At 42.2% G+C, this 265,406-nt stretch overlaps 10 protein-coding genes and 3 long non-coding RNA genes across 26 annotated transcripts; 7 read left to right on the top strand and 6 right to left on the bottom strand.

Moving 5' to 3' along the window:
• Nucleotides 1–1,903: 1,903 nt before the first annotated feature.
• LOC113992693 (tapasin-like) lies at nucleotides 1,904–4,434 on the bottom strand. Its single transcript, XM_039388891.1, is given in 6 exon segments — nucleotides 1,904–1,990; nucleotides 2,736–3,011; nucleotides 3,146–3,234; nucleotides 3,237–3,497; nucleotides 3,500–3,581; nucleotides 4,426–4,434. Coding segments are annotated over 6 exon segments (804 nt in total).
• A 6,044-nt stretch (nucleotides 4,435–10,478) lies between these two features.
• FBXO40 (F-box protein 40) lies at nucleotides 10,479–26,496 on the bottom strand. Of its 2 annotated transcripts, XM_039388906.1 has the most exons (4): nucleotides 25,300–26,496; nucleotides 22,423–24,571; nucleotides 12,895–14,793; nucleotides 10,479–10,747 (listed from the first exon to the last, which is right to left on the bottom strand). In XM_039388906.1, the coding sequence occupies exons 2-4, from the start codon at nucleotides 22,612–22,614 to the stop codon at nucleotides 10,550–10,552; spliced, it is 2,289 nt and encodes a 762-aa protein (XP_039244840.1). In that variant the 5' UTR covers nucleotides 22,615–24,571; nucleotides 25,300–26,496; the 3' UTR covers nucleotides 10,479–10,549. The 2 variants fall into 2 exon arrangements, with proteins under 2 accessions (XP_039244840.1, XP_027586190.1); XM_027730389.2 differs by having other exon boundaries at nucleotides 22,423–26,496.
• Nucleotides 26,497–26,639: 143 nt separating this feature from the next.
• Nucleotides 26,640–81,910, top strand: KPNA1 (karyopherin subunit alpha 1). 6 transcript variants are annotated; one of them, XM_027730277.2, is made up of 15 exons: nucleotides 34,397–34,454; nucleotides 38,340–38,501; nucleotides 38,879–39,012; nucleotides 40,485–40,592; nucleotides 42,315–42,414; nucleotides 42,930–43,024; nucleotides 46,323–46,454; nucleotides 54,408–54,496; nucleotides 55,769–55,868; nucleotides 56,429–56,592; nucleotides 57,753–57,831; nucleotides 60,035–60,160; nucleotides 71,751–71,878; nucleotides 72,584–72,762; nucleotides 74,180–81,910. In XM_027730277.2, exons 3-15 carry the CDS (start codon nucleotides 38,884–38,886, stop codon nucleotides 74,365–74,367), a joined length of 1,617 nt encoding a protein of 538 aa, XP_027586078.1. In that variant the 5' UTR covers nucleotides 34,397–34,454; nucleotides 38,340–38,501; nucleotides 38,879–38,883; the 3' UTR covers nucleotides 74,368–81,910. The 6 variants fall into 6 exon arrangements, with proteins under 6 accessions (XP_027586076.1, XP_039244831.1, XP_027586079.1 ...); XM_039388896.1 differs by having other exon boundaries at nucleotides 38,340–38,505; XM_027730275.2 differs by lacking the exons at nucleotides 34,397–34,454; nucleotides 38,340–38,501 and adding an exon at nucleotides 26,640–26,740.
• Nucleotides 80,180–89,774, bottom strand: FAM162A (family with sequence similarity 162 member A). Its single transcript, XM_027730282.2, has 5 exons — nucleotides 89,574–89,774; nucleotides 88,419–88,544; nucleotides 86,035–86,143; nucleotides 82,834–82,942; nucleotides 80,180–81,751 (listed from the first exon to the last, which is right to left on the bottom strand). The coding sequence occupies exons 1-5, from the start codon at nucleotides 89,587–89,589 to the stop codon at nucleotides 81,662–81,664; spliced, it is 450 nt and encodes a 149-aa protein (XP_027586083.1). The 5' UTR covers nucleotides 89,590–89,774; the 3' UTR covers nucleotides 80,180–81,661.
• On the top strand, nucleotides 89,517–108,975 carry MIX23 (mitochondrial matrix import factor 23). Of its 8 annotated transcripts, none has more exons than XM_027730281.2 (9): nucleotides 89,517–89,946; nucleotides 90,987–91,112; nucleotides 91,614–91,760; nucleotides 94,060–94,119; nucleotides 97,632–98,051; nucleotides 99,059–104,016; nucleotides 104,480–104,562; nucleotides 107,275–107,376; nucleotides 108,753–108,975. In XM_027730281.2, exons 1-5 carry the CDS (start codon nucleotides 89,773–89,775, stop codon nucleotides 97,680–97,682), a joined length of 558 nt encoding a protein of 185 aa, XP_027586082.1. In that variant the 5' UTR covers nucleotides 89,517–89,772; the 3' UTR covers nucleotides 97,683–98,051; nucleotides 99,059–104,016; nucleotides 104,480–104,562; nucleotides 107,275–107,376; nucleotides 108,753–108,975. The 8 variants fall into 8 exon arrangements, with proteins under 8 accessions (XP_027586082.1, XP_039244834.1, XP_039244837.1 ...); XM_039388900.1 differs by having other exon boundaries at nucleotides 97,632–98,060; XM_039388903.1 differs by having other exon boundaries at nucleotides 97,632–99,958; nucleotides 101,097–104,016.
• A 4,475-nt stretch (nucleotides 108,976–113,450) lies between these two features.
• Nucleotides 113,451–115,297, top strand: LOC113992708. Its single transcript, XR_005566334.1, has 3 exons — nucleotides 113,451–113,943; nucleotides 114,390–114,741; nucleotides 115,208–115,297. It is a non-coding gene; the product is annotated as an uncharacterized LOC113992708 (long non-coding RNA).
• A 1,697-nt stretch (nucleotides 115,298–116,994) lies between these two features.
• On the top strand, nucleotides 116,995–119,014 carry LOC120324778. The gene is made up of 2 exons (XR_005566333.1): nucleotides 116,995–117,414; nucleotides 118,792–119,014. It is a non-coding gene; the product is annotated as an uncharacterized LOC120324778 (long non-coding RNA).
• A 5,653-nt stretch (nucleotides 119,015–124,667) lies between these two features.
• On the top strand, nucleotides 124,668–129,700 carry LOC113992706 (cystatin-A-like). Its single transcript, XM_039388911.1, has 4 exons — nucleotides 124,668–124,794; nucleotides 125,261–125,352; nucleotides 127,995–128,096; nucleotides 129,476–129,700. Exons 2-4 carry the CDS (start codon nucleotides 125,272–125,274, stop codon nucleotides 129,602–129,604), a joined length of 312 nt encoding a protein of 103 aa, XP_039244845.1. The 5' UTR covers nucleotides 124,668–124,794; nucleotides 125,261–125,271; the 3' UTR covers nucleotides 129,605–129,700.
• A 13,245-nt stretch (nucleotides 129,701–142,945) lies between these two features.
• On the top strand, nucleotides 142,946–147,306 carry LOC113992710 (cystatin-A-like). The gene is given in 4 exon segments (XM_027730291.2): nucleotides 142,946–142,990; nucleotides 142,993–143,127; nucleotides 144,781–144,882; nucleotides 147,155–147,306. Coding segments are annotated over 4 exon segments (411 nt in total). The 3' UTR covers nucleotides 147,284–147,306.
• A 281-nt stretch (nucleotides 147,307–147,587) lies between these two features.
• Nucleotides 147,588–153,111, bottom strand: LOC113992709 (cystatin-B-like). The gene is made up of 3 exons (XM_027730290.2): nucleotides 152,704–153,111; nucleotides 148,780–148,881; nucleotides 147,588–148,379 (listed from the first exon to the last, which is right to left on the bottom strand). The coding sequence occupies exons 1-3, from the start codon at nucleotides 152,767–152,769 to the stop codon at nucleotides 148,251–148,253; spliced, it is 297 nt and encodes a 98-aa protein (XP_027586091.1). The 5' UTR covers nucleotides 152,770–153,111; the 3' UTR covers nucleotides 147,588–148,250.
• A 2,060-nt stretch (nucleotides 153,112–155,171) lies between these two features.
• Nucleotides 155,172–230,189, bottom strand: CASR (calcium sensing receptor). The gene is made up of 7 exons (XM_039388919.1): nucleotides 230,140–230,189; nucleotides 196,686–197,131; nucleotides 188,129–188,435; nucleotides 184,356–185,237; nucleotides 164,771–165,001; nucleotides 161,100–161,223; nucleotides 155,172–158,347 (listed from the first exon to the last, which is right to left on the bottom strand). The coding sequence occupies exons 2-7, from the start codon at nucleotides 196,868–196,870 to the stop codon at nucleotides 156,897–156,899; spliced, it is 3,180 nt and encodes a 1,059-aa protein (XP_039244853.1). The 5' UTR covers nucleotides 196,871–197,131; nucleotides 230,140–230,189; the 3' UTR covers nucleotides 155,172–156,896.
• A 17,129-nt stretch (nucleotides 230,190–247,318) lies between these two features.
• LOC120324775 lies at nucleotides 247,319–248,249 on the top strand. The gene is made up of 2 exons (XR_005566328.1): nucleotides 247,319–247,399; nucleotides 247,942–248,249. It is a non-coding gene; the product is annotated as an uncharacterized LOC120324775 (long non-coding RNA).
• Nucleotides 248,250–255,360: 7,111 nt separating this feature from the next.
• On the bottom strand, nucleotides 255,361–264,881 carry CD86 (CD86 molecule). Its single transcript, XM_027730448.2, has 6 exons — nucleotides 264,823–264,881; nucleotides 264,658–264,707; nucleotides 263,023–263,364; nucleotides 258,367–258,678; nucleotides 256,211–256,345; nucleotides 255,361–255,403 (listed from the first exon to the last, which is right to left on the bottom strand). The coding sequence occupies exons 1-6, from the start codon at nucleotides 264,879–264,881 to the stop codon at nucleotides 255,384–255,386; spliced, it is 918 nt and encodes a 305-aa protein (XP_027586249.2). The 3' UTR covers nucleotides 255,361–255,383.
• Nucleotides 264,882–265,406: the final 525 nt, after the last annotated feature.

The following is a 265,406-nucleotide window of genomic DNA, read 5'->3' as shown; positions in this document are numbered from 1 at the left end:
CTAGCAATTAATCCATATAACGCAAATTACGGTCTATTCATACACTATTCACTTCTTCCTTAGAATTTACAAATTTCTTCATTTGTTTAATCTGCACCAGTGCTTTCATCAACTAAATGTATTATTTTGTCAAAGAATGAAGTCAGGTTTGTTTCCCACAATGCTTTCTTTTCTTTTTTTGAATACTAAGTTGTTCATATTATTTTAATTGTTTAAACATCTGTTAGCTGACTTGTAATAACTTCATGCTCTCTTACCTATGATTGTTACTACAGAACCATCTAACAGTCAGGTGTCATATCACTTTCTCTCTCTGAGCAGTGGCACCACATACTCTTCCAAGATTGGGAACTTCTCTAGTATGGGAGAAGCTGGGAATCTTGGGATTTCTCCAGTATGCCAGGATTTTTAAATACCTAAATCCATTGAACCAAGTGCCTCCTCAGCCAGATTTTCTATGATTCTGAGATGCAAATTTTCCTGGCTCCTGATCTGAAAATACTTATGCTTAATAGATGCTGTTAAAACTTTCCTTAGTTTGCAAACAGATGAGGAAGTTGTTTACTATCCTTATGTAGTAGAAATACACAAATCCTGTTCTTTCTGTATACAAACAACTACTTTCTCTGCATCAAAAAGCCTCCACCAAAAATCTTCATTATCAACAGTTTACCCATATCCGCCCAGTAAGAGCCTAGGCTGTTACTAGTATTTTTAGTTTTCAAAGTGTTTGAAAAAAACTGCTTCCAAGTGCCGTTAGGACTTGCAGCAATCCAGTTTTTCCAGGTTATTTTGAACACTCCTTATCACCTTGTATGCTTCATAAATTCTCACTTTTATTGTGTGCCATATACCTCCTTTCCATCCACCCCTCTCTTCTGCTTTTTTTCCCCCCTGTTGATTTTATACAGGGAATTTTGAAGTGTTAACCTTCAAATTCCCTGTTAGGCAGGAAAGGTACATTTAATCATGTCTGTCTTTTTCACAACTACAGAACCACAGATCTTCTCCATTTTGTAAACTTCTAGCAGTGAAATATCTATTAAAATTTTTATTGTAGCTTTCTCCTGGACAGTCATATTTCTCTGATTGCTTGATTTGCCCATAACTTCCCCTACCTGAGGATTTTCCATTTTGAAATACCAATTTTGCCTACTTATATGCCCAACTTCACACATAAAATGCTTATACACATAAATATATTACTTAAACACCTGCCTTGTAGGTATTAACCAAATGTACTTATATATAGCTACAGATACGCACCCACATACATGTTGTATATCTACTTCCAACATGTACACATACATACATGTACCAGTATACACACATGCATATATGCAGTCATACAAACACTCACCTATATACAATTTAATTTTCTCTGAAACCAGAGAAGAGGCATTTCTAAAAATGTCAGAGCTGAGGCTGTTCATGTTGCCCTCCCTGGATGAAGTTGTGTTTCCCTGTGAGTCCACCCCGAATGGTCACTCAGAATCGTCCACCAGGGGCAGCTCTACCCCTCCCATACCAACCAAGGGCTCAATTAATATTTGGACAGGGCTGGCTTTCCTGAGAAGGATGTGTCGAGGGACAGGAGACAAAGGACTGCAGGTGAGTGACACAAAGGTTTCCTTTGTTTTGAAGCCCTTAGAATTTGCTAAGATTTTGGTTTAGCTGAAAAGGAGAAAGAAAAAAAAACAACAAAGTAAGATGCAGGAAGACCAAAACAATGCAAAACATCACCTTGTGTTGCCTATCACCAGAAATGAGTCTCCAGCTCATACACTCCCTCCCTCTCCCTGCAGGATCCTAGGATATCCTGCCCTCCATCTCTCCTAAGTGGAGGTGCAGAGGAGAGGAAGATGCTCCTTTCTGCATCTCATCCACGAGGGATGTGGCTCACTCAGCGTTTTAAACTTTCACCTGTTCTTTTCCTGAGCACACTGAAGAGGACAATGATGAAGGTGATGGTAGCAATTAACCCCCCCACCTATACTTGCAATCTCCTTTGCTCTGCAGAGGAAGAGGAGGTCCAGTGATGTTGGGTTGGCTGGAGCAGCTGAACAAACAGCGACTTGTCACAGTTAAACATCCCTAACAACTGCGTGCATGCTCTTGTCAGGTACACAGATGTGACGTGACACAAGTGAGCCAAAGCCACACAGACCCAGGGCCAGTTATACTGGCTGGACTGATGTGTCATAACTTGTTAAACTGCAAGTATGGCTTGCTTTTCCCTGCTGTGTCAGGAGGAGGCACAGGAGCAACCTCCCATCAGCAAGGAGAGTGAGAACCCCAACAGCTCCAATGGGGGAAGCATTTTCGGCTATAGTTCTCTGGTAGCATCAGGCCTGAACTGAATATTGAGTCCAGCTGAGTGCCTAACTCCTTGGGCATGGCTGTTTTCTTGTGCCTCTCCAGTGGGGTCCAGCCCATTTGCTATAGACTTCTGTTACTCCACTTTCAGTCATAAAATCTCTTTTCCCCTGAAGGAAATGAGATATTTGCTCCCTCAAAACTTCAGGGAGTGAAATAAAAGCTGAAGAGGTGAAAGGGAAAGGGGAAGAGGAGGACAGAGAGAATGGGTATGAGAGGACACCGGAAAGAAAGCGTGGGGAACCAGGGAGATGTGGTGTGATTCAGAGGTTTTGATCCCTGTGGTGTGTAGATGAGATGTGAAGAGGTCTAGGCAGGATGAAGAACTTGCCCCTTTTCCCCTGACACCTACCTGGTGCCTTAAGATGAGCACTCACAGAGATGGGCTCTGCCAGGGCCAAGTGTGAAACAAGGCAGCTGTAGGTGGCTGGTGTCTGTACTGGGGCTGAGCTGATGCTAAGGTAGGAGGTGACGCCGTAGGTGCCATCTCAGCTTTGCCAGTGGCTGGCGAAACATGCATTTGAGAGAGGAATTTTTGCATTGTTGCAGGTCAGAATAGTCATTACATATCTCTCAAATGACAGCACTGCTGGAATGACATGAACGCTTGGAGGCTCTGGAGGAGATAAGCAGATCTATTGATAGCCGAATACAAAAGTCTGTCCACAAGGAAAAGAAGGTGAGCTGCCTCTGACAGTTGAACGTTGGGAGCGATGGGATAGGGTGCAGGGCAAAATTTCAGTGCCTGGGGACATGGGACTCCTGTTGCCCCCAGGCACTTCCATTCCTCCCTGGCCATATGCAGCTGGATGATGTGCTGGGCCTGGTGCAGCAGGGTGGACACCAAACTGCTGTACATCCCTCATCTCCCATGCTCACTTCTTGTAGTCTAAGTGATACCCCAACCACATGGATTTTTGGCCACCTGATAGCCAGCAATGTTCCCTCCTTACTCATAGGAATGCTCTTCTTGTCCCAACTGCCACAGTGGGGTCCTCTAAGCAGCAGGGTGATGCTGATCCCACTGGAGAGCCACAGAGTGTCCGTGAACCAGGAGGTACAGCAGGGTGCCTCACTAGCTCGCTGGAAGCCGAGTGTGGGGATCTCAGAGTTCACCTCCCCCCATCACAGTCCACGTGCATCAGGGACTCTGTATGTGGGGTGGATACTGGCAATGGATCCTCCTCACCCCGCACTACTCTCCTCTGGAAGCAACATTCACCTTTGGGAAGGGGTTGTGGGTGCAGGAGAAGCCCTGGCCTGGCTGGCGGGGCTGGCAGCAGTTTCACTTTCACTCTGGCAAAGCTGAAGGGAAAAAAAACCCCAACACTTAAACCTGTTCACTCTTTCTGTACCAAGCAGGGGATCCTGGAGGCATAAGGGAAGTGGGGCACAACCAGCTGGGGTCGAGGAGTGCCCCTCCCCAACCTGTGACTGGGAAGTTTTTGCTGGGTTCTTCTTTAAGTCAATATTTTATCAGCCTTTCCCATCACACTTCTGCATGTGAGGTCATCTCCTCTGGCCCCACTGAGCAGCCTCTGGAATCAGTCACCTTTCTGCCTACTTGCTTTTTAGAATACTTTGTGAAAGACTTGGAAGTTGAAGCTGGTTTCTTTCTTTCCCCCCACAGCTCCCCCACCCCCAAAAACCTTCTTCAGCTGGAAAGAACTCTGCAGTGGAATGAGCCAGCTCCCCTTCAGCTCAGCAGGTGTGTAGTGCTGCCACCAGTTGCCAATTCAGCCCCGGCTTTGCAGGAAAAAACATCATGGGGAAAAAGCCTAGCTGCAAGAAAGGGAATGGATGAGCTCTGATGGTATTTTAGCTACTGCCTTTTCCCTGTCTTTCAAACACATGGAGAGAAGATGGCTGCTTCTCTGCTGATCTGTTTCCTCTCCTCACAGTAACACAACTCACCCTTGCTGTGGCTAGCTAAAATTGTGCATACACACCCGCAGGAAACCACGATAACGCCCAGCCACAGCTCTCCCAGTACAACCTCCTGACATCCAGCTTGTGCTGGCCAGACATGGGTTTTTGATACAGACTTACCCTTTGCATCCCAGTCCTATTCTCACCACGTCAGTCCTTCTTGGAAAAGCCTCACAAGGAATATTAATTCTTCCTGCAGAAGTTATGCTCAGGAGTCCTGAGCTGTCAGATGTGGCCAGCTGCTCTGACTAGCTCTCCGGCTGCCACTCCAGGGTAAGATCACACACCTAAGAGCACACCCTGTGAGCCCTTGCCTTCCCCTTCAGTCTGAGTCTGATGATCTCTGTTCCCCTGGACCTTCATGTGGCATTATCCATGCTCTCAGAAGGTACCCACATACTCAACTCAGCCAATGAAGCAGAGCTCAAGCATCTGTGCAACTCCTTCACCCCAGGCAAATGCATCAGCTGTGCCTGCAACGGGAAGGCTCCTTTCTCTCATTTGTTTATCTACCTGCTCCAGTAGAGCCCAAACTGCATTTCAGCAGCAGGTTTGCCCATTAGCTGTGTGTGCTGAGGGCTGGGGCAGGTCTGCAGCCCGTGCTGCAGCTGTGAAACGAGTTGTGGTTTGCTGCCTGCAGAGAGGCTCTGACACAGCAGTTGTGATGGACTTTGTTTTGCAGGGCTGTAAGCCACTCTTGGCAGTTCTCTGTAATCAAATCCCGCCACATGCCTACTAAAGCTGGGACTCTCTTGCAGTCTCCAGAGCTGCAATCCATTGTATGCTGGGTCAGTCTGGCTATAAGGAACAGCTCTGGTGAAAAGTTGTGCAGCTTACCAAGCTAGCTAGTAACTATAGCTTTACCATATAGGTGTCATGTTCAAGAGAGCCATTCAATGGTGCTATAGCTGCTGGGAGAGGGCTGTGCATCTGTTTTCCTACTCAGGGAGATGAAAACCAGTTAAATGACTATGTGATGACAGATAAGGAGGCATCAATGAGCAGAGGCCTAGACAACAAGGGGAAAGAATATACTCATTGTGATGAGAAAAGCAGCAGCAGCCAATACTGGCAGCCAAAGGACAATCTAGTTCAGCAGGTGAGGCCAGAGTGGCAGATGCCTGTATACTACAGGGAATCTCAGGTGATGCTGTGGAATCAGAGAAGTGATGGTGGGAGCAGGCCTCCAGAGATCTCTGATTCAGCCTCTGGCTCAATCAGGTCACCATGATTTTGTCCAACCAAGTCTGGAAACCCTCCAAGGGTGGAGATATTACCACCTTTCTGAGGACCTGTTCCAGTGCTGCTTTTCTACTCTTCTGGTAAAAAAGTAATTCCTAAAGTTCAACCTGAACCTACCAGACCTTAACTTGTCGCCATTGCCCCTTGTTATATCACCTACTACTACTGACAAAACTTTGGCTCCATTGTCTTTGTAACTACCTTCCAGATACTAGTAGGAAATAATATGCAGCGTAAATTAGCTATCATGCAAGTACAAGGAATATGGTGAATAACAGTCATCACTGGTATTAAAAATTCTGCTGTTCTGGAGTGGTAGAAAGGAAAACAAAAATAGTGCATTAGTCTCACATGAATGATATTACAGCTTGCCTAGATAAAACTCAGAAAGTTAAAAGAGCTTTTCTCTGGTGCAGCTCAGTGTCAGCCATGAACTGCTCAAGTTCATACCTGGATATGTACGGAGAGAGCTAATATTAAAGGAGATAAACCCCAGTAAGAACTGTGCTGCCATGGAGAAACTAACTTCAGAGTTATGAACATTATGATAATCTCTCATGATCATAATGGGCCTCAGGCCTATGATTCTGAACATGACATGACAAATTCCTTCACAAAAGCATCACTGAACCTACAAAAGATTTGTTAGTTGTAAATAGCAATTAAGTCATAGAGCAGGTGGTCATCAAAAATAAATTTGGAGTGTGTGATCATAATTTCCTTACGTATAAATTCAGTGGGAAGCTAAATAAGAATAGGCCTGCACTGCATATGCATGTTTTGTTTCAAAAGAAATTAAACCCCAAGGAATTAAGACTCTATAGCATGGACTGCAGCAGTAAGGAAACTGTATGTGAAAGATGCCCAGAATTTTTGAGAGGAATGCACAATGTTTCTGGAATGTGCACCCTAAGTAAAGAAGCAAAAAACCCTCTGTAGCTACGTTGATGAACAGCCACAAAAGTGAAGGGAAAGGAGAAAACTTTTCTTCAAATGTTTGTAGATATAATGTAACATCAATCTGGAATATGGATTTTTAAAAGAAAAGAAAGTTTTTCATCTAAGTAACTATACCAGGAAGGAGAAAGTGACTGCAAAGAAGATGGGGTCAAAACTAAATAATTATTTTGTCAAAATTAAATAAATATAGTCTTCAACCAGGAAAATGATAGCAAAGAGTGGATCAGAGGAAAGGACAGTAATGAATATGAGGGTACAGGAACTACCATATATGATTTAAAGGCAAAGCATACATTAATGTGATGAAACTAAGAAAACAAGCTAAGACTTGAATTTTAATGGATTTTTTTTTAAACCATAATAAATTTATTCTTAAGAAAGCAACAAGGAGTTACAGAGTTTTGCAAAATAATAGGCACTGCTTAAACTTCGCCTCATCTGTGCTCAGTTTTGGGTGTTGGAAGCCTGGTAAAAAAATTCTTCCTTCAAACCAGACTTAGGATGCATGTCAGTAGGTGACCTGCCCTTTCACCCCTTAAAAATTATCATCTGCCCCATGTTACTGTATAGCACTGACTGGGAATTTCCAGACCTTTTCTCAAGGAGAAGTGCTTATCCAGGAAATCTCTTGTTTTGGCAGCATACAGCAATATCAGCACTGATAACTCTGTGATTTTAGTGAGGCCTCTCAGCTCATGTTTCAGTGATCTGCTGGCTGAATACTCTAACCTAGAACAGAGGCTGTGCCACAGAGTGAGGTCCACTGTATAAATTACAATTCAAAACACAATCTGCATTTCACTGAGTTCACGAGGCTCATCCAAATATCTTGTCAGTAGAAACCAAACAAAATAAAATAAAATATAAAATCTCCATTCCCCTTATGTCTCTGCTCTCCTAAACATCACTCTTATCCTCCGAGTGTGTGTTGAATTGCACTGTTTCCTCCTAAATCATTTGCAGCTCCATCACCTCTTCCATATCCCACTTCCCTTCATTCCTGTGCCCTTTTACCTGTCTCTGCTTGCCTCTTCTCATAACACCTACAATCAGGCAGGTCTCCTCTATCCAAACCCATTACCTTTTCTGTTTCCTGTCTTCTGTTGTCATGACTGGTTTTGCTCTACTCTGACATTTCTGATTTCCATGGCACCATAATTTCACTTCCCATTTTTCCAGTGAGAGAAAATGCTGCAAAACATGTCAGCCTGGAGTGTGTAGAGTATTGCTCTTGCCCTTCACAAGACTTGTGAGCAGCACAAGCAAGATCAAAGTCATGAAGATCCAGAATGTGGGGTCTGGACCAAAAGCAGCTTATATGCTTTGCTGGACTTGGATCCCGTTTTCCAGTTCAGATCCCTCCACAGCAATAGACCTATTTCGAAAAACACTAAATGCTCTGTTTCTCTTAATCAAATTCCTCAAGCTGAAATTCAGGAAGAGTTTTATCAGCCAAATTACAAACTTAAAATAGGAGCTAAGGACTTGCTGAACCCAAAATGAAGCATCTTACCTTTTAAATAAGCCAGCATTGTTCTTACCAAGGTAAACAGGACAGGCAAATTAATTTCCTTGCAGCTCCTAAAGCTTCTGCTGACTCTGCCAATGGATAGGACCATCAACACTGATCTAGCTTTGCATGCACCCTCAGATTAATAAAACTGCATCCAACACCAGCCCACAGCTCTCTGCTAGTGGTAAATGCGAGATGAAGTGAGAAGCTGACATTGGCCAGGTGGGTACACAGCAGTATAAGGGTGATCTCCACTTCTTTGTACAGCTTTGCCTATTCCAGGGTCAGGTTAACCAGAATAACCTGAAGATGATTGTGGATTTTCAGCTTTCACTTGATGTGCTAAAGGTTAGTTAGCCAAATTTATAGTTTACAGAAGTATACCTATATATTCACAGGGAAAAACGTGTTTCTTTCTGTGTGAATTAACATCCTCTGTCACTCCAGTGTATCCTATAGCAGTACCAGAAGGAAAATGATCCAGTCTCCTAGATGTTCCATGTACACCCTGGCTGACCCCAAGAGACAGAGGTTGTGACATTCCTATCTCTGAACTCCTCCCTGAACCATCATATTTGCAAAGGTTGTGCCCTCCTTGTAGTCTGACTTGGGCACCTCCTGCATAGGGAAGAAGCAGAATCAGTGGCAATAAAGTTGGAACTGAAGTCATGCCATCTCCAGGAGCAGGGAGGTACAAGAACAAAACCCTCTGGAATTGACAGAAGAAGGTCAGGAGTGGAATAGAAGCGGTGCTTATGACACTGACAGTAAAGGTAAAAAGAGCCCAATTCATACCTAACATAAACCACAATATCAGGGCAGCCAGGGGCAGCCACACCAGTTCACAGCATCCAAGTGGCTGATCATGTGAAAGATTGCTCATAGACTGAAATTTTTCATGGTCTCTTGTACAACCTCGAACACTGACTTACTCTGAGATCCTATTATTTTTTCTTCTTCTTCCCAAATTATCCATAATCTTAATCTTGACTTCATTTTCAAGTACGTGGCACAAATACTGACACTCATGTGTAAAGCTTTATGAGACTTTCCAGAAGGGATCTCAAGGGACAGAAAACAGGGTAACATTAAAAAAAAAAAAAGGAACTGCTGCTACTTCTGCTCCTGAGACCAATCCACTGTCCCCACAACTCAGACAATATGCCCCTGAGTGCGTGTGTCTGGAGAAGAAAAACATCCTCGAATGGTTAAAAATCTCACAGGGACCACTTAAGCTGTAAGTGTATACAAGGACTAGCTGCACTCAGCATGGTTTCAGTCACCACGCAATTCGTGCCTTTGATTACCAAGCACTCAGCTCAGGTTCATCAGCAACCTCTGTGGGTAAGAGAGGGCTCCTTCTTGCATAGCCGACTCATCCCAGATGCACCAAGACCAGGGATGGCAAGCGTGGCGTGTGCCCATCCACCTGAGCCAGTTTTCACTTGGCCAGCCCAGGTGAGGAGAGCAGTGGTCCAAGCCAGCAGATATCCCAGCTCCCAGCGAGGTTCTTCTGCCTGAGACAGTAAGATGAAAGTCAGATCTCATGTCCTGAACTTGCACTTCTGGCTACAAACCAGAAGAAAGGGGTGTGAGTCAGCGCCGCTGTGGCTGTGCAGCTGTTGTTAAGCTGTTGAAAAAGTTCATGGCCATTTCAGAGGAATCCCACCTACCACCACACCTATGGCATTTCTCTCTAGTGCCACTGAAATCAGTTTAAATAGTGTAATGAGACAGACACTGCTGGTAACATGCCTGCTTTCTCTCATCTGTTGCCTCAACAAACCCATTCTGTTTTTAAGTTAGTGTATTTATTAAAAAATAAACCAAATCTTAACCACTCTTCTGCTCTGTAAAGCAAGCATTATCTGTACTGTTACTGAATGGGTTGCTGAATGTCTCTTCTTTTACGGAAAAGAATAGTATTTCTTTGACATATGGTTTACAATTGCTTACAATTGGAATTTGCAACTTACAACTGCAAAATAGCAAATTCCTCAGTTCTCACTGGAGTTCTAAAAAATTCCCTTAATTTTGGCGTGTCCTTTTCTTTTGCCCATGCCTCAGAACAGGTTACAAGTCCCTAGGTCTGGCAGGCAGAAGGGCATCTATCTGTGCTCCTAGAGCACGGCTTTACAGATGGAAACAAGGTGTTCCAGACCTAGTCAAGCCAAGTACATTAACCGCTCTTGCTTCTCTCAGGCACATGGTACAAGAGCAGCAGCCTACCTTCGAGGTTACAAAGATGCTGTTTTCAAACAAGATCCCTATTGCTTTCTTCAAGATGCTGTATTAAGCAAGGAACAGAAACATAAACAGAAAGCATGTGATGTTAGTGAGCAGTGGATGACATTTCAACAATTAAATTAACGCAGGAAAAAAAAAAGCAGGATATTTCAAACACAGCTAGGGAGACGAAAAGTTTTGTACATCCAAAGGAAAGTTGGAAGCAACAGTCTTTACACTTGAATTCCCAAATCTTTATCTGAAGATGCCTGAAGGGAGCATGGCAGAGGGCAAGCAGGTTGTTCAGACTCTGTGCTTGAAAGTAGAAACCAAAGTCTTTCGAGTCTGTTCTCGAGATTCAGACATGCCCGTCAGCAGCACGGGGTCCGTCCTGTGCTCCACTTGGTAGAAGGGACAATTCTTCAAGTGTTCTGACATGCACATGACATCACTGCGCTGCCATTTGTGAACTCTGGAGAAGAGGCTGCTGAACTGCCAGATCTAATATGGGAAAGGGAAAGAAATTGGGGAGAGAAAATGGGGATGGTGGTAAAAACAGAAGCAGATTTTAATTATCTATACATGCTCACAGTGGGTGTGCATTACTCATACTGGACAGGCTAGTGAACATCTGATTGTGCAGGCCTGGCATAAACAAACATGGGGTCTGTATTGTTATGTACCTCATAGTTGCTGGTTTTTTCTGCTTTAGTCATCACCTGCCATTTTTAATGGGGAAGTCACTGACATCATGATTTTCATGGTGTCAATCCAGTGCAGAGCAGGAGGAAATCGAGGACACCTGACCACTGCACCTCTACAGAAAACTCCATCACATGTGTGGTGTGATCCAAGATGTTTATAAAGCAAAGTGACCGCAGCATGCTTATGTGATATGTGTCTCAAAGAAACCTGACAATATAAAGACCTTCCAAAGCACCTATTGGCAACTACAAAGCAATTACCATTACAACACTGTTATTATTCACCCCACTCCAGAAAACTCTGGGAAATATAAGGTTAAAGTTATTACTAGAGGACATACAAACTTGTAGAAAATAGAAATGTGCAGTTCAACTTGTTTGAACTTGTTTGCAGTGATACCATGCACCACTTAGTGATATACTAGCATGTAGTGATACGACCATGATTAAGCGACTTTAATATTTGCTGTATACCATTAAATCAAATTAATTTTTAAAGATTTCTTCTCCATAAAAATGTTTCTTCCTCAGGAAGAAGGATAATATGTGGACGTGCCATGCTGAAGATTGCCTGACCCTGCCCTAGTTCTAAGTAATAATAGCTATGATACACAGTAGTCAAGAAATTTGGAATTACAAACAATGTTTTTAAGCAGAGTCTGTGCATTGGAAACAAGATTACTGTGTGGTCAGTACAGACAGCTAACATGAAAAGGGTTAGAGAGTCCTTAAATTCAATGCTGCTGGTTTGAAATTGTACTACAATAACTGAAGTTACTTGCTCTATGATTGGGTGGCTAGAATGTCTTCCTTTTACTGAAGGAAGCCACATCCTCCAGTAAATTATTTCAGTGGCTAATTCCTGGTTTGGATTGGGCTAATTCAACTTGCAGCCACCAACACTTCGTTACACAGATTTTTGAACTCACCATGCTTCATGTTTTCTCTTAAAAGAGAGTACTTTATCTTAATAAGAAGTCATGAACTGCTACGCTTCCATTTGATAAGAATCAAGAATTAGAGATCTACAGGGCTCTGCTTGAAAGCCAGGTCCTTAGATAATTTCTGGGAGTCTCTCCGGGATCTCTAAATTCTTATTCCTAGATCTCTGTCTTGTCTGCTTGGTCAGGCTGAAGTGCGTCATGCTACTCTTTCAGTTTTATGTGATGGTGGACTTGGCAGTGTTAGGTTAATGGCTGGACTCAATGATCTCAGAGGTCTTTTCCAACTTAAATGTTCCTATCACTATACGATTTGATGTTAGAACAGCCGCAAGGCTATCAGCTAGAAAAAAACCCCTGTAATAACTAATGTTCAACTAGGACTTAGACTGAGTTGTGTTTATGAATTTCTTCCTAAACAACCTAAACAGCCAATAAGGGTAGCAATTTTCCACTACAAACAGTGGGAGACCAGCTTTGCAGAAGGTGGTTTCCTACACCTATGCTCCTCCCTCACTCATGGTAATCTATAAACAACTAACCAAACCTTGGGGCTTGATGTGAATGCCTGAGCCCCTTTCTCAGCCATCTCTCCTTGTTCTTTACCTTTTTGGCATTCTAAAGCATTTTGACATACCTAGATTGACTTGTAAAGAATAAAAAAAGTATGAACATGAAGTTCTTCCAAAATCCATGGGTAATGCTTAAATATCAGGAATTCTTAGTTCCCAGTGCCTAAAAATGGTGCACATGCAAATGGGTTACTCAAGACAAGCTTGGGTGGGGACTTTCTGCCAGTCAGAAGATGTCTAGTTACACCTTCCTGCCTTTGCTAGATGTGCTGCACTTTCCAGCCCTGACCCCTGACAACAAACCCTTGTGCAAATTCACAACCTCATGAACCTTCCCCACATCTGCATGCTTATCTGCAGCTTTTCTCGCTATTCTTATGTTTATCTGATGAGAACTCTCGTCTTTTTTTCCCAGTGTCACAGTCACTTGCCTTTTTGCGAGCTCTCCACGAAGTACCACCATGGGAATATCTTTTTTTCTCCCAGACCAGCAGGACCATTCCCCTCTCTTGAAGAAGAGTGGCACAGATGTCCCTCATGAGCACTGACACTTGTGATAGTTGAGATAAACTGAAGCTGTCCAGAAATCCCGCAATGTACTTGAGCACTTCCACTGGGAGGCTGCTCAGCAAGTCCTTACTTCTTCCTCGACGATCCACTGTGAAATTGCACTTTCCTGGTTCAGCAAGAAGGGTGTCCACCTCTGGCTTAATAGCAAATGTCTTGAGAGGCTTGCTGTATATAACCTTGGCCTTAAGTCCATCAGGGCGGAAGTGATTTTGAACAAAAGGACATCCCAGGTAGGCCAGTGGGCAGCGATGCTGGAACCATCCATCCAGACATGACTGGATATCCGCGTGCACATTCTTGAAGTGGGATGGGAACTCATCTCTCCTGAAGAAATGACTGCAAGTGAACGTGAAAGCCGAACTGCTTTTGTTGTGTCTTCTGGTTACGCAATCAGTGTAGAGCTCCATGTGGAGTTCTTGTGGGCTTTTTTCATCCAGAACATCTGCTAGAACAGCATTGGAGGAGAAGGGCTCCAAAGAAAAGCTGTATGTCTGTGTTGCAAAATCCACAAAGAGTCCATCGATACCCCTTGCTTCAGAGATCTCATGGCCTTTCAGCTCTTTTTCCAGAGCACACAGCAGTGTGGCTTCAACTATATTTGTCTTAGGTAGTTCTTCTATGTTTATTCCCAGTTCCGAGGTATCCACTGACTTGTCTGAAGTTGGCATCTTGTGGCCCAGTGCATCTCCTAGTCGTGCTCTTTTGCCACAGTAACTAACTGGCACTTTGAAGGTGTAGACAGTCTTCACCTCCTGGGCTTCCAAGTTCCCATAGACAAAGTCTTTTTCTTTGGGAGTGCAAGCAGCCATCTGGCCAAAGCGGATGAGCATTCCACCATGATGTACCAAATACATGTTGTAATCACCTACACCAACTTCCTTCTTCAGCCTCTCCAGGACCCCGTCTTGCCAGGGAGCCATTCCTTTCAGTTCTCTACCCGGTGTTACTTGTTCAGGCTTTCGGTCCTTTGCCTCCTCTGCATCATCAGGTCCTTCCTTTGCCTTCTCTGTGGAGCTGGCAGCATGAGAGGCTGGTGCTGTCTTCTTGGAAGCCTCCTCTGTCTTTTGTCCTGTGCTGGCTGCTGAGCCCGCAACCTGGCAAGCCAGGAGATCTTTGCTGAAAATGTTCTCCCAGGTTTTGTAACTTCCCAGGTCCATTCCCTCTTTGTCCTTTACCAGATCTTCACGCTCACGTTGGCTGAGCTCCGGCAACTGGTCTTTGCCCTCTTGGGAACCACAGGCGACTCCCCCCACAGCACCTGCTTCACCACCCGTGGCTTCATCCAAAAGCTCTTCCACTTCATCCTTTTTCCTCCACTCTGGAAACAATTCGGCTATTTTCAAAGTCCTGAAAAGTACCTTCTGGTCTCTGAGTGCCAAGGCTGTGTCCAGACACTCTTCATTTAAGGTCTCCTTCATAATATTCTTGTGGAGGGTGGTGTCTGAATCCACGTTTGGCCAGCGATTCCACTCCATCGAGCAGCAGACAACACTGGCTGGACAGACCTGGAGGTGCTTCCCCAGCTTAAAGCGGGCCATGGAAAAAGGGCAGCCATAAGCTGAGTTGAGGCAGGAGACCTGCTCTAAGGGACAGAGCAACTGGTGCTCCTCCTCCTTGCACATGTGGAAGGTGGCCCCGCAGTGAAGGCGGCAGCTGATCACCACGCAGGAGACGGAGATCTCAACTGGTGCGCGGCAGTGCCGGCTGAAACATCTCTCACAGTGTCTGTGCTGCCCAGGGGGAGCTTTCTGGGCCCGGTGCTGTGTGTAGCAAAGACAAGACAAGAGTTATTACCTGAAGGAGCAAAGATGGCCACAGACCCTCCGTGCTCGTCCTTAGTTCCTACACATTAGGTGCTCACATGCACTCCTAGCAGGAATAAGGTTGTGGGCAAATGACTGCCAGCTCTGTACAGTCACATATCAGCTCTGATCCCCACAGTACCGTGTGGCCTGGTAGCAGCACAGATATAGATAAGGTCCTTACTTGTTAGCCCAAGCAGCCAGGGTTTGGGAGCGAGTGGTTTTCTATCCCAGTATTTACACTGGGTCTTTCTAAACCAAGCTGCTGAAATCAAGATTGCCAGAGGCACAGTGAAGGAGCGTTCCACTTCCTCAACATTGAGTAGGAAAAATTACATTCCTTTTTCCTCTCTCCCACAAAAACATGAATGTTGCACAAATGAACCTCCCTTTGCTCTACACCAGCAAGGTTGAAAGTGAGAATTATCTTCAGGATACCAGTTCCCAGTGCGGAAAACAGCCTGGGTAAACGCTAATTTGCCTAGGCTTATTCACTCTGCTTTCCTGGTTTACCTTCATGCCCCTTGATGATGCCTGCATGTTGTGGAACAGAGACTTCAGGGAACTTTCCTTCAAGCACGTTATTTGCTACTTCTACTTTATTCAAAACCTGGAATAAAGTGATGCCTTGGTGTGAGTTCTGGAGTGAAGCTCCAGAGTGTAATGGAGGCTTGTTGCAAGGTTATACTCACTCCAATAAATCCATTTTCTTTTTTTTTTTTTTACAAACTGTCTTTCACCTTTCTTCCCTTTGCTGCCACCAGTGAATGCTGATAGGAGGAAGGAGAAGATGGCAGGTATGGTTTATTCCATGCTCCTCTCCATACCACCCTGTGCAGATAGGGCAAATGGGGAGCGACAAAGGTCTAATCTTGACAGGGCTTTTCCCTTCATATGACGGTGCAGGGGAGGCCAGCCTGCTCATGTCTTTCACATGGTGTCTCTTTGAGAAAGAATCCATTTTTCTCCCTTCGGGATTTGTTTTAGATCATGATCATATAAAAACTGGTCACCACTGCTCTGCTTTCTCTAGTTCACCTTATGTACTTCTGACAAGTCAGTGTCAAACACTGCCTGGTACTTAATAGGTGACCCTAAGCTGATCACATTTTAGATCCATTTTATGAGGGTGTTAGTGACACCACAAGGGCCAGAAAACAGAAAAAGAGGTCCCAGGCAACAAGAATAAATAATACTAGTCTCTGTTTCATAAATTCAGCTGCCACCAGGCAGCTCCATGAATTTAAAATTTGCAACCAACAGACTGGATTAAAAGAACAAGTTGATGTGCCAAACCAAATGTTTCAGAAATTTAAACGAGTTTATTATATAATTAATATATGTTATATATATTATTTACATGTATTAATTAAATGTTGTCTTAAGGAAGACTGAATTTCTGTTCTCACACTTCCATAATAATGTGGCTTCAAGTATAATTTTTTTCTCTCCTCCCCTTAAAAACCTTTTCCTGATGTCCAACAGCAAAAAGCAGAAGTAAAAGAACATGATAAAAGGTTATCACTACCAGATTACTATGTTTGTGTCACAATGAACCACTGGCTTCAGTTTAATTATTGCATTTCTCATTCTTCCCCAGTCAATTAAATCAGTTTAATGTAAAAATAATGCACTTACAAGACCTCCTTCAAAAAGATCTCAGTTCCCCTTGCTCATAATATATCTACTCTTGCAATAATTCCAGATAATAGCTGTTAATCCTTCCTACAAATGGAAGAACAGTCCAACAGTCCAGCACAGTCCAACAGTAAGTGAATGGAGATGGTGGTTATCATGAGGCATGCCTCCTGATGTACAAAATTCAAGAAGATATGAAATGAAAATCTGGGTCAAACCAGAGGTCCATCCAGCCCTGAAGTTTTCTTCAACAATGTCTGTAAGAGATGTTGTTTAGGGGGTCCTTTCCCCTCACACACAGTTGTTGGATTATAGAACTAGAGGCTGCTCAGTCACTGCTTAGAGTACTTCCCTGGATATCTTCAACAGGGTATTAGTAACTTGGCCCAAAGAAGAGCAGCTGCAAGCAGCAAACTCCCGACTTCTAACCTCCTGCTCCTTGCTGTAAGGGCTGCATTCCAGCTTGATTCAGCCCCCCGTGAGTCTTTGTGGAAGCAGAAAAGCTAATTATAAGGAGGAACTGGAGTTCTGTTTTCAAATAGGACAGAGGGTGCTGTTCTTTCTTTGTGAAAATGGGAAAAAGATTTTTGACAAGTCTTCCCACCACATCTTCTATGCAGTAGGAACTACTATAGGCCCAATAGACTCTTGTTTGGCTCTGAGAAAAAACAGATATTTGTAGCAAAATAATTAAGACTTTGGGTTCTTTTCAGCTAAGATTAAAGAGAACACAGTAGTGTTTACCTAGGTGTGAGTGCTTTTGCAACCCCAGGCTTAAGTGACCTAGCCCTTAGGAGAGCTGTGCTGCAGAGGAGATGGGCTCAGGCTCAAGGAGAAGAGATGCTATGTGAAGCTGCTCCTCCTCTTTCATGAAAGTACTGTCTTAACTTGCTGTCTTTCACACTTTCACACCCTGGCAATGGAAGTCACAAAAACACTGGAGAAGGACAGATGTCTGGTAAAGGCAATGCTCCTGGGATCCTGCACTAAAGACCACACACTCGTGTTTGAATTTGACTTGTATTAATTGCTCAACACAACTTTGTTCCATCTTTTGCAATTTCCAGTGCTGATCAATGTCTGCTTACAGCTCCTAGTGAATCAACCCTATTCCCTCTTGGCCCTGCAGGATAAAGGAACACACCCTTGGTGGTCCCTTTACTCAGAGACTTACACTCTGAAGTATAAGGCTCAGGTACCTTCACCTTTGCATGGAAAGAGCTCCAGACAGTGATGCAGAAAACAGTATTTTGTAACTGCCCATTATAACATCCCTGCCCTGTCTTGGGAAGCACTGGCTTCTGCACAGGGGTGACACCAGAGTGTAGGCCAGGGTGGCCTCAGCCACATCCAACCCTTAAATACACGTGGTTCAGGGTGGCATCTGTCCTGATTTAGGCTGTTTGTTACACCTACATTTATGTGGCTCAGAGAAGCAGGAGACACAGATAGATTTATTTCATATTGGCAGCATCCTTGCTGCTCTCATTCTTGTAGCATTTTGCTGCAAATATAATCTCTAAAAATAGTCCCAGTCATGACTTGCATAAGGTCAGAGGAAGGCTGGCTACATTACACCGCAATAAAAACACGAATGTATTGTGTGAACAATACTTTCCACTGCAAAAGTAACTCTTGGGGAGAAATAACTGATAAATAAAACTACATCAAAGGTACAGGCCTTATTGTTCTCCAAAACACAGAAAGGACTGATTGCAAAGTTTCTGGAGAGGAGCCTGCTTTCACATTGCTGTATGCTGAAAGAAACCCCTTCTGAATCACATGTAGAGAAAGAAAATACATGCTTTGTTTATGAAAAGTGACTATATCAGAGCATTCAGATGCAGAGTCAGTCTTCGTCATTATTCAGGTATTTTTTTAACTGAGTTTACCTCATCTCTAACTTGCATATGCTGTTCTTTTCAGACAAAATATGTCTATGTCTCTCTTCTCATAGTTAAATCTGTGAAGCTAGAGGACAGGAGGAAGGGACAGAGAATTTTTTCCTGATATTTATCAGGGTTTGAATGCTGCTTCTATTCTGACATGCCGATAATCAGGAGCTTTGTATTTTAATTGATGATCTAGTTAGCTCTGTGATTTAGTTGATGGTATTAGTGTCAGCACACAAACTACAACTTTCAGAACCCTCATCAGAAAGTTTACAAATTTTTTCCTCAGTAAGTTTGATACATAACATCCAGAGGCAGGTGACACACAGATATGTAAGGTGATGAAACGTTTCTCTAAAGATGTACACTTCTTGTTTCCCTGCAACTTGCAAAATCTTTTAAGATCTGGGTTAGAAAAAATATAGCAAACCAGAAATGCTAGCTTCAATCATGTTCAAGCTACTGTGCAAGAAAGGATGCAAATTACAGTCCACAGTCTGTCCACTTTGGTAAATCTTTATTTTTAGACTGTCAAGACAGCAAATCAAGTAAGGCTTAAAAATATACAGCTGCTATTTTAACTGCAGCTATGTTTGTGTCTGGAGCAGATCTGTTCAGTGACAATAACTTAGTTTATAAACCAATTACGATTTGTTTTCAGGAAATAAACATTTAATTCAGTTGCAGTCAATTAGCCAAAATAATACAAGTGTTTTATTATTTGGTATGTGCTATATGTGACTGATCATTTGACATACTAAGGTCATACATCTTACCTGAGCTTTTTGCACAGAATCAAGGGATACCTCCCATTTTGAAGAAACATGAAAAAGGGCCACTCAGAAACCCCAGATAATGACCCTAATGAGTGCCTCTGAGATGAGATTGTGAACAAACTTAAAACAATCTTGTTAAATTTTACAACAGGATAATGAGCTCTTAAAAAATCTCAGGAAAATTTGCATCCAAATGCTGGAGCCAAGAATGATAAAGTTACATATAATGTTACAACAGAAGGAATGTGAATGCTTTTGTTGAATGTATAGGCAGATAGGTGATGTTCTCTATTTCTTTTAATCCTTGTTACCGAGTATATCATGTTTATCTCATTTTTATCATATTGAAATCTCGAGGTAAATAATTAATTAATAACAGAGTTATTCATTTTCTTACAGGGTTTTTCAGTATATTTAATATCTTAGATCTGAGTGGGTTCACAATCAATAAAGAATTTATCTTTGTAGTACTAGAGGTGCCCTTAAGGTTGAAAGATACTGTTGCTTCTATTTGGCAAATATACAAATAAACAATAGAAATATGAAAATAACTAATATTTTATATAAATTTATATAATATTATATATATATATATATAAAATATTTTATATAAATAACTATACATGCCAATCATGGAGATGTTCAGGTTCTGATGTTTCACTTGCAGCTGATGCATACTGCACAAAAACCCTGGCAGAGCCTGCTGCAGAATTACATTTTCTAGGACACCATCTAGGACACCATCTAGTTTAGGACACCTTAAACTAGACATTTTCCTTTTGTGCACCATTCTTCCTCAGTCACTACTTCTTAACAACCTGGGCAAGAAATCAGACTTGGGTCTCCTTTGCTAAACAGATACTTTTATTTTTTAGAGGATGAAAACACTATGATTTCACAGAATATTCTGAGTTGGAAGGGACTCACAAGGATCATTGAGTCCAACTCTTAAGTCATGGCCTATATGGGGATCAAACCCACAACCTTGGTGTTATCAGCACTATGCTCTAACCAACTGCACTGCCCATTGGAAACCATACTGTACTGCATTTGTACAGGAGCCTAAGTCCTCTTAAGTCCTGTTCTTTGATACAAAATAAAAAGCAAATCCAAGCATGCCACCACCTGGAATCGCAGTGACCTCTAAGTAAGTCAAACCCCACCCCTCAACACCGACAGCAGGGACAGCCTGGGTGACCGCCTTGGCATTAGGCACAGCAGGTCACTGTCCTTCTGGCACACCTGCTCTGCAGTTGCCATTTGGACTGATCTTGCACATACATGTTGCCAGCCAAGATTTAAATGAGTCAGGCAGAGAATATGGTACAGCTCAGGGTAGGTGGAAAGAGAGAATAAAAGGTATAGATGAAATTGTGATCAACAGTGTTAATAACCCTCTAGTGAGCATGAGCAAACCCTAGTTTTGAGGTGACCTTGAAAAAGTTCACATGGATTTTACAGAGGCATTTTGATTCCAGGGCAATCCTGGTGAACCTCAAATCCTCAGTATAAGACGTGAGGAGGGAAAAGGTTTTCCAGGAGACAACTGACCTGTTAGATAAACCCAAAGGTGGAAGAATGAAGCTGTGACAATTATGGAGATACTCCCTCTATTTTTTAGCTGGGGATCATCTGGCTGAGGCTGTGGTGTTTCATGACAATAGCCATTAGTTCAGACTTACTGAACAGGTTGGAATTACTTTTTACTGAAAAAAACACTTTAAAATTTCAAGGATGGAGTAAGTCCACAGTATAGTCCATCAGTTGGGCAAAGTCTTCAACCTATGTTCCTTGCTTTTCTTCCAGAGCACACCCGCTACTCAGGTTCTCACATCAACACATCACCTTCTCTTCAGCTCCCTAAACCTGACATGCAGGACCATGGAGCTCAAGAGAAGCTGTTACACCATCAGGCCTCCTCCCCACCTGGAAAATCTGTGCTGCACACAGGCACCAAAACTTGCTCGTGCAATTTCTGTTTGGTGAAATGCACCAGTGCTGGTACAGGAAAAACAGGGGAGAGTTTGGAGTAGTGAGGCACAGATAACACAGGGCACTGCTGGTGGAAACCTCACCCTGCACTCCCCACTGTGAGACCCGGATCAGCAATATTTCGTGCTCCTCCCTACTTGGTGCAATGTAGCCATAGCTCAGCTAAGACAAACCCACTCAAAAATTTCAGGTGCTGAAGTGGTCCCCTGAGCTGGTGGCATGGTGCAGGGTAGCCCAGAATCAGCATCTTGTGCTGGGCATGTTGGGGAGTCATGTGGGAGACAGACAGGACAGGAGGCTGTGACATGGAGCTGCTCTGCTGCTCCTTGGGCATGGGAGGGGGCCCTGTGCTGTCCTTGGTAGACACATGAGTCAGGCAAACTCTTACTTTGCATCAGTAAATGGGAAGTCAGTTTGGTCTTGGTTTGAGTTCAGCAAGTGCTTTAAAACAGTAAGTTCCAGTCTAGTTGCAGTTTGAGGGAAAAAAAGGAATGGTCCAAACCATGGGTTTTTCTCCTTTGGCTCAGGTTCTATTTTACACTCCAGTAACAATCTCATTAACATACTTTTCTGAAAACTTACTGAGACAATCTAGTGAATGGCTTTAAGCAAAACATAAGGCAGCCCAAGGCAGGTGCTCAGTTTAGAGAATTTCAGAGCTATTGGTTAAGGTCTAAGTCATAAAAAAAACATAAAAGAGATTCATGAATAAAAATTGTTAAGCAGCCACAAGACTAAATGGTACAGTAGTACCTGTAACCCCTGTAATTCTTACTTCACCATTCATTCAGTCTGGATTGCCAACATAAAGTTTGCAGTCTGAGTCTACAAAACTCATTAGATTTTAAGTCTGAGCATTTTTGCCACAAGATTGCTCTTGCGTTTCCCCTGACCCTTACTGTATCTCCCTGTCTTACTTCTCTTCAGAGTTTCCTGAAAATTACAGAGACTGAATTTTTGATTTATCATCTGACCCGCTGCTGAAGCTCCCATGTTACAATCAGCATCTTAGTTTTTAAAACCCTGGATACAGTACTGCAAACTACAGCTAATTCACTGAATATATTATGGAGGGTTTTTTTTTTAGAGTAGTATGTCACAAAAGTGCTCACAGTTACCAGCTGCCTCTGTTTTAGGGTGTCATTTAAGACATCTCATGGTTATTTTACTTCATCTGAATTACTAAGGCTGTTTTGAAAATGTCTTGATTTTCACAGCTCAATAGAGTAACCATTACACTGCATAAGGTCTGTCCAGTAAAAACTCCAACTCTATTTAAAAAACCTTACCTTGATCATAGAGCCCCTGTGTGTGTACCAAACACTTGCTCTCCTGGTTGTGCTCAGCTGGGCTGAAGTGAGGTGGGTGAGGGAGAACTGCAAGCAAAGAAAGAGAAGAGAACAGAAGGACACGGAGCAAGCCCAGGCAGAAACATCAAGTAGTTTTGGGATGTTAAAAATAAAACCTGTGCATGTGACCATGTAGCTCAGCTTACAGAGCAGTCTCTTTCACTGTATTTGTTAACACTGTCAGTTCTGGAGTGGTATTTCACAGACAAGATGAGAGGCAGAAGCAATAATACTCTGTGCCCCCTGTATGAGAGGAGATCAAAACCCTTCCCAGAGCCGTGTATCAGCTCCTTGCTGCTCTCTGATGGTGGTTTTCCCTTCACAACTTAATTCCCCTTGGTGCTCACACCAGTTTGTGGTTTCTGCTGTTGGAATCGTCACCCCAGCTCCCATTTTCACCAGATTCAGCAGGTGGTGCAAACAGCAATGGTGGGTTTCCAATCTGTCCACCAAACAGGGTGGACAGAAAAGAGAGCAGGAACGTCCCAGAGCTGAGCAGTCAGGCAGATCTGCTTGCCCACCTCCTGGGGACCCCCAGGAGACTCCCCAGCTCATCCCTCCACTGCACAGGGAAAAGGTTCCACCAGCCACCAAGGGCAAGCCTCAGGGAACAGCTCCCAGTGTCACCCTTCTTCAGCCAAAGCTGGGGAAGCGAAGGAGCAAAGGAAAGCAGTCGTGTTTTACTGCCAGCATGGACCCACAAAAGCATTTCGTGGTGAGTTTTATGGTGAGCATTTCATACTGATAGTGAGTACAAACAGCTACTGCGTGTCAGTGAGGTTCAGGGGTGCAGATGGGGCAGGCACTGCTTCTCCCTGGTGGGTGCTCACCTCATCTGGCTGCAGACACCTCTTGTGACCCTGCTGCCATACGTGGCCACCTTTCATCACCTCAGAAACACAGAACCACCCCTTTTGGCTGTGGCGGCTCTGAGATCCTAAGTCCTGATGAACTTGTTACTTTGCCTTATCTTTCTCTTTCCCTATCTGTGATTCCCCAGTGACTCTCATAGTTTGAAACAGTCCAGGCAACTGTTTTCATTTTTAGGGCTGAACAAAATGTCAGTGGGTGACAACCAAGGCTTGCTGGTGCCAATCGCAATTTAGTAGTGCTAAATATGGTTAGCAGTCTGGCTCCGTGGCCTTTTTTAGAAAGGGCTGTATTATCGTGATACCATTTTCTGGCATCCCACTGCACTGTGGAAAATGAGAGCCTGTAGTAGTATGCCTAAACCCAAATTTCACCCAATCACAATGTGATTGCTGATCTGTTTCCCCTGTCCACTCCCACCCTCATCCCCCCAGTTCAGGGTCACTCATTAGCCTTCAATGTTGTTGTCATCTTTAGAGGCTGTGTTTAAAAACATGCTGGGGGTATGACTAGCTTTTGTGTGAAGTAAAATTCTTCTCAAAGTTCTGTATTACTGGTTTAGGAGTAAACGCCCTCCATTTGAATTAACCCAGATTACTAAAATACTCAGGACTTCAGAAGTTGTTGTCAGAAATGAAGCTACCTTCTGTCTTAATTTTACCAGCACCTGATGTCAGCCTGGTTTTAGATCTCTGTGTTTTCAGACAGTCTGAACTGGTGCTTTTTGCTCTTCCATGCATTGCTCAGTGATCACACAGACCCAGACAGTCTGGACCTGTCTCACTCTGCTTGGTACGCTGCCTCACAGCCACGTGCTAACACAAGCCCACAAGTTTTGCAAATCCTTCCCTGCAGGTGATGACTTTAATCAAAAAGGCACCATGTGTGGTGGTCTTTTAGGGCAGGGTATCACAAGACACGCAGAATGAACATAGTTCTCTGTGCCTGAAAATGTGTCCTTGGTAGAGAGAAGGGAGCAGAAGAGCAGAGAGACAGGAAACAGGAATTCATCCTTGTACCTGCAGCACACCATTGCATTAGCTTAGCTACACCTGAAAGCAGACTTTTATCAAAACAAGGAGACTTTGAAGATCTCTGCTGCCACCCTTACCTGTGCTAATTTGATTCAAGGTATCTCAGGAATGCCAACCAATACTGTAACCAGACCTCCTGCTGCAGTACAGATATGCTTAGGTAGGATGCAAGAAACATGAAATCTCTGAAAGAAAAGTGTAACTGTTATTTATTTTTTTGTGCAAATGTTTTGGGAGAAAACTGTTGCCTGTCTGCTTTAATCTATTTTATCTCAATTCTATGTGTAGAAATGCCATTCTTCTATGTGAAGCCCTATGAAATATACCTATGTACATGATATGGATATGTATGATATATACAAATATACACATCTACTGATATAGGAAAATTGGGTGATATCTGGTAGCCTGAGAGAGGTGAGGCCTCTGCAGCTCCATGCCCCCATGCAATAGCCTGGTTGAGCTTGTATTTCCCAGTAGGCACATGCACAAATCCACATATACACCTCTCAAACATGGACACAGATTACACATCGAGCCACACAGAGCACTCACACACAGTGCCAGCGGCCTCATCCCCCCTCCCCCCAGTTTGGCTGAGCAGGATGGAGGTGTGCTAGTGAGCACCCATGTTTATTTATATATGTATACACACGCACATGGGCGGAGTCTCTCCCTCCAGCAGCTTGGCTCAGGTTATCTGCCCAGTAGTTGCCCCTTGATCCCTGGTACCCTTGGTCTCCCAGTAGTAAACTCCCTGTGGTGGTTTTGCCCCCAGGGATCCCCAGGCCTCTCAGTCTTTTTGGCAGCTGGATGGGCCTTCTCTGGTCGCTCTGGGAGCTGTCTCCTCCTTCACAGCCTTTTCCTGGCTCCCAGGCCCCCTTGCTGGATAGTTGTGGCTGTTCACACTCACCTGCATGCCCATGCCCAGTGCTGCTCCGGGGGCACAAGTCCAAGCTGCTGGCACCTGGATCCCTCCACACCATTACCATGTGGTAATGAAAGGCCCTCACCCAGGGCAAATTGTGAAAGAAGTTTAGTGAGAAGATGGGACAGGCTGCACTGATAAGGTGCAGGGCGTGGCCAAACCATCACAAACCATTTACACACTATTGGTCCTTTTTATTCCCATGTCCCATGCTTGTTTCTCCACAAGTCACCTAAATCCCTTCTGTTTCTGCCCTGAATACCCCTTAATGCATCCCGTGCAATGCCAAAATGCTCTTCCCCTGTATCCCATTGTATGCCCCACACCCCTGAAGACAGTGACACCCCCAGTCCTAAAGGTGCTCTGGGTTTGAGGCTCCCCTGGCAGGGGGCTGGACAAGGTGTCCCTTCTTCTGAGTCCTTAACTGGGGTTTCCAGCTGCCCACCCTCGAGATGGGCCTTTGGTGGGCTGATGGCTCCTGGGATGGGCCCGGCAGGGCGCTTCTTGGGCTCCTCCTCCTGCCATCCTGTCCTCCTCTGTGGGTGTGCGGGCCGGCTTGTGCCACACAATCCAATGTATGCGGCTATCGCATCGTACTCCGTGGCTGACTGGCAACTTATCATGGCTTTCCGTGCCGTCTCTGCGGTCAGCGACGGCCGCTGTGTCTGTCCCTGTCACTGCCCCCGTGCCTGTCGCTGCCGCGGGACCGCCCGTGGCACCGCGAAATGGCTCCGCTGTTCGCCGCACCCGCAGTGACGCGCTCTGCGGTGACCCCGAGGCCACGGCTATGGAACCTGCATTAACTACGGCGGAAATATCAGCCCGCTGCGTTATCCCGAGCTGTAACAGCCCCCGGGGCATCCCTGTCACTTTCACTTCCTCCCGGTCCGAAGCTCCCTGCCGGCGGCGCTGGCGGGCGGCGGGTTACGGCCTAACACTTCCCTGCCTTTAGCGGCTGCTGCACCACTGCGGCCACCGCCATCCCCTTCGTGCTCGGACTCGCGACCCGCCCTCCCGTCGGCCGCCACCGCCGCCCCTCAGGCGTGGAGGGAGGGAGGCGGCTTCTCCTCCCCGTCCCCAGACCCTCCCGGGCGCGGCGCCGTCGCCCGCTGAACTACAACCCCCAGCATGGCCCACGGAGGGACCGGTACCCCTGGCCAGCGCGGGGGGCGCGCGCTGCATGCCGGGAATCGTAGTCTTCCCCCGGGGACCGCACCGCCCCTCATGAGGGCGCCGCCGGTCGGCCGGTCTCGCCGGAAGGGCTCCCTCTCCCAGAGGGCGCCGCGGCGCCCCGCGCGCGTGCGCAGTGCGGCGGCCAGCCAGCGCCGGGCAGGCAGGGAGGGAAGGAGGGTGGCGGGGAGGGAGCGGCGCTCGCGCGCCTCGGGCCCGAGAGGAGACAGCGCGGGGCCGGCGGGGCCGGCGGCAGGTATGGGGGGCGGTGGGGGCCCGTCACCGCGGGGTCGGCGGGGCGGGAGTGGCGGCGGCCGGGCGGCGCGCGGGGCCGGGTCCGCGGGGAGGAGGGAGCGGGTGTGGATGGGCTGAGGGGCGGCCCGGGCCGTGGCGGGGCGGGGGTGGGGGAGAGGCCCGTACCGGGGGTGCCGCGCGCCGCGGGAGCCCCCCCCCGCCCCCGGCACGCGCGCGCGCAACAGGCGCGCGGGGGCCGCGCGCGGGGCGGGGCCGCCGCCGGCGCGGCGGGAACGGCGCGCGCGTGGGCCGGGATCGGGATCGGGACCAGGACTGCGCGGGGGGTGCGGGGAGAGACGGGACCCTCCTGCCCAGGGAGAACCCCCGCGCGGCCGGACGGGCTCCCTGGGCTTCTACTGGTGGCGTGGCCGCGCGCCGGCTTTGGAAGTCTCCGGGATTGGCTGCGGGACTCGGACTGCTGCGGGACGGGGTGTGAGGAGAGGCAGAGCCTCAGCTGGACGAGAGGACATAGCCTTAAGCTGCGCCAGGGGATGTTCGGGTGGGACATTTGGGGGAATTTCTTCACTGGAAGGGTGGTTAAGCATTGGAATGGACTGCCCAGGAAGGTGGTGGAGTCGAGGTGTTTAAGGAAAGACTGCAAGTGCTACTCAGTGTCGTGGTCTAGTTGACAGGGTGGTGTTCGGTCATAGGTTGGACTCGGTGATCTGAGAGGTCTTTTCCAACCTGGTTGATTTTGTGGTTCTGTGGAAGGGAAGGGAAACTTTCTCCTGGATCTTCCAAGCTTTCCCTTCCCCCCTCCCCCCGCCAGTGATGTTAGGTGATCTTACTAAAGCTCTGCCTTCTCCCTGCAAACATCACTTCGTATCCTCACATTATCCCACCCACAGCGTTATCTCTTTGACTCTCTGCATACGACGAAGGGTTTGCGCTCGGTGGCCGTTTCCAGTTGTCCTATTCTCGAGACTGTATCCGGCAGAAACTCGTCCCATTCATAGTCCCCAAGTCTGTGTTGCCCGTACCGCGGCACATGGAACGATGATTTTAAGCTTTGCCTCTTGAGGGCGTTTCATGAAAACTGAAACTCCGAGCTGAAAAGATACGTCATGAGCTGTGAAAATACTGGGCTGCTGTTTCTGCAGAATTCCCAAATGGTGCTGAATGGTTGTGTTTAATGGTCCCTTTATCCTTTATTCAAGCTGCTGTTCTTCTGGATTTTTTTGTTTGCTGGCATATTTTCTGCTTTGACTGCTTGATGTTAATGAAAGACTCAATAAAGTTGGGATATGTCTATGAGCTCTCAGGAAATGGGATTTTAACTTTATCCCTAGAAACTAGTTATTTTAAAGCTACTTTGTATATACCTCTAACAATTAGTAGCTAGAATAGAGTAGTTAATTAGTAGATTGTAAATAGAGTGTAAATTAATATATTGAGTCAAGCTAATCTTTGAATTTGTCCTTGTTTTTTGTTGTAACTCCACTGTTCTCCCTTCAGCATTACCACCTGCACTGACATGTGAACTGGCTCGTTCAAAACAGCGTTTAAAATTTCTGCTTGAGCTGTAGTTGCACCTTTTAGTTACCCTTTAGAAATACCCTTAGGCACAGGGGAAATGAGTCGTAGCTCAAGGCCTGATAACTTGAGATGACATGCGAGGTAGAGGTTCTTCTCAAAGGTAGAGGTTTTTCTCAGCGTGGGTTCCCTTGTCACAGTCTTTTAAACATATGCAATGATGCCTCGCTCCTGAGAAGTGCTTCCCTTTCTGAGAAATGTGACTGTTTTGTGGGCTTGGCTCCCTCATTGGCCCCCAACTTCTAAACAGAGTCTTGGTTACATTGCATCTCTCATTCTAACACTGCACCAGGATGTTTGACTTTTGCTGTCAGAGTGCCATACGTTGATTTTTTCCAATGTTATCTCTATGTTGATGACTTCAGAGCTGGCTTGCTGGCGTTTTATTTCAACTTCAGTGTTTCAATACGGTGATCTTTTCTTTCTTTTTTTATTTCTTTCCCTTCTGTGTGAATAAGCTAAAGTGAATAGAATGGTACTTTTTTTTTTTACTGTCCTGTATCTGACAGGCTTGCTTTGATAACTTTCTGTTTGTCCCTCCATAAGGTTGGGGAATTATTCTTCTAAAGTGTTTACGAGGGGACGAATGGGGGACTTCACTTTGCTTTTGTGTTCTTAACGATAAAAGTTTACTTGTTAGGGCAACAGTAAACAACTTGCTAGGTTGGAAAATTTAACTTAGTGGCAAGAGGTGTAAAACAGTGCCCTCCTGAAAAACTGAAATCAAGTTTATGCAAAAAAGCATATGGCAGATTAAAAAAATGGTGATGTGATTTAGGGTTAGGGATTTTAATGTAGATTTGAAACATAAGAGATATAGAAGAACAGCAGCAAATAGCTAATTTATTGTATTTGCTTAAATGCTTCTGAAGGCCAGAGGGAATAGTGAGTGAGCCTAGTAGGCCATGAGCAAGTCAAGAAAAATAAAAGCTATTAAAGGAATTACTCACTTGATGAAATACTCTGAGTGGCTGAAATATCTGAACAGGAGGTTCTGGAATGATGTAATGCACAAACAAGTTAGAAAGACCAGGCCACTTCTGTTTCAGAGAAAATGAGTGGAAGCTGAACTGATAAGAAAATTATTCAGCTTCACACTGAGGGACTAAAGCATAATGAAAGTACTTGTTTAAATAATATAATAATAGTGATGAGAAAAATGCTGATGTAAATTGCAGAGCAAAGGGGCAGCATTATGGTAGCAAGTCAACTTTTTTCTACTCGGAAGAAAAAAAAAATCTAGTCTGTTACAATTTTTGAAGTCTGTCAAGCAAGTAAGTGGATTAAACTGCCCGATGTTATTTCCAAGAATGAACATGGAGTTTTCAAGATACAAAATGCCAGCAATAGAATGCAAAGCCTGTAGAAATATCTCTACCTTGGAGAAGGTAGAGTGATTCTGGAAAAACAGCAAAGGTAAGTTTAAACTAAAAACTCAGTGGAAATCTCTGCTAAATATAAAATCTGTGGAACGGTAGGACTGGAAATTATATTATGCCACCTCATGAATATCTTGAACTGCATTAAACATCATACAGACTTAATAATTCATTTTGAGGATAAAAAATAGAGGCAGTCTAAGACAGGTGACATTAAATTTCCTTTCCCCAGAATTGGTTTATAAAGGATGGTGGTAGTAGGAGGGTACGAAAGAGTGTTAGAAAGTGATGGTACACTGGACATCATGGGGTCACTTCTGTTGGTCCATTCATGTAAGACAGGAGTAAATGGAGTTCAGTGACATAGAAGAAATTTTGAATTGGGATAATGTGAATACTTTCTTGAAACATAATTAATGCTTAGGGTCATGAGGAGGCAGAAGCTAAAAGCATTGGAACTGAAAAAAATACAACTATTCCTGGATTTGTATGGAGAGTGATAGACTCTGAATTTGCAGAGTGTGACATGAGGCTTAAGATTTAGCTAGTCACCAGCTGCTGACAGCTTTCCTTATGATCCAGAGTAATTATTTTATCTTTTTCCATTTTTATTTGGTAGTTCAGACTGCTTGTCAGGCTCAGCAGGAGGATTCATATGTTCTGCGAGAAGCTAACTGGTTTGATGCTTTATTTTAACTAAAGTTGAGATTAAATGTAAGTGATATGTCAGTTCTAGAACCTTAAAAGAAATAATCTGTGACTAAACGTCCTGAATGTATTTATCTCCAAAGAACGCATTGCACGACTACCAAATTTAGTGCTATGGTTATACTTGAAAGCAAATTCACCAGTTGAATTATGAAAATGTCATTTTGGCAAACAAGCCTGCTACTGGTGACACACAAACTGCAATGTACCTATAAGTAAAGTCAGGTAATAATGTTGTGATTATTAGATTGTTGTGGGTTTTGTCTGAAGTAGGGTGAGATTGCCTCTTAAAAGATACAAGGATTCCTTGTAGAGCTTCTACATGATCCCTTCTTCAACTGGCCTGTGTGTTCCTGTTCTACCTTTTTTTTTTTTTTTTTTAATTGAGAAGTGAGCAGAAAGGAGAAAGATGTGTCTCTCTGTGCTGCGTCTTGGATTCAAGAGCTTTTGGTAGGAGGGGTACTAGGGAGGAAAAATGAGCATAACCAAGCTTTAAGGTGCCTATGGGTTTTTTCTTGATGTGGCTGATACATCATCGTTACATGACTCTCTTGGTTGCTGATGTCCAAAGTTAGTATGAAGGCAGTAGAATTTTGACTTACCGTTATTCTGTGGGTTTGCACACGCCTTGCATAGTGCTGAGTCACAGCAAATAATACAATTGTTGCAGGCAAATTTGTCATCACGGGAAGGATAAGGTAGCTTTGGTTTCTGTACCTTCTGATATTCCCAACTCCACAAAAAAGTTGCTTGAAACTACAAAGTCAACTTAATTAATAATTTAGTTTATTTTTAACCCAATTTGTTTTAAAGTGTTAGGGATTTCTTTTTTTCATGATGTGAAATGCCGAAAGGTGCACTCTTGTTCTCTCGTAAAGAATGTTCAGGGTGTTAGCAATTTTAGGGTGATCTTTTTTCTGACAGATGATGACTGTCAAATGTTGTTTTTAAAACAGTCTCTTTTTCAGATATGACCTTACAGAAAATACATTGTTGGCCAGCTCATTCTGTAAGTGCAGGGAGGATAAGCTGTAATCTTAATCAAAATACAAATGTATCTCTGCTTTAAAAGAAAAACAGATTACATTACACAGGAATAATCACTTCTGTTGTTTCATGTAGATGGGCACATTAACGTGAGGTTATTTTTTTAATGTTAGTATAAGCCTGTGCGGCTGAAAAGTTTAATTCCCCATCACTAGCTGCTTTGTTTTATGACTTGTGGGAACTTTTTGGTTGCAGGTTGATTGTGGACTGTAGAAAATAGAAACCTCATAGAAATGAGTTTTTTTTATTTAAACAGATTTATTGTGCTGCAACGTCTTTGAATACAGTAAAGGAGTTTTGCATTTTCAACTCAAATCAGAAAGTCTCAGGTAGCAAATTTGAAGAAGTTTTCATTTTAACTTGACCTGGCTTTGACAGTCAGGTTTTTTTGCCCTCTTGCTCAAGTTAAAAGCTTTCTGGAACTTGGAAAGCTGTATCTGCTGCCTTGTTAAGTCAAAGTGGACCTTTAAAAAATGGGACTCAAAACATGTTGGAAATGTCTTTGTGATAGAAAATGTATAGTGAAGTGCTGGATATACTGTGTGTAATCTTTTATTGGGGGGGTGTCCTCTCCTTCCACCAAATATTGTAAATGTTTTACTGCTTAATGTCGTCATCAGTGTTTCTTTAAAAAAGTAAGAAAAAGTGCATAATCCTCAAGCTTTTAAAAATTAAGTGTCTGTTTATGTGGCTGTCACTGTGCTTAGGTAGTAGTACAGGCTGATGTGTCACATCAGTTTCTGAGACAGCACCAAGCGTCAAGTAATTCTATTTCTGTTAGTGGTTGTTTTTTGCTGCAACCAGAAATATGCTTCCTTGTTTTTTTTTTTTGACTGAGGTTTTTTTTTTAGTGTAAAGAAGATCAGGGACCTGGCAAACTGATATTGACCTGATTTTAAGCACGTCTTAATAAATAACTATTTTTGTAAGCACAGAAAATTTTTCTGAATGTTACCTGGGAATATAATTGTTTTACCCTTCAAGATTAGTAATTCTGCAGAAATACCTTTGATATGGTATCTTATTTTAACCATGTTTTCATCTTGTCAAGATGAGATGTCAAAATGGGACATCCCTGCAGACTTGACATCAGGTGGCCTTGATGTTGTTCAGGCAACACAGTCTATTTTTTCTCCATTTTTTTTTGTTTGCTTTTGAGCAACAGTCAATGTTGAGGTTTGTAATTGGTCTGTAGTATCACATTCCATATTGTGCAGTGTTGTTTCTTTTCAGGCCTTGTATGAATTGTTTTGAGATTATTCTCATTATTAAGCAGGTACCAGTCCAACTTGCCAAGTGACCTAAAGCTAAATTAGCTGTAGATTAGGTGGGTTAATACTTGTTTGCTCTTTGACAAGTTTATAAAAGTGCTAGAACAGAAGCAGTTGTGAATTAAGGCCTACTATTGGGCAGGGAAAAATGCTAGGAGGACTAGGAAGCCTGCATTTGACAAATATGGAGATGGGCAGCAGTTCCATGAAGAAGTCCCCTTCTTGTTTCCAGTTTTTGACAGAAAGTCCCTTCAAGTCTAAACCCTGTTTCAAGGCTATATGTTTTATCCATGTTTTGCTGCAACTCTTGGGTTAAAGGAGTTGAAGCTCTTTTAATCCTCTGGCCTTTTGCATAGCAGAAGGTGGTGGTTTCATTTCTTCTCCATCATTCTCCTGTGATGGTTGCCCTAGGAGTGTGGGTCCCTGCTGTTCTGCTGCTGCAGCTTCCATAAACCACAGAAAATGAAATTCACACAATTTTGTTTCCTTCTAAGTGCCAGGATTTGATATATCATCAGCAAAACCTACTTTGCAAGTCTTTACAAATACTGTAACTGTTAATTTTATGGTGCCTGTAAGACATGTTTCCCCATCCCATTTTACAGCTAGAGAAGGTTAAGCATAGGTTTGAGAAATGGCTGTGCTTGAACAACAGCTTTTTGTAGATGAGATGATCAAATATCCTTCCCTCTAGATGTCCTGAGCTTTACAGGAGTCTGAAGCCATTTGAAATTAGAAAGTAATACCTGTCCCTCGGGACATGTGGGTGTTTCTACTGATGGACATTCCAATAGACCCCTCTAATCCAGTATGTTTTGGTCAAATAATTTTGGAAAAGAAGCAGATACATCCTCACCAAAATGTTAATCTAGCCGAGATGGTTTTTCAAACAACAGGAGGTGACAGTGAAGAGTGAAGTCAGTCTGCTGCTTTTCTTTTATTTTTTTTTTTTCCCTCAGATAGCACTGTCAACAGTATGGAGACTTGGTGGATGTGTACATAGGATTTTGCTCTGGAAGTTTTTCCTGGGAAATAGCATGAATCCCAGATGATATTTTTTATCATTCTGTGCCCTGTATTATTCATGGTTCTATTATGAAGACCTTTCATTGTCTGTCACCTCCAAGAAATCTAACTGTTTACTTCCACATGATTTAAGTAGTTCTGTTAGCATTCTGATCTGTTACCTTTGAATTGCTAAAAAGCAAATTAGAAGGACTTTCTAAAATCTATGCTTCATGGGAAAAAAAACCAAACACATTTGTGGCCAAAATGTTGAATTTGTAGAGAGTGTGTTGATGAGAGCAAAGAATGATCAAGTGCTACTTTCAAGTTAGTTTCTTTAAATTGGATAGGTTTTCTAGTCTCACACTAAAGTGTGTCAGAGGGTGATGCATCCTGTAATCACACCTCAGCGAATTGCTCAAACATCTGTCCAGGCTGTGCTGTAGGTATTTGGCATTATGTCAAGAAGCATGATTGTGATGTAACTTCTCTAGGAAGTGTAGAGTCCCATGGCAGAGCCAATACACAAGCTAAAATCTCCTTGGAAGTAAAGGTGTTTGTACATTGATTACCTTGAGTGATTCCAGCTTCTCTCACTGCTTAGAGTTCTGTCCTGACAGTGCCATTTCCAGCATGGCTTGTCCTTTCAGGGTTGTTTCCCTCTCTCTTTGGCAGGAATCAAAAGGAGAGACAGCAGTTTGACAGCACACCAGAGCTCATAAGTCTGCCTCCAGTGAGTCCTTTCCTTTTGTCAACTGCTCTGTTAGTTAGGAAATGTGCACTGATATTATAGAAGATCATGGATGTTTAGATACTTTTTTTTCCACACTGTTTCTCTTCAACCTCCTCTGCCTAAAGTTTCAAGTCTTCTGCTTCCGTTATACTCCTATTAGAAGGTAGAATGTCTTATATAGGTTTGCTATTCCCACTCCTACTTCCAAAGAAGGAAAGTTTGTCTCCAGCAGTCTTTAATATCAGCAGTGTATTTCATAATCTTGGTTTCAGCTCTATGTACATGGTGTATATGTTACTCTTACATATAAAAAATGTATGTGGTTATATATACTATTACGCAGGTCTTGATTTGTAAGGGCTTTATTTTTACATCTTGGTACCTCTGACGTGTGGAATATCCAAGAGTATTAGTCACATGGCATTCCTTCTGGCAAAGCTCTTAAGTCTAGTGACAGTGATATCTGATTTAAGAAGGCAGGGAGTTCATTTTTGTTCCTATATAGATGATTGCTTGGGACAAGGTAGGTCATGGCAGTAAGTGACTCTGTATTTCCCGGTGCTTCTGAATTCCTTTTACTTGATGAGCAAGGAGAAATGCAGTACTTCTTATTTCCCCTAGAAGTGTGTGCTTGGAACACATTGACATTTGGTAGGGTTCTTGTCTTAATCAGCAAAAAAATTTGGATCATATTTTCCTCAGAGAAATGCAAACATTCAGGAATAGACAGAGTTTAATTTTACTAAATTTTTTTTTTAATGGTAGCCAAACTGAGGAGGAGAAAGTGTCATATGGAGTTTGAGTGGTATTGCACAAAAGCCTGAAAATACACCATGAAAGTTCCTTACCAGGTCTCCAGAGGTTTTTATCTGTAGCCAGGAGTATAAAAAATGTGGACAATACTGTGCTATCTTTAGGAAAGAAAAGATGTGTAGAACATTTCCATGACAACCACCACAGATTTTCACCAGAAGTAGCATTAATTTTGACAATGCAGAGAAAATCTAGGGTTTGCTATTTGCTGCATGGGTGAACTTAGTGACCACTGAAAGATTTTCAACTAAGTCACAACAAAGCTGCTGAAGGCCAATTTGAAGTTGGTTTGCTTCTGTTGCTTAGTGTGGGGGAAAGGCTGCATCCTGAAAAATAGAGGAGGAGATTTATAGCAAACAATCCTTGGATGACTGTAACAACTAACATAGAATTGTTGTATTTTCAGTCCTGAAAAGCCATTGTGTGCTCACACACTTGAGTAGGTCTGAAGATGTTAGCAGCTTGTGTGGGCTAGATGGAATCCCTGATGGGGTCATTGAATTTTTCATCAGTAGTCAGGAAACCAGTAAAAGAATGGTGAAGAAATAATTGATTTTAAGATTTATTCAGGACATAAAAGCTACTTTTAGAAAATAACTATGGATTTAATAGTTATACAGGTTAGATTGGCAGGTATGTAAAATGGATTTGTGGCTATGTGCTGGGATTTTGCTTATTTACTACCAGTGAGGGCCTGCTATAAAATAAATTATTGAACTAATTGCTAGTTGAATCGGTAACTTCTCAGTGGTGGAGGGAGTTTAATTTTTTCACCTTTAATAAAAGAAACTCTTCCCAGTCATTTGGTGGTAGGCATTTGTACCCCCAGGTAAAACCCAATATACTATTTTGAAAGGATTTTAAGTGTACAGTTTACTCAGAAGATAGAGGAAGGGGTCAGTCAGCAAAATGAGCTGTCTTGAAAGTCAGAAATGAGCATAGCCAAAAGTTGTGGCTAAAGCTTGTAAAGGGTGTAAGAAGTAGAAGATAATTCTTGTGAAACTGTTGGGTAGAGGGGTTGAGGTAAAATCAGAGAGAGAATTCAAGTAAATCCTGTGTCTGTGTTTTCAATAAATGAAACAATGACATAAGGTACAGGAGGAGTGAGCTAATAGAACTCTGAAAGGAAAATGGAAATTATTACCTTAAAGTCAGAAGCAAAATTAATCAAAAGAAAATTAATATGCAAGTTGGGAGATGAGGGGAAACTAGTTAAAAAAATACAGTAAGGAAGAATACACTAAAGAAACATTTATGATGAAGTTGGTACTGTCATTGAAATTTTGAAACAGTAGAACATTATATGGAGAGGCTGCATAATGGAAATAAGATGAATTTCAGTATTAAGGGATGAAGATGTTCCCTGTCAAGGATTTATTGAGATTAAGAACTTGTAGGGTTTGAAAGTGAAGGTGTGAAAGGACCACAGGAATTTATCAAAGTCCTGAAATCCCAAAGAAAGGCAAATACAATCTTGTGAGTTTGGGAAGACAGGTTTCAGGCAAAAGTGGAGAATTATTAATAACATTATGGAGGGCCCGAGATCTTGTTTGGAATGTGGCACGTGCCCGTGTTTGTTCATGTTCAGGGGCAGAATGACTGGAGTGTCTGCAAAGCCGTTTTTCTGTTTGGCATGTCCTTTTAGCTCATGGTTGTCCATCTGGTGTTTCAGTTCATCTTGCTAATTCTAAAATACACCAAATGTTTTATTCAAAATATTTTAGGAACAAAAGAAATTCTGAGTACTTGTTAGCCTGAACTTCTTTTTACAGTTAAAATTCAGGGCTTCTTCAGATAGTATGTAAGTTTAATATACAGGTAGTAGTCACTTGAACTAAAAATGGGAAGAAAATGTAGTTGCCAAGCATACTGTAAGAAACACAAACACTTAAAGCACAAACATGTAAACACAGGAAGAAGGGAGTCTCAAAGATATTAAGAATGATGTAGGGAACTTCTGTCATTCTGAGATTTATCTTTTTGTAGTACCTTTATTAAAAAAAAAAAGTAATTTCCAGAACAGCCTTTTCAGCAAAATTAGACTGCTGAATTACCTACCTGTATGCTCAGGTTTTTATGTTGCATTTGGTGCAAATTGTGACTGACTGATAATCAATATAGTAGTTTGTGTTCCCGAACAGTTTTTTAAATTTCAGTTGTCAGAATACAATAACTTTTGAAGTGATGCCCAAAATGTTTTCTGTTAAAGTAAGTTCTGATCGTCAGAATTCTTCAAATTGATTGTCAGATAGCAACAACTTAAAAAGAGGCTCTAACAAGAAGCACATTTGAGTATCCTCTTTATTTTTTATTCTCTTAAAATTCTTTGTGCTAACTGAAAGAAGAGGAGGTTAGAGCAGACTTGATTTGATGTATTTTTAATAGGAAACCTTAGCTGTTGAGAGTCTGTATACATGCTCCATTTTAAAGTAAAAAGTGCACAGGAGATCATTTATCATCTGGTGATGCTGGGCTTATGGAATTTGAGATATTGTATTTTATACAATGCTTTAGGGAATTTGAAAGAGAGCTTTAAAGCCTTGTAGAGTAACTTTATGTATAGTGTAGCTCCCTAAATTTTGTGTTACAGATAGTTACAATGTATTGAAGAGCGTGCATCTCTATGAAGATGCATGGAAATCCCGACATGTTGAGAATTTGATTCCCAACCCCTTTTGTATTTAAGGGGGTGATGTAAGGAGAGAAGTAGCAGGAGAATGGAGCACTAAGAGTAAAGACTTGATCCACAGCCCATTGATTTCGGGGGGATGTGTTCCTTCCACACAGTATTATACTTACTGTTTTACGCTAAGTAACTCCAAAGTGTGGTGGTGTACATGTGAAAATTTTCATGGGTAGTTAAAAATGCTGATCCACTGAGTTACGTAAGACAGATGGTACTTGGAAAGCACGGACTGAAAAAAGGCCCCTCTACATAAACAGTGACAGGATTAGAGACTGGGGGTGGGGAGGAGGGGAACAATAGCACTGCTTTCTTTGCAGAACAGAGCATTTTCAATGGTTAAACCATCCTCATCTAAAATTTTTCTTTTCGTTTCCATTTCCTTGTAGGCCTTGTCTGGATAGAAAGAACACAGGGTTTCTTCAACAGGGTTTTGTTAAATTTACTTAAAGTGTGTATTTGAAGTTCAAAAAAAAGCCCCTCTACTGACTCGCAAAGTAAATCAAGCTAAAAAGCACCTAAGACACCTTTACTTCTGAGTGAAGACAGGGGTATGTAAGTAGTTTGGCTAATTCTCTGTGTGGAGAAATGCTAAAAATCAGTCGTGCAGTTTTCTTTTTAGCCCAGGCTATACACTTTGCCTTATAGACCTCAATTCTTTCTTAATAAAATATTTCACTTACTCGCTGCAGCCTCAGAGAATAAAATATAAGTTTGTTCGACTGATGTGAAGAACTGGCACACCAAAGTGACAATTCTGTGAAATTTTGCTTTACACCTTCTAAACTGTTGGAAGTTAGGTGATGGGATATAGGGAGGCAGTGGCTGGAAATTCATGGCTACAGATTTTAAGGAGTGGAGACAGAATATGAAATGATGTGTTGAAGAGTAATTTTTTCTGTCTTCTCTTTTTATTTGTATTGTGAAGGAATCATGACGACCTCAGGAAAAGAGAATTTCCGACTGAAGAGCTACAAGAACAAATCTCTGAACCCTGATGAGATGCGTCGCAGGCGGGAGGAAGAGGGTCTTCAGCTGCGGAAGCAAAAGAGAGAAGAGCAGGTAATGCACGGCAGTTGTGGTAACTGGGACCAGTCCTGAAACAGTCTTGTCTTGCATTGTCTTTGGCTTTTGCTTCTCCCAAGCCCTTTCTTAGTTGTTCCTGCCCTCTAAGTTCATAGGTAGTCAGTCTGAAATCAGAATCGCCTGCAGACTTTACTGCCTCTTCTGCAGACCCTACGAGACTCAGAGTGACTGCTCCTCATTCACTCAAGTGCATCGTTGGCCAGAGCAGCCTAAAGATTTCACAGAACTGACTGACCTTGCACTGAAGGTGATTGAGGAACTCCTATTTTGTTCTTTGTTTGTTTATTTATTTTCCTCTGAGTTGTGGTGGCTCTAATCTGTTCAAAGAGTGGTAAGCTGAGGTGAGATGGAACAAAACATTACAGCTAGAATAGAAGGATGAAAAGATACGACCAAGTCCTTAGAAGCTGCAGTAATGGTTTTCTTGAGGGAAGAAATAATTTGTTGACCTGGTTCTTCTCAGGTTGTTGTCTTGAAGTTTCAATTAATTTTTTTGTTTGGTGGGGTTTCTTGGTTTTTTTGTGTTTTTTTTAGCTGAACAACATCACAAAAACAACCTCAGGCCTCTGAATTTTCTTAGAACTTGACAATGTATAAATTTTGGTTTAAGATTATATTTTTGGACATTTGTTGAGCTTAAGTGGGCACATCATACAGTAGTTTAGTAGGAAAAGCATTCCATAGGAATGCTTATCACTGACCTGGAGTTGTTGTACACTTAGCAGTTTTGCATACAGTGTCCTCCCTGTCTTCTATGGAGAAAAGACTAGCGGTAGGTCTGTGTTAGGGCTCTGCTTTGCCTGTCTGCAGTGGTGCAAATCTGACATGGCTTAATGCTGGAGTCCTCCCTCCTGTGCTCAACAGCACCCTCAAAGCCATCTTCTTACTGCTAATGTTCCTTCCAATGAGACAACTGGATTAAGGAGAGAAGCAGTAGCCTCTCTAGCTCTCCTCATGACATCTCTTAACTGGGTACCTTCTCTAAGTCATAGCAACCAAATTCTGCTCATCCCAGTGTAATATCAATGCTATGTATGATCATCCTCCAGAGCCTTCTCTTTGCTGCTGTATCTCTTTTATCAGAACCTCTGCAGGTGTTCTATGAAGATCTGTAATACAGAGCAATTTATCAGGTCTTTGAGCCCCAGAACTTCTACAAGAAAGCAATTGTCTGGAAGCTGGAGATGCTTGTAGGTAGAGGTGGATGGTGAAGAAGAGAAGGGAACATCAGTGAAAGTTTTTCAGAAATATTAGGAACCAATCTTTTAGCATTGTTTTTTTCATTTACTCCACTGCTAAACTTTCTCCATGTACTGTCAGGTGAAGTCCTGTAGCCAGCATATAAACTTCTTTCAGGTAATAGCATGTGTAATTTTTATTGCAGCCTAACGTGACGTGCTGTGTATGTATTGGCTGTATAATATGTATGAAACACTTTTTCTCTTTAGTTGTTTAAACGCCGAAATGTTGCAACGGCTGAGGAAGAAGCGGAGGAGGAAGTAATGTCAGATGGTGGCTTCCATGAGGCTCAGATGAACAACATGGAGATGACTTCTGTAAGTGACGAGAAAGGAATACAGTTGTTTTTTGTTGAAACTGGGCAGGTCTGCTGTGCAGTGACTTGAGGGGAATGGAATTCCAGAAGAATGTGAAAAATGCATTCAAAGAGCTTATGGACAGCTCTGAAACATCTGTCTCAGTGAACTACCCTGAAACAGATTACATGAGAGAAAAATGTTATGGATAGGGTGAGTGGTTGTTCAGAGGATGCGTGCTCAAGAAAATTAAATAAAACATCATTGTCCTGGCAGGCTGATTACTGCCTGGTTCTGATGTTCACCATTATGGGTGATTTTATCAACTGTTGCCCAAAGTTCTTGGTTTCTTTTTAATCTGAAATTTATAATACTTGAAACATGAACATGCAAATCAGGCAGTGTGTTATTGCAGTTTACAAAGTTTAAAACGGGATCAATGGAAATCTTTCTTAACAGACATTCAAGTGGCACCGCTTTTAGCCAGGGTATTGGAAATACAGCTAGATATAGCTTATCTGTCTGCACAAGGCCGTAAACTCCTTTACAAGCTAGAAAAAAAAGCTCTCTCCTCGTTTCTTTACCACTGTTCTCTTCCTGAAAAGACAAATGGTAAGGTTTTCTGGCTATAACAGAGAGGTTTGAGGAAAGTACAGTCCTCACTTAAAAGGTTGACCACTGATCTTCACACTGTCTATACTGGGACTACACAAGTGGTATTTTCATAGAAATCAGGCTGAGGTTTGTATTCTGTTGGTGGTTATATGGGCCTTGAAAATTACCGAGAAACAGAGAAGTGCTTATAAACAATGTGGAAGTTCATTAATAGAATATATAGTTTTACTCTTCAAGAGTTTATCTTAAAATATCAGACAAATCCTAAATACCATTAATTGTTTGTGTGGAAGCTTATACAGAGAGTTAGGAAAGGATTCTGCTTAACTGAGATATTGCCATTATACAGTTTGCAGTGTTAAATATCATTAGTGTCAGGCCATTAATAGTTGGAGCAGTTAGCTGTTACAGACAAAGCTTAAGTATTTTCAGCACTGTCATCTATCTCCCTGTCTAAAGGTTGGGATCCGATTTAGATTAGAAGTGGAAGAAAAAAATCTAACTTTTCTTATGCTTCTTTAAATACACATGTGGTAAACAGAATGTCAGATCTTACCTTGCATAAGAAAGGTTGCTGATTTAATTAGCCATATTACTGGAAACCATTAGTATTATGGAAAATTTAATACTCTTACTTGATGATGATGACAAGCATTAGGTTTGGCACCTCTTCTGGAAATGACAGGTCCTGTACATTTTGGCATAACGGAATAAGTCAAAATTTACATGTTAGAAAAATCTAAACAATAACACAGTCAAAGTGGTGTTCTTGCAAAAGAGTAATTCCAATTCCAGTTTAAACTACCTTCTGTTGAACCTGACAATTTTACATTTATTTTCAAGGAGGGGAGAGAATACCAGTAAATGATTCTGGAGAGTAATGTTTTTACCATATCTTGAGTAAAATTTGAATTTTGGCTTCCAGTAAAAAATGTTGCTCTTGAAATTATGCTGCTTACGTAGATGTACCTTCCTTGTCTATAATGGTCTTACCTAGGTTTTTACCCAATAAGAGATTAACTTGATACTGGTTTAACATATGTAATAACCTGTTTACCACTAATCCCAGATTTTTTTCCCCCCTTTTGCTCTCTTATCACTGTCATTGTTTCTGCATGTGAACCCTAGAGTGCAGTCATCACCTCTGATATGATTGAGATGATTTTCTCCAATAGTCCAGAACAGCAGCTTTCAGCCACCCAGAAGTTCCGAAAGCTCCTTTCTAAAGGTAAGGAAATTACGTGGAGAAAAATGTAGAAGCCTCCCTGGTACGTTTTTACTTTGACAGCAATAAGGATTGAATTTCACACTGAAATTTCTGGGTCAAGGTCTGCTTTACAAACTGTCAGCTAGATATAGTCACTTGTCTTGAAATCTGTTTTAAGTGTTGCAGATGTGATATCTCCTCTTGAATGCAAGTTTGAATGTCGTAGGCAGTGTCTCTGTGGCTCAAATACGCTGATATACTGAGGTTTCTCTGCACACAAACTGCTGCTGTGAAGTTGATCTGCCTAAATTACTGAGTGCATTAGTGTTTTGAATCATGTTACCTCATTACCTTAAAATTCAGACTGAAGTTTTCTTATGTTGACAGATAGGAATCTGATGCCTTTTAGTAAAGTATTGTAGAAAAAGAACACACTCTCAAAAAAGAGCAGTCAGTATTTAGTGGATATTATTATGATGCAGTAATTTGAGAACTTCCCTACAAAGAAATCTAACTTTACTTTTTATTTTAAACAGAACCAAATCCCCCAATAGATGAAGTCATAAGCACACAAGGAGTGGTGGCCAGGTTTGTGGAGTTCCTCAAACGAAAAGAAAACTGTACATTACAGGTATATAAATATACTTGTCTTCCTAGATTAGGAAGGCATTTGGTGATGCAAATTAGAAAAAAAAATCAGTGATTTGTTTAGCTGTACTACCCTTCTTTCTTCACTATATTAAAAATGCTGTTTTATCTTCGGAGTTTCTGGCAAGACCTCTGGGGACAGGATGGGAGAGAGAGGTCTGAGATGCATTGTGTGATGGATAGGATGGGATCTGCGCACTTCAACAAAAACAGAGCTTGAAATTTGGAACTCAACAGTTAAAAAGCTTTGGGGCTTTTAATGTTTGTCTTTTTTTTTTTTTTTACTAATTGAAGACAGTTTTAAATCTTTAGAATTATGACTTAAATTTTTGATTAATTTAAAAAACAGTTTAGAATTAGAATTACAATCTGTAATTATAAACATGGAAACTTTGAAACTTACTATGGTTTGAAAAACTGAATTGCATCTGCTACAATGGTGGTTAATTTTTCTTGGACCTTTGTCTCATTTTCAGCTGTCCTTTTTCCTGGCCAGAGTTGTTCTGGGCTAGTAGAAAGTGAAGAAGCACAAATCATCTAGTAAAACATGTTAATTTAACATGTAACCATTAAATACAACATATATGCTAGAATCAATGTTGTTTCAAAATCCATAGGGCAACAGGTTTGTTAATGCCACGCAAAATCCAAATTTTGCAGATGGAGATATACAGAAAATCGATAGTTTTCTTACACATTAGAGAAATTGTTTATAGGTATTACTTTTCAGATTGATATCCACAGAATTCCAGAGGTCTGTTAGCTACCTTTGAGGAGTTTGTGGACAGTAACTAAGAGTATGTGTCAGATTTAAACTGGTTAGTTTGCAATTCAGTGGAGAATTTGTAAGCCGTCTGATGTAAAAAAAATGGAATTATTTTTATCAGTTATAGGGGTTTAGCATAGAACCTAAGACAGGCAAATTAATGGAAGCAATTCTTGTAGCCTTATTTGTGTAACCTGTATTGATTTTTACATGGAAATAGGAAAAATCAGTCAGTGGAAACTTGCAAGTTTGTCCTTTGAAGAATTTTTAAGAAAGTAGCGAAAATATAAGTGAATTTGTTGCTCTCGATATTTCATTCAACCTGGGTAATTTTTCTTCATCTTGCCAAATCTCTCTACCTGCTTGGCAATTCAGGGTCTGTATGTGGAGTTTTTACTGTGATCAGTTAGGAAGTTCCTCTTGTCTTCACTTTTTATTGTTTGTCTTGTTTCCAGAAGTATTCCTTTGACCTTGGTATTCTAGGCATTCCTGACTGTAGCCTAGCTGTAGAAGGAAAGGACTTTCAACTCATTCTGAAATAGTGAAGTAGGAAGTATAGCTACTTGTATAGTGGATTGAATATGGAAACTTCTGTGTTAATGAACTTGAATGTTTATGGGATTTTATGCTCCATTTTCTTTGCTGTTGTCAATGGAATATCCTGTAAAAACTAGGCTTCTGATATCAGTGGTAGGAAGGCCTAATTTATTAGGAATTCCTCTGTCCTGTTTTTACTCAAGGTGAATTCAAGGCTTAAAAGAGCTCCCCTCTTCTCTATGGTCACTTACACAATACATGAACAAATACATTTGTTTCATGTGGAAAATATTGTTGTGATGAGGGGGAGAAATCTTAAAAAAGAACAATACTACACAGATACCTTTGCCATTTGCATGTGACTCTTCCTTGGTTTCCACATCCTGGAGAGTCAGGTGTCCACAGAGAGGGAGGACCTGTCAGTCACCTTTCCATGACTTACACTGGAGACAGTGTGAGTCTCCAAGCTGTGCGTAGTTCAAACTGGTGGCTTCCATTAGGAAGCCTAAGGGCAAGTTCTAAAATATGAGTAAGAAACCTCTGTGGTTGAAAGATGACTAATAGTTGTGTTACACTCTATCTCAATACACTGGATACGCACTTCAGGGAAAGTAAAATTACAGGAAAACAAGTACATTTTATGCTGGACTTAAACTCTGGTCTGAGTGTTTTGCTTCTAGTTCATTGACAATGGACCTTGCTGTTTTGACATTGTGTTTCAGCTTTATTTTGCAGACCATTCTCTTTGTGTATCACAGTGATGTATTTTGGAATTGTTTATTCTGATCACATCTTACTAGAAGATAATTTCTCCTGTAGCTGATCAGGAGGACATGATTAATTGTATTTTCAAAACTAAAGTCTTTAATAACACTTAAAAATGAAAAACCTTACAAGTCTAGACTTAATTCTTGAGTTATTATTCAGGCCTATTTCTGAATTTGGGGCATCTCCTTAGCAGGAGTTGTTTTTATGATTAAACCCTAAATATAAGTCCTTGCTGCTCTTCAGAGATAGGTAGTTTTGGAAGATACAACGGGATTTTTAGTGGAATCCTTCCGGATCAGTATCAGTTAGTAATATCAAAATTGGTCATTTATAGCTTACAGCTTTCCATTTCTATTGTTTCTTGATGTTTGCCTTTTCATTCAGCTTTTCATAACCTTTTCATTCTATAGATTCTGAATGTATCTGATAAGATTTAAATTTGCTGCTGTAATGTACTGATTTTTGAACCAAAAGGATACAGAAATCTACCAAAGTCTGGATTTCTAGAATCTGTGTTTTCTTGGGCCTGTGTCAGGTAGTATTAAAATTTGCATTTCATCTTAAAAAGTTAATGCTTTTGCAGGTTGAGATTAAAATAAAAATAAATTACAAAACCAATTAAAATATGCTAAGTGTTAATTCAGGATCTCAATTTTGCTTCAAGTCTTGAAAAAAGCCATCGTACACTTAATAACGCTTGGCAGTGATACTGATCACCAGAGTTGGAGACAAGCACTTTGAATTTTTTTAGAAATCTCCTTTTTTTTTTTTAATCTCCTTTGAGTCTTTTGTTTGCTTCATATCAGTCAAGCTTTTTCAAACAATGTCTTTTCATGCATCTTCAGGAATTTCATTGGTGATTCAATGAATGCAGGTGTCATGCCACATGGGAGGGCACATTTTTTTGTGTACAGGCTCTTAGGCAGTAAGGAAAGGCAAAGGTAACATAAATGCATAGCAAAAAAAATATTTGAAAAGCCACAGCAAACCTGATGTTCTTGTAAGGAACTTCTGCAGTTTTTATTTCAAGTGATAGCGATAACTCTTAATACTGTGATTCTGAATCTTACTTTGCAAATTGTCTGTTAATCAATAATATCTCACATTTTTCCGAAGCCAATTCTTTCTGTTTTTAAAAGACATTTAGTCTTCATGTTTGGTGTAGCATAGAAAGTTCCTTGTAAACTGTCTTTTGTATTTTGTTTTCCAGTTTGAAGCTGCATGGGTGCTGACAAATATTGCCTCGGGAAATTCCCTTCAGACTCGAATAGTGATCCAGGCAGGAGCTGTCCCCATCTTCATAGAGCTGCTTAGTTCAGAGTTTGAAGATGTACAGGAACAGGTAAAGATTGAAAACAGTTTTGAATTTTGTGTGTATATGTCTTGGTTTGTGGAGTTGGGGGATTTTTTGTTTGATTTTGTTTTGTTTGTTTGAGTGTTAGTTTAGTTTTTTTTTTGTTTTTGTTTTTTTTTTTTTTTTTTTTTGTGGTTTTGTTTGTTTGTTTGTTTTCCTTCCCCAGAAAGGAACAAGGCTATCCTGTAAGAAGGCCTTTAGAGAAAATGTAGTATTTGGCAGTTTTGCACAACAGTTCCTTTCTGCTTAGTGTGTGTTAAGATATCTAAGCTAAGCAAGTATTGTATTTTCCTCTTTCTAGAAGTGATATATTTAACCACAGCTGATGGGCTAATGGGTTAGTATTCTAATCTCTAATGGGTTAGTATTTTTCTGTGTATTGAGGAATTCAGGGAGCCTTGTTTGAATAATTGCTTTAGAGATGGAAAGTTCACGCCTGTTTCTCCTGAAAATAAAGCATGAGTGGAAATTATAGTTTGTTCTCTAAGAAGAAAATCATAGTTTGTTCTCTAAGTTCGTTACAGCATAGATGGATATTCTTTAAGGCCCACAGGGATCAGTGCAAAGCACAGACCAAACATTTGATTCAGTAGTTTCCACATTAGGTCCATAACTTGTGTTTGAACAGGGGTGTATTTCAGACATACAGTCTTGCTTTGAAGACTTAGGGTGATGAAACGTTAATGGTGTTAACAGATTTAGTTTCAGCCAATCTTAATCCCAAATTGAAAATAAGTACCTTTACTGTACAAATTTGGGTCCAGGTATTTGGTTTTTTTTTCGTTGTCTGCTCAGTTAGTTCTGTGTTTTTTCTTATAGCTTCTTGCAGGCCATAGCGTAAGCTTTACTTGAGCAAATGAATTTAAGTGCTGAATTCTCATATGAGAGTATTTCTGTGGTGTTTGGTTTGTTTTTTGGTGACCCTTTTCTGAATGTTCCTTTATTTCAATATCTTTTTGTGGTGGTGAAATTACAAGCACTGGATATTTCAGTAGCACTCTTTCAGCAATGCTGTTTGCAGGAATAGTACCTCGTTTTCATTTCTACTTGATACTTTGGTGTGTAAATATCCAAGGTGTCTTTGCGGACTCTTTGCCACAGAAGCTGGCTGCGAGCTCAGGTTAAGCTGATTATCCCATATGATCCGTTGTTCTTTTCAGAGTCACTGACTTCCAGGGTTCAGTTCTCCATCCTGTAAGTGCGACCTCTATTCTCTGTTCCTGGATGTCTGACCTTGCATTTGGCTGTATTGAGATGCATGACTGGAGGAGTCCCGACTCATAAACATTGGATTGCTTTGTGTAACTTGCCTTTCTTTCTTATAGCTGGCTCAGAATGTACCACCTGTACTTCAGGTTCCCTAACTTTTTCCAAAAGACAGATTTTTTTTTTTTCCTCAGTTGCTTATAGCTTTCAAGTTCTTCCACTTTGCAACTTTCCATTGTCAGTGTTCTGTCTCAGGCTAAATTATTTTTGAAAAGGCTTTTTTAGGAGAAATTGAATTCAGTTGTTTGAGAAAATGTTAAAGAAAATAAGGGGTATTTTTGTGTCCATTTTTTTAGCTTTGAGTAAATGAATCTGCTGCTGTTGTAGAAATTAGAAATGTGATAGGGAGCTTGCTGAAATGGCACATAAATGCTGTGTTCTGCCTGTGTGAAAATCCATCCATACTTAGCTATATGATGCCTTTTAGAGTTTGTTTTTTGAACTTGGTGGCATTACTTTCCAAATTGTATGGTAAGGGCTACTCTTATTTTTTATTTTTCCTAGTGGTCAGTCTTCTGTGCAAGACCTGACTTGCTTTTTTATTAGGTTGTTGCTGATGTTCAGAGAGCAGGTGGGAAGAGCGAACCTGGTTACATTAAGTTGTGCAGCCTTCAGTCTTAAGATGGGTGAATTAACAGAAGAGCTTAGGGGCCACAGTTAAGTAGTTTATCTGTCTCCTTCCCCCTTTGCCTCCTAATAAACTGCTAACATGTTAAAGTTCAGATTGCTGGCAGGCAGAGTGGGTTGGTTGTAATTACCAAAAAATATTCTTCTGTGCAGTTCAAGTGCTGCTAAATCCATGATCTCTCTATTGCCGATAATCTCTAAATACCAGTTAAAAATTGCTCTGTAGTAAGCTGTGCTAAAGAAGGAAAGTGTACCCTGCAGAGTATTACCTACACCTTTTCATAGTGGGCTTCTGTGCTGCAGCTCTAGAGATTGCAGCCCTGCTCACACCTGACTTTAATACAGGCCAACATAAAAGAAATTCTCTTTTTTTTCCCAACAGCTTTAAAAAAACCCAAGCACTTCACCACAATATCATCCAAGACAAAAATTAAAAGCATTAAGCACTGAAAAGTTAGCTCTTGTACTTCTATATTACAGGATAACATTAGTACACAATTGCATAGTATTTTTCCAGACGACTCTTGTCTCATGCAGTATATGCACAGCTTGTTGCCCTGGTAACAGATGAATGGGTAGTAAAGGAGGCTTTTATTTGTCACACTGTGACCCTGTTTGTTAAAGTTGGAACACATTATAGTGTGTGGAGGAGAATAGGAAAGAAGTTCTTACAATTAAGGAGACTGTAGGTTTGTGAGAAAAATGTTTCTATTGCTTAATGTCTGATGCTGGGTGATTTGCTTCTATCAGTGTTCAGTAAGTGGATACTAGTTCTGTGGCTTTTATATGCTCAATGTGAAATATTTCCATTTTGTTTAGTAGTTGAGGACAACTCAACAGCGGTTTTTTTAGGGTTAGGCCTGTGTTTTGAGCAGATCTGGTCCTGGGCTTCTCAAGCTGTATTTTTGAAACCGGAAGATATTTGGTCATAATTTTCTCTCCTGTAAAACGATCATCCTGATCATGTCTCACAGTGGAAGATTATTATTTGCGAGCAACTCCTGCTACATTTGCAACAAATTACAAAAATTGCAGGAAAATACAAAAAAAATAACTACATGTCCGGGGCAGATGGGCCAGAAGCTAACCCTACAATCATATAGCAAAAGATGAAGAGAAACAGAAATATTGAAGGCTGTGTTTAGTAAGCCTTTCTTTGTTCTAAATGGGATAACAATTCTGTAGAAGGAAATGTTAGTGGTAATATGATTTTCAATATGTAATATAGCATAAACAAAAATATTTTTAATATTTTTATTTTACTTACTGGCTAGTTATCCACTGTGTTTGCCTTCTAGTAAGTCAGTCTCAAAGATTTACTGTTGTTTTTGTCTTCTATTTGAAACTTCCCTTAGCAGTGGCTCAGGAACAGAATCCAGTTTACCTTATCTTCTGATAATGATTTTCCCACATGTATTTTCATATTTATAAGCCAGTTTTAAACTAATGTGTGGCACATTTTCCTTTGTGTGTGCTAGTTACAGTCCAGTGAAGACTATAAATCAGCAGTTTTATAGTAGTCTGTGAGGGAATCTCTGTAACTGTGTTTAATTAATAAGATATGTGTTGAAATTATTTATCTTACAAGATCTGTTTCCCACTGAACTGACATTTAATTACCCTCTCATCCTTAAACTCTTTCATTGCTTGCATTGTATATCAGTCTTTCTCAGATTATATGTCAGTCTTTCTCTTTGAGCAGTGGTCAAACCATTTGGCATCCATTTTACCTGTCAGTGAAATCGAATTTATCACAGAATCTACATTATTTATGAAAAACACTTTGGCTCCGTCTCCTCACCTCTCCCCGTTTCTGTGTACTGATTTTTAGATTTAGTCAGTGACATATGTCCTAGCCTTCTTCCACTTATCACAATTGTTTGCTTCCAGAAGACATCTAGAAATGTTGATATGCTTGCCTGAAATTATTTATATTGAAGAACTCCATCAAAGCCTTTAGACATGCTTAAGGCTGATCTGGCTTCAGCAGTGTTTTAACTGCAGTTCTTTCCTAACTGTCTGTGCTGCAGTATTTAAAACCCAGATGTCAACTTGTGATGAACATGGAATTTTCTTCAAAAACCATGCAAGGCATTGTGCTCCCTGTCGATGATGACTGAGATTGTCTCACAGTGACAGATCTGTGTCATCATGCTCTGCTGGATGGCCGATGGCACGAGCATCCCCAGCTGTCCTGTTCTGCTTTGGAGAAGTTGCATTTTCAGCTGAAGTAACCTATGTGTTTTTCCCTCGGTATTTTTCCATTTCTAGTTGTATTGCTATTCCTTTTGGGAACCATTGTTTGCTTGCCAGAGGTGACCTGTAAGTCTGGTGTCCAAGTGCTGTTTGGCTTTTAACCCAGCAGTCCTACTAGCTGGGTCTTAGTAATCAAAATAAGGAAAAACAGCCAAGGTGTGAGTACGAGCTACTTTCTCTGTTTGGTGAATGAGAGAAATAAGGAACTATGATCACCCAACCACTGAAAGAAAGGTGTTTTCTCTGTTAGGACATAGTAGGAGTCATCTCCTAGGAATAGGGCCTTCTGGTATCCTTCTTTGTGATCACCAAATCGCACCTGTGTGCAAGTCAGTCTTCACCATCGTCATCCCAGCATTAGATCCATTTCCCATGTCAACAGCCAAATGTAGAGAAAGTGTTGATTCTTACTTCATAATAGTTCTTCACCACTGAGAGGCACAGACTCTATGCACTGTTGGTTGGTTTAGCACTTGGTTTAAATATCCAAAGGAATAATGAAATAATGGCTGAAAGTCTTCGTCATCCAGGAGAAAGTGGAGGGTTGTCAAAAAACACATGGATTACTCACAGAAGGCACCATATGGTTTAACAGTACCCTACAGAATTTCCACTTTACTGTTACTGACTACTGAAGTCATTCAGCACTACAGGAAAAAACACTGTAGTTCAACGATGAGTAAAATGAACAGGAGACCTGCGACAATCCCTACTCTATTATTAGCAATAGATGGAAATTTATACAGGTGTATAAAAATAGGTGCCGTCAATTAACAAGGCAGCATTTGCATGTTCAGTTTACACACAACTTTCTATCTAAGATGCGAGTTAAAAAGTCAGGCTACAAATTTTAAAATTACAGGTTCTTGCCATCTTCAGGTCTGGATGTAGATATTAGAAAGTACTGAAATGGAATTTGTTTTTAGAGTCAAATTTTTTTTATTTAATAAGCTCTGAAATTTAATGGAATTAGATATCCCTGCAACTATCCAGGAAAGAAGATAAAAACATAGTGGATGTGTAGCACAAAGCCAAAATGTTATGGCAAGCATTTGGATATTGAGGAGTGCACAAAAGAAGAAATGAAAATCACTGAACATTATTCAAATAAACAAACCCTGAAGAAACTTCCATTGTTTGTGTGTTGTCTGTGGGAACCGTGACAGAGCTTTGTATTTATGGTAATGTCTGTTGAGGAGAGTTTAAATTATTTACGTTCATCACTTATCTGAAGAGCTAAAGTAATTCCTTAAGGAAAGATGTTTTCTTGCTGAAGGAAACCTTGCATATTTTTCTTAAGACATTTCAATTTCAATTATTTGTGTCTTGCTGTCCTGTCAGTCATTATCATTACAAGAATTTCTTTCAATAATCCTCTCTTACTGTGATATCAGACTACTTGGCCAAGTCTTATTGCCATAAAAAAAATCAAGAGGGGTAAAGCAGTAGAGATGCTATTTGACTTCTCTGGTCAGACCTTTTGATGTGAGACTTGCTGTTGCAAAGCTAGTCTGTCATTCGGGATCAGAATGGATTCTTGGATTAAGTGATTATCACTGTTGTCAACCCTAAAAATAGATACTGCTCTAATGGCGAAACAAAGACCACAGACAAGTAAAATGCGGCTTCCTTGTTTTGGTATGTGTAAGGGTGTCCAGACAAGGAGGCTGTATCTTCACACAGTCAGTCACTGTTCAATGAAGGGAAATTATTGCAGATTCTAACGTTCTTCACCCCTAAATGTTTTTAGAAGATCCACAAGTTTTTTTAGAACCTGTCTGAAATCTTAGGCTTCTCATTGCTGCAGAAATTGCGGTGAGCAACAGGTGTGGTTCCTTGCAGTTCTAACACAAGTGATGTTTTCCAGGATGTCTCTTAAGCTAAATTTTTCTGGTGGCTGTCTTCTGCATCTTGAGTCCATGAAGCTGCCAGACCCAAGGTTATACTTTTCAGATAACCTGTCGTCACAACGGTTTGAAAGAGTAAGAATTGGAATGAAAAATAAGTTTTCATGACAAGGATCAGTTTTGGGGAAATGTTGCATAGTAATAATGCTGTGCTGTTTTACAGCAAAGGTCAGTATAGTCTCGTGCCCTGCCTCTGGCTGTGGCTGACAGCAGAAGCCTGGAAAACAGTAGGAAACAAAACAAACTAATCCTTCCCCAGAACAGTCTCCTGGTCTCTTCACAACTTGCAGTTTAATGACCTCCGATCCTATGGTATTGTTAGTAGTACTGGTACAGAGGAGTCCTCTTTTTATTTTGTATCTAGCAAGCTGACATCTGTATATACATCTGGTTTTAGCTGTATTAGTTTTGCAGGGTTTGCTAGTGGATTTGGACCTCCAGAGTGGTTGAAGTCTGTTTTTCAAAGTAGCATCTCTTTGCCACTGTTTACAAACACATTACAGCAGAAATCTAATGCAGTAAATCAATTGACATCACGTTGAAAGTGAATAAATAAGTTTATTTTGGATTGTCCAAGAATTACCTCTAGGTAACAAATTTGGCTTATTCTGTCAGTTTTTTTAGAGGAGCAGTTTATTTCCAATAGTTATAGGGGAAAACATGTTTATTTTGTTTGAGGAACTTGCCTGTGTTCAACTGGAGAAAGTTCTGCACTGTAACACATTTTACTACAGCTAAATACATAACCTTTAACTGAAGAGAAATTTGAGGAGGACATTCAGCTGCTATCCATGATAAGTAAGATTGCTTTTGTCCTCTATGCAGAATTGGAAGTATTTCCAGTGGTTGTATAGATACATGTATCTATGAAGCCAAATGCCAAATAAGCCAACCAAATAAGCATATACATGTATCTATTTGATGTGACTTAGCCTTCTGCTAACTTGAAATAAATAGCAAATGTGAATTTTGTATGCTTTCTTGTGTGACGAAATATTGTCTGCCATTTGCATGGAATTCATAAAATCGCTTTTATATTTCACATAGAATGCTAGTAATTTTTTTAGTTATAGCTCTTATACTAGTGGACAGTGATATCAAAAATACCACTTGGCCCAAATGTATAAATCAAAAACAATGGAATATTTTATTCTCATCATATTACAGAGGATGAATTTCATGCATCTTTAATTCTGATATTTTTGATCTTCTCAAAATGAGGTGTTATGGTAGTACTGACGCCCAAGGGAGAAAGTATCTGTCCTTGCAATTTGCCATGCATATGGCTTAATCAGCAACAGTGGTTGTCTTGTATAGTTTTATCTTAAAGAATATATGTCAATGCTCATCTAAACTCTTTGATTCTGAATATTGGTTTATCTTGCATACAGATTCTCATCTTTATCTTAGTTGTTGTCATCATCCTTATCTGACTGTGTAAATAATGCATGCTTTTATGGCTTTTAGGAAATACTAACATGGGCTGTTCCACACCAACATTTTTGGGTAGATACAGACTTGCTTGACCTGTGGTATGAACATCTGGATTTAAATTAGCTCTGAACAAGGAGGAGTGTAGAACAGAATGTTACTAAGCCTGGGGAGACGAGCTTATCTCTTATATTGCGGACAGAGCAAGGCTATGTCTGCCTACAGAGTCTTTGGAGATATACGTGTTGGCTGTTATGGTATTCCTCTTAGATCTGTATAAATATTCCTCAATCGTATAATGAGCTTGACTGTAATACTCAACCAGAATACATTGCCCTTCTTATGTTGTCCAGGATCTAACAGTTAGAACAGAGTATCTCCCAACTCTAATACATATGTTAAACTGGTGGAATTTTGAGAACAAAAGCAATTACTATTCTGTTTTTCTTTACAGGCAGTGTGGGCTCTTGGCAACATTGCTGGAGACAGCACTATGTGCAGAGATTATGTTTTGGACTGTAATATCCTGCCTCCTTTATTGCAGTAAGTCTGTTATAATATGTTTTCCAGAATTTTGCTTGAGTGTCTGATAAGACTGAAATTTCGTTTTTTTGCCTTGAAGAATAATAATATTTTTTTTTTTAATTGTGGACTGATCAGACTTTTTAGTGGGGAGTCCTGAACTACTTTACTAGAGAACCTAAAATGGGAACATGTTTTAGAAGCAGCTAAGCTGGAACTATTTTATACTACAGTGTGGGTGGATGCCTGGGCTTATTTTAGAGTCACAGAATAATTTAAATTAAAAGACACCTCTGAAGGTCATCTACTCAAAACCTTTCTTCATAGCAGGTGGGATCAGATTAGGTTGCTCAACTACTTAACCAGTCAAATTTGGAACATCAGAAGTAGATTCCGTAACCACCTGTGGCAACCTGTTGCAGTATTTGACTGTGGCATGGTGAAACGTGGTGTTCTGATACCTAATCAGAATTTTCTGTTTTGCCTTGTGATGGTTGCCTCTTGGTCCTGTCACTATGCAACTGTGAGAAGGATCTGGCTTCCTGTTTTCTCTATCCACCTGTTTAACTGTTGCCAGCGGCAGTTATATCTCCCCTTACACAATCTCTTTCTAAGGCTGAACAAATCCCATTGCATGCCATTTCTCTAGTCTGCTAATTATCTTGATGGTTCTCTGCCTAAGGACCATATTATTGCTGAAACAGTGACACCATCTTGTGTTGTCATGTCCAAATTACGATTACTCAGTCTCTCTCCTTTGCAGATTCTGTTTGCAGCAGGAGAATTCTCCAGTGCTCTCATAAAAACACTGTGGGATAACTATGGGAAAAAGAAACTGTCCTGTGGGAAAACTAGGTCTTGCCTTTCTGCATTTTCCTATGCCGAAGTGGGGCTCATAGTCTGAGGCTGACATAGAAATTCAGTTTGGCTAAGAGAGAACTCTCCAAAACTACCTGCATGTCCTCCTTTGAGTAATTTTGTCACAATTCTTGCACTTTTTGACTGTTAGTCTGCCGCATCAGTATCTAAGCAATTAAGTAAACACGCTTTCAGTGTAATGGTTATTTTACTTATTGGGATACTAGATTCCTATATCTAGCATATGTGTTAGTATCCAGCTATCAAGGATGATTTTCCTCAGAATGTAATTTTGTAGAAAAAAATCTTACTGTATTTTGCCCTGGTGTATGTTAAAATGAGTTTGTTTTAATGATTCACTTAGTTGACCCTACAGGGTTACCTGGCTTTGATTTTTAAAAGGCAAGGGTTGGAATTTTTTGTTGTTTGTTTTAGATTACTTTCAAAACAGAACCGTCTCACTATGACTCGAAATGCTGTATGGGCTCTATCCAACCTCTGCAGAGGGAAAAATCCTCCTCCCGATTTTGCCAAGGTAAGAGGTGTTTGAAAGGAAATGTGTTGTGAAGTGGTGCTAGCCAAATAATCAGTGAGGGTGGTGAAAGGTAAACAAAATGGAAAGAATGGGTCAGAGAAATTCTGAAATGTATCATGGGCTTCTTACAGATGAAATTTTTTGGGCAGACATTCGCAACCACTGTTTTCATATGGCTGCCTCCTAACTTTGTTACTGTTCCTGTACTGGAGATGACCATCCCTTAGCAGAACACCACTGTACATCTTGGCTGCTGTAGAGCAATGTGTGGCACATCTTAGCAGACAAGTATGAGTTTAAGTTGCCGTAGACAACTTAAGACTTTGTACTGCAGAGGCTGAAGAATTCTCATAGTGCTTTTCTGCAGACGTGCTCTTCTGTGCTTGTGTAGCTACAGCCCTGCACAGAAGTGCTACCTAGGTCTGAAATTTTCTAAGTATTGAACCTTAATATGCCAGTGCCTAGCCTATAATGACACATACAAAATTAGCTGACATAATAATAGATCTATTGGCCCTTCTAATTGTATGGTTTATGTCTCTCCTCTTAATATTTTACAGGTTTCACCTTGTCTTAGTGTGCTTTCCTGGCTGCTCTTTGTCAATGATACGGATGTATTAGCTGATGCCTGCTGGGCTTTGTCCTATTTGTCTGATGGCCCAAATGATAAAATCCAGGCTGTGATTGATGCAGGAGTCTGCAGAAGACTTGTGGAACTGCTAATGTAAGAAACTTGTTATAAGCAAGCTTACTGTCTACTCTTTTCCCTAAAATCAAGGTTGTAACAATAGGAAGTTCAATTAAATATGTCTTGAAATGTCATAATTTTCCAAAGAGCAAGATGCGAGCTTTAATTTTACCTGTCTGTTCAATGTTCTCTATTTGTCATGAGTAACAGAAACAATGGAACTTTTCTTTTACTAGTTTTGCTATTTCTTAAGAGATTTTTTCCCCTGCATCTAACAGCTACACTTTTGTAAAATCCATAATACATACTGGAATTTCCCCTGTGCTATTGAAGACCTTTTTATATTTACCTAAAAGGAAATTGCAAAAGGATAACAAAGATAGAAATGTAAGAAATAGTTAAATTTACTAGAATTGACAGTACCAGGAACTTGAAATATAAATAATTTCCTAAACGCTTACTGTAGAAGAGAATATGCACGCTTTGGTCAGTAAGGTGTAGCTGTGAGAGTTGGGGTCACAGAGACTGGCCTTGTTCAAAGCCATTTCTTCAGGCCTAAGGTCAGGACGTGGAACATTCAGTTGCCTAAGAAAAAGGAATAATGGTTTTCACTGATGTGAATAAAAAGACTGTTAAGGTTTTTAAGATTAAAGCGAATGTGATACTGGATTAATGAATAGAACATAGTGCCTGTAAGTAGCTTTTTATAAACAAGTGTTTTCATTTGAGAAAAAAATTCCTTTCTTCACCCTTCCTATTCTAAACCTGATTTAACAATGATGATGGAGGGATGCATATGATGACAGAAGGTGGTCAAACAGCTGTATGAGTTAAACACACAAGTTCTATCTTAATTTTTCTGTCTCATTCTCTGCCTTTGTGTGTGCTACATTAAGTATATTTTATAGTTAAAGCTGATTATTTTTCCCTTCCAAGGATGCTTAAACTTTGAAGTACTTGTATTCTTCTAATATTTTATTTTTATGCTGCTGAATGATGTCTGAAGGCCTAAATATTTAGAAAACCTAGAAAGGCTTACCTTGGTTTAAAATCAGAATGTTTTGATTCAGGTAATGAGAGTTAAGTCAGACTTATCAGGGAAGTTTCCCCTGGCTGATGGATGTTCCTTCCTTGAGAATGTAAAGATGGAGATGCCTCAGGATGGTTAATACTTTAATTTTTCTTGTCAATTCTAGGCACAATGACTACAAAGTTGTATCTCCTGCCTTACGAGCTGTTGGCAACATTGTCACAGGAGATGATATCCAGACCCAGGTATGGATTCACTTTCTCTTGTGTTGTACTGCAGTTCATCTTTCTATCAGTTGTGGTAACCTGTTCACAAGCATCTCCTCTTGTTCCCTTTGAAGTTTAAAAGTGAGGATTGATGACACTAATTGCTTCAAAACATGTGGTGGTTTTCAGTTTTTCTGTTCAGTCCTGAACTGCTGGTGATTCCTAGGTAGCTATGTTTGGGACTTACATACAACTGTGCAATACCCCTCAAGGGTGGGGTGGTTTTTCTTTGTTTGTTTAAAGCAGGTCTGCCTCTTAGGCTGAATTTTATGCTGAGTGATGTGCCGTGGTAGGGCCATCTGAGGCCTGTCCCATTGAATGCTGTTGTTAGGAATCTCGGATGAGTATACCAAAAACAAGTGTCTGGTCAGATTTTGGATGGTATGTAGCTGTGTCTGAGCACGTGTTTGGAGAAGCATCAGTAGGAAGCAGTGACTCCCACCACTTCATTGGAATTAAATTGGGAGCCAGGAAACCTGATGCTTCTCAGAAGCACTAGGTTGTCACTGGGATGCTTCTGTAGTTCTGTAACAGTGAGGTTTGAGTTAAAGATGAGTTAGCAGCACCAGGGCACTGTTTGAATATCTTATCACTAGGAGGAAGATAAGATGATTTTTTGATTGTTACGATGTATTTTGTGTAGCTGAATTGCATAGGCATTCTTGTATTTTTTTCAGTGGCATTTGTTTCACAGATCAGTCATAAAGAATGATTAAGGTGTGTTTTGTGATTTCATAATTTCTTTGAAGATAAAACCACAAGGGATCACTAATTAAAATGTAACGCGGGTTATTAAATACTGCACAGATCTTAGATTTTAGCTAAAAAAAATCTGTAAGCTTTTTTGTTGTGCATGATTTTTTCAGAGGAGCATACCATAAGCTTTCCTAAAATTCTAGAGAACTGTTTAAGTAGGATAATTTGATGGTCCTGCCCGAAGGTTGTGCTGTATGCTAAAAAATGATACAGGATGCATATAAAAATCATTAGTCAGAAGGAAGAGCCCAACTTTGAGAGCCGATACATTTCTGAATATGAATGCAGCATACAAGCCAGTTGCCTGAGAACTTCTCTGTACAATCTTAGAGCACAAATCTACTTTCTCTTTTCTCTCATTTCCAACTGTTAACAATTGCCACTGCTTGGAGATAGCTAAAACCATAGATAATGGGCATGAAGAAATAAGTATATTTGTCCCAGCAGACACCTGATACAATCCTGAACCATAACCTTTGTTTTTTTAATCTTAGTCAAAAAATTTGAAGAGTATGGGCCCAGGGACATAAGAACAAGTGAATTCAGTCCACAGATTCCATGATCAGAAATCTTGATTATGATTCAGCTCAACTGGAGTATTTCTTATAAAATTCTCTACCACACTGTTCTTTCTAAGCTGTCTGCTTTTGCTACACAAGGCAGAACTGCTGTGCTTCTTGGTAGACTTTCCCAATTTTTAGCTTAATTGTAACAAGTTGGAATTTAATTAAAAAAAAAAAGTTCATTTTTCAGTCTTTGAACCTTGTTGTGGCCTTTTAGAATGTCAAAAAGCCCTTCACTATCACACATGACATAATCAAATAATCTGTCTTGTAACATCCGAGTTCTGAGGCATTTTCTGTTGTACTTTCAGCACTTAAAATTTTGATTTTTGGAAATAGAAATTTTCTTGCAATTTTTCTGCTCTGTAAAATTGTGGGTTTTTTACAATTTTTTTGGTAATTTTTCATATAAGAATTGCCATTCATAATGTCACTGGACACAACACTGGCAACAGCTACTCCACAGTGCCAGCTGATGTGGAAAACAGAAGTAGTTGGAGCTTACAAGTATACAAAAATACAGGAAAATACCATCATCTTATTTTTGTTTGGTCATAATGGGCTTGTTATCTTGTGTTCAGGTCACACTGAAATCATTATAAAGGCGTGATCTTCTACCTGAATGACTGAGTTGTTTTGCTTATTAGCTTTCCTGCTAAGATCTATTTCTTAGTTCTTGCTATTTTTTTGTTTTGTTCATGTTTGGTGGTTTGGGGTTTTTATTAAAACTTTTTGGGATCATCTGATGGGGTATGCCTTTTAGATTTTCAAGACATTGTATTCTTGTTCCTGTGATTCTTTATCCTAAATTTCTTCTAAGGTGTGGTTTGTTTGTTTTGTTTTGTTTTTCCTTTTGTATTCAGGTAATTCTGAATTGTTCAGCCCTGCAGAGTTTACTGCACTTGCTAAGCAGCCCGAAAGAATCTATCAAAAAGGAAGCATGCTGGACAATATCTAATATAACAGCTGGAAACAGAGCACAGATCCAGGTAACCTTTTCAGCTATGGTCAGTAATCTTTGTCTTGCAGGCTAGAAGAAACACACATCAGGTGGTACACTTTTTTGTGTATAAAGGGCATATTTGTGTGTATGTACAGTCACGGGTATAAGGGGGGAAGATGGTCATGTTAGGGAAAGACAAAATGGAGCTAAAATTTTGTCTTAAATAATTTGCTTTGTGCTTTTAACAATTGCTGAGATACAGAAATTCTCAAGTAATGAAAAGAATGAGCTACAACCTTTGAGAATCAAATAACTTTACAGACAACCCTACATTGTAAAATACTTCATTCCTGTTTATATTTTCTTATAATTTCTGATAGAGGGAGGCATGCTTAGCCGAATCTAAAATTGCTGTTTATTAAACTGAACAATAATGGAGGCTATCTAACATGTTGCACTGGGATTTGTCCTTTCTGATTATACCAAATTTTGTAATCCTTTCTTGTTAAGTGATAGCACACAGAAGCAAATGTCTCACTCCCTTATGTCAGTCTGTAAAAGGCCTCCAAAAGATCAGATCTTTGTTCTGAGTCTGGACTGAGTATCAGCCATCAGTAAGAATTCTCAGGACTTGCCTCTAGCTGGAATAAATGAGAGATGGAACATCTTTTCCCCAGGGAAAATTTTTTCTTTGGCTAGATGAAGAAGAAACAGCTCAATACATTTTGTTTTCCCTGAATGTGGACTTCTGTTCAAGAACAGCTGTCATAGGGGAATTTTTTGCTTGGCTTTCAAGGATATTGGTTTGGCTTGGCTGGGTGTCAGGTATCCTCCAAAGCTGCTCTATCACTCCCCTTCTCAGCTGGAGAGGGGAGATAAAATACAAGGAAAGTTTCATGAGTTGAAAGAAGGACAAGGAGAGATCACTCACTGGTTACTGTCAGAGGCAAAACCAGACTCAACTTGGGAAATTAATAGGATTTATTACCAATCAAAATCAGAGTAGGATAATGAGAAGTAAAACAAATCTTAAAAACACCTTCCCCCCACCCCTCACTCCTTCCTGGACTTAACTTTATTACTGATTCTCTATCTCCTCCCCTGTGGAGTGCAGGTCAGTTCATCACAGGTTGTTTCTGCCACTGCTTCCTCCTCAGGGAGAGGAGTCCTTCACCTGCTCTAGCATCGTGTCCCTCTCATGGGAGACAGGCCTCCACAAACTTCTCCAATGTGAGTCCATCCCACAGGCTGCAGTTCTTCATGAAATGCTTCAGTGTGGGTCCCTTTCCACAGGAGGCAGTCTTTCAGGAACTGGCTGCTCCAGCACGGGTGCCCCGTAGGGTCACAAGCCTCACCAGCAAACCTCCTCCAATGGGGGCTCCTCGTTCCACGGGTCCCCAGGTCCGGCCAGGAACCTGCTCCAGTGTGGGCTTACCATGGGGTCACAGCCTTCTTCAGGCATCCACCTGCTCGGGTGTGGAGTTCTCCATGGGCTACAGAGGAACAGTCTACCTCATCATGATCTTCGTCATGGACTGCAGGGGAACTTCAGCTCCAGTGCCTGGAGCACCTCCTCCCCCACCTTCCTCCCTGACCTTGGTGCCTGCATAGTTGTTTCTCTCACGTGTTCTCACTTTTCTCTGGCTGCAATTACTTCGGCCCAATAATTTTTTTCCCCTTCTTAAATATGTTACCACAGAGGTGTTACTAACCATTGGTGATGACTTTGGCCTTGGCCAGTTCCAGGCCCATTTTGGAGCCAGCTGGCTTTGGCTCTATCAGACATAGGAGAAGTTTCTGGCAGCTACTCAAAGAAGCTACCTCCGTAGTACTGCCCCCGCCCCAAACCTTGCCACCCAAACCCAATGCAAAAAACATTGCCTCGTTCCCTTTCTCTTTCAGAAGTGTTAAAAAAACAGATTGTAGTGAATCACAGAATCATGAAGGCTTGGGTTGGAAGGGACCTCAGAGATCATCTGGTTCCAACCCCCCTGCCATGGCTGAGGATGCCACTCACTAGATCAGATTGCCCAGGGCCCCATCCGCCCTGGCCTTGAAAACAGGCTTTATCTGATAAATACAAGTGTTTCCATCAAAGGCAGTTCAATAACAGTCTCACATAAATAAAATTGAATTCTTCTGAAGTCAGGTTTTTCAATTCTCTTCTCACTCACTGGATACAAAGTATTTTTAGAGATTGCAGAGGATGCATGAAAGTCCAGCTGAAGACATCTATTCCTTGAGGAATAGAAATAAATGGCAGAAATATTAGATACAAGAAATATTTGTCTCACTCATTAGTAACCAGGCAGGAACAATGCATGTTTACACAGAAAGTGAACCAAGCCCCACAATGGATTGGCAAAAGTGGCCAAGGAGTGCCTGTTTCCCCTCTATCCTTTTCCTTGGAAGGCAGTTTGATGCTTGCTGGTCTTAAAACTGGTGACTGGGTTATTCATTCTGTATGTCAGAATTAGCATGAAGTGGTTGACCCTCTTCACCCAAGAGGTGGAATTATTTCTCTTTCTGCAGAAAACTTGCACAAGATTATGAAAAGGTTGCATTATTTTTCCTAAGGAATAAGTGTATTACACCCTTTGCAGCTGACACTTGGAATCTTTTGGTTTTATGTTCTCCTTTACAAAAAGCATTCAGCTGCTGAAGGGACAGCCTAAAAGCCTTAATACCTTGAACGAGTTCTTCATCTCAGAAAGCATTGGAAATAAAGTTAATACTTTTGTGGAAGATAACTCAGTCTCTGCTAAACTTCTGGAAATGCCTGGAAATAAAAGCAAGTCCTCATCTAACTTCAGTGATGCTTATCTTAGGAAATGAGTAGGCAAAATGCAAAAACTTTTGGAGGTAGAAAGCTCTGTAGGTCCTTCTTGTCTGTGTAAGGATGTGACTAAGATGGAAGTGGAACTGTGAGGAAGGAAACTTCCTACAGTGGTATTTGCTCTGGCTTCCTCTGACAGGATTTTGATTTTACCACCAAAGTTCATGGTTTTTGTCAGATGTAGAGAATGATATGGTCACTTAATCTAACCTTGGTAGAGCTCCAAGAATTTTGATTCTGCCTTTATTGTGGTTTGTGCATTAATCCATGGATTAGCTGAATTTCTAACAAAAAGTGCTTTGTAAAATCAGCAACTGTACCACTGTTTTTTCCCTCATCAGCAATTGTAATTGCTGTGTAAGTAGCAGTACAGAGAAGGTAGTTACTACTGCTTGTACTAAGGTAAAAATGTTTTTGCCTTTTCATTTCTTCCAGCGAAGAATATTTGGGCTGCTTTATCCCTGCTATTACCACTTTAGAAACAGTATTTTCTCTCTGGAGGGCCATTTCTGCTTTTTCTGGAAAGTCTAAGAGTATTTGCCTAACCTACCTGAACAAAATTGTTAGTCTATACATGTGTGTGTTTAGTAGTGTTTAAATGTTTTGGTGTGTCTTGTGACAGATCATCTGCCTTCCTACTGAGAGCACGTTAGAATTCCATTGTGGGTTGAAAAGGTGAAGTGGGAAGTAGGGAGAGGGAAATTCATGCCATGAGCCATTAATATTGCACCTTCATTTCTAGCAGTGACTCTTTAGAAGTACAAAAAAAGCCCCTTAACTCTGCATAGAAGAATGATTTTGATTATGTGGATAGAAGCTTTCATTCTCAGGATTCTTGCATCAGGAAGAAACCAGTGTCAAATTACTAGAATACATGCAGATTTAAAAGAATCCAGCTTAAAAGCATCTGCCTTAGGACATGTCACAGCCAAGGTTGGAAGCATGTTGATTCATTATGCAAGTCCAGGGAAAAAAATAAAAGCAGCATCTTCTGAAAACTGAAATCTGTGTTTCATTTAAAAGTCCCTCAGGCCCCATTCAGAGTAACTGAGCTGCCTTCGAACTGCAAGCACACACATGCTTTGTAGTGAAACACTGACTTCCTTAGGTGCATACCCAATTTAATCTATACTGACAGTTAAAAAAATGAGATTAAAAAAATAGTGTTTCCGATTCTGAGTGGGAGATGACTATCCTGGTAATGATGACATATTTCAAATCATGTCCATCACGAGGCTTAGATTTTTTGGAACTGCAGAAGGAGGAAAATTGTGAAGTAAAGGACAGTAGAAAATACTTACAACACGCTTGATCTCAAAGCCAATATTTCTTGGAAGTAAAATTGGCAATTGCAGGTGTAATTGAACCAATTATCTTGTGTTTAAAGGCAAATCTCATTGCACATGTGTAATAAGTTCCAGAAAGGGTCTCGATTCTTTAGTTTCTTGTCTCGACCTAGAGAATGTTGTGCGAGATACAAAGTGTGATGAAACCTCCTTTGAACTCCAGAGCTGACAGGTCTGCATTTGTCAAAAAACTCCTCTGAGGTATTATTTCAGGCAACTCCTACTTAATGTCAAAATCATTGTAAACGTTTGAGCTGAAAAACACTGTAAAAAAGTAATTTCTGAAGTTGGAAAATGCTGTTTGGTAAAGTGTTTCTTGAAAACGGTCATATACTATATGGAGAATAAAGGCATAGTCTGTTTTTAATAGCTGTGAGGATAAAGGATAATTCCCATCTGGGGACCATATCTGACTTAACTAAGTTCATGGGTGAACCTGTTTCGTCTGTGAGTTGGTAGTTTTTTTTTTCTTTCTCTAAGTTAATTTCACATTGTGATGAATTAAAACATTCTTCTTGAGAATTGGTCTTCCTTACGTAAGAAATTCTAAAATACTAGATGCAGCTCTAATGTAAATAATTTATTTTCCTTTCTCTCCAGTCCCTCCAAATTGCTCAACAGTTCCTACTGGAGGTCGTTGACTGGAGCCAGACCTATTCCAGTCTCTGTGATACAGATTGGATCTTGAACATGCACAGTCTTTAGCCAGAAATCAGACAAGAACAATTTGAGCACATGATAGTTTTTTTTCATGTCTGCCTGGCATAGTAAACCACATTATTGCAAGTTACCAGCTGATCTGACTAGTGGGTTGTTGCTCCAGATCAGTCGAGATGTTAGAATACTATGGAATCTTTGGGTAGTGCTCAAGCCATAATCTAGCAATCCCTTCTTCACACAAAGAGAGAATAAAATATTTGGTAAATCTAATAGGTATTTTACCTAATCAGTATTAACAGACAGAGCTATATTTAGTGTTGTTTAAGATTGCATTGGGTTACATTCCCTCCATCCACCCACTGTAAAGTATAGAAATATAAAGTTAGAGGGAAGGACTTCTATATTCATCTCCACTTCCATACTGCCTACAATGCTGTTTGGTAGCACACTCCAAAGGCTTTCACTGCCATTCCTGAAAGATAAGGCAGCAGCCTTCACTGTTAGATTTGCACTCCAACACAATCAAGTAAACTCTTTATAGCATTAAGGCAATGTAAACTAACATGCATGAGATGTGTTAATGTGTGTGCTGAACTTTTTTTGGTAGCTCTTACTAAAGCACAGAAGGTTTGGGTTTATTTCCCCACCAAAGGTGGATGTGAAAGCCTTTCAGAGTGTGTTATCAACAGTACCTAGGCAACTGAAAAGCGTGGTGGAATACAGCAGTCTTTCCCCTCTTTATTTCTGTGCTTTTAAGTTTGGGGTGGATGTGTATGTCCTGATGCAGTCATGATTGTCACTAAGTATAGTTTTTGTTTGTTAATTTCCTAGTTTGTATACAGCTTTGCTGTACTTCAGTGGATAGCTTCCCCAGTCAGGGAGAAGGGGAACTACATCTTCCCGGGAGTCAGAAGGAGAACTGCACAACTGAAGCTTAATCCTGACTGTGGACCCTTCTGAAGGGTATGAAAGGCTATCACATACCTCAGAAAATGATCTGTCTTAACTTCGCAACCCGTTGAAAAGCTATGAAAGGCAGTACATCAGACACAATCTTCCATGTCTGACAGTGAAGACATCATAGGAGTTCTCTTCTCTTGACAGGTTAAGAAACTTATCACTTGTTTTCTAATATACCTTAAATTTTCACAAGAACATCTGGAAGTGGGAGTATGGAGTATGGCTCATCATGGTAGCAACAGGATCTGTGCCGTATTTTTCCTCTTTTAGGGTTTCCTATCCTTGCTGAAGAGTGACTTGGGCAAATGTAGCAAATGATACATTGCCTGGTCAGTTTTAAAAACACTGGAATGAAACACATTTTTACAAAATGTGATAAAGGTGGAAGCTCAGAATTGTCAGAGGCTCTTCTTCAAAAGGAATGACACGATTCACACAGAGTTGTGGTTTACACAGGCATCCAATTCCCTTAAATATGAAGTGTGTTTGGTTTATCATAGTTTGCATAGGTGATCTAAAAATCTTCACATGCTGTTTGTGGTAGTAGGACTTCAAAAGTATCTTAATTAAGAGCAAAATATGGCATTACTGACAAGGTCATATTAGTTTGTGGACTAGTGAAAGTCAAAGATTAATCTCTTTCAGGTTTAACTTTGTGTTTAAGTACAAAATCTGTTTTCAGACTTCTGCATGTGGTGAATTCCATACCTCACACCACACTGAGGGCAGCAGAGCTAGAATACCTTTAATTCCTTTATTCTACCTGAAAACCATAAGTCAGTGGTGCATATTACCTTTGGGAGTTTGGGTGGTTGGTTTGTTTTGGGTTGTTTATTTGTTTTGGTTTTGCTTGGTTTTGTTTTTTTTTAGGACTGACCCTAAAAGCAGGAGACAGCTCAACAAGGTGCTGTTCATTATAGTGCAGGTTCTTCCTGACAGCAGTAGCAGCCTTGTGTAAACTGTCTAGAAGCTTGCTTTATACACAGTTTGGAGTATACAGGCTTAGGTGTCTGTGTCAACAACATAAAAGTTCATTAGAACTGAGATCTGAAGGGCTTCCTTTCTGGCTCTCGGGTGCCAGTTGGTTTTGTACTCATGCCACCATGTTATGTAGTTTTGGCTTACAAATATTTGCTATGTTATTTATAAAGCAGTTGTAAATTGAATCAATAATCAAGGTAACTCGAATAGAAGTAACTGAACAGCCTCTATGAACTATAATTTCCAGCCAGGAGGAGCAGTAGGGCTGTATTTGCAGCTGCCAGCTGTCTGGTGACTGTAATCTTGATTTGTTAAAGGTAATGAGAGAGCTTGCAGGAGCAGGGAAGCGGTCATGGTAAAAAACTTGTTTGCCTTCACATTTATGTGATGAATCATATGTAGACATGGTGTCCACATGTGCACACTAGATGTGTATGTGTGTTTTTGCATATCTTAAGTGATTTAGTTGTGGGAACCCAAAGAGGGAGAAGCAAATTCACATGGTACTACCAGCTCAAAATACTAATTTAATATACTGCTGCGGAAGACATTCCTAACAGTGATTACAATATATTTAGATTAAACATCCATGCAGGTGTAATAAAACTCTGAAAATGCATTTTTTATCTAGCTTCACTCTTTAAAAATCAAATACTGTAAAGTGAAGAAGCTTGATTAAAATAAGATGGATAGAATGTTTCCAAAAGACAGGCAACTGCTTGGAGGACTGCAGCACAGGGATACCAACTATTAAAAAAACCCCAAAACGACAAACCCACACCCCAAATAAACATAAAGAAGTTGACACTTTGAAAGTGAGGACAGATTTCCTGAAGGACTGAGCATTACAAATCAGTTCAAATTAAATTTGAAAATTCATGTTTCAATTAAAATTGAATTTTAGTTTTCCAAAAGACTTACAGTTACAACTCCAGATAGGGTTCTGTTCCGTTCCAGCAAATACCATTGGATGCAGCTGGGCAAAAACTTCAATGTTAGTTTAATGTATCAGAGGATGGGCGTTGGATTACCTGTTGTGCAGAAAAGAGATTTTTGTTGTATTTTGTAAATACCACCTCTGTGCCTAGTGGTAGCAGCCTAAAACCTTTTTATTTCCTTTCAGTTTTTAAACTTCTTATTGAACTGAAATCCTGGAATTGTGTTCGTTTTGTTTAAAAGCTATGCTTATCTTGAGCACTTTGTATGCACTGCATTACTTTAGTCTTCAGCATACTTCCACATGTCAGGCACATGCAGTATAGGAATGGTAAAAAAGTGAAGTAATTTGAATTAAGCCATTCTAAATCCTCAGAAGTTTTAACTACTTCATCCTGTCACAGTCTTCTAGAGTTTTGCTCTGCCTGAGGTTTGCTTTTCTTCAAGAAAAAAAGAAAGAAAAAGCAAACCCAAATTCTGTTTCAGCATTTACTATTTTATCACTTAAAAGAAATTTAACTGAAAGGGAAACATGACCTGTTTCCGCAGTAACTGTTGTTCCCACATAAAATATCATAGAGATAGGAATCCTTAGGCATTCTAATATGCTTTCCAGAGTAACTGCTGTGGGCAGGGCTGCAGGACATAGGGTGTAAGTCATAGATGCTGCTAGCACTTTCTCTGTATTAATGTGTTATTGTTACCACCCTTGCTGAGCTTAACTGACTTCTGAAATCTAGTAAAGATATTAAGGTTAAAGCAAACCATTTTCAGACCTATTTAATTTTTTTTCCTTAAAGTTGAACTCTGAAAGTTTCAACTGTTGAGAGACTGCTAGTTGAAAAGCTTTGCTGTATTACAGAGGGACAGTTAAATACCTTTAACTGAGACTCATGCTAGGGTGAGGTGGTGACAACACTTACAATGCATGTCAAGCAGTAGGAAACATAAAAATATAGTGCCTGATAATCTGCTTCTCTCTTGAGCCACTCTCTTTCACTTATGAAAGGCTGTGACTCATCGTCGTACTTTAACCTGTTCTGCTTGGGTAAAGATAGCTGACATCATTGTTGAGCAGAAAGTAAACAGGGTGCCCGTAGCCTTTTATACAATAGAGTAAGAAATAGAAATAAATGGAAATAAGAGCACTCACCCAAGAGATGCGAGATCTGGATTCAGTTCTTTCTGAAAACATTCAAGTGCACATTTCTCCGCTCTTAAGAAGAGTGATTTTACTGACTGAAGCACTGAAACAGAGTTTAAAATTGATTGAACCAGAAGAAAAACAATAAGAACCTTTTCCGTTTCTCCTACTTAACTGTCCTCCTGTTGCTAGTTCCCTTTATTCTGAATTTCTCGTAGTATTTTACCAGTTTAAGTTGAAACATTTCAAGGTAACTTTTTTTTTGGCAGTAAGAAGGTTCAAAGCATGTTACTGCCTGTCAGATAAGATGTGCTGATTTAGTTCCATGCTATCATGTAACAAAGTCTGGTTTTAGTAGTTACTAAAGAAGTTGATTTTAAGAAGACACTTTCTTAAGAAATAAATTTCCTATGAAAGTTTTGTTTTGGGGAGAGGATTTAAGAAGCGCTAATGGGATGTTTTTTACTTATTCTTTGCCACAATAGTAAAAACTAATGCCCTCAAGTATCCTATCCTAGATCTATATCAAGATCTTTCAGTAGAGAATATTTGATGTCCCTTAACGCATTGTTCTTTTAAGAGCTTCTTAACAACACCGTTGTGTAGCGCTCTCTGGACTCACATAAAACGAAATGTAGACTGACAAGTCCTCTTTTTCCTGTCTGTCTGATGAGGACTGAAGTTCACTAGTGAAAAAACACACTCTAGATCCACAAGCACACACACACAGTCACAGATCTCTTGACGGTCATTGTGGGCTCTCTGCTCAGCTGCTGTCCATGGCTGGATCGTGAGCTGTCTTCACTCACTGTGCTTGGGTTCTACTCACTGGCTTGTTCAGCTTGATTCTCACTAGCAAACAGATGCACATGCTTGCAGACCCCTGTCCATGCCTGAGATCCTGGGCCTCCCACTTGCTCTGCCTAGTCAGTTTGCCAGCAAATTAAACTGTGATCCTCCACACCCACCACCCTGTTTTGGGATTATGTAAATTCCCTCATCACACAGAGCTGGTGCCCAAGCCCATGGGTCCTGTGACCTGCAGTCCCATTCCAGCTGAGGTGCTGAGATCTTCACTTAACTTCAGTCCCCCAGTCGCTGGCATCCAGGCACAAGGGGCCCTATGGACTATGATCCTGCCCCAGTGGCTGATGCTGGGGCCCTCACCTGCTCCAGTTTTAGGGGCCCCTTCATCCAACGTTTGACACCAGTTGCTGGCCCCGAATTCATGTTTCTAGGACCTTGGTTCTTGGCCCCTCCAGCTACTGATGCTGAAATGCCCACCCACTCCAGTTGCTGGCCCCACAGACACAGGTTTCTCCTGTGATCTCATCTAGTTCCTGGCCCAAATTCAGTCATGCCAATATCATTTGTGAGCACCTAATCCTTACAGTGTTCAATGGGCTAGAGAGGGGGGTTACATGGTAAAACAATCACAAAAAGATTCCTTACTGAGTTTTGCAGTTTCACCTGTCCCTGTCATCAGTTATAAAGTCCGGGCTGGCTCTCTGCCTATGGGTTCTTAATGACCCATTAATTAGTGACTGGAGCCTTTCCTTCTTTGTGATTGTTTCTCTTAACCCTCTTCTATCACGTGTGTATCACTGTGTGTTTTATTTATTACTTTCTTGTTACTTGTATCTCCCTTTGATAAGGCTCTTGATCTGATTAACCTTAATGAAGCAGGTGCTCTTGTGTTCAAGTACCCTTACAGTGTGTTGCTTTGGTATCTTTTTAAAAATTAAGTGGGTTCTTTTGCAGTAAAATATGTCAGGGGACAAAAAGCATTTTTAAAGATACTTTCTTTTATGTTTTTAGGTTGTGTTTTGTTTTGTTTTAAAATAGCCGACTCCTGTTTGTGACCTAGCACTTCGAGCATTCGTGTTCTAAAATTTCAGTTAAGGACACTTTTTCAAATATTCTCAGCAGTGTACAAGTGTAATACAACGTGGCATGATGGAAGTATAAGTGGTTTTCCTTGGGGACCCTAGGATTTCTGTATGAGAAGTGTGGATTTTTTGGCAAAGGAGACTATTCATGGCACTGTTGATAGAACTATAGGCACTGTGGATTTGCAAAGCAGATTCAGTATGGATGTCCAAACAAACGGCAAGGATAAAAGAAATATCAAACAATTGTTTTATTTTCACCAGGTAGCTTTTCACACTGTGAATTGACTACAGCTTTTTGCTATGTGTAATCTGTTAGTTTTCTTCCACAGAGCTCTGTGAAAAGGATCTTTTTGGCTTTCTTTGAATCTTCCTTTATCAGTTCTGTGATGAGTTACAAATGTAAAGTGGTAGTTTAAAAATGTAATCCTAACCTCCCCTATTGCTGAACCATCTGCTGCTTTGTGTTCTCTTTGCTTCGTTGTCTTGCCCAGTGGAAATGTAGTATGGCACACAGGAATATGAAGTTTAGGGGATCTTAATGCCTTAATGGTTTACTGACTTAATAGCTGAGTGGTTCACTACCTGGAAATATAAGGGAAGTACGGCATTGTTTTGCTGTCAGGGTATGATTAAGTAACTCCTTAGATATGCCAGTCAGTTCAGTCTGAATGTGTTTTGAATTCTTTTGGGATGAGCACAAACCATGGCAATAACTAGGATTTTGAATGTAAAGCTGAAAACTGATTTATCGGTTTTGCCCCTTGATAAAGTGACATTTCATTGTTTAGTGTGTTGTGCTGAGCATAGACATGAACTAGCTCAGGACAAGAAAGTTATTTCTAATTTTTATTATAACCCTGACGTGTCATTTGTTTTTGCAGACAGTCATAGATGCCCATATCTTCCCAGCTCTTATAAATATTTTGCAAACGGCTGAGTTTCGGACAAGGAAAGAAGCTGCTTGGGCAATCACAAATGCAACATCTGGAGGCTCTGCTGAACAGATCAAGTAAGAAATTGTTAAAATGTTGCAATGCAACATGTGAATTGATGTTTGTGCAAGAAAAGAAACTATCAACCTAGAAACTGGAAAACCTTTCTGTATGCTTTCAGTGTTGTATCCAGAGAGACCATGTCCTTGTTGTGAATGAGCCTTTCATTCCTTTAGGGAGAAATCACAAAAGTATTTTAGTTGTAATGTTTATTTAAATAATTGAACCATTTCTCTTACATGAAAAAACTAAATGCAACTTTTAAACTAACTTCTAAGTGGTTGTAGAGTGTAACAAAGTGCATTAGCAGTCTGGAGAGGAATAGTTTGGCACCTCAGACAATGGCATCACATGTATTGCTTTTCCTGTTTAACTTAAACTGGTACATTATGCTTATATGCAATTTTGTATAAAATAAAATAACTTTTTAAACATATTAACTTTTAACATAGTTGCTGTTTATATAAATTTATGGTACAAAAAATAAGTAATTATTTCATAGCTATATAAATGAGGGTTCAGAGAAGGTATTTTAAAGTTATTTTGTTTGTTTCAGCAGAATTGACTAGACACAACTAGATGTCTGTAATTTTGGTTTCTCCAGTCAAGTTGATATTTTATCTGATTGCTCTGGTTCTTAGACCTTCATGCTAAGTGCTTAAATGGCTACACCAATTACAATTTTGCAGACAATTAACTGGGTTCCATACGGTGTTTTTCAGGTATTTAGTAGAACTGGGATGCATCAGACCACTCTGCGACCTCCTTACAGTAATGGACTCAAAGATTGTGCAAGTAGCACTGAACGGGCTGGAGAATATCCTGAGGCTTGGAGAGCAGGAATCCAAACGCAGCGGCACTGGCATTAATCCTTACTGCGCTCTTATTGAAGAAGCGTATGGTATGAGCAAAACACCTAAGCAAGTCAGGCCATAAAGCCAAGATCATGATCCCATTAGAGTTTCAGTAGATCCAATTCTATTAATTACCTTCTCACTGTTATCTGAAAATAACCTGTTCTTTGATAAGTCTTCAGTGTACTCCGTTTTTTTACATGTGTGTAGACTGAAAACAGTGTGTGCAGATTTTCTTTTATTGATTTCATTTGTCCCTGAGAAAGCCTTCTGGGAGTCATTCAGTCATTTCAGATAAAAGCTCAGGTGCAGTGCTCTGTTGCTCAGGTTTCAAACCTTTCCCCCATCCCTTTCTGCTGCCCTGCAGAATTATGGCAGCAGCTGCAAATTCCTTGTTTGCCTCTGCTATGCTAAGGTTCTGGCATGTACCACTGTGATTTCATCTCAGTTCTGAGCTACTGCTGCTCTTAAGTTCTTATTAAGAAAAATAAAAATGGGTATCAAGAGCAGTATAGAAGAAGATAGCATCATTGAACATGGTTTCTTGAACCTTGGTTCCCTTCATGGTTACCTCGACTTCCTGGGAACAGTTATATCAGAATAGGATTTTTTCTTGCCTGCTTCTAGGTTTCAACTGATATGAAAACTTCCCTTTTCATATGTGTATGTATATGTATATACACATTCAGGAATGTGTATATAGTATCACAGAATTGTGTACTCTAGTCTTCATACATAGTAAAAGGAGTAGACAAGAAAGCTAGTACAGTTCCCAATATTAGAGATTTACTGAAATGGCTTGGATTTTGTTATAGCATCATTCCTTGCTGTATTATTTTCCTTTGTATCTGACTACAAGGCCTGAATTTGCCCATTTGCTTAATGCCTGCCCAAAAACTGGTTGCTTGAGTTTAACTGCATTGTATATATATGGGATACAGATTAGATAATGGAGTCTCCATCCTTGGAAGTTTTGAATACCCATCTAGACACAGCAGACCTAATCTGGTGTTGGTTAGTACTCCTGGGCTGGGTTGCAGGTTGGACTGGATGATTATCAGAAGTCTCTTTCAACTTGCTTGAGTGATTCTGTAGTCATGGTCCTTGTAAGGAAAGCACTGGGAACACACTTACAGGAAATTTGGTCCTAAAAGTCTTTTCAGAAGAAGTCTTTGAGTTTGAGGCCTTGTTCGTCTTTACCCATTCAAGCCTGTGGATTTAATTTTTGGGTGAAAGGGTAGAGGCAGACAGAGAGTACGAAACACATAACACAGTTACAGGGAACTCTGTAGTTCAACCTGTTTTTCCTTGGTTGTGGAGAGTACAAGTTGAGTAAAGGGGCCTGTTCTTTCCAAAGGTTGGAGACAGTTGTTATCAAATGTAAATGTTCACAGCAGACTGAAAACTGTCATGGTCATATGCTTTCACTGAGCTATAACTTTTATGTACTTCTTTTCTTTGCAGGCCTGGACAAGATTGAATTTTTGCAGAGCCATGAGAATCAAGAGATTTATCAGAAGGCCTTTGATCTGATTGAGCACTACTTTGGAACAGAGGACGAAGACAGCAGCATTGCCCCACAAGTGGACATCAACCAGCAACAGTACATCTTCCAGCAGTGTGAGGCTCCCATGGAAGGCTTCCAGCTTTGAGGTGCCCTTGTGCTGTGTGCTCCTCTACCTAGCCAATCCTGTTGTCGAGCCACAAGCCACCCGTGGAGTGATTCTCTCAATGTTTTCCATAACCCTGTTTGCGCTCATTCGCTTGCCTCGTGCACATGCTCTTACATACATCTGGAAAACTTTTGGCTCTCCATGGCAGGATGCCCCCTCCTTGGCAAGGGGTCACCAGAATCACCCTTCTCCTCTAGATTCTGAATCTCTCCACTGTCATCTTCGTGGAGTTGAGGCACCTTTCTATACTTTGAGATATTCCCTGTTCCTGTTACGGGAAAATAGTCCCTCATCCACTAGCCCCCACGCTCCTGGCATCCAAGAGAAGGCTGTCTGCTTTTCTCTTTTATTTGCTGCAGTATGTGCCTGCAGTCCAGGGAGATGTTCAGCCTTTCTGAGAACGTAGCTGAATTCATCCCCCATGTTCTACCCTGGATGCCTCTTTGGATAGCGGCGAGAGATGAATTAAACCTTCACATGCAGCGTATCTACTTTGCTGTATGTGCCAGCTGGGGTTATTGGCATGAGGAACATGTTACAAATAATGGAGTAAGTTCTCTATCCCGTGCAACAACAGGCTGCAATGGACATGTTTTGTGGTTCTTGAGAATATTGAACACATCTGGCCCCATCCCGTCTCAACACTGAGCTCCCAAGTTGGATTGCAGACCACTGTGGAGATTTGTATACCTTCCCAGTTTTTCCTCTCCATCCACAAAAAAAGAACCTGTGAATAGGTCACTCTTATCACCTCCCCAGAAACGAGTTTCCAAAACAGCTTCTAGAATGGAGAAACTGCCCTCACTTCTGCTTGCCAGCACAGTATGATCCAGCTGGGCCTTCCTTAAAAATCAAGTCCTTTCTGACTTCATCCTCCAGAGTCTGGTCCTTGTTATTATAGTTATGGCTGAAAAACTCCTGTCTGCCTCTTCACATTTTTACACAGCGTGACTTGAACAGATTTGTCTTCTGAAAAATTACCTTCCGAACACAGAAATCTTAATTTGTAAAACTTAGCACAAGGAGCATTAGATCGCCTTTTCATTTTCACAAGACAAGAGCTTCCTCTCCAACTCACCTGATGGAATAGAGTCCTCCTGGTCAAGCCCCTTATTTAACAACTAAAGTGACACTACATTCAAAGGATAGTACTATTACACCTGGGTCCACCTGGCCCTCTCATTTCATTTTTCCCTTTTGCTGTTTATGAGACTTCAGGTGAATTAGCATGGAACGCATGGTTCCTACAGGTGACATCTGTAAGGCATCGCTGACTGCATGACAGCTGCCACTTGCAGCTGTGGACTGCCCTTCTGCTAGCAGCATGTTCTTGGCTCCGCAACCTGCTTGGATCACAGACCTCTGATGCAAAGGCCAGCCACTCCTCACTTGAGTTCAGCTGACACTGACACCAAACTCTTCACACAACTGGGGAGATGCCACGTGATTGAAAGTGGCAGTTCCATTTTGAAAAATGCAATGGATTCCCTAGGCCGTCCGCTCCCCCCTGCATCAGGCTATGTTCTTTCAAGCCATTTTGGATGCTTGGAACACACATTTGTCCAATGTAAACATTTCAAAATCGCCACTGCCAACTGCAGCGTCGTGGACCTGTGGTACATGTTAGTGGCAGAACTGTCTGCAAGATCCTCATGACTCCTCTCAGTGATAAGCCACTGCAAAAGCAAAACCAGCCCATTGGATACAGTTATAAAAATACATAAATCACTTGTCATACTGCTGAAAGAAGCTAGGCAAAGGCCTGAACATCAGCTCTGTGTGACCATTATTTAAATAAAGTCTTCAGTTCTGTCTCTGCTTCAGGATGGAGACTCTGACCTGTGTGGCCACTGCAGAAGCCACCTGCTGCCTCCCTAGCTAAGCCAGTTGGCCTCCACTTTCCCTCTCCCAGTTATTTTCTCTAGTGCTGCTTTGTGCTGAAGGAACATTTAGTTTACTGCACTTGATCTGTAAATGGACTTCAATTCTTTGTAATTTTAGGGGGTTAAATTTGGTGGTTAATTTAAAAAAGCAAAAAAACCCCTCAATGTTGCCTTTACATCACATATAAATAACTGTGTTTCTCTTTTCTTGAAGGGTGATAGAAGCACTGATTAGTAGCAAAATCTTGTTTTAGCTTTTGGATTTTTTTGTGCTGGATTTTTTTACGTGTAAATTTCCAATAACATGTCATTTCTATAAGATTTGTTTAAAACCATGTACCTCTTATTGGATGGTATAAAAATGCTACATATTTTGTAAACAAATCTGAGCAAAGTGTGTGTGCATATATTCTGTATATTCATATATGTATATTCTGTGTATATATACACTAGCGTGTATATATACATATATACACACACACACATATATATATATATACATGCATAAAGTGTGTGTATATATATATACATACCTATATATCTATATATATATAAGTGTTTTCTCTTCCAGGCTAGTGAAAACAATGTGGTGCATTGGCGTTTCCCTCCCCTGCCCCCCAAGAACGTAATGACAATTGCCTCTAAATGAGTGAATTAAAAAAGAGTCCATTTAAGCTGAATGGTGTGCCTTCCTCTGTAAGGAGCCTGGCCATTATTTGTTACTTTTGCTGTGGATATGTGAATTCAGAGCAGATAAGTATAAATCTTTAAACTTGGTATGTTTGTTTGAAGTGACAGGCCTGGTTGACACAGGTAATATTGTTGTCATAAATACTTGGACTGTGTAAGGCATTTGACTGGTACTGCATAATATTTTGACTGAAAACCACAACAATACAAAAATCAACACGGCACACATTAAATGGATTAAAATGTGGCTAACTCATAGGTCTCAATGTAATTTTAAATGGTGCTTAATTGAGTGTATTTCCATCAGGATCTTCCAGCAACCAGTCTTGGGGTTGCTTTACTTAGCCTTTTTAATAGATTGAAAAGAAACAAAATCTACTTCTAACAAAGGCTGCAAATTAAATGGGTACGGAAGGGAGATCAGACTTGTGCATTATGAAAGAAATGATACAGACTGATCAGAATTACTTGGCAAGCCAAGGGCAAGTAAACTATTTGCATTTTAGCAGACCCAAATATGTGGCATAACGTTACCCTTCTAATAAATAACATTCAGGCCACAGGTGAGGACTCTCTTTTGGAGGAAAAGTGCTGCTGAAAAGATGAGGATCATTATATGTTACTGCTTGGACACTACTTCCTAACACAATTCTGTGTAGCTATGTCCCTGCTAGAAAAACTGAAACCAGTATTCTTTGCTCTCCTGAAGGATGTGCTCAGACAGGGACCATCTCGGAGAACGGCTCTAGCTGCCACTTTTGTGATGGTCACACTGTGTTTTGCATGATCTGTTGTTGTTTTGTATCTACATAGGAGGCAGCTGCTCTTGTGTAGAGGATAGGTGAGGGAACTGTTGGGAGTTCTTGGGTTCTTCTCTTAGCTCTGCCAAGCAGCCTGTGGTGCCAGAAAAGTGATCTCGTGTTTTCTTCCAAATTGCAATGTATGCATTTGTTTCTGTCTACTCGTGGAGATCCAATCTAAGCACCTTCCAAAAGCCCCGCAGGCTGCTAAGGTGAAAAGGTTCATGAAAATTTCTCCAGTTCTTTCTGCAACATCAGTAATGAGGTGGAAACACTGCACTCAGGTTTTAACAATGTCTATTTTAAACTGGCTGTTAGAGAAAGGAAGATGCAAGACTGCCTGGAATTGCTGTCTTGCAGTTCTGACCACAGATCAGTAATGCCATTTAAGTTGTGTATTTGTTGGGCCAGCAAACAGGAGCTGTTATTTTTTTGTTGGTAAATTCCCCAGTAGAACACGGCAGGGTCACTCTCTTGGATTCAGGAGGATACAAGAGATGATGGGGCAGGTTATTGAAAGCTCAATAACTAAGCCAGGACCAGTGCCTGGGGCTCATGGGAAGACACCACATAATTATTTGAGGCAACTGCTGCCTACAGACTTCAACCTGTTCTTAAATTCCTGTGTTGGTTCCTTGCTGCAAACCAAATACTGGTGGTTCAAGTCCCTTCCTCTAACATTAAGAGAATGGAGGAAGACAATGACCCCCAAAGACCTGTGTGTTCTTGAAACTGCATTTTTTTTCTGTTAGCACCAAGAGTGTTGAAGAACTAGATGGTCCTACATGGTACAGTGCTCTTGCTATTACACCTCTGTTCTTCTCTGAGGATTTCCAGAACAGCTATCTTATCTCTCTGCCAGCTTAAAGTAATTCTCCACATTTTTCAGTATGATTTGTCTCTGGAAATTGGCACAACATACCATTGGTACTCTCCAATGCCAATTTTAGACATGAAGGTCTTTCTTCAGTTGCCTGAGTTGTAGCAGAAAATAAACAGGACCTGTTTGTGTACTGCTGTGGCCATGTCCATAAGGCTCTTGCATGCTCTTCTGAGGCAGTGCTGAAGTTGTCAGATTGATCGTTGCATTTGGAAGTTTCAGTTGCCTTTGGAAGAGGTACAGCAATATGGCATATGGTATCGAATTGATAAATTTGACTGTTTTGAATAAATGTGAATGGTGTTACAGACCAAGCCAAAGGAAAGAAAATTAAATACTGTTTAAGGGCTTAGTATGTTCCTCTCCATCACGCACTGTTAAAAGGCTGCAGGCTAAAGCTATGAGCTGTCAGGTGATCCGAGGTGTATTCAGTTCTCCAGTCAGCTGGACAGGCTGCTTCAGCTAGAAACACACGGGTTTTGTCACCATTGTCTGTGTTTAGAAGTGCTTTCTTGGAAGCCATCACACTAGGAAAGAGGTGGTTTCTTTCACTGCCTAAGAAAGATTTACATTGTTTTTCTAGTACCCAGCTACTTGCAAAGAAAATACTGCAATGCTTGGGAGTGAGCTGGAGATAGCACAAAGCTCCTTGTCTTGGGGTTTTGTTTGAGACTCTGGAGCCTATGTGGAAGTTGAAAGAAAACACAAAGGTGGGCAGTGACAGATACTGAAATGGTGGAGATACTAGAGTGACAGAAAGATACATGGAGCTTTTGTCAAACCACTGGACCAGACTTCAATATTTGAGTACATGGTAAAAATTTATAGAAATTTAAGTAAAATGGAAAATGATTACCATTGCTGCTCTGAGGTGTTGCTTTCTAAGGGGTATTTTGCAAATTTTAATTTGAAGTACTTTACCAGCTGGATGAGTCCAAATAGTTTTACTGTTCCAAAACTAAAGGAGGTACCTTTCAGTTCTGTTCAAAAGAGCACTCAGGTGCATATTGAAAGGGTAATATTTTTGGAACGCACAGTTTTAAGCTCTGCCATCACCAAGCATAAATCACAAGTTTTTCTTCAAGGAAACTTGGAATACCATCTGAAATGCATGTTCTGTTTCTTTGGTCTTATTTAATACATACATGATCACATGTAATCTGGCATGTAATCTGGCAAGATTTATTTTGGTTCTCACCTGTGTGCCTGCTGTGTGGCAAAGAACTAGAACTGTCATGGAAAATCTGTTCACGTACCTGCAGTGGAATTAAATGTGACTTGCATTCAGTGCTCATTAAGTGGACAAAGCTGTGGAAGCCTGCTCTGCTTGACTGACAGCTTACTTGTGATAATTTCCATTCAGAGAATCTGATGGCAGGTCATGGTATCACCTGAAGGTTGTAGCTTCTGTGGTGGAATTGACTTCACAGCTTGTCTGACTGGTTACATCTCATTGTGATATCCAGAATTGCAATTCATAGAAAGATGGCCTACAGCAACGATTTTCTAGCTCTGAAGTAAAGGACAAAGCTACTAGAAAGGACTGCAGTAGAGATTTTACTGCTTCTCTTTTCCAGGTATAAAGAGAAGATTTCCCATGCATTTTTGTAGAGCTTTTGATTCACTCAGCAATAGTGCTAATTTTTAGTAGTATAACAAAACTAATCTGGAAAAAGTTTCAAAAAAAATAATTTCCCTCCTGCTATGAGCAAGTTCACAAGCTAAATCTGTCAAACTGATATATATGTCTCTTCTCTTTTTGGAGTCCTCAGGACCAGTGAGCAGGCAGTGCTGGGAAGTAACAGGTTTTGAGCAGTCCTGACATTTCCAATCTGCATTTCCTTCCAAATGAACTGTAAGGAGAAGGAAAAATACTATCTCTGGCTGCTGCAAACTGTTCAGCGTGAATAGTGTGTGACTCTTTGGGCTCAATGCCAGAATTAGAACTGTTGGGAGTTGCTCTTTGCAGGTATTACTGGGACTGCCACTTCTAAAACATAAGGCAGGTGATCTCTAGGTGGGCTAGTAAAATGAAAGTACAGATGACGACTTAAAGGGGGAAAATACAAATAAATGAGATTTGAAAAAAAAGAGCTTAGTAGCAGAGAGCAGGAATGCCTGATGGACTTTCTCATACTCATGTGCCTCAAAATACTAAATCTGACAGTACACGTTGAAGCTGTTGCTCAATATTCCTCAAAATTGTCATCTCTGTTCCAGCTCTGGTGTAACAACCATTAGGTTGTCAGCTGCAACACAGTGGTTCTCTGGAACGCTGTTTCACTATCCATCTCCCTCCTTGTTTTACTGAAGGCAGGCAGTTCTTCACAGAAAGCAATCCCTCACTTAAATGCAGCCAGAATAATTGCACCTAGAGCGGGTAAGCAGGCTAAGTTATGATCATTTTGATGATGTTAATGCAGGTCAGACAATTACTCCTGACTCGAGGGCTCCCTTAATAATTTTTCTGTCTTGCACAAAGGGAAACATACAGAATAAGTATAGCCCCATTCTTCCATATAGCCCCCTTCTTCCTGAGGGGACCTTGAAAGGACCTGAAAGAGCTGCTGATAGTGGATGACTGCCCAGTGAAGGTATTTTGTTTGTACAAGTGGAAACTAAATGGACTGTCCTTTTGTCGAAGTCACCTTCTTGTAAGTGGTAAGTAAGACCTTTCATAAAGGGGATTGGTACCAAGAATGCAAGTACAGCTTCTGCAGTATTTTAAAAGATGCTTAGTCTAGTGCATAGCATATATGGGAATCAATTACTTTGTCTCTCCAGTTTGCTCATGTGTCCTGTCCCACTAACCACGAAGAAAAGAGTTTGAAAGAAAGGGGCAGTTATTAGCAAAAGAAAATAGGTATTTCCAGGTTTAGTTATTAATGGATAATGTATTCATTCTTTCTTGAAAATGAGTGCACAGAACTAACATACAGGAAAAATGTGACTATATCCTCCTTTCAGTGCTGAAAAGGACTTCGCTTTTCTTCCCCAGTTCTTGCTCTTCATTTCCTCTTTTAAGGTTTAGCAGATGCAGTACTTTCCTCTCTCCACTGGGCTTTCTTCTCCAAGTTTATGTTTGTAAGAGTTTCATGTCTTTTTACAGCCTACAATGTAATAAGATCATCAGTTATCACCTGAAGGACCACAGAATTGAAACTTGAATTGATAGCTTACAAAATATTTGGCCTATCCTTACCGAGGCACAGTTCTGTCAGCAGTAATGCCAGGAAGCAAGAAGGGTAAAATAAAATATCCAGAAACTATTTTGGCTGAAAGTAATTACTTCTCTGGGAATAAATTAAAGCCTTTTGTTAAGGCACTAGAAGATACATTCTGTGCTTCTGGTCAGTATTTAATACTAATCTCCGATCTTCACAAGTCAGAGGTACTAGAAACAAAAGTTAAACAGAATCACAGAATCTTCTGAAATGGAAGGGATCCCCAGGGACCATCGAGTCCAACTCTTTAGTGAATGGCTGGCCCATGCAGGGATCGAACCTGTGACCTTGGCGTTATTTGCACCATGCTCTAACCAACTGAGCTCATCTCAGGAAACATAAATAGTTTCAGCGTCTTTGAAAACAAGGTTTCCAAAGTAGCTGTCCTCACTTCCTGGTGTTTGAATTCATATTACGCCAGTACAGAGGAAAATGTTCTGGGAATTGTCAGTGTTTGATCTCTTCTGCTAAAGCCAGGGAAAAATCTTTGCCCTGTTTAATTTAGAGTGCTGCATCCTTTTAATTTTCATAGACAACTGCAGACAGAAATGTCATTTGACATTCAGCAATTCACAGTACTGAGATTGAGACTGTCATAGTTTTAAAGTTTCTTTAGAACACTTAGCAGTCCATAGAAACAAGATCTGAACACTGTCATCAGAAGAACTGCTTCAGAGAAAGGCAGCATACAAGGAAGGTTCTTCTGTGCATGCAGATGGTTTAAGCTCAGAGGTTTTTTTTCTTTTAAAGGAAGCACATGCAATCTTAACAGTGACATCACCCTTTTCCAATGGGAATTAGTCAATGAGGGTCACTTCTGGGGAACTAGGAGGACTTAAAATTTTTGTTCAGTGATAAAATGAAAAAACAAAAAAACAAAGCCCCAAAGCAAGACAGTACTAAAAATCCAGAGGAACCGAGAAGTTTATGTGAAGATTTGCACTCATCAACCAAAAATCTGTGCTTACCTGCTTCCCTCTAATCACCATGATGATGCATCCCACTATTGTCAAGGCAATCATTACATAGCTGAACTTCACACGCAGTGTGGTCTTTGCTGCTCTGACTGTTTCAATCCTCAAGAAATAAGAATAAAATAACAGACTCATTATCAGAGACCCAAGTAAATCACTTGACTAATTGTTTAATTTTTCCTAGCATGCTAATGCTAATAGTACTTGGCTCTTTTCACAAAAAAAGTTTTACAAGATGGGAAACACTGATCCCAGCTACCCTGGGACATACTTGGTCCCAAAGACATTCCTCTCAAAGCTGGAAACAAACCCAGCTTTTTTATCTTTGGTTACTTCACTGTTAAGAGACATTAATGCCTTTGCAGACCACTTGACTGCAATGCAAATGAGGAAGGCTGCAGCATTTAAGTATGTATGTTCATCATGGAAAGAACAGGAAAAAGAGAGGGTTTAGTAATGCAATGTTTTTCTTACTGTGAACTCCTTCTGTGCTCACTACCATCTTCCAATATCTGCAAATCCAGGGAAAACTCCATACTATAACTGTGATGTATTTAGCATTGTAAAATGTGCGTTTTTCTCTCAATAACAGAAGTACGGTAAAAACCATTTGTGAGCAAGAATAACATACAGTGTTTAACAGCTGGGATTTTCTTGGGCTGAGGGAAGCCATTTCTACTGCCTGAACTTCAGAATAGTTTCGTTTATGATACAGTCTATTTTCCAGCAAGGCATCTTCCTCTACTACAGGATTTGAGAGATGATACACTGGCTGCTGAGTACGGTGCTCAGAAATTCTGAATAGGACTTGGTAAAAGACCAGTGGTTAGCACTTCCCTCCCGGTAAATAGTCTTCAAGTAATCTGTTTTCCTAAGAAACTAAGGAGGTGTGGAGGAACATAAGCTTTCCACCATCAGCTCTGGACAGAGGAACCCTTTAAATCTTTTTTTCTTTTTTCCTCCATAATTTCAGGGGGCTTACCTAGCCACACCAGTAGCTATACTACTCCTTTGGGAAACCTGTTACCTAGTTTGCTGTTATCTTTAAAAACCAGAAGTCTTCCACAAGAAGAGTAGCGGTTATTAACACCTTCCAGCTGTACATGTGAAGAGTTAAAAGAAAAGACCATTTATTTTAAGTTGGGTTAAACTCTGAAGATCATTCTACCCAAATGACATATTGGTTACAACAAATTTTAAGTTTGTGTTAGAGCAAAGTGAGAAGGGCCAAGGAAGTGTTAATGCTTTTTGGATGCGCTTCCCACAATAACCAAAGACCTACAGCCTATATATTTAATTCTCCTTGCAGAATTTAGAGCAGGTGACTCCCTTCTCAAGGAAGTCTCATATTCTCACTGATCAAATTTGGCACATTATAAAGTTCCAGAAGACCTGAAAAGGATCAACAGTGCATGGTGAGAAGAATAAATACATCACACTAGGTAATTATACCCCAAAACTAACACGGGGAATGGATTTAATGGAACTGGGAAATTACTACTGTACACAAACATGAGTGAATATGGAATCTTTTACTACATTTTGACCCTTATACTTGGAAGAAAAAAAAGATACTTAAGGATCCACAATAGTTCAAAGTGGTAAATCACATAGGACCTGAGAGCTGAAAAGAGTTTTGCTCTTGTTTTTGTCAGAGTATTGATCTGATTGCAAGATTTCTGATCATAGGGAACAAACACATCCATCTACAATGAAACTAATAAGTTAATTTTAGCATCCAGGTTATTTGTTTCTGCTAACAATCTGCAATGAATGCCTTGAGTGCAAGCTGCAATTAAGCTGAAATGCACAGAAGTAGGATTAAAAAAAAAACTTTGCTAATTAATTTTGGAAGTACCTTAGATGCGTTAAGACTATATGAGAGCAAAAGGTAGGTATCTGAACACAATTTGCATTTTAAATCAAGTCGGTGGCTAAGATTAATATTTGTTTAATAAATGAGTTACTTCTGATCACCACATTTTGCAAGATTACTGAGTTATATCACAAGCCCTTACAACCCACAATTTATCTCAGAACAGGAAAACAAGTTTTTCTGCTTTTATAGTTCTCAACTGTCTTCTCACATTTGGCTGAATTATTTGTCTAAATAAAAAGAATTCCCTATGCATTTGCACAAATGGTCAGCTTTTATCAGAATTTGGTTTGTCCTTTCAATAAACTACTGAAATCAATCACTGTTAACTTTGTTTTCTTAAAAACCCTCAAATATATGAAGTGATAATAAGTTTTAATAATTTACACCTGTATGTATTTCAAATGTAAATTTAAGAAAAACAATTCAATACAAAATTGAAGAATTCCATTTTAACAAAATTTATTCACTGTGATACATTGAGATACATGGGTGGATTTCCAATTCCCATGCAGTGCATCCAAAAAACCAGAAAATATTTAGAGGGCAGCTACATTGTTTTCTTACTCAAGTAGTGCAAGATTTACTGTATCTTTTTAATTTAAATAAATACTTATATTTAAAAGCATTATGAGCATGTTTTAAAGGATAACTATACTACTACTAGGAGTGCTTTTTAAACTGATAGTTGCTGGTTGTTGATAAGTTTGATCTTCATTTTAGATATGCAAACCAGAACATCCAGTTTTATTTTCTACTTTTCACACAGGACAAAGTTTTGACATTTGGACTCCACCAGCAACAGGGGAAATTTTGACTATATATATTTTGTTAGGGAGCCCTTCCCTCCACTGTTCCTTAGTTTAAATTCCAAGACTAAAGAAAGTAGGCCCATGCCCTCTAGATATTCATTAATAAATATTTTATATAAGATTCAATTATTTTATAGTATATCATGAAAGTTTTCCACAAGGGGAGGCTGACATATAAAGAAAAAAGCTCAAGCTAATGTTTGAAAAAAGCATTTTAATTGTAAGACAAGAGTGAAAAATTGACTGATCTGTGATGTTTTTCTAATGAAACAATTGATAAATGCTGGTCATCCCTTTGCAAAACAAATCAAGAGGGATATATTATCTCAGCAGAACAGAATTGCTTAGGTCATCTCATCTACAAGATGTTACACCAGACACAGCAGTGTAAGATTCTTCAGCTGTGCAAACCCATTCCATTTAAGAAGAGTTATTCTGGAGTTGCATTCAAGTAACTTATTCCAGCACAGACAAAGTCTCTTTTACAGCTTCAAAACTGACACTTACGAGACAGTCTCTGGTATGTCCTCTGGTTTCTTGAAATGGCCTGCCCACAACAAAAATCTTTTCTCCCAGTCTGTAGGCTTGTATCCAGGCACCCTCAAAGGAGATCGACCTAAAAAAACCCCAACAAAATGCACAAACAAAACAAAACAAAAAAATACCACCAAAAACAATGGTCAGGGAAGCTGGCTTGCCAGAGCTGTAACAAAACCAATTAGGGTGAGCAATGCAGAATTTTAAATATGATTGCTAGAGTTGGTTAGAGAACAAGAATTGTATCACAGATTAACAAATGTGGAAATATGCATTAAACTGAGGCCATGTAAAGAAAGCTAAATCTATCCCAAGACTTCTGTATTAGCATGTCTAAATTTGCAGAAGCTGCTCCAGCATCTAAACTTCCTGAAGTGCTGTGATATTACAGTTTTTCTATTACATTTAAATTAGTTTAAAAAAAAAAAAGAAAATTAAGTGGAACAGCTACAGAAAAGCCATTGTGCTGCACTGTCTGATCACAGAATGTTAACCTTTTCAGGCAGTGAAAGATTTTAACTTATTGAAGGTACAAATAACAGATAACCATAGGACAAGATCAGACCCTTAATTTTCAGCTCAGTCTTTCAAACACCATATATAAAGTATTCATAATGCAATAGAAGAAAGCTTTCATACATAAAATACCATTAAAATCTAGCAAAGGGCAAAGATAGACAGCTTTTTCCCTTTTTTTTTTTCCTTTTAAACAATGGGAGGTATCCTGTGTGGATCTGTGCTCCCTCATGGATTCATGAATTATCTAGGTAGTGGGGTGGACACACAGTTTGCCAACAATGCCAGGTTATTAAAAAACATGAGGGCTGACCCCAAAGAGCCACAGGGCTTCAGAACCCTGAGTCAATGAGACGGCCCGTGAGTGAAAGCCCTTGTATATTAACAGGAAGCAATTCCAGTTCACATACAAATGACAGACTCTAACCTAACTGTTATTAATTATTACCTGAGCCTGAGGAGTAAGTCCTTGGGGTTTCATAGTGGTTTTGGCAAGATGTTCAGTAATAGAAAGGAAAACAGCATAACTAGCAATGATTAAGAACACAGACAAACACAACAGCATTACTGTGCCATTGTATAAAACTGCAACTCCAGCGTTTTGGAAAGCATGTGAAATACTGATCCCTCATCTCAGAGGGAGCTGAAATAGAACAGGCACAGGGAAAACTGGTAAGGACAACCACAGGTATGGAATGGCCACCATGTAAGAAACAGTGTCACAGACTGAGACCCTTTGGCCTAGAAAACCAGTAATTGAAGCTCTCCTCAGAACAAAAGAGCATTGTAAATGACATTGGGAGTGTGGGCTACAATGAACAGGCCCTGTTTTGGAAGGGGTACTGAATAAAGGAAAATCAGATTATAAAAAAGTACACATTGGGTTAAAAAAGGAATACAAGACAGTACTTGTTTTTCTCACAGCATGGTTAAGCTGAGGAATTCCTTCTTGGAGAATGTGGATGCTAAAAATACATCCAGCTTCAAGAAACGGGGCAAGTTTATGAAGAAAAAAAAATCCAGTGAGGACCATTAAACACAAAGATGCCACCTCTGGGACAGTATAGAGGAGGAACACTATGTTTGCTGTAGGTCGCATTCCCATTAGTCTTCACAAAAACGTAAGGGATCTCCTTTACCAGGCACTAGTGGAAACATCACACTTTAAAGGAGACCTCTTGTCTTACCCAGTACAGCTGTGTTATGTTTTTAAAACAGAAGCATGCCAAATGCTTCACATCTGTGTGCTCCTTTTATCCTGCATCAGTGGGCCATAAGGGAACCTGTTATACAGGAAGTCTGGTTAGAGCACGGTATCTGTCCCATATATAGTGAAAAAATGTTTCTGAGCTTTCCCTGACCAGCTCCACCCTTAAACATGAATCAAGGCAACGATTCAGACTCTCTTCTGCAGGGCATGTTCAATTTTGGGAACAGCTGTAGCTGGTTGCACTCTGAAAAACTGCAAAAGTATTTTAGCTCATACAATGTTCCTAAACATTAATAGTTTACACTGAGGCTGAACAGCCATTTCCAGAGCACAGCCAAAGAGCCTCAGTGTAGGAGTGCACACCAGATAAGACACGAGTGACCTTGCTACAAAGTGAAAGCTGTGTTATCGTCACAAGCAGAAATATTGACCCCTGGCTTTGTTAGAAAACAGGACTTTATTGCTAAATTTAATGCTCAATTTTCCTGTCTGCAGATCAAAACTCACTCTCACAAAATCAGGGACATCAGCATCCATGTCAGCCAAATTCCTGTTCAGATGACTGCAGCATGGATATCTGAGTATTCAGTGGCATAAAACACAGCAAAATCTTATCAAAAACTCTTACTCTTTGACTGAAGTTGACTTTCTTCCTGGGGTTTAATGCAAAGCCTTCTGCTTATCTTCAGATCCACTCCTTCAGTCATCCTTAGAATTGAAGGAATATTTCTTCCCAGCAGTTTAACAGCCCTATCTGGAAGAGAAAACAGAGGAAGCAAAGAGGTCGAATTTAACTCAGAGCTAGTAGAATACTAGCTTTTCAATGGAAATGTTTGGGGTTTTTTTAAAACACAAGAGAAAAAAGAAAGAAAAACAATAAGGACAAATGTAATACAAGCCAAGAAGTACCAGATTTAGTTGTAATACTCTATGAAATTAAAACTTGTCTATAAGCTATACCTTAAGCTTGTCCATTAACTTTGATTAGAAAAATGAGAATGCAATTAACATAATTTAAAAAAAAAAAGGAATACAAGATTACAGCCTACAAGCAATTTCTAAAACACAATGCATATCACAATTTCCAGAAACTCATCTATTCATATGCTTCAGGTACACTTTGGATGTTGCTATTTCTGGGACTGCACACCAGCATTCTACCAATCCTGTCATATGCCAAAAGCAATGCCAGAGTCAAGGAAAAAGACAAAAAAGCAGAATCTTGCTGTACAGAGAGATTAACTACTTTCTAATACAGTAGAAGACGTCAGGGCACCTCTTATACAAGAACAGACTTTCTCAAGGGAGCTTCTAATTCATCAATATAATTTAAAAAATCTGGGAAAAAAACCCAAACCAACACTGAAAGGCAAAAAGGGCACTTTTAAAAAAATAAAATGAGGGGTTTTTTTTCCTCCTTTATGCTGTCTGAAGGTATCTCTTCCAAGAGAAACCGCTTTGGAGGCATAATGCGTTCCCGCTCTGAAAAAATAAATCATTTACATTTACAGGCGACCGCCCCTAACGGAACCAGACCCTTTTCAAGGTCTGCAGAGAAGGAAAATAAGAGGCACAACTCCATTCCTGACACTGTATTTAACGCCACCCATCAGACGAGGCCGCTCACGCCTCGTTTCGCCGCCGCAGCGCCCGCCCCGCTCCGCGCTCCCGCCGCGCCGGGCCCGGCTCCGGCTCCGCGGGGTCCCGGGGCAGGGGGCGAGCCGGCGGCAGGCAGCCCCCGCCCGGCAGCTGGTGCTCGGCCCCGGGGCAGTCCCTCACTCACCGGCGCGGCCCCACATGGCGCTGCCTCGGCCCTGCTCGGCTCCCCTCAATGTCACCGCCGGGCCCCGCCCCGGACCCGCGATTGGAGGCGAACGCGCCGCGGAGCGCTCGGGGCCGCCGGCACCGCCTCTGGTGGGGCGGCCGGAGCTGTGCCCGCAGCTGCGAGCGGAGAAGGGGTCGCGGGGCCACCGCCGGTGGAGATGCCCGGCCGGGGGGCCGCTGCGCCAGGGGCCGCGCTCCGGCGAGTCCCGCCCCGCTCCGCCCCACGCGTCATCCCGGCTCCCCGCCGGATTGGGCGCCGCCGCGCCCTCGGCCGATCCAGGATGGCGGCGCCCAGCGGAGCCGCGGGCTGCGAGGACTTCGCCGAGTTCCAGGTAACCCGGGCCGGGACGGAGCGGGCGCTCCCGCCGCCCCCGCCGCCCCCTCCCCGCGCCGCCGCCCCGCGCGCTCCCGCCGCCCCCCGCCGCCGGCCCCGGGGCAGCGCGCGCCCCGTGCGCGGGGCGGCGAGGTCACCCCATCCCCGCGGCCGCCGGGATGCGGGGCAGGGTCCGGCCTTCCCTCAGCCCGCTGCCCTCACCCCTCCGGCAGGGAGCGGGGCGGGGGATGCCCCCCGCGCTGGGCCCCTTCCCGGGACGGAGCGCTCGCGGCTCGGGAGCCTCCGCGGGCGGCGGGAACTGCGGGGGCGCCTTCGCGTCGTTTAAGTGAGCGTGAAGTACCACGCGTGTCTTCAGCGGTGCGAGCATGGCCCGGGGCGGTGGGGACCGGTCTGTTTCTAGAGCACAGAATCACGGAATATGCCGAGTTGGAAGGGACCCATCAGGATCATCGAGTCCAACTCCTGGCCCTGCACACAGGACACCCCAAGAGTCACACCACGTGCCTGAGAGCATTGTCCAAACACTTCTTGAACTCTGTCAGACTTGGTGCTGTGACGACTTCCTGGGGAGCCTGTTCCAGTGCCTGACCACCCTCTGGGTGAAGAACCTTTTCCTGATATCCAGCCTAAACTTCTCCCGACTCAGCTTCATGCCCCCCGAAATAGTGGGAGTTTTTATTTGAAGTTTGCAGTTTCAGTTGAGGTTGTGCCCAGATTCCTGCCTAGAAGTGGAGATGGGGACTTGGGCTTGGGCTTGGGCTCTGCTCTCCAGCCTGTCCATACTGCTGGCAGGGCCGGGGGGCTTTAAGGGGCATCAGTTACTCACCCCATCTCTGGCCTTTGCTGCCAAGGAAGCTCAGTGGTTTACAGCACATACTCCTGCATGTGGGAATTGTTCCTTCGGTGCTTTTTTAACTCTCTATAATCAATCCTACTTAGTTTTCTATTAAAAACCTTAATTATGTAATTTTTTTTTGTAGTAAGCTTTTCTCAGAGATAGAACCAAGTATCAAGCTATATATTTTTTTTTTAATACAGGAGCTGCTCAGGGTGATGAGGACGATCGATGATAGAATTGTCCACGAATTAAACACTACGATTCCAACAGCTTCCTTTGTGGGGAAAGTTGATCCTAGCCAGACGTGTAAAGAGCTGTATGAGTCTGTGAGTGAGCACACCTTTGACTTTCAGGTCACTTCCTTGCTGTTTTGTCATGTTCAGGGCCCAGTGTCTAAGGAAAACACTGCCTTGATATATCGTGCTTTGTGTATTCATAACTGGCCCCTCAGCTTCTCTGCACATCTAAACCACATGCATGTAACAGCTGCTTCAGTTTAAAACCACGCTTTGTTCTGCAAAGCTGATCTTTCGGGGAGCACTTCGGGCTTCAGCAGATGGCATTAGCCCAGTCCATCTTTTCTTTTAAAAAGGATGCTAGCACGTTTTTCCTGCTGTTCTGCAAGACTCCTTATGTATACCTTTGACTTTTGATCAAGTTGGTAGCTGCTGCTCAAAGCAGTGTTGCTTCCAACATGTGAATTGTGGAGTCAAAGGGATTTCTGTAGGTACAACAATACTGACTTCAGAAAGTTTCGCTTTTAACTTGTACCTCAGAGTTTTTTGTTCTTTTTGAGTTGTTGTGACCTTCTTTCTCTCCCCACTTAGTTGATGAACGCTCACACCAATAGAGAAAGAATCATCAAAAACTGCATCGCTCAGACTTCCAGTGTAGTGAAAACTCTCAGAGAAGAGAGGGAAAAGGCCCAGGATGATGTAGCATTATTAAAGCAACTCAGGAAAGAGCAGACAAAGGTGAGTGGTGGAGCTTTTTAGAGATCTCTTATAGAGGAAGAAGAGGGTATCTTTCCCAAGTGGAAAGAGAGAAAGAAGTAATGGAGAGAACCTGAAGTGGATCCTGACTCAGGCAGTCTTTTCTGGGATTCTTGTTGACTGGATTTGTGAGAACCATTTTCCTTATCTATCAAGACAGAGCTTCTTTTATCCTGCAAGTGAAGCTTTTTCTGAGGTTATGTTACACAAATGCCATAGAAAAACACTTGCACTTCCCCATGGTGGACTCTAACCTTCACTGACTGACTCCACTTACTTTTCCTGTCCTCTACAAGGAGCTACCAGGCAACCTTGAATTCCACTTAACCATCTTTTTTTTCTATTTAATATTTTTTGGACTAATATTTTGAGTACCTCGTGGTGGTGCGAGAAAGACCTCTGGGTTTGCATAAGAAATTCTGATGAGCAAATGCCCCCTCAGCCTTCTGGCCTCTGAGTGGAAAGTGTACTTCACCAGAGGTGAACAGAGGTGATTGAGAGGGAGTATCAGTAGTGAAGAAAGGAGCCCTGCTGAAGTTCTTGGCCCCATTCCAGGGCCCCTTTGGTAAGGGAAAGGATACAGAAAGAACTGTGTGGCAGGCGAGTGGTTTTATTCTTAAAGCCTCACTTAAACTTCTAACAAGCATCCATATTAGTTTGGGTAAAACCAGAATGGTAGCTTAGTATTTTCTACAGATTTTGTTTGCAGAGCCAATTCTTTAAATTGTTTAGTTACTGAGCCCAGAACTTCTCACTGAAAACACTAGGAGGATCATAGTGATAATGTTTAATGATTAGAGGTGATTTTAAATGTTAAAAGCAGTCCGTGATTTGGAAACCTCTCAGAAATTTTTTGACAAGATGACCTCAAATTTGCACTTGGACTTTATGAGGTGTAATCCCCCTGCTTTGTTTGTTTTTTTTGTTTTCCGTAAGAGTTGTGGTTTTTTCTACAGCTCAAAAAAGCTGTCTGAATGCATCCTGGTTTTAAGGTTATGCATTTCAAATGTATATTCACTTGATTGCAATACAGATCTCTTTTCTCTCTTTATAAGTGTTTCTGTCATCCTGCTAGTGGTACAAATTAGTGGACTTTATCCAAAATTATTACTTCTGGGTCATTGAAGAAGACTGGAGTAGAAAACTTGGAGTAGTAGTTTCTCTGAACTGCAGAAGATACTCTGAGTGTTTATTTTATGGAATTATTGTGGTCATCTAGTCACTGTGGATGCTGGATTGGTATTTCAAACAGTTTGAAGTCTCGTTGAGTAGGTGAAAGTCCACCCAACAACTCTAGTTGCTCTGTGTGCCTGAACATCTTACTTGGAAGGTTTTTGATGGGACTTCTGTCTTGGCTTGCACCTATTCAACAAGACTCTGGTTGGAACTGTATATTGAAAATGGATCAACTCTGATCTTCAGTCTGTTGTGTTAAAGACTCCCAAAAAAAATATATCCTAGATGTGGGCAAAAATGGCAGATGGTTCTTATATCTCCTGCTGTCACTTCAGGACCAAATTACTGCAGATCACCTGAACACAATAGATCCGATAGATGCGAGACCCCAAAGAGATTCTTATGTTTCTCGTGGGTTGAGTGAGTGCTCACGAACTGTGTATTGTGGTAGTTCTTGCTGGAGCTTTTGTATCTGTGCACACCTGATTTGTCCTGCTGTGATGATATAAAATAAAAATTGGTTCAGATCACACAAACATATGTGATCAGACTGCAAACCATTTTTGGTCAGCGCACAGAATAGATGGCAAAGGAAGTAGAGAGGGTCTCTTTATGATCTTAATTTTGAATCCAGAATCTGAGGTCTGTGTTCAATCCTAGCTTTGCTGCCAGCTCCCTATATGACTCTAATAGTACAAGAATGACAACTCAAGACTGCAGAGCTAACCCCAGCCCTGGCATTCGCTGTGCTGAATGCTTGAATTAGGTGCAGTTATCTATGTCTGAGAAGCCATTAATGTTAATCAGTTAACTGCTAGCAAATCTTGACAGGCAGTTTTTAAGACTAGAGCATTAGTAATCAGGAGCTGCTTCTGCTAGGTTTGCATTTTGAGTCTGCCTTCACCATGCCCTTGCAGACTTCCCTCTGCCCTGAGCATTGTCTGAATGGAAGGGCCAGGCTCTCAAGATGATTACACCTTCTGGGGGACGGGGAATGCGCACCTGGTGCTGGGGTTGTGAGCTAGAAAGTTGCAATGGTAGTAAATACTGAAGGCTGCAGGGAGGCCCATTTGACAATAATCTCTTTTTCGGTTACTTTTTACAGTTGAAATTGATGCAGTCGGAGCTCAATGTTGAAGAAGTGGTAAACGACAGAAGCTGGAAGGTACTCAGTCACTTAATCGTGATGATTTTCTGTCCCAACAGACAGTCCTGCGCTGGAAATGTGGTATTGGTACCTTATGAAGCAAGTTAATTAGAAATATATGAGGGTAAATGTTTCAAGTCAGTCATTTCCCCAGTTCCTCAGTTCTCAGAGACCTAAACTTTAAAGTTGCACTACAAGGAAAAGTGTTTGATTTAGTGGGGAGAAGAGGACTGTGAATTATTCCCTGTGTCTCTTTCTCCACCTTGCCCAGTGGCCAAGGACTTTGCAGACTTTTCTGTGGTGGCCTATCTGAAAAACTTTCCAAGGCCTCTAACAGTGCCAGAGAAATGGGTCTTTCAAATTTGCCTGTCTGGTGCTGACCCAGGGGAGGGTGTGGCTGTGGAATTTGAACCTTTTTGTGGTCGAATTTCTTCAGGCCTGAACTGACAGTCCATGGTGCAAAGGGCAGCCTTGCCGTTGCTCTCCCGTGTCAGTAGAGGGAGATCAAACCCTCTGGTTTGATGGCCCTAAAATCTGTCTCGTTATAGAGTGATCTTAACACTTAAGCTTAAATTCTGAGGTGGCTGTATTGTGTCACTGCAGCGTTTCACATCTAGCATTCTTCTTTGGTTTGTTGTAGCTTTTCCGAGCTTTCAGTACTGCAGAGAGAACTTTTTTCCCTCTCTAAATGCAAAAAGGATTTTTGCAAATAGCTAGTACTAGCTGCACCTCCATTTTCAATCTCTACTTCATGATTTTAGTTCCCTAGATTGCATAGTTGTAAAAGTGATACAGCTTTGTCTTGTGTGTTCTTCAGTAATTGTGGGCTGATGAGATGAGCATTTACACAGTTTCCATGTATGCTTTGCTATCAGTACTACCTCTGTACTGTCCCAAAAAGCTAAGCATGCCCTTAAGTTTAATTAATTTTAAGCCAGCTCAGATCTGACTAAGCAATGGCAGAGCCTTAACAACACACTGCAGGTCCCCAGTGGCAAATATTTTATGGCAACTCTGCTATAGAGTAACAGCCCCTGCCCTCATCTTCATTCTGAAGCACTGAGTTGATACCAAATTTAATACTGGTCCCAGTGTTTTCTTGTAGCTGCCCTAAGTTTTTTCTAGTGACAGAACTGTCTAATTTTTCCAGAAGATGGAGACTTTATAAGTAGTAAGGTATGAATGGTGCAGGGGTATTTTAGCTTGCTAGCGTATTCCTCAACAAGTGTTAAAGAGTGGGGCTTGAGGAGATAACTATTTCTAGATTTTATCTTCAGCTCTGCTATCATGCTCTGAATATACACTTAATTGTCTTATTAAGCTGCCTGTGAAAATAGGTCACTGAAGGAATTAGAACCAGTCACAGTTGTGGGCAAAATGCAGTTTGTTACGTGGAAGTGGTTATTGGTTTGCAGGCTGGTGTTTTGCTGTTGCAGACTTCTAGCTGGGAAATACACTCACTTATTTCCCTTAACCCTAACCAACTGTAAACTGATTGGAAAAACCTGATTAGGAAACAGTTAATTTCAAACACTCTGGCTAGCTGTACCAGTAGTGGCATACAGAAAGATGCTGCTTTATAGAAATGCATGCAGTGGAATTTGGATGATGCCAGACAAGGAATTGACTTTCAAAACAAACCACTTGCATCAGTCTCTGTACAGCACCTTGACACTGGAGTTTATCGTTGGAGTATTTTATACTAATATGTAAAAGCCACCAAAATCAAACTTCTGCATAGCAACATTAATGTTAAGGTTTCTCAGGCACTGTTTTTCCTGTCTGAAAAATGAGAATAGCACTTCACAGGTAGACCAATGGAGTTAAAGGGACCCGAATAACACACTTGAGTCAATGATCCTGAAAGTAAGAGGCAGTGTTAGTAAGAGTATAGTATTGATCTTCCTTCTATGGGTTGTGGAGTTAACTGGTAAAGATGCTTTAAAAAGTTTATATGATAGCAAGCAAGCTAGTGTGGGTTTTGATGCAAGAGACCCTTGCAGTGTTTTTGAGCGTATTTCCAGTATCCTTTTAGACTTATATGCCATTTAAATGTCTTTAATAGACAATGGACAAAAGTGGTGCAATTTGTTTAATATTAAAATGCTTCTGAATTGAAACCCTCTGTTACTCTTAATTTCTACAGTTTCCTCCTATCCCTGATCTGATCTCAAACATTTACATAATCTTAACTCTGCCAGAGGTGTCCATTGCATGTGGTAACATAATGATAACATAACTTGCATATGAAAGTGAAAGTGAGTGAAAGAAACTATATCACAACTTCTGTTTTCTACAATATGAAGCAGTTTCTAATACAAGTCTGTTTTATAAAATACATGTGAAAGTAAGTTGAAAATTACTCAAAAATTGTTGAGAATCAATGCTGTAACTAATGTGTGCTCCAAACTTTTGCTCAAGATGGGTTTTGAACTCTGAATAAGGAGATCAGCTATAGAAGTAGAAGATTCTAGGAAGAAACAGCTTGAAATAACATATTTATATAAAGTGATGCATAACTTCCCCAAAATTACAAGATCACTCACTTTGTAAAGCCAATGGGACAGTTCACCAAACTTGATATCCTGATGATCGTGGGCATTTGGGTCTGCCAAGTCCCTGCACAGCTTGGCTAAATGCACTCTTGTGGGAGTGCTGGTGGGGCACCCAACAGCTGCCAGTGCCTCGACTTGGTGCTGGGTGGTGCTTGTATCACTTTTGAGGCATGTGCAGGACCAAGTTTGGAGGCCAGTCACTACATAACTGACTGGCTTGTGAGAGCCCCTGGCGACTTTGGTGGGAGCCTGCATGTTTTGCTTTTGATTCAGACTGCCTTCCTTTAAATAGTCCTGTTTATTGGCCTTCCTTAGGGCAGGCAGTCTGCTTGACAAGGCCTGCAGCAGGTCAAGCTAAATATACAGGATCATCAGGATCCGGTTCTGTGTGCTAAATTTTACCCAGAGAAGGTGCCAGAGGTGAGTGAGGCAAGAGCGCTGTGCCCTTTGCATGGGAGTGCTGGCAGCACCGGCACCTGCTGGCAGATAACTGAGTGTCACTGTGGCTTCCAGGAGCCCTGGCCCCTCTTCTTAGCTGTCATGACAATGTAAAATATGTTTGCTCAGGAAAGAGAGGAAAACAGCATCCACGTTTGAATGTCAGAGTGAACGTAATGGAACACAACCATTCAGGAGCCTTCCAGTGATTCTATTGCTCCCTTTTAAAAACAAAAAGTCATCAGCATCTTGGATGGTAACAGACTACCAGGATTAAGAGTCTGCCTTGTCTGAGGGTGAGCACTTAGTGCTGTGCAGTTCCCCAGCATCAGGCTACAAACTTTGCGTTCACTAAAGCCAGGAGAGAAGGTGAATGGAGACAGATGCCTTGGTAAGTGCCATTTATTGGTACATGAGTACTGGGCAGCCTGAGATGTGTGCTATGTGAAGAGGTCATTGCCTGAACTAGCTGTGTAGTTTTATTAATCTCCTGGATGAGGGCTGACTTGCTTTTGCTCTTCTGTTTTGGTGTCTCAGGTATTTAATGAGCGGTGCCGAATTCACTACAAGCCTCCAAAGAGTCAATGATGTGGAATATTTTCCATCAAGGTGGTCCATAACTGTGAGAGCCAAACTGGAAAGAGACCTTGGGTGAGCTGTATTGGGACCCTCCAGAACCAGTAGAACCCAGTCTTGTTTTGTTTTGGACCTACTTAGCTGACATCTCAAGGCTGAAGTGATTCTCCTGTAATTGAGAGAAAACAATTCATCTTTTGTACCAAATATGTGAACAAATGAGTTTTATAGTATTAAAATAATTTTCAAATGGAATGCAAAACTGGCATCTTTCTTGAACTTCTACAGCTTCAGCAGTCCCAGAGGGGAAGAAACAGTAAAAGGCCTCTCTGAGCAGGGAAGACAAGGCTCTCCCTGACCTGGTGCCTGCTAAACTATCAAGTGAGCGTGGTATGTTTGTGCAACAAATCTGCTAAAGACTGCAAGGAAATAAAAATTGCAGAATAATCAGCATGTGTAGTAGGTTCAGCATCCCTGAAAGTAAGAAACTGTCAGCATTGTTCCAAACTGCTTAACAGGAACAGCATTGGCTCAGAGCTGTGTGTGGATACAGGTTTACCATTGCTCCTACAATGCTGACAGGCAGCATCTGTTGCATACTGTCCTTTAGTATGTGTTACCAAGTTCTGAATTTTTCCTTTGTGTAGGGAATGAGGTGTTGATTAAAACCACTTTGAGTTGGAGATGAAGCTATGACTCCTTTGGGAATGAGACAGTTAACAGTCCAGTGATTATTTTTTGTCCCACCTTCTGAACCTTTAAAATTAATTCTACAAGTGCATTGCTTTTGAGCTGAGAAAAGACCCGTGCATAGCTGACCTTGTTGATTCTGGCCATAGTGTTGTGTTAGGAAGCTTTAATGCAATACCCCTGCAGTAATAGACAGTTAAGTATGAGGAAGACTGAATTAATAATAATTATACCTTTATTTTTTACTAACTCAAGCTGTCAGTCAAATTACAAGGTCTGCATGGTTGCCAGCTAGTTTTATTTCTCAGTCATATATCTTTAATATATCTTTAATAACCACTGGATTTGAACAGAGCATTAAAAATACAGGCTCCATCTTGCAAAGACTTTGGAATTCAGCAAGAGGAATGAAATTACTGCATACTCTCAAGATACCTAAAAGCTGTGCATATATGGGGGGTGGCAAGTACGTGCAGGACCTTTGACACTGAAAGCTGGCAAAGATCTGTGCAGTATCATCTGTTTTATAGTTGTTTGTCCAATAGAGACTGCAGCTACTTGGTGACCTTTTATTTTTAGGCAGCAAGGTCATTTAGTCTCACTTTTTTTTTCTGAGAATGAGGCAGAAATATATTTTAAATCTTTGAGGATGTAAATCCTAATGTTCAAACTTCATTTTTTTTCCTTTTTTTCTCAAGGTACTGCAACTGTTCTATGCAGAACTTTATTCGAGTTGGAGCACTCATCTCATTCTTGAAGATTTCTCATTGTTTTTCTGCAACTCTGAAAGCAGAAAACGTGTTTGTTCATCAACCGTTAAATTCTTATAATTGTTTTTCATCAAAACGGAAATCAAATACTGCTCAGAACTATGGGCTGAATTAGCAGTAACCTAAATTCATGACATGATCAATTAATGAGATGTTGAGACCAGTCAGCTTTTATTTCCAAGTCGGTACTTTAATAGTGACCTCTTCTGTAGGTGTCTAAAATACTTGTTCTCTCCGTGGCTTGGGTCAAGGACAAATTCTCCTTTTAAGCTAGTTGTATGATAGAGTCTTCTGCTAGCGTAAAGAGTTGGCATCAATACTCTTGAAATTTAATCTTGTGTTTCTGTAGAAACTAGAGACTGTAATGAGAATTAATCATTGTCCTCCTTTATCCATCCAGATGTTTGCTCAGCTGTTGTGGGAAAACTTATTCGCTTTAGCAGATGCTGTGAAAAATGACCTGTGAAATGGATGTGATACATACACAGATTTTTTTTTTGTAATTTGTTATGAGAAAACTGTGTAAAACTAAAACACCAAAAAGCCAATCCAACGTAACATTATTTTCATTTTGAATGTAAGGGCAAAGAAGTAGCCCTCTACAAAGCTGTCTCTGAAATACTTCAGACACCATAAGAAGACTCCTAAGTCCCAAACATCCCTTCTTTGGGTGTCTGCAGCTTGTATGCAGAGGGTTGAACTAAGAAGTTGTATTGCTCCATTTAGTTTGTTCTGAGTGCTGAGGGATATCTCTTACAGTAGTCCATGGCAAATCATGTGGATCAGAGGCTGTTTATATCTTGCTGTTGAACTTGGTGGAACAAGAAGGTGAGTAAGTGGAATTGCATGCTGTGCTTTGGGGCATGGGGCAGGAGAACATGGCTCTGCTATTTTCTGAGTCTTTCAGATGTGCCTGTGAAGGGGGATGGTTTGTGATGGTCTGAAATGGCATTGGTATGAACTGTGGGCCACACTGAACACAGGCCGGTAAAATCTCTATCTAGTGACCCCATCCATTCTAGGATCAGGCTTAGTCTGGATTGAATCTTGCTTCAGCGTTACCATGGAGGTAGTTACAAAACTACTGGGCTGCTTGGTGTCACATGGGAATCAAATAATGGACCCTACAAATAGCACGATGAAATCCTTTTCCTGGTTTTAACTTTTATTTCTGCAAGTAAAGGCACTTGAGCACAACTGTTGGCCCTGTCCAGAGTCCAAGACATCCTTACTCCTGTACTAGGGCTTTCCCATTTCTTGGAAGTGGTGAATAGAGGTGGACAGATCCCACTTGCTTGGAAAGTCCTCTCAAGTTTGTGCATCTTATTTTCTTCTGCAAAATAGAAGGAGGTGTGTTTTTGCTGGCACTCAGTGCTGTTGTGTTCTGCAGCCTGTAGGCATGAAAGAGTGATGAAACAGGAAATTTCTTTACAGAACGTATTTAAGGGTAGGCTTTGGTTGTCTAGAAGCCTAGTGAGGGGAAGAGGCTCTTTACTGGCACTATAGGCTCACCATAGGCTGGAATACGATGACTTTGTTCTGCTGAAGGTCAGGCATCTGTTAGTTCTTGTTGATTTCAGGGTCTGTAGCAGGAGGGGAAACCTTTTTTGCAGACCAGCATGTTGAAAATCAAGGCTGATGTTACTGTGGAGATAAAAAAAGATCTTCAACTGGTACATGGATGGCTGCTTTCCTCTTGAAGCTCTTAAAAGCGTTCAGATCATGTATCATATAATCCAGTCACAATTAGGTGTCTGACTTCATTTCTGGTTTAAAGATGACTTGTAAATACATAACTCTGCGGTTTGGATTTTGGTCGGTTTTTTTTTATATTTTTGTTTGCTTTGTTTTGTTACTGTACCAGTGTTTTTATTTACTGTAGCTTGTAGTTTTTCAACTTGCATATACCGGACCAGGGCATAGTGGCCTGCAAGCTGTAAACTTTGTTTCTTCCTTATTGGGGTAGTGCATGGTGCAAGATGTTCCTCAGCTTCACGACTCTAAAGAATGCCAGAGATGTTCTGCCAGAAGAGATTCTCCAATATAACAGCAGTAAATTGAAGGCAAACTCTCATCTGTGCAAATGCAGAGTGCAGGCTGGAATGGTACGTAAGATCAGAGGTCACAAATCCTAAAAGAGGGGACAGGCGTTAGCTTGTTGATGTTGTGCAGGGGATGGAATGGGAGCCACCGTTCTTTTCATGCTTTTGTTCCAAATCCTGTTTTGTTACATCTGAAGATGACTAGAGAGGAGTGTAGGCAAAGGTTGCCTAGGATGAGGTTAATCCATTGCCACTGACCATCTTTGATGACAGGTCTGTGAAACGTCAGCACTTCAAAGTGACTTCCTGAAGTATGTGTGCAGGATGAGTACTGCATCCCAGTCTTAAAACTATCACTGGATTTTGGGACAGCCATTAGCAGTTTTAGCAGCTCTCATTCTCATTATTCCTGAGACCTGGAAGCATTTTTCTCTTGGTTCAGAAAGATGTTGTCTCAAGACAACTGTTTCTCCTCAGATGCTTTTCATGCCCTCCCATAGCACTGCTGCTCAAGTTTGGGAAATTCTGCAACACCTTTATCAGTAACAGCTCTAACACTGATCTATATACTGTTGAGTTTAGGGCCCCTAGAGCCCCAGATTCCGAATCTCAGGTCCTTTGTATCAAGAACAGGCCTAGAAGTCAGGTGTGAAGTCCTTGTTTAGAGCCTGTTGCATCACTTGTCACCTGTGAGGAGGAGGGTCAGTAGCCTGGGTAGCACACTGGTAAGTCTGTGCTACACAGACCCCACTGTTGTGGCCATAAACACGCTTGTTTTGGGCAAACTGCCTTGTGCTGATTGCAGCAGAAGTGCCCTTTGCCTGTGTGCAGCCCGTAGTCTCATTTCACCTATTCCCATGTACCCACCCCTGGAGACTACAAATTGTCTGGTCTCTTGGTGCTTCTCTGGTCCTTGCTCTGGAACAATATTCCTCCTGTTTTCTGGAGAGAGGGAAAGAGGCAGGAATACCAAGGGGGAGTAATTTTTTTTGAGGTCTGGAAGTGTTAGTTCTCCCTTTACCTGGGAGGGCTGGTAACACTTCTTAGTTGTCCCTCAGTAGGTTTTGAGCTTTTTCCATTCAGATATGGTCATGAATGTGACTGTGCCATGTGTCCGTAACTGGGAATTAATCCTTCTGACTCTATATTCTGCATGTTGCCTGTTTCAGCAGTGTACCTTGGCATTAGGAGAGCAATTGTGCACACACTGCTCCTCTAGCAAGAGGGATCGTACTTTGTCTTCAAAGAACTTGGCACTCGGGTTTGAGTTGAAATGCAAATGTTACTGTATATTCAGTTGTTATTATGTATTGCCTGAATGCAGCTCTAGAGCTTCTGATGAGAAAGATGCAGAAATACCATTCTTGCAGTACTCACCAGAAGCTGGAATTTAATTTTTTCTATTTCTGGTGCTGGTGTTTACCTTGGCACCTTTCTGGTTAGGCCGAGGGAAGTCAAGTCACTGAAGACAAGATGCAATCTGCTCCCCTTTTGCATTGGGAAGGATACTGAGGTAATAAAATTCCAAGTTGAACGGGACCTGCAGTAGGGAAACTACTGCATGCTTTCTTCTGATCTTGAAAGGTATTGGGACTTATGGGATGTGACTTTGATCCATTTCCTAAGTACACAGAGCAGTTATCTGCACATGGATGGAGAGGCAAGAGATTCCATTTGCAGCCCAAAACAATTGTCTTGAGATGTAGGTGGCTGGAGTCCAGTGTTTGCTTTTCTTATTAACCTGAAGACTGAACTCTCTTAAGATTCTTAAAGTGCTTTTTACATTTATTAGTAGTATTATCAGCATTTTACATTGCTTCCCCTCCCCCCATTTTCCCAGTTAGTTGGCTTCTCCAGTTCAGTAATGGTAGGCTCCATGTGTTGTAGGTCCCATGATTCCATGACAGTGTGGGATGATGACCCAGGAGCCAGGCAATGGTGAAGGCTGCCTATTTATGGCCTACAGTGGGTACCCTCTACGTTATCTTTGTGGATGGAGATGGGCATGGTTGACATCAAGAAAGGATGTGTTGGCCAAAGGAGGAGGTGCTGTGTGATTCAAAGAAACCTTTGAACAATCTGAAAAGCAATTTATTACGGCCGGAGAATGCGAAAGGGGCAGATGTTTTCCCCAGTGCACTCCACTGAGCAAAGGAATACCATAACTTTTTATACAGTTTGAAAGTAGCAAGTTTAAAATGATCTATACACACACTCTTCTTGCAGTCTGCCTTATCTAAATAGACACTTAGTTTTACCTCCTATTCTTACCATTATAGAGTAGTTACCTAAAGTTTTATCATTTCAAACAGTTTCAGGTTCCCCACCCCTCTCTACGTGCTAAAAAGCATTCCCTGATCCCTAAGCTGTTTTTATCTTAATTGCCCACAGTTTGGGCAGAAACTTTTAAGCAGTTTTACATTTTGCAAAGTCACACTTACATAGCTAAATTAACATAGCTAAATTTTATTTCACTTTCATTTCTATTTCAGTGGAGCCAGGATGATCATCTTTTGGCTCTGACAAACAGAACAGACCAGAACAAAATCGTAAGACTGGAACCTTGAAGCATACCAGGCCCAAAAATTAAGATTCATTGAACAGGAAACGCAACCCCCCTGCATATGTTAATAAGGTTAATGAAGTACTTGCTACCACACATGACTATGTTACTCAGCTCTCCACTTCTATCACGCCATACGTAACAAGAGGAGGAGGAGACAATTGGGCTGTATATAAGGAGGGTAGAAACTTCATCGAAGTACGGGGAAGACCCAAAAAGACCTCAGGGACAGTCAACGGACGACTCTCCTCTCTCTCATCCCAAGCAGGAACGTCTTTGTGGTAAGCCTTTGTGTCTGATTGTTACTATTCCCCGGGTTAGTAAAACATTATTATTGTTGTTAGAGCTTTGTTGCAGCAGGTGCATTTACCAATGGCAATTTCAAATCTGAATTTCTGTTGCTTCAATAAACCGAACTGTTTGTGAATCTGTGAGATTCACAGAAGTTCTCCTTGATTGCAATCAAAGTGTAAACCACACTATTTGTGAATCTGTGCTCGTGGAAGTTCCTATTGAACATGACTAGAGTTACAGTGATGACTTGCTTCTAATCCTAAATTAAGTGTAGCCATACCCAGCCCCTGTTGCCCCAAGGCCCAGCTGGAATGCAGGGGGGTTTATTTTCTGACAGATTTCTTACTTTTAATTCAACATACTCGTGTCTCTGTATATGTGTGTGTATATATATATATCTGCAAGATACCTGGTGACTCTGCTCAGACTGTGCTAAACTTCCCTTTTCAGAACCACCTGTCATGTCAGCTATCGTTGGGGGCTTATCTCCCCCCAAGCCTGCTACTGAAGACATCCAGGATATCGCCAACGCGGTGAGTTGTGCCTAGTCTATAGATGAAGTCTGTGTGTGCAAAGAGCTGAGTGCTGAAGGTTGTGTAAAGGCTGAGAGACCAGATGCTGATACTGAAGCAGGGTTTAAAGTGGCTACCTTCAGTGAATGTTCACATATTGTTCAAAGCCCAGCTCTGCTATGCCAGCACTGAAATGGCTTGTTTGAAATGAGAGGAGGCGTATTTGAAGGGAGAAGCTTGTATGTGGTAGAAGTAATTCCTCCCTGAAGGCCATGGATGGGACCAACTACATGCCAGTCTGCCCTAAAAAATGATTTAAACAGGACAAGGCAACGGATAAATGGTATGTTCTCTGCTGGCATTGTTTTCTGGAGTCACAACTATGATGCAAGGGCAAATAGTGAGCCCGTGGGGCAAGGTGAGCTTGGCACAAGGCAGGCAGGTGGTTGGTCACAGGCAGTGGTCCTGTCCTGGAAGCAGTTGTGATAGCAGCAGCCCTGCAGTACAGCAGCTCTTTTTCAAATCAGTATAAATTGCATCCTTAGGAGCTGGAGGGGAGCAACGTGGCACGGGAAGACTCCGTCTGTGTGTCCCGTCTTGTCTTCCCACTCACCTGAGCCCCTTCATCCTCTGTCTTCAAGATGAGTTCTTCCCTCTTGAGCCATTGCACCAAGTGTAATTTATGCCATCCTTGAGGAAAGACCCCCAGGAAAGGGTGGGGCTGAAACCATCAGCCAACACTGCTGCACACTCCCTGTGCAGGGCTCCCAGCAGGATTGATTTAGGCAGTGCACAGGTGGAGGGGATATCGTTTAAAACCCGCTTTGCTTACTTGAAGGTATTTAATGTCACACAAGGCTTGTGATTTAGCAGAGGGATACAAATATTCTGCTAACTCCATGCAGATCTAATTACTCTCCGGAAAATGTAGCAATTGCAATACACAGTTCAGTGATGACACTGGTGTGGTCTCCGTCGCTGGTCTGTATAACACGCTCCCTGTCACGGCACTAAGCTCCTCAGTCCCCAGGAAGGGGTCGGTGGGTTGAAGCCACTTCTAGCCAGCTGTTTTTTTCAAAATTCTTGTGTTCCCTGTTTAGTTTTTATACTGTGTGTTGGGCAGAGCCACGTATTCACTCCCTCCATGCTGGTCTGGCTAATTCAGGAGGGTGTTCCCTTTCATTTATTGAGCTCAGGAAGTTACACCACCTGAATGATTCCCTCGATTGACAGAGCTATTTGTCTAAAACACCCTGTGGTCCCCTTGGTGTTGAGGTAAAGTCAGCTTATCTGCAAAAGCTGTGGTCAGTCACACCCTGCATTATCCCAGGGGGTTTTGTGGGCAGCACATTGCCCTCCCCAGCTCCCCTGAGCCTTCTCCCGTTGTGGGGCTTAATTGCTGAGAAACAGCTGGGCTCACCAGAGTTGGGTATATGTACATGGGGGAGGGCTGAAGTATGGGGTAACAGGTCAGTCAGAGGGGAGATAATTTACTGCAGAACAGAAAGAGAAAAGGATGATCTACAATTGCTTGGGGGACACCAATTGAATGACTCAGGAGCAGTATCACTGTTCCTCCTCTGCTGGCACAAGTGGTTGTAGGAGCAGCACTTGTAGAGATGAGGAATTCCCTGTTACCTATGGAGGGGAGACCCTAGCAGGGACTTGTAGCACCTTTGTGTATTTGCCATTCGTGTTTGCTCATGTGTAAGATGAGGAGGGCAATGTCTCAGGCCAGCTGGGGGCTTGAAATTTGACTAATGAGTCTTGTGAAATGCCTCAAGGGCTTCCTTTGAACATGGCTGGGCCAGTGCAGTGTCCCAGATACTGAGCTACATTTTCAGTGCTGGGCTGTGTCATTCCTGGGTGATCCAAAGTATTTCAGCACTAGGCTGTCAGTGAGCAAACAGGCTCAAATTCCAAATATGAATGCTGGTTTCAGGCTGTGCTAATGCTCCCAAAGTACAGGGCAAATATGGCATTTGAAATGTGGATGTAGAGATTTTGTTTGATTCCAGAAGAGGAATGATCTTAATTTTGGTGTTCTTTCATTCTCAGTAACTTCAGGAGAATGAAAACAGATGATTCTTTGCTCCTTATTTTCTACCTTGTACTGAGAGCAGGAGAGAGAACTCTTCCTGGTCCCTCCCCATCACAGAGGCTTGGGTATAGTTCTCTAAGGAAAATACCCTTATGCTGGGGCAGTCCTTCTGTGCTTCCAGACTGTGCATATTTTAGAAGAAAAGCATCAGAGGACCTGAGTGCAGCTCTGAGGTTGTGAAACAGAGCAGGGATTTTCAGCCTCCCAGGCTGACTGGCGTGGGCACTGGTGTTCCAGGTGAGGGGAGGTGGCTTGCACTTCTGTGTAACAGTGTGGTTGACACAGGGTGTACCCCGATAGGGGGCATGGCTTGGTGCCTCCATCCTTTGATCCAGAATCAAAAGGGCAGCAAGTAGCAGTTTGCTGTCTGTAGTGAGCAGGAGGCTGTTCAGCTGGACAGCTTTGGAGCAGGGGAAATCAATTAGGAAATCTCCTTCTCACTGGATTTTAAATAGTGCTGGAGGCAGTGCTAGGAAGGAGGGCTGGAGGTCCTGGTGTAAATTGATTTAGAGTGGGGGTTCTGGATTTATTTTATCAAGGATGTATGTTTGAAAGGATGGGATTTGAAGTGGTAGATGTGAGAGAAAAGCCTGAGTATGAACGTGCCAACCATTTTTCCTTTTCTTTTACAGGTGAAACTACAGCTTGAACTCAGGGTACAAAGGAGATATGACATCTTTAGAGCCATACTCTACAGGACTCAAGTAGTTGCTGGGATGATGTACTTGATTAAGGTTTGTATATGATATAGGAGGGAGTGCTTTGCAGTTCAACAATATAGGTGACGTGCAGAGTAGCTTAGAGCTGGAAAGAGAAGCAGATGTGGTAGAAAAGCATCTGATGTGAGTAATAGAGTTGAGGAGTATCTCAGGATGTTTATAAAATTCCTCTCTTCGGCACTACTGTAGAAGAGGAATAGTTCTTTCTGTATTTTCCAAACCCTCTCTCTGCTGTGGAGGAAAAACCGGTCCTGCTTAGTTTAGATCCCTCTGAGAGCACCATTCATCCTCTACTAGAAAACCTCGCCCACGTCTGTGAGCAGCTTTCTGTGAAGTAGCACGGAAGAACTTGCTGGGTGTGGTTTGCATCTGAAGGCCAGCAGGCACTGCTGAGCAGCAGGCTGGCCTTCTGGAGCAGAGCACACATGGCATGGGATTGCTGTCTCTCAAACCCCACGTGTGTGGGGACATGTGCCTGGTGGGACAGGCTCCCCTGACAAGGGTCAGAATCTTTATGAAAGAAATTGTCTGGTAGCATCTGGGGGAGAGTAATTCTGCAGAGAGATGTGGTGAGCACTTGCTCCACGCTTCTCATATTTAGTTGATGGCAGGAAGGACAGACAGTGTGAAACATCTCTCCCAGGTGCTTTTTTAAAATAACACCAGTTGTTTGTGCTCTGTGGGCACCAGGGGACTGTACTGACCGACTACCTCTTCTGTGGCTAGTCAGAGTCTTAGCTACATGATTGATATTTATCCTTTCCTTGCTCCTGTGAGATGGGCTTTCACGTTGTGGACAAAGCACTGAGTAATGAAGAGTAACAATTTACTAGAGGGCTGAAGTACAGCCAGAAGTCATGCCCAGTTGCATCCCAGATTTGTCTCTTCTTTGCCAATCTGCAGACAAGGCTTTCAGGTTGTCATTGCTTCTCAGGACCACATGCTGGTTTGGGATGGATCTTCCTGTACTTTCTGAGAGCAGATGTTGTCTCTGCATCTTGTCGCAGCCCTGAGTCATTAAGACTCACTGGGTCTTGTCTTCCACCCTGAGTGTGCCAAGAGGCTGAGAGGTGATGTGCTGACATCTTCGTGACCAAAACAGGGCACCATCAAAACCTTTCTCCTGTTCCGCCTTCTGGTGCTTCCACCCTCAAGCAGTCCTGCTCATTTTCCCTTCATCTGAGATGGAATGTTTTTAATAGAGTTTTCTCCAGGTGTAGACAGCAAGTACTACCCAGATTGGGTGAAGAGCTGTGGAAGTGAAAAGTGGAGATAGAACCTCAAATTAAGCTCCACGGCAAAGACAGTCTTTCAAGTATGTAAAGAGCATCCTTTTGTTTGAACCTGCTTCAAGCCCATGCCCCTCACTTTCCCCCTGTTTTGTTTTCTAGGTCCAAGTTGCTGATACTGAATATGTCCACTTAAAGGTAATTTCGGGCCTTCCTCCGGAGAAGATATTTCCTGCCCTTGTCAGTTTTCAGACTGGCAAGACCGGAGATGATCCTCTGGACCTCTTCTGAGACACGATGAGGGCAGTGCCTCACTTCTACAAGTCACGTGGGGGTTCTGACCATGACAGTAAATGCATGAAAATAAAATAAGGCTTGAAAGCTATTTGTTCCTTTGCTGTGTGTCATGCCTTGGGCCGCTGCCCGGCTAAAGCTCAAGTAGGCTCCAAAACACTGTTTCAAGCTCTTTCTGCCACCTGGGGTACTACAGCTGTAAGACAGGGCCCACCCACTTCAGCTCCTCTTTCCAAAACTCTCTTGGGTATCTTGGGCTTTTTGGGTTTGTTTCAGTGCATTAAATGCAAGCTATTGGCGACTTGTCAGAAAGAGTGTGAGATAGACAATTTCTGGCATGGGGGAACTGGGAACCCAAACTATCCTCCTTTAAGTGCACCATCACTCACAGGGAGGAGAAGGGTGGTGGGGCGGGGAGCGGGAATGTGTGCCTTGAAGGAATGGGAAGACAGTCTCCTTCCCCCGTTGGTCAACAGAACTTTAAATTTAACAGCAGCAGGTATTAGAAACTAAACAGAGCTTGTGGACTAACAGGGAGGACATGGTGAGAAGCTTGAACCAGACTGTGGAAGAAGGCATTGTTTCCCCTGCCATCACCTATAAATAAATGCTCTGCTGGGGCTTTGAGCAGGCCGAGCTCTGCCGAGTTTGTGAGGAGACTGGGGATGCAGGATCAAGCTCTTTGTTGAGATGGTTCCCAGTCATCAGCCAAGTTTGCTGATGGAAATCTGTCTCCAGAACTGATCTACTCTGTTGTTGCTTCACTAACGAATGGTTCAGGAAACACCACACTGGGGCATGCTTTCCAGTGGGATTTTGAGGCATGGTGGGTGGGATGGGGCAGCCATCCATGTCAGCATCTTCTGGAAGGACATGCCAATGGAGGTTCTCAGGCTCCAGCTTTCAACCAGAAGGATGTTCCTCAACTTGTCTTCATCAGTGTTGTGTCGTGTGACACACAACAGGCTTTTGGGCATCTGCCTGACCAGACCTCCTCTTCCCTTGGATGAGAATATATCCCGTTCTCTGTGCATGAGAAAGGGTTTGGTTGTAAATCACCTTCCCAAAGAGGGTCCTTGCTACTGAACTTCCCTTGTGCCCAGAGTGTGTGTCACTGCCATTGGCTGCAGGAGTGGCTCTCAGGCAGCCTGTGGAGCTGGAGGCCTACAGCTCCAGGTAAGAGTACAGTGAGGGGGGGGTGTGCCACGGTCCGAAAAAGGGGGGAGGACCGTGGCACTACACGAGTCCGGGACACGAGAGTGGGATGCAGGTAGAATGCTTTATTCCCGTGTGCACCCAGTCTTTCTCAGCTCGGGAGGGCAAAGGGCCAGAACACAGGGCGGAGCATGAGACAGACAAGCGGGGGGACAAACCAAGGTAGGGACACGGGCAAAAAGGGGAGGAGCGCAGGAGGAACCAGGGGAGGAAAGGGCGAACGGGGGCTGTCTCCTGTCTGCAGCTTTTCCAGCCAATCGGCAGAGAAACAGAGGAGCAGGGAGGCGAACAGGCCGGGATGTGCCCGAAAGGCACAGATTCGGGGGAACATACAATGCGTGTGTACATAATAACTATAAAGTCTGCATCGTAAAGTCCATTCAATCACTGTACATCCTTTTCCACTTCTGAGATTTTCCCCATTCTGATTCCTAGTCCTTCACAGGGAGGGGGGCTTTTCCAGCAAATATATCATGATTTTTCTGTTGCTATAAAATCATAGAATTATCGAATTATGAAGGTTGGAAGAATTTGGTCGTCATGAAGCAGACTGAGGGGAGGAGGCTCTTTACTGGTACCACAGGCTCAGCATAGGCTGGGATGAGATCTTTGTGCTGCTGAAAGCCAGGTTTCTACTGATCTTTCTTGATGTATGATGTCAGAAATCTTTTGAAATGAGGGTGAGGAGCAGAAGGGGAAACCTTTTTTTTCAGACCAGCGTGGTGAAAGTCAAGGCTGATGTTACTGTGATCATGAAAACAGATCTTCAACTGGTACATGGAGGGCTGCTTTCCTCTAGTTCTTGAAAACATTCAGACCATGTGTCATAGAATCCAGTCACAATGAGGTGTCTTTATGCTGTGAAACCAGAAGGCTGAACTGCTGACTCGGGCGTTCACAATTGTTCCTCCAGAGCTGCCTTTGTTTCTGGTTTAAAGATGACTTGTAAATACATAACTCTGGGGTTTGGATTTTGGTCAGGGTTTTTTTATATTTTTGTTTGCTTTGTTTTGTTACTGTACCAGTGTTTTTATTTACTGTAGCTTGTAGTTCTTAAACTTGCATATACAGGACCAGAGAGTAGTGGCCTGCAAGCTGTAAACTTTGTTTCTTCCTTATTGGGGTAGTACACGATGCAAGATGTTCCTCAGCTTCACGACTGTAAAGAATGCCAGAGATGTTCTGCCAGCAGAGACTCTCCAATATAACAGCAGTAAATTGAAGGGAAACTCTCATCTGTGCAAATGCAGAGTGCAGGCTGGAATGGTACGTAAGATCAGAGGTCACAAATCCTAAAAGAGGGGACAGGCGTTAGCTTGTCGATGTTGTGCAAGAGATGGAATGGGAGCCACCGTTCTTTTCATGCTTTTGTTCCAAATCCTGTTTTGTTACATCTGAAGCTGACTAGAGAGGGGTGTAGGCGAAGGTTGCCTAGGATGAGGTTAATCCATTGCCATTGATCATCTTTGATGACAGGTCTATGAAACATCAGCACTTCAAAGTGACTTCCTGAAGTATGTGTGCAGGATGAGTACTGCATCCCAGTCTTAAAACTATCACTGGATTTTGGGACAGCCATTAGCAGTTTTAGCAGCTCCCATTCCTTTTCTTCCTGAGACCTGGAAGCATTTTTCTCTTGGTTCAGGAAGATGTTGTCTCAAGGCAACTCTTTCTCCTCAAATGTTTTTCATGCCCTTCCATAGCACTGCTGCTCAAGTTTGGGAAATTCTGCAACACCTTTATCAGTAACAGCTCTCATGTATCATCATGGCTGGGCTTCGCGAACGAAGATTTGGGAAGGGCTCTACCCATGTTTGTTGTAAGTGTGTTGGTGGCTGAAAAGGCCAATACGAGACAGGCATGTCCAGTTGCAAAAGGCACAGCAGAAAGACTCCTTAGGTGGTATATTCTGCAGGACACGATTCTTTCTGCGTTGCCTTTTCTCCTCAAGGGTGATCCTGCGTGCTTTCTCAAAAGCATCAGCAGCGTTATAGATGGTGTGTCTCCAGGTGTCCCAATTGGAGGCCAGAGTAGACCAGTTTTGTTGATCAATATGGCCAAGGCTGAGATGTTGTTTCAGGGAGTCCTTGTATCTTTTCTTCGGGGCTCCTCTCGTGCGGCAGCCGGTGGCAAGTTCACCATAAAGCAAGATCTTAGGGAGGCGGTGGTCCTTCATCCTGGAGACGTGCCCTGCCCAGCACAGCTGTGTTCTCAGCAACATGGCCTCAATACTTGTGACTGCTGCTTGTTCAAGAACAGATGCATTGGTCACATAATCTGACCAGTGGATGTTTAGGACTGAACGGAGACAGCATTGATGGAAGTGTTCTAGGAGACGCAGGTGGTGGCGGTAACACTGATCTATATACTGTTGAGTTTAGGGCCCCTAGAGCCCCAGATTCCGAATCTCAGGTCCTTTGTACCAAGAACAGGCCTAGAAGTCAGGTGTGAAGTTTAGAGCCTGTTGCATCACTTGTCACCTGTGAGGAGGAGGGTCAGTAGCCTGGGTAGCACACTGGTAAGTCTGTGCTACACAGACCCCACTGTTGTGGCCATAAACACGCTTGTTTTGGGCAAACTGCCTTGTGCTGATTGCAGCAGAAGTGCCCTTTGCCTGTGTGCAGCCCGTAGTCTCATTTCACCTATTCCCATGTACCCACCCCTGGAGACTACAAATTGTCTGGTCTCTTGGTGCTTCTCTGGTCCTTGCTCTGGAACAATATTCCTCCTGTTTTCTGGAGAGAGGGAAAGAGGCAGGAATACCAAAGGGGAATAATTTTTTTTGAGGTCTGGAAGTGTTAGTCCTCCCTTACCTGGGAGGGCTGGTAACACTTCTTAGTTGTCCCTCAGTAGGTTTTGAGCTTTTTCCATTCATATATGGTCATGAATGTGACTGTGCCATGTGTCTGTAACTGGGAATTAATCCTTCTGACTATCTATTCTGCCTGTTGCTTGTTTCAGCAGTGTACCTTGGCATTAGGAGAGCAATTGTGCACACACTGCTCCTCTAGCAAGAGGGATCGTACTTTGTCTTCCCAGCAATTGGCACTCGGGTTTCAGTTGAAATGTAAATGTTACTGTATATTCAGTTGTTATTATGTATTGCCTGAATGCAGCTCTAGAGCCTCTGCTTCTGATGGGAAAGAAGCAGAAATACCATTCTTGCAGTACTTACCTGAAACTGGAATTTAATTTTTTCTATTTCTGGTGCTGGTGTTTACCTTGGCACCTTTCTGGTTAGGCAGAGGGAAGTCAAGTCACTGAAGACAAGATGCAATCTGCTCCTCTTTTGCATTGGGAAGGATACTGAGGTAATAAAATGCGAAGTTAAACAGGACCTACAGTAGGGAAACTACTGCATGCTTTCTTCTGATCTTGAAAGGTATTGGGACTTATGGGATGTGACTTTGATCCATTTCCTAAGTACACAGAGCAGTTATCTGCACATGGATGGAGAGGCAAGAGATTCCATTTGCAGCCCAAAACAATTGTCTTGAGATGTAGGTGGCTGGAGTCCAGTGTTTGCTTTTCTTATTAACCTGAAGACTGAACTCTCTTAAGAATCTTAAAGTGCTTTTTACATTTATTAGTAGTATTATCAGCATTTTACATTGCTTCCCCTCCCCCCATTTTCCCAGTTAGTTGGCTTCTCCAGTTCAGTAATGGTAGGCTCCATGTGTTGTAGGTCCCATGATTCCATGACAGTGTGGGATGATGACCCAGGAGCCAGGCAATGGTGAAGGCTGCCTATTTATGGCCTACAGTGGGTACCCTCTACGTTATCTTTGTGGATGGAGATGGGCATGGTTGACATCAAGAAAGGATGTGTTGGCCAAAGGAGGAGGTGCTGTGTGATTCAAAGAAACCTTTGAACAATCTGAAAAGCAATTTATTACGGCCGGGGAATGCGAAAGGGGCAGATGTTTTCCCCAGTGCACTCCACTGAGCAAAGGAATACCATAACTTTTTATACAGTTTGAAAGTAGCAAGTTTAAAATGATCTATACACACACTCTTCTTGCAGTCTGCCTTATCTAAATAGACACTTAGTTTTACCTCCTATTCTTACCATTATAGAGTAGTTACCTAAAGTTTTATCATTTCAAACCGTTTCAGGTTCCCCACCCCTCTCTACGTGCTAAAAAGCATTCCCTGATCCCTAAGCTGTTTTTATCTTAATTGCCCACAGTTTGGGCAGAAACTTTTAAGCAGTTTTACATTTTGCAAAGTCACACTTACATAGCTAAATTAACATAGCTAAATTTTATTTCACTTTCATTTCTATTTCAGTGGAGCCAGGATGATCATCTTTTGGCTCTGACAAACAGAACAGACCAGAACAAAATCGTAAGACTGGAACCTTGAAGCATACCAGGCCCAAAAATTAAGATTCATTGAACAGGAAACGCAACCCCCCTGCATATGTTAATAAGGTTAATGAAGTACTTGCTACCACACATGACTATGTTACTCAGCTCTCCACTTCTATCACGCCATACGTAACAGGAGGAGGAGGAGACAATTGGGCTGTATATAAGGAGGGTAGAAACTTCATCGAAGTACGGGGAAGACCCAAAAAGACCTCAGGGACAGTCAACGGACGACTCTCCTCTCTCTCATCCCAAGCAGGAACGTCTTTGTGGTAAGCCTTTGTGTCTGATTGTTACTATTCCTCGGGTTAGTAAAACATTATTATTGTTGTTAGAGCTTTGTTGCAGCAGGTGCATTTACCAATGGCAATTTCAAATCTGAATTTCTGTTGCTTCAATAAACCGAACTGTTTGTGAATCTGTGAGATTCACAGAAGTTCTCCTTGATTGCAATCAAAGTGTAAACCACACTATTTGTGAATCTGTGCTCGTGGAAGTTCCTATTGAACATGACTAGAGTTACAGTGATGACTTGCTTCTAATCCTAAATTAAGTGTAGCCATACCCAGCCCCTGTTGCCCCAAGGCCCAGCTGGAATGCAGGGGGGTTTATTTTCTGACAGATTTTTTACTCTAATTCAACACACTCGTGTCTCTGTGTATGTGTGTGTGTGTGTGTGTGTATATCTGCAAGATACCTGGTGACTCTGCTCAGACTGTGCTAAACTTCCCTCTTCAGAACCACCTGTCATGTCAGAGAAGTTACATGTCCTTGGGGGCTTCTCTCCCCCCGAACCTGCTACTGAAAGAATCCAGGATATCACCAACGCGGTGAGTTGTGCCTAGTCTATAGATGAAGTCTGTGTGTGCAAAGAGCTGAGTGCTGAAGGTTGTGTAAAGGCTGAGAGACCAGATGCTGATACTGAAGCAGGGTTTAAACTGGCTACCTTCAGTGAATGTTCACATATTGTTCAAAGCCCAGCTCTGCTATGCCAGCACTGAAATGGCTTGTTTGAAATGAGAGGAGGCGTATTTGAAGGGAGAAGCTTGTATGTGGTAGAAGTAATTCCTCCCTGAAGGCCATGGATGGGACCAACTACATGCCAGTCTGCCCTAAAAAATGATTTAAACAGGACAAGGCAACGGATAAATGGTATGTTCTCTGCTGGCATTGTTTTCTGGAGTCACAACTATGATGCAAGGGCAAATAGTGAGCCCGTGGGGCAAGGTGAGCTTGGCACAAGGCAGGCAGGTGGTTGGTCACAGGCAGTGGTCCTGTCCTGGAAGCAGCTGTGATAGGAGCAGCCCTGTAGTACAGCAGCTCTTTTTCAAATCAGTATAAATTGCATCCTTAGGAGCTGGAGGGGAGCAACGTGGCACGGGAAGACTCCGTCTGTGTGTCCCGTCTTGTCTTCCCACTCACCTGAACCCCTTCATCCTCTGTCTTCAAGATGAGTTCTTCCCTCTTGAGCCATTGCATGAAGTGTAACTTATGCCATCCTTGAGGAAAGACCCCCAGGAAAGGGTGGGGCTGAAACCATCAGCCAACACTGCTGCACACTCCCTGTGTAGGGCTCCCAGCAGGATTGATTTAGGCAGTGCACAGGTGGAGGGGATATCGTTTAAAACCCGCTTTGCTTACTTGAAGGTATTTAATGTCACACAAGGCTTGTGATTTAGCAGAGGGATACAAATATTCTGCTAACTCCATGTAGATCTAATTACTCTCCGGAAAATGTAGCAATTGCAATACACAGTTCAGTGATGACACTGGTGTGGTCTCTGTCCCTGGTCTGTATAACACGCTCCCTGTCACGGCACTAAGCTCCTCAGTCCCCAGGAAGGGGTCGGTGGCTTGAAATTTGTCTAATGAGTCTTGTGAAATGCCTCAAGGGCTTCCTTTGAACATGGCTGGGCCAGTGCAGCGTCCCAGATACTGAGCTACATTTTCAGTGCTGGGTTGTGTCATTCCTGGGTGATCCAAAGTATTTCAGCACTAGGCTGTCAGTGAGCAAACAGGCTCAAATTCCAAATATGAATGCTGGTTTCAGGCTGTGCTAATGCTCCCAAAGTACAGGGCAAATATGGCATTTGAAATGTGGATGTAGAGATTTTCTGTTTGATTCCAGAAGAGGAATGATCTTAATTTTGGTGTTCTTTCATTCTCAGTAACTTCAGGAGAATGAAAACAGATGATTCTTTGCTCCTTATTTTCTGCCTTGTACTGAGAGCAGGAGAGAGAACTCTTCCTGGTCCCTCCCCATCACAGAGGCTTGGGTATAGTTCTCTAAGGAAAATACCCTTATGCTGGGGCAGTCCTTCTGTGCTTCCAGACTGTGCATATTTTAGAAGAAAAGCATCAGAGGACCTGAGTGCAGCTCTGAGGTTGTGAAACAGAGCAGGGATTTTCAGCCTCCCAGGCTGACTGGCGTGGGCACTGGTGTTCCAGGTGAGGGGAGGTGGCTTGCACTTCTGTGTAACAGTGTGGTTGACACAGGGTGTACCCCGATAGGGGGCATGGCTTGGTGCCTCCATCCTTTGATCCAGAATCAAAAGGGCAGCAAGTAGCAGTTTGCTGTCTGTAGTGAGCAGGAGGCTGTTCAGCTGGACAGCTTTGGAGCAGGGGAAATCAATTAGGAAATCTCCTTCTCACTGGATTTTAAATAGTGCTGGAGGCAGTGCTAGGAAGGAGGGCTGGAGGTCCTGGTGTAAATTGATTTAGAGTGGGGGTTCTGGATTTATTTTATCAAGGATGTATGTTTGAAAGGATGGGATTTGAAGTGGTAGATGTGAGAGAAAAGCCTGAGTATGAACGTGCCAACCATTTTTCCTTTTCTTTTACAGGTGAAACTACAGCTTGAACTCAGGGTACAAAGGAGATATGACATCTTTAGAGCCATACTCTACAGGACTCAAGTAGTTGCTGGGATGATGTACTTGATTAAGGTTTGTATATGATATAGGAGGGAGTGCTTTGCAGTTCAACAATATAGGTGACGTGCAGAGTAGCTTAGAGCTGGAAAGAGAAGCAGATGTGGTAGAAAAGCATCTGATGTGAGTAATAGAGTTGAGGAGTATCTCAGGATGTTTATAAAATTCCTCTCTTCGACACTACTGTAGAAGAGGAATAGTTCTTTCTGTATTTTCCAAACCCTCTCTCTGCTGTGGAGGAAAACCGGTCCTGCTTAGTTTAGATCCCTCTGAGAGCACCATTCATCCTCTACTAGAAAACCTTGCGCACGTCTGTGAGCAGCTTTCTGTGAAGTAGCACGGAAGAACTTGCTGGGTGTGGTTTGCATCTGAAGGCCAGCAGGCACTGCTGAGCAGCAGGCTGGCCTTCTGGAGCAGAGCACACATGGCATGGGACTGCTGTCTCTCAAACCCCACGTGTGTGGGGACATGTGCCTGGTGGGACAGGCTCCCCTGACAAGGGTTGGAATCGTTTTAGGAAAGAAATTGTCTGGTAGCATTTGGGGGAGAGTAATTCTGCAGAGAGATGTGGTGAGCATTTGCTCCACGCTTCTCATATTTAGTTCATGGCAGGAAGGACAGACAGTGCCAAACGTCTTTCCCAGGTGCTTCTTTAAAGTAACACCAGTTGTTTGTGCTCTGTGGGCACCAGGGGACTGTACTGACCGACTACCTCTTCTGTGGCTAGTCAGAGTCTTAGCTACATGATTGATATTTATCCTTTCCTTGCTCCTGTGAGATGGGCTTTCACGTTGTGGACAAAGCACTGAGTAATGAAGAGTAACAATTTACTAGAGGGCTGAAGTACAGCCAGAAGTCATGCCCAGTTGCATCCCAGATTTGTCTCTTCTTTGCCAATCTGCAGACAAGGCTTTCAGGTTGTCATTGCTTCTCAGGACCACATGCTGGTTTGGGATGGATCTTTCTGTACTTTCTGAGAGCAGATGTTGTCTCTGCATCTTGTCGCAGCCCTGAGTCATTAAGACTCACTGGGTCTTGTCTTCCACCCTGAGTGTGCCAAGAGGCTGAGAGGTGATGTGCTGACATCTTGGTGACCAAAACAGGACACCATCAAAACCTTTCTCCTGTTCCCCCTTCTGTTGCTTTCACCCTCAAGCAGTCCTGCTCATTTTCCCTTCATCTGAGATGGAAGGTTTTTAATAGAGTTTTCTCCAGGTGTAGACAGCAAGTACTACCCAGATTGGGTGAAGAGCTGTGGAAGTAAAAAGTGGAGATAGAACCTCAAATTAAGCTCCACGGCAAAGACAGTCTTTCAAGTATGTAAAGAGCATCCTTTTGTTTGAACCTGCTTCAAATGCATGCTTCTCACTTTCCCCCTGTTTTGTTTTCTAGGTCCAAGTTGCTGATACTGAATATGTCCACTTAAAGGTAATTTCGGGCCTTCCTCCGGAGAAGTTATTTCCTGACCTTGACAGTTTTCAGACTGGCAAGACCGGAGATGATCCTCTGGACTTCTTCTGAGACACGATGAGGGCAGTGCCTCACTTCTACAAGTCACGTGGGGGTTCTGACCATGACAGTAAATGCATGAAAATAAAATAAGGCTTGAAAGCTATTTGTTCCTTTGCTGTGTGTCATGCCTTGGGCCGCTGCCCGGCTAAAGCTCAAGTAGTCTCCAAAATACTGTTTCAAGCTGTTTCTGCCACCTGGGGTACTACAGCTGTAAGACAGGGCCCCCCCACTTCAGCTCCTCTTTCCAAAACTCTCTTGGGTATCTTGGGCTTTTTGGGTTTGTTTCAGTGCATTAAATGCAAGCTATTGGTGACTTGTCAGAAAGAGTGTGAGATAGACCATTTCTGGCACGGGGGAACTGGGAACCCAAACTATCCTCCTTTAAGTGCAGCTTCACTCACAGGGAGGAGAAGGGTGGTGGGGCGGGGAGCGGGAATGTGTGCCTTGAAGGAATGGGAAGACAGTCTCCTTCCACCGTTGGTCAACAGAACCCTACATTTAACAGCAGCAGGTATTAGAAACTAAACAGAGCTTGTGGACTAACAGGGAGGACATGGTGAGAAGCTTGAACTAGACTGGGGAGGAAGGCATTGTTTCCCCTGCCATCACCTATAAATAAATGCTCTGCTGGGGCTTTGAGCAGGCCGAGCTCTGCCGAGTTTGTGAGGAGACTGGGGATGCAGGATCAAGCTCTTTGTTGAGATGGTTCCCAGTCATCAGCCAAGTTTGCTGATGGAAATCTCCCTCCAGAACTGATCTACTCTGTTGTTGCTTCACTAACGAATGGTTCAGGAAACATCACACTGGGGCATGCTTTCCAGTGGGATTTTGAGGCATGGTGGGTGGGATGGGGCAGCCATCCATGTCAACATCTTCTGGAAGGACATGCCAATGGAGGTTCTCAGGCTCCAGCTTTCAACCAGAAGGATGTTCCTCAACTTGTCTTCATCAGTGTTGTATTGTGTCGTGTGACACACAACAGGCTTTTGGGCATCTGCCTGACCAGACCTCCTCTTCCCTTGGATGAGAATATATCCCGTTCTCTGTGCACGGGAAAAGGGTTTGGTTGTAAATCACCTTCCCAAAGAGGGTCCTTGCTACTGAACTTCCCTTGTGCCCAGAGTGTGTGTCACTGCCATTGGCTGCAGGAGTGGCTCTCAGGCAGCCTGTGGAGCTGGAGGCCTACAGCTCCAGGTAAGAGTACAGTGAGGGGGGGGGTGTGCCACGGCCCGAAAAAGGGGGGAGGACCGTGGCACTACACGAGTCCGGGACACGAGAGTGGGATGCAGGTAGAATGCTTTATTCCCGTGTGCACCCAGTCTTTCTCAGCTCGGGAGGGCAAAGGGCCAGAACACAGGGCGGAGCATGAGACAGACAAGCGGGGGGACAAACCAAGGTAGGGATACGGGCAAAAAGGGGAGGAGCGCAGGAGAAACCAGGGGAGGAAAGGGCGAACGGGGGCTGTCTCCTGTCTGCAGCTTTTCCAGCCAATCGGCAGAGAAAGAGGAGGAGGGAGGCGAACAGGCCGGGATGTGCCCGAAAGGCACAGATTCGGGGGAACATACAATGCGTGTGTACATAATAACTATAAAGTCTGCATCGTAAAGTCCATTCAATCACTGTACATCCTTTTCCACTTCTGAGATTTTCCCCATTCTGATTCCTAGTCCTTCACAGGGAGGGGGGCTTTTCCAGCAAATATATCATGATTTTTCTGTTGCTATAAAATCATAGAATTATCGAATTATGAAGGTTGGAAGAATTTGGTCGTCATGAAGCAGACTGAGGGGAGGAGGCTCTTTACTGGTACCACAGGCTCAGCATAGGCTGGGATGAGATCTTTGTGCTGCTGAAAGCCAGGTTTCTACTGATCTTTCTTGATGTATGATGTCAGAAATCTTTTGAAATGAGGGTGAGGAGCAGAAGGGGAAACCTTTTTTTTCAGACCAGCGTGGTGAAAGTCAAGGCTGATGTTACTGTGATCATGAAAACAGATCTTCAACTGGTACATGGAGGGCTGCTTTCCTCTAGTTCTTGAAAACATTCAGACCATGTGTCATAGAATCCAGTCACAATGAGGTGTCTTTACACTGTGAAACCAGAAGGCTGAACTGCTGACTCGGGCGTTCACAATTGTTCCTCCAGAGCTGCCTTTGTTTCTGGTTTAAAGATGACTTGTAAATACATAACTCTGGGGTTTGGATTTTGGTCAGGGTTTTTTTATATTTTTGTTTGCTTTGTTTTGTTACTGTACCAGTGTTTTTATTTACTGTAGCTTGTAGTTCTTAAACTTGCATATACAGGACCAGAGAGTAGTGGCCTGCAAGCTGTAAACTTTGTTTCTTCCTTATTGGGGTAGTACACGATGCAAGATGTTCCTCAGCTTCACGACTGTAAAGAATGCCAGAGATGTTCTGCCAGCAGAGACTCTCCAATATAACAGCAGTAAATTGAAGGGAAACTCTCATCTGTGCAAATGCAGAGTGCAGGCTGGAATGGTACGTAAGATCAGAGGTCACAAATCCTAAAAGAGGGGACAGGCGTTAGCTTGTCGATGTTGTGCAAGAGATGGAATGGGAGCCACCGTTCTTTTCATGCTTTTGTTCCAAATCCTGTTTTGTTACATCTGAAGCTGACTAGAGAGGGGTGTAGGCGAAGGTTGCCTAGGATGAGGTTAATCCATTGCCATTGATCATCTTTGATGACAGGTCTATGAAACATCAGCACTTCAAAGTGACTTCCTGAAGTATGTGTGCAGGATGAGTACTGCATCCCAGTCTTAAAACTATCACTGGATTTTGGGACAGCCATTAGCAGTTTTAGCAGCTCCCATTCCTTTTCTTCCTGAGACCTGGAAGCATTTTTCTCTTGGTTCAGGAAGATGTTGTCTCAAGGCAACTCTTTCTCCTCAAATGTTTTTCATGCCCTTCCATAGCACTGCTGCTCAAGTTTGGGAAATTCTGCAACACCTTTATCAGTAACAGCTCTCATGTATCATCATGGCTGGGCTTCGCGAACGAAGATTTGGGAAGGGCTCTACCCATGTTTGTTGTAAGTGTGTTGGTGGCTGAAAAGGCCAATACGAGACAGGCATGTCCGGTTGCAAAAGGCACAGCAGAAAGACTCCTTAGGTGGTATATTCTGCAGGACACGATTCTTTCTGCGTTGCCTTTTCTCCTCAAGGGTGATCCTGCGTGCTTTCTCAAAAGCATCAGCAGCGTTATAGATGGTGTGTCTCCAGGTGTCCCAATTGGAGGCCAGAGTAGACCAGTTTTGTTGATCAATATGGCCAAGGCTGAGATGTTGTTTCAGGGAGTCCTTGTATCTTTTCTTCGGGGCTCCTCTCGTGCGGCAGCCGGTGGCAAGTTCACCATAAAGCAAGATCTTAGGGAGGCGGTGGTCCTTCATCCTGGAGACGTACCCTGCCCAGCACAGCTGTGTTCTCAGCAACATGGCCTCAATACTTGTGACTGCTGCTTGTTCAAGAACAGATGCATTGGTCACATAATCTGACCAGTGGATGTTTAGGACTGAACGGAGACAGCATTGATGGAAGTGTTCTAGAAGACGCAGGTGGTGGCGGTAACACTGATCTATATACTGTTGAGTTTAGGGCCCCTAGAGCCCCAGATTCCCAATCTCAGGTCCTTTGTACCAAGAACAGGCCTAGAAGTCAGGTGTGAAGTCCTTGTTTAGAGCCTGTTGCATCACTTGTCACCTGTGAGGAGGAGGGTCAGTAGCCTGGGTAGCACACTGGTAAGTCTGTGCTACACAGACCCCACTGTTGTGGCCATAAACACGCTTGTTTTGGGCAAACTGCCTTGTGCTGATTGCAGCAGAAGTGCCCTTTGCCTGTGTGCAGCCCGTAGTCTCATTTCACCTATTCCCATGTACCCACCCCTGGAGACTACAAATTGTCTGGTCTCTTGGTGCTTCTCTGGTCCTTGCTCTGGAACAATATTCCTCCTGTTTTCTGGAGAGAGGGAAAGAGGCAGGAATACCAAAGGGGAATAATTTTTTTTGAGGTCTGGAAGTGTTAGTCCTCCCTTACCTGGGAGGGCTGGTAACACTTCTTAGTTGTCCCTCAGTAGGTTTTGAGCTTTTTCCATTCATATATGGTCATGAATGTGACTGTGCCATGTGTCTGTAACTGGGAATTAATCCTTCTGACTATCTATTCTGCCTGTTGCTTGTTTCAGCAGTGTACCTTGGCATTAGGAGAGCAATTGTGCACACACTGCTCCTCTAGCAAGAGGGATCGTACTTTGTCTTCCCAGCAATTGGCACTCGGGTTTCAGTTGAAATGTAAATGTTACTGTATATTCAGTTGTTATTATGTATTGCCTGAATGCAGCTCTAGAGCCTCTGCTTCTGATGGGAAAGAAGCAGAAATACCATTCTTGCAGTACTTACCTGAAACTGGAATTTAATTTTTTCTATTTCTGGTGCTGGTGTTTACCTTGGCACCTTTCTGGTTAGGCAGAGGGAAGTCAAGTCACTGAAGACAAGATGCAATCTGCTCCTCTTTTGCATTGGGAAGGATACTGAGGTAATAAAATGCGAAGTTAAACAGGACCTACAGTAGGGAAACTACTGCATGCTTTCTTCTGATCTTGAAAGGTATTGGGACTTATGGGATGTGACTTTGATCCATTTCCTAAGTACACAGAGCAGTTATCTGCACATGGATGGAGAGGCAAGAGATTCCATTTGCAGCCCAAAACAATTGTCTTGAGATGTAGGTGGCTGGAGTCCAGTGTTTGCTTTTCTTATTAACCTGAAGACTGAACTCTCTTAAGAATCTTAAAGTGCTTTTTACATTTATTAGTAGTATTATCAGCATTTTACATTGCTTCCCCTCCCCCCATTTTCCCAGTTAGTTGGCTTCTCCAGTTCAGTAATGGTAGGCTCCATGTGTTGTAGGTCCCATGATTCCATGACAGTGTGGGATGATGACCCAGGAGCCAGGCAATGGTGAAGGCTGCCTATTTATGGCCTACAGTGGGTACCCTCTACGTTATCTTTGTGGATGGAGATGGGCATGGTTGACATCAAGAAAGGATGTGTTGGCCAAAGGAGGAGGTGCTGTGTGATTCAAAGAAACCTTTGAACAATCTGAAAAGCAATTTATTACGGCCGGGGAATGCGAAAGGGGCAGATGTTTTCCCCAGTGCACTCCACTGAGCAAAGGAATACCATAACTTTTTATACAGTTTGAAAGTAGCAAGTTTAAAATGATCTATACACACACTCTTCTTGCAGTCTGCCTTATCTAAATAGACACTTAGTTTTACCTCCTATTCTTACCATTATAGAGTAGTTACCTAAAATTTTATCATTTCAAACCGTTTCAGGTTCCCCACCCCTCTCTACGTGCTAAAAAGCATTCCCTGATCCCTAAGCTCTTTTTATCTTAATTGCCCACAGTTTGGGCAGAAACTTTTAAGCAGTTTTACATTTTGCAAAGTCACACTTACATAGCTAAATTAACATAGCTAAATTTTATTTCACTTTCATTTCTATTTCAGTGGAGCCAGGATGATCATCTTTTGGCTCTGACAAACAGAACAGACCAGAACAAAATCGTAAGACTGGAACCTTGAAGCATACCAGGCCCAAAAATTAAGATTCATTGAACAGGAAACGCAACCCCCCTGCATATGTTAATAAGGTTAATGAAGTACTTGCTACCACACATGACTATGTTACTCAGCTCTCCACTTGGATCAAGCCATACGTAACAGGAGGAGGAGGAGGAGACAATTGGGCTGTATATAAGGAGGGTAGAAACTTCATCGAAGTACGGGGAAGACCCAAAAAGACCTCAGGGACAGTCAACGGACGACTCTCCTCTCTCTCATCCCAAGCAGGAACGTCTTTGTGGTAAGCCTTTGTGTCTGATTGTTACTATTCCTCGGGTTAGTAAAACATTATTATTGTTGTTAGAGCTTTGTTGCAGCAGGTGCATTTACCAATGGCAATTTCAAATCTGAATTTCTGTTGCTTCAATAAACCGAACTGTTTGTGAATCTGTGAGATTAACAGAAGTTCTCCTTGATTGCAATCAAAGTGTAAACCACACTATTTGTGAATCTGTGCTCGTGGAAGTTCCTATTGAACATGACTAGAGTTACAGTGATGACTTGCTTCTAATCCTAAATTAAGTGTAGCCATACCCAGCCCCTGTTGCCCCAAGGCCCAACTGGAATGCAGGGGGGTTTAGTTTCTGACAGATTTTTTACTCTAATTCAACACACACGTGTCTCTGTGTATGTGTGTGTGTGTGTGTGTATATATCTGCAAGATACCTGGTGACTCTGCTCAGACTGTGCTAAACTTCCCTCTTCAGAACCACCTGTCATGTCAGAGAAGTTACATGTCCTTGGGGGCTTCTCTCCCCCCGAACCTGCTACTGAAAGAATCCAGGATATCACCAACGCGGTGAGTTGTGCCTAGTCTATAGATGAAGTCCCTGTGTGCAAAGAGCTGAGTGCTGAAGGTTGTGTAAAGGCTGAGAGACCAGATGCTGATACTGAAGCAGGGTTTAAAGTGGCTACCTTCAGTGAATGTTCACATGTCGTTCAAAGCCCAGCTCTGCTATGCCAGCACCGAAGGGGCTTGTTTGAAATGAGAGGAGGCGTATTTGAAGGGAGAAGCTTGTATGTGGTAGAAGTAATTCCTCCCTGAAGGCCATGGATGGGACCAACTACATGCCAGTCTGCCCTAAAAAATGATTTAAACAGGACAAGGCAACGGATAAATGGTATGTTCTCTGCTGGCATTGTTTTCTGGAGTCACAACTATGATGCAAGGGCAAATAGTGAGCCCGTGGGGCAAGGTGAGCTTGGCACAAGGCAGGCAGGTGGTTGGTCACAGGCAGTGGTCCTGTCCTGGAAGCAGCTGTGATAGGAGCAGCCCTGCAGTACAGCAGCTCTTTTTCAAATCAGTATAAATTGCATCCTTAGGAGCTGGAGGGGAGCAACGTGGCACGGGAAGACTCCGTCTGTGTGTCCCGTCTTGTCTTCCCACTCACCTGAGCCCCTTCATCCTCTGTCTTCAAGATGAGTTCTTCCCTCTTGAGCCATTGCACCAAGTGTAACTTATGCCATCCTTGAGGAAAGACCCCCAGGAAAGGGTGGGGCTGAAACCATCAGCCAACACTGCTGCACACTCCCTGTGTAGGGCTCCCAGCAGGATTGATTTAGGCAGTGCACAGGTGGAGGGGATATCGTTTAAAACCCGCTTTGCTTACTTGAAGGTATTTAATGTCACACAAGGCTTGTGATTTAGCAGAGGGATACAAATATTCTGCTAACTCCATGTAGATCTAATTACTCTCCGGAAAATGTAGCAATTGCAATACACAGTTCAGTGATGACACTGGTGTGGTCTCCGTCGCTGGTCTGTATAACACGCTCCCTGTCACGGCACTAAGCTCCTCAGTCCCCAGGAAGGGGTCGGTGGGTTGAAGCCACTTCTAGCCAGCTGTTTTTTTCAAAATTCTTGTGTTCCCTGTTTAGTTTTTATACTGTGTGTTGGGCAGAGCCATGTATTCACTCCCTCCATGCTGGTCTGGCTAATTCAGGAGGGTGTTCCCTTTCATTTATTGAGCTCAGGAAGTTACACCACCTGAATGATTCCCTCGACTGACAGAGCTATTTGTCTAAAACACCCTGTGGTCCCCTTGGTGTTGAGGTAAAGTCAGCTTATCTGCAAAAGCTGTGGTCAGTCACACCCTGCATTATCCAGGGGGTTTTGTGGGCAGCACATTGCCCTCCCCAGCTCCCCTGAGCCTTCTCCCGTTGTGGGGCTTAATTGCTGAGAAACAGCTGGGCTCACCAGAGTTGGGTATATGTACATGGGGGAGGGCTGAAGTATGGGGTAACAGGTCAGTCAGAGGGGAGATAATTTACTGCAGAACAGAAAGAGAAAAGGATGATCTACAATTGCTTGGGGGACACCAATTGAATGACTCAGGAGCAGTATCACTGTTCCTCCTCTGCTGGCACAAGTGGTTGTAGGAGCAGCACTTGTAGAGATGAGGAATTCCCTGTTACCTATGGAGGGGAGACAATGTCTCAGGCCAGCTGGGCCTTGAAATTTGACTAATGAGTCTTGTGAAATGCCTCAAGGGCCTCCTCTGAACATGACTGGGCTAGTGCAGCATCCCAGATACTGAGCTACATTTTCAGTGCTGGGTTGTGTCATTCCTGGGTGATCCAAAGTATTTCAGCACTAGGCTGTCAGTGAGCAAACAGGCTCAAATTCCAAATATGAATGCTGGTTTCAGGCTGTGCTAATGCTCCCAAAGTACAGGGCAAATATAGCATTTGAAATGTGGATGTAGAGATTTTCTGTTTGTTTCCAGAAGAGGAATGATCTTAATTTTGGTGTTCTTTCATTCTCAGTAACTTCAGGAGAATGAAAACAGATGATTCTTTGCTCCTTATTTTCTGCCTTGTACTGAGAGCAGGAGAGAGAACTCTTCCTGGTCCCTCCCCATCACAGAGGCTTGGGTATAGTTCTCTAAGGAAAATACCCTTATGCTGGGGCAGTCCTTCTGTGCTTCCAGACTGTGCATATTTTAGAAGAAAAGCATCAGAGGACCTGAGTGCAGCTCTGAGGTTGTGAAACAGAGCAGGGATTTTCAGCCTCCCAGGCTGACTGGCGTGGGCACTGGTGTTCCAGGTGAGGGGAGGTGGCTTGCACTTCTGTGTAACAGTGTGGTTGACACAGGGTGTACCCTGATAGGGGGCATGGCTTGGTGCCTCCATCCTTTGATCCAGAATCAACAGGCCAGCAAGTAGCAGTTTGCTGTCTGTAGTGAGCAGGAGACTGTTCAGCTGGACAGCTTTGGAGCCAGGGAAATTAGTTAGGAAATCTCCTTCTCACAGGATTTTAAATAGTGCTGGAGGCAGTGCTAGGAGGGAGGGCTGGAGGTCCTGGTGTAAATTGATTTAGAGTGGGGGTTCTGGATTTATTTTATCAAGGGTGTATGTTTGAAAGGATGGGATTTGAAGTGGTAGATGTGAGAGAAAAGCCTGAGTATGAACGTGCCAACCATTTTTCCTTCTCTTTTACAGGTGAAACTGCAGCTTGAAGTCAGGGTAAACAGGAGATATGACATCTTTAGAGCCATACTCTACAGGATTCAAATAGTTGCTGGGGCAAATTACTTGATTAAGGTTTGTATATGATATAGGAGGGAGTGCTTTGCAGTTCAACAATATAGGTGACGTGCAGAGTAGCTTAGAGCTGGAAAGAGAAGCAGATGTGGTAGAAAAGCATCTGATGTGAGTAATAGAGTTGAGGAGTATCTCAGGATGTTTATAAAATTCCTCTCTTCGGCACTACTGTAGAAGAGGAATAGTTCTTTCTGTATTTTCCAAACCCTCTCTCTGCTGTGGAGGAAGAACCGGTCCTGCTTAGTTTAGATCCCTCTGAGAGCACCATTCATCCCCTACTAGAAAACCTTGCGCACGTCTGTGAGCAGCTTTCTGTGAAGTAGCACGGAAGAACTTGCTGGGTGTGGTTTGCATCTGAAGGCCAGCAGGCACTGCTGAGCAGCAGGCTGGCCTTCTGGAGCAGAGCACACATGGCATGGGACTGCTGTCTCTCAAACCCCACGTGTGTGGGGACATGTGCCTGGTGGGACAGGCTCCCCTGACAAGGGTTGGAATCGTTTTAGGAAAGAAATTGTCTGGTAGCATTTGGGGGAGAGTAATTCTGCAGAGAGATGTGGTGAGCATTTGCTCCACGCTTCTCATATTTAGTTCATGGCAGGAAGGACAGACAGTGCCAAACGTCTTTCCCAGGTGCTTCTTTAAAGTAACACCAGTTGTTTGTGCTCTGTGGGCACCAGGGGACTGTACTGACCGACTACCTCTTCTGTGGCTAGTCAGAGTCTTAGCTACATGATTGATATTTATCCTTTCCTTGCTCCTGTGAGATGGGCTTTCACGTTGTGGACAAAGCACTGAGTAATGAAGAGTAACAATTTACTAGAGGGCTGAAGTACAGCCAGAAGTCATGCCCAGTTGCATCCCAGATTTGTCTCTTCTTTGCCAATCTGCAGACAAGGCTTTCAGGTTGTCATTGCTTCTCAGGACCACATGCTGGTTTGGGATGGATCTTCCTGTACTTTCTGAGAGCAGATGTTGTCTCTGCATCTTGTCCCAGCCCTGAGCCATTAAGACTCACTGGGTCTTGTCTTCCACCCTGAGTGTGCCAAGAGGCTGAGAGGTGATGTGCTGACATCTTGGTGACCAAAACAGGACACCATCAAAACCTTTCTCTTGTTCCGCCTTCTGGTGCTTCCACCCTCAAGCAGTCCTGCTCATTTTCCCTTCATCTGAGATGGAAGGTTTTTAATAGAGTTTTCTCCAGGTGTAGACAGCAAGTACTACCTAGACTTGGGTGAAAAGCTGTGGAAGCGAAAAGTGGAGATAGAACCTCAAATTAAGCTCCACGGCAAAGACAGTCTTTCAAGTATGTAAAGAGCATCCTTTTGTTTGAACCTGCTTCAAACGCATGCCCCTCACTTTCCCCCTGTTTTGTTTTCTAGGTCCAAGTTGCTGATACTGAATATGTCCACTTAATGGTGTTTGTGGGCCTTCCTCCGGAGAACTTATATCCTGCCCTTGTCAGTTTTCAGACTGGCAAGACCAGAGATGATCCTCTGGACTACTTCTGAGCCACGATGAGGGCAGTGCCTCACTTCTACAAGTCACGTGGGGGTTCTGACCATGACAGTAAATGCATGAAAATAAAATAAAGCTTGAAAGCTATTTGTTCCTTTGCTGTGTGTCATGCCTTGGGCCGCTGCCCGGCTAAAGCTCAAGTAGGCTCCAAAACACTGTTTCAAGCTGTTTCTGCCACCTGGGGTACTACAGCTGTAAGACAGGGCCCCCCCACTTCAGCTCCTCTTTCCAAAACTCTGTTGGGTATCTTGGGCTTTTTGGGTTTGTTTCAGTGCATTAAATGCAAGCTATTGGTGACTTGTCAGAAAGAGTGTGAGATAGACAATTTCTGGCACGGGGGAACTGAGAACCCAAACTATCCTTTAAGTGCAGCTTCACTCACAGGGAGGAGAGGGGTGGTGGGGCGGGGAGCAGGAATGTGTGCCTGAAGGAATGGGAAGACAGTCTCCTTCCCCCGTTGGTCAACAGAACCCTACATTTAACAGCAGCAGGTATTAGAAACTAAACAGAGCTTGTGGACTAACAGGGAGGACATGGTGAGAAGCTTGAACCAGACTGTGGAAGAAGGCATTGTTTCCCCTGCCATCACCTATAAATAAATGCTCTGCTGGGGCTTTGAGCAGGCCGAGCTCTGCCGAGTTTGTGAGGAGACTGGGGATGCAGGATCAAGCTCTTTGTTGAGATGGTTCCCAGTCATCAGCCAAGTTTGCTGATGGAAATCTGTCTCCAGAACTGATCTACTCTGTTGTTGCTTCACTAACGAATGGTTCAGGAAACACCACACTGGGGCATGCTTTCCAGTGGGATTTTGAGGCATGGTGGGTGGGATGGGGCAGCCATCCATGTCAGCATCTTCTGGAAGGACATGCCAATGGAGGTTCTCAGGCTCCAGCTTTCAACCAGAAGGATGTTCCTCAACTTGTCTTCATCAGTGTTGTGTCGTGTGACACACAACAGGCTTTTGGGCATCTGCCTGACCAGACCTCCTCTTCCCTTGGATGAGAATATATCCCGTTCTCTGTGCATGAGAAAGGGTTTGGTTGTAAATCACCTTCCCAAAGAGGGTCCTTGCTACTGAACTTCCCTTGTGCCCAGAGTGTGTGTCACTGCCATTGGCTGCAGGAGTGGCTCTCAGGCAGCCTGTGGAGCTGGAGGCCTACAGCTCCAGGTAAGAGTACAGTGAGGGGGGGGTGTGCCACGGTCCGAAAAAGGGGGGAGGACCGTGGCACTACACGAGTCCGGGACACGAGAGTGGGATGCAGGTAGAATGCTTTATTCCCGTGTGCACCCAGTCTTTCTCAGCTCGGGAGGGCAAAGGGCCAGAACACAGGGCGGAGCATGAGACAGACAAGCGGGGGGACAAACCAAGGTAGGGACACGGGCAAAAAGGGGAGGAGCGCAGGAGGAACCAGGGGAGGAAAGGGCGAACGGGGGCTGTCTCCTGTCTGCAGCTTTTCCAGCCAATCGGCAGAGAAACAGAGGAGCAGGGAGGCGAACAGGCCGGGATGTGCCCGAAAGGCACAGATTCTGGGGGAACATACAATGCGTGTGTACATAATAACTATAAAGTCTGCATCGTAAAGTCCGTTCAATCACTGTACATCCTTTTCCACTACTGAGATTTTCCCCGTTCTGATTCCTAGTCCTTCACAGGGAGGGGGGCTTTTCCAGCAAATATATCATGATTTTTCTGTTGCTATAAAATCATAGAATTATCGAATTATGAAGGTTGGAAGAATTTGGTCGTCATGAAGCAGACTGAGGGGAGGAGGCTCTTTACTGGTACCACAGGCTCAGCATAGGCTGGGATGAGATCTTTGTGCTGCTGAAAGCCAGGTTTCTACTGATCTTTCTTGATGTATGATGTCAGAAATCTTTTGAAATGAGGGTGAGGAGCAGAAGGGGAAACCTTTTTTTTCAGACCAGCGTGGTGAAAGTCAAGGCTGATGTTACTGTGATCATGAAAACAGATCTTCAACTGGTACATGGAGGGCTGCTTTCCTCTAGTTCTTGAAAACATTCAGACCATGTGTCATAGAATCCAGTCACAATGAGGTGTCTTTATGCTGTGAAACCAGAAGGCTGAACTGCTGACTCGGGCGTTCACAATTGTTCCTCCAGAGCTGCCTTTGTTTCTGGTTTAAAGATGACTTGTAAATACATAACTCTGGGGTTTGGATTTTGGTCAGGGGTTTTTTATATTTTTGTTTGCTTTGTTTTGTTACTGTACCAGTGTTTTTATTTACTGTAGCTTGTAGTTCTTCAACTTGCATATACAGGACCAGAGAGTAGTGGCCTGCAAGCTGTAAACTTTGTTTCTTCCTTATTGGGGTAGTACACGATGCAAGATGTTCCTCAGCTTCACGACTGTAAAGAATGCCAGAGATGTTCTGCCAGCAGATTCTCCAATATAACAGCAGTAAATTGAAGGGAAACTCTCATCTGTGCAAATGCAGAGTGCAGGCTGGAATGGTACGTAAGATCAGAGGTCACAAATCCTAAAAGAGGGGACAGGCGTTAGCTTGTCGATGTTGTGCAAGAGATGGAATGGGAGCCACCGTTCTTTTCATGCTTTTGTTCCAAATCCTGTTTTGTTACATCTGAAGCTGACTAGAGAGGGGTGTAGGCAAAGGTTGCCTAGGATGAGGTTAATCCATTGCCACTGATCATCTTTGATGACAGGTCTGTGAAACGTCAGCACTTCAAAGTGACTTCCTGAAGTATGTGTGCAGGCTGAGTACTGCATCCCAGTCTTAAAACAATCACTGGATTTTGGGGCATTAGCACTGCCATGGAAAGAAAACAGATTGATCTGCCTGTGTAAACTTCAGCATCATCTTGCTGACAATTAGTGTTGATTTTCCTTCCCTTTTGCACAACTCTGTGTCATCTGGGAGAAAAAAAAATTCTTATGCTTTGAAGTAAAAAACCAGCAAATTCAGAAATATGCAGTCCAGTGAATGATTGGGCACAACATTAACATCTTTAGTTTCACACCTAGAGGTTTTCCAAGGTTATAAATTAACCTTCCTACACCTTGTGCTCAGTGTATTTCTTGCTAATTAAAGTGTTCTCCAGGAGCGTACTGCTGTCCTTGGGACCATAACATCCCTTCCCAACGAAGTAACTGAGGTCTGTATCCTGGTGAGCGGACAGGCTTATAAAATACTCTGTTTTAGCACTGGTGCTTGTGTGGTTCTTGGACACATTCTGTGACTTCTGGCCTCAGTAAGGTGAGCTGGCTCTTCCAGTCACTTGTCTGTCCTGCTGTGTGAATAAGACGCATGGTAGCAACTGTGTTGGAACATGATCAGCATTTGGGTGAATCAGCAGGGTCTTGTGCAAAGGAGGGATTTTGAGCTCATCAGCTTGAATTGTCATTAGCTGCACAAATGAGGCTATGAGCAACTCCGTATCTGGAGAGATGAAGTTGGTGAAATTGGCAGAAATCCAGTTTTAACAGCTCCCATTCTCATTATTCCTGAGACCTGGAAGCATTTTTCTCTTGGTTCAAAAAGATGTTGTCTCAAGACAACTGTTTCTCCTCAGATGCTTTTCATGCCCTCCCATAGCACTGCTGCTCAAGTTTGGGAAATTCTGCAACACCTTTATCAGTAACAGCTCTAACACTGATCTATATACTGTTGAGTTTAGGGCCCCTAGAGCCCCAGATTCCCAATCTCAGGTCCTTTGTACCAAAAACAGGCCTAGAAGTCAGGTGTGAAGTCCTTGTTTAGAGCCTGTTGCATCACTTGTCACCTGTGAGGAGGAGGGTCAGTAGCCTGGGTAGCACACTGGTAAGTCTGTGCTACACAGACCCCACTGTTGTGGCCATAAACACGCTTGTTTTGGGCAAACTGCCTTGTGCTGATTGCAGCAGAAGTGCCCTTTGCCTGTGTGCAGCCCGTAGTCTCATTTCACCTGCTCCCACGTACCCACCCCTGGAGACTACAAATTGTCTGGTCTCTTGGTGCTTCTCTGGTCCTTGCTCTGGAACAATATTCCTCCTGTTTTCTGGAGAGAGGGATGGCAGCAATACCAAAGGGGAATAATTTTTTTTGTGGTCTGGAAGTGTTAGTCCTCCCTTACCTGGGAGGGCTGGTAACACTTCTTAGTCGTCCCTAATAGGGGACTAGTAGGTTTTGAGCTTTTTCCATTCATGTATAGTCATGAATGTGACTGTGCCATGTCTGTAACTGGGAATTAATCCTTCTGACTCTATATTCTGCCTGTTGCCTGTTTCAGCAGTGTACCTTGGCATTAGGAGAGCAATTGTGCACACACTGCTCCTCTAGCAAGAGGGATCGTACTTTGTCTTCCCAGCAATTGGCACTCGGGTTTGAGTTGAAATGTAAATGTTACTGTATATTCAGTTGTTATTATGTATTGCCTGAATGCAGCTCTAGAGCTTCAGCTTCTGATGGGGAAGAAGCTGAAATACCATTCTTGCAGTACTTACCTGAAGCTGGAATTTAATTTTTTCTATTTCTGGTGCTGGTGTTTACCTTGGCACCTTTCTCGTTAGGCCGAGGGAAGTCAAGTCACTGAAGACAAGATGCAATCTGCTCCTCTTTTGCATTGGGAAGGATACTGAGGTAAGAAAATTCCAAGTTGAACGGGACCTGCAGTAGGGAAACTACTGCATGCTTTCTTCTGATCTTGAAAGGTATTGGGACTTATGGGATATGACTTTGATCCATTTCCTAAGTGCACAGAGCAGTTATCTGCACATGAGTGGAGAGGCAAGAGATTCCATTTGCAGCCCAAAACAATTGTCTTGAGATGTAGGTGACTGGAGTCCATTGTTTGCTTTTCTTATTAACCTGAAGACTGAACTCTCTTAAGATTCTTAAAGTGCTTCTTACATTTCTTATTAATATTATCAGCATTTTACATTGCTTCCCCTCCCCCCATTTTCCCAGTTAGTTGGCTTCTCCAGTTCAGTAATGGTAGGCTCCATGTGTTGTAGGTCCCATGATTCCATGACACTGTGGTTTGATGACCCAGGAGTCAGGCAATGGTTAAGGCTGCCTATTTATGGTCTACAGTGGGTACCCTCTACGTTATCTTTGCGGATGGAGATGGGCATGGTTGACATCAAGAAAGGATGTGTTGGCGGAAGGAGGAGGTGCTGTGGAGCCGGGATGATCATCTTTTGGCTCTGACAAACAGAACAGACCAGAACAAAATCATAAGACTGGAACCTTGAAGCATACCATGCCCAAAAATTAAGACTCATTTGAACAGGAAACAGAACCACCCTGCATATGTCAATAAGCTTAACGAAGTACGTGCTACCACACATGACTATGTTACTCAGCTCTCCACTTGGATCACGCCATACATAAAAGGAGGAGGAGGAGACCATTGGGCTGTATATAAGAAGGGTAGAAACTTCATCGAAGTACAGGGAAGACCCAAAAGGGGACAGTCAACGGACGACTCTCCTCTCTCTCATCCCAAGCAGGAACATCTTTGTGGTAAGCCTTTGTGTCTGATTGTTACTATTCCTCGGGTTAGTAAAACATTATTATTGTTGTTAGAGCTTTGTTGCAGCAGGTGCATTTACCAATGGCAATTTCAAATCTGAATTTCTGTTGCTTCAATAAACCGAACTGTTTGTGAATCTGTGAGATTCACAGAAGTTCTCCTTGATTGCAATCAAAGTGTAAACCACACTATTTGTGAATCTGTGCTCGTGGAAGTTCCTATTGAACATGACTAGAGTTACAGTGATGACTTGCTTCTAATCCTAAATTAAGTGTAGCCATACCCAGCCCCTGTTGCCCCAAGGCCCAGCTGGAATGCAGGGGGGTTTATTTGTTTATTTTCTGACAGATTTCTTACTCTAATTCAACACACACGTGTCTCTGTGTATGTGTGTGTGTATATATATATATATATGCAAGATGCCTGGTGGCTCTGCTCAGACTGTGCTAAACTTCCCTCTTTAGAACCACCTGTCATGTTAAAGCAGTCACCTATTGCTGGGGGCTTATCGCCCCCCGAGCGTGCCACTCAAGAAGTCCAGGATATCACCAACCAGGTGAGTTCTGTCTAGTCTATAAGTTTCTGTGTGCAAAGAGCTGAGTGCTGAAGGTTGTGTAAAGGCTGAGAGACCAGATGGTGGTACTGAAGCAGGGTTTAAAGTGGCTGCCTTCAGTGAATGTTCACATGTCGTTCAAAGCCCAGCTCTGCTATGCCAGCAATGAAGGGGTTTGTTTGAAATGAGAGGAGGCGTATTTGAAGGGAGAAGTTTGTACGTGGTAGAACTAATTCCTCCCTGAAGGCCATGGATGGGACCAACTACATGCCAGTCTGCCCTAAAAAATGATTTAAACAGGACAAGGCACTGGTGTTCCAGGTGAGGGGAGGTGGCTTGCACTTCTGTGTAACAGTGTGGTTGACACAGGGTGTACCCCGATAGGGGGCATGGCTTGGTGCCTCTGTCCTTTGATCCAGAATCAACAGGCCAGCAAGTAGCAGTTTGCTGTCTGTAGTGAGCAGGAGACTGTTCAGCTGGACAGCTTTGGAGCAGGGGAAATCAATTAGGAAATCTCCTTCTCACAGGATTTTAAATAGTGGTGGAGACAGTGCTAGGAAGGAGGGCTGGAGGTCCTGGTGTTAATTGATTTAGAGTGGGGGTTCTGGATTTATTTTATCAAGGATGTATGTTTGAAAGGATGGGATTTGAAGTGGTAGATGTGAGAGAAAAGCCTGAGTATGAACGTGCCAACCATTTTCCCTTTTCTTTTACAGGTGAAACTACAACTTAGAGTCAGGGTAAATGGGAGATATGACATCTTTAGAGCCATACTCTACAGGGTTCAAGTAGTTGCTGGGACAATGTACTTCATTAAGGTTTGTATATGATATAGGAGGGAGTGCTTTGCAGTTCAACAATATAGGTGACGTGCAGAGTAGCTTAGAGTTGGAAAGAGAAGCAGATGTGGTAGAAAAGCATCTGATGTGAGTAATAGAGTTGAGGAGTATCTCAGGATGTTTATAAAATTCCTCTCTTCGGCACTACTGTAGAAGAGGAATAGTTCTTTCTGTATTTTCCAAACCCTCTCTCTGCTGTGGAGGAAAAACCGGTCCTGCTTAGTTTAGATCCCTCTGAGAGCACCATTCATCCTCTACTAGAAAACCTTGCGCACGTCTGTGAGCAGCTTTCTGTGAAGTAGCACGGAAGAACTTGCTGGGTGTGGTTTGCATCTGAAGGCCAGCAAGCACTGCTGAGCAGCAGGCTGGCCTTCTGGAGCAGAGCACACATGGCATGGGACTGCTGTCTCTCAAACCCCACGTGTGTGGGGACATGTGCCTGGTGGGACAGGCTCCCCTGACAAGGGTCGGAATCGTTTTAGGACAGAAATTGTCTGGAAGCATCTGGGGGAGAGTAATTCTGCAGAGAGATGTGGTGAGCATTTGCTCCACGCTTCTCATATTTAGCTGATGACAGGAAGGATAGACAGTGCCAAACATCTCTCCCAGGTGCTTTTTTTAAAATAACACCAGTTGTTTGTGCTCTGTGGGCACCAGGGGACTGTACTGACCGACTACCTCTTCTGTGGCTAGTCAGAGTCTTAGCTACATGATTGATATTTATCCTTTCCTTGCTCCTGTGAGATGGGCTTTCACGTTGTGGACAAAGCACTGAGTAATGAAGAGTAACAATTTACTAGAGGGCTGAAGTACAGCCAGAAGTCATGCCCAGTTGCATCCCAGATTTGTCTCTTCTTTGCCAATCTGCAGACAAGGCTTTCAGGTTGTCATTGCTTCTCAGGACCACATGCTGGTTTGGGATGGATCTTCCTGTACTTTCTGAGAGCAGATGTTGTCTCTGCATCTTGTCCCAGCCCTGAGCCATTAAGACTCACTGGGTCTTGTCTTCCACCCTGAGTGTGCCAAGAGGCTGAGAGGTGATGTGCTGACATCTTGGTGACCAAAACAGGACACCATCAAAACCTTTCTCCTGTTCCGCCTTCTGGTGCTTCCACCCTCAAGCAGTCCTGCTCATTTTCCCTTCATCTGAGACGGAAGGTTTTTAATAGAGTTTAATAGAGTTTTCTTCAGGTGTAGACAGTTTTCTGCCAGCAGGTATTACCCAGACTTGGGTGAAGAGCTGTGGAAGTAAAAAGTGGAGATAGAACCTCAAATTAAGCTCCACGGCAAAGACAGTCTTTCAAGTATGTAAAGAGCATCCTTTTATTTGAACCTGCTTCAAACGCATGCCCCTCACTTTCCCCCTGTTTTGTTTTCTAGGTCCAAGTTGCTGATACTGAATATGTCCACTTAAAGGTGTTTGTGGGCCTTCCTCCGGAGAACTTATATCCTGCCCTTGTCAGTTTTCAGACTGGCAAGACCAGAGATGATCCTCTGGACTACTTCTGAGCCACGATGAGGGCAGTGCCTCACTTCTACAAGTCACGTGGGGGTTCTGACCATGACAGTAAATGCATGAAAATAAAATAAAGCTTGAAAGCTATTTGTTCCTTTGCTGTGTGTCATGCCTTGGGCCGCTGCCCGGCTAAAGCTCAAGTAGGCTCCAAAATACTGTTTCAAGCTCTTTCTGCCACCTGGGGTACTACAGCTGAAAGACAGGGCCCACCCACTTCAGCTCCTCTTTCCAAAACTCTCTTGGGTATCTTGGGCTTTTTGGGTTTGTTTCAGTGCATTAAATGCAAGCTATTGGCGACTTGTCAGAAAGAGTGTGAGATAGACAATTACTGGCACGGGGGAACTGAGAACCCAAACTATCCTCCTTTAAGTGCAGCTTCACTCACAGGGAGGAGAGGGGTGGTGGGGCGGGGAGCAGGAATGTGTGCCTGAAGGAATGGGAAGACAGTCTCCTTCCCCCGTTGGTCTACAGAACTTTAAATTTAACAGCAGCAGGTATTAGAAACTAAACAGAGCTTGTGGACTAACAGGGAGGACATGGTGAGAAGCATGAACCAGACTGTGGAAGAAGGCATTGTTTCCCCTGCCATCACCTATAAATAAATGCTCTGCTGGGGCTTTGAGCAGGCCGAGCTCTGCCGAGTTTGTGAGGAGATTGGGGATGCAGGATCAAGCTCTTTGTTGAGATGGTTCCCTGCCCATCAGCCAAGTTTGCTGATGGAAATCTCCCTCCAGAGCTGATCCACTCTGTTGTTGCTTCACTAACGAATGGTTCAGGAAACACCACACTGGGGCATGCTTTCCAGTGGGATTTTGAGGCATGGTGGGTGGGATGGAGCAGCCATTCATGTCAGCATCTTCTGGAAGGACGTGCCAATGGAGGTTCTCAGGCTCCAGCTTTCAACAGAAGGATGTTCCTCAACTTGTCTTCATCAGTGTTGTGTTGTGTCGTGTGACACACAACCAGCTTTTGGGCATCTGCCTGACCAGACCTCCTCTTCCCTTGGACTCAGCCAGACGAGAATATATCCCGTTCTCTGTGCATGAGAAAGGGTTTGGTTGTAAATCACCTTCCCAAAGAGGGTCCTTGCTACTGAACTTCCCTTGTGCCCAGAGTGTGTGTCACTGCCATTCGCTGCAGGAGTGGCTCTCAGGCAGCCTGTGGAGCTGGAGGCCTACAGCTCCAGGTAAGACTACAGTGAGGGGGGGTGTGCCACGGTCCGAAAAAGGGGGGAGGACCGTGGCACTACACGAGTCCGGGACACGAGAGTGGGATGCAGGTAGAATGCTTTATTCCCGTGTGCACCCAGTCTTTCTCAGCTCGGGAGGGCAAAGGGCCAGAACACAGGGCAGAGCATGAGACAGACAAGCGGGGGGACAAACCAAGGTAGGGATACGGGCAAAAAGGGGAGGAGCGCAGGAGGAACCAGGGGAGGAAAGGGCGAACGGGGGCTGTCTCCTGTCTGCAGCTTTTCCAGCCAATCGGCAGAGAAACAGAGGAGCAGGGAGGCGAACAGGCCGGGATGTGCCCGAAAGGCACAGATTCGGGGGAACATACAATGCGTGTGTACATAATAACTATAAAGTCTGCATCGTAAAGTCCGTTCAATCACTGTACATCCTTTTCCACTACTGAGATTTTCCCCGTTCTGATTCCTAGTCCTTCACAGGGAGGGGGGCTTTTCCAGCAAATATATCATGATTTTTCTGTTGCTATAAAATCATAGAATTATCGAATTATGAAGGTTGGAAGAATTTGGTCGTCATGAAGCAGACTGAGGGGAGGAGGCTCTTTACTGGTACCACAGGCTCAGCATAGGCTGGGATGAGATCTTTGTGCTGCTGAAAGCCAGGTTTCTACTGATCTTTCTTGATGTATGATGTCAGAAATCTTTTGAAATGAGGGTGAGGAGCAAAAGGGGAAACCTTTTTTTTCAGACCAGCGTGGTGAAAGTCAAGGCTGATGTTACTGTGATCATGAAAACAGATCTTCAACTGGTACATGGAGGGCTGCTTTCCTCTAGTTCTTGAAAACATTCAGACCATATGTCATAGAATCCAGTCACAATGAGGTGTCTTTATGTTGTGAAACCAGAAGGCTGAACTGCTGACTCGGGTGTTCACAATTGTTCCTCCAGAGCTGACTTTGTTTCTGGTTTAAAGATGACTTGTAAATACATAACTCTGGGGTTTGGATTTTGGTCAGGGGTTTTTTATATTTTTGTTTGCTTTGTTTTGTTACTGTACCAGTGTTTTTATTTACTGTAGCTTGTAGTTCTTCAACTTGCATATACAGGACCAGAGAGTAGTGGCCTGCAAGCTGTAAACTTTGTTTCTTCCTTATTGGGGTAGTACACGATGCAAGATCTTCCTCAGCTTCACGACTCTAAAGAATGCCAGAGATGTTCTGCCAGAAGAGATTCTCCAATATAACAGCAGTAAATTGAAGGGAAACTCTCATCTGTGCAAATGCAGAGTGCAGGCTGGAATGGTACGTAAGATCAGAGGTCACAAATCCTAAAAGAGGGGACAGGCGTTAGCTTGTCGATGTTGTGCAAGAGATGGAATGGGAGCCACCGTTCTTTTCATGCTTTTGTTCCAAATCCTGTTTTGTTACATCTGAAGATGACTAGAGAGGGGTGTAGGCGAAGGTTACCTAGGATGAGGTTAATCCATTGCCACTGATCATCTTTGATGACAGGTCTGTGAAACGTCAGCACTTCAAAGTGACTTCCTGAAGTATGTGTGCAGGATGAGTACTGCATCCCAGTCTTAAAACTATCACTGGATTTTGGGGCATTAGCACTGCCATGGAAAGAAAACAGATTGATCTGCCTGTGTAAACTTCAGCATCATCTTGCTGACAATTAGTGTTGATTTTCCTTCCCTTGTGCACAACTCTGTGCCATCTGGGAGAAAAAAAAATTCTTATGCTTTGAAGTAAAAAACCAGCAAATTCAGAAATATGCAGTCCAGTGAATGATTTGGCACAACATTAACATCTTTAGTTTCACACCTAGAGGTTTTCCAAGGTTATAAATTAACCTTCCTACACCTTGTGCTCAGTGTATTTCTTGCTAATTAAAGTGTTCTCCAGGGGCGTACTGCTGTCCTTGGGACCATAACATCCCTTCCCAACGAAGTTACTGAGGTCTGTATCCTGGTGAGCGGACAGGCTTATAAAATACTCTGTTTTAGCACTGGTGCTTGTGTGGTTCTTGGACACATTCTGTGACTTCTGGCCTCAGTAAGGTGAGCTGGCTCTTCCAGTCACTTGTCTGTCCTGCTGTGTGAATAAGACGCATGGTAGCAACTGTGTTGGAACATGATCAGCATTTGGGTGAATCAGCAGGGTCTTGTGCAAAGGAGGGATTTTGAGCTCATCAGCTTGAATTGTCATTAGCTGCACAAATGAGGCTATGAGCAACTCCGTATCTGGAGAGATGAAGTTGGTGAAATTGGCAGAAATCCAGTTTTAACAGCTCCCATTCTCATTATTCCTGAGACCTGGAAGCATTTTTCTCTTGGTTCAAAAAGATGTTGTCTCAAGACAACTGTTTCTCCTCAGATGCTTTTCATGCCCTCCCATAGCACTGCTGCTCAAGTTTGGGAAATTCTGCAACACCTTTATCAGTAACAGCTCTAACACTGATCTATATACTGTTGAGTTTAGGGCCCCTAGAGCCCCAGATTCCCAATCTCAGGTCCTTTGTACCAAAAACAGGCCTAGAAGTCAGGTGTGAAGTCCTTGTTTAGAGCCTGTTGCATCACTTGTCACCTGTGAGGAGGAGGGTCAGTAGCCTGGGTAGCACACTGGTAAGTCTGTGCTACACAGACCCCACTGTTGTGGCCATAAACACGCTTGTTTTGGGTAAACTCCTTCGTGCTGATTGCAGCAGAAGTGCCCTTTGCCTGTGTGCAGCCCGTAGTCTCATTTCACCTGCTCCCACGTACCCACCCCTGGAGACTACAAATTGTCTGGTCTCTTGGTGCTTCTGTGGTCCTTGCTCTGGAACAATATTCCTCCTGTTTTCTGGAGAGAGGGATGGCAGCAATACCAAAGGGGAATAATTTTTTTTGTGGTCTGGAAGTGTTAGTCCTCCCTTACCTGGGAGGGCTGGTAACACTTCTTAGTCGTCCCTAATAGGGGACTAGTAGGTTTTGAGCTTTTTCCATTCATATATAGTCATGAATGTGACTGTGCCATGTCTGTAACTGGGAATTAATCCTTCTGACTATCTATTCTGCCTGTTGCCTGTTTCAGCAGTGTACCTTGGCATTAGGAGAGCAATTGTGCACACACTGCTCCTCTAGCAAGAGGGATCGTACTTTGTCTTCCCAGCAATTGGCACTCGGGTTTCAGTTGAAATGTAAATGTTACTGTATAGTCAGTTGTTATTATGTATTGCCTGAATGCAGCTCTAGAGCTTCTGATGGGAAGGAAGCAGAAATACCATTCTTGCAGTACTTACCTGAAGTTGAGACCTTTCTGGTTAGGCAGAGGGAAGTCAAGTCACTGAAGATAAGATGCAATCTGCTCCTCTTTTGCATTGGGAAGGATACTGAGGTAATAAAATGCCAAGTTAAACAGGACCTGCAGTAGGGAAGCTACTGCATGCTTTCTTCTTGGGAAATACTGGGTGTGACTTTGATCCATTTCCTAAGTGCACAGACCAGTCATCTGCACGTGGGTGGGGAGGCAAGAGTTTCCATTTGCAGCCCAAACCAACTGTCTTGAGATGTAGGTGGCTAGAGGCTAATGTTTGCTTTTCTCATTGACCTGAAGAGTATACACTCTTAAGATTTCTGAAGTGCTTTTTTACATTTATTATTATCAGTGTATTACATTGCTTTTTCTCCATTTTCCCCATTTGTCTTCTTCACCAGTTTAGTAATGGTAGGCTCCATGTGTTGCAGGTCACATGATCCCATGACACATGTTTATGTATATATATGAGATGCCTGGTGACTCTGGTCAGACTATGCTAAACTTCCCTTTTCAGAATCATCCATTTCAGAACCACCAGTCGTTTCAGAGAAGGCATCTGCCACTATGATGACTGGGGGGTTATCTGACACCAAGGCTGCTACTCCAGAAATCCAGCAGATTGTTAACCAGGTGAGTTGCACCCTGTCTATAAATGAAGTCTCTGTGTGCAAAGAGCTGAGTGCAGAAGGTTGTGTGAAGGCTGGGAGACCAGGTGTTGATACTGAAGCAGGGTTTAAACTGGCTACCTTCAGTGAACTGAACTGGCTACCTTTGAACATGTAGTTCAAAGCCCAGCTCTGCTCTGCCAGCACTGAAAGGGCTTGTTTGAAAAGAGAGGAGAGGTGGCTATTTGAAGGGAGAAGGTTGTACCTGGTAGAAATAATTCCTCAGTAAAGGATGTGGATAGGACAAACCACATACTAGTATGGACTAAAAAATTATATATTCAGGAGAAAGCTATTTTTAAACAGTGTGTTCTCTGCTGGCATTGTCTTCTAGGCTGACAGCTGTGATGCAGGGCCTGCTGGTGAGCCCGTGGGGCAAGGTGAACTTGGCAAAAGGCAGGCCAGTGAGCCCAGTTGCCAGGTAGTTGGTTACAGGCAGTGATCCTGTCCTGGAAGCAGCTATGAGAAGCAGCTCTGCAGAACTTCTAACGTCCTGCAGTGCAGCAGCTCTTTTTAAAACAAGTATAAAGTGCATCCTGAGGAATGCAAAGGGAACAACATAGCATGGGAAAACTCCTTTTGCGTCTCCCATCTCATGTTTCCACCCATCTACCTTCACCCTCAAGGCTCTGAAAGATGAGCTCTTCTCCCTTTGGCAACTACACAAAGCATAACGTAGGCCCTCCTTGAGGAAACAAAACTAGGAAGTGGTGTGGCTGAAGGCGTTGGTCGATACTGCTGCACACTCCCTGTGCCTGGTGTGCAAGGCTCACAGCATGTACAGAATAACCAGGGGATCAGGCCCAGCCAGCAAGGGTTTAGGTAAGGCAGGTCCTGCTTGACCAACCTGATCTCTTACTATGTCAGGGTGACCTGCCTAGTGGATGAGGGAAAGGCTGTGGATGTTGTCTACCTGGAGCCTTTGATACCATTTCCCACAGTATTATCCTGGAGGAGCTGGCAGCCCATGGCTTGGACAGGTGCACTGTTCATTGGGTGAAAATCTTTCAGGATGGCTGGGTCCAGAGAGTGGTGGTGCATGGAGTTACATCCAGTTGGTGGCTGGTCACTAGTGGGGTTCCCCAGGCCTCAGTGTTGGGGCCAGTCCTGTTTAATATCTTTATTGATGATCCAGACAAAGGGATCGAGGGCACCCTCAATCAGTTTGCAGATGACACCAAGCTGAGTGGGAGGTCAGGAAGGCTCTGCAGAGGGATCTGGACAGGTGGATTGATTGGCTGGGGTCAACTATGTGAGGTTTAACAAGGCAAAGTGCTGGGTCTTGCACTTGGGTCGCAACAACCCCGTGCACCACTACAGGCTATCTCCTTTGACATGGAATTCAAAGGGCAGCAAGTAGCAGTTTCTGCTATACTGAGCAGGGGACAGGCAGTTCAGCTGGACACCTTTGAGTTAGGGGAAATAAGCTAGGAAGTCTAATTCTAACAGGATTTTAAAGAATGCTGGAGGCACTGCTAGGAAAGAGGCTGGAGGTCTTGGTGTAAATTAATTTAGAGTGGGGTTTCTGGATTTATTTCACTAAGGGGGTATGTGTGATATATGTGAATGAAAAGCTGAAATATGAACCTGCCAGTCACTTTCCCCTTTCTTTCTACAGGTGAAGCCACAATTTGAAAGCAAGGAAAACAGGAACTGTGCCATGTTTAGAGCCATAGCATACAGGACTCAAGTGGTTGCTGGGACAATCTACTTTATTAAGGTTTGTATATATTATAAGAGGGAGTGCTTTGCTGTTAAACACTATAGGTGACTTGCAGAGTCGCTTAGAGCTGGAAAGAGAAGCAAATGTAGTAGAAAAACATCTATGTGAGTATGATATGATTAATAGAGTTGGGGACTATCTCCAGGTGCTGTTTGGCACTACTGTAGAAGAGGAGTAGAAAAACCTCAAAAATATGCACTAGGCTTCTTCAGATGGGACTGGTAAGTTTCTCAGGATAATCTCATTCAAAGACTTACCAACTTAATGATTTAAACAAGTTGTAATTCTGCTCTCCTGTTTCCCTTCAAAGCAAAGTAGCTTTCCTCTTGTGTCTGTGACCTCCTGTTGTGTTTACTATGCTGAATTTGAAGTCAGACTGAAGATCAGATGGAGAGTTAGAGTCCATTTTGTAATGCAGGGCAAGCATCTCATAGTCTGCTGACTAGTTTTGCAAGCAAGCAGGTGTGTTGATGTTTTGGTTCCGCATCACATGCTGCGGAGGTACTGCCTGCCTGCTGGTTCATTCTGTATTTTCCAAACCCTCTCTCTGCTGTGGAGGAAAAACCGGTCCTGCTTAGTTTAGATCCCTCTGAGAGCACCATTCATCCTCTACTAGAAAACCTTACCCATGGCTGCGAGCAGCTTTCTGTGAAGTAGCACGGAAGAACTTGCTGGGTGTGGTTTGCATCTGAAGGCCAGCAAGCACTGCTGAGCAGCCGGCTGGCCTTCTGGAGCAGAGCACACATGGCATGGGACTGCTGTCTCTCAAACCCCACGTGTGTGGGGACATGTGCCTGGTGGGACACGCTCCCCTGACAAGGGTTGGAATTGTTTTAGGAAAGAAATTGCCTGGTAGCATCTGGGGGAGAGTAATTCTGCAGAGAGATGTGGTGAGCATTTGCTCCACGCTTCTCATATTTAGTTGATGACAGGAAGGACAGACACTGCCAAACATCTTCTTTCCCAGGTGCTTCTTTAAAATAACTCTTATCAGTTATTTGTGCTCAGGGGACTGTACTGACAGACTATCTCTTCTGTGGCTAGTCTTACCTACATGAACGATGTTTACCATTCCCTTGCTCCTGTGAAATGTGCTTTCACTTGGTGGACAAAACACTGAAGAATACAGATTACAGGTACAGCTAGAAGTCATGCCCAGTTGCATTTCTTCCCTTAGGGCCATCTTATTGCTTACCTGGGCAATGTAAAATACTTGTCTGCTGTCCCTGCTATGTCTCATGACCAAACTACTCAGAAATGAAGACTGACAAGTAACTGAACTTGGAAGAAATCCACCTTTAACACTGAAAACATGATTTGTCTTTTCTTTCCAACTTTGCTTGTGATGGGAAACAGTTACTCATTTTAGCAGTAACTGGAACAAGCTCTGTCACAAGATTCATTCTTTTGTATTTCTGAATCTTCCACATCACTAATGTGTTACCAGCAGACATGTAGCTGATATGTAATCCAGACCAAGACAAACATAGTGGTACATTGCAGCCACCAGAAAGCATGTAAAAACAGTGCCTAAGGCGTTAAACTTTCCATTGATACTATGTACCTCACAGAGGGAGAGTTTAGTGCCTGTTGTGCTTGGCTGTATGAATGAAATGATACAGCTTCCTATCAAGTCTTTATGTGAGGACTTTCTGGAGGGGAAGGTGAATTTCTTTGAAAAAGTATTTATTTCAGGCACACACATGCACGCCCACAAGCACCAAGATGTGTCAGGTTGCCCACTCAGGCACTGAACAGTTTAGAGTAACTCTGCAGACAAAGGCTCCTGGCTTTCAGGTTGTCATTGTTTCTCAGGACCATGTGCTAGTTTTGGATAGATCTTTCTGTATCCTCTAGTAGGTGACACTGTCTCTGCATCTTGTCCCACCCCTCATTCATTAAGATTTCTTCATTGTCTCTTGTCTCCCACCCTCAATGTGCCAAGAAGCTGTGTGCTGGTGTGCTGGCATCTTGATGACTGAAACAGGAACAACCAAAACCTTTCTCTTGTTGTGCCTTCTGATGCTTCCACCCCCAAGCAGTCCTGCTCACTTTCCCTTCACCTGAACCTCAAGGTTTAGACAGGTGTAGACAGTTTCTGACACTGGTTACTATCCAGACTTGGTTAAGAGCTGTTGAAGTAAAAATGAAGATGTATCTAAAATTAAGCTCCCGGGCAAAGATATTCTTTCAAGAACATTAAAGAGCATCCTTTTGTTTGAACCTGCTTTGAACCCATGCTCCTCACTTTCCTGCTCTTGGTTTTTAGGTCCAAGTTTCTGATGGCACATATGCCCACTTAAAGGTGTTTCAGAGTCTTCCTCATGAGAACCAAGGTCCCAGCCTTGTCAGTTTTCAGACTGGCAAAACCAGAGATGATCCCCTGACCTACTTCTGAGAGTCGATGAGAAACTGTGCCTCACTTCTGCAAGTTGTGTGGGGGTTTTCCCTGTGACAGTAAATAAAATAAGTTTTGCAAACTATTGTCCTTATTTTCCTTTTCTGCTGATATACCTGCAGAAGTCTTTCTTGTTATCTGGTCTCTCATCAGATTAAAATAAAGTATTTCTAATTAAGGCATAGAATAAGCATAAGGTTATCTGGAATATAAAAAATACGTGGAAAAAAACCTCAGAGCAAGATAATAACTAATACTGAAAAGCAGTAAAGAGAGCACTGAAGCACCAGTCAAATATGCCATGTCAAGTCAAAAGAAATATTTACTGTTATTAATACAGAAATGCTTGTCCAGCATAAGTTCCTTTTCAGGACTTTTCCATAGGACTGAGAACATAAGCAAGCTGGTTTGGTTTTTTATACTTACACACCCTCTACGGGACATTACATGCTACTGCTGCAAGAGGATGAACATGATTACCAAGGGAATGTTTGTTTCAAAGTACTGTGACCCTCTATCCCTTCCCTGCAAAATTGTTTCAGCTCAAGTCTCTCTTCATGTCTTTGCCAGTAAAATACATAGTACAGTTTAAAGCTACACATGTATTCACAGCTGCAAAACAGCACAGAAAAGACAGGCTTTCCTCTTGCTTCTTGCTACAAATACACAAGTACTAGTGTCACTCCCCTTCTGATTTCCAGACCAAGGAAGTCCACAAACAGGACTGAAGTCCAAGTTAAGTTGCAACTAAAGTTGTGTTTGCATTAGTGCAGGTAATAGGACAGCTGTATGACTCTCAAATTTAGAGACTGCACAGGAAAGGAATGACAGAAAGAAATAATTTTTTCCCACCATTACGTTAAAAAAGACACCTTTTTCCCTCCTTTGTTGGCACAGGAATCAACATTTCTCAGCCTATAGAAAATGCACGTAAGAAACCATTAGGAAAATGGACAAGATAAGCTTGCTAGAAATAAGCCAGTTCATCGTGCTTCGTCTTGCTGCCCTGGTAACCGTCGAGGCTCAGCGGCTTGTTCTCCTGGGGAAGGCTCTTGAACACCCGCAGGTGCATGAACTCATCATTGCCAACATGGACCTGCAAAGCATGAAACCCAGTGAGATCCATGGAGTGAGAACAGCCTTCAGCAGGAGGGATGGTGTATACTGGTGTGTTTTGAGGATTGGGAAGCAGATAGGCAGTAAGGAAAACCATCGCCTCAGAAGGTGTGATCTTGTTTTAAACCAGACTGGGAGCCATGATTTTTGTGGAAATATCACCTAATCCTCCCATGAAAATGAAAGTAAGAATATTTCTCTATTTCACACAGTCAGGGAAAGGGGCTGAGAGGTGGATTTATTAATTTTTTTTTTTTAATGCACAATTTCTTATCAAGGCCAAATCGTAAGCATTCTTCCCTGGTCAAGTAATGGAAAAATTCCACCATTCCAAAGATTAAACACATTGATTAAAAAAAAAAAGTCCCAGTGCCCTCTACCTTGATGAAGTAGTTTATTCCAGCAACCATCTGAGTTTTAAACTCCACTGCAGTGAAGACATCAAAGGTTTTCCCTTCTTTTTCTTCTAGCTGAGATTTCACCTTAAGAAAACAATAGGTTGTTTTAAGACTGATGCAAGATTCAAGTATTTAGGACTTAAGGCCTACAGGTCACTGCTGCTGAATTCCCAGGAGTTCCTGATTTCCCACATTATTAAAATATCAAAATGCATCATGTTAAGTTTTGGGTTAGAGCAGGACCAGTAATCTAGGGAGGTGGCAAAGCTGAGTGTGGCGTGAGTCAGTTGCCACAGACTGACACCAAGTCTGCACAACACTTATTTGACAATTCTTCCGATGTCTGCTGGAGTCTATAATGTTTTCAAAATGCAAATCAGTGCTCAAGAAGTCAGAATGACTTGTTGAATACCCTAGAGGGAGGCATGAACTCTTGTGAGTTGCGGCTCTTCTCTACCATGCTTGGCTGTCTAGAATATCGTGGCTATATGGTAAATTCTTAGTCAAATTTCAGCCTTTGCTTACCAGGGCAAGATGAGTTGTCCTGGAGTGCTTGGTGCAAGTGCAGTTCTACCCAAGCCATACCTCGTGCATGGCCTCATTGTGTAGTCCTCCCTCCACTCCCAGTGCAACAGTACCAGCAGCAAGCAGATTTTCTAGCTATATCCTGTACCTCCCCTTCCTAAATTCAAGGGGAATAAATGCATCTGCTTTCCTGCATGAATCCCACCCATCTGCTTCTCTGGAGAAAAACGAGTGCCAACTTGCCACTGCTCCAGTGCTCTAGGTGAAGTAGGAACAGAAACAATTCCTGCAACATGGTATGTTCTTCCACCTGTCCAGCACCCTGAAGGCACAGGACCAAACTCTGGTGCCATTCCAGTGACCATCCTGTCCCCGGGAGCTGTGAACATACTTTTCATCTTATCTCAGAGGCCATATCTCTAAGCTTCTTCCAGGCTATGAACAGGAAGATAGCAAGATGATGATGTTTGGACACTTTTCTAGTTGTTTTTTTGCCATATGGAATTCAAAGCTAAGATGCAATGAGGGGCACAGCCCCAGAAAACATTGGGCAGTCCTACTTCCTCCCCTTCCCCTGAGTCACAAGGTAGAGCAAGTGGTTTCAGTTTTCATCACTAGAGCTACTTTTACAAATTTTAAGCAGCCGAGTGGACATAAGTATCCCACTGACCTTATCCTGTCTCGTGCTCCTTTAACAACCCTAGGCATTGTGCAAGGTTGGTTTCTGAGGTCTCAAAATTGCCCCAGTTCAGCACATTTTGTACTTCCACCAGCAAGCTGAACACTGGGCTCCATGAATGCAGGCAGCTCAGAGTCACATGCAGCTGCCAGCTTGTCAGGGTGTTATAGTAGCAATGACTCACCACAGCATGTGACAAATGAGCACTCTGATTCAGTATGGAGAGGGAGATCCCAGACGCAAATACTCTCCAAAAGGGTTGGTATCAGCCCACCTTGGCAGTTCATGATCTCAGTGTGGATGTGGGGGTCCTGGGGGACACAAGCCAGCACTGTGTCGTGGTGGTAGCAAAGGTAAGAGCATACTACTGAGCATCAGCCAGGAGCCCAGCCAGAAGGGAAGCAAGCAATCGCTGCCCTTTCCTTGGCATTTTTAGAGAACATTTGGAATAATGTGTCCAGTTTTGGGTCTACAGCACAAGAAAGATGTCAATAAACTGTAGTGAGCTCAGCGGAGCATTCCATGAGCTCAGATGGCTGGAGCACGCATGCTGTGAGGAGAGGAAGAAAATGAGCTTGCTCAGCCTGGGGAAGAGAAGGCTTTAAGGTAAACTTTCCAGTACCTGTAAGAAGTCAGGCTCTTTACTGAGGAGAGATGGCAGAAGAATGCGACACAATGGTCATAAATTGAAACTGGAGGTTCAGACTGGATATAAGGAAAAACTTCTCCCCTGAGGACACTCCTGCAGTACAGCAGGAGTGACCAGAGAAGCTTGTGGCATTTTCATCCTTGGAGGTTTTCAAGACCTGACTGGACAAAGCTCAAAGCAACCTGGGGCTGCTCACCCTGTGCTCAGGCAGCAGATGCAGTCCCTTCCCACCCAAATAATGATTCAATCACAGGACTGAAAATTATCAGGCCATGAAGGCTCTTCACTGCTCTGCACAGCCGGTTTGGTTAGCACAGCTACTAAAAAGCAGATGGTTCTAAATCACCCTGAAGAACCTCTGCCACAGCTATCAGTGAGAAGCCAAAGGCTGAACAGGCCCCTGGGTGGAAATCCTTGATGTGGAGAGGCAGTTCCTATGGGACTCCTAAGCCAGACACTGCTGAAGGAAGCTGTCCTGTTCTGTGCCACACTATACCTGCTCTGGGCGAGCAGCAGTACTTGCCAGGGTCACAAAACTGAACGACATTCAGTCATCACAAGGATTCTTACGAAACAGTGCAATGAAGGCAAGAACTGGAAAAGCAGGAAGAGGAAATATTTTTATGGCAAGCAAACTGGCAGGCTCTAATAAATCTCCACAAAGATTTGACTTTAAAAAACCAAAACGATTTAAGAAGTCTACCTAGATTAAACAAAACTAATGTTTTCTCCACAGTCTGTCCAGATGAGGATATGACTGCATTAGCAAGTTTCAGTTTTCGGTCTTTCCACTTGTATTTCATTAAATAATTTAAACTGGCAGTCAAAACAAGTTGGACAAACTCTGAAGTATTTATATGATTTAAATGAAAATGCCAGATTTTTAGTTAATTCTGTCCGCTTCTGAATCCAAGAGGGGTTTATTTTCACACTCTTTATTTCTGGATTATCAAACCACTGCAGTCTGCCAGACAGTCAGGATTTCAAAACTAGTTTTAAGACCACGTGCAACATTAATTGCATATTTGCATAAGCTTTAACATGATATGTAGGCCTTTTCAAGTCAAAGCATTAAGTGTGACTCTCTCATCAATTCTCAATAATGTGCTTACTACTGCAAACGGTCTCTTTTTTTATAGCAAATAATCATTAGATTGTACAAGTTAAATGATAGTTTCAATGACTGCTGTGCCTTTGGATGCTCTGTAAGTGTTTAGGAACAAACCCGGGACATTGACAAGGAGCATAAGAAGATGGAGCTTGCCCTTCATCTTTCCTTACTAGATTGCCACATGCCATCCATTACAGAAACTGGACCATGAAACATAGCTGTACATTGGCATTTTTAGAGTAAAAGTACGTGCTCCATTAACACATGAGCAGTAAATTAAGTTACTGTAAGTAATACAGTATCAGGATTTGGAGCTGGCAGTGCTTGGAGCTGAATTCTGTGTTGGGGAATAGCAGAAGCAGCGAGTAACTTTTCTTGCTTATTTCCCGATTCTCCCCACGCCCCCCAAAAAACCCCAAACAAACCCAAAACAAAAAAACCCCCAACCAAGCAACTCCCTCCCCCCAAAAAAACAACCCCCAAACTAAACTAAAAAAAACCCAAACAAAACACCAAACACAAAACAAAAAACAAACGTAAGCACAAGGTTTAGACTTTGTAAGAACCATGTCAGCTCCTTCCTCGAGCTCAGGACAGGGCACATTTTGGGTTTCCCGGTGGCCGCAGCCCATCTCCCGCACTTCCAGGGCCGGAGCCGGCAGCATCCCGGCCCTCCCTGCGCACTCCGCCCTGCCCACAGTTCCTCTGGAGTCAACCGAGCCACGCCAGGCCAGGAGGGAGCACGGAGGGTTCCGGGAGCCGGACACTGCTCCGTGCATTCCCAATTCCCTACGGCTTTTACACTGCGGGGGGTTGCCGGCGCTGTCCCCGCGCAGAGCGATGTCCGAGCACACCCCCGGCCCCCCGACAGACCCTGCACCGGGACGGGACCCCCTCTCCCGGGCCCGCGGGTCCCTCCCGGGGCTCGCCCCGGCCGCTCACCTCCCGCACGATCTGCTGCGTCTCGTCGGTGGCGGGACGGACCGCCGAGACACCCCCGCACAACATGGTGGCACCGCTCCGCTGCTGCCGCCCCGATCCTCCACCGCGGGCTGGGCCGCGGCTGCCGGCGGGGCGGGCCCGGGGGCGGGCCCGGGGGCGGTGCCGGGGCTCGAACCCGCGGCTCGAACCCGCGGCCGGGGCTCCGCGGGGCGAGGCGGTGGCGGGTGGGGGGGTGGTCCGGCCCCGGCAGCGCCCAGGCCGGGGCGGTTCAGCGCAGCCCGGCGGGACCGGCGCTCTCCGAGCTCGGCGCGGGGGTTTTGGCCCGCCAGCCCATTAAAGAGAAAAACAGCTAAAAGCAGCAACTGCAATAAAAGCTGCCGGCAGAATTTATTCTGCTCCCTTGGCGGAAGAGAGGCAGCCTGTCCTCACCGGGCGGCGCCCCTGTGACAGTCCTGCGTGAGGACAGGGCTGCCGTCAGCTGATGCGTTTTCCCTTTCCTGTGTGTCGCCTTTTCCAGCAGCGGCATATTCTCGGTAGCCGCGTGGAAAATTCCATTTTCAGGACTCCCTCGTTCACCATGCTCATTGTTCCCTCTCCCAGGCTGATTTTGCCGTTCCTCAGCCAGCAAACCGAGGCGGTGGTGAATTATCCAGTTCTGAGAAATCCCCTGGGGAGGTTTCAGGCTGAATGTTCAGGTCTTAACAGTCTTTACAGTCCCTACAGTTTAAACATCCAGACTCCTTGGGAAAACAACAATAAGCACCTACCTCCCTTCTCCCACTCTGCAGCATCCCTTTGTAAATTTGGTCAATATAACCCTAAATTTAATGGCAACAGATATTAGAAACTGAATGGAGCTCCTGGACTCACAGGGAGTACATGATGAGAAGCATGAACCAGAATGGGCAAGAAGGTTTCTTTCCCCTGGTATCACCTATTAAAAAAGGGCTCTGCTGAAGCTTTGGGCAGGCAGAGCTCTGCCGAGTTTGTGAGGAGACTGGGGATGGAGGATCAGGCTCTTTGCTGGGATGATTCCCAGCCCATCAGCCGAATTTGCTGATGGAAATCCCTCCACAGAGATGATCCACTCTGTTGTTGCTTTACTAAAAAATGGTTCAGGAAACACCACACTGGGGTGTGCTTTCCAGTGGGTTTTTGAGCCATGGTAGGTGGGATGGGGCAGCCATCCATGTAGCATCTTCTGGCAGGACATGCCAATGGAGATTCTCAGGATTGACCTTTCAACAGAATGATGTTCCTCACCTTGTCTTCGTCAGTGTGTGACACACCAACAGGCTTTGGTCAGACAGGGCATCTGTCTGACAAGACCTCCTCCTGAACTTGGCAAGATAAGAACATATCCCCTTCTCCATGCATGGGGAAAGGGTCTGGTTGCAAATTGCCTTCCTGAAGGGGTCCTTTTTTACTGAACTTCCCTGGTGCCCAGAGTGTGCGTCACTGCCATCGGCTGCAGCAGCAGCTCTTGGGCAGCGTGTGGAGATGGAGGCCTAGAGCTCTAGGTAGGACTGCAGTGAGGGTGGATGGGGCTTTCCCAGCAAATATAGCCTGGCTGGTCAGTGCTAAAAAATTATGGCAGCTGTTGGAAACTCATTGTGTGCCAGTGTATAAATTCCTTTTAAGTTAATGTAAAGAATGAAAAACACACAAAGAATGAAAAGTACCCAAATGTCAATATTATCTACTGTGTGTATAGCTAGTGAATAGTGCTCTCCAAACAGGGCAGCCCATGGTGACTTTCTGTTTCTCACATGTGTGTATTCATGCATAATCTTTGGTTTGTATCCTGAGTCATTTTTATTTCATTCATTAAGCTCTTATATGTTTCAATGCTGTCAGCTTCACTTCAAGGGCTACTGTGCTGGGTTCGGTCCACTAGCACTAAAACTACTTGGCTACTAGAACTTTTTGGAAGTGTGAGCTATAATCAAAGCACTTTTTTTAGCCCTTTCTGCCATCTAGTGCCCATCCACTTTCATGCATTTAGGCTCAGGACATCATGGGTCTCAATTCTGTACCCTAAACTGAGGCTAGAAGCCACAGTCACAAGCCTGGAGAAGGATCCTGGGTTTTAGAAGCAGCTCTCAGATCTCACTGGATACAGGGATAGAATGTGGTTTCCAAAACTTCTGGCTACAAGAATTTGTGTTTTCAAACTCACTCTTTTTTTTTTTTTTTTAACCAGCTCTGCCACAGATTTAATCAAATATTGCAATTTGCAAGCCTTACAATTAAAGTTGGATTGGTTCTTATGTGATGTAATTAAAATGTGAGCCCACTCCAAGGGGGATGTAACAGATCAACAAAAGGATTAAAATAACTTGTCTGAATAGTGTGCCACTTGGGCTTTCTGGATTTGCACTTTGGTCTTCCTAAGTCAAGAACTCCCCTTCCTTATCAACAACAAGTGGAGGTGGCAAAACAAAGGTTTTATGCAGTAATGTCACCTGTAAGTTTTATTTGCCTGCCCTGGCAAAAGAACAACCAAGCAAAAACAGTAACAAGAGAATTGTGATGTTTTCCCCAACACTTTCACACACAGTCCTTTTGTCTCTGCTCACACTGAGCTGCAGGCCCATCTACCTTTCCATAGTGGTCTATATTATCTTGATGTTTGATGAGGGAGGGTACTGACAACTTCCAGAAGCTTGTTCTTGCACATGGAATATGGGAAGAGGGAAATAAATTCTGCAATGTAACCCTAGCCCCTTCTGCCAGGCTGTCCAGGGGTGCTTTTTCTCTCATCAGGCTGCAACAAATGTCTCTTCTAATGACTCTCTTACTTCAGTATGGATCAAGAAAAACCAGGCATGCCTTGCAAAACCAGAAGCATTTATGTTTGCTTTAAGGGGAGTGGGACAAGAGTAATGAAGTTCTGCTATGCTCTCTGCTGAAGTCCTTACTGTTTTTCTTTAGGTACAGTCCACCCTTCTTGTTCTAGATGCCCTCTCTTCAAGATGGGAAATAACCTAGCAGATGGCCTATAGGTGCCAAAAAACATATGCAGTTTGTCCATTTGTCTTGGTGCATGTCCCAGAGCCCAGACTTGTATGTCTTCCTCATTCAGTCATCTACCAGCACACACACTTCAGATGTTCACCCATTCTGGTGATCATACTACCCCTTCTGGGGGCTACTTCTCCATCCCTCACTCCTCCATTTCTCCTTGTTTCATTTGCTTTGTATCAGGCCCAGCAGTACCGCCAGGACTAGTGCAATGCTCTGTGTAGGTGTGAGGCAGATTAATACAGCAAAGTACAACACTGACTAAGGTGTGAAAGGGTTAGCCATGTATGCCATGTGGGATAGTACAGAAGCAACTCTTTGTTAAGCATACAACTACTAGCAACATAATCAATCATGGATACATCTCATTGTGCTCTCACAACGTTGCTGGGGGGGATTTACAAGCTGTTCTCCCCCTCCACCAAAGCAGGCAGGCTGGAGGTAAAGGTACCCCAGCTGGAGGAAACCAGTAGGAACCTAGTAGCTTGGTCTAGTGCAATGGAGTCTATGGAGAGTATTGTCCAATAGTTCTTGTTGGGCAGAAAGGAGAGACTGGGACATTACTAAATATAAATAGCATGGCGCTCTGTCACATTAAATACTTTACATGTTCACACCCTTGGCTGTACACAGCATGTAGGATGTTGGGGGCTTTTTTATTTTCCCCATGACTGTGCTTTCCTGAAGTGAAACCGTGTACCTTGCTTTTGTAGAGCTGGGAGTCCTGATGCACATGGTTACAGATCACATATACTGGATAAAGAGGAAATATTATACATAGTGGGAAAGAGGAATATTATACATAAATGTAAAAGCAGGGTATAGTGGAATTGCCTAATGCCTCCCATAGTCAGCTGAGTTGCAGTCTGGCAGGAAAAGCTTATGGAGGCAAGGCAGCATGCAGATTTCTGCTTAAGCCCCACCAGAGGCGATCTTCACTTGTCCTTCTGAGATGTCCTGGTTTCAATAGAGCAAATGCAAATTCAGTCCAAGGCACCCCAGACACAGTCCTTCCTCTGGAGGCACATGTGTTACCCTGCTGATGCTAACAGTACGGTGTGGTGGGGCTGTGTAACAGGGGTGTGTGTCTTTGTTGTCTTTCCCATTCAGAAGCAAGAGGTGAGCAAGTTCCTCTTGGGGGCTCGTGTGCTTTTCACAATCTTCTTTTGTTAGGAATGTATCGTGTTCTCTGTCACAGAGCCACCTCCAGTGCCTATAAAATTTCGGGAGTTAGCCGATTGCAGGGAAGGCTCTGCCTCAGGGCTTGGTACCTCTTCTTTGTTGTCTCCCGCCACTGATTCCTGCGAGCTGGTCTCTGGGCTGGAAGCTGCCTGGAAGCTGGACTCAGCGCCGAGGGGCTCGCTGATCTGCAGAGGAAGCAGGGCCCGGTGCCGCATCAGGCTGTCGTCGCTGTTCTGAGCCTCCAGCGAGTTCCTGCGCTTGGCATTCCTGTTGGCCATGGCGTTCTTCTGCGGCTCCTCGAAGCTCAGTGAGAGGGTGACTGTGCCACTCCCGAAGCTGACTTTTTGCTTGCACCCACGCTGCTGCTGGCGCTGCCGCTCGGCAGAGGCTGGTAGAGGAAAAGGATCCTCATGGTTGCTCTTGCTGCTGATGGAGGAGGAAGGGGTGGAGCCGGTGGAGCCCCCCAGGCTGTTGGAGCGCTTGCGGGACACGTTGCTCCGTCTCAGTGTGGCCCTGGCAGCCACTTTGAAAGCGTGGGCAGCTGTGCTGCAGCGCACCTCCTCGATTGTGTTGCGGGAGGGCTTGAAGAGGATGATGTAGACTTTGTTGAAGAAGATGCAGGCCAGGAGCCCAAAGCTGGCAGCCAGTATCGCAATCACCTCCACAGCAGAGACAAACTTGCCGTATGTGCTGGCGTAAGCAGGGATGAAGGAAATCCACACAATGAAGAATATCAGCATGCTGAAGGTGATGAACTTGGCCTCGTTAAAATTCTCAGGCAGCTTTCGAGACTTGAAGGCGAAGAAGAAACAGATGGCTGCCAGTAGGCAGGTGTAGCCAATGAGGAAGCCGAGGGCCATCAGGGAGCCTTCATGGCAGGTAATGAAGATAATCTCATCCTCCAATTCATGGTTTCGGTAACTGGATGGTGGAGCTGTGTAGAGCCAAATCACACAGATGACAATCTGCACAAATGTGCATAAGAAGACCAGGAGGAACTGGAGGTTGAGGCCCCACCACTTTCGGTGGAGGCTCGTGGGAATCTTTGCCTCGAAGACGAGCAGGACACGGTTGGTTTTCACCAGGATGCAAGAGATGCAGAGGACAAAGCTGATGCCAAATGCTGGCTGTCGCAAACGGCAAGTCCAGTTCTGGGGCTCACCAATGAAGAACAATGAGCTGGAGAAGCAGCAGAGCAAGGAAAAGAGGAGGAGGTAGGACAGCTCCCGGTTTGTCGCTTTGACAATGGGTGTGTTGCGAAATTTGGTGAAGACTCCCAGGACAAAAGAAGTCAGGAAAATTCCCAGGACAGCAAAGAGAGTCAGAGCAATCCCAAAGGGCTCAGTCCAGGCCAGAAACTCTATCTGCTTAGGGATGCAGGACGTATGGTTCTCATTGGACCAGTAATCCTCAGGGCACTTGTCACAGGCACTTGCATCTGGAAAAGAATGGACAAGAAGAGGACAGGTTTGTCAGAATGAGAGGTTGAAATGTGGGATGACATATATGGCAGCTACACACCGGCCTTCATCTTCAATACATGAGGTCTTCCACTCATGGCTGCAGATCCCCAGGATCCTATGTTGGTGTCTAGAGTGTTTAACAGGGAAACAACCAACCTCCCATGGGCTATACAGCAAAACACGAAGCATGCTTAGTTCCAGCTTAAAAAAAGTCCTGCCCCTGCACTCATGCTTTTGTAATCTATTTCCTGGCAAAACTTTGCAAACTTCAATTGCTATCAACTGTTACACAGGCTCTGTTCCTCCCTCTTCCTTGTTCCTTCATTTTTATCATCTACTTCTCTCCGTCTTCATACCTCTCACAGTTTTATCATCATTCAAACATCCTGCCTTTCTCTATTACAGAGAAAATTAAAAACGTGCTTGCCTCCTTAAATGCTTTGAGAACCTATTTCATATTCCACAGAGGCAAGTCTTAGTGTTTAAACTGCTCTTCCCTGAAGGCAGGCAATGCCCTTGATTCCCAGCACACTCTCATTTCACGTTGGAATATCAGGGAAAGATGTGTCTTAATCATATCGCTCTCCCCACACCTAGAAAGTGTCCTAGAAAGTGCCAATGGTTGGCATGATCAAAAGACAAGGACCTGCTGCTTCTGCTCGTCTTTTTTGACCCAAATTGTTCTTGTGCTGCAGCAGGGAGGGTCATGACTCCTTTGATGGCATGGAAGGGGCTTGAGAGCAGAGAGCTGGAGGTCTCAACTTACCTCCTCCTTTGGGATCCCAGCACGATAGCAAGGGGCTGCATTGAGCTCTGGGAACAAACATTCAGAAACTCCTTTTAGCAGCAACCTCTCTCTGAGCTTTCCACCTGAACAGACACAGACTCTGACCACAGCTTCCAGAGCAGAGGTTAATGTTAATGAGAAAGTCAGAAATGCCCAGCTAATGAGGGCAGAGGTTTTCAAGCACTCTTATTCTTAAGGCATGGTTGGAGGGAGCATCCATGACCTGATATGATATTACTTTCCTAAGGACTCTTTGCCTCACCTAAGCTGTTCATGTGAAAACCTGGCACTAGATGCAAAAGCTCAGTCAGAAGCTCTCATCACCATTGTCATTTCATTGTCATGTCATTTCATTTACATCCATTCAGCCTGTGCCTTTTATCCTGGAAGCCTATTGCAAACTGCAGGCAAGGCAAAGTGAACTTCACATAATGGGGAATTCAGCTGCCTCTACCCCTCTAATAGGGGCAGCTATCAGCAACACATCCCAAAGATGTGCTTTCACTGCTGTCTTGTGGTGGCTTAGCGACCATGCTGCCACTGAAGGGAGTAAACCAGATCTCTCTCCTCCCCTAAGGCTGCTCATTCCTGCCATCTCCTTTGTGTGAGCTCTAGAGGGCATACAGCTTCTTGTTCTAGCTGGAAACAGCCTGCCAAGAGTTTGTTTTCAGAAAGACCAGAGACCTGATCTAACTCGCTCTATGGTTGCAGGAGTACCAGCACTGCTCCCAGAAAAACGGTGGGACCAAACAGCTGGGAGAGGGCAGATTGCTTCTTCTGGTAGCATTGCTGTCTCAGCTGGATGAGACTGGCTGTAAAACTGTTCTCTATGCCTATATAACTGGCAAGCACAGGAAAGAAAGACCATTACTGTCAGCTGAAATTGCAGCAGGAAACTGTGGAGTCAGAAGGCAGTCACCCTCTCAGCCTCATAAATTTCACCAGAGCTAGCTCCCAAAATCATGTGGAAAACCACAAAAATATCCCTATTACACATGACCAGAATTACTTCTATTTAATCTGAAAGTGCTACTTCCAAGAATCCTGTAGTACTATATGTTCATGCTAAAAAGTTTTCATTCCTGTCTGATAGGACACAAATTATATTCTCTCGATGAACACTTGTTCAGTTTTGCAGTGTTTGCTGGGACCAGTGTACAGCAGAACGTGTGAGGAAATCGTGAGTGCTCTGCAGTGTGGAGGGGACTGCTGTTCTGAAAGAATTTATTTGTCTTCATTACTTTGGGGATGTCCAACACTGAGGGAGCACTAACGGTGTTGGAAATACAAAATTTTTTAACCATTTATAAAACTGAGGTTATCTCTTCCCTCCACTTCAGAACCTGAGTGGCTTGATCCAAGCTCCCAGTGAAACCAGCAACAGAGATGTCCACAGGTGTGATCAACAGAAGCTGTGGCTGGTGACTCCATAAAGGGAAATACTCCTCTCTGCTTGTGAAGTCAGAGATGTAATGGATTTTATTTCTTTGTAAAGCATGAAATAAAACCCTGACAACATGAGAAAAAGATGGAGGCAGACAGACAACTACAGAATTTAGGTTTAGGTTTGGGAATGTCTCCTTCCCATAGGTTTTTGGAAGAACAAAAGCTACTGCTACAGTGTAATGGAGTTTACTTGTGGCTGAAGGCTTGTGCCTGAGATGCTTCCTATTTGCAAGTTGTTTTTCAAGTTCTCTGCCTTAATTTTCCCAATGCAGAGCATTAGGTACAAGCAGGCTTAGCAGAAGACAGCACCTGAGGACCATTGGACTCAACTCCTCTAAGCTGTTCAGAAGTCTCTCCAGACTTTTTGTGAAGCCTCCTGGCAAGGCAACCGCCAGCTCAGCCCTGCAGGGAAGCGATTTCAGCACAACTGTGAGTGATGCCCAGAGGGCTCACACTGTCCTCTGCAACCCCCAAAGCAGCTCTGTGGGTATTACCTGTTTCATCACTGTACTCCCCGTCTGGGCAGTCCACGCACTCGAAGCAGCAGGTGGGCTCTCCCTCAATAATTCCCTTCCTTGTGCCTGGCAGGCAGTCCCTGCTGCAGTTAGAGAAAGGCACCTGAAAGGAAAAAGAGCCCAAAGAGGGTTAATGGGGGCAATGGCCCACAGGCAGCCTTTCTACTCGAGACCTTAGGCTTCCTCCAAGGGTGTTATTGCTTGACTGGTGTGCTGGATGGAGAGCCTCAAATGCTCACCTCTCCCTCTGCCGAACAGACACATTTCGCACAATAGTCCTTCCCCGACCCACTGCAGTGAGGTTTCTCTGAGAGAACACACCAAGGGATGGTAGGGAAGATCAGCAGATCTTTGTAATCTCTATGGTGTTGTGGGCATTGCAAACTGGTATATGACCATGATAGACATACCAGAAAACAGTCATTAGATTGTTAAAAGAAAAGACAATCGACCTCTACGGATGGGAATTTGATATAGATGGAAATGAGGAACTCTGACTACTGATCCCCAATTCCATATATTACATTTTATCTGCTAATAATTTATGGAAATTAAAACATTTTTTTGAAATCCAGTTCCTCCTGTTCTCCTGGAGACCCCCCCGAACCCAGAAACAAACAAAAATACCTCGGTAAATTAACTAAACAAGAGGAGTTTTCATATGAAAGAAAAGTAAAAAAAAAGGCCCTGTTTTAAGAACTGAGCATCTAAAGATGCAAATCAGCAGCTATATACAGATCCAAAGACTTCTGCTGCTGCAAATGATGAGCTTGTCACCTGCTGGCTGTGCATTTATGCTGTATGTGAACCCCCCTGGGCATGGTCATGTCCTGGCAGAAAGCGGTTGCACGCGCACACTCGCTGCATGCCTAAAGTACACTGACACAAGGAGTTCAGCATAATAAATGGAAGCTTGGGCATTTTTCACACAGAAGCATGACCTGAGGTTGAGTTCACCTTTTCCCAACTAAATTAAGGAAAGAGAGTTGACATAGGACATGGCTTTCTCAGCTCAGGGGACTAAAACCCCACAATTTCCACTGGTAGCAAAATAACATGATCTGTACATGCCTAAGGGCTGTTCTGTGTGGAAGCCTCCATTCACCTTTTTGGAAGTTTACTGCTGGTTTACCCAAATGCTGCCAACCTGCTGATCTCTAGGAACCTCCTGTGTGGATGCACTTAGGCAGTTTGGAAATTGCTTGTGTACAGACACTAACCTCAGCCACAGGGTAAGCAAGCCCTCAGTAATGGCCACTCCTATGTGGAGATGACCATTTCATGGCTCAGGTGAGAGCAGCCACTGTTGCCTATCTCTCTGAAATGTAGCTGCAGCACAGTTTGGGAATGCTATTTCTAAGCTGTTGATCAGGATTGCATCATTAATTGGACAGACACAAATCCAGGGCAAATCCCTGCAGCTCCCCCTGTGAAGCACTCTTTGTTGTTAATGCCTATTGCTATTAATACAGTATGCACATTCCTTGAGACAGTACTTCAGCAGGTAGTGCATCCATCAAGAGGACTTCATCAGTCTAGACTGTCTTTCTTTAGGCTGCCAGTGGTGATTTTGAACAGGCCTGAATCAAAGGCCTGACTGAAGTCACGCACTGCTTCCCCATTATCTACTAAATTGACTGAGCTTGCAAGGAGGAAAATTAAATTGGTTTGACATGATTTTATCTTGACAAATATATGTTGGCTTGTTCTTATCAGTTTATTATCCTCTAAGTGTTTATAAACTGTTTAATTTTTTTTTTATCAAGTCTTTTAGGTTACTGAAGCTCAGCTCAATTGTGTAATTCCCTCAGCTCTCCCATATCTGCTTTAAAAACAGGTATTACGATTACTCTCCTCTAATCCTTTGAGACATCACCCATCCTCCACGTTTCTCAAAGATGAATTGCTAGTACTTTTGTGATTGCTTTGGCTGCATTCTTAAGTATTCTGTGGGGAATTTTATCAAGTTCTGCCAAAATGAATCTATCTATCTTACCTACTCTTCAACCTGTTCTTTTGCAAGTCTGCCCAATGGTGAAGTTCCTGTGTTAAAATTACCCACATTTAATCTTTTTTTGAGAATGACAAGAGGTACAGAAGCTTCAGTGAGTGAAGTACTGGCTACTGCCTCTGAGCAGAGTCTTTCATCTGGAAGAAATTAAAACTCTATAAAATGAAAAAAAGGCTGCAGCAAACATAGAAATCAAAACCCCCTCTGATGCACAAAATTTACCTGCCCTGGCTTACACTCAGCACCATCCTGTCGAATTTTTAACAGTTCACAACAGATAATGAATATAAATATTGCACTTTTGGAGAAATTTAAACCAAGAGAACACAATTACTCAGTTTAAGTAAAAAACGATAAAATCCTAACTGTTGGGAAAAGTGTAAGTTCCATTTGCAACAATCAGAAGGAGGGGTTAGAATATCAGGGGTTTTAAAATTCCACTTATAGTTTGTGCTCAGAGACACCAGCTGGGCTTAGAAAAGCCTGATCTCAGTATTTCTGTGATATTACACTGCTCAATCCATGCCTCCTTGAGAGTTCATGGATTTGATCCAAGAGTGAAGCTGGGGTACCTGGAGTAAATGTAAGGCTTAACTGATGGTGTTAAGTGTATTAGGCAAGTGTAGCTAAAATGCAGAAACATTTACCTGATCTGGCAGCCAATGTGAATAATCACCTGGAAGTGAATTGCCTTATTCATTGATCAGGTGCTGATTTAACACATCTAAACATTGCAGCAGGGCCTGTCAGTGACAGTTCTGAGCTAATGCTCCACTCTCTGTGTCCCCTCCAACACTACAAACCTGCTCAGTATCCTCTCTGGGAGCCAGGGTTTCTGCCTAGGCTGGAGTGGGCTGCTGCCAGCTGCGACAGCAGCTCACCTGGCTCTTGTCTGGAGATCTCTGTACCATGTTTCCATCATGTGGGTAAGACACAGCCTGGCTGCTACTGACAATAGTTATGCTGAAAAGATCTAACATATGCAAGAAAGTGGAGAAGGATTAAGCCCTGACTAAAATCAATCACTACATCTTGAGATCTCTACTTCTGAGACTGCAGAAGCACCTTCAGGTAGATTACAAAAAAAGGCAGCAGGTGCTGGTGTCTCCCACTATTTGAGCACCAAGTTAACCCAGGCAGATTGACAGGGTTGCTCTGTTTGGTTTGCAAGGGTGTGAGGAGGGCTCTGTGATTTGGTGGGTGAAGCCAGCAGAAAGAGTTATGAATGTATGCAGGAGCAAGAAGAGATACTGGGAGTGAAAGAGAAGGCTGTTTTCAGCAATAAAACTACTAAGCTCAGGAAAACTTGACTTAGTCAACAACCAGACTGGGGTAATAATTTCTGTTGAAACAGCGCTGCAAAATTCCATTCTATCTATTTGGGCCAGGAAAAAAAGACATTATTTAAATCATTAATACTCAGGCTCTAAAATGTACAGGAGGGGAGGAACAGCTGCCCATTATTTCCAGAAGTATATTAACAAGGATGTAAAAGACTACAGCAGAGTCCATGTATACAATAAGATGAACGGATCTTTTAATGAGACATGGAGCCATAATACGAGGAGTGTGCAGGGTTAGTTCAAATTTCAGCTTGTGGAAACTGAGGAAGCATTGCTGGGAGGATTTAAGCACTTACCTCCTTAGAGAATCCACCCCACAGGATCTTGTTTTCATTGATAAAGAGCCTCTCCCCTTTCTTGGCATAAACGTTGTAGTGCCCAACCTCTTCAAAGACGACTGAGCCATCCTCCGGAGAGAGATGCCAATTGATTATTGAGTAATTTCCTACCAGGTCCCCAAACTCATCAAAATCCACTTGCTCCCCCATGTTATTGGTGAAATTTAAGTGTCGCAGATGCTTGAGAACCTAGAGAGAAACAGAGAGACACTGAACGCCTGTGTGTTTCAACCTACCACAGCACACATCTGCTGGGGGGACAGAAACGGGAAGAATCGCTTTACTACAGTCCTTAATCTCTTAGGAATCATTTAATCACAGCAGTAGGAGGCTTTCCCTCATGGATGTCATATGCACACAGAGAGCCTGTACAAACCTTGTAGACAACACAAGGTATCATGACCCTCAGGGAGGTCACCAACCCATCTGTAACACTTCTTGATGCTACCCCAACATCCATTTATCATTCTTCTTCAGTCCCTCTGAGCCACCTCTGCAAGGCCATAGCTTTTTGGGAGGGTCAGAGAAGCGGCAGCAGCCTCTGATGTGTTTCAGTCACCCATGCATCCCTCTCACCCTGCTCTTGCAAACACTCTGCATAAATACTCCCACTTGACATCTCTCGTCTCTGAATGATCAATCACTCAGAAACAGGAATGCTTGAGAAACAACTCAAACTTGACTTTTGATTGAAAAACCTCAAGCCAAATGCACTTCAGTAAAAAAACAACAAATCAAGCTCATTCTCCACATGACAGGCCTGGAGAATTCATACCACTCTTTTTTTTTGGCTCCTGTCTCCTGGTTGTGTAATTTCAAGTAATCACATTCTGCCTGTCCCCAGGAGTACACTCCTGTAATTTTAACCTCGTGCCTTAAACTGTCATATAGAATCATAGGATCGTTACGGTTGGAAAATACCACTAAAATCATCAAGTTCAACTGTTAACACAGAACTACTCTGTTCACCACTAAACCATATATGCAAGTGCCACATCCACACAGTTTTGGAACTCTTCCAAGGGATGGTGATTTCACCACTTCCCTGGACACCTTATTCCAATGCCTGACCACCCTTTCAGTGAAGAAACTTTTCCTAATATTCAGGCTAAACCTCCCCAGCACAGCTTGAGGCCATTTACTCTCATCCTGTTACTTGTTACCTGGGAGAAAAGCCCAACCCCCTTCTCACCACAACATCCTTTCATTCAGTTGTACAGAACGTTAAGGTCTCCCTGAGCCTCCTTTTCTTCAGGCTAAACACCCCCAGCTCCCTCAGCTGTGCCTCATAAGACTTGTGTTCCAGACTCTTCCCCAGCTCCATTGCCCCTCTCTGGACTTGCTCCAACACCTCAATGTCTTTCTTTTAGTGAGGGGTCCAAAACTGAACACAGGATTCAAGGTGTGGTTTCACTGGGGCTGAGTACAATCATTCCCTGGTCCTGCCAGCCACACTATTGCTGATACAGGCCAGGATGCCATTGGCCTTCTTGGCCACATGGGCACACTGCTGGCTCGCGTTCGGCAGGCTGTCAACCAATATGCCATGGACAAAATCAGTTAATCCCAGGGACAACTGCAATTGAAAAATTCAGGATCTAGATAACCTGACAGGTAAACCTAAGAAATTGTAGCGTGAAAGAAAGCCTGTGCTGGCAACTGTAATACAATTCATCCACATCATATTTTTCTTCAAAAGTTAGTTGCTGCTTTGTGCACTTATCAGATTTCTACCCACAGCCCCCCTCATTTTGTGGATGTTCTCTGCTATTTTCTCTGTAGAGCTGATCTGTAGAAAGATGAGGTGATTCTGAGGGCACTTGGCTCTCAGCTGCTTCTAGACCACTGTGGCGTAGTTGCTGCTGTGGTTCTACTGACTGCAACAGCTTATAAGCCCACTCCACTCTTTCACCTGCGAATGCCCAAACTTACAATTCTGGAAGGCAAAATATAAGAAAAAACCAAAATGAAATCAATTTGTCTGGGCATGCAGAGCCCTCTTCACTGCACGGACATAGAACAGATAATACCATTTGATGAATCCTTTTCACCTGGAAACACAGGCATGGGGGAACTGAATCACTTCATTAATTCCTGTCAGTTTTGCTAAATTGTCTCATTTTTCTCTGTTTCCTTTTGGGATCCTCTTATCTCAAGCTAAAATCCCCAGAGCTACAGAGATACCCTCCTCTAATTGCCTAAATGCCAGCCTGAGAGAGTCTGGAAATATCATGGTAGTATTACACAGGATGTGGCTGGCAATACCTTTTCAGCTTGTGTGATGTTGATGGAGGGATATCAAAATATTGCCACAGCATTCAGACTTTGAATAACGGGAGAGACAGCAAAGGCAGTATTTCTTCTGTCTTCTTATTCCCAGTGGCCCTTCTCTGCAGACCAGCTCACCTTTAAGGAGTGCAGCTGGAATGATCTCACTGAAGAGCCAGGACCTGTCCCTCTCCCTGGACAGAGCAAAAGAATGTGCTCTGCACTGGCACCTTGCTTTGAAGAGCAGGGGCACTGCCTGCTCTGGGGAAGGAAACAGGACACTGCTCCCTTCTCATCCTCCTCATTCTGGAGGGGTACTCAGGAAGATGCTACTTGCCGAGCTCCATCAGGGAACAGTGAGAACAGAGCAGAGGCAGCTCTGAGGTCAGAGGGGGTGACAGAGTCTGCAGATCCACAGTGCTGTCTTGTACTGCATCATCTCATTTTGGCCTCACCTGCGCTGGGGCTGCAATCTTGGACATGTTATCAGGAACCTTGTCCGTCAGCAGTGTAGGTACCAAGAAGGGAAGCTGCATTCCTAGCACCTTCCACAAGGTGACAGCTGTAGCTGTCAGTTGGGTCACTACATTGAGCGGAATGCCGTGTTTCTCCTCACTCCAACTCAGCATTGCACTCTCACGCAGCACTGTAGCACCCAGGGTGCCACCAGGATATCTGGACTGGATATCACTGCTGGGTTGACTGCTACCTGTATAGACAGGAAGGATCTTTCCCTTCTTTTGTTGCTACATACGAGGAGACCATCTTGCAAAAACCTTATTGAAGATTCTTCTGTTCAAGTCCTGCCTCTCTTGGCCAACTGCAGCAGCAGGACACTTGCTGGTCTTAGGGTCAGCAGGATGAATGGTGAAGAAACTTCTGGATTCCCTGGATGCATTTGTTTGTTTATTTAATTGTATAACATTAATCTCAATTAGTCTGTTCCCTTGCCTTACCTCCTGTCATTAGGATTAGTTTAGCAGGATGTTTCCCTTGGTCACACACACACACACACACAAACAACACCTGAGGATTCAGGTTATAAACCGTCTCATGGATGACCTGATACGTGTATCTGACAGTTAATATTAATTTAAAAGCACTGATCTACAATTAACAATGTTGTCTTTCCCCAGGCACAGTATAGCAGCTTCAGCTCTGCAGCTGTAGCTGGGGAGCAGGAGAGCCCAGGTGTATCAGTTCATGCAGAAAAGACACATGCTCTGATTAAAATCCCAAATGGAGGGGCAACAGGAACAACAGAAGTAACAAAGCCTGCAAATGCCAAAGTTTGCTTTCAAGTCAAAATTTCTAAAGGTCAGCTTATGAAGTGGTAACAGAACAACTACCAGAATATGTTCCTCTTTTAGACAGCAAGAAAATCTCAGGATGATATCTGCATATTGCACAGGTTCTGCTCTCTACAGGGTGAGAATACAGTTTAAACAGACAAGGAATACATAAGCACCAAACTTTGAAAGAGGAAGTTGTAGACTCTGAATAACTACAGCACTATTTTGTAGTCACCAGTCTATCAAAGATTAGCTGAAGGCTTTACAGTCAAAAATATGTCACTGTGTTTTGTAACTAAAGATAGAAACATAAATAACCAGAACTCAATCCACAAAGACTTAAAAGACCCTGCTTCAGCCAGGGCAAGTGAATGTGTCAGGGGTACGTGTATCACACCCTGGAACCAAGAGTTTATGAAAGAAGTGTTGACCTTGGTGGCTTGCATACACTGTCAGCAGCTGGTGGAAGCCTGTGGGGAGTGCAAGCTGCTGTCTTCAGATGTCTCCTGTAATTTTTCATTCTTTTTTTCCCTTCTGTCACAGGCTTCATGTTGAATTGCAATGCCTTCTAATTAAAACACCTATTATCAGAAAGGACTTGCAAGCTGCCCTCTATCTCGCCCTCCCATTATTTCTGCTTAGGCCCTTCCCAGCCTTGTAGCATCCCATGCTTTATCCAGGCTACATATTCTGCGTCACATAGTTTCCACTCTTTTAGGACGATCATAAAACCAGAACATAAATACAGTTGTATTAGTCAGGCTGGCAGCACATCTACCTGTTTCTGACTGTAGCCAACAGCAAATGCCTACACAGGAGCAGAAGGGAACGTAATACTGCCCCTTAACACTCTCACACATTTTGCAGCTCAGTGACTTTCTTGGCCAGAGGTCTTTGTACTCAATAACCCTTGGGTGAGTTTTTCTTCTACGATGTTGCACATTTTGTGTTCTGTGCGAACTTTTCACATCCACAGCCTTCCATAGCATGGAGATCTACATTCTATGAGAAAAGCACCAAAGCACCTCTTCATCCCTGTTGGAACAGAGCAGCTACTAATCTCTTTTGATGACCTTTATGCTTATGTGGGCAAAGATAAAGAACTGTCAATTTGCTAGTTGTCTTTTTTATACCTCTCAGGATTTTACAAACTTTTGTCAGATCTCTCTTCCGCCACTTCTTTCTCAGGCTGATGAGCCCTATCTGATGTTGCTGCATCTTGTACAGAAACTGTTCCACTGACCCTTCTCCAAACTTTCCTAGTCTCCTTCATCAATTTTGAGACTTGCACATGATACTGAAGTAAGATGCACAAAAGGGATAATGAAGTGATCCCCAGGACACTCTGTTTACCTCTCTGTCCCTCTTCTAGTGTGACCATTCTTAATAGTAGACTTGCTTTTTTTGACTACTATTCAGACAGACTTAAGGAGTCCCCCCAAGGATCTCTTTAACTCCTTTTGTGATAAGTCAGATGTCACCATTTATTTTTATCCTCTGCTGACTTTCAACCAACTGTTCATCCACATAAGGACTGAATTTGGTGACACACTACCAGAAGATGCCTTTAAGAAGCCTGAGCATACTTTATAAGTTCCTTTATCCCAGTGCTTTCAAAGTGCTTCAGGAGGTTTGTGAGGTAGGGCTTCTCTTTACAAAAGAGTAGTCATGGTGACTCCTCCTCACTATATTCTATTTTTCATTCCTGATTTTTTTTTTTTAACCACAACTTCTAATAATGGGCTCAATTGGGCTATGCTAGTTCCTTAGATCTCCTCCAGAACCCGTTTAGAAAATGATGTCACATCATTTGTGATGTCAGCTTTCTAGGCCTCAGTGCCTAAGACTGTTTTAAGTGAGGGATTGGTCACCATAGCCAGCTCTTCAGCTACTTCACCTGTGAGCTCTGGCAGGGCATTTGGTGAACATCATTCATTTGCCCCAAAGTATCAAGGTTCATTTTGCTCTTGTATTCCCTAGTTTCTTTTGTAGTCACTTCAATCAGATCCTCTGCAAGTCTCCCATAAATAAATAAACCTTCTTAAGTTTGTCCATGAGGAGCACACTTTTCTTCTGTCATGGCCTTACTTTGTCTTTTGCAGTGATAATCTATGGCTCAACTGACAGTCCTACTGCTGAAGTGTTTAAAAAAGGATTTATGAGCTTGTGCCCCATTTACAGCCTGTTCCTCATTATTTATTTTTTGATCTGCCTTATTTATTTTTACATTTAACCCGCCAGAGTTTATGAACCTTCCAATTTTACTTACTGGATGTAACTCAGCTATTTGAAGGATGCTGTCTCGCTTTTAACAAACACTACCTAATACCTTTGTTTTGCCTTGCCAGCTTCCTTTCTCCACCTTTTCTTGATCTACAGTAGACACTTTGTGTCACTGGGGTTAAGGCCAGTGGCAGGCAAAACAACCCATTTAAATTTTCAATGCTGTCAGACAGCAGATAATTGTGCATGTGCACTGCATGTCCAAAGCTGAACTTTTGTCCTCTGGACAAAATCCAGCAGTATGGGCTAGTTGTACATTTTGACAGCAGCTGGACTAAACAAAAGTGGCATGTCCTGAATCCTCCAGTTAGTAACAAGACAGAAGATAGATCCACCAGTTAGGAGGCTGATGCAACCAAATCCTAGGGCTCAGGGCTAAAAAGAAGAAGGTGAAGATCATGTATAGATGAAAAACACTGGAAGTAGGAAAAGATCCTGGAGATGAAGGAGATGTGTGGAGACAAATGCTGGGGGATGCCCAGTGATCTTGGCCAGTAATGCTTAAGAAGAGTAACTGAGAGGAGCTGCACAGCATGAACCGATGACTTTCACCTTGAGAGACCTCTAGTGCTGTGGAGAAAGCAAGCGTGTGATACCAAGCAGTTAAAAGTTCTAGTCTTATTGATTCTTAAAGAAACGCAAATAAACGTCAGATCTGCTAAGAGCTGTCATTTACTATGTCTCAACTGTGACAGGTCCTTAACTAGTCTCTCTGTGTTGTCAAGGGCTTAATATCTTTGGCTTCCTTCTGCAGTTTCTTTCTGACGTGTTTCCTCACTAGGTCAAATGGTCTTACAAGGGATGTGAACCTGGACACACAGGTGTCTGTCCCCATAAAAGATGAACTGTTCCCTCTCCAAACACTGTGTCAAGGAATCCTGTCTTGACAGTTAACTTACATTTTCCCATACTGAGTTTTAGTTTCTGTCTACCTAGCTCTATCCAGGCCTGTACAACACTTCTGGACTGATGAGTACCAAATGTTTTTCTCATTGCTTTGCTAGAGAGCCCACGCTGAGAGCAGCCAACAATTCCACTTCATGGCTCAATGTGAAGATAAAAAGCTGGCAACTGTACTGAAGATGGCAAGTCCTCCCTTTCATTTTGAATTGCTGAGGGCTTATTCTCCTCTCTTTTTTTGGATTCCTAATAAAGTACATGAAGAAGATGCCTTCATAATGCCCTAATAGGTGTAAGGACTTGAGAGCGTAGCAATCGCATTAGCCCAGTGGTCATAATGCACAGGATCTGGTGGTCACACCCAGTGGTCAAGTATCACATGGAAATATGCCCAGGTCAGTTCTGAAAGAGCCGCTTGTAAAATACTTTAAAAAAAAGCATTCCCTGAAGCAATAGCTTTTTGCTGTTTTTTCTATCTTCCTTTCACTTCCCATGTGCCAATCTTCATTTACAGCCTAGCAAAACTCTAATTTTTTACTTTCTGTATCAAATCTTTAATTCCTGCTGCATTGTCTACTTTGGAATATCTTGTTCTGCCTTGTTTTTATGTAGGGCCAACTCTTAGGCTCTCCCAAAGGCAGTGCTGTCATCACAGCATCAACCAGTTCTGACACAAAGGACCTGAGCAGGCAGGAAGGTGTTGGCCCTAGTCCCTTGGATCAGTAATACCTGTTTCCAGAAGCCTGAGGCAGAGGAATTGCACCCTTCTGCCCAGAGCACTCTTCTTGCCAGCAGGAACTGAAGTTTCCTTCCCCTCTATAATCTCTTCTCCTTCCCTACTGCAATTTGTACACCAACAGGTGACAACGTGTAGTGCTCATGTTGTTTTTAAAACCAAGAAGCCAAGATATGCCAACACCATTAATCCCATCTTTATCCCAAAGTGGTTCAGAAGATAACAGAGTTCTTCAGTGGGTGAAGAATGTGATTCATTACCTCATACCACCTGTGACATTTAGAGAATCACAGAATATCCTGAGTTGGAAGGGACCCACAAGCATCATTGAAGCCCAACTCCTGGCCCTTCGCAGGACATCCCCAGGAATCACACCATGTGCCTGGGAGTATCATCCAAGTGCTTCTTGAACTCTGCCAGGCTTGGTGCTGTGACCACTGCCCTGGGGAGCCTGTTCCAGTGCCCAACCACCCTCTGAGTGCAGGACCTTTTTTCATCTAATATCTAACCTAAACCTCTCCTGACACAGCTTCATGCCATTCCCTCGGGTCATATCACTGGTCACCAGATTCCACCTAAGCTGCTTGCTTTCTGTTGGTTTTCTGCTCTGAAGTGACTGTTTAACACTATATGGGTAACTCAGGGGAGAAGTTGAAAGGAACCAAGGAACAGAGCTGTGATTCCCGCTGTAAACACCCCACAAAAAATTTGGATGTCTTTCTGTTACACATATCCAGCTTCATGCACAAGGAGTGCCTGGTCTGTAGTTGGGATACTGAACGACTCAAACCAAAACCATGAAGACTAGTCAAGACCCTCTGTACAAGGCCTGATCTGTACTCTGGGATTGAAACTGTCAGGTTGGCAATAGTGCAGATGAACAAAGGGAGATAAACTCTGGAAGAAGGGCTGGTGTCAAAGAGTTGAAGAGAGAGAACACTGATAGTCAGCCATAGATACACTGATAATACTGCAAAGAAAATCTGGCAAGATGGGTGAATGTCTCAGCTCTGAAGGATCTGCCAGTGACTTTAAAAACAGGGTGAAAGGAAGAGTTCAGTTCAAGACTCAAGAATAGCTGTACAAAAGCTGAGAATAATTTAAGAACATTAGAAGTTGTTATGCTTTGATAAGAACTGAAGGACTTCCTTGTGAATCTAGGTAGGTCACTGGATAACATGACTGAAGGCTAAATGTGTTTGACAAAAACCATGTGCCGTATGTTAGAAGTAGTAATTTAAGCTATTCGTAATCTTTATTGAAGAAAATTAACTAACTACTCAAGACAAAGACCTGCTCATTATTGTAGGCAGCTCAGTGAAAACACTCCGTGCATTACGCAGCTGAAAGAGCAAACAAAATACTAGGATATTAAAGTAAGAAAGAAAATTATGCTGAAAATATGGTGCCAATATGTACATTAATAGTACAGTCTCCCCTGGAAAATGCAGTTAGTTCTGGTCAGTTGATCAGAGAAGAAGAATAAAACTAAAGGAAGATTAGAGAGGTCCAGAGGTGGTGATGGTAGCTCTTCGACCATCAGTCTGACTTCTGTTTCTGACTTCAAGAGAAATGGAAGTGTGGAATTGTTTAATTGTTTATGACACATTCAGTGATTTGTGGGAAAGAGGTGATGTATTCTCAAAGAAGCAGAGACCCCTGTCCCTGCAAAGGCAAGGCTATTCAGGTCTCCAGAGAAGTACAGGACAGCAAGCTGACATGACAAGACGTGCTAATTGTCATGTTGTAACTGATAACTGGTTCTGTTCTGCTTCTGCCAAGGATATGAGATCCCTAGGCAGATGAGAGATGGATCTTCCTCCACCCTTTCCCTTGGCCATTGCCCTCTCCTTGAGGAGTGGCAGCAAAGGTGCTGATGTGTGGAGCCATGCATACATCTTGTCCTTTTTGAGAAAGAAGCAGATCCTCCAATAGAAACTTGCAGAAATTGGGAGAGGGAGGAACTCAGGTGAACTGTGTTGGAAACACATTACTTGCTACTCAGAGGAGGGTGCTTGGAGCTTCCCTTATCTCATGCTATGCTGTGAGTGCTTTGTCTGCTTGAAAAACTGAGGAAGCCTAGTTTCCTATGACAAGGACCAATTTTACTGCCTGTAACTGGGATTAATTTCATGGGATAGCTTATATGGTCTTCTTGCCAGCAGCCAAGGAACACTGCTCTGCTGATTCAAAACTGCAGCAGCTTTGACACTTTCTTGACAGTGAGAGGTGACAGAAGTAAATTAATAGCTGCTACAGCAGTAGGATCAAGCAACTTAATGCCAAAGGCAAGCATTTCAAAATGGCACTTGATATAAAGTGGGACTAATCTGATTTAGGGTCAGATTTACTCCAGTACTATATTTACAAAGATGTCCAGAAAGAAACCAAAAGCAAAAGCCTAGTAGATTTCATAACAGAGGCTGCATAAGTCAGGTCTGACTGAGATACTTCAGAAAAACTCAATAGGTATTTACCGGTGTTTGTAGATGTCTCAGTTACACTACAGATCTGGGTCTAAAATACTTCTTAAAGACCTGTTTGATGAGTCACAGAGGTACCCACAGGAATCAAGAAATGATCTTAAAGAATTCTGGCATTGCATGGCTGCTTTTCCAGACTGATTTAACCATCAGTCAGGAGGTCACAGGACACAGGATGGGACCAGGATATTTTGTTTTCTGAAGGTCCTCCACAACTCATGCTGGCCCAGTTGCCCAGCTGCAATTTCAAAAGCAATCGCCTATAGAACATAAGTCCTGAGCTTGTACTGATTTTTTTCTGTGTTCATTAAAATAAAAGCTTATTAATTAAGGAGTTGCTATCCTCATCATACAAATAAAGCTCAAAGTAGTTATTATGGTGTGCTCTAAAAGCAATAATCCATCACAGATCCTCCAGCCAAGGCTGTGCAACACAAGGGTTACACTAACAGAAAGTAGAACATAAAAATCCTGGAGAACAAAGAACAAAAAATGACCAGGCAACATATTAATAAGTTCCTTGAACATACTGAACATATTGAAAGGTGTCAGGTATGCCTGATCCTCATGACATAAGGCTTTAAGAGACAGATAAAGAGGATAGAAAGCTAAAGAGAGAGCTAAGGAGGAGCAGGAAAGCCAAATGAACTACCCTTGCTATCAGAAAAAAACCATGGACATTCTTATCCCAAGGGCACTTGTTTTGGAGCCATAATGTGACATTAACTCAGGTAGAAGGTCCTTAAAAAGAGATTAGAGAGTAGCTTGAGCAATTGAATTTGGATCTAAAAGGCTGGCAGAACCAGACAGTTCCTCACAGCACTCCATAACTAATAAAAAGACCACTAATACAGTAGGTTTATGATATACACATAAAAATGTCACTGGTTTTGAAGGACAAAGTCAGTATGCTATCTACTATTATTCAATACAGCAATTCCAATCCACCTTTCTGCTACACATGCACATGGAATGCACTCCCAACAGTGTGCCTGAAGTTCCCCTCCATGACAGTCTGTGAAGAGCATGAATCACAGCTAACTCCTCTTATAGAGGCTTGGATTTCTGCCCAGTGGGCTGCTCCAGAGTCAATCTCTGGTGGGCTGCAACAGCTGCCAAGCAAAGACAATACTGTAAAAGGTGGAGGGATGTCCTCTGTTACCGAAGGCTGGTTAGTCTGACATCAATCACAGGAAAACCAGTGGGAAAACAAGAGTTTAGGGTTGAGGATCAATTAATACAAAACTATAGGAGAGAAACATAACTGCTGCAGCCAATTAGCTTGGAGGAAAATAGATCTTCTTAAATCCAAATTTGGTTGGCAAACACACCCCTTCAGAAGTGAAATATCTGAGCTTTACATTTAATGTAAAGCATCCGTTCATGGATCAAGAATTGCCCAACAGATATGAACAGAGACAGATCATTAGTTTGTGGGCAATTCCTCCAGCCTCAGTTAACAGCTCACTGCTTCCCAATGTGTTCATCAATACTCTGGCAGCAGATACAAAACACTGTTGGGAAGAATTTGCAGAAAATTCATGGATTAAGGTAATGGTAAATAATATTCAAGACAAAGCATTTCCCCCATATGACCTTCAAACATCTGTGTTTAATACAGTGAAATTCAGACTTATGCACGAAGTCATAAGAAATTCAAGCCACAGGCACAGAAAGGGTACCACATGCTGCAAACTATTACTGGCAACTTAATGCAACCTTTCCATTGCATGCTGTGGCAAGGAAAGCTTACGTACTTTGTACTCCTACAAATGAGGAAGTAATAAGAGTATGCAAATGTGGGATTCTTTTTCACTGTCTGGCTGTGCTGACTCTGTTGAAGGAATACTAAATATACGCCAAAAAGAAGGATGAGTAAATGGACAAGATACAGAAGTAAAGCAGAAAATATATCCTAGTTATAAGATAAGCCCACTCTGTTTAAATTATCAAGGTAAGACTGAGGAATAATTTGATCAATGTGCATAAATACTGTATGGAGAAAAATGATGCATACTTCATCTGGACTTTTAAATCTAATAGAGCAAGGCCAAGTAAGGACCAATGAAACTAAAGGTCAGTTAAATCCCATCTGGAAATCAGACATGATCTGTGACAAGAGATGTGACCCGCCATGGATCATTCTAATTAAAAAAAAGGTCTACTAGTCAGCATGTCTTTGGGGAAAATAAATCATGCTAAACACAAGTTTGGCTGTCAAACACAGCCCTTCAGAAGTGAAATACCTAGGTTTTACATCTGAAGTGAGGCACCCCTTAGTTGGATCAAGATTACTTACTTTCCTGAATGTGGCATAAATTTACATACTTTGTTATACAAAAGGTTTCATGATCATTTGGAAAGTGACATTTTTGGGTGTCTGTTAAGGTTTTGTGGAGAGATACGGTCTCTGGACAGACAAAGGTACAATGACAGCTAATTGTCAGTACTGCTAGATGATACTTTGTACTGTACTCTGCATGCTGCTGTCTGTACTTGCAGCCACAATATGAAAAAAAAATCACAGTCAGTCTAATTGCTTTGGTTTCACTTGTAGCAAATATAATATGGAGAAGTCGACTGGGTACAATGGCTCAGGGTGCTGTGTACAAATGGTGAAGGATCTATTGGCAGAAGTCCTGACTGAGTAAATAATGTTTTAATGCTCCTGGGAGGTCATCCTACTGCACAATAACCGTTATGGTGAAGTATATACAGCTTAAGATAGGGCTCTTTTTATTAAGTCTAAATTTAATACTAAATAATACAAAAATACTTGTCCAATTATTAAAGCTATAAATAACAGAGCCAAAGGTTATCCTACAAGCTCAGTGTTTTCAAGTAGCATAATTCACATATATTGTCTTGTGTAATCGAAGTCTGATTGAAATGTCTTTTCTGGGAGGTGTTTACTGTTGTCTCTACCCAGCTGTGCAGAGAACAAAGCTATATATGTGTCCCTTTGCACCCATTTGCTTTTGCTCTCTTCTAACAGCCCTTTATGGATCAGTCTCTTCAAAGTCCCAATGAGGTCTGAAGCTGCATCCTGCACAGAATACTGCTGATACTGCTTTGAAGAACTGTGCCTTTCTCTAGGCCAGGAGGAAATCATAGCTTTTGACTGTAAATTCTTTCCTATTTGGAACAATACAATGAGTTACTTCAATGATTGGGTTAGCTGCCTTTGTTAGAATGAGAACCAACTGGTTCTGCACACTGTGTCATTTCTTTCAACAAAACCATAGTAATTCATGAAACCTGAGTTTAATGGTTATTTATAATCTAGACAAGAACTACTATCCATGAAAAAAACAAAACAAAGAGTGCTGAAGTTTCCTGTAGTCACACTGAGTTGACTGAACTCATGCAACTGTTTTGGACATTCACAATGGGCACCTGTTGCAAACACAGCCATCGTCCCATCAGTGGTCAACTAACATCCCAGTGGATTCACTTTTACTGTGTTTGGGCACAAGTTCCACTTGGCTACTAGCTTAAATCTGTTTTTTCCATTTCCTTTATCAATTTAAGTCTTGGACAACAAATAAAACAAATAAATCAAGACATCGATTTCATGTAATTCCTTCATGTAATTCCTCCTACAGACACAGGTAGAAGTCCTTTCTGAGCAAAATATTGCTTCTAGTCCAGTGGGAAGATCACTCATAATTTTACAAGGCAAAAGAGTCACTGAATTTGTTTTCCTTCCTCCAAAATTCACCCACTGTGTGGAGTAACACCAGTCCTTCATAGTGCATGAAAGTTCAGTTCGGCGATAAAACTCTGTGGCTGGTTAGTAAAGCATCTCTGAGGATGGCTGACTACCCAGAAAGAAAAGAAATAATAAACTATGCTATGATTACCATGCCTTTGAAGTTAGCTTCAACTCTACCTTGGGATAAATGGAAATCAGCCAAGTCAGAGGAATGGTTATAAAATGAAACTAAATGTTTTTATAAGCCGGCTTGTTTGCTCATCTCACTTTGTGAGTGCCTTTAGGAAGCTCTCAAGGTGCCCTTTGTCACCAGCTCCATTTGTGAGTAGCATCAGGAAACGTCAGTCCTAGAAGAAACTTTACATCCTTTGGGGTAACAGAGCCATGCTGTGTATTTGTAGAAGATACTGGTGCCTGATGTCTTGGTAATTCCCATTATAGGCTGCAAAACTGACTTCTTTTTCCCAAGTGACAGAGGTACTGCATAAATGAGCTTCATAAATACAAGAAAACACTTCTTTTCAAATACAGCTTTTGTTGCAATGCAGCATATAAAAGACTATATAAAAATAACTTTTATGAAAAATTCAACATCCTTGGGAGCAGGCAAGAATACTGTGGGTTTTGTCAGCAGGCAGTGTGTAGTACCCCAATCCAAAAGAATCTCAGCCATTTTCTACCAAGTAATTAATAACCACAACTCCTTTCTTCACAACAGAGAGACTGTGCTGCATGCAATTCATTCACCCTTCTTCTAGCAACCTTATCAGGGTGATGGCTTCCCAGCACATTTTCTACTAATAACATTCTAACATTCCCTACTCTAGTAAGGTCCAGTTAAGTCTTTCTCCTTTTAGTTGCAGAGGCATCTAAATCATACTCCATTTATTGTCTGCTTAGATGAAGATCTCACAAGTGATGATCTCTGCTGCTGGCAAGCTGTTATCTCCAAACTGATGAATAAGCAATCATCTGTTATTGCCCTTGTGGGGAAATAGCTGTGTTTGCTCTATTGACTCACGTTTCTGTGTGTGGCTCAAGTTGTCTGCCCCTCAACTTGGTCTCCTGCAACAAAGGCACACTGCTTGCTTTCTGTTTGTAACAAATATTATCTCCAGTGCATTTGTAAGGAAGACTAGATGAAGTTTTGCAATTGCCTGATGTTCAGCAGCTTCCTCTGTCTTCCTTGCAATTCTTCCCAAATGACTAAATTTCACACTGGCCACAGTCAATAGCTGTTCTGATACTGTTTAATTCCTAATACCACAAAGCACTTGTTTTTGAACTGTTCAGACAGGCCTCTATAGTTTAACAGACACAAAAAATTGATTAGATAAGCCACTAGGCTCAAAGGTCTGGAGAGACGTATGTCATCCAAGGCATCATTTACTTCTTTAAAGCCTTGCAGAATCAATTTCCAGCCAGGCAGACATACCTAAATGTAAAGCTAGAGAAGGCACCAATCCATTTTTACCTCTTCATAATGCTTATCACCAGCACCAAGGAAGGAACTGTTGGCTGGGAGGTGCAGAGGTGTAATAAAGGACTTTAGGTGTTGCTAGGTGAAGCAAATTTGTATTTGTTTTTGTTTTGTGGAACAGCATATGGCAGCTTTTCACTAAGTCTGAGATCAATCAGATTTCTAGGCATAAAATAATTTACACGAACATGTCTTTAACCTGCAAATTATTAGCACAACACATTTTTCAACCAGTGCAGTATGCTTTGCCTTGGTGCATAGAAGAGCTCTCATTTTTCACTCATGCCAAAGTTCGCAGTCCACAGTGTAACCCCAACCTGCAAATTGTCTAGGAGTCAACCCAAGGATGCTTTGCTCCATGACCCTGTGACTGTGCACTTTTGCCTTCTCAAATCTCTGGGAGCCTATCTTGCCCATTTAATTGCAATGCTTTTACTGCAAGACAGAAAAAGAGGCCCATCAGCTGCTTGTTGGTAATCATCAAGAACCCAAATGAATGAGCAGAAACTGAGTGAACTATGTCTGAAGAAAAGACAGGTCTTTCTTTCCTCTTCTCGCACAGAAAAAAGATGAAGTAGTAAATATTTGCTTTGAAGGACAGATTAGGATTCCCTACTAGTTTTCTCCCTATTTTTTTGCAGGACCACACGGTGTTTGAAATGAGACAGAGACACAGAGAACCTTCTGTAAATGCTCAGAGGAGAACTGAACAAAAGACCAAATAGACTTGCTGTTAGAAGTGACCACGGAAATAGCCACATGGGCAGAGACCAATAAAATGAAGAAACTTGAGGGACTTAGAAAATCTTATCAGGGAACATATTAAGAAAAAAGGGCTTCAAAAGCAGATTGATTTAGCTGTTATGGAGAAACAGGCCAAAGATGCAGGGAATTTTGAAAAAGAGGCATTATCAGTACAGCAGTTCTGAGCCCATGTCCTACCTCTTGCCATACCTTCCCACTACTATTCTGCAGTTTATGAGAGAGCCTCTGTTTGAGGGAGATAAGTCACAAAAGAAAGCAACACACAGAGTTAGCTTGACTCAATACAGTCTCTTAAAAAGTCACAACCCACCAGCAGAAGAGAATGGGCAGCCAGAGGTATTGGAGATCTTTAAGAGGATTCTTTCTCTTGTACTATGTGCAGTCATGAACTTTAAGTCTTAGCACTTTTTGTAAAATGTTGCCTTGTCCAAAAATGACAGAATTTATACATTTTGTTGTAAATTTCCCCGTACCTTTTTGTTACCTAAACAAAACACTGCAAAAAGAAGTATTTGACCTGATCTTGCTCAATATTGTGCAGGACACAACAATGGCACACGCAGAGAATATTATCTGCTCTTTGCAGGCATCTTGCAAAGGTGTGCACCTGGATTATCTTCTGCCTTGCAGCAGGGTAGATTCTTAAAACAAGACAGCTCAGATTGCTCAGAGTAAGGGCAGCACAGACATCCTAATAAGGTCTGCAATTTTCTGTAGAGTTCCGAAGTGCCAGCTTTCCCATCTTCAGAAAAAGGACTCTGAACCCCCTGGGCAGCTCTGCATGTGAAGTGAGTGGCACAGCTTCTTCCAGACACAGCCGGGAAGCTGTCCTGCCTGCTCATCATCTTGGCTTGTGCCTGTGTCTCTGCACATGCTGGGGACACCTGAGAGCTTGGGCTGGCCAGTCCCATCTCTAGTGGGGATGCCCACAGCCAGCTCAGAGGTGCTGGTAAAACAAAAGGAAGCAAGATTTGGTTTATAGACAGGGTCTGTCACAGATCACTGCCTCGTGTGGAGAAAATGACTAAGCAGCTTCTCACACAAGTAGCTATAAATAAGTAGAGACAAAAGTTAGTAGTATTTGATATTTAAGTTCAGGAGACACAGAAAAATCCTGTGCTCTCCATGCTGAGAGCCTTCTTAAACTGTAGATGGCAAATTCTGAATAGGAGAACTGCATCTGATTTAAAAACAGTAATTATGTGCTAGGCTTCCTGCTGTCCAGTTCAAATGAACTGATTACTGAGGTAAAAATGCTGTTTTTATATACAGACCCACAAAAACATCCTTCACAAATTAGATACAACACATCCTCCAAAAGGTTTGTATTATAATACATAAAATTAGCAATTAGTAGACAACAATAAAAACTCATATGTGTTAATAAGATAATGTCATTGAAAGGCAACAAAAAGAAGTGGTACATAATTAAATTGTAGAACTCATCATTTATCCTCCTCAGCCAAGTACACTCAGTGAGTGTACTCTCACTGGCAAGGGCTGCTCTGGACAGGAGCTCAGGTTAATGGAGCCAGCAAGTTCACCAGGTTTGTTTTATCTGTACCACACATCCCCTGGCCAGTAATTGCAGATGTTATTAGCAGCTGCTGCCTCCAGTCACAGGTATGGAGGCTTCCTATGCTGTCCTTGCTCTCTCACGTCACTTCCCATCAAGAAAACTTTGAGCTGATTGTGAGAAAGGGAGCGGATGGTGACCACTGGCAGAAGGACCTCTGCAAATGAGATTGACTTTGCTAGAAAGTTTTTTTCTGCCTGGTTGTCAGAAAACATCTCTGTGGAGATGCTGGAGGATGCTCGTTTGTGAGGTGAACTCATTACCCTGGGGCTGAGGAAAGCTTCCTGAGGGTAATGAGCCGCAATGCCTGGTGTGAAGTAGGTGCGCACACAGATTTGGCACTAACCTGCTATTCATGTGTTTGATTTTGAAATGAAGTGAAAAAAATGCACAAATATCAAATATGCTTGATAGCCAACACCATTTAATGGCAGTCATTTCAAGTACAGCCTGTTGCTTTGTAGCACTCCCTGTTCCTGCCCATTTGTGTTATTCCCCACGTATTCCTTCTTGATGCTGATTCCCTTCTTTTAGACAAGCATGTATACCCAAAAGCCTAGATCAGCAGGATGCTTTACATTTTGATACATATATCCTTCAGCATCAGACAAGCAACATAGAAATGAGAGGTCATTCTTCCTAACTATGGAATCTTCAACCAACACATTATTTTATTTAGCAATGGCATGAATATCGTGCTTTACTTTCCAAGCTGACAAAGTATAAAGGACTGAATAAAAACTACGTTTATTCTGGATCATTTTTAGTGGCACAGGGAAAGCTAAATCTGTGACTTGCCCACTTCTGCCAGCATTTTCCTGAAAAGAAGAATAGCTTTGGAAGACAGAAAACTCAGAGGGAGCCAGCAATCACACGATTCCTCTAAACCAGCATCAAACCCTGCACTCACCAACTCTGAGTAAAGTGGTTTTGGTAAACCCAATCAGGTACCCAGAGCAATAGTTTCCCATAAATGCCAAGACAAAGCCTTTTAGTTTGATCTGATGGGTGGTTTTGAGTTGACTGAGACAAGACAGGAACAAACCGCTTTTCCCACACACATATGTTGGTTCAATATCTGCAGTCTGTGGCAAGGAGAGCTTTTGTTTTGGTTAGACTATCCCAAAGAGAGGAAATTACCCATGCAAATCCTCCTTTCTTTCACCTGTGTTGTTCTGATTTCAGGCATACTTGAGCCCAAGTTTTTTATGATGACCAGAATGAGGCAAACAGAATTTGTTATGTAATTGCCATACTGTCATTTGACAGCCCATGCTAATTGTGGTCTTTAAGAATGCAGTAGATATTAAAACCATGCACTGAATACCATACTGGATAGCATGATCAAACACATGGTAAGGTACAGAGCATTCACAAAGGATCAGAAGACAAAATGCCAGAATACCATCCATGTACCAGAGGGCAGAATGCATTGAATGAACGGGTAAATGTGACTAAGTCACTAGTACCATTTTATCAGTTCACAAATATCACTGCCAAATCAAAGCAGCTATCTATTTTCTGCCCAATAGCCACACGTTATTTTCCTTCATTGCTCAACCTGCTTTTGTTTGATTCTATATAAGCTTAAAACTGTGGGGAAAAAATACAGCCTGTATGGAAAATTGCTGTGGGATTGCAAAAGACGTAAAGCTTGCCAAAGAAAATGAACTCTAAAAACTGTTTTCCTTGTTTATGTGCTCTCTCCAGGCCCTCTTGTTTATGTAAGGCTCAATATATGATCAAGTTACCTTGCGTCAGCCAGGCTGTGGTAATTGTCTGTGTGTGCACTTTTGGCCCGCAGCGAATGAAAGAAAATTTAACTTGGTTTAAGCCCCTTTCACTGCAGGCAAACCTAACACACCTTATGTTTCCTGTGGGGTGGGAGCGTGCACCTAACTCACACACAGAGATACCCAATGACCCAGGAGCCTTATGCTCTGTCTGAGACCCAGGATTATGAATGACACCCTAAAAGGCATCTGGGACAGCTTGTCTTTTTTTTCTGCAGGTATATGGCACAGGCACACAAAAGAAGAACTTACCTGCCATGCCTCAACCTTCTTAATGTCCGCACAGGACCCGTTAGTGAAGAGTCCTTTCCCAGGGGTACAGGTATATATATCCTGCAAGGCGTGGGCAATAGAATATACTGCCAAATACACATTATAGGATATCCGCAAGTGTGTATAGTCCAGGTATGGTGTCTCCACACTAGTGATGTTCTCATTCCCTGTGCATGGAGGTCGGAAGGCAGACGTTCCATTTCCAGCTCCCAGTCCCTCTTCATGGCCCTTATGGAAGGAAGTTGAAGCTGGAGAATTTTTGGACCCATCAGGGAGATAGCAGTTAAATGTCTCCTCCCAAAACTCCTTGGCAAAGCCGTTGTTGGTGGACTTCTTGGGATGCACCTTCTGCAGGAACTCACGAAAGCCTGGGATCTGTCCTGCCTTCAGTGCGAACCCGATGGTGCTGCCAATGACACGGAAGAACTCCGGCATGGCTATTAGGGAAGAGCTGGCCCAGGCCTCACTTGCCAGCCAGATCTTGCCAGTGATGTTTCGCCTGACGATCTCTTTGATGAGAGGCTCCAGGTCTGGGCCACTGGAGAAAACAACAATCACCCTTGCTGTGGAGTTCTGGATGACCTCTACCACCTGCTGGATCTCCTCTTCATCCGAGTACTGGGAGATGAGCTCGCTAAAATCAATGCAGATATCTCTCTCCTCTGCCTCTTCTCGAAACTTTTCAATCCCCGGCCGGCCATAGTCATCATCAGCTGCGATTGTCCCCACCCAGTTCCAGCGAAAGTACTCGATGATGTCTGCCATTGCTGTGGCCTGATGCTCATCATTGGGGATTGTGCGAAGGAAGGACTTGAACTGGTTCTTGTTGCTCAGGAGACGACTGGATGAGGCATAGCTGACCTGTGAGAGCGCAGTAAACAAGGAAAACACACCATAAAGTGAAGTGCCTAGAAATAAATTGCCTACATTTACCTGGAGTCACCGCCAACCTGTTGAACCTCTGGTGGGGCAAAGAGAGAGCTGAGCACCACACTGCAGCTACATATTATTAGTCTGTGGTTGCACATGGTCCACCCTGAGAGCCTGTATGTTCTTGTAGCTGTGCCTGTCTTATGGAGGCACACGTACAGAAGCAGCTGCTTGGACCTGAGAGGCTGGAGCAACCTTATGTCCACCTGCAAGGTCAAGGATCTGAGGGAGAGAGAAACTGACAGTAGGTCAGAGCAATGGCAAAGAGGTGAACCACAGCTGGCCTACCCTGCTGCACTTCCTGCTGAATCCAGAAATAAAAAGAATATATCTTTTAGATAAATGAGGGCAATGCCCATAATTAAGACAAATTGCAGGCTTTCTCTGTCTTGAACCAGAAAGGAGACAGCAGGGTGGTACTGCTATTCTGAGTCTACTCTGTCTGTCTCTCCTCTGCTCTGACATTTGTCCCATTCTCAAACAGGCTCCATCAGGTGCCATATTTTATATGCAATCCCTTCCAGCTGACGTAAGAAAAATGCAATGTATATCAGTTCCCTTGATCCTGCAGAATGTTGTGGTAATGCTGCTTTAGCAGTTATTTCCTGATTGCTGGCCAGAATCAGCAAAGAAGCCAGTAGGCATTCCATGCTTTATAAGCCACTGTTTTATGGTTAAAATTGGATTTTATTTCCTTTTCTAAAGCTATCAAGAACTATTTTATTTTCCTAATCAGAACAAGTGCCATATGCTCTTAAGATATAATTTAAATTTTCCACAAGTAGGAAAAAAAACCAAAAACCCCAGATAATAATAGTTTAAAGATCTGGAGAACTTCTCAAACTCACTGATCTTTGCATTGAGAGATTGGTATCTGAATTCTTTAGGACAGATTCTCATTTGAAAAAATCTTCTATAAACGGTTCATTTTGTACAAAGTGGAAATTTACAGAAAATCTTATCTCCTCCTTAAACTCTGGTATTTAATGTTTCTCCAGGAAGAAAGAAAAGTACGTCTCCTAGTGCGGTTTCAAGGGCCACAGGAGCAAATCCTCCTTTCACAGAGCTGTACTCTCCCCTGGACAGGCTCTTGCCCAGTGCTACTGTCACCTTCTACAATCTCTTGCCAGGAGGTACAAGGAAGGTATTCCACTCCCACATGTGCTGTAAGGGTACACTGAGGTGAGATACTGAGAAACAACAGAGTCGTAACATTTTCAGTGTCTATGTCAACAGAATGACTAATGAGCCTTACATTAATTGTAAAATATATCCCTAAATTGTACCGAAATGCAGGGCCTAATAAACATGGATTTGCTAATGGCCTTGCTATAAATGACTGTGATAATTTTGCCCAGCAACTCCCAGTTTAAAAGCCTGCTTTCAATTGTCATACTTAACCATCTGGCTGATTTCATTCCAGAACTGAACCTCCTGACACCTATCCATTTCTGCAGCCTCTGGGTAAGGCTACTGCATCATAGTGCAAACGCCATTCCCTCTTCAAAGGGAAAGCTTGAGAATTGCAAACATCTGTCGTGTTCAGTCAAACCCACCAACCTTCCTTGGCTATCCTCGTTCACCTGGTAATGTGATGTGGAAATGAACAATATCCCTTAGAACGTCATCATGGTGTTTATTACATGCTGACTTCCAATGCTACTCTGGGCAATACCTGGAGAGCACATATTGGTCTTAGCTTAAACCATTCCTGCTCTACTCAGAGACCAAATGTTCAGTTCTTTAGAGTCCTGCAAGGGAGGCAGACTGATAAGATTAAATAGACAAGATACATTACTGAGCACTGGGCAATCAAGAATCCTTCCTTCTTCATTTGTAGTGGAGATGGGAATTGAAGCCCTGGGTGAAGTAAAGATATATCTCTCAGGTGCATTGTCACACACTATTGTTATAAGGACTCTAGTGAGCTCTGACACCTGTATTCATTTTAGAAGAGGAATTGGAAATGTTAGGTTATTCAAGGTAACACATAAATGGATAAGGCCAAGCACTTTTTCCAAAGTTGTCTTCAGTGCAGAAATCTAAAATCAAGAGCAACAGCATTAAGCTATAATATGCCAGCCTTGTACTTTGCTTAAGATCTTGGCAGAGCAATAGGCTTGTTAAAAAAAAGGATGGGAACATGGATGCTGGTACTGGCCCCAGTAGAGTCAGAATTCAGCTAGAAAGATGCTGCAATATAGGAGCTGGCACAACTACATCTCCACACCTCAGGACAAGGGGGGGCATATCCAGATGCTTTCACAAACCCTGTTTTGGAGGCCCTAGGGCAAAAGAAAAGCAGGTCAGCTCAGAGCAAACCACCACAGCACTTTACCAGCACAAGAAAGTGCTGGTAAAGAACTTCACAGGTCACCTACTTGAATGATCAGAGATGCTGAGAGATCTAAAGAGTAGCTGGCAATGACTGAGCTCTGCCTTAAGTGGGCTCTGTGGGAGCTGGACATGACTAGAGTCACCACTGTGAAGCAACAACACAACTAATCTGTCAGGTCTGGGAACTGTCAGTGACTGACATATAATACCTGTATTCATAGACTAAGCCACTCTAGAGGACTCTAGTCCTCATAGACTAAGTTGCTGTTGGCCAAATTATTGGCTGCTTGGTAACCTTTGTGTTTGGGGACTGCTAATTGCCAGCAAGACATATTTCTACCATTAAGAAACACCATGCACTTTGTATTGTTTCTCTGCTTAAAGTTCTATTGGAAATGGCAAAGATTAAACAATCTTTGTTTAATCTTTGCAGAGCAGAGAAGCAGACCACTTCCATAACCTAAACAAGCAAGGTGGAAGAGTACCTGAGGTATGTAAAAGAGTCCCAGCAGATTGGCCACAGCAGTAGAGACGCCAGAGCCGGTTGCCCCCACGACTGCAATGGTGGAAGGGATATGTTCTGAGCAGTTGCAGAATTCATCCAGGTTCAAGGAGTCTATCTTGTTCTGGGCCACAAAACTCAGTGTGGCCTCCAGGGCTTTAGAGACTGTATTACAAGTGTCAAATATCCTGTATCCCAAGGTCATGTTGGGAAGGAGAGTTGGGCTACTGTTTATTTCTTCTATGGCAAAGATCATAGCCTGGAGCCACCGGAAGCCTCGAAAATTATACCTGGGGGAGCAAAAATAAAAATAAAAATAAAATAGAGTGAGAAAGAGGGAAACAGCAGAGAGGAATCTAGGACTGAGGCAAAGACAGAGTGAAGAATTCCAGATACAAAAGGCAAAAGCGACTTATGCCATTTCTTGCATCCTACTAAATTTAGAAAATTTTGCTTTTGTCTTCAGTGGTTACAGAAGAGGCACATTTGTGCTATGGTTAGATCTGGCTTATAACTTTTCAGTTTGAGAGTTCACTTCAGAGATCGTGAGTATGAGATGAACTTTTCTAAGTCCCCTAAAATCTGTGAAACTTGAAAGACAGCATGTCTGGAGTGTTGACTCTGGCCTGTCCCTTCTGCTCAGGACCCTAAACCTGGATCTTGTGATGCCTGAGCAAATGCTCTGACACAAAGCTACACCTGCGAGGTTTCCTTCCAGGTTCCTCTGACATGTTTCTGAATGCAGATGGCAGTGTCTGCTAAGCCTGTGCTGAGTGTGATGCTGCCAGGGATTTGGGCTCAGGGATACTCTGTGTGTCAGCTCCTCATGGCTTTAGGCAGGCAGAGCAGGCTGAGCCACAGCACTGGCCTACTGCTGGATGCACAGGTGCCTGGGAGCTCTGCTTGGGGAAATTTGGCTTCACATCACACACTTCACTTTGTGAGAGAGAGCACAGTCAGCCTGTTTACATCAGAGAACAGAGACATGCTATAAATGTAAATCCAATCCTAGTATAAATTGCTAACTTGTCAATTAGATATTTCAGTGCCTTCCCTGAAGGAGTAACTTTTCTCACTATTATGGTACTCTCATATATTTGCTTTAGACATGAACTCAGAAGATGCCCTCAGAGCTGGCCTGTGAAATTGGAACTGTTTCTTGAAGCCTTCTCTCTTCTCTAAAATGGAGAAGCTGAGTTTTCTGACTATCTTGCACCTGTGCACGGAGCTAACCCAGAGCAGGGGATTGGTGCAAATGTGCTGCAGGACCTGGGAGTCCTCGTTTCAGGCACTGAATGGGCTGGCAGGGAAAGAAACTGATGCAGGATGACTGCTTATCAAAAAAAGAGACAAACTTCTTTGTGGAAAGCAGCAGGAAGAAAGTATCTTTGATACATGTTATTCTCAAATTTTACTGTGTTTTCTCTTGTAAAGTTGCACAGGCAATCAGTTGTGTGTCTGTGAGGCTGCCACGTTTCAGGGTAAGTCAGCTGGAACGGCAGAATATTTCATGAACTGAAACCTGCCCTTCCTTGGAATGCACTATGGGTCAGGATAGCAGTTAGCTTGCAGTTTTGTGTTGAGTTACAGCTGAAAACAGGAAAGTGTCAATGCTCTTATGCTTGAGATCCATTGGGAAAAATAACAAGCCCCAGAACTGGAAAAGCCTGGAAAAATAGCCTGCCCAAGAATAGATTCTACATGAAATGCTAAATTTTAGGTTTCACTTAAGTTCCATTTTGAAATGCTTTGAGAAATGTTTCCATTACCAAGGTGAAGATTTCTAAAGATAAGCTTCATGAAATCAAAAACTTTCAATCTCTGAGATGTATGATCTGAACATTTTTAATTGCTGGATTAAATTAATTGCTTTCAAAATTGATGTTAGCTATGGCTGACGTTTTCAAAGCTGAATGAACAAAGTCACATTACTTCCATTCCAGGAGTTTTATCTGATTCACCTGGGATCAGAATTTCTAAAGATATCACAGCTAAGGTTTAAGTCTTAAAAACTTCATTTATTCAACTTGACTTCGCCTCCTCCAGACATCTTTGGCCAACTTCCAAATGAAGTTCAGCTCTGAGGCTGAGCTCAAAGACCAGACAGCACAGTTTCAGTACAGATCTCTTAGGTCAAAAACTTTGAGGCCAATGAAAATGCTTAGTTATAACTTGTGACCAAAGGGACAATTAGCTTTATTAACATTACTCTTTAGAAACATGAGAGTGTGGATTACTGTTAGAAGTAATTTGGCCATTTAGAATATTTTGCTTTAGTTTCAAACCATTAAAGAGCGAGATGTCATGAGAGTGCTCTGAAATAAAAGGGCAAGTCTCAGAGGGATCGAGTCAGTGAGTGCTGTGTACAGAAAGATGTGTTGGTCACACCACTGGTCACTAATGCACACTGGGATAAATGGAAGCAAGAAGGGGTTTTGTGACACTTCTTTTTAAAAACTTATGTGTGTTTACAGATACTTTTAATTAAAATACGAGTAGGATTTGAAGCAAGGACCATATTCAGGCACATCTAAGAGCAAAATCTGAATGCATTTTCTATATTTAAAGGGAAGACTGATGAGAAGCTGGAAAGTTCAAAGGTACCACTACACTACTGTGAAAAGATTCACACATTTGAGTATATGTAAAAGTAAATTTAAGCCTGTTTACACTAAATTATACAGGTAAAGTATGACACAAAGTTATTTTGCCTGCTTGACAGGAATTTTTATTTTTTTTTAAATATCACAAGGTGGTATCTTCAGATGGTATCTTCAAAAGCAGTGAAGTAACTGGACTGTCTTACCCTTGACTTCAAATAAATATTTGATATTTAATTCAGTAAATGCAGACTAAGGTCCATGATACACAGTTGCTTTTATTTTCCTTTATGACATATGCTCCTAATTAGTGTATATTTACATTATAAGGCCTCTACTTCAGGTACTTGAATTTGGATGTTTTTATTTTAGAGGAGAAAGGAGAGTAGGGGCAGTTTTCTGGGAGCTAGACTCCAAAATACCTTTGAAATGCTTTCAATAATTTATCTCAAACTAACCTAGGCAGGAGACCTGCAGTTCTCTTCAGTTGCACCTCTGTTGGTAGCAGCATGAGCAGATCAGGAGAAGAGGATCAGATGGGATGGAGACACCACTCCTCACTTTGTCTTCTCTAATTCCTGATAGATCTTCAGACAAGCTCTCATCTTGTTAACTGATACAGTGTTGTATCAGTACTGTAATACAGATATGATCAGATGAAGGTAGTGCTGTCAAACTGATCTAAATGAAGCAAGATTTTTTCAATCTCTACGAATGGAAATTTAGTGAATAAGTTCTCTCCTATTGTACTGTAAGATCCCAGAAAGGGGCTGCAGATAGGCTCCTCTTGGCTTGATGTGTACATGAGTGATTGGTAAGAGCAGCCTTTGAACCTGGCAGTAGGTCACACTGATGCAGCTGACCTCCTGTGCTACGCTGCTGCTGTGATTAATTTGACTAGTCACTGGAATGCTCTGTCATCCGTGCAGAAATTTGTCTGGTAATTTCCATAAAGAAACTGCACAGGATTTACTAACAGAAGCAAACTTTCATTAGATTTCCAGAATATTTAAGTAGTCACTGGTATTTTCCTGGTGGAAAACAAGCACCCTCCAAAATTCATTTTCTGGCAAATTACTTTACAGGTATGTTTGCATAGTCTTGTATTTTAACATTTCTGAGATGTCCTGTTATAAAAAGTGGCCATTAAGCTCTAAATGAGAGTTTAATGTAAATAATTCAGAGCCCACAAGTGTAGATGGGAATTTTTATTTACACCAGTTCTGTAAATGTTTCCCCTCTGATGCCTATTCTGCGACCTGCCAGTGTACTCAACCCACTGATCTTTCTAATCTCAGACAGGAGCACAAACAGAGAGAGAGAAATCAGAAACAATACCTCCACACATCCTCACTGTAACTGCCACATCTGCAGAGGACAGATGTGCAGCAGACCAGTTTTCTACATAATAAATGTGTCTGTCAAATGGTGCTCAGAATGGCTTAAATGTCTCAGTCAGTGTTTCAAAGCAAGGGTACATAAATTATGAGACACAAGGCCACTTCATGGTTTAAGCTCCCCATAGTTCTGTTTGTTTGTCTGGTTTGGTTTTAACAGATCTTACTGTCTGCATCCAGCAGGGAAATTGGTCCTGATCCTGGTTGGTCTCCATAACGAAAGAATTCACAACCTCATGTGTATTCATGACCTTCATTTATCACACTTACAAGGCACTAGGCAATAGAATATGAAGGAAAAGAAGGAAAAAGTGAAAGCTCTGAATACAGCTTTCACTTACCCTCCCATATCTGACAGGTACTTATATTCAAAAGCCTGCATATGCCTTTTGCCTCACACCAGCACCCCTCCTTCTCTAATGGTTGCATGCAAATACTAATTTCTCTGTCCTCTCTAGATTTCCAGTAAATTAATTACATGTTATTGCTGCTACTACCACTGTTATTTCTAAGCTATGCAAAGTATTATACCTGCAGTCAGCAGGTATAATGAGTTGCTTACCCCTCTTACAGTCTAGGACTATGGGTGAAGGGTATTGTGCAGACAAAAAAAAAAAAAAAGAAAAAAATTACAGTTTAGAAGGTGAATGGAAGAAAAAGTGAAAAAGGATATAATTTCATCTTAGGAAAAAAATCCTAAATAGCTTGTTATACATTCAGGTCTGCAGTGGGATTAGCAAATACATCTTCAAGGGCTAAAATTTAAATTCTGTTTTCTCAGATGGACAGACAGACTCAGTGGGCTAAAGAGTCCTGGAGCTATACTCTGTGAAGTCCTGCACTATGACATGGGGAGAACGTCTCACCACAGTTTCACATCCTAAAAACTATGTGTCACAGCGTGGGAACTTGGCTAGACTGCTGATCAGAATATAGGAAATATCATTAAAAATTATGACCTAGCAACACCATATTGACAACACTGTATCTCAGCTCAGGAGAGATATATCCTTACTGCAAGCAGTTCATTATGGTAAGAGGAATACATGGGTATGGTCCATCTGTGCAATAATGCCAAGAATAAGACTAACGATACCACCATGACCACTACTGCTAATCTACCTGAAATCGAGAAAGGGCAGAGAAATCTGGTTGTGAATAGGCCTCTGTGGGTGCTGACAGGGAATGGAATGGAATGGGGGTCAGGGCTTGCTTGTGCTGTGCTCAGCCTCTGCCTCCACTGCACACATCAGATATGCATCAGCAAATGTTATAAGGAAAGTTGCTGCAACAGCACCTGAGGCACACAAAGACAGAGGGTGTATTTCTATCAAATGCGGGGTCCTTGATTGCTGAAACAATAAACAGGAAACGAAATTGCTCTCACTTTTTGTATTCGTATCTGACATTTAGTGTGGCAAAATCACAAGTATGTTTTTACTTTGGATTCTACAACTCCCTGCTTAAAGCACAAAGATGCCTTTTCAGTAGCAACATCACAAAAAGACAGATTGTTACTCTTCCCTTTTCCATTCACTGCTGAGTTATGTATATAATTTTCTGAATAATTATGTGCAAAGTATGCACAGTATGTTCAGGCCATTATGTAAGCTAAGTTGCAGAGAAAGATGCTGTGCCACAAGAGCATGAAGAAGGTGAAAACTGAAAAAGTGGAGAGAAAACTGTCCTATCCATTTTTAGAAGCCCTGTTTGAGAGCATAAACGTGGCACTGAACAGAGCTAAATGTGGGAGAAAATGTCCAAATAGCACAGATTAGGTTGAACAGTCGTCAAAAGAAAGGAAAACCACATTATCTTAAGTTGCTTGATACTGAACTCCACAACCACACACAGGGTTTCAGTGGGACCCTTAGGTCTTAGTTTCAAAGCAAGGAGCTTTTCACATGGTCTGATGACTTGCTGCTGCTGCAGCCCGGTGTGGGAGAGTATGAGTAGAGAGAGAGGATGCTCATACTCCCAGAGTGACCTGAGTCTAATTTTCTTATGTGATATGAGACACAACTTCTTGTGTAGTTCAGAGATTAAGCTGCACACAGCCATCTGAAAAGGGGGCAGGTATAACACTGATTACCCTCTGCTTTGAAAACATAAAGCAGTGGTGAAGAAGGCTCAGATAAGGGTGACAAGGGCAGTTAAAGGTATGGGGCAGATTTAGCACCTTTGGTTTGACTGACCAGGTACAGTCACATTTATTTCCTGGTCTACTGAAGTTCTTGAGGCTGTAAGACTGGACAGGTTTACTTTGTGAAGAAACTAGAACATATATATTTTTTTTCTCCCCCCAAAAATACGGGTTTGATAATACCAGGCTAGTCTATTGCCCAGAACTGAGGAAACTCACATTGATATGTAAGATTCTTACTCTTGACTTGAAGAATGTATTGGACTCAAGAGTCGGCATGCACAACCCTGCCACAGCCTAATACCTAATCAGAGAGTCCAAACCCAAAAAGAACCACCATATCTGTGTTGAGAGATCTTTGTACAACTCCAGCCAGAGGAATTTTCTGTCTTCAATACTTCTAAAAATAAAAAATCTTTCAGGAAAAATATCTGCTCTCAATTTGACATGTACCAATAACAAGGAATACACATAAATATTCCCATTGGTTAATTGTCTCCATCATTAAAATCTGATGACCGGTCTCAAAAAGTCTTCTCAGTCCAACCTCTTTTGAATTAAACAGGTCCTCCAAATGGACATTTGCTGGTAAAGATGTGTGCAATGAGGAATTTCCAGTCATCTCTGGTCCAATCATTCCCTTGTTCCTTTCGTAGTTTCTACTGCCTTGCAGCTAGATCTCTGACCTTCATTCCTTCTCCTTTTGCATTATGCTGTCAACTCCCAAGTTATCCAGTTCCTTGAAGGACAGCAGCAAATGCCACAAATGCCTGCCTCTGCAGTCACCTTTTTTCTCTTTTGCACCTGCAGCTTCTTGGTGCAGGGGTAAGAGGAACACAGATTTTATCCAGGCAAATTTCAGCTGGAGGATGCCTTTTAGCAGATCAAATGCCACCCAGATGATCTCCCACTGTGTCCTTAAAACACCTAGTCTGGCTTTTCAGGATTTGCCTGTTGTTGGCAGTGCTACCTCATTACCATGCCTTTTGGCAACCACACACTTGTAGTACTTGTGGCAGAACATTTTCCAGTGATTCGTTTCAATAATGTGACCATTTCAAGACAGTCACTGAGGCTGAATCACCATCGACAGAATTGAAAACCACGTTCAGTTTGCAAATATCTACATTGTCCTGCCTTCCGCCTGGAGCAGGTAAAGAAGACAATGCTTTCCTGCATTCCACTTTTAAAATGCTGCATTTGGGAGAGAAAAAAAAATGCTGGAATGCTGGCAGAGTTTCTTGCTCCATGAAGTAGAAATTCCACATACATTTAGTTCATGACTTTCCTGTGCTGGCACAGAAGAAGCCAAAATAATCTCTGCTTAATTACATTTCTGTGTGTTCCCTATGAGAGCATCTGGGGATGATCTCATAATGTAGATGGACGTGTCTTGCTCAGCGTCTCAGTGGGAAATCGCACCTGAAATCTGTAAGCATAGCAGGAGTGCTGTCAGCCATTCTTCATTGCCATCTGCAACACAACTATACTAGATCCCCAGTGTACGATGAGAGGTCCAAATAATTCCAGGTACATAATTTTTCACATATGATTACAGAAGAAGCCCCATAACACTGAAGTGTTTTCCTGTGCATGGTCATGGGAGAGGTCCACATGAATTTCTTATATTTTGTTTATATAACGTTCCAGTTGTAATCACTTTCTGTCTCACTTTCCACTTTTTCTGTGTATTATGTGCAGGGTTGTAAGGTTAAAAGTTCCTCATGTTTCATCACAAAAATGGCTACATTTCAGTAATAAGAGAAATTGTTTTCATGTGCATTTGTCCCTTCAGGGTTAACTGCCAAACACTAAAGATAAAACCTATATACACCATTTACACAAAAGAAAAGGACTCTGGGTGAGGAAAGTCTGACCTTTTCAAAGGTCCTAAAGAGACATTTATGTGTTCAGTAGGATTTTCCAAAAGCAGTGACCTATCTCACTTTCACCTATCCACTTGTTTAGGCAACTAAACTGTTTGTAAAAATGTAGAAGGTGCCAGGCAGACGTGGAAAAAAAACCCAATAAAATCTGATTTCCGATATTTTGCTATGCATTACTTTAATCAAATGAACTAAATGGCACTATGGGTTCTTTTACGTCCTTCTGCTAGGAAAGCTAATTTTCAGATACTAATCAAATGTCCACTGTGAATGGCTAGATAGATCAGTATATTCCTATTTTGGCAGCTCCAGGTAGTACAAAGATTGCCCTCTTTCACTGTGCAAATATTATTTATGTTACTGTTTAACTTGTTTTTTCTATTATTTACACCAATTGCCTCTAAAAGCATCAGATTACAATGTATATTTACACAATGTATAGAATGTCACTTCAAGTCAAGAAAGGTGAAGACTTCCCCAACAAAACTTTTTATTTTCCCTTTTACTAGCTTACCTTATACACTCCACTGATTCTGGTCTTGATTTTAGATCCTGGTCTTTAGCAGCCACTCCGAAGTGAATGGGGAACAATCCTCCGAGAATAATGTCTCCCTTCTTCTGTGCCCGTTGGTTTGGCCCATAGGCAGCAGTGTTCCAGGTAAATAGCAAAAGAATCAAGCAGCAGCTATATAAAGTCATTGTTCCTCTTTTCACCAGGGAGTTATAGGATGCAAAATTGGTAAAGATGATGTAAGAAAGCAGATGTCGTAATGTCTAAGCTTTTTCTTTCCTTAATACAGCACAGAGAGGATTTGGGGCACATGTTTGCAGGGAGATAAGCAACAAGGTGGGAACCACAGAGCTGGTGTTTCTCCCTCTGTCTTCTCCATTGCAAAACAACTATTCAGCAGTCCTTCTTTCTTCATAATCAAAGCATTACGGAGAGCCCATCTCTGAGAACTGCAAAAGAAAGACTTGAAAAGTGATCCCAACTACACACCAGTGCTCCACATCGCCACGATGGTCCTGCTTTATCAAATCACCCCCTCAGTATGTCCCTGAAGCTGGTCCCACTCAACAACCCACCTGCGACACCTTACAACCTAGACAAAGCCAGGCACTCCCGTGACACCAGCCACACCTCCTCAAACAATGTCAGCTGCCTGATTTTCTGTCACATATGTAAGGCGGCCTAAATCTTCTGGTGTGACTGGTCACAGGAGATGCTGTAAAACCTACGATGAGGCATCCACGAGCAGAGCACACTGTGAGACCTGGATGGGCAAGTGGGAAATAAGGAAGCATCAAATGCAGTAAGAATCAAACCTTTCTCTGAAACAAATAACTGATAATCTTTTGGTGTTGGTTCATCCCCTCCTTTCCATACATCGTTCTTAACTCTGGTTTGAACTTATCTGTGCTAAAAATGAAACCAAGTCACAAGAAAGAGTTCTTTCACATTGAAAGGGAGAATGACTTTCAGGGAATCATTTGAAACCAAGATATTTCTCCATAATGTATCATGAAGGCTTGAAAGGTTCGGTAATCATATCATTGAAAGCTTAGCTACAGAAGCCTTTCAGCCCTGCTTCCTGGGGATGAGAAATATTGCAGCTTCTCCATGCTCAAGCACGTCTACAGGCTTCCCAAATGAAGAACTAACTTAATTATGGTATATGAAAATGACTACAGCTCTGGGGGAGGAGGCAGAACAAAAATTCATGAATAGCTCTTCAGCCTATTTGGAATAGGTCTAAAAGCTAGTAATAAAAATCTGAAGTTAGTCAAATTCGAAGTAGAAGCTAGGCATACATTGTTAATCCTGAGGACAGTTAATTGCTGAAAGAAGTCATCAAGCACTTCTTAATTGCTGAGAACCTTTTTATAAGAATGCCTTATTATGCATTAAATGCATATTTGATCTTCACCTAGGTAAAAAAAAAGAGCTACTGCAGGGAAAAACTGTGATCATGGGACTTCTTCTAGTAGCCAGTCTTAATGATGGTGCATGCTGTATGACCACCAAGCACTTGGAACTATTTCATATATTTTTGTTATAATGAAGGTCAGATGCAGCAGTCAACGAGAGAAGAGAGACAAAGCTCACATCGTTCTCACACCTCTGTGGTCAACGCACCTAGACAACTGGGCAGACACTGCAATTCTCTGTGACGGGTCCGCTCTAAACTATTCTTTGGCCCTGGCTTGAACAAGTGCATTTTTACTGGCAAGAGCAATCAAATCTTTGTCTAGGTATCAAAATAGCTCTAGGTATTGGCATGTGGCCCTTTGACAGCTGGATGACAGAACTTTAACCAGAACCAGGATTAGGAGGTGACAGAGCAGTGCAACAAGTGAGTGTCCCCAGGCATCTGGGTTCACAGAACCACAGAATATTCTAAGTTGGAAGGGACTCACAAGGATCATCTAGTCCAGTTCTTAAGTGAATGGCCTGCACAGGGATCAAACCCTCAGCCTTGGTGTCATTAGCACCATGCTCTACATGCTCTAACCAGTTGAGCTAATATCATTTTTCCTGGCACATAAAACAGTGGTTTTGGCTTCTTCAGTGCCAAACAAACTGAAGAACAAAACACTTTTCCATGTTTCAGTCAGGGAAAGGTCATCTTTATCCCACCACTTATGGTTTCAGAAAAGATATAAACAGTAGTAAAGTGCCGATACAGTGTACTGAGGTGAGGACCAGCACAGGCAGGGCCAGCATTTAGAGGTGAGATGTTTGAAACAGGGAGAATAATTTATGAAGAGACACTGCAAAGTGATGGGATGGTCTGACTAATGCTGTTTAGCCCAGCTCATCCCCTCCCCTGACTCCCTTCCAGATGGCAAAGAGACCTGGGGGACTGCAATGCTCCTTCAGGCGCAGAGATGGAGACAGCCAGCAACGAGGTCCCCTGAGCCTGGGCAAGGAACGTGCATAGGACTTAACCAAGGTGGGACGGGGTCAGTGACTTCCCCATCTACTGCGGGAAGACAGTGAGCCTGAGACCACAGCCTGCTGATTTACTATTTTTCTGCTTTTCCTTTAATAAGCCTTTTTTTTTTACCTTTGGAGTTATGCGCTTATGGAAAAGGAAACAAGATAGACAATGTAATTTAGTTTGCTGGGATGCTATGGAGGGGTTTGGGCCGATGCTACTGAATATTTAGGAACAACTCTTCCACACCAGAGAGTACATAGCTGAAGTATTAAATGTAGAAAAAAATAAATTCACATTCTTATTTCTCTTTTCTCACAGTAGACAAAGTCAAAAGACCTAAACTGGTAAAATACAGTTAATTTTAAAACAGCATTTACAGCACTTAGTAGTCCAAGATGTCATTCAAGAGCATGGCAATGGAATAGACAATGATAATAAAGTCATTCATGGTATAGGGTAATACTTGGTATCCCCCTGGATAACTTGCAACTAGTTGTTCTCAGGGACAGGATATAGAACTGAAATAACACCAGAAATGCTGTCTGGGAACAAGATGGGCTGTGTATATACAAAGAATATCCCTGAGGCAGCACAATAAGGAATAAATATCCAAATATGCACTGGCACAAAATGATACCCAGAAAAAGCAAAACTAAGTATATGCTTCCCTCCTCATAAATCTCAGTGTCAAAATTTACAACTCTCCATACCTAAATACCAGCTATAGCTGGAAAACCAAACTCATTTACTGGGAGACACGGGTCTCCCAGCTGCTTTCAAGTGCTCTCCATGCCTGAGGATGACTGTATTTGAAAATACTTATTTCCCAATGAACAGTAGAAAGCTTGCTGCCAGATAATATCCTCTAGTATCAACTTCTGTTGTGGCAAATTTTCCTTCGGTTCTCTTTTCTTTAATTAGATTTAAAGGAAAGCATTAAACAGCCAATGATTGAATTACCTGCTAGTGCATGACTCCAGACATAAAACTTAGCAAACTATAGGTGGAAATGGTACTACTAATAGAAAAAATTACTGTGGTCCTGCAGTTTTCAGCTAATAAATAAAAGAAGATTAAATTAACAAGCAACTGAATTAAGATGGAAGGTTGAGATCCGTTGCTATTTTTTCCTTTGCAAATGTTCTTACATGTAAAACATTATTTAGTATTAGCACTTAAGTTCTTTGCTTATAAGCTCTTCAGTGCAGAACACCTTTTCCCTGTACATATATTCAGCAAATGCAATTCCATAATATTACTTATGGAAGAAAAATATTAAAAATGAGTAGTCATTTTCATATTTTTTGACACAGCCATATTTTTAATCCCCCTTCCCTTTTAAAAATAATCTTCAATATTTTTTCCACTCTTGTTTGTTAACTACCAGACATCTTGATTCTGAACTCTCTTGGAAGTGGAAGTAGCAGCTATCTCACCTAAGCTTCGGTGGAGGAACTGAAAGTGGTTCCAGGAACAGGTGAGACATCAGGTGACTGTTGTCATGGCAGAAACAGCTGAGGTGGAGAGAGATGGTACCCAGGGTACAGTTGTGGGTATTTGAAAAGGTTACAGCAATTGGTACCATTTTGCTAGTTGAATGAATGTTTTAGTTGTCAGACTAAATCATGCAGAAAACCCAGAAATGTTCAATAAATCTTTATTCTTTGGGTGAAAAGAACTGAATGTCACACTCATAGCATATATTACATATGAAGTGCTTATCAATCAAACAGTAACTAACCACAATCTACAAACAGCAGCTGCTCAAGTACCTACAGTAGCTGAGTTGGAAAGGATCTCAAGGGATCATGCAGCTGCCCCTTAGCCCAAGAAGGGCTCAGCAATAGTAGTGCAATTCCTGGCATATTTTCTCTAAAACTTTTTGAGGAAGAAGACCTGTCAGACATCCAGGGCAGCCTACTCCAATGCTTCTCTACTCTTACCAAAGCAAATGTTTTCTCAAGTCTAACTTGAACATTTCTTTTGTTATAGCTTAAGCCTGTCTTCTCCCATTTCTCGCATGCAGGCCAGTGCCTCCCTGCTCATAATCACCTTATTTGGGATTTGAATTCACCTCCCCCTTTTCTCTTCTTTTTTCAGACAAAACAAATTAAATTAATTTAATTTTTTTTCCATAAAGATTCTTTCCCGAGCTCAGATTATTCCTGTTTCAGTCCTCTGGCCTCTCTCCAGCATGTCTCCACATTTAGTGGAGACCAGTGCCCAGAAATGGACACAGTGTCCTTGTTTGGCCCTTACAAGTGCTGAGCAAAGTAGTAGAATTACTTCGCGTGTCTTGCATGCTACGGCCCTGTTTATACATCTCAGCATGGCATTTGTCTTTTTTGGAACAGCGTGATATTGTTAACTTATGGTAGATCATTAGCTGAACACAAAGCAAAGTTCGGCATGTTTATATCCATAAAGCCATGAAACCTCAGAAGAAATTGTCATTTTCCAAAAGCTTTTCCCTCACATTCAGTTCAAAGGTAGAATCTGCTAAACTTCATCTGATCATCCTGGTTACCAACAAGGAACCAGCATGCACAAGCTCAGCTGAGACTCTCAGGCTTTCAGGACCTTTTTATAGCAGAAAACTGGGGGAGATTCCTGATCATGCCCATGGCAAAAGGATCGTCCCAGATCCAAAAAGAGCAGGTTTGTCCCACCTCTGGGAGGCCTAGATGTCCCACGGCCAGAACAGTCTGCTCGTGAGGTTGCACCCAGAGCTGGGTGGTTTGGAGGAGCCAAGCTGCTCAACCACCCCTTGGGGCCTGCTGGGCACAAAGAAAAAGCTTATGAGAACTCCAGCTGCACGTCCACAAAGCACTGCTCCACCAGGAGACTCGCATAGAGCTTCTTTGTTTTGATAAACCACTGTTTTCTGATGAAATGCTGCTTTGTCAGAAAATGCTCAAGCACACTCTTCAGCTTTTGATTGTTGAAGTTTCAAAGTTTCTATAACTTTCCAGCAAAGCTCAGTTAGGGGCTGTGGAATCTGATAAAATAATTAATTACTGGCTGGAGAGTTATACCTTGTGTAATGCAGGTGCCAGAGCAATTCATTAGCTTTTTTGTAGCTTTTAAATCTGAGAATCATTAAGCCTCACTTTAATGAAGAGTTGTAGTTTGCTACAGTGACAGAAACTCTTCAGCAGATATCCTGCTGTACCTTGAAATTCTTTCATTAATTCAAGGTGTAGGGTTAGATCACGGTAAGGTTGGAGCCATGAGCAACATACCTCTCCTCAACAGACAAGGAAGAGGTTCAAGTAGAACAGAAAACAGAGAGGATATACATCATTAACTTTGTGTCCAATCATCTCATTGCTTAAGATGGCTAAAGAAGGGCACTTCTCTGGACAATGGACGCAGGATACAAGCCTTCACAGTTCCAAAAGCACACCAGACTTCTAGTGCTGAGGTACCATGACAATGCGAGAAAACATAAATTGTTCACAGTTGTCAACAGAGCAGGCATTACCTCAGCACCTCTTTGGTCAAAATTAGGGACAAGCACATCGAAGATGCAATGAAAACCAGACTGTTGGTGTGCTCAGATGGAAAAGCTGTGCTTGAGCTTTGTGGAATTAAACTGCTCAATCTTTAAAGGTGGCAAGTATAAACTGAAAATTTACTATGAAGAACTTATTGCCAATGCAGAAAAGCACAATTCTTACACAACACACTGACCAGAAGAAGGAGATTTTTATCTGGACAAATAGCATGATTTGGAAATGGAATCTCAGCCTTGGAAAAGTTGGGAGAGTTCTGATGGGTGTAGAGCAAAATTCAGATATAGAATAGAGACTCTTCTGAAAACATTACTGATATGCTTGGTTTTGAACTAAATAAAAAATGTGAATGTTGGAGCTTTTACTGAGAATAAGATTTTACAATATCATCAAAACCACAAGACCATCAGCATCACCAGAACAGTATTTCCATGCCCTGCTATTAGCGTCAGGGCGTGTTATCTGTTGTGGATGGAATTTTTCTGGCAGGAATTAAGATGCTAATTCACTATTAGACTACAGAAAACGCAGGTTAAAAAATGATACATTACAGTCACATCTTGCATTGCAAAAGCTAAGAGGAGGCCAAAACCACAGCATGCACATTGGCCATAGTACTAAAGAAGCTGCTGAAGCTCATAAATAATAAGACCTGGCCAGTTCAAATGAAGAAAGCCATATACTTAGCACTGGGAGGAATCGCCTGTGGGAGGAAAGGTAGGCCTAAGAACATGTTTAGTTTGGTCATGAAAAACCTGAGCACTTGTGATAGAGTAACATTCCCAATTCTCCAAGATAAACTAAATATTAAAAACAATATAGTAAACTAGGCAATTGTAACATTTAATTCTGCTGCACCTCATATGCCCCACATTGTTAAGTTTGTCCATGAGTTACCATTTAAGTTTCCAGAATTTTTGTATATTTAACATTATTTTTATGCAGCAGCCACATCTTTAGCTTTTCTTTACTCCTAAGATCATATATTGGTGTCCAAATAATACTGAACCTACTGTGAAAGAGTGTGGAGTCACACCCTGATCTATGTTTAGCACTACAAAATACCACAGTGACAGAAATATGCCTACGATATCACCGCTGATACTCTGCTCAACACAGAAACTTGAGAACAAGGAAGCCTAAACTGTCAGAGGCTGATGTCTGAGATATAACAATATGGAAAATGGAACCAGGAGTAAAAAAAAAAAAAAAAGAACATTATGTTTCAAGGAGTTTCGACAAATCTGGCTGTAGTAACAGTAGTCAAAAGAGCATGAGCTCCTGGCTCTTGCACAACCGGGTAAAAATCCAAACCTTCCCACAGGCAGCATTCATCATGCATGGATTTAATGTGGGGTTACAAGGCCTCTGATCTCCCTTCCACTTCAGTCCTGGCCAAGCAATATAGCTATGATTGCATGGTTTTTTTAGCAACTGTCTTTCTATCAGGCTTTGGGGTTCACGTAACACTTTTCAGGTAACTTGCATCAGTGTCATGTTCAACATCCCTATTCAGTGTGATTTGGGTCCTGCAATGTGATATCCCTTTGTGGAAAGAATTCTGTGTTTACTGATGGTGGGAAGGAAAAAACCAGAAGTGGTAATAGAAAATACCTTAGAGACTCATCGAAGGCACTCAGCAAACACCATCAGCAAACGCAGAGCTGTAAGTGGTTTTTAAGTGCTTGGTGGAAATCTATGTGGAGGGTGACCTATGTCTTTGGAGTAATTTCTACACAGATGTGGCTGTAAGGTAGCCTGAGAAGCAGCTCCAGGGACCTTATAGGCAAAACTGGTTTTGTTCTTCTGAAGGGTGTTTTCTGCAATAAGAGTTAAGGCTCATTGCTGTAAGACATATCACAAACATCTGAAACAAATACTGGAAGGGAATAAGACAATTCTGCAACTTCTCATCTTTCCACTCCTGTGTCTTCTTCAGTACAAGTGCAGTAAAAGTACACTCGTGTACACACATAAGAGGGAGCACTGAAATGCATTCAAGGCACCCTACTAAGCAAAGCATTCTGCTCCATCCCCAGTGCTCACAAGGAAATGATTTGATAAGAAACAACATGTGACGAATGCATTAGATTGCCTAATGAACTGCTAAGAAATGCTGAGGAGCTTCAGCACCAAGCAGGAGCCATGCAGAACAGCAGGGCTTGGCGGGATTTCCAAGTCCTAGGAAGTTCCAGAGTCACAGCAGCCCATTTGCAGCCTTTTGGGAAGCTGCCCTAAACCCACTACTTATTGATTATGCTAATTTATGCTGGGAGCTGCATCAGACCCTTGAGCAATCTCAGATTTAGAGACTACAGGTACCGGGGAATCCATCTTGTCTACATCTTAGAGCTGTCCTGTTTTGCCTCTCTGCATTCCAGATTCTGACCTGCTCTTGTTGTGCCATGGTTTACCAACTTGGTTGTTTCCTACGCCTCCTGTTAAAAGCATATAATCTTATTTGTTGTTTAAAGGGGACGAAAAGATGCCTTGGACACAATACCAGTCTAAGGCTTCTTGGTAGTTTCAATGATTTTGTCTTCATGTACGGGGAAGCTTAAGGGAGACCCTTAAAATCTGCAATAAAATAGGAGGCAAAATACTTTGCTAAGGTAACATTTTTTATTAAATCAGTTTCTCTAACTTCCCTTGTTTCTAAAGAAAGCCTTACCCACCACATTAATAAGTATACATTCCAGTGACAGCTGTTTTACCCCACTCCGTATTTTTGGGATGTGGCTAGACGTTCCTGGACAGATGGAGAAAGAAAGCCTGGGGGATGCTCTGATGCTCTGCAGAATGAAGACACTTTACACTCTTGTGGTATGGTGCATATGGCACTGGGATGTGGTTTGCAAAATTTGAGTTGTTCAGACTTTTGCCTGCAGGTGAAACAGCCGTGCATTCAAGCTGTGTGCCTCTCAGGGTACCTTACATTCCTGCATATTATATATACATTCCTGCATCTCAAGCAAGCCTTTCCTGTACATTAAACACAGAAGCTTTGCCAGCAAGTGTCACTCGACTAAGAATTGCTCTTAATTCTTAATTTGCAGAATTAATATCTTTTCTGGGTCTGCCCTTAGGAGGTACAGAAGTGCTAATGGGCACTGTGTTCACAACCCACAGAAGTGAAGTCCACCACTGCTCTACAGAATGAACCTGCACAGGTAACCGGGAAGTTTCTTCATCCTTCCCAGCTCCTAATCTATCTTATTTCTCTCTTACAAGAAACATCTCTGGAACGACAAGAGGACTCAATCCCCCTAGCAAAGTCCTTCTTCCTCGCTCAGCATGCCCATAAAACAATATGACTGTGTTACACTCTTTGCATCAGGCCACTTCTTTTAAGATAAGCTTTTCTAAAAGCAAGTGAAAAGAAGCTTCAGCTCAGTTCTGTAATATTAATAAATGCCAACCAAAGAACACAATTTATGAAACTGTGTTGCTCTAGTCTGTCTTGGAAAGAATATGGAGCAACTATCCTAGTTATCAATTCCTGGATGCTTTATATCATACACTTCCCTTTAATTTTTGTCTCTCATTCTTCTGTTTAGAAAATAACAGGTTAGAAGGTCTGGACACTGGGGGAGGCCATTTTGAGCTGTTTTTTTCTGTGCTACATCGTGAGACAGAAAAGAATAGAGAAGTGGTGGGAGAAATGCCAAAGCAATCAGTCATTTGTAAGTAGCTAAAATTACACAATTTAGTGCAGTGTTATTCAAAAGAGATGTCACACTTTTTGATTGGCCAGCGTTAGATCTGCTGGTTAGCAAGCTGAAAGATCAGGGGACATAAAATAACAGAATAAGAACACTAGAATAAGGCAAAGCATAATTATCTTTTTGTATTTCTCTGAACTAATCAACCAACTTTTGATCATTCCTTTACAAATTAGCAGGAGCAATTAAGTTCAGATCATGTAAATAAACATGAGAAGAAGAATCTGCTTTGTATCAGCAAAATTCTTCTTTCCAAAACCTTCTGCAATGCATCAATATTAGATGCAAACCACTAAATCTGTCTGTTAAGGGCAGCTTTTAAATAAACTAGGATAATATATTTCTGATTACCACTGGATATGGTTTTTTGAAAGTGATGTTCTCCCACATCCATGTCAACAGATGTCAAACTGAGTATCAGCTGAATCAAGGCTGATTCAGGCTCTTCTCTAGGATAAAAATAAATACAGATCTTAGAGCTGCACATTTTTTTCAAATCAGACTTTATCAGGTTGCTTACAAAGGAAAAACATATTTTGCTTAGTAATTTCTTTTCATTTTATTTGATTTCTTTTTTAAAAATCTCTGCATCTGAAGCAAAATGCTTTATTTGGTCCTTTTTTTTCCCCCTGCAGAATCCTCAGTGAACCAAACAATAAGGACAACTGTAATTCCAAGCCAGTTTCAACATAAATCTAATTCAGAAGAAACACTTACGTACGTGCTCAACTTTAGTGAGACTTGACTTTAATGAAATTTAGTAGATTCTAAAAGCTTAGCATGTTCTTTAGTGGTGTGCCATATCAGAGACTAAAGTAGCCCCTGGCTGGCTGCTCCATTCTCATTTATACTATTATTAAAAACAAATAAACACTGTCTTTGTGTTGGATGGTTTCTTTTTACATTGAGTCCAGCAGGATTTATTAGTAAATTCTTATGGAATTTTTGTTGTCTTTTTTTTCTATCTTTTCTCTTATGTTTCTAGTTCTCTGCTGGCCCAGGATGACTTTTTTTTTTGTTTTCCCATTTTCCCACTGCTTATTTTCTCTTCTATATGATTTTCTGACCAGAATAATTATTGTTCCTTTTCCAGTTTTCTTCTCTCTCTTCCTTTCATTCTAATACCAAAACACTCTTTTCTATTTTTATATTTATTTTGCCTGTATACTATGTGCAACCTCTTCCTGTTAAAGAAGGCAGGAGGGAAGAGGATCCCCAGGAAAGGAAAAAACAGATTCAGTGTAAAGGGGGGCTCAGAAAGCTCATTATAAATGTTAAATTCTAGCAAGGATAAAAGTTCTGCTGAACACATAAAATCATTAAACGTAAATCAGAAGAAGCAGAGGAGAAACTCAAGAGTAGAACTGCAGGCGTGAGGGCAGGTGAGTAACTGGCACAGACAGGCACATGCCCCACTCTAGTCCTACAGTGAGAGAAGGCAGGTTTTGCTGACTTTTCCTTGCAGAGCTGGCTTGTGCTAGCATGTCCCACGGGGGCTGGAGCACAGGGAGGAATACAATAGTGTATGCTACACACTGACCCCTGAATGGGAACAGTGACCCTTATCTGCCTATGCAATGTGCTGGAAGATCAATGTGATACGCAAGGACATGTTTATCAGTTATGATTATTTATATTAGTCACCTAAGAAATGCTGTCTGGACCTGTGGGCTGCACTTTCCTGCTGAAGATGTCAGCAAGATGATACCAAAGACCTATGACATACAGTCAGAACTGGCAAGTAGCAATACCAAAGAAGCAGCACACAAGCAGCCAGCATCCCTTGCCCCTATTGCTCCATCTGCCCTCTTCAGGAATGCATCATATTATTTACAAGTTTGTATGAAGCAAAATTGCCATGACAATTTGTAAAAGATGGAGATGACAAGTGTAAACATTTTTTCAATAACCACACTTAGATTCTTTACAGAATTCATCTTGAATCCTACAGGTGTATGTTTTCTACCCTGTAATGAAGGAGGAGGATGGAAATCGCCATTCAGATGCCAGTCAGCAGTTCATTTGGTATAAGAGCCTGCCTCTAGCAGTAGCCAATGATACCTGCTTAAAAAATGTTGTGCTAGACAATTATAGGGCTAATGTCTTACAGGACACTAGCTAGCACTTGGTTAAAGCCCTAAGGAAAAAGTTTTGTGAAAAACAGCCTTAGTTTTATAAAAGTCAGCCCTAGAATAAAATAATTAACATCTTAACTTTTTTCAAATTCATTTCTTTTCACAGCTGAGACTCCAACATTCTCCTTAACAAAATATCTATATCCCTGAGTGATATTCCCCTATTGAAAATTCCCCATCACTCTCCTCAGCTGATACAGTCACCTAAGATACCACAATCTCACCTGTGATTTTTTATTGCATCACCACTGGAGGTCATCAGAAGCTTCAAAGAGTCATCAAAATAGATCTCGAACCCTCACCTTAGCTTTTTCCGGCCAACTTTGGCAGTTTAGCTTGAACTGCTGAGACAATGCAATGAACCAAATCAGCTAGATTGGGCATTGAAGAAGACCAGGAGCATAGCTCTTGCTGGGGAGACTGCCCAGCTAAAGAGCATGCTGTTTTAAGAATAAAATCTCAAACCACTACAACTAGATCCAGAGGAACATGCCTAATAATGCTCCAGTGTGGGCTTCTATCGAATACATTTATTTCAGTAGATCTATTGTGCTTTTAAACAGAAAAAGGCTAGGAATTGTATCTTTCTCACTTCTAGGTTCATTTAGCTGGTGAATTCAATATTGCAGCTGATTCTACTAACACATTCTTCAAGAAGTTTCATATGATTTAGCTGGTAATTACTGCTTAGTGAGAGTAAAGACAGCAGAACTGAAGTGCAGGTAGGGACAAGCAAAGCTATTCAGCTTCTAAAATAGTCTGTATTCAGAGCAAAGGACTTCATTCATTCTTTTCATTGTACAAAAATAAAATTCATAAAGTGCACGTGTTAATTTTCTTTCAGCACACAACATCTTATGTTCTTAAAACAGCAAAAGATGGAAAATTACCATCCTTTCTGGCAAAGCTCCTCTCTGAAATAAAGCAGGAGGTCCCCAGGCTTGCCTTTGAAAAGTCTAATTGCTAAGCTTTGTGTTCTCCAGTTTTCTAAATAGAGCCTTTCCCCCTTGTGTTAGACATTACAACATAATTTTTTCTAGTTCATAATTTAAAAATGATTGGTGAGGGATACCAGAGCTTCAGGGCAGGACAGATTACATCCTTCTCTACCTCATTTCTATATCCAGCACAGAGAGTTCCCAGCAGCTTGGGAGTAGAAGCAAATACAGGGTTTGTGTCATGGAAAGAGTCGAAGAGCTCCCTGCATTACTGCACAGACTGGAATGGTACTAATGACTTGAAGGCCCGCATCTGGGAAGGGTGCCTGCATGCTGGAGTACCAGCTGTCTGCCAGGAGAGCAGGACTGCCCACTACAGACATAGGGGCAGGGAGGGAGCTCTTGACCAGTGAGTTAAAAACTAATATCAGAACCACTGGATATTCACAGTCTTCACAGTCCTTTTTGTCACATTGTCCATGAATCAGAAGACACTGTGGCCACCGACTTCATCCGTGCAACCCTAAGAAACACAGGCACGGTAACTGACCACAGCGTGGCAACCTCTCATTAACACAGTGTTTTTTAAAATACTATTTTTTAATTGACTTCCCCCTCACTCCTTTTTGAAGGTGATCCTTCCGGAACAGAAAAACACTCAGGGTCACACTCCAGTGAGCCCCAGCCACCTTGCCTGCCTGCCAGCTCTGCAGCTACACACGCTTCATCTCCGGGACGACAGTGTGACTTTTGGAGGCTCTATGCCTCATTTAGCCCTGGTAATGGCCTAAATGGGTTGGAAAAATGCAGGAGCAGGAGTGTGATAAAGAAACAGCTCTGCTGTGCTTATTTAAGTAAGTGGAGAAGAGGAAGAGAAGAGAGAGAAGAGAAGAGAAGAGAAGAGAAGAGAAGAGAAGAGAAGAGAAGAGAAGAGAAGAGAAGAGAAGAGAAGAGAAGAGAAGAGAAGAGAAGAGAAGAGAAGAGAAGAGAAGAGAGAGAGAAGAGAAGAGAAGAGAAGAGAAGAGAAGAGAAGAGAAGAGAAGAGAAGAGAAGAGAAGAGAAGAGAAGAGAAGAGAAGAGAAGAGAAGAGAAGAGAAGAGAAGAGAAGAGAAAAGAAGAAAAAGGAAAAAAGAAAAAAAAAAGAAACAAAAAGAAAACCCACATTTTCTACCTTGACTAGATATTTATGTGTGTAGCCTTGTTTATAATGGGGCATTATGCTACCTGCTTGTGCTGCTATGAGAATTCACATGTCAAATGAAGGAGTACCAGGAGAGGGTCAGACTTAGATGAGTGTGTCCAGTTCCAGTAATCTTTTCCACAGGAGATAGCCCCTCACCCCCCAGGCTTCACTCCATCCCCGCATGGTTCTTAATAAGGGCTGAGATAATTGCTGCTTTTGGTACCTGTATGGGAGGAGAAAGTGAGTGGGAGAAAAGGTGAGTGAGAGGAAAGGCAGGTGACAGGAGTGACTCTTTCAAGAACAGCGATGGAAGGAGCTCATGCCATTAACCCAATGTTCATTCACCATTTCTCAGCCACACTTTACCCTTTCCTGGGAGGAATCTTGCTACCTACCGAAAGAAAACCATTCTGCTCTCTCTTGAGCTACTCCCAGAATATTTCCTGGCACCCTATAAACTGCCCAAAGAACGAAATGCTACCCTTGCCCTTGGGAAATCTCAGAAAAAGAACTGGAGGGAGCAAATACAAACCATTTATAAGTTTCAAAAGGTGAGGAACCTCTTCATTTAGGGATCTGTTCTCCAGCATCAATGAGAGTGCAATACCAGGGAATGAACCAGACTCCTCTTTAAAAGTGATAAAGATAAACCAAAAGTGTACTTCACAGTGGAAAGGACAGCCTTCCCTTCTGATGGTCCTTTTTTAATGTGCTTTCACCATTCCCAACAAGATCCCAGCTATTTAACTGACTTTTTTCCCTCCCTTTCCTATCTGAGGGGGAGTCCTATGTTATCTCAGAATGAAGCATCCTTAAGCTGGAGCCAAAACTGCTCATAACAGCATTGAAGTGACAGAAGTGCTCTATACTTGCCACTGTGTAAAGGACAACCTATATCCATTTTAGCTCTCCACCTTGAGGACTGGTACAAAATATCCTGTGTTTTGTTCGCTCTAGTATTAAAACTTCCAAGAACAGATACTTGGCTGATAAAATTTCCAGGGGACCCACCTGTAAATCAGAACACATTCTTACTGGTGACATCTTAAAAATCTGATTGGGTTTTCGTGCTCTTATTTACATCACAGCCCTATAAACACTCCCACTAGTGCAACAGCAGGGGCACCAAACAGCATGGAGCAAGCACGAGCAGCCAGTGGGAGGGAAAAAAAATCAGGGATTTTCAGGCAACCTCTCATGCTTCCTTTGGGAAACTCACTGGAATTGTTTCTAATAACGCTTTACTCACATTTCCTGCCTGCTTCTTATTTCAATTTCCTTGATAACTTGGAAGTTAAACTGTGTCATGGGGGACGTGCTGTACCTGTCAAGTGGCTAGTAAAAAAATGATGGTTAAGTTTCCCAGGGCTCTAGGGGTAACATAAAAATTTCCCTGTAGAAGCTCAATAAAATTCAGCCACAGAATTGTTTCTGATGAACTAGAAGTTTTAAGTGCTTGTCTCAATCTGGCAATTGCCTAGGTACTCATACTGGTGATGTGCTTACAATTAGGATATGCAAGCAGAATGTGGCATCAACCAATACAAGAGGACTGGTTCTACAGGTTAGGCTTGGAGCTTTAAACAGGACAAACTTTAAAAGTTTAGAACAATCATCATTCCCATTGACTGGTAGTGTAAAATCAAATGGGAAATGTAAATTCAAGTGTTAAGCCAATACAATCATGGACCAAAAAGGCACTTCTAAGCAAAAAAATATTTACGCTACACCAGAAGCTATCTGGAATAAAAGATGGCAATTTAAAATACTAAAATTCACTGATCTGTAACATGGAAGAAAGGAGAAATTAAAGTTAATAACAAATTCTAAGATACAGTGTGCAGGAAAATTATGAGGGAAATTTATAAAATCAAGGAAATGCTAAATAGTTAACAGAGGTAAAGAGGCAAAAAAGACATTTTTACAAATATAAAATGTGCTTGAGACTGGCCATGAGCCCACTGCTAGATGCGGGTGATAAAACTGTAAATGACAATCAAAAAAGGCGGAAATATCCAATAAACATTTTGTCCTTCGCACACTGTTTTGTCCTTGGAATGAAGCTGTAGAATGTATCATCCCATATTACGTCAGCCCAACAAAATTCACTGTAGGTAATAAAAGGAGATGTGAGACGAGATCTGCTAAAATTAAATGTTTTCAAATCAACAGGCCTGGAGTCTTACATAAACTAAATGAGGAGTTCTCTGAATCACTAGTGTTGATACTGAACAACTCATGGAAAAACGGGAAAATTTCAAAGGGTCAGAGAATTGCAAGTGTATCTAGTTACTAAATAACTACCAAAAAAGGAAGGCCCAGGAAATTATAGGCACCAATATAATATATATTGTTATAAATATATATTATAAATATGTACCCCAATATCAATCTGGATACAGTAATGAAATTAAGTTAGTATTCTTTCTAAAAATCAATGAGAAATAAATATGATTAATCTGAACCATATTTAAAAAAAACCCCACTGTTCTTTTTATGAGGTAATGAATAGATAAAGACAACTATGTAGTGTACAATATGGACATGTTCAAGGCATATTACTGACCAGTTTAAAACTTGTAATTAATGGATTCAAAACTAGTTTATGGATAGATCTCAAAGGTTTTGTTAAAGGGATGCTATCCATGAGGGGAGTAATTTCTAAAGATCACTCAATCTCATTCTCAACCTATTCCATATTTTCAAATCAGTCCCCTGGATTGTAAAATGAAATCATATTTGTTAAAAGTTGAGACAAACACAAAAGCTAGCACTGAAGAAGATGGTTTTAATGTATGAATGATCACTAATTTGGAATGTACAAAATTACAACTCTCCCCTAGGCACCAGTGGTTTTCTGTGCTGTGCTCAACACACTCATCTTTCTGGTGGCTCTGCATTGAAATGAACTCTATAACTAAATCTCATGTTTCAAGGCTTCTGTGGACAGCCTGCAGGAGGGAGAGGACAGTTCTTTTTTCTGATGCCCAATTAACCCACACACTCTAGGATGCTTGAAGGAAGACAAAGCTTCACTGATTGGCAGCAGTTAAACTGGGACCCTGAAAAAGTTGCACCAGTGTCCTGTTAGGACACAAAGGATCTATTTTTTCTTAAGTGCGTATGTTGGTCTATCTTGCTCACACGCTGAGGGTCAAATTTAAAGTCAGATATGGAATTAGGAAGGAATTTTCCATCCCACAAAGATTGGCGAGAATCCCAAGTGCAGCTAACTCACTGTTTTCTCTTCTTATCTCCCTAGACTTGCACAGGGAGATGCAAATAACAAACTTAAACCCAGAGACTTAATAGATTTACAAGATTTTAAAGCAAAAAAAAAAGGACATGTTTCTTCAGGGGATGCAATCACTGCATGACTCAAAGAGGCTTGTTTCTCCAGAGCCTACGTGGAGCAAAAGACATGCATGGCGTTTCGGTAAAGGGAGGGTATATGTGATGTATGTCTCACAACAGTTTTACTAAAAGCTCCACGGGACATAACTCAAGCCTCAGGACTTAAGGAAAGTCAGTTTTGTATAGAGGGTGCTATAGATGTGTCATTGTCATAAAATGAGAACAATGCGGCACTGAATTCTGCTGCAGATCACCTAAACTTCAGTTGCTGAGGATTAACTCACTTAGCAGAGTTGTGATGTTTCAGCTCTTAAAGTCCACCTAAAAAAACCACCCAGAAACCAAGCTAAAAAGTAGCCACTAGTTATAACTCTTAAAACTACTTTTGGTGTTGACATATCAATTTACTGACAAGGAAAGTGTTTCCTATAGTGTCAGCACAGTAAAAGTTGAAGTCTAGGTCACATGTATACTTGTCTCAAGCATAAACAAAAAACCCTGATAAGTTCCAGATCCAGAGCCCTTTTCCTGTGGGTGCTACTGTAGTGAAGCAGAACAAGCCTGGATTGATGTTGAGATAGCAGGCTAAACCTGCAGTGTTAGCAACGGTGCAATGCTTTGTTTTGACTTACATGCTGAATGGAGCAAAGACAAAGCCTCAAGAGGAGAATAAATACAGATGAGCAAGAGGTTATTTCACTGATAGCTCACTTGTATGAGAGCTGCCCACACTTAAAAGGGGAAGTGCAAACACTGAACCTGGAACCCTCTGAAGGCTTCTCACTAAAGTGATGTCCTACTTTGCCTCTGACTGTACAGATTCAATATTTAAAATGGGCCCTTGCTAAGTCCAAATCTACCAGATCTGTAGCCATCTAAAAGAGCAATTATGATACACAGTGAAAGGAAATACTCTTAAAATTAATCTATCGATAGATCTCCCTTCCCAATATTGAAAAGACAGACCAAAGGTGTACCACAGAAATGCACCTGAGCAAATCTGGATTTCTATAAACTAGAAAACTCTTTTAAGATATCAGACCGGCATTAAAAAAGTAGCACCACAACAGTCAAGGCAACAAACATTTACGAAGTGACTGGGAGCAGCAAACTTTCGTCAAATCATTCAACCCTTTTATTGTTGATCTTGATTATGTCAGACAACATTGTTAAAGACCTTTGCTAAAGACTCAGCAAAATCACCTTCCCAAATTATAAAATGTCAAGGCAGACTGTTCCTAAAACTTCAGAAGACAGTATAATCACCTCTCTTGCTATTTGCAAAGATGAAGGAAACAATTTCAAACAAAACAAAGCACCCCCTATTAGGAATTAAGGAGAACACAAAATTACATTAGCATTTGTAACCTCTTTCTGAGCTCAGCCCATTAGCAATAGAAACATCGCTAAGAAAACAGTAGATGGAGGCACTTCAGTAAACAACTGTATCAGTGAGATTTCCAGTGCTCACTGTATATGCCTAATTTCTTGCCAGCTTCATTTCTTGCTCAGTCATTTACTTGTGCAATGTCTGCTTCTCTAGCCCATAAATAGACAATAATTAGCTTTGACCTCTTCTGTGGAGGATGGAGGATGTTGAGACTGAATAACTGTTCCTCAGTAAAATAAAAGAACAGAATATTATTATATATAAAATTATGATAATGATACTGCATACTCCTCACATAGCTTCTCTCCAAGGATCTAAGACTTCCTAATAAACATTAAATTAATCCTTGCCACCACACTCTTGGAAGACAAATTATTCTCTGCTACAATTTATTTGCAAGTGGAAGAACTAATGAACAGCTAATGCTTACACATCTAATTTTAAAAAAAATACTTTCACGATTTTATTTATAAATGTTTATCTAATTTCCCTAAAGTGAAACTGGGAGAAGTATACTATTTCATGCCAGTCTCTCTCCATGCCTTCAGCTCTTTGAAGCCTTACAACATTGAGCCTGAAAATTCAATTTCTCTGTCTGGAGGCTCAGCGCTAATAGCTCTGTCTGGAACATCAGTATCAAGGGACTGTGTCTTCAGAGTTTAGAGGAAGTCAGCAAAGAGCTTTCTGGAGAGACAGGAAAAAAATTCTATCATTCATTTCAGAGAGAGATTATTAAGAAGTGAACATATAAGAGCATATTGTTTTTGTTATCAGCATCCCAGTATTACAGTATACACCAAAATTTATGTACAGATACAGAAAAAACAATGGATTCATACCTGTATATTATATAATTTGCCCAAGTTCTCTCTCCAAAAGAAATCATCACTGCTCATTTCAGAACAAGATAGACTGAGCTGGGACAATTAGCTTCCCACCTGAGGTCCCATCATCATCTCCAACAGTTATAAGCTATTTAAGCACTGAGGCAAAAGGACTTCATATTTCTAACAGTAAGTCTCATCATTAGCAATGAATATTCTTACTGCCATGACTATGCCTCATTACTTTTTAAAAAAAAACATTTTTGCAAGCCTGCTATATTCTTGGGCCAGTAAATTTTCACTGGTGTTTAAATTTTCCACTGAATGACATACACATTCAGAGTGTTTTTAAAACCCCACACTAACTTTCTGTCTATTCTGACTGTAGCATGCAGTTGGTTAAGTTTCCCAAACATATTACTGTGCACACATTAAGACCATCAGGAAGAATCAATGCTCAAACTGTACCTAGGAGACAAAAAAATGAGGATTGCTCTGCTGAAATCCAGAAACCCAAGTTCAACTCTTCCTTTGTCAAAGGTGAGGCATTTTTCACTCAATTGTTCTTACCATGTGTGTTTGTCATCATATCTTCTATCAAGAACTATGAATCAGACACCACCATTGTTCATATTTTTTGTGTGATTAGTATTTCTGAATTTATAAACATATGTTTATATTCAGGTATTTAATGCATTTACGTATTTAAAAACACATAAACCATCAGTGTGGCTTTGTCAGTGTGTCTGTCAGCCTCCTGTTCCTGGTTTTGGCCTTCCTAGTAAGACTCTCAGCTTTGCTGCATCTTCTGGGATCTAGCCATGCTGATTAAAGCTTGCATCATGTCAGCCCAGTGAAAATAAGCAAAATAGTCTTTACTTGCAGCTTTAAAACAACACAGTTTTTAGGGAAAAAACCCTGATGTCTCATTTGCAAGGACACAGGTTCCAAGCCAGTATGGTTACACAGGCCCATCATCTTAAAAAGTTCAGGCTCTGTGACAGGCATCTGTTTAAGCACCATTTACTGTTAATGCATTTGATACATGTTGAAATGGATCACCCACTGCAGTTGGATCAGCTTTCCCTAAGCCGGAGTATTTTATTTAGACCTGTCTGTAAATATGCAGGTGTATAAATATAGACCTGTTTCTGGTATAACTCCATCAAAACAAATTGCTGAATAAAGGCAGCTAATAGGAACTTAAGAAATTACCTGAAAGGAAGAACTTTCCTGATACAACTTTTATATGCTTCCACAATTTGATTTACATAACTTCATTTTCTCTGTCAAATCCCACCCTCATTTCTCCTTCAGAGCAGTATAATCCAAAACGTTCTCAGTCTCCCTCTTCCCTATTCACACAGAACCACAAGAATCTGCTGGGTTTTTTGTGAACACAGTGGCAGTCTGCTCAGATGCCCAGCTCAAGTCTTGAAAACTGGACTTTTAACTTGGGCTGAAGAACACATCTCTCACCTGCAGAACATGAACCTCCAAATATGCTTTGCAAACCACACAGTAAGAGGATTGAATGAATCAAACTTACCAATGTGGGAAAGATGTGACAAAAGGAAACGTAGGGGCAGTGTGAGAAAAATGCAGAGCACCAGAAACCAGGAGGTGGATTAAAAGGGTAGAGCTTTGAACAAAGGTTCAAACTCTGTTCTAATTTACGAGTACAGAAGTGTTGTCCAGACAAACAACATTTGAGAAACTTTCTTTCTCTTGATATTGTGTGACCATAAAAGGATCCAACAGTTGTGTACATGCTTTCTAATTTCTAAACTAATAATAATTTAAGACTATGGAATAGTAAACATTACATGAAAAACTGCAAAGTAAATTAGTTCCTGATACAAATTTCTAAACAAATATTCAAATCTGTGTAAAGCTAATTAAAATTTCAGAACCTGCTTTGAATATTACCTATATTCAATTTGTAATTATCTGATTATTTATGCATTATTAAATCACCCTGTAGCCAGGGAGCAGAGCTTTTCCTCAATCACAGCTGAACCTGAATGATTATTTTGCTATTTTGTTAAAATGAGCTGAAATAACTTCAGTCATGGCAGCACATGAACTAGGACTGAGCTGAAGAAATAATTAACTCAGCTCCACAACATGAGCTCAAATCTGTGCTGCTCTATTCATCCATTTTTTAATTTTTCATCTGAGTATAGAATGAAAGAGAATGACCTTTTGATTTTTCAACTAGCTGAGGTTCACTTTATCATGCAATCTGTATTTACAAAGTCATAGAGTATTCCTAGAATAATATCATATCAGGCATCTCTTATTGTAGTTTTATATGTATCAGTGTAGAGTCTTGGAACACGCAGAATATTTCTGAAGAAATGGTCCCAGAAAATAGCGTGAGAAGGACAGTTCAGTTAGCAATCTGCAGAGGAACCACAAGATACTTTCTGTTTCTTCAGGCATTTAGGAAAAACAGAGGTATAGCGAGTAAGGTTTGCAATTTTATATAGTTATGAATTTTGTTCAGAGTAAGGGCATCTGTATATTTTTATATATAATTATTAGTCATAACCATTTAAGTTGCGCTGTAAACACACACTGTGTTAAAGACAGATGTCAGGACTACAGTGAGCTTTACAAACTAATAAACTGTGGAAGAGGGGTTTATTTTTTGCCTCTTTAAGACCTACACAATCCATGCAGATAAGGATTTTATTGCTTTATTAATAAGAATTAAAGACAGCAGAAGCATGTTACCACCCATAGATTAAACAGTTGACTGAGAAGAGACTATGTGCTGCAATGAATAATTACACATTAGTAAATGTTGCTGTACAAGTCATGCTCAGGTTCTCCAAGCTGTTCTTGGCATAAGACCAGCAGAGGTGAAACAAAAATAGCTTTATGTCATCTTTGCAGCTGCCGAAATCCAGTAACAAAGGAAGGCCAGCCCCAGCCCTGCATGACACAATGTAGCTACAGGACTATTCTATGTATCACGCACCTGCCTATGGTTCCAACAGGGTATTTCATAGCTGAGGACCACTAGGAGAAGATGGATTTTAATTCTCAGAGGTATTCTTCCCAGGTACAGAAAACATTAAGGGAGCTGGCTGGTACTGAGGAAATAGGTCTCTGAATTTTAGAAACATCTCAACTTAAAAACTGTTCTCCCTAAACTTTTTGGATGGAACAACGCCGTAACATTAACTTAAAGTACTTAAATTTAAACTGGACAAGGTACACAGGCAAAGCAGAGAGGCTATACAGGCAAGGCAGGCAGAGTGTGCAGGCAAGGCCATCGAGAGCAGCTCAAGGAGGACTTGGGGGTGTTGGTGAATGAGAAGACTGACATGACCCAGCAATGTGCACTTCCAGCCCGGAAAGCTGATCACATCCTGACTGGCCAGCAGGTCAAGGGAGGTAATCCTCCCCCTCTAGTCTACTTTCATGAGACCCCACCTGGAATACCACATCCAGCCCCAGGGACCCCAACATAAGAAGCCTGGAGAAGTCTGAGGCGAGACCATATAGCGATCTTCCAGTAAAAAAGAGGGCTATAAGAAAGCTGGAGAGGGATTTTTACAGGGGATGTAGTGACAGGACAAGGGGAAATGGCTTTAAACAGAAAGAGGTTTTGATTAAATATTAGGAAGACATTCTTTACTGTGAGGGTGGTGAGATTCTAGAACACGTTGCCCAAAGTTGTGGATGTCCCACCCTTGGAAGTGTTGAAGACCAGGCTAGATGGGCTTTGAGCAACCTGGACTAGTGGAAGGTGTCTCTGTCCATGGCAGGGAGATTGGAACTGGATGATCTTTAATGTCCCTTCCACCCACACCATTCTATGATCCCACTGTATTCATTTTCAATTTCTATCAGCCCACAGCACCGAAATGGAAAGATGAGAGCCACAAGTTATCTAACCCCACTGTCAGCTACTTTATTGAAATCATGTTCTCTTAATTAAGAGGTATGGATCTCATAATCCCTTTCCCCAACAGGATGTGAACTCTTGCTCACCTAAAATACTTCACTTAGGAGGAAATGTGCATTATTAGGTACACATCAGCACTGCTGTGTTACATGCTTAATTAAGAATTATGAATTCTCTTTCCTTCCTAGTTATAAGGTTATTATATACTTGAATAATTTTTATTTTTGCTTTGCTTCTGAAGATGGTCGCCTAATATTAGTGTAACCATCACAGAGATATGTTAGCTGGCAATTACTGGCTAAAGCCAGAGACAAATTAGCAAAAGAAACGAAGAAACTTAAAATACCAAATCCCAATGAGAAACAAAATATTTACATGATTCATATGCTCATCAAAAACTCCTCCTTTTAATCTCTGGGCCTGGAAATCAGATCATTTTTCAAATTTGAATGCAAGTTGCCATCTAAACCTATATTTGGATCAATGACATGAATATTAATGTAAGTACCCAACAATAGAAATCTGAACCTGAAAATTACAGTTGTGTATTTTTTCTACTTTGACAGTCCTTGATACAAAATGAGAACCTGTTATGCTGTAATTAGACATTTTTAAAAGTTCTTTCAGATATTTGGATGAAAGACAGTATCTGGATGCCAAGGTGTTGTCAACTTTTCTAACTGTCTGGAATTGTATGTTCAAATCTTGGCTCTATCAAGCCAACCTTTCTTATTTCTGGGACAGCTATTTCAATGTGTTCTGATTTACTGCAAGCAGAGCTTTCAAACAAAGCCATATAATGTAGAGTTGTTTCAAACCCTGCCTATAAAAACAAAATCTTAATACTCCACATGTGTTGTGTGCAAGCATATTCTTTATAATTTACAAGATGTTATTGTTTTTAATGGATATCCCTCCAAACTTACCTGCCAGTTTGCAAACTGCTAACAGCAACAGCAGATTGTTAGAACAAACTGCACTCTCTCTCAGCGTCTCCTACACCCTTCTGTGTCGCCCAGGTTGTTGGCACAACTGTCAACAATGCTCAGTTCTCAGTTACACGTCATTAATTCTTCGGGCAAGGTATGTGAAGAGAGGGGATACAAACTGTTGTGTCAGCTGTGATGGCTTTGCAATGTTAATTAAAAGTACAGCACCAAGATTTGATTTAGTCTTTAGTAACTGCAGCTATCACCTTGATAAATATCACAACAGACATATCGAATAAGAAAATGAGACTACTAAGAATCCCCTCTCAGAACAAGATTTTACTTTACAAACTGTGAACACTAACAATATCATGGCATTGCTTATAGGAGAGATATTTTGGCAAAACTATAAAACTTTTAGGAAAAATATGTAATTTCAGAGTAAGTAATTTATATTATTTTGATATAGTGGCATTAAAATAATCTGTTCCTGAGTAATAATCTTCATCAATAGTATCTTCTTGCAGGATGTCATTGGGATTTTTAGCGTCATTTGCCAGGCACTGTCACCAACCTAGAGGTTCTTAAAAATATCATATGCAGCTATAACTAACAATAGTCACTACCTAGAGTAATGGAAATTAAGTGCTATGCTGCAATGTCATTTACAGACAATAAGTCTGTTTCTACAAATAACATACTGATGTACAATGCAAGGAATAAATTATTAGGGGAGAAAGAAACCAGACATTATATAGGAAAAGCGTCTCATCCTCACACAAATAACAAATGCGGAGCACTCAGATTCACAGCCCCTTGTTTCACCTCATTGACCCTGTTCACTCCAACAGCTGTGCAAGGAAGGATGTTCTTCCCCCATTTCCCTTAGGCGGGTCTGTGAGAACACAGACAGTGCCAGCTCTGCGCTTGTCTCAACTTCCCCCCCACTCCTGCTTCTTGTCAGTTCCCCACATCTGCTCCAGGCCCTCTCACTACTGCTGGTTTCAGTGCTAACACTGCAGCATCTCTCATCACACCGTGCTGCCAGCTACGGTGCTGATGATATAATGTCAGACATGTCCTACTTCAGCTAGAGTAATCCCAGCTACTTTGACAAGTAGCGACAAATGGCTAGATCAGGCCCCTACCTGAATACCTTCAACTCTATCACTGCACAGAGGAAGTCCAACAACGTGGAGAAACACTGCACTTCTCTCCATATTGTTCACCTATGACAATGACCAGAATATTGATATTTCTAGTTGTGTTCAGCTTCTTCCCATTAAGAGTGCCTTGTGTCCAATTTTTGTTGTCCTTCACAAAATACTTCAGTGCCCCAACTGAAAACTGAAATAGACTCTATGAAAGAAGTGAAAATAACTACAGCAAAACAACTACCAAAAACTTAATCTGCTTCATTCTGGCTATTTCCAGTATATGGTGACAGATTCTGCTTGTGTCAGATTCCAGCCACAGAATTACTGATGCATCCGTGGTCAGAGCAAGAATGTACCTATGACCTTGGTGATTTGGTACAGTGTAGTTTCCATTTGAACCTCAGTTTTCAATTTAAACTAAACTCTTCTGCCTTTCACGGCTGTGAACCAAAACATCAGTGCTTAAATAGAGTAAAACAAATACTTGTGTTGCAAATGTTGCAGAAGTTCCAGAAGAGGAAGGGATTGCGGTTATTAACGCTGAGGAACTAAAGCTCAGGTCCTCAAAAGTTCTTGGGATATTCATCATCCTCTTTAGGCACAGAGATTTTTCCACCCCTAGAAGTGACATCCAGCTGCTACTTAAGCCTGGAGGGTCGAGATCTCATCTCTGCAAGTCAGCACACTGACACTGTCTCCTGCACCACTTCATAGAGACACACTGCTCAAATCTCTTTACTGAAAGCTCCCAGGCAGAGCATTGAAAATAAGTGATCTGATCTAGCTGTGGAGGAAGGAGGGTAAAGGCCTCTTTTTACGATTAAGCAGAGCTTTCTGGTTAACTGATGCTTTCAAAGGCTTAGGTATGAAAATGACCATGCAAATGGACATGATATCAGAGGCTGTGAACTATGCAAACCCTGCTTAGAGAAATAGAAGCAGCAGTAATTGTACTCTAACTAGCTGCTAAAATTATTCAACCCAAGATTGTTTGAGGAAGTAAAAGAAGCATAATATGTTACCAATATGTTTGTTAAAGAGTGAAGTCTAAATCATATGAAGAATTCAGGCTTACACATTCATATATACATTCACACACCACTGATTATATTAATGTTTGTAACCTCGTTACAACGCTTTAGACAAGGGCATCATATGGAGTAATGTACTTAAAAGATATTGTGACACAACAAGTGGAACCTATTTTTAGAAACCTGTTGTTTAGAAACCAGACTTTTATATTCAGTTTGTCATTCACTAACTGTATCCAGCCCCTTCAATCTCCAATACATAAAACAGGAGAATTACAGCTGCCTCCCTAAGGTAAGATAAGGACTGTAGGTAGGTTCCCTGAAATAATAAAAACAGGCAGCAGAAGATTTAGTATTACAGCTTGGTTTATAAATCTGTGCATTTTCCCTAGACTGAAGGCCACTGAATGGAGGAAATTCATCAGCAGGGTATGACATTTTATAATTTGTGCAAGAATATGACAGTCTTGCAAAATATATGGCTATGCAGAAGGCGTAAAATATCAGTGGGACTTATATGTGGCACAGATTAATTGTCCTTTGAGCAGATTGTTGTCTTTCCAACACAAAGTTCCTGTAAAGAACTACCTCCACAATTCAAAACACAAAATTCTCATGTAGGAAAAGTGGCATGTGAACAGCTGCAACACTGGTGTATAGTGGGTACAGCTTAGTTAAATTTCTCCTCAAAGGCTAAATGTAAAACATGTTCTAAAATATAAAAAAAAGAGAGAAATATGAAAACTGGATTAGTCTTGCAGGGCTTGGACTTCTGGCTTGCTCAGGTTAGTCAGAAGGCCCTAATGAGTACAAATTAGGATATGTTCAAAGCATTTAAAAACACGTACGACTAAATTGGTCATCTTGAAAACAGCTACCATGGCAGACTGAGTGTAGTACACATGGATACACATGGACCCATTCAGTCATGGCTTTCCACAACAGGGTTTCAAGCAGTGCCAAAGAACTGACCAGAAATGCTCATTATGTGTGGCAAAGACAGCAATGAGGTGAAAGGTGGAAGAAGATGAGAATAAAGAGGCAATCCCTGCCACAAGCACCAGCTACTGAGGCACTAGTCTAGACATTTAAACTGCATACACAGTGACTCTCTAGAATCACAGGTAAGTGCATCAGTCTGGCAGATGTGACACAGGACCTGCAAAAGATCCTTGCCTTTCTGGAGTGAAGCAGCTGCAAGGTTAGGTTTTGTACTCTGTCTACCTGAGATGGTACTCACTGAGAACTTTAAAGGTTCCCTCTGGGAAGAAGCAATGGTGCAAACAATATTGCCTGATTCCTCAGTCCCTAATCTGTAAATTCACTGATGAAACCCCATCACCACCAGATCTCAGCTTCCCTTTTTCCTTGCCTCTGTGTAGTTTTGTGCAATGGACCATGTGAACACAGCCATGAGTGGACACTTCTATGGAGCTCCTGAGTTTGGTGAACACTTTGACACTAACAGCCAGCATAAGAGACACAGATCTGTTGCACCTTCACTGAAACAGTTAGGCTGCTCCCATTCCTGATGCTTCCAGCTGGTACTAGAGGAGACAGGAGTAATGGGGCTAGAGGAAATTCCCCCACAGCATTACAGTCATCCAACAGTTTGTCTTCAGTGATGTTGCTTTACACAGGCAGTTCTCAAACAAATAAACTTCACAAGCAAATGCTCAATTACTGATGCCTGGCAATGGGTGAGCCAGAGGGTAGAAAAACAGGAATGGGGAATGAGTGTTCCCCTTTTCAAGAAGATTAAGGTTACAAGGTAAAAAGAAAGCACAGAGGACAGAAAGCACAAAAACCAGGTTAGATAGTACTTCTTTGAGGAAAGGACTTCATCTGTTAAACTCTGCCTTGAGATGATGATGTGAAATTGAAAGATGAACAGTCTTTCATCTCCTTAACCTCGTCTGCCTGAGACAACTTCAGCACTCTGTGGCAGGAACCAGCTCTCTTTTTTGTTTGCAGAGCATACTGTAGACAACTATATTGGTTTATGACATGGCCTCCTAAGTGGAGACAAGTAACAGGTCAGTAGCCAGTAGCCCCATTGCTTGCAAAACCCAGAAGACTGCTATGAGATGTGTTGTGGTGCTAGAAGGACTTGCTGACTGAAGGTAGAAAGCCAGCAAAGCTGCTTACAGCAGGAATGATTCATAGTGACACTTCAATATTACATTTTACTTTAGGTTGCTCCTAAATGTTCTTCTTTTCATAAGATGTATGTAAAGAAACTCCAACCCCCTAGTTTCCCAATTCTTTTAATTCAAGGTATTAAGAGTCCAAGTATAGCAGCAGCACAATAGGCAAAAAGAGGCACCAAAGTCAAACTCTTTCAAATAAAAGTGAGCTTTCTGTAGATGAATAGACCTATATGTTGATTATTCACGTTAAACATCTGGGAAAAAATCCTGAAATCAACTGTCTTAAGTTTAATGACTTCTTGTGTATTTGGTTTGCTCAGATAGGTTGGTGCATCTGTTATCTATCTTTTAAAGCTCCCATACTGCTATTTTCAGGTAGCAATTTAATTAGGAAAATTTACTGAACTGATCCCATAATTTAAGTTGTAGAGAACTTATTGTTACTCATTAGAGGTGACTTAATGTGTTCCTGATTTATTAAGCGGACTGGTTTTAGATCCTGAATACTGTTAAAAGTCTCAAAAATAGTGTATTCGTGCAAACTATTACAGAAAGAAAAAAGTCCATCAAGGAATTCCTGTAGACAGTAGCATGGTCACCAAGTTAATTTTTTTAAAATAGATGCCAACAGTTTAGCTATGAGCAGAGTATTCAGATAACTTACCCACTGTTTTGATTGTGAGATGTCTTTATGTTGACTGCTTTTATAATTTATTTCAGGACCATGAGTGTACCTTCTGCTTGGCTCACGCTGTGTAATCATTTTTTGAGAGGACTGAATTCCATTTCATGACTGTCTACATGCTGCATCACAAATTCAAGACTACACACTCCCCTCTCTCCACTGATCTCCCACAGATGCCAAAAGGAAGCTTGTACAGAGATCAAAGGAAGAATTTGGGCTCTGGGTAGTAAGATAAAACTTTCAGTTGTTATTTTTTACATCACATTCAGAACTGCTTACTGAAAACCGTTCCCTTTGCTAGCATTATCACCACCCTTGCCTCCTGTCTCTTTTTTTCTTCCCCATTCTTCTTTCTTTCCTCTGTCTTCTTTTTCTTCTCTTTGTATGTGTCATTGCAGATTCCAGCTCCCTGTGCATTGTGCTGGAACTCTTAGCATGCACAATGCCACCATTAACCACGAGTACTTGCACTCTAAGTCCAGAGGAGCAGAGGATCAAATCTACCTCCAAACTGAGGACACAACACAACAGCCCTCACTTTCTGCTCAAGAGAACATCGCGTTATCTACAACTGCAAATGTCACAGGTCTGTTTAATACGGTCCCCCCCTCCTCACATTGTTTTCCAAGATGCAAAAATCAGAATCTGCCTTACCCCTATCAAACGCTCAAACAGGTGTTCAGTGTCTTGTCTGCCAAAGTATTCAGCACCAAAGAGTCTCTGTCCCAGTGCCAGGCACTGGAGGCAGAGGCAGGTTAATATGCCAGACTCAAGTGCCCCAAACTAACTATTAATAAATAAAAATTATCAAGTACAGTAGCGTAAAGTTTTCTTTCCAGCTCCAGTATGGATTTAGATCAGTAGAGCTGGTTTCAGACACAGGGGACCTAGTTATAAGGACCATCTGAAGGCTGCAGAGCAGAGAAGTGGCCAACTGACCCTGTGCACAATTCGTTGAACCTTCCTGAAAGTGGTGGGAAAAAGGATCAGAAACTTTTGAACCCCTGCTTTGCCTGTTCCCATATGGCAAACATATCACAAGGCAATACAAAGCTTTTTGCATGGAAATTCCAGTGTGCTTTAGAAACCCCTGTTTCTAACCAAGATATTTCTAATAAGACCCCATGAGGTATGGTTATTTTCCTCACTTTTGAAACTGGAAAACTGAAAGAAAATGGTTTGCTTGAGGTCAGTATCCAAGCCCAGAACAGGTTCTGGAATCGACTTTACAGTTAAGTCACTGCATCCTGTTGCCTTCACTATCATTTCATGTAAACATGAAGAGATTAAAGTCTCTTATATTTTGTGATCTGAGCAGCTTATCTGTCCTAACTTTCACAGATGAACAAAAAAATATGCTTATACGGAATTAGCCTTGAAACATCAGCAGAGAAGATTTTGGTACTAAAGCTACCACCTCTCTGTCAATGCCCTCCCACAGTCTACTTGTGTGTCAACAGTGTTCTCAAAATCATTGGCACAAATTAGTGCAAGTAAAGCATTCCGCACTCTTGCAGTTAATAAGTGACTGAGAAAGCCTATCAACTTATGCAGAAGAGGTTGTTTGCAACCAACAATAGATGCAACAGTTTGCAACCAACATGCAGATGGAATGGGAGTGAACTGAAAAGGTCCATCTGTCTCACTTGACATTTTTGCTCATATTTCAGAAGACAATTCTAACAAGATTATCAAATATCAAGAAAATATTGAGGTTTGAGAATGGTGGAAAGGGTGCCAGACTGACAAATCTGGGATCTGAATTTTTTCATTGAGCCATTAAATTTAGCACAGGAGGTTAACTGTGCGACTGTGAAAATCACTCTATTGCTACTTTGAGAATTATGTCAGAATTTTACCTGCATGCAACCCGGTCCATCATTAGCCTTTCTGAGAGTTTACAGGCAGGACAGTCTGGTGTCAAATACTGTGATGAGTTTTGACACATACTTAGATATAGAGTTGGGATAACCGTGTTAATTTTATAGTTGACTCCAAACATCATCCTTATCCTGTCCTAGAACGAAAGAAATTGCTTTGGGGTGCTCTCTATGCTTTCTCATCACCAAACTGCCATAATCAATCTACTTTAAAACTAAATACTTTTCAACAGCTTCAATTACATCATTTAAATGTAAACTAGATTTTCAAATAGTGTTTCATCTAACCAGCCATCAGATCCCTTCACCACTGTTCAGTAAACATATTCCTAATAATAATCCTACTAATTTTTCCACTCTCACAACTAGAAGAGATTTATAGATTCGGAGTTCACAACACAGGGATCAATGGCCACGCCCCAGATAATGCACAGGAAACAGAAATGGATTGTGTTCCTGGGGCTGGAACTTGCATTGAAAAGAGAGCTTAGTCCTGCAGCATGGTGAAGTGAGAAGCATAGGACAGTAAGTGAAAAGAGTCCATAGCTGTCCAGCCCCAGACTAAATCAAGATCAGGAGTTAAGGGCCCTAATTTCCACAATTAGCATAAATACTTTCAGGGGCACTACACTGCCTGGGAAATAGTCTAAGCAACGCCTCACTAATACTCCCCTGACCTTGCCCCTCCCAGAACATCTATCTGCATTTACACCAGCTGATGAAACTCGAGTAGGAGGCAAAAAAGTCCCGACAGTGATAGAGACGCTACTCAAAAGGGGAAATCAGGAAAAGCCTGCAAAGCTCTCTTCCCTGTGATACATGATCAAACAGAAGCACTGCTCTAGTCATGGCTGGGAGATGGAGGGCTACTAGCCTTTACTAGCTTCCTCCCCTGTTCGTCTGAATCCAGTGCAAGGTGTCCAACAACGTTAATTCTAGTTTGCACCAGGGCTGCACAGAAAGGTACACAGAAATGGTATTTGGACAGAGCTTGACAGAGAGCAGGAGGGCTGTGCAAAATGGACCACCTGTTTGAAGTAGGAAAAAAACAGCAGTAAAAAGGAGACACTTCGAACAAACATACGAAAATAATGCTAAGTATCATATCCTGTATCCACGTAAGTAAAAATGAAGATTTTAAGGACAGCTTCATTAGTTTTTAGAAACTCTCTTCAGACATATGGTGAGATTTGTTTTGAGTAGTGCTAGGACCTTCCAAAACTCCTAATTGTGTTATAAATTGGTTTGCAAGATAGTGCTACTACTGGTTTTTTATCAGGATCACTGAGATGATTTTTTTTCCCAGCGCGTGTGATTTCAGTAAAACAACCTGTTGCTCTTTAAAGTTTTGTTATGAATTACTGTTCTTCCCCTCAATATTATTTCTAGGTAACTTCAGCCAGAGAAAACACCTCAGACCTCTACGGAAACTTCTCCTTTTGCCTGATCCTACATGTATCAGAAACCACCCTGCCTCAGATTTGGGGAGGGGAGGCGGAGGGGTCCCTCCGTGGAATTACGTCTGCGTCTGGCACGGCCGGCTGGGCTCAGCCTGATATGCCCCCGGCCCCCCGTCGCCCTCGGCTCGCTCCCCACCCCGCCCCGCCGGGGGCTCTGCTTCTCCAGGTTTTTGTACCCCCAAAGCCAGACCCCGGCGCTGCGCAGCGCTTCCCGCCTCGCCGCCCGTCCAAACCCCGCAGGCTGCGCCCCGTCCCTTCCCCGTGCGCCCCCAGCCCCCAGCGCGGGCGGGCTGGTCCCGGCGGGAGCACTGCCCGCCCCGGCCCCGCTCCCACTCCCGGACGAGCGCACCCACCGCGGGCCCGCTCACCTCGTCCCGTCGCCGGGGCTGCTCCTGCCGCCACCAGCTCCTGCCCTTACTCCAGCGCTGGGCAGGGCGGCGGCAGCAGCATCCCCCGCCGGCCCCCCAGCTGCCGCGGCGGCACTTGCAGCCTCACGGGAACCGGCGGCGAGGGGAGGAGGGGGTGGGGGAGAGAGAAACCCCTGGCCAGGGCCCCGTCCCAGCCCTCCCCGCCGCCTCCGGCACCCGGGCTCGCTCCCACGGGCCACGCAAGGCGGGGCGGGCGGCGGCGGCGACCGCGGTGACCCGCCCGGGCGCTTCTCGCTCCGCGCCGCCCCGCGCCGCGCCCGCAGGTAGCGGCGGCCCCGGGCAGGGCATCGCGCGTACCGCCCAGGAGGCGCAGGGAAGTCGGATACCTCTCCATGAGCCTTCCCGCAGCCAGGCTTCGGGCGCTGACCCGCATGCGAGTTCCCTGCGGGCGTTGGTGCCTGGTCCTGTTGTTCCTCATGCAGCGGCACTCGACAGGTTGGCATCCCGGGTACATAACCCTGCAGCAGGACGCTACTGAGGGAAAACCAAATTAAACCAAAACAAAAAAAGCATTGATCGCTCAGTTTTCTTTTCAAAGCTGGGTCTTCTTCCAGCTCGCAGCGAGAAACTCTGGCCACCTGTTATATGCTGTTCCTTGGTACCTCAAGTCCACGCAGTAAAGACACCAGAGACATGTATCTCTTGAAGATGAAAATCCTCATCTTGCTCTGTACTGTTGTGTTGTTGTGTGGATATGTACAGCTCCGGATCTGCTGTACCCACCAGTTTATCTGGATCATAAGAATGGAAACGCAGAGGATGAAATGTTTTCATTATTATTTGCTAGCACTTACATTACTTCACTGCTTTCAAAAAATAAAGGTCTGTCAGCATCGTTTGAGAGCAACACTGTCTTTTGGGATCATTATACAGTTTATATCTGAAAACAACCTCATAACATGCTTTTTAAAGGAAAAGTAGCATGTAGCCCTATACTCAGACACTGGTGCCATTCTACAGCCCAGTCAAACAGGTCTGGATCTGTCCTGAGCATACAGTTTTCATTTGCCAAATAATAACAACAAAAATGTTGTTAGAATTGTAATGTACTGGTGAGAGTGACACTTGGAAAATATTAAAAGTGTATTGTATTTTCACCTTGAAGAGGTGACAGAGACCTTTGTTTCTGAAGGAGATCCATGAGACTTAACTTTAGTAAATGTCTAGTCCGTGTATTATTGCAGAATTACCCACAGACTTGAAGTCACCTAGGTCCTCAAATAGCATTTCATGTATTAGGCTGCAGCTAATTTTAAAAAATAATTGGGTTTTTTTTCCTGCTTCTCCTGCAATACACTAATTATTTAAGAAACAGATAATCATCCTTACATTACTTACTACAGTATAATTGTTCAATCATAATGAAATAACCGCAAATACTTTTCAGATTTTAAAAAAAAATTAATTACTGATTGCAAAGGTGAAAGAGTAGCTTCCTCAATTCTTAATCATGCTTAATTGGAGGTGGTTCCAGGTATAAGGTCTACAAATTCAGAGAATATCCTACTAAATTAAATTAAAGTTTGATTTACAAACCCAAGAAAACCTAACACTTCCCTGCAGCAGTCAAAAGCGTTAATGTTTCAAATCTGAAATCAAAATAAAATTTTGTTTGAAGAAACAGTAGAGATTTCTTTGTACACCAAGTATTTGGAGTCAGGTTCTTCAGGACTATGCTGTAGCATGGCAACGAAACAAAACTTTTTTTTTAAGGCTGTTCTCTGGTTGTGCTGAAACTTGAGGAGAACAGGAAGTCGATTATTTTAAGTAATCATATAATTATGGGGCAAAGACAGAAGACATGAAAGAAAACAAAACCTTTAAAATGGCAAATGATCCAGGTCAGGTATCAGATTGTGGTACCATCCAAAACTTCTTCCACAACATCTGTAAGTCAGACACTGCTGTATTCATTGCTGCACTACCCCCACATAGCCAGCCATTCAATTTATGCTGTAGAGGTTTTTGTGGCCCAGTACTTCAGGCATGGTTGTATCAAATAGCAAACAAAGTGACAGAAAGTTTTATTTTTTAATTTCAAAATTAATTGTAGCTCCATGTTATCTGTGATTGCATCACATTATGATGGCTTCTTTCTCCCTGATAGTCGCAACAGAGCAAAAGTTGTTTCCACCAACAAAAATAGGACAATGGAGAGGGAGCAGGACAGGCTCATAGGGACAGTCTGTGATCTTGCTGGACAGCTCTGCTTTCTAGAGCTTAGTGACACAAGCCAAGGTAGTACAATCACATGCATTCAGGGCCCTTCTATTTAAGCCTGAGCAATGTCAGAGGCTTTCTTCCTCTTTCTCACTTACAGAGTTCAAGCAGACCATATTATAATGCACTTTGTTAGATCCCAGTGTTTTGGGGAGCCCAGCCAGGATGTAGAAGGCTCAGTTCCTCCTGTGTCTAAGCAGATTTGAACCCGCATCTCTCAGTTAGCAAGGAAATAGCCTAAACAGCTGGTCACAGAGCATTCCAGAGGGAGAATTACCTATGCTGTCCTTTTGAAATCCATATTATCCTTCATTTTGTTTCAAATGGCCTCATTTTACTTTGAATTAGGTGGGAGGAAAAAGAAAGAGTAAGCTACTTACTCCATGGAAATACTAACATTACAAGTCCTGTGCTAATGACAGTTGATTGCAGTTTTGACTCTATTACTCTTTGCAGATGAAGCTGACAGTTTTAGTAGAGACCCTGGATCCAATCCTGTTTCAGTAGTGACTTGATTTGGAAACTAGTCGTTATATCCAGCTTCTCTCTGCCTTTGCCGTATAAAATAAACACTTAAAATACAGCATAAAAATAAAAAGTAAAATCCAAATATCTTATTTTTATTACTTAATTCCCTCTTTATTGCACTGTGGCCTTCAGGGTTTGACCTCAAAGGATCAAAGGCTGTATTGTCAAGCCAGTCTGTTAAGTTGCAGCAGGTCCCTTGTGACTGGAAAACACCTGTGGCATCAGTGGGGAGATTCCAGGTTCAGTGTTTGCACTTCCCCTTGTAAGTGTGGGCAGCTCTTGGGAAAGTGAGCTATCAATGAAATAACCTCCTACTCATGAGGCTTTGTCTTTGCTCTATTCAGTGTGTAAGTCAAAACAAAGTCTTACAGAACAAGAAGAGAGTTCAGAAAAACAGAATGATGCTCAGAAACAGCTTGCAAGGGTTTTGTTTGATTGCAGGGCTGATATGGTTTTCAGTTGCATACCATCAGATGCCCAGGCATGTTGGCAACTCAGTCAAAAACAGACTGGGAGAGAGGTGGGCAACTGCTGGGAAGGACTCCTGGAGGAGATCACTGATTGGAGTGGCATATGTAATCAGTTGGACCTACTGAGGATTTATGTATATAACACATCTTATTGAGCAGAACTAAGGCAAGTAGGGTCTCATGGACTGTCTTTTAGGGCACAGTTGGACAAGTTATGTTGGCTGCTGATTCTTTTGATTATGTCTCTGGTGATTCCTGGTCAGGAATAACGGCTCTGGTGGATGGCATTACACACCCACCTTACACTGGCTCTGCGGATGACTTTCTCTATTCCAAGTTAATTTCCTAGTGAGTAGGCAGGGTAGGGAATGTGCAGGTGCCATGAGGTGACGGAGTCTCACAAAAGAATGTGTTGATGTGAGCAAAGCAGATGACAGCTTGTAAGGCAGAGTATTGAAGACTGCTCATTGCATAAACATTTTGTTCACCAACTGCAGTCCTCTCTAGGCGTGAAGGACAAATTAATCCCACAGAGGCATTTTCCTGCAGAAACTCTGCAGAGGGACAGCTCTTCCCATCATCTGGACAAAGACATAGGTCACCTCCCAAATAGAACTCTTGCAGCTTTCAAGTCAAGTCTCTCAAGTTGGGCAGGTCTGCAGAAAGGAAAGCTGCTTGATTCACCTGATCCTGGTCAGGAGGATGGACTGGTGCTGGGACAGGCTTGATGTTCTTATAAGTTAGCCACTTCCAGTTTGTCGGTGTTCCTTATTCAGGTGTCCATGTAGCTGGGGAAGACGAAAAGGTCATAGAAGAAGCTGTATAGGTTAGATGTCAAGGTGCAAAGTCAGATGGGATAACTAGAAAGTTTGATATTCATTCTGACAAAGCTTTCTGAGGATGCAGCTTGTGTTTGCCAGAGGTATGATTAATACCATGAGTGTGGATATAAGTGCCCTGAGCCAGTTGCCTGGGAAGCTGAAGTTCAAATTTGAGCCAGGTTACTGGTGACGGAATCTTTTTCCCAAGGCCTGGCATGCTGAAGAGAAGGCCTAAATCAGGCTTTTCATTGTTTTGTCCTGGTACATAAGTTCAGAGAAGTATGTGACAGCAAGAACGACTATGTCTTCCTTGACTTCTTAAACTACTTTTATTGCTAACAAAAGAAGTTTTTTCAAACTGATAGTTTGAAGACTGACAACCCAGAAGGCTGAGTTCTTCTTTCTATTGTACAAACTGAGCACCACAGGCAAGGCATATCCTTGGCTCCTTCTACCCTAGAATGTTCCATATCTTCAGCTTGGAGAAAAGACTTTATTAAAGCCTTCCTCTGCTGTGATTGAATGATGAGTACTCAGAAGGAACATATGCAAGCTGAGTTTTTACAGGGGTTCAGAGAAAATTTGAACTGTTAGGCTGTGAAGGAAACGCTAGAAAGAGACTGGGGCTATTAGAGGGGAGTGAGGCTGATGTACTTTTGCTGTGTAGATGTGGCTATATCACTGTCTAGTGGCTGTCCCATGGAACACAAGTCCCCTCTCTGCAGCTAGACTTTATGGATACACCACGTGCTCAAATAATGAGTTCTATGTTTATTGAGCCAAAAATTCTTTTCCCCCTACTGAGGACCATGAAGTTTGTGTATCTGCAACACACGGATCCCTTACGGAGGAGCACATTTGTTCTTGGAGGGCGGTTCATGTTGTTTTGGTCAGTGCAGGAATGAAGAATGGAATCAGCTTTTGGTAACTAAATGCTTAAGGATTAGACTGGTATTACACTACCCAAAACCAAATCTACTAGTCCAGCTAGGATTGAAACATAAACAAGGCAAAATCTGAATTAAAAGCTTCTAGAGAGAGACAGCACCCAGAGTGCATTGGATAAAACCAGCAGCCCTGTGGACTGAGGACAATCCAACAACAACTCCAGCCCAGCTCCACAAATGTTATTGAACAAGTCTCATGAAGGTGTGTCTTATGTGAATTAGCGTTAAACAAAGAGGACTAAAAATCTCGAGCCTGTTCCTTCTTCCTCCCTGCTGTCTTGGTTTAAAAAGTTGAAAAGTCATGATTAAATTGGCTGAACTTGTTATTAAATATGTTTTATTTAGTTTGTATCTATGATTTTTTTAAATATTTGTCATATTGCTAAAGAATGGTGACTGTTTTCATAGAAACTGGAGATGGAAGAGACCCAGTAAGTTCACATCCAGTCCATCCCCCCTGCTGCCATCGCAGAATTGTTCTGCATGTACATTTTCCAGGACCACCTCCAAACTCATTTTGAAATGTTCTACTTTCTTGGCGAGGGTCTGTGCTCCTCGTGTGCAGATCTGGAAGCAGCTGATGATGTCCATTCTTACATTTTCTTTACTCCTTTCCCTCTGCATCATCTTTGTTCTTGTATTCCTTTTTTCAGGCATAGGCATTTCTTCTTTGGTTATCCTTAAATGTTTCTTCTCCTTCCTTAGATTTTTTAAAAGGATCTGCGCAGTTGGGCAGGATTACTCTGGCAGATTCAAGCAGCCTAAGGTTGTTGAGCAACCCTGGAATATCCTGTCCTGGGGAGTATGAAAAACCAAAACAAAATCTCCAAGGTATTTGCTGAATATCAAAGCAGAAGCACAGAGAGAACATTGTCCCTCTATTAAACACAGCCAAGAGCACTCTTCTTAAAATCCTATTCTGCTATAATTTTTCAGCAAGGAATTTTCTGTTAAAGACTTATTTATAACTATTGTAGTTCCTTTGTTTATTATTCAGTCCCTGCATTAGTTTGATCTATAGGTCACATTTGGCCTACTTGGGGCAGCTTAGTGAGCTGGCTGTTTTCCCTCATGACAGAGTCATCTGGTGCTTCAGGAGCTAGCCATGGACAAAATAACAGTTTCACGTCCACATTTTATGATTGCAAAGAAAACTTTCCAGATGTGAGCCAGTCCAAATGGATGTAGAGATATCTGAACCAGAAAGCTGCCAGCTTCAAAAAATAATCTAAGAGGTAGGACTTGCTTTCCTCATTTCAGCTCCAGAGTCTGTTAACAACTGTTTAAAGGCAGTGTGGTGAACAGTATCTGTTGGCTCATAAACGAAAAGAGACTAGTGTGAAAAAGCAGTCCACTGAGGATGAAGCTTTCCAGCATTAACACAATAACTGAACTGAAGGCAAAATCTACTAGTGTCTGGCTGTCTGCTTTTTTCAGTCAGACTTCTCCTGTATTCTCTGATCCTTCCTCAGTCAGTTTTGTTTTGGTTGTTCTGGATTTTTTTTTTCTGATATTAGTTCTCTTACTGTCTGCCCTTATTTTCACATCTATATTTCTTCTCTATATTTCCAAAGTTTGGTTCAGGTGGGCTACAGAAAAACCTTGCACACATCGCCCTGTTTTTTTTTCCTCAGGTTGAAGCACAAAAGCAGCACATCTGTCTGAGCCAATAGTGATTGTTAAGTCTGCAGGTTTGTGAATGTCATTCCTTTTGTGTTAGTCTGAGGTTAGTGCAAGTGAAGTGTTGGGATGGAAAACCATAAAATCTGACCTCAAAAGAGGCTTCCAAACATCCCTTTAGCACAGACAACCCAAGAAAAAGTTATACCATAGGATTAAAAGCAAACACAGAATTCAGAAATGCGCTGAAATCAGAAGACTTTGAAGTCACAGAAATGCTTCCCCTCCTGTATTTAGAAGGGCTTTTGGAGCTCCTGTTTGTATGTATTAAAAATTTTCAAGGTTAAAACTGAACCGTAAGTGCTCATTTACTCTTGAGAAGCCTCTTGATCTTCTCTCATGTTTCCTACAGCTCCCTAGCTTCCATTCTTCCTGATCTGCTCCAATTCTATTAAGAGAGCATGTCACAGAAGTGCTACATTTCAGCCAGATTTCTAACCATATGTACATAAGCTTGCTTTTTTGGGTTCTTCTCCCAGCTCTTTTCTCTTCTAATTTCTGTTCCACTTTTGAGTTGCACATATGATCTGTCCTGAAATTGTAGCATTCCTAGAGAATTTACACTTTGAATAATAAACAGCCTTCTAAGAACAGAATAATATTAATTAACTCACACACCAAATATAATTTTAAAATGTGATTTATTTAAAGAGTCAATTCTGTTTCATGTGATTGCAGATGTGAGCAGATTTTGACAGATTGACTGGGTGTGGGTTTTGTGTTTGGTTTTGGTCAGTTCAGGTATTATCTGCCTTGACAAACATTAACTGAGATGAATCTTAAGTTCAGCTGCTGTCGTGGTTAATTATTCATGATGATGAAGGTTAATAGCTATTTTTCTACAATCTTTTTAAGGTAAAGACTAAACGCTAATGCACTAAGGCTCTGCCTTTCTACAGCTTATTTGCTGTGTCCTGTTGTTAGATCTAATAACAATAGACAGTGAAGAACTGGTGGAATGTAATGCAGATCCTTTAGGATACTTACTGTAAAACACATAAGAAGGTGATTGAAAGTATAAGGGCCCATCGAAAGATCTGAACAGCCCCATAAAAGTTGTCTGTCTCTATGAAGTAACGAGTCAGCATGCAGCAATTTTTCCTCCTAAACAAGATAGTTTAGTCAGGACCTTAAAATTTGGATGAAAAAAAATCTTAAAACCAGGATGAATGTAGTTCTCCCTGTCTTTTTAGATTCACAGAAAATGCCATCAGTCTTTTCTCTGCACTTCTACTCATTCACAACAATCTCATCACTTCAGATAATGTTGAGTGAGAAATGAAATAATGAGAAATTCACACACATTGACATTTGTGGGTGTATTCACTATGGCTTAAGCCTCAACTTCTATGAAAGCATTTGGACATCTCAATGGACGCGTAGATGAACATCAGGTTCACGCAGACAATGCTGCACAGTAAAGTGTTAATTTATAAACTGGGAATCTTCTGTCTCTGATTTGCACTGCTGTGGCAGCAGATGGAATGTTGCATCAAGTGCAAGTGTTCTTGCTTTAAGACAGATGGCCTTAAAACTGGAGATGAACAAGAAAAAGGACATAAGAATGTCTAAAGATTTGGAAAAAAAAGCCTCAGTGAAAATTTGAAAGAGACAGATTTGTTTAGTTTATGAAAAGGAAGATGAAAGTGTGAGTTTATCACAGCCATTCAGTGCCAACATGGTGGTGGGGAAAGTGGTAATAGAGTTCAGTTTCAAAGCCAAGGACAGTTTTCTGGTAGTAAAAGAAAAAAAGTAGATAACCTTACCTGTTTGGTGTTCCAAGCTAGGCAGAAAGAGATGGGTAAGCTCTCAACTCCTCAAATATGGAGAGACACCCATTTGCCTACATTTACACCCAGACACCTAGCCTGGCAAGAGACACTTATGGAAATCCCAATTTAAGCAAATTCAGACTTGAAATCAAGTAAATTTGGTGATAGTGCTGACATATAGTTGTCAAAATTACCAACAATTACTCATGCAAAATATTTTCAATTCAAAACTATTTTTTTTTAATAGTCAGGACATTAGTATCAAATTCAACAGTCTCTCTTACAGAAGAGGTTGAACTACATATTCACAATGCTTTCTCCTTTCTTTATAACATCCCAGCCTCTGAATTTACGCCTTCATTACAGTATTGTTTGATCATCAGTCTTAATAAAGCTCTCATTAACCACCTCTGCTTTCCTGTGAAATGGTCACATGTACTATTCAGCCATTGCTGAATAAATCTAGTCATTAAAGAAAGGAAATTATTAATCTCCTCTTGTCTTCTGTGTCACAGCTGCTAATGGGATGATATGATAACTAAAATGTAGATCAGAAAGTACATTCTGTTTTCTTTTAAAACCATAAAACGTAATTTTAAATGTTGTTATTGTATTGCACCTACTTTTTGTCATATGCTTTCCCACCCTTATGAGGTCCTAGAACATGCTTCTGGGGTAGACTAGTCTTCAGGCCTTTATACCCTATGAGAATTTTCTGGGTGGCTTTCAAATACTCAGTTATTGGTCAATACTGACATCACGTTTGAAGAGCAAGGGAAGAGGAGGTAATCATGTTTTGCTATATGTCCTACTACATTCTTTTTCTACATCAGTCTTAAGTTTCCATGACAAGAAGTCTCAATTAAGGAAGTATTTTGCTTCTTGGAAAGCTCTTTGCTCCAAAGACACACTTGGTTAAGTATTACCTCTCCTTTGCAAATAGGAATCAACTCACTTAAATTAATATTCATATTCAATATTGCAGAGATAAGTTTTAGATAGTTAAAAGAATGAGTAACTCTGCAAACAAAGAGTCTCTCTGTCAACTACCAGTTTACTTTTTAGCTTCTTGTTGAATACAGTAGACTAGGAGACACCATATGAAGATTAAAAGCCTGACATGCCCATATCTTGAATGCTATCCTCAGCTCTGGTCTTTCCCACTGGAAAAAGAATATGCTGGAACTGAAGAGATACAAAAAAGGAAGGATAATCAGTGAACTGGAATAGCTTACGTACAGGCAGAAACTGAATACGCTGTTCAGCTTGGAAATGAAGCAGCTGAGGGATGTTATTGTACAGGTCTGAAAAATCAAGAATGGTTTGGAAAAAGCAAAAAAAAAATTGCTATTTCAATGCCTCACCCAGGACTGTTTTGTCTTTCAGGGAGGACTTGAAACTGATGGATTTCTAGAACCTGGGAGAAAACTGAACCACATTTGGACTGTTCATTTACTCCTTCCCTCAGCATTTGCCACTGGTCTATAGAGCCAGTGTACTGCCTTCTTAAGTGGACCTTTAGTACAACTGAGGATGGCTGCTCTTACATGTTTCGGCAGGCTGGGACTGAGGAGGGAGAGTTAGAGAAGAGATTTGAATGCATTAGGCTATGAGATCAACTCATGAGTGAGACAGTGCTAGTGATGTGATTGCTAGCTGACTGCTAGATGGGAAAGGCAGATCTGAGGAGAGCAGGGCAAGAATATCCCTTTTCCTCTCCTAGTCCTGTAATTTCAAGTGGCTTAGTTCACAGTTTTCAGTGTGAACCTGCTGTCTTGTCTCCAGTCTTTCTTATGTTTACATTCTCTTTGTGACTCTTTGGCTTTGGCAAGTAGTCTCTTTTTAAAAAAAATCTTTCAACATGGTTATCATATTGGTAAGGTGTATGTGGCCGTGTCTGTTTCTATTCCTGCCCCTTTCATAGACCTACAACATTCCCTAAATCAAATATTAGAAGCAAGGTATCAGTTAAAAAACACCTGCCCTGATATAAACCTTACACATTCCATACCATTTCCTTTATCACCAGAAGCCCTATAAAAATTGAATTTCTTCTGCAGACTGCTGTTCCTCTCTTCTAGCCATCACATTTCTTATTCCAGGCCAGCTACTTCAATGTTGCTAGTGGTTTCCCCTTGTTGTGCACCCGGTGTATAAACAAAGGTCTTTTTGTACAAAACAAAGTCGAGTTATCATCTTTGATCAGATTGTTTGGATCAGGTTCAGCTGACAACTACAGAGTTATTTTTCCACCCCTATACATTTCCAACATGCTGCAAATCCCTTATGCTTGTGGGATTTCTGTTTGTTTGCTTGGGTTTCTTCAGAGGTTAACTTCTCTAAAGAGCAGTGTGGAAAAGAGAGGAATGCAGCAAATTTCCCAGATCCCAAGCAACAAAAAATGTGTGTTGCTGGCAGAATATGACTGCTAAGAAACATCTTGGATGCCATCAAGCTGAAAGCATAAGGGCTGTGAAGTCAAAGAGTGCATCCACAGAAAAAAGGTGAAGCTGAAGCTGTCAGGCCTTTGAGCATATGGTGCACATATGAAATAGATCTTCAAGATCAAAGGTTAAAAGTTATTTTTTAACTCACGTAAATAGTTCTTTGTGCTTCCACAGTGCCTTTCCTTTTGTCTAGGGATGCTAAACCGTTTTTGTAACTCTGGGGACCATTTCCTTATCTAACATTCAGAGACACTACTAATGTGCAGAGGGTTGAGGTGCAAAGTCAAGTCACGCAATCAGAAAGTAAGGGCTGGCAAAAGCGGACACTGTGCCTTTGTCTATGGACCTTGTGTTTATAATGTCAAGGATTTATTTTTTAAAAGGTCCAAATAATAGTGGTGATTATGAACAGGCTAATCTTTCCTATAGGCAAAAGTCTAGCAAAAAGTGTATTGTGGTTTACCAAAGGGGAGACTGATGCCTACCCAGGCAAGGAAATATTATTATGCCTATTTTAAAGATCAGATACTCAACCCTCAGTACTGTATTCTATTGAATGAATGACATTTGCAAAAATTTTTATGTGTGTCTACCTCTACTCTGCCCACCTTTGTAAGAGTGCAGGTACTGAAACACTTGCAGTTAGACAATGCAGTAGCACTGTTGCTGAAATGTCAGCCTTACTGCAGGCTCTGATTGTCTCCCTGAGCCCTAAGTATCAACTCTCCACCTGGGACACCGTACGTTGTAGTACTAATGCTGTCAGTATCAAAGAAGTTATTTTCTGGATACAGAACTTGGCAAAAGCTATGCTAGGCATGTTTTGTTCATGTTTTTGTCCATGTTTGTACTAAACATCAGTGCTCTAAGTTCAAATTCGGTTTATGCTTTTAAGTGCTTACATATCTCTTCACTTACCCTCATCAACCAGGAATGAAACTAGAAATAGCACAGTACTGAACAGATAGATCAGACCATTCTTTCAGTATTTCAAACCCTGGAATTGAAATATGAAGTGATTGTTTCTTTGATCTAGAGAGTCTGAATAACACCTAGAGTACCAAAGTGATCTGCAGGAAAGGGCATAATGGAATGTAATCACGTTGCCAAATGTCTGTGCTTTTAAATGAACCACATTAAATACAAGCAGATGTTCGGAATATAGGCAAAGTTATTGGCAAAGGCCCTAGAAAGAACTACTTTAGAAGAGTACCTGATTTGCAGTATCTGGATAGGCATCAGTGATGTGAAAAAAATAGAGAAAGTTTATAGAGAAGTCTGAAGAAGTTTTTGATTCTGTGAAGGTCTCATTTAGAAATATCTCTTCTTCCTGAAATGTCACAAAGATGCTAAAGCTTATCAAACATAGTGAATGGAAGTTCTGTGGGAAAAGAAATAGGGGAGATTTAAAATATTGTTATGCTGATTTTGAAAACCACTTTTTCCATTTGATCTTCTGAACATTTTAAATCTTTTAAAACATAAATTTTGGAACCCAAAAGATATTCCAGTAGAAAAAGAAGGGTTAATTTTGAAAACATTAAATTCAGATATCATAACTATATAATTTTTTCCCCAGACTTTTACTGAGTCAATTGATGAAAAGCTGCCCTTTCTCACTAGCAGGGCTGCTTTCAAAGAATTAGCTTTTCCTAATTAACAATGTTACTTCAGAAAATCCATAACCAGTTTTAAGGAACACTGTGTTTAAAAGTGATGCAAAACTCCTCACATGGGGGCCTGGGAGTACATACTGCTTGTCAGTAACAAACACATCATCACCTGGTGGTAACTAGCATTTTATCAACAGCTGTCAAAAGGCACAGGTCAGCAAGACCAACACAGGAAAAAAACAGGTGTTGATGCAGGTATCCCAAATTGGAGGTCTGTAAGATAAGGAGATGATAACATGAAGGGTTTTTTTTTTTTTTTTTTACAGAGACTAGAATTACTGGAGGCATCAATTAGTCACATGGATATGCACACAAGAAAGTGTGTTCTCCCTGGTTGCAAATGAGACAAGAAACTATTTGCAAGGCAATTTGTCTGTTGCTGTATTGTCCCCATCATGGTAAAGCTCAAAAAATTCCTGATCAGGTTAGGAAGCTGATCCCTACTGACTACTAACAGCTTCCTGGCATTTCCCACTAGCTATATCTGCACTGTATTGCTGATGAGATGCATTTCCTTAGGTGTCTGGGAAGTGAGCCACTATAAAAAGATTACTATGGAAAAATCTATTAACACTGCTGTATACTGACTGCACATGTACAATAGTTTAGGATCCAGGAGCCATGGAATTGCCACTGGCTGGTTTAAGAAATGCAGTAATTAATAAAAGATTAAGTGTCTTCACTTGGATGAATGGCAGGCAGGGATATTTGCTCTAGATAGTGCAAAAGCATATTCCTTACCGAGGATATAGGGTAATCAAACCAATAAACCAATACTTCCTTTAGTCCATGTTTGTCAAATGGTACTTTCAAGCCTCTGACTTATTTCCTTCACAGTGCTCTTTTTCCCTTGCAGATCAAAGTCTGCCCAGATTTTAAACATACTTGTTAGCCAATTGCCATTCAGAAACGTCTACATCCTTTTTTAACCTAGTTCAAGCAAAGCCCAGAATGTGGATTTCCTGTTGGAAAGCTGATCTGCAATGACTGAGATCAGTTGTTGAGCAGTTGGCTCATCAAGAAAGAATGGTCTTGTGGATCAGACAGTGGGGTGACTCTCAGGAGATCAGATATCGTACCTTGCTCTTTCAAATCCTTCCTGTATGATGGCCAGATTGCTTAACTCTGTGATTTAGTTGTCCCATTGCTGTTGCTTCATGATAGTACTTGTCTACTTCCCTTGGGAAATGCTTGTATATTATAGTGATGCTGACAAAAAAATAACCTAAATACCTAGATAACTCCTGACATAAACTTCAGTGCTACAAAGATAGCAGGACCTTCACAGATACCTTCTCTCAAAGTTAGTGTTTTCTCTTTGGAACTGTTTAGCTCCATTGTTTCAATTCCAGGCTTTTGCTATTGCTGAAATGTTTCATTTATGCCAGATTATAAATCAGATTGTAACTAATGGAAACAGCAATCTTATTTTTTTCCTATCTATTTTCAAATGCAGGAAATAAGCTCCTTGGAATTTTTAACCAGTCAGACGTCTTTCTAATTTCATTTGAACCATTTCTCTGTAGGCAATGTTAAACAATTGCTATGGTCCTTGTCAGATATTTTAGTAGTGAGCTGGTCCTACATAGAATGAATGTGTCACGTATAGAATTAGGCAGGCCTTCACATGGCTCCCTCACTGAGGGTAGCAATCTCTCAGGTGCATTTCCTTGTGTATGAGACTCTATTGAGCTCATTCTTTGGATGTGTTACTGCAGCAGAGGAACACAACACCAGTGAACTTGGTTTTTATTCTCATCAGCGACTTTGTAGAGGATCCTGTAATTCTTTTTTTCACTGACTTAAAGGTGGCAGATTCCTCTTTTGGTCTATGAATCAAGAAATTTTACTTAGTTTAATAATAAAAAATTCCCCCTTCTTAAATTTTGCATTAGGCTGGATGAGTCACTGGGAAATCATGCTTCTTTTGCTGAAAATTGTAACTACCACTCTGCTGTAGAAGTTGTTGAACACACTGGAGCTTCAAGCAAGAAAGGTCTTTACTATTTCCCATGTAAAGAAACACAAAACACCAACCTTTCCAAATATGCAGACTTACACAGGTAAGTTCTCCTCCTTAGACCAGTCTATGCTATTTATCAGAAAGATGAGGGATGAAGTTTTGATGTTTTTACTAGTTCCCAGCCAGCATGGTTCACGCAGGATTGGTTTGAGGGTCTGTTATATTTTCTGATACAAAGTTGTAGAATTTTGCCTCTTCTCACAGATTTTCTTCAGATCACTTAAGAGTGGCTTTATTGCTCAGCTGCTTAATCCCATCAGCTGCTTCCAGCTCCCAGAATGAGGAACTGAGTAAGTCTGTTCCTCTTCAGTAACAGGCATTTTTTTTCTTAATCACTGGGAGGAGACCACTGAGCAAATAGGTCAGAACAATCTGCATTCTCTACTATGTCTAAAACCTAGCTCGCTCCTTTCTGAAACTGCATTTCTACCAGCTCTGTGGGACTACTTGCTTAATACAAAAGCAGTGCATCTTCCCACTGAATGCTGAGTAGTGGTGTTGCCATAATACACTAAAGAATGGTTGGGTTTCTTTCTGATTTTCTCTCACTGAGGTACTGTGAAGGTCCTAATGCACCAAGATCTAGATTGACCTAACTAATGCTCAGAAGCCTGTGGTGATATGCTGTCTTCTTTATCTTTTCACATATACAGCATTTTGGTTGTACTTATATCACCTGAAAGAGCTAGGAAGGCAAAGACCCATTGCAGTTGCCTGCCACCCAATATACTGTATTTGCTAACATACTTAGTAGAGGTTATTTAAGGAGTGCACTTGAATCAGGAAAAGTACTTCTCTGCATGCTTTTCCTGCATGTATTTCTGAAGCTCCTTGTACAATTTGGCTTTCAGGTAAGTTTTAGGTAAGTCCATGGAGGGTCCAATGACTTTTGTCATTTAGGCAAAGAGGCCTAAGAGCTGGCAACATCAGCAAAGAGATTGTTATTTTGCTTCAAATTATTCAGACATTTACAGTGAAAGGTAGAAAAAAAGATGCTCCTAGTACAATCAAGGTATCATCTGCAACGGCCTAAGTGATAATGATGGCTTTCTTCCAGAGTATTGTATATTCTTGGAACATGCAGAGCTGCTGCCATGACTAGAAGGGTGGGACATACCATTTTTTTTTCCCTTTCCTGCACATGTGAGAGGAAGAAAGAAAAAGGAGTTTTTAAAGTACTTTTCAAATCTTGTCAAGGCAAGAACTTCAGTTAATATTGCTTGTATAGGAATAGTAGGAATGTACACAAAGTATCTCAGAGAAGATTGGTAATAGATTAGTAGCATTTTTATATAAATCCAATAAATAATTATGGTCATGTCTCCAAGATTTTAAGTCCTATGTACTCTTCAGTTTACCTCCTAAAATTCCCAGGGAAAGCAAAAATTGGCTGCTAGAAGTCCACAGTCGCAGGACTTCTTCCTTAATCTTCTTTGCTTGTGCACTGTAATATTGTATTACCATGTAAGGACATGATAACACCATCATTCCTTAAGATGTTCAGCTCACCAGGGAATGTGGCAAAAGAATGCTTTGCAAAGTGTCACTGTGACACCCCTACCCAGCTTAATACTTTTGTCAGTACCATTCCACATTGCACAGGGAGAGTCATTATGGGTGTGTAATAATAGTGACACTGGAGCTTCCCCCTACAGGTGCCTATTCAACTTACTTAAATGCTTGGGAATTGGTACAGGGATGTAAAAGAATGGATTTTCATGTCTCAGAAGTATAGAGTGGTAATGTAAACTGAAAGGTTTAGTACTACACTAAGTAGTTGGGAGGGGGAATAATTAAAACTGAAAAAAGGATTATTTTGGTATTTTATATGTTCTCATCCTGCTCCTAATTTTGTTTGGATTGTATAGTACTGACAGTATTGAAATTAAAAGCTTTGACTAGATTTTTTCCAGGTTTTACAAATCCTTTTTCATAATTTCCCTTTTAAGAGTAAGAGTATACTTTAAATTCTTAATAATTTCTCTGAGAGGAAAACTGCTTTCTATCAACTGCAATTTTCACCTTCATGGTTTGTAAAATAGGAACTTCTCCCCTTAGAGACTCTCTGTCCCCACCTTTGATGTGTTATCATCCATATTCTCAATTTTCTGGATGAATTCAATTTTCCCTGTTGCATTCAGTTGTCTGAGGAATTTTACACTTTCAAACATACCTTATAATTAATTTTCCCTCTTTTCTAAACCTGTCTTGTTGTCCCATGTCTTCTTTTTTGCCCTGACTGCCTTAGAATGCTGTTCACATGAATAATTCTCCTTTTCTCTGTGTTTTCTGAGTACCTTCTGATTTGACATTAAAAGTTCCCAAGTAGTGAGTGGAACAAATTGCAAAGAATTTGTTGAGAGTGGGCTAGGCTTGTGGGATTGATCATGAGCGAGGCCTGAGAAGAGGGGGAGAAATGGCAAGAAAACTACAATGTGACATTAAAGATCAGCAGAGTGAATCAATCAGCAGAGTGAATTGATCAGCATAGGTTCTCAATACCTCATCTCCAAAAGTTCTAGCTGCTGCTGGGGAAAAGGTGTAAAGAGGAATATGCTGGTGAGATTATTTCTGTCCATGTAGCTCATGACAGAAGAGTGCCCTGGCAGCAAACAGGGCTGGTGCTATCTGGGGCTGTATTGACAGCAGCACTGCCAGTAGATAGAGGGGAACGGCACTACTGGTTTTTACTCAACACTGCTCAGACCACCTCTAGAATACCATGTCCAGTGCTGGGGTCCCCAGCACAAGGAAGACTGATAAATTTGGAAAAGTTTGGTGTGAGACCATCCAGGTGTGATGGGACTGGAACACCTGCACTGTGAGGAGGGGCCAAGGGAGCTCCCTTTTTTTGGCCTGGAGAAGAGATACCAAATTGCATCTTTCGAACACCCACAAGGAGGTTATTGAGATGATGGAGCCATGCTGTTTGCAGTGGTGCATGGCGGTAGGATCAGAGATGGCAGCCAGAGGCTGAAAGAAGAGCAGCTCAGGCTGGGCACAAGGTAAAACTTTTTTTCTCGGAGGACAGTCAAGAGGCAGAGCAACCATGTAACTCCTGGAAGGCCGTGCCATTTCCATCCTCAAGTCCAGAGAAGGGTAACAAAGCTGTGAAAGGGTCAGGAGAGTAATATCCACTCCTATGAGGAGCGGATGAGGGAACTGGGATTGTTTAGCCTGGAAAAAAGGCTCAGGGGAGAGCTTACCACTCTTTACAACTACCTGGAAAAGGAGGTTGTAGGCTGGTGTGGGCCAGTTTCTTCTCCCAGGCAACAAGTGACAGGATGAGAGCTTGTCTTAAGCTGTGCCAGGGGAGGTTTGGGTGGGACATCAGGAGGAATTTCTTCACAGAAAGGGTGATTAAACATTGGAACGGGCTGCCCAGGGAGCTGGTGGAGCACCATCCCTGGAGGTGTTTAAGGAAAGACTGGATGTGACACTTAGTGCCATGGTCTAGTTGTGACAAGGTGGTGTTTGATTAGACTCTATGATCTCGGAGGTCTTTTCCAACCTAATTGATCCTGAGATTCTGTGGTTGTGTTTACAGGACCTGGCAGGACAAGGCCCTGAGCAGCTCAGTCCGGCCTCAGCGCCGACCCCGTTTGGAGCCAGAGGGGGGACCGAGGCCCTCCTCAGCCACTCCCAGCCCTTGACGCTGTGACCCCACTTCTCTGCAGGCGCCCCCTGACAGCAGTCCCTGCGCAGCCCCCGGGCCGGGGCAGCCGGGCCGCGGGAGCGGCCGCCGGAGCCACCAGGGGGACCCCGCGCCTCAGCCGGCCGTGCCGCCGCCGCAGCTTCTGGATTTATAGGATAAAATTGACGCGGAATTCAAATAAAACTGATGTGGAAACCAAAGGGTGCCGGAGTGTCCGTGCGAGCGGTGCGCACGGGCGGCCCCTCCCTCAGCGGTGGCTGCCCGGGGCTGCTCCCCTGGCTCGGGGAGTCTGAGGGGGTCGGGGGAGGCCGCCGGGGCTGCCCGGGGTCTGTAGGTGCTGCTGGTCAAGCGTTCCAGGAGGGCAAAGGAGAAGAAAGAGGAAATAAAGAGCCAAGCCCAGCGGTCTGACTAAGGACTGTCATTATCATACATAACTACATTTTCCCTCAGTGGTGTACGGCCACTGCAGCTGTTCGTGTTGGAGTTTAGAGCGGCCAGCTGCAGTCAGCACCCCAAAATTACCCCGCAGATGAGTGTCTGGGATGTGATACCCTTGAATCCAGACTTCTGTGCACTTTTTGCCCATGAGAGAAACCTTAGGAGTAGTAAAACTGATACGAGAAGATAAGTATGTGCCATGGCTCCTATGTTCTGGGATCAAAAGCCTGCTTTGCATTACTTTAGGGGAAGCTGGGGTTTGATGTTTCAGTGTGTTATGCTGATGGAGCATTTTGGTATATTGCTTCATAAAACCTACTCTGTTCCTATACTGAGTTGTTTTTATACATTTTCTGCTCTGGGTGCATACATAATATTGAAGGACTTAACCACTGACCTAATTAAGGAAGAAACACCTTCCTAAATAGTCTAATTGAATTTCTGTAAAGGCTTAGGTCTGCAAAACAGCTTTCACTTCTGCACACTTCTAGCCTGCTTACCCATGATTTTAAAGATGTTAAGCAATAGCTTTGCCTTTTAAGTATAAGCTCTAACTGTAGTTTAACTAAAGCTGAAGAAGAAATTAGTTGTTATTGAGGTTTTTTTATTTTAAATTATCTTTTCTAATACAGCTGGACAAAGATGACTCGTCATATGATCTGTTGTTATCCATCAGTGCAATTCTGCCAGTTTAAGCCCATCCAATCTGATCAAATCTCAGCTGAGACACTCTCCAAACAGTGGTTGGACAGTGGATCTTGCATGGTATCCCAGGCATAGAAAGAAAAATCTCTGAAGAAAGAAGATCTCAGAGTTTTAAAGTCCTCTGTGTCTGGGTGCCTGATCTGTTAGGAAAAGCTCGGTTTCTACCTCGCTCACAATATGCTCTGTTGCCATTGGCAACTTGAGTAATAGAAGCTGTGGCCACTGGTAATTCTTTTAAAAAGCTATCTAGCGATAAGGAATATGATACTGAGCCTCTTCTCTCCTTGGGTTTGTCTTGGCTTTTCTTTCCACTAGAATCTCTTGCTAGGTATCATAATTTGTTTTCCCTCTAATATTTTGTTAAATCAGTCCCCTTCTATTCCACAGTACAAACATGTAGGCATATATGTATGTATATACTGGATCTTTCATATCCATTCAAGAAACCTGATTACTCTGACTCTTAACAGCTTCTCTGTCCCCTTTCCATGCATCGGCACATGCTGGGAGTTGACAAGCTAGAAAGCAGCTTTGCAGGAATAGACCTGGGGGTCCTGGTGGACACTGCACTGAACGTAAGTGACAAAGAGTACTAATGGTATCCTGGACTGCATCAGGAGGAGTGTTGCCGTCAGGTCAAGGAACATGATTTTTCCCCCCTACTCAGCATCGATGAGGCCACACCTCTAGTACTGTGTCCAATTCTGGGTTCCCCAGTGTGAGTCACTCAGCAGGAAGGATCTCCAATCAATTCAACTGTTGGAATACCAGACAGATTCATCAGGTCCTTTCTTCATTTTCTTCATTGTCTGTATAGGTTGAACTCCATAAACTTCACGTTGTAAACATGCTTTCTAGAGCCTTAGTCACTTTTTATCACTTCTTTTCTAATTCTAATATTTTAACATCTTTTTGAGATATGACTTATGGTTCTGGATACAGTAGTGCATTTAACAGTGCAAGGTAAAGAAGTAAGATCTCTCCTTTGCTTCTGTGTCATAGTCTCATTTTCACACCTGTACAAGTTAAATCAAAAGCATGTTTCAGAAGAGGGCAGGCAATATACACAGTGCATCAGCTGTGCATGTAGATATGTATCTGCAGTCTGAGCTATCCTCAACTCATCTTTCTGTTTTTTCCTAGGTCTATGTCCTTCTGAAATAATAAGCATTGCTTATTAGAAATGGGTGGCTAGGGATAATTTTTATGATTTTCATTAGTTTCTTTGTTTTAGAGTTGTATTAACAAAAGTAATGGACAAAAAATATGCATGTGTCAGTATCAAGAAACCAGGAAGTGCAGGAAAATTTGATCTTGCATATCTGCTATAAATATCAGAAGTATGTAAGGAGGTATGGCACGTCAACAGCTGTAAGTGTACTCTGGATTTCTGGACTTCTGTGCAGAACCTCTCCTTGCTAGTGGCATGTCCGCTGTCTGGAGAGTAGCCTTTCCCAGCTTTCCTGGAGTCTGTGAAGCAGCTCTGCTCTTGATGCATGTGCACTTCCTGTTGCAAGCCAGCCCAGCGTATCACTCTTCTCCTTACACTTTCTCAGACCTCATTCATTTCCAAGTCTTTCTCAACTTCCACCAACTTTCTTGTCTTATTGTAGATATTCTCCTGAAAACCTTCTGGTAGTCAATCGTGAGATCAGAAAACATGTCTTGCTTAAATCCTTCCCTGTCTCAGCATTATGGCCCTCCTAGTGCAGAAAATGGAAAACCAAAGAGAGATCAGTTATGAATTATGACAGTCCAGCGTTCCAGTGTAGAGAAGTACTTAATATATTTTTTTCTTGTTGCCTTCTGAGTTTGGAAAGGAGAAAGAAAAAGAATTTGAAACCAAAACATAGAGGTAATACACACAAGAACTAGATTTTTTTAATAGAGTTACCATATTTCTGTGGTTAAATGTAACCTCCAGTAGCAAATACTTCACATGAAAGGGTAAAAAATCCACTAAGGGACATTTGCCATGAAATACTTTGTTAATGACAATCTTGTCAGAAGTGACTGTGGAATATTCTGGAAATGCAACACTCCACTGTTCCGTCACCTGTTAACCATAGCAGCAGCACTGGTGACATTAAGGAATTTACAGTAAAACTAATTGATTTTCCTCTTCACTAATGACCTGGATGCTGGGAGCAAGTGTACACTCAGCAACTTTGAAGATGATGAAAACTTGGAGGAGTGACACACCAGACAGTCATATGGCCATCCAGAGGGATCTCAAGAGGCTGGAGAAATGGGCAGGGAGGGACCTCAAAAAAAAAAAAGGAAATTCAAAGTCCTGCACCTTAGGAATAAGAATGCCATTCACAGGTACAGGCTGGGACAAACCATCTGGAAAACAGCTCTGCAGAAAAGGACAGGAGTGGCCTAGTGGACAAGTTGAAGATGAGGCAGCAGTGCGCCCTCGTGGCAAAGGCAGCCAACAGTATCTGGGCTGTGTCAGCGAGAGTATTGCCAGCAGGCTGAGGGAGGTGATCACTGGTGAGGCACCACCTGGAGTCCTGTGCCTAGCTTTGGGCTTCCTAGTAGGCAAGAGACATGGACAGTGGAGAGAGTTCAGTGAAGGACCACAAAGATGATTAAAGGAGTGGAGCATCTCTCATCTGAGCAAAGGCTGAGTACCCCGGGACTGTTCAGCCTGGAGAAGAGAAGCCTTGGAGAGATCTCATCAGTGTGTGTAAGTGCCTGAAGGGAGGGTGCAAAAGAGACCGAGCCAGGCTCTCGGTGGCGTCCAGTAACAAGCCCAAAGGCAATAAGCACAAACTGAAACCCAGGAGTTTCCCTCTGAACACCAGGAAACCCTCTTTTACTGTGAAGGGTGACTGAGCTCTGCACCAATTTGCCCAGATATGTTGTGGAGTCTCCCTCCTTGGAGATATTCAGAAGCTGTCTGGACATGGACCTGGGCAATTTGCTCCAGGTGACCCTGCTTGAGCAGGGGAGTTGAGTTGGACAATCTCCCTATGTCCATTCCAGTCTCAGTTATTTGGTGGTTCATTGCTGGTTAATCAGTGAACCTGAAGCAATCTTTCACAACTCTAAGTCTGATGACAGGATTTTACTTTAGGGCATTGGATACTAGTTTAACACACCTTTGCCATTTCTTTGTTAGTATTTTCTGCAATTCATAATGTTCCACCTGAAAATAAAGGAATGGTGTTTTTAAGTGAAGTTGTTACATGCTGTGGTACATAGAGGTGTATGCTTATTCATTTGCTTGCCATGTTTATAGAGTCACTGAATGACTGAAAGTACACTGCCAAAGAAAAAAGTGAAGTGTGTGAGGAGAGAACCTGGAAATCTGAATGTATCTGTATAGAGGACAAAAATACCAGCACATCAGCCATGCTTTTCCTGTGCCTTGCCACTGTGCTCATTACACCTGCTAGTGCAGAGGATTAATGCATTTGAACAGAAAGAGACAAACTCAGATTTTTCCCTGAAGCCCATCTGCTTTTTTCCCCTTAAATGTCTTTAACTGCAGGAGGGAATTAGAGTTGATTTTAAGAGCAAGAATAAGAGGAGGTAGAGAAATTAAGCAGGTAATAGAAGAAGGTTGGCAGCCTAAAGTAGATGGATGGCAAGGAGGAAAACAAACAACTTCACCAATTAGGAACAAATTAATGATGGAAGGGAATTGTCAAAGGATAAACCTAACTCACCATGTCACTTTTTCCGCTAGCTGCAGCTACAGATAGTGACAGCAAATACTGTATTGGGGTGAAAAGCTCCCTCAGAGGTACTAAGGCATGTTGCAAAAACTGTTGAATTGCCAAGTGCTCGGAATTATTTTTTTCTGCTAAGTGAATGTGCTATAGGACTCTTGAGTCCTAAAATGGAATCCAGATCCCTTATCCATTGTGGAGGAACTGATTACTGTTTTTCTCCTATAGAAAAACATGAAAGGTTGGTGATGTTTTTTTCCCTCAGCGCGTAAAGCTGACCAGACAAGCAGCATATCAGAATGTGGGGACCAGCAGGAGAGTTCCAAGACTGTGAGTACAACAACATATGTGTACATGTGTGAATCTAGTCATATGGAAGACAAAAGTCCCCCAGGGCTCGTTGTTTGGGTAGGAACAAAGTAAGGTTTGACTATTGTTCTGACAACCTCAGTGTCAGTGAGGATTTGAGGTGGATGACTTGAGTGGGAAAGGAAAATGTTGAAAAAAAATGAACTGAATTACAGCATGTGTCAAAAAAAGCAGGAGAGACAACACAAATCTAGTGAGTGTCTATCTGATTTAGTATACCTGACTGTTTAACGCATGCACTAATTAAGGAACCAAATGGCATCAAGAGTTAGAGAAGATTATGTGACCCACTGGAGATATATCTGACAACCTCCAACATAGAATCAAAAATTTTCAGACTGCAGATTTGTATCTCATCTTTGAGGTGTATAGGTCAGTAGATCAAAGAGGTATGTACACACAGATCTGTGCACATAGAGGCGGCTCCACGGATGAACATATGAAAACCTCCAGCTGTGCCATTCTTGGTCATTTCATCAATACTTATTTTATTCATTTGTTTTCAAGAAGTAATTCTGGAAATGTTTCCTCTCTGAGAACACCAAATGTCAGTATTCCCCAATATACTGCTTTAATGGCAGGAGAATAAAAACAGCAACACAGAAAAAGACATATGTTTTAATAAATCATTAAATAAGTTTGCTAGCAAGTATAAACTTTTACATAAAAATAAAACCTTTAACTTTTAATAACATTTGAATGATATGAATCTGAATGAAGATATTTGGAATGTTAGTGTAATAGCTTAATAAACTGACTCCCAAATAGTTCAGGTAACTCAAAAAACCATGCATTTCTCTGACATGCTTGAAAAAAAGAGTAAAAACTGAGGTGGAATCTAGCAACTCACAATATCATTTAACAGAAAAGAATATTTGCATGCACGAGAAACTGTAGAGAATTTATGTCCCCAAATTGCAATTCTGAGCTGAAATTTGTCTTGAGAATATGATGCTTGTATCCCTGCTCTTTCTGAAAATGCCAGACCTACAAACACAATCAAGACCTCAGAAGAATTTTGTCTCAGTTCTGCTGTGTTCTTGCTCCTGAAAGATGTCAGTGCTGTTGAAGAATATAAGGTGCAGAGGTCATTCAGGATTGGAAAGCTGGCACATTCTGAGTGAAAAAGAATCTTTTCTGAAAGGTAAAACTATCTCCTATGGCTGAACTTACTACAGTGTATGGATTGCTCTATCTTCAGTTTTGAAGCAAAATTAACAAGGGGAGAACATAGTCAACCAAATTGGAATATGACCTACTCATGTAATATTTTTTCATTATCTGCTCAGCTTAATTTTGTATGTTTAGATATACACATGTATGAATGATACCTCATGCTTTCATTTTCTATCCCTGAGCAACATCCACCTGAACAACTACTACAGCATTTGGTCAGAATACGGAAGAACAAAGCATGGAAGTACTAACTGTCTGGGCACATAAAGCTTGGATGATATTAAAAAAAATTAGGATAATCAGAAATTATGTTTAAAGCAGGTATTGCCTTCAGATTATTTCTAGTTTCAAATGCCTGATAGGAATTGCACGACTTTTCTCAGAAGGTGGGGAAATGCCCTGAAGTTCCTCTTACTGGCGTGAAGCTTTACAAGAAAGTTACTGGTACACAGAGCCACACTGGCTCTGCCAAAAGCATTTGTGCCTCATGATTAGGCAGGGGAGTGGAACTAGATGATCTTTAAGGTCCCTTCCAACCCAAGCCATTCTGTGATTCTGTGACTAATAGCCTGCCTGTTTGCAGCAATGGTTATGATTCACAGATTGTGGCCCAACTCCTTCTCTTTCTGAGACATTCCATAACCTATGCAGCTCTGCTTTCTTCATTCACTGTCAGGATTTTACATTTTCAAAGAGCGCAATAAAAGATACATCAAAAATGTAGTCATGCAGAGAGGCAGAGCATCATATTTACTACCATCCTGGAACAAAAATAAAAACAGAGAACACTGGGCAGTAGGTTTCAGCCATTAGACAAAATTTTGCATGTTGTTCTGTAGGGCATCTGTGGAGGATTCTCGTTCTGGCAGAGACTCTAAAAACATAGGACCTCAGGTCCTGCTGTGTGCTGAGGCAGTTCTCTGTCAGTAGTCTGGCTGATGGCCTCAGTTTCAAGATGGATAGCTTCTAGACTGCTAGACTGACACCTAAAATAGATGAATATGTGATTTACAGAAATGTGATAAATAGGAGCTGAAAAAGAGCTGATAGTAAATGTTCGGTTATCTTAGAATTTGAAAAAAAGAATGAGGTGGGGATCAGGGCCCTTGGCTGTATAGGAAACAGGACTGATTGAGGAATGCATTTCCCTTTTGCTACAAAGAAGAATAGACTCTGATGTCAGCATGAGGATCCTTTCAGTGCCAAACAAACCCTGGACTGCTGAGTACTAGTCTTGGAAGAAAATAGAGAAATGCAATGCAAAGATCAAATTCTGTTCCTAGTACAAGATGATTCTTGTGTGGGCAGATGAAGTGTGTGGGCAGCTTGTGGTGATCATTCAGCTCTGTGATGATGGAGATCCTTGCACTTCACATAAGTTCATCCCTTCACCAGTTCCACCTTTCTTATAAGTAGTGATGGACAAGAAAGATTTATACAGTTCAATGATTTTAGGAGCCAAATCTACTCAAAATCCAGTAAAAAAAAGGTTGAAACTACAGGAAAAGGTGGTAAGCTGGTGCCATGGCAGCCTCACAGAACACGAAGAAGAAGGAGAAGTAGATCCCAGGACAAGAGAGGAGAAAGATGTTTTGACTTGGTGCAGGATGGACTAAGTTATTGTAGGAATTAAATTGTCCTACAGGAATTAAACTGTCCTAGGAAGTTTAGCTTAAGTCCAACATGAAACCTAACTTTCTCTCTTTACCTGTAAAGAAGGTAAAGGGATGATTACAAAGGGTAAAACCTATGACTTGAGGGATGGTAGAGCAGAATGACATGTAATAACTTACTCTGGTTGGTAGACAAGATATTTCTGATCTTCTTCAATATCACAAAACCCAGAAGAAGTGCGACCAGTACAACCACAGCTATAAGCGGGCCAGAGAAATTTATATTTACTTGTTCCACTTCTTTCTCCTGTATCTCTGAATAAGAAAACACAGAAGGTTCACACAGGAAATATTTAATTTGGTGACATTAGCTTAAACACTCTATTCCAAAGTTAAGTGACTTAGAAGTTTAGGTAAAGGCCCTCAGCACCCTTTGCTTTTACAGTGCTTTAATAGTGTCAATAAATCACTATGCATATTGTTTTATTTCCATTTCCAAAACCTAGAGAAACTATGAGGTCTTAATCATCACTTCAGCAACAGGAAGGCAAAGCACTCTTTCTGAGGTTTGGGTAACATGTGAGGGATCGGCAACATAATACAAGAGCCTAGGAGGCAGCTACTGTGCTAATGCTACTGTGCAAGTTCAAAGAACCTCGGATATGTTACTACTTGGTATCTGTTGCAAATGATAGTCAAAGCCTAATGAAATGCTGGAAGGGATGTGAAAGTAGCAGGGAATGCAAAGGACTTTCCCTCTGTTTCTGGTTTTTGTGTTTTTGAGGTTTTGGTTGGTAGGGTTAGCAGCTGATAAAGGTTCAGTTATTGCCAAACAAAACTTATGTTTATGTGGAGTTTCTGGTTTCTTACCATCTCTGCTTATCAGGTGACTACTTTCATAAAGCCAGGGAGGAGGGAATAATTGAGAAGAGGAGGATGCAGCATTATTGCTAATATAGCTAATATAGCCACGTCAACATTCACAAGGAATATGTAAAGCTAAACAAACCTTAGAAGACATCTGGATTGTATTTTAATATTATTTAAAAGTCCTAGAATTTTAAAAACATTAGAGGCAGTTTGCCATTGATAACTTTTTAGCTAAATTTATATTAAGGAAACTGCACTGTAGAAAGTTTTCAGAAAAAGTGGCAAGGTTCTTTTACATCTGCAGAAGGAAAGTGCATGTCTGTACTACCCTGGCAGGCTTTCCTGCAATGCTACCATTCCTGTTCCTGTCAGTTGAAGCACAGCTCTTCATCTTCAGCATTGTCTTAAAGAGACATGTGCAAGACAAACTTATGACCAAAGTGGGAATTGTCTTTATTTTGATGTGCTTGTGCCACAGTTTACAAACAAAAGTATGCCCTAAAGTGTCTTCCTGTTCCAGAAAATAAATAAAATACTGCTTTAATTTAGATAAAGGATCAGTCACGTGGAACCCTGAGATAATCCAACAGTAAAGTCATATTGAAACTCAGGTCCCCAGCTTCATCTTGCAAGAGGTGTCTCAAAAAAGACACAATCTCAGAGAACAAAAATCCCCAAATAGTCATTTTGGAATGTGCACTTCATTCTGCCAAATGTTATGAAAACCACCAGGAATGCTTCTAATACTAGTCCAAGTTTCATGGCCTTTACACTTAAACTCAGCACAGCCTATATGGCAGTTCGTGAACCAAATATGGTCCAAGGGGCTCTTCTGTTTTGCCTTCTGCCTTTCTGTAAGGAATGATTAAGAATAGCAGCTTGAGCACTTTAAACCATAAGAAAAAAACCCCTTTTTTACTGTCAGGGTAGTCAAAATCTGGAACGCTTGCTGAGAGAGGTTGTGGAGTCTTTATCCTGGGAGGTATTTAAAATTCAACTGGATAAGGCCCTGTGCTAACTAGTGACCCTACTTTGAGCAGAGTAGTTGAACTAGATCATTTCCAGATGCCTCTTCCAACCTCAACAGTTCTCTGAGTCTGTGAAGTGTCAACCTCTCTCAAAAGCTATCACCTCTGGAGGTTGCTGCCTAATCCAGATATCCAGGTTGCTTTGTTGCTACTACAGCATATTCTAGGGAAGAGATGAATAGGAATGATGTGTTCTGGATTGTGTAACAGTAGCCTTCCTTCTCTGTGCCCTCTCCTTGCTGTAATAAGATTTCCCATGTGGAAAAGAAAGGGAGTTCAGTGGCAAACAGATGGAGAACATACAACCCTTGTAACAAACTGCTACTACGAGTTAGGGTTTGTTCCCTGCCCTGACTATGCTGCTATTTGTGATCAGCTCTACTGCAATACACCCTGCTCCTACCCATGCAAAAATGGAATGGGCAAATGGAGACTCACCAATATGTAGTGGCGCTGAGACAAGGATTCCCAGCTGCTCTCTGAGGTGAAGCAAGCAGCTAATATTAGTGAGGCTGTTTGTAGGAACTGGGATATTCAGCTTGCTAGTAACATTGTACAGCTTTGTTACAGCATCCTGTGAGACGTCCATGTGAGGCATATGCTTGTATGTTGTGTTTTCATATGAAATTAGCCAAGTCATCTCCTTGGGCTCTGGATAACCTCCAACGGATGAACAGGAAAGATTCAAGTATCCATAGGGCTTTAGTTCCCCAGTGTGCAGTTGTGCTATCTCAGGTTGACTATAGTTGGCTGAAACAGACCAAAGAGAAAGCATCATGAGTCAGGCATACCACATTTCTGACAGTTCCTGTGAATGATTTAAGATTTTCAGGCAGAAACAACTCTAAAGAGTTTTCTTCAGGAAGACAATGGGTGTTCCAAGAAGGGGTTTTTTATGTGGTTTTTTGTTTGTTTGGTTGGTTTTTTTGTTTGTTTTTTTGGTTTTGTTGTTGTTGTTGTTGTGGTTTTTTTGTTTTGTCTTGTTTTGTTTTGTTGTTGTTTTGTTTTTGGTTTGTTTTTTTTTTTTTGGTGTATATGTAGACTTGTTGCTTCTTGTCCTCAGGGTGTTTCAAGGATGTAAGTCTGATCAGCAAGACAATGGGCCTCTATCTCTCCCACCTCCTTTAGACACATTGACACCTCAGAATAATCAAACCTGGTCTGCTTACTGGTAAGGGCTTAAGCAAAAAAAAGCAATGCTGCCTACTTTTGACCTCCTGAATGGGTAAGGGGAAAACCACAAACTTGTAACTGTGAAATGTAGAGAAAGAGATCATCTGAGAGAATTCAGATGGGGTAAGTTGGAGGTGCAGGGCTGTCATGAGCAGAAATATCCTTGGTGTCTGTCAATATTGTGAGCAAACATTTTGCAGCATATAAAGTAATTCCCTCATCTGAGCTAAGGCTTCCCTTAGCTTAGCTTTTTAGGTAGAAAAGACCATAGCATAAGGTTTTTTTACTTTGTGTCACTTGGTACTCATTGGAGTCAATGAAAAACACACCCGTTGCTTTAAAAACTGAAATTTCTCAGGCAAGAAATAGTGAAACAGAATTGGGAAGAACCATTTAAACATAAAATATGAATGAAAAAATAGAAGATTTTAACCACTACTTTCTCTTAAATAATCTCCTAAATATTCTCAACCAGGATTTTTCTGGTTAAAAGGTCACTGTAAAAATAGTAGACTCTGATGGGAAAGGAGAAGGAGAGAAGGTAGCCATAATACTGACTACATGTTGGCATACAGCAACTTAAAAAAACCAAACAACAGCCCCTTCCCAAAAATCAGCAACAAACCCCAAGAAACAGACTCAAGACTTCATTGAAAAGGCTTCATTATTTTAGTGCCAATAGGACTAAAGAAAATATGGAGAAATATTGAAGAAGGGGAAAAGGATTCTTAGAAAAATATGTGCCTAAGAGGGTCTTGCTCTTCTGAACAGACATTCAGTGTGCTGGATCCAGGATTTAATCCTTGCCCTACTGTATTCTTAACATGGATGAATGAAGAAACATGATGTTGCTTTTATTTGCTCTATCCTAGCACACAGGGAATAGGATTTAGTTTAGTAACTTAAATCTCCCCAAGAGACTCCGCGGATATGAAATCAAAATTGAAAAAGCCCCCCCTTTTTATACCCCAAAATTTAGTTAAGTTGTCCCTCAGGAAAGCTCAAGCTTTCTCTTTCTCCTCAAGGTCTGACTTGCTTAGCTGACTGCTGTCAGACTTCTGGCCTGGAGAATTTATTCTCTCCTTGATATTTTATAGAGATGGCAGGATTGTAATCCATGGCTGTGAGACTTGTCACATCATCGAAGTGATTTAAGGGTTTCAATCTTATTGACAGTAAGCAAGTGGAAATAGTGGAATATACTCGGCATTTCTGTTTTATAGCTTCTGGAACCTCAATTTACTGAAAAGTGATGTTGGTTGCATGCAGGGTGTGGACTACATATATGTGAGTTTGTTGTTGTTAACAGAAAAGCACATTTCAGAACATCTTTCATAGTTAAAGGTAGTATCTTCCAAAAAGGCTATGGGTTTAGATTATATACTTCAAGAGACAGCAGATCCATCAAGCCCTTACTATTTTTCTCAATGGCTTAATCATCCTACTTGGTTTTGTTCTATTTTCTCAAGTGACAATGTGCCTTACTTCTCACTTGCTTCCAGACACTGACTATCACTGAATTAATTAACCCTTTTAAAATTTTTTAATATCCAGTATTTTATGTATATTTCAGGTTCCCACACTCTGGAAACAAGATTCTTCTCATTATTCTGTGTTATAAGGTAATCAGATTGTTATTTTAACATCTCTAGTTGGACTGTATTTTTTCCAGCCTTCAGATAACTTTAGTAGAGCTTTTCTTCATACTTGACAGTTTTTCAACATCCCTTTTCAAATGAGGTCACAAACTGTAAGTCTCTTTTCTGACATCAGCTTAATTTCCAGCACTTTGAATAGTGCATATTTTGAACAGCTTCCCTAGCTTCACCTACTTCCCTTATTGATTCATCCAGAAGATGCACTGCAGACATGCTATTGCAGCAGATTTTCCAGTTAAGCAGCTTGTCATCATGGTCTCTACCTTGCACATTTTAAGAGCCAAAGTTTTCCATTGTGAAGCCTTCCCTTTTTTTCTGGGGAAGGATCTGAGTTCATTGTTATTATATGTCATCCTGGCTGTACACAATACATACAACATACATATTATAGAGTCATAGAATCTCCTGAGTTGGAAGGGACCCACAAGGATCATCAAAGGCCAACTCCTTGCCCTTCACCCGAAGAATCACATCATGTGCCTGGGAGCATTGTCCCAACACTTTTTGAACTCTGGCAGGCTTGGTGGTATAACCACTTCCCTGGGGATCCTGTTCCAGTGCCCAACCACCCTTTGGATGAAAAACCTTCTCCTAATATCCAATTAAACCTCCTCTGACACAGCTTCATGCTATCTGTATATGGTACTAATGTAATACATAAAAATAACCGGTGTAAACTGTATTAGAAGCTACTTCAGTATTTCTGAATAGGTTTGGTTATCAAGTGATCTAGATAGCTTTGTGTGACTGCCCTATCATTCTTGTACAGCACACAATCTTTCTGAAGTCCATTTTAAGTGCGACATGCCAAACTACAAAAAGCCCTCCATGTATGATATGAGATTCTAATTAAAAAACAGCATGTAAGCACAGGTACATTTCAACATTTGTATTTTCCCTTCAACATCTGTATTTTTCTTCTAATTATTTTGAAGGGATTTTTTTAAAATATGGTTTTATACTGCTCCTTTGTTTAGGAATTTATTGAACAAAGAGCCATTTGGAAGGAACCCAACAGCACATAGTTCAGACAGTCTTCCTGAGACAAACCTTACGAGGTGTAGGAGAGTCTTAGTGCTTAAATATGAGATATCTATAACATGTTGCTCAGATGTTGGCTAAGCTGATAACTGACTTAACTGTTTGAACTAATTGATTAATTGATGCTAAGCATCTCTTAAATTGGAGGCCTTGATACTGAGTGCACATTATGAGTTTCTGAGTCCTAAAACTTCACTGAAAATGCTTGTCAAGTAGATCCTGGGAGAATCAAAATGAACAATCTAGGTTTTCTATTTGTGGATCGAGGGAACACTTGCTGGTAACACAAAGCTAAACAGGCTCAGATATCCTGGTACTCCATTTTTGCCTGCAGTTACACATGGCCTGTTCTCTTTTAGATTAGTATGCTGAAGCCTGAAAACACCAGTGGAAGTTAGAAGCTGCTATTATTAATGGCTAGCACTATCACAGTGGAAGACAGAACACAGGCATATTGTTAAAGGTTGCTAACAGAATAGTTTAAAATAGAAAAACATTAGGATTATACATTAGGAATTATTAAAAATATTAGAAAATATTAGGAAAAGATTGGTGCCTCATTTCCATTTCCCTGTTAAAAGATTTACTGCCTTTTCCTCTTATTACAAAAAATTCTCTGGTGTAAAAAATCAGGTTGAATCTCATTAATGCATACATTTTTTTCTTCAGAGATATTTTCAGTTTTCCTTTAACTGCACATATGAATTTCTACTCCTCCATGCGAGCTGTTCTTTTCTTTATTTTCCCTGTGATTTATATGATCATAAAATAGCTGGGTGTTTGCAGAGATCTTGCTATGTTTCAATTCTAATGTACCACCAACGATGATAACTACTGCTACTTTTAATAGAAGGTAGTGCATCAGATGCAAAGAAAGTTTATTTTCCAGAGTCCTTAAAGTCATAAAACTTGCAGGAGGCAAGAGGAAGAAGGCAGAATGGTTTTCACTGTAAAATATGACAGGGTGGAAATCAGGGATCATGTAATGTCGAGCAAATTATTGCCTCATTTTCTACTTCTGAGTACTTCTACCTGAGTACTTTTCATTCACAGATAAGGATTTCCTATTGAGAATGCTCTTATCCATCTTTAGAAATTCTGCTCCTGTGCAGGTGCATTTTCAGTGGCTTGGAGGCAGGACCCATATTTCTGGACTGAATAAAGTCACAGAGAATCCCCCCAAAACCCTCCGAGCAGATGGCAATTGGAAGAGATTACTTACCAGTGACGTGCAGTGAACACTCAGATGTGTGTATGACCTTTGGCGGTCCTTCCTTTTTGTGCTGTACGATACACTCATAGTGTCCCTCATCCTTAACTCCTGCATTTAACAACTGCAAGGTCCATTTGTCCATATCCACCTTGGTGCGATTTATATACTCAGGACTAAGGTGATCACGTTTTTCTTCACCGTAGTATACTTCGTGCACCACTCTATGAGAACCTTTTTGCCAAAAAACTATTAAGTCCCTCATGTCAATTTTCTGAGAGTTTGGAAAATAGCAGGATAGGTATGCAGTGTGATTGAGAAATGCCTTCACCTGATGCACACTGGCAGCAATACCTTAGACAGAGAGAGAGAAAAATTGAGATTTCCACCAGCTACAAAAGAACACCAAGTTGGGCTCACAGAGGCAACACTTAATGGCAGTGGCAATAAAAACACCAGCATTTAGACACAAATTCTCCCACTAGGTATGACAAGACACGTAGTTGTTCAAACCAGCACACTTAGTCTTATGGAGTTCAGGTCGTAAAACTGTTTCTTATTTTTCTTCCTATATTTTACTTTCCCAGGAAGGTTTACCACACAGAGATTGGGAGCATCTATATTTTAGAAGACTAATCTGCAGGCCTAAGGTCCAAACCATTCTTGTTCATAGCATCCTGAGTGAAATGAAATTCTGCCCCAGAAGAGACAGCTGCACAACTCCTTTTTAAAAAGTTGAGTTCATTCTCCTAATAAAACAACACAGCATTGGAGTTTTGAAGAAAATGTAAAGTACACACAGTTTGGTAAATGTGAGTGTCTAGGGAATGTATGACCAGAAGGTCAGAAACAGGTGAACACTTTCAGTCTCAATGAAGAATTAATCTAAAGTTTAATGACAAATTAAATGTCAGATTTTACTGCTCTGTAATTAATCTAGAGTTTAATGACAGATTAAATGTCAGATTTAACTGTTCTGTTGCTGATCTTGTTAACAAAAATGGTCAATAAACAAAATTATGCCTTCCTGCAAAAAAAGGATGAACCATATTACACAAAGGATGAGTTTTCTCCCACTTTCATCCACGCACGTATCCATTTTTATGGGTGGCAAAGGGCTCTGAGGACTGTCTTTTCTTGGAATAAGAAATGCAGTCCTCTGCCCCAGAAGATGCAAACATCTCTGCTGTGTTCAAAACGTGGAGAAGATTTACAGTATCTCTCCTGCTGCAAAGTTTTGACTGTTCTTCTAGAGCACCAGACAGCAAAATGATCTCTGCAGATGCCTAAAACTCCAGTTGTCCCATATCAAACTGTCAGTTTCCAGTTTAATACTGCTCTTCTCTATAATACACACAGGTGATATACACACATTTTAAAGATAGATTTAAATTGAAAATTTAAGAGCAACATAAAATAAGTGTAATATAAAGATATAAAGTTGAAGAGAGAAAGTACTTACTATATATATTTTATAGAGTACCTGCACACAATTTAAATACAACACATAGGCTATATGACCTTGATTGTGCAATGGAAATGATTAATTATTACTAAGGAATGAGTTTCTTAGTGGATGAGATAGTATCCCATAGCAGGACACACAAAATCAAAACAGTTTTAACTATTTAAAAATGTGCCTTTTACCTGGGACAGATATCATAGCACAAAGGAAGAATACGCAGACCTCCATGACACTGTAAGAAGGAGGAAAGAAATATGTTAGAGGTTGAAAACACTCCAGCACTCCCAAAGAAATGGTAAACCAAAAAGTTTTAGCAAGAGAGAGAGTATTGAGAAAGTTACTCTCACCTTTTTCCATAGACTGGTGCAAGGACTTCTGTGTGTTTCCCAGCCTTCAGCAACAACATCAAGCATGGCATGGCAGATCTCTGGTTTACAGAGAAGCTGATGTGGTGCAAGATAACTGCAGACTGTGCATGCCATGGGAGGAACACAGAGTCCACGGGGTGCTATGGGCAAGACAAGTACTCAGAACGCCTGAAGCGGGGGAAAGAGGAATGGGGAGCATGCTTGACCTGGCAGTGTGGGAAGAAGATGGGGGAATTGAAAGTAGAGGGGGAGGAGAGGGTGACACAGAAGGAGGAGGTGGGGGAGACGGCGTGATGATGTCAGCTACCAGAAGTGATGAAGTGTGTGACCTTCAGTTTTGTAACAGGAACCTATCCTTCACAACAATAAAAGTAATGGAGAGAAATCCTGTACGATTGGAAAAGTTGAGGCTAAACAGCACATAGTTTGTGGTAAAGAAAAACAGGTATCTTTTTAGAAAAAAAGAAAAAAATCCTGTGATTTGTCTCATAAGCAAACACTTCTCTGGGTGCTTGGGTTCATGGTAAATCCTGGTAAACAGCCAAATGTCATTCCCATGCATG

This window comes from Pipra filicauda, unplaced genomic scaffold (genome assembly GCF_003945595.2).
Source record: "Pipra filicauda isolate LSUMZ 115617 unplaced genomic scaffold, ASM394559v2 scaffold69_size3009148_pilon, whole genome shotgun sequence".
Classification (NCBI taxonomy): domain Eukaryota; kingdom Metazoa; phylum Chordata; class Aves; order Passeriformes; family Pipridae; genus Pipra; species Pipra filicauda.
The sequence above is the reverse complement of the archived record's forward strand: the minus strand, read 5'-3'. Positions and strand labels throughout refer to the sequence as shown.

Bases quoted from the DNA above. Each gene is read 5' to 3' on its own strand.
- CD86 (XM_027730448.2), bottom strand. From the start codon at position 264,881: ATGTTGTTGCTGAAGGCTGGGAAACACACAGAAGTCCTTGCACCAGTC. The intron at 263,365-264,657 runs GTAAAAGGCACA...TCTCTGTCTAAG, and splicing joins TGCTATGATATCTGTCCCAG to GTATTGCTGCCAGTGTGCAT. The intron at 258,679-263,022 runs GTAAGTAATCTC...GGTCTGTTTCAG, and splicing joins GTGTTCACTGCACGTCACTG to CCAACTATAGTCAACCTGAG.
- FBXO40 (XM_027730389.2), bottom strand. From the start codon at position 22,614: ATGGTCACATGCACAGGTTTTATTTTTAACATCCCAAAACTACTTGAT. The intron at 14,794-22,422 runs GTAAGGTTTTTT...TGCTACACACAG, and splicing joins ACAGGGGCTCTATGATCAAG to CACCGGGCCCAGAAAGCTCC. The intron at 10,748-12,894 runs GCAAGTGACTGT...TTCCCATATTAG, and splicing joins CGTGGAGAGCTCGCAAAAAG to ATCTGGCAGTTCAGCAGCCT.
- LOC113992709 (XM_027730290.2), bottom strand. From the start codon at position 152,769: ATGTTGTGCGGGGGTGTCTCGGCGGTCCGTCCCGCCACCGACGAGACG. The intron at 148,882-152,703 runs GTGAGCGGCCGG...TGTTTTCTTAAG, and splicing joins CGCAGCAGATCGTGCGGGAG to GTGAAATCTCAGCTAGAAGA. The intron at 148,380-148,779 runs GTAGAGGGCACT...CATGCTTTGCAG, and splicing joins GAATAAACTACTTCATCAAG to GTCCATGTTGGCAATGATGA.
- LOC113992706 (XM_039388911.1), top strand. From the start codon at position 125,272: ATGTCAGAGAAGTTACATGTCCTTGGGGGCTTCTCTCCCCCCGAACCT. The intron at 125,353-127,994 runs GTGAGTTGTGCC...TCTCTTTTACAG, and splicing joins TCCAGGATATCACCAACGCG to GTGAAACTGCAGCTTGAAGT. The intron at 128,097-129,475 runs GTTTGTATATGA...TTTGTTTTCTAG, and splicing joins GGGCAAATTACTTGATTAAG to GTCCAAGTTGCTGATACTGA.
- FAM162A (XM_027730282.2), bottom strand. The intron at 86,144-88,418 runs GTAAGAGTTTTT...GGGTTTTTTTAG, and splicing joins AAGTCAACTTCAGTCAAAGA to GTCGATCTCCTTTGAGGGTG. The intron at 82,943-86,034 runs GTAAGTGTCAGT...TTATTTCTTGAG, and splicing joins GACATACCAGAGACTGTCTC to GATTGAAACAGTCAGAGCAG.
- CASR (XM_039388919.1), bottom strand. From the start codon at position 196,870: ATGACTTTATATAGCTGCTGCTTGATTCTTTTGCTATTTACCTGGAAC. The intron at 165,002-184,355 runs GTAAGTTCTTCT...GTTTCTCTCTAG, and splicing joins AGAAGGTTGAGGCATGGCAG to GTTCTCAAGCATCTGCGACA. The intron at 158,348-161,099 runs GTAATACCCACA...ATTCTTTTCCAG, and splicing joins GGAGTACAGTGATGAAACAG to ATGCAAGTGCCTGTGACAAG.
- KPNA1 (XM_027730275.2), top strand. From the start codon at position 38,884: ATGACGACCTCAGGAAAAGAGAATTTCCGACTGAAGAGCTACAAGAAC. The intron at 55,869-56,428 runs GTAAGAGGTGTT...AATATTTTACAG, and splicing joins CTCCTCCCGATTTTGCCAAG to GTTTCACCTTGTCTTAGTGT. The intron at 71,879-72,583 runs GTAAGAAATTGT...GGTGTTTTTCAG, and splicing joins GGCTCTGCTGAACAGATCAA to GTATTTAGTAGAACTGGGAT.
- MIX23 (XM_027730281.2), top strand. From the start codon at position 89,773: ATGCCCGGCCGGGGGGCCGCTGCGCCAGGGGCCGCGCTCCGGCGAGTC. The intron at 89,947-90,986 runs GTAACCCGGGCC...TTTTTAATACAG, and splicing joins AGGACTTCGCCGAGTTCCAG to GAGCTGCTCAGGGTGATGAG. The intron at 94,120-97,631 runs GTACTCAGTCAC...TTGGTGTCTCAG, and splicing joins TAAACGACAGAAGCTGGAAG to GTATTTAATGAGCGGTGCCG.